Genomic DNA, 214,773 nt, shown 5'->3' on the forward strand with positions numbered 1-214,773 from the left:
TCACTTTCTGGTTTCTGCTGGCTCCTTTTTTGTTGCTGTTTTGTGCGACTTTGATTGGGGCCAACTAGCGCTGCGGCCTGCAGATAGCAAGGAACACGGTGCTGGATTGAGCTGAACTGAATATACCTGTGTAATACTCTGTACAGTTTCCCTGCTAACGTAATTGCTTCTCTGTAAGGTTTCACTCCTAATGTAATGGCTTCCCTGTGGCAGCAGTGTTTAGGTTATGACTAAAGATAATGGGGGCCAATGAGAGGCATGGTGTTTCTTTCTTGTGTGTCTGAGAGAAGGTGTTCGCGGGCTTTTGTTCGGGGGAAGATGGAAAGAGAAGATGCCAGAATGGAGAGGTCATAGACTGCAGGACTGAGTGGACATGGAATGAGGTCACAAGTCGACGACGCCCGGGGGAAATTGATGGGGAACGAACGGACAGGAAAGTCATGACCTCCAATGTGTTTCATTAAAATGGGCCCTTTTCTTTTTGTTTTCGTTACTAACCCTCCAGTCAAAATAAGAATTATAAAGTTAAGTCGTTTAATTTCATATCGTGTACTGCTTGTTATTTCGTGGTACTGATTTGTAACACAGCATCCACACAAACGAGATTTCACAAGTTTGGCAGGCCAGACAGTGCCTTTCCCTAGACTAACACAGCCCACCAAACCTGGGGGTTACACCCGGACTTCTTTGATGCTTTGGTGATTTAGCGTTTTGTATTCTGTGTTTTTAACTCTTTTTTTGTCGTTTGTACGGTTTGCTCCTTTTTTGTGTGGGGGGTTGGGGGTGTTGAAGTTTCTCTTTATATGGGTTCTGTGGTTTTCTTTGTTTCATGGCTGTCCGTGGGAAGACGAATCTCAGGGTTGTACACTGCATACATACTTTGATGACAAAATGTACTTTGAATCATTAGACTTGATGAGGACATGGGAGGTATAAATGTAAGTACTGTAGTAGGTCATGAACTGATCTGGAGTCAATCCACTTCATCCGCCACCTCTTTGACTCCCGGGGGACCTGCAGTGGCTCTCAGCCCAGCAATAGCTTCTTTGTAGTTTTCATCCACACCTCTTTACCTCCTCTGGCCTTGACATGTCGTGGTTTCTCATGCCCCACAAACGACCAGGAGACGCAGAAGATTCTTCAAGAAGGGTTAAACTTTAACTTGCAAATCAAAGCTGAGACAGTCATTGAGCTAGTCGCTGATTCCCCCCCATCCTTGTACATAGCATTTTTTATAGCAATCTCCTGGTTTAGTTGCATTAGCATATCCAATCTCTACAGTTGCATATCACAAGTATATCCGCCACTATTGTTTCTACCCATTGACTTAATCATGTTCTAATCTACATCTCTTAGCTACCTCTCATTAACACACCATTGTAATCTACATCCTTGGCTAGCCTCTCATTAACACCAATCTTCTACATTCTTAAGATTTCATTCTCCTACTAAATTGGATACATACATAGCAAATAGCAAACTCAAAGCTGACTACATAATCAATGCAACTTTTATACTCCAATAGACACTCTGAACCTCTTATCTTCAGCAAACCATCCAGGATTCCAATCACTCTCACCTCTTGCCGGTTTCATCAGTGTTCTCCGTAAATCACAAAAAAATAAACAGCTCCCCGAGTGAAATTCTCTGCTCTTCCAAACACACTCGTCCCATTTACCTCCAAACCCTCTCTCCTTCCATAAGCTTTTTACAATTCTTCAACATATCGCTAATAATTTATTAGTTTAAAAAAAGCCTAACTTTCAGAAACATTTTATGCTTGTTAGTTTGCAATTTCAGTTCTCCTCAGATGATGATAATCACCTAGGCTCTTTTACCACCAGCGGCATTTTTTAAGGGCTGATCAGGTAAACTCATCTGTACTTTGTGTCCATTTGTCTGTTGCTGTGGATGTCAGACTTGGCTGTAGAATAACAGACTGTTGTCTCAATCTTCCAGTACCGCCCAGGAACAGGCCCTTAGGCTCATCATGACTGTATCGACCATGATACTAATCTAACTAATCGCATCTGCCTGCACACAGGGTGTATCCCTCTATTTTCCGTTTGTTCATGGCCAAGTGCTGTGAATGCTTCTTAAACAAGGCTAACGGGGCGAAGATACGCCTCTTTCAAAGGAGATGTAAGATATCCCTTCCCTCTGCTAGCCCGCAGGTCACATTTGGGCAAGGGATAACACCTGCTTAGCCCCCGATCAGGGTCATGTGAAGCCATGGGAGCAGGTGGTGGATGGTCATATGAGCAGCTGGTGCATATCACAAGTCCTGGTTATACGACCATTGACGCCAGACAGACAATCTCTGAAGAGTATTGATAATGGCTGGTGTCACCCATCTTATAACTGCCCAGAAGAAGGCAATTTTTCCACTTCCGTAGAAAAATTTGCCAAGAACAATCACGACAAATGGGAAAGACCCAGGTCATACACACAGTACATAATAATGACAATGAGCAGTGAGGGTTTTGATTGGTGGAAAGGGAGAAGGTGAAGGGTGATTGTTAATGAGGAAGGAGCTGTGAGGTGAATGGTAATTATTTTACATTCCACATTCCAGTTCACCTCTCACCCCTTCTCTTCTTCTCCTTGTCTGTCCATCACCTCATTCTAGTTCTACTTCTCCTTCCCTTTGTGTCATGGTCCACTGTCCTCTCCTATCAGATCCCTTCTTCTTCAGCTCGTTACCTCTTCCACCTATTACCTCCCAGCTTCTTACTTCAGCTCCACTCCCCAACCTACCAATCACATGTTCTCTCCACCTTCTTATTCTGGTTTCTGTCCCCCTTCCTTTCCTGTCCTGATGACAGAGCTCAGCCTGAAATGTCTCCTCCATAGATGTGACCTGGCTTGCTGAGTTCCTTCAGCATTTTGTGTGTGTTGTCTTGAACGTATCCTTCATCTCTGCTTCCATGATACAATGGCAACCTTAAAGAGGCATTTAGGCAGATGCCAAAATGGGCAGGGAAGGATATGGAGAATGCACAGGCAGATGGGATGAGTTAGATTGGCATCTAATGAGAGGCAGAAAGGCCTGCCCCATTAGGGTGGGCGGTTGCGAGTTTTGCCAATAAGGCCCACTTCCTCGAGAACAAATAACAAAAGGTAACCTTCTTTTCAACCGGTTGGCAGCGATCTTGAGAAACTCAATTGCTTTAAACATGCTTGTCATTTACACATTTCCCCCTCTTAATGAACGGGTCATTAGCACTCTGTGAGGCCTTTGTGAAGTGAAACATGGGCTGTAATGGAACATTCATAGAGGAGGCCACTGAACAAAAGTTAGTGTCTATCAGCACTGGGTGAGTGGCAGGTCAAAACAATGGAACTTCTTCTTATCAGGACTTCAGGGTCATGGAGCTGAATGAGCGACAGACTAATGTGTTGAGTGTCCTTTACTTTTCAGGAAAACAGTCATTCCAGCCTCTTCTGAATCACACAGTTGTGCTGAGGAGAGACAGGCCTGGCCTGACCCAGATCTACTCAGACAACTTCTAATGTAGAAAAGCCCTTCAGCTACTTGACAGGAACAACAAACATAAGAAGGCATTTTTCCAATCACAGAGAAGAGAAAATCTGCAGATGCTGGAAATCAAAGCAACACACACAAAATGCTGGAGGAGCTCAGCAGGCCAGGCAGCATCTATGGGAAAAAGTATAGTCGATATTTTGGGCCTAAACCTTTTGGTAGGGCTGGGGAGGAAAAAAAAAGATGAGCAGTAGATTTAAAAGTTGGGGTGAGGAGAGGAAGAAGCACAAGGTGATAGGTGAAACTGGGAGGGAGAGAGATGAAGTAAAGAGCTGAGAAATTGATTGGTGAAAGCGAAACAAGGTTGGAGAAGGGGAAGTCTGATAGGAGAGGACTGAAGGCCATGGAAGAAAGAAAAAAGGGGAGATTGATGAAAGAGATACGGGGCTGGAGAAGATATTTTTCCAGTCCGTTCATGAGTTTAGTCAAAGATTTGAAGTATCTTCTTAAAGGGAAGAGTGAGGTAGAGAGAACTCGAAGGATTCAAAGACATTATCAAAGTAAGTATGCAGTACAAAACCCTGGGATTCATCTTCTCCACAGACAGCGACGAAACAAAGACAACCATGAAACCTGTTCAAAGAAAAACATCAAAAGCTTCCCCTCACATTGGCAGAAAGAGTGCTAAATATAGATAAAACACAAGATTTGCTGCACACTTGAGTGCTTGGTGGGGGGGGGGTGCCAATGCTTTTTGCTGGTGGGGAAGAGGGGGCTGTTGCTGTGCTGCTGCTTGTGCGTGGGTGGGGGGAGTTGGGGGGACTTCGGGATTTTAACATTTAGCTGTCATTCATACTTTGGGGCACTCCTCTGTTCTTGTGGATGCTTGTGAAGCATATTGCGTACATTTCTCTGACATTAGCGTACTTATTGAAACCTATTGAAGATTGAAAGAGACCAGGCATGAGAAAACTTGCCGATGCTAGAAATCCAAGGCAACGCGCTCGAGACGCTGGAAGAACTCAGCAAGTCAGTCAGCATCCATGGAAAGGAATAAACAGTCAACGTTTCCGGCTGAAACCCTATATCAGGACTGGGGAAAAAGGATGAGAAGTCAGATTAAGAAGGAGGGGGGAGGGGAGGAGGAAGTACAGGGTGGTGGGTGATACGTGAAACTGAGGGGGGGTGTGAAGTAAAGAGTTTGGAAGTTGATTGGTGAAAGAGATAAAGGACAGGAGGAGGGGGAATCTGATAGGGGAGGGTAGAACATCAGGGATTAAAGGGAAGGGGGTGATGGGTAGGTAATGAAATAGGTGAGAGATAGAAACAGGAATGGGGAATAGTGAAGGGGAGGACAATTATCAAAAGTTAGAGAAATGCCATCAGGTTGGAGGCTAGCCAAATGGAACACAAGGTGGTTGAGGAGGCTCTGGACCAACATGTCGGAATGGGAACGGAGAGAGGAATGGGAAAAGGTGGCTACAAGGAGATCCCATCTTCTTCTGGTAGGTGCTCGGGAAAGTAGTCACCCAATCTACATTGGGTCTCACCAATGTACAGGAGGCCACACTGGGGGCACCGGATACAGCAGATGACCCCAGCAGTCCAGGTACATTCAGTTCAGTTCTAGCACCGTGTCATTAGTTATCTGCAGGCCACCTTGATCAAAATCATGCAAAATAGTCACCAAAAAAAGGATGGGAATGTACTGTACTGCCTGGGTTATGTATTTACATTGTAAATGTATGCTAGTATTCATGCACATTTTATTCCCTATCCATACTTTGACCTGATTTTTATATAATTCTTTATTCTTCATGATTGTTGAATATTGATTTTTGTTACACGTTGTGCCAATGTACCTCAGCAAATTCCTAATAGATGTAAATAAAGTTGATCCTTGATCCCTGATGATGGAGCAAATAAAATCATAAGACCATAATATATAAGAACATTCGGCCCATCGAGTCCGCTCCACTGGTCCATCATGGCTGATTTATTATCCCTCTCAACCCCATTCTCCTGCCTTCTACCCATAACTTCTGAGCCTTTATGAACCTTTACTTAGAGTAACAGGGCCCAGGTCTGAGGGTGAGGAATGATCCAAGGTTTGACCAATTTAAGTGCCTGGGCAGATTGGAAATGTCAATTATGAGCCAAATCAAAGTGGTGGGTCCAGGGCCCGAGAGCATACTGAAGCAGGAGGGCCCAGTACCTAGAGCGAGGAACAAGCTGAGTGTTGGCCGATTTAAGCACTGGGCCGAATCGGGGCAGAGTGTCCTGGGCTTGAGAGCGTATCGAAGTGGCAGGGCCTTGGTCTGAGAGTGAGACCAAGGCTGAGGTTTGACTGATTTAAGCGGTGGGCCAGGTTGAAAAGGTCAGCATTGTTGGGGCTGGAGGAGAGGGATGGGTCAGAGTTCAGCTCACTGCTCCACAAGGTCTCTGCGCCGAACTGAGGCTGCGGTCTACAAATAATGGGCTCCTGGATCAGCTGCAATGACGACTGGCCTCATGGCAGTGGAATGACTTGCGTGAACTTCAGTTCTGAATGTTATTTACTTTCTTTTGTTGCTTGCACAGTTTGTTTTCCTGCACAGTGGGTATTTGACAGTCTTTTTATAATGGCTTCTATTGGGTTTCTTTGTTTTGTGGCTGGCAGTTAGGAGACAAATTTCAAGGTTGTATAAAGCATTCTTACTTTGATAATAAATGTACTTTGATCTTTGAACTTTGACTTGGCTTCCACAACAATCTGTGGCAATGAATTACACAGACTCACCACCCTCTGGCTAAAGAAATTCCTTCCCATCTCTGTTCAAAAGGAACATCCTTCTATTCCAGGGGTTCTTAACCTTGGGGGGGGGGGGTCCCTCCACTTGGATGGGAAAAAATTAGCACCTGTATTTTCACTAACCTCTAACTGAAATTAAGCATTTCCTTCAATTACGAATGTAGACGACAACCACAGTAGTATTAGCAGTACTTGGGACTTTGTACCAATAGAAATCACAGATATTTTCATATCACATTATAGTTGTTACAAATATCTCAAAATATCATTTACCACATCACAACTTCAAAATTATGGTAGTTAATTAATGCACTAATAAAGGAGTGCATATATCTGCTCATGATTTAAACAGCTCTATAATCCTAATCAGTCCTCATTGCTTCAATGAATAAAGTGCTAACCTTCTCAACATTAAACTGGAAGAGTGCAGAGGAGATTTACAAAGATGTTGCTGGAACTTGAGGTGGAGAGAAAATGAGCAGGAAGATCTTTGGTGCTTTGCAGAAAGAGGGGCAACTTTACAGAGGCATGTTATACTCATCAGAGGCATAAATAGGGTGAATGAGTACAAGGGTTGAGGATTAAAGAACTAGAGGGCATAAAGTTAAAGTGAGCAGGGAGGATTTCAATAGGAATATGAGGAGCAACCTTTTCACCTACAGGATGGTCCATGTATGGACTGAATGGCTGGAGAAAGTGGATAAGCTTGATACATTAACATTTAAGCGGTTTTTGGACAAGTACATGGATTTCTTTTCTTTAGCAGTACAGCATGGAGCAGGCCCTACGATCCGTGCCCTGCAATGCCCTGACAAACCCGATTATCCCCAAACTAGTCACGGGACAAATTACAATGACCAACGAACTTACCCGGTACATCTTCGGATTGTGGGAGGAAACTGGAGCACTTGGGGAAATCCCATACATCCCACAGGGAGGATGTACAGAGACTTAGTATAGAATGGTGGCGGTATTGAACTCTGAATTCTGGAACACCTCAAACTCTAAGCTTTGAGCAGGAGTTCTTAACCTTTTTATATGCCATGGACCCCTTTGTTAGTCTGGTGAAGCCTATGGACCCCTTCTCAGAATAATGTATTTCAATATATAAAATAAATAGGATTACAAAAGAAACCAATTATGTTGAAATACAGTTGACAAAACAGTAAAAAATTGTGATATAGTAATATATGTGCTTCTTTATTAACACAATAGTAAGTAGCGATCAGCCTGCCGTAAATGACATTTTGAGATATTTGTAACAACTATAATGTGATATGAAAATATCTGTGATTTCTATTGGTGACAAAGTCACAGGTACTGCTAATACTTCTGAGTTTTGTTGCCTTCATTCATAATTGAAGGAGATGTTAAATTTCAGTTTCGAGATTAGTGAAAATAAAGATGTAATTTTTTTTCCCATCCAAGTTCATGGACCCCTGGGACTCCATTCACAGATTCCTGAGGGGTCCATGGACCCAGGTTAAGAACCCCTGGTTTAGAGGGATATGGAGCAAATAGGACGAGTTTAGATCGGAATCTTGGTCACCATGGATCACTAGGGCGGAAGAACCTGTTTCCATGCTGTATGACTCCTTAGCAGCTTAGTGTGAAAAAATAATGGGTTTGCCCCAAAATATAGAGAAACAAACAAATAAATCCCGTTCAATAAGGCTGGTTGCAATGCTGTGGACATGGTACTGCAAGGGATGGTGAGGCTAGGTACAATCTTTCATTATCAGCCAAGTAACCTCCTTCTTTGTTGCAACTTTTCTATAATTCAGTGATTCAAGAGAGTTGAACACATAGATCTGCTTCACACTTCACTGCGGAGCTGACTAAGTGCTGCCCTCATTGTCGGAGAGGCCATCTTCTGGATGGAATTTCAGATCAAGATCTTAGCTGATCTCCTGAGTGGACGTGAAAGACCTTGTGGCCCCAGTTTGAAGAACAAGTCCCCATTCCCGTGTTCTGGGTTTGTCCCCACTCACTATCACTAAAGCAGATTATCCAGTTATTCTCATGCTTGTAGAAGCTTGCGGTGTACAATTGTGTTGCCTGCATTAGGGTGGTGACGGACTTTAAAAGAGCACTCTAGGACTACTGGAGGCTGTGAAAAGTGACGTATTTCTGTTTCCACAGGGTCAAGGTCTATAACTCCACTGCATGCTGGTTGTAAGACCACATAAGGGTCTTCAACGTAAGATGATCCCTCTCTCTTTCCACAGATGTGCCTGAACAGCATGTTCTGTTTTATTTAAACAGGACAGATCTGCAGCAAGTATTTCGGCAGAGGAAAATAGAACAGGCATATAATTGATAGGAGAGACCTTGTGAAAGAATCTTTAGTGCAGCTTGACATTGACGATTGCTGAGCGGAGATGGATTGTATCTCAGTCAGGAGGACTTTTATTTCTCGAACACCTATCTTCTCCTAATGAGGGCCCTGACCTACACCAAGGTCCACTTCTGCTGGTAATTCTTTTCTCCAGTACGTCATCCAAGTAGCTGTTCTTCCGGTGTGAGTTTCTGTAGTGAATGTCAGGCTCAGAGGATATTGAAGCCAGCATCACTGCTTCACAACAGGACAGCTTTACTTGGTAGGGGGATAAATATCCCACAACCTATGCTATGTTGCCGCCAAATGCGTGGGAAATCTTGCGAGCTGCCCAGCATAGTCCTCACTGATTTGACATTTACCATTTCACTCTATGTTTCCATGCACGTGTGGCAATCAAAGCTAATCTTTATCTCTTATCCAGGACACTGTTTGGAAGGTGAGGGGTGTGATGCAGAGTTGAAGTAGGGTTGGGGTCTAGCTCTTGAATGAAATAATCCCCCAATGTCTATCTGAGTGATACTTAGCTTAGCCTCTCTGTCTCCAGGATGTAGCATGGTGGTCAACCACTGCTTGTTCCTTCTTCCAGTCAATAAAAGCCGATATCTCGCCTTTAAGTCTCAGAGTGAGTTATTGATGGTGCATCTGGCCCAAAATGTCGACTATACTCTTTTCCATAGATGCTACCTGACCTGCTGAGCTCCTCCAGCATTTTGCGTGTGTTGCTCAGATTCCCAGCATCTGCAGACTTTCTCTTGTTTCCTATTTTATTATGTCTATATTCCCCTCATATCCGTCTTCAGTTGTACCGCCCCTGTACATCGTTTGCTCATTATGTGCCGTGTCATGATGTGGGCGATCATGGTGTTTCCGTGACCGTGATTGATGTCGGCAAATTTTTCTGCAAAAGTCCTTTGCCATTGCCTCCTTCTGTGCAGTGTCCTTACATCATCTATTCATTTCCATAGCTGCTGCCTGGCCTGCTGAGTTCCTCCAGCACTTTGTGGGTGTTGCATCTGAATAAAGTTGCCAAACATTCTGAAGGAGGATGCTGACAGAAACAGTAAGAATGGGTTCTGCATTAAATTTCATATAAAAGTAAATTACTTATCATCTAAACCAACATCTACCTATACATTGAATGATTGATAGTACTCTATATATGAATTTTTAAATCTGTATCTAATATAATTTGTCTATAAGGTTGATAGGGTCATGTCTAGGGAGTTTTTGTTTTACATCTCATCTAACCTGTAGTTGATCAAATACCAATCCTGGGAATGAAGTACATTTGATTTCTCTGCATTAACAATCCCTATTTTGTGGAGCACAAAAGAATATTAAAGTATAAATGGAAATGAGCAGATCCAATAGTCCATGATGGGTTGAGGAGAAGATTTGTATTGAGACCTTTCACATGCAATGTTTCATAAAAATTCTAATGAGCTGTCAAATATGTAAAAATGCAGTGTTGCCTTGGAGACTTCCTTCAAAGGATGCTCGTCTGCTCGAGCTACTTTCAACATAAATATATTCAATCATAATGGGAGAGAAACACAGTTTGCAACGAGCAGGCCCAGGGTGATCAAAGAAACACAAGACTCCCAAGACGGATGAGACGCAATCACTGGAAAGTTACTGTAGGCAATAAATTAGTGTGACATTGCTTTTGGTTACATTCATATGCTAATCACCAATTGCTAACCAACATCACTAAATCTGTTCATTTGGCTATAATCACGTTGTTTTCTTTTGTGGGATCTTGTTGCACCACGTTTCCCATGTTACAACAGTTCAGACTTAATTAGGTGTGAGGTCATCAAATGTACATAGAAATGGCTTCAATGCTAATGGGGGGGAGGGAAATCAAGATTCCAAGGAAGCATTGCTGGCACGAAGCAGACGGTATGTACAAATTGAGCGGTCACCAGCCTCCATCTCATAAACCTCTAGCGCCGATATGTAGCCCATTATATCTATGCTGTCCATCAAGTCCCCATCTATACCTGTCCCGTTTACCAAGATCTGGCCTATAGCCTTCCATGCCTTTGCAATACAGTGTGTCTTTGTTGGAAACTGACGCATAGTTGAGCCGGTGTTAAGATCAAAGAGGGTGTTGAAACTCATTTTGAAGGCTTGTGTTGAATCACAGGAAGACATCGTAACAGAATTCTCTGAATTTCTTTCATCAGAATATGCTCTGAATAGCCACAGTCAGTGTTTTAGGAACAGCTTCTTCCCCTCCACCATCAGGTTTCTGAATGGTCCATGAACCCATGAACAAAACCTCGATATTCCTTTTCTCTTGCACTCTTTATTTCCTTTGTAATTGATAGTGATTTTACGTCTTTGAACTGTACTACTGTTGCCAAACATCAAATTTCACATCAAATCAAAACCACAAGAAATTCTGTAGGTGCTGGAAATATTGAGCAGCACAAAACGCTGGAGGAACTCGGCAAGTCGGGCAGCTCCTACGGAGGGAAATAAACAGTCAACGCTCCAAGCCAAGACCCTTCATTGAGACTGGAAAGGAAGGAGGCAGAAGCCAGAACACCCACATCTTCTTCTGGCCTCCATGGTGGCAAAGAGACTGTTGGCATTTCGGGTTGAGCCCTTTTCATCTCAACTGCTGAAGGTTGAAGAGCCTATTTCAATGCTTGGATCGTTGACTCTTTAACTCTACACTCACAGATCGGATTGAGGTTTTGAAGAGGGTAATTTTTCACTTTGTGTTTGGAAAACACATGACTCCAGGGGCAGAGCAACATGAATGACTTTTAATCACATTCTTAGATGTCCTTGCTATGGTGCCGTATGTACCCGATTGTGCCAGTTTCCAGGGTTTTTTAATCGGGCTATTTGTGTTTCTTGTTTTGTATTTGCCTACAAGCAGACAAATTTGAAGGTGTATAATTTATACATTCTTTGATAATAAATATGTTTTGAATCTTTGAGTTGTGGCGTTGTTATTTTTCTCTTATCTCAGAGGGTCAAGAGCCTTTGAAGCTCTCTTCTTCAAAGGGTGTTTGAATATTTTTAAACCAAAGTCAGAAAGAAACTTGATAAATAAGGAAATGAAAGGTTACCATGGGGTAGATGGAATTGCAGAGTTGAGTTCTGATCAGCTCTGATCTTATTAAGTTGTAGAGGATATTTGGACAGTCAAGTGACCTACATAACTCCTAATTGATAGGTTGCTATGTCCTTATTGTAATCTGATATCCAAGATGTTTCCTCCAGCACAAGAGATCTCACAGATGCTGGAAATCTTGAGCAACATGCACAAAATTAGGAAGAATGTAGCAAGTAGCTGAGTTTCTCCAGCATTCTGTATGTGCTGCACCTTTACACCGACATCATCTTGCTTCTTTACATCAACATGATCTTACTCCCCTTAAAAATCTCCTGGAAACCTACTCTTCCTTAGTCTTTTCTCTTAAGCCATCATACGCGCCCTGTCCTGGGCCCAGCACAAAGATGCTGTTACAAGGAAGGCACACCATTGCCTTTACTTTCTTGAGATGTTAAGGACGTTTGGCTTGTCACCAAACTTCTACAGATGTGCCATTGAAAGTATCTTGACTGGTATGGTATAGCAATTTGAATGCGCAGAAACATAAGAAACTGCAGAGAGTCATGGACTCAACCCAATACATCATGAGCACACCTCTCCCTATCATTGGTAGAAATCCTGAGAAGGCAACATCCATCGTCAAGGATCCCCACTATTCAGTCCATGCCATCTTCTTGCAGCTACCATCAGGCAGGAGGTACAGAGCCTGCAGTCCCACACAAACAGGTTCATGGACAGCTGCCTTCCCTTCAATTGTTCGGCTCTTGAACCAACCCTGCACAATATTAATCACAACAGTTTAGCACACAACGACCACTTTCATCTCTCTGCACTAAAATGGGACTTGCCTTTTGTGTTCTTTCTTGTTAAAATCATGTAGAACATGGTTAATTTATGTTGTTTCTTGTGAATTCCAATGATCTGATACTATAGTATCTGCCTGCGATGTTGTTGCAAGTTTTCCATCCAGCTTGTGTGTATATGTACAGTGCAGATGACAATAATCTTGACTTTGACAACTTTCCCCTTGAAGCCACATGTGGTCACTTCCCAACTTTTTTATGAAAATATCCATTTCAAATCTCTTTAAGATTCATCTAGTCTGTAAGAAATGTTGTAGTCAAAGTAGACATTGGGATGTTCTCCATCTTGGTGCTCTCTCCATCCTTAATTTCTCCATTCCTAACATGATCATGCACTCCATACTATAACACCATAAAACAAAGGAACAGAGTTCAACCATTCAGACCAGCAAATCTGATTGATTATATTTCCCTGTCCAATCCATTCTCCTGCCTTGTCTCTGTAACCTTTGATGTCCTTACTAATCAAGAACCTCCAATTTAAATATACCCAATAACATGGACTCCACAGCCTTCTGTGGCAATGAAATTCCACAGATTCACCACCCTCTGGCTAAATAAATTCCTCCTCATCTTCGATCTAAAGGGATGTCCTTCTATTCCGAGGCTGTGCCCTCTGGTCCTAGACTATTCCAGCTCTGTTATTCACCAATGGACACCAGTCTAATATAATTTGATTGATTGTTAGCCATATATCTCAAGAATGTCTTCCACCCTTTGCCCTCACAAAGCTCATTAAAGATTAAGCACTAGGTGTTGAGCATACTAATTTAGTTTTTGCTTATCATTGAGATACTGCGTTGAATAGGCCCTTCCAGCCCTTTGAACCACCTCTCCCAGCAACCCTTGGTTTAATCTTAGCCTACTCAGGGGAAGATATACAACGGCAAATTAACCCTTCAATCAGTACGTGTTTTGAATGTGGGATGTACAAACTCCTCACAGGCAGTGACAGGAATTGAACTTGGATTGCTGCTAACCACTACCCTACTCTGCTGCCCTATATACAATGTATGTGAGACTCTTGACCAGTGTGGCGCTTATCTCTGTGCACAGAATATAAAATTTTGTCTATCTAAGCAATGCCCATGGTTAGATTCTCCATGAGTCTCCCCTTCAAGTTCCAGTGTGCACTTGTGTGGTGTTTCTAGCATAATAGGGCACCCTATTAATAGTGTTTCATAGTAGTGCTTCGCAGGAACATTAATAATCCTGTGCAGTAGCACCTCCCCTACCATACCAGAGGGTGATGAAGCCAGTTTCATCAGTTTAGCAGCTGCGCATTCATCACGGGCTATTTCTCATCATTTGTGCTATATTTTCCAGATCAAATGATTTCGGAGAACTGCTTCCCTTCACTTTGCACAAAAGGAAGTTGCTTTCCTGCATGTCTGTTGCTTTGCAAGTGCATTACATTGTGTTCAATGGAGACCATTGTACTCAGCGTGGTACATTGCCACACATTTGATCTTTGCACATGTACGGCACCAGGCTAGTTGCTTCCTCTTTGTGTATTATCCATGAATATAATTCTGCTTGCAACTGCAGCATGCACTCTGAGAGTATGCTCATGATCTTCTGTTGCCGCAGCACATCCACTTCAAAGTTCAGCGTGTTGTGCGTTCAGAGATGCTCTTCTGCACTCCACTGTTGGAAGGTGTGGTTATTTGAGTTACTGTCGCCTCCTTGTCAGCATGAACCAATCTGCCTGTTCTCCTCTGACCTCTCTCATTAACAAGGCTCGCTGGATACTTCTTGCATTTTGCACCATTCGCTGTAAACTCTAGAGACTGTTGTGCGTGAAAATCCCAGGAAATCAGAAATTTCTGAGATACTCAAACTACCCTGGGCTGTTGAGCAATTTTTTTTTACTAAAAGGACATTTTGCTCACCAGTAATCTTGCTTGTGCAACAGATGGGGCACCATCAATGATGGAACTCCACCGCGGGGTTATTACTTTCTTGAAAAAGCTGTACCAATCATATTTATCATTCGCAGACAATACCTTGTCACAAAATATCCCAAGTGATTGGTTACGCAAATCGTTAAATTCTGTTATCACAGTGATTAATAAAATCAAATCCCATGCTCTCAATTCTCGACTACTTTGAGAGCCTTGTATTGAGAATGACAAACAGTTTGAATTCACGTAGAATTCAGATGGCTCTCAAAAGGAAACTGCCTGAGGCGCTTCTATACGATTTTTAAAATTGTGATAAAATTCTTTGAAGACTCAAATGCTTAATTAAGTAATCAGCTCAAGATTATTAGGCATGACATTGCTTACTCGTCAGAATTATTTGCAAAGTCTAATGAAATTAATCTTCAATTGCAAGGAAATTATGTAAATCTTATCAAAATCATATCAGTTGTCTCCACATTTCTGTCCAAATTAGTGTGATTTAAGTGCAACTTTGGCCATTGTGAGCTTTTCCAATTTTCGAGCCACTCTGAGTTGGAAGAGAAAGAGAGAATACCAGAGGACGATCTTCGAGTATACTGTGCCCGTCTGGGTGAGCTGCATATAGACATTTCAGAGAGGTCTTGAGATTTTCTCTCGATCCAAGTTCCAGATTGGGTAATCATTCCTGAAAACTTGTAATGCGGAATTAACAGGAAGGATGGAGGAAGAACTGATCTCACTACAAGATGACTTTGAGCTGAAGCTGAGGTTAAAAAAAAAATCAGATCAAGACTTTTTGTTGCAGAAAGAAATCTCTGAACGCTATCCTGCACTGCGGAAAAAAGGTCAAGATCTTTTTTATTGCCTTTCCAACATCATATTTAGTAGAGCAGTTTCAGAGCAGTCACCCAACTTCTTTCAAAGGAACAAAATAGACGGCAAATTACTGAACGTGGGGATCTGAGACTCCTTCTGAGCGACTTTCAGCCTGATGTTGAGAAGCTGATGTCGCTGCACCAAGCCCATCCATCTCACTGAAAGGTTAGACATGCAATGAAATAGTGAATAGTTGGACTACTAATGTGCCCTCTAAAATTGTTGATGAAAATTGTTTTTATTGTAATTAAATAAAGGAATAATTTTATTTGTAGTTTTAAATAGATTTGAATACATTTTGCAATTATTTGTCACTGCAGTTCCTATTTTCAATCACTGAGCATCGTAAATCAAAATTCTTTATCGTTTTTATGTAATGACCAGAAAGGGAGAGGGAGATGCTGGGGATGTGGTCTGGGAGCCGAAGGGGTGGTACCCAAACTAAGTTTGGGAACCACAAATCTAGGCCTTTCAATAGTTGGTCGCTTTCAATGAGATCCTCCCTCATTCTTCTAAACTCCAGCAATTACAAACCCAGAGCCATCAAACGCTCAAATGTTCACCCTCTCATCACCGGGATCATTCTGTGAACCTCCTCGGGGCCCTCTCCAATGCCGGCACATCCTTTCTTATACAGGAAGCCCAAAACTGCTCACAAAACTCCCAAGTGCAGTCTGACCAAAGCCTTAATAAAGCCTCAGTATTACATTCTTTCTTATATGTTCTAGTCATCTCAAAATGAATGCTACCATTGCAATTGCCTTCCTTATCACAGATTCAACCTGCAAATTACATTAAAAGCTGAAGGAACACATATATTAAGAACATTTGATGGCTTTGGGCCTGTGCTTGACGGAGTTTAGAAGAATGAAGGAGGAGGATCTCACTGAAACCCGTCAAATATTGAAAGGCCTAAACAGAGAGGACGTGGAGAAGATGTTTCCAATAGCAGGGGAGTCAATGACCAGGGTCACTGCCACAAAATTCAAGGATGTCACGTTAGAACGGAGGTGAGGAATTTCTTTAGTCAGAGCATGGGGCATGGTATGGAGGCTAAGTCATTTGGTACATTTAAAGCAGAGGTTGATTGGTTCTTGATTGGTAAGGGCATCAGTGGTTTTGGGGTGAAGGCGAAGAGAATGATGTTGAGAGGGAAAACAAATCAGCTGTGACTGAATGGCCCAACTCTGCTCTTTTGTCTTATGGTCTAACACACACAGTGATGGAGGAACTCAGCAGGTCATGCAGCATCTATGATGAAGAATAAGTAATGTTAGAGCATTATTTGGGTTTAGCAAATTTACTTTTAACAAATGACTTCAGCCACCAGTCTTTTAAATCAATTCAAATTTTATTTAAAGTGCAGCTCCCTAATAGCTTGAATCACCAGACAACGCTGATTTAAATTAACTTAGATGTATGGGGTGGGTGCAGATCAGGAACTGTGAAGTCTTTGTGTCGTTTCAAAGAAAGCATTGTGGATATATTGTAAATATGGATTGTCCTTTGATGTTTAGCCCACATTGGGCCAGCCAGAGCTTTCACTGAAAACATCTCCACATGATGCCTGCTGTATCTTGATTTGTCAAATAAAGGAGCTGCTTCATATCTACCAGTACTTTTCTCCAGTGTCTTCAATCACAAATGAACTAATAGTCAACATTTTGAACTGAGACCCTTCAGCAGGTTTCTCAGCCTCAGAACATTGCCTACTTATTCTCCTCCACGAATGCCACCTGGCCTGCAGAGTGCCTCCTGTATTTTGCGCATATTGCCCAAGATTTCCACTATCTGCAGAATCTCCTGTGCCTGTTAAGAACTGAAGACTGATTCTCATTTGAATTAATAGATAATAGACAACAATAGGTGCAGAAGTAGACCATTCGGCCCTTCGAGCCTGCACCGCCATTTTGAGATCATGGCTGATCATCTACTAGCAATACTCGGTTCCTGCCTTGCCCCCATATCCCGTGATTCCCCTAACCATAAGATACCTATCTAGCTCCTTCTTGAAAGCATCCAGAGAATTGGCCTCCACTACCTTCCGAGGCAGTGAATTCCAGACCCCCACAACTCTCTGGGAGAAGAAGTTTTTCCTTAACTCTGTCCTGAATGACCTACCCCTTATTCTCAAACCATTCCTCTGGCACTGGACTCTCCCAGCATCTGGAACATATTTCCTGTCTCTATCTTGTCCAATCCCTTAATAATCTTATATGTTTCAATCAGATCCCCTCTCAATCTCCTTAATTCCAGCGTGTACAAGCCCAGTCTCTCTAACCTCTCTGCGTAAGACAGTCCAGACATCCCAGGAATTAACCTATTTGCTATATTCACATAATTCCACAAAAACCTCTACCAGAGTTGGACAGTCATCTTCTGACATGGTGGAAGAAGGTCAATGACGAAGCAGCTAAAGATCACTGTGCCTGCAGTAGTGATTTGAGGCAAATTGTTAACCACCAGCCACCACAATCATATCACAGTCTCCAAGATAGCTCTACAACCCCCCCCCCCCCCTCCAGTGGCTATTTTATTAGGTACACCTGCTCGTTGATGCAAATATCTAATCAGCCAATCATGTGGCAGCACTCAATGCATAAAAGCATGCAGGCATGGTCAAGAGTTTGAGTTGTTGTTCAGACCAAACATTAAAAATGAGGAAGAAATGTGATCTAAATGACTTTGATTGTGGGATGATTGTTAGCAAAAGGGGGGGGGGGTTTGAGTATCTCAGAAATGGCTGATCTCCTGTGATTTTTATGCACAACAGTCTCTGGAGTAAGGTTTCCTTAACTTTTTTTTATGCCATGGACCCCTACCATTTAACCAAGGGGCCTGAGGACCCTAGGTTGGGAACCCTGCAGAATTTACAGAGCACGGTGCGAGAAACAAAAAAAAAAATCCAGTGCGAGGCAGTTCTGTGGGTGAGAATGTCTTGTTAATGAGAGAGGTCAGAGGAGAATGGCCAGACTGGTTCAAGCTGACAGGAAGGTGACAGTAACTCAAATAACCACGTGTTATAAGTGGTGTGCAGAAGAGCATCTCTGAACGCATAACTGGTTGAACCTTATAGTGGGTAGGTTACAGTAACAGAAGACAGCTAATATACGTGCAGTGGTCACTTTATTAGGTACAGAAGGTTTTCATTGTGCCTGCACCTCACTGTACTTGTGCACCTGATAATAAACTCTGACTGTGACTGTTGAAGAATATTGGCGAGGATTGGGGAGGGGGGCAATTTGTTGAGCACCTTCACTTTGTCCGCAGCAGGCAGAATTCAAGATGGCCGACCATTTTATTTCCACTGCCTGTTCCTATTTGGTCCTCTACTGCCACGATGAGCTCCCTCTCAGGTTGGAGGAGCAACAGTTCATATTCTGCCTGGGTAGCCTCTAACCTGATGGCATGAGCACCGATTTCTCTAACCTGGTAATATCTCCCCCTCCCCCCTTTTCCATTCCCTACTCTGGCTCCCTTCTTTACCCCCTTCTCTCTCCCCACCTTCCTATCACTTTCCTCTGGTCCACTCTCCTCTCCTATCAGATACCTTTTCCACGTATCACCCCAACTTCTCACTCCATTCCCCCCCTCCTCCACCTTTCCCCACACCTGGTCTCACCGATCACCTGCCACCTTCCTCTCCCCCACCCTCTTTTTTGACTTATTTCCCCGTCCTGATGAAGGGTCTCGGACTGAAACGGCAGCCGCTTATTCTCCTCCATAGACGCTGCTCGACTTGCTGAGTTTCTCCAGCATTGTGTTTGTTACTCTGGATTCGCAGCATCTGCAGAATCTCTCGTGTTTACCATGCTCCGTCATCTGCTGCCTTGATTTTAAGGGAAGTCGTTTAAACCACAGATCCCAAGAACAAGAGAGCTCTTTGCACAGTCGGCTGAAAATAAAAGCTGAGTTAGGGTGAGGGAGTTCTAGGCGCCGCTTGATCGCATTCTAATGATATCTTCCCTAACTTTCTCGATGGTAACCGTAGACAGGGGATGGATATTTGTAAGAAAGGCAGAAATGGTGGTTGACTGTGGAAAGAGAAACAGTTAACCTTTCGGGTGGGAGACCCTTGGGGAGGGGGAATATCTCTGGCTGGTCAGGATTTGTCTTTTTTTTAGGACCAGTCTAGGTGAAATTTCCCCGTTCATCCAGCATTCCAACATTCTCTGAGTAAATTAGGGTTTATTCTGTTAGGGCGCGATCTTTGCCTGCGCTCAGCGATGCCTGTGTGTGTGCGTGTGTTGCTTCCTTCGGATTGCACGGTGTCGTTGACTGGGCGGGCAATCTCCGGGTTAGAGGCTGCGTGGGGTATCACACACAAGTTACAATAAGGAGAACGAGTGTTGGAACCGCGCGTGGAAGAAAAAGGGCGAAGGGAGAGAGAGGCTTCAACTGTTGACGATCCCTGAACAGGGTTTTGCCCGTGCTGAACATTTGTCCACGGGAAAAGGTTCTACAGAGAGAGCGAGAGAGAGAGAGAGAGAGAGGGGGAGGAAAAAAGACTGGCGACTCCTCGCAAGCTTTCACGATAGAGTTTTAACCATCTGGTCATTTTCAACGCGAATCTGACAGGCTCTTTTATACAATTTCCTTCCTCTCCTCCCTCTCGCTATTTTCCAGCCGGACTTCCCTCAACATCTGCGTATGGAAGTTTCACAATAAAGGCAGAAATCGTGGCTCGACTTTGGAAAGGAACAGGCTCCAGACCGGGGTAAGTATAGAATTTAAGTGTCCAATTGTGTACAGCGCTGTGCCCACATCCCCGATTATTCTGTTAAGCTTTGTGAAAAGAAAGCGTTTTTTTTGTTTGTTTTGCTTTTACGTTGAGGCAGGAATATATTCCGTCTATTTTCACACTACCGCAATTTTACGCTTCTATCAATCGTGAATTGATTTAATTGAATTAAAGTGAATTCCAGCGATGCCTTCATTTGCTTCAAGACAATGAAAACAAGCGAGGAATGGGCGAGACCAGTTAATTCAATAATTATATGACCAAAATTGCCTTATCTTAGAGAAAAAAAAATTAAAGTACATGGCTTTTCCCCCTAATTTCTCTCTCGAGCTTAAATACTGTTTGCAGTTTAAAAAAAACAGTTTGTTGGTGAGCCGAAGCGTTTCTTTGGTTTTAAATTGCATTTTCCGTGCTTGTGTTGTTACACAGTCGCGGGGCTCAACGGGTTGTTGTAATTCCTTATCTTGTGGGGTTTGTTTCCCTCCGCTTCTAAAGAGAAATGGTTTAAAAAAAAAACCCCGTTGCGTGCAGGCTTCCTCAATGCAAAAATACAAAGAGCGTGCAGATGTTTAGGAGGGGTGGGGTGGATCGAAAAGATTTAATCGAGGGATCATTTGGATCTGGAGAGAGGCGCCATGCAGTTAATGGAGTGTTTGCAACCGTGCCCCGTTTGCAAATGAAAAGATTTAATAATTTTATTTCCACAATCGGAACGAATTCCAGTGTGGAATAAGAGGTGGGGAATTGTCAGCGGCTGAATCTGTTCCTGCACCTGAATGTTGTGTGTGTAACACCTTTTGTCTGATCTGCATAATATTTGTGAATCCCCAGACTAGGAGACGCAGACACACACAGCAGCAGCTTCTTATTCTCACGTTGCATTTTTTTTTGTTGTTGTGTGGAATCCCTCTGCCTCAAATAAAAATCGGCTTTCTAAAATGTGAGGGCTTTGAAGGCTGTTGTTGGTGGAGAAGGCGCTGGATGTGTAACTTCAGCCTATTTTGTTTCAAACTGTGTCACAGAAAGAGGCCACTTGGCCTATCAAGTCTGTATCTACTTTTTTTTTGGAAAAGAAATAACTGTTTAGTGTATGCGTTTTAGCATTTTGGGGTTTCTAGAATTACTTTAAAGCCACTGAGTTATTTCTTCAAGTTGCTTACTTGTTGGAAATGTGACAACCAAATTGCATTCGGCAAGCTCCTACAAGTATCTGCATTGTAGCTACCAGATCTATGTCTTTAAGAAATGTTGATTTGGGTAAATATTGGGGGGGGGGGTGGGATTTGCATCCACTTGGAAGGTCCTCTTGCCCAACAGTGCCGAAGTTCCCCCAGCACTGCTTGGGATCTCTTGCTTGGGGATGTGGAGTGCATGAGGTGCAGGGGACATTAGCGGAGGGGATGAGATTGTTCTGTGAGCCTGCAGTGATGGGCCGAATGGCCTCATGCCAAGTTGTGTGTGGCGCGGTAGCGTAGGGATTAGCGTAACGCTCTACAGTGCCAGCGACCAGGGTTTGGATCCCGCTGCTGTCTGTAAGGAGTTTGTAGGTTCTCCCTGTGACCGAGCAGGTTCCCTCGGGGTGCTCAGTCTTCCCACATTTCAAAGACGTACGGGTTAGTAGGATAATTGGGTGTAATTGGGCTCATTGGCTGGAAGGGTCTGTTACTCTGCTATGTTATTGTCTCTAATACTAAAACTAAGCAACTGAAAGCAAAAATCCATATTTCCTTATCAATGGTCTGGACTCATCTTTATTATGGATGTGTCTAGGGGACATTTTTACTTAAGAAGAATTGGGCTATTCTTCCTGCCAGCTGTGCTCAATATTTATGCCTGAATCAACATTTATATTTAATTAAAAATAGATTTATTTGACAATTTCTTGGAGCACTGCTCATGTTTCTCCAGTGGGACTGAATCCAGAGCTTTTTGACTCCCAGTCACTATTTGCCCCCATGCCAGTTAACAGCAACACCATCTTGTGCTCATGTATGGGGCATCAAAGGGGGCAAGTGAGCTCTAGTCAAAGTGTTGGGTCATTGGGACCCTTTTTAACTGTTTGTATCACCCATTGCCAACACTAAGCATTTATTGTGTTCAAAGCAGTATGTAATTAACCAGGTTTAATATCACCGGCAGATATCGTGAAATTTGTTGTCTTTGTGGCAGCAGTACAATGCAATACATAATAATAGAGAAAAATTGTGAATTGAAGTAAAGTAAAAAGTAGTGAGGGTAGTGTTCATGGGTTCAGTGTCCATTCAGAAATCAGATGGCAGAGGGGAAGAAGCTGTTTCTGTATCGTTGAGTGCGTGCCTTCAGGCTCCTGTACCTCCTACCTGATGGTAGCAAGAGAACAAGGTGTGACCTGGGTGATCGGGATCCTTAATGATGGACGGCACCTTTTTGAGGCATCGCTCCTTGAAGATGACCTGGACGCTACGGAGGCTAGTGCCCACGATGGAGCTGACTGAGTTTACAACTGTAGTTTATTTCGATCCTGTGCAGTAGCTCTCCCCGTACTAGACAGTGATGCAGCCAGTTAGAACGCACATCTGTAGAAATTTGCGATTATCTTTCTGACGCACCAAATCTCCGCAAACTGCTAATGAAATTTGGCTGTGGTCGTGCCTTCTTTGTAACTACATCGATATGTTTAGTCCAGGATAGATCCTCAGAGATACTGACACCCACGAGCATGAGGCTGCTCACTCTTTCCTCTTCTGATCCCTCAGTGAGAACTGGTGTGTGTTCCCTCATTTTACTCTTTCTTTTTCTTTAATCCACAGTTTTTTTTTGTCTTCCTGACATTGAGTGCAAGGTTGTTGCTGTGACACCACTAAACTAGCTGATATATATCACTCCGGTACACCCTTTCGTCACCATCTGAAATTTTGCCAACAATAGTTAAGATCAGAATGAAGCCTCTTTTTACATTGCCAGGTCAGATATAGCAGTAGTACCTCTGGATTAAATCTCCCTCGGCTGCCCTATTGACCGGTTGCAAGCGAAAGACAAAATGGGGTTGGATTTGCCTCTGTTGTCTTTAGGTTAAGCTGCCTCAACCAACAATAAATCAGATCTGGTCATGGTGACCTTTTCCTGCTTGCACTGTAAGATTAGATTTGGCACAATATGAATTGTGGAGTTGGGTTACAGATCGATGGATATTGTAATTTGGAACCATTTCCATTCAAAGCTCTATTGAATTTAATACTTTGGATTGTGGAAGACCTTTTTACCCCAGTTATTCTGGTTCCTGATTTGGTTGTCTTCAGAGTGTTCACATTCCTGAAGTCAGGGTTTTTGAAGTTGCTCAACTTCCTTAAATTTTTTTCCCCAATTTAAGGTATTTCCCCCCTCCAACGCAGCAGTTCCTTCTGGTCTGATGGATTATGGAGGCCTAGTGTTTGGTGATTGGCCGGTCCCTGGGGTCAATGTCAATAGCTGAGGCCTTTGGGGGGGGGGGGGAGGGTCGATGCTAAGGCTTGAGGGTGGAATTGGAAGTGAAGGCCCATTGGGTGGAGTCCTGAGTCTGTGGATCTCTGAGTCCATTGGGGAAGGTGAAGCCCGATGTTTGCAAGTCCGACTCTGCTGGAGGCCGAAGAAGACTACCTATCCTGAGGTTGGAGGGATGTGCTTGTGTGTGACAGGGAGGGAGGGAGGGATGGGGTTTGTTTTGCTGTGGTTCTTTTGTTGCTTGTTGAGTTCAGTTTTGTTGTGTTTTGGTGTTGTTCTGCTGGGCATTGTAGTCATGTTGGCGCTGGAATGTGTGGCAACACTTGCGGGCTGCCTCCAGCACATCGTTGTCTGTGTTGGTTGCCAGTGCAAGTAATGCATTTCACTGTATATTCATGTGATCTTCAGTCTGGTGAAATTCCACTGGTGGTCCATGTTCTTTGGTGATAACAATGCCCTCGCCCTCCTTCCTGATCTGGAGCTGGCTGGGCCATGAGTGAGTAGCCCCCGAATGGGCTGGTGGGCATTAACCCACAGTTGGGTTGGCACTGGGTGCCAGTGGGCATAGCATAGTAGCTACAACTTTTCTGAGCACAACATTGGTGTGCTTTCCATGCCCAACACCAGCTCATGGGCATCATCAAGTCATGCATGATGGAAGCAGGCTCTTCGGCTCACCAAGTCTTTGGCAACCATCATGTACCCATTTAGAACACAGAACAGTATAGCACAGTGTGAGTACTTAGGCCCACAATGTTGAGCAGACCCTTATGAACATATTTAGCTCGTTTTTACATACGTACTAGTGATCAATTTAACCTCTTCCTCCTACTCAGACCATAGCCCTCCGTTTTTCTTCCACTCATATCCTTATCTAAGAATCTATTAAATATCTCTTAATGTATCAGCCTCAAGTATTCGACTCCCTTTCCCTATGGCAGTGCGTTTCAGACACCCACCCCTCTTTGTGTGTGTGTTTATAAAAAAAAGCTTACCTCTGTCATCTACTTTTTTCCACTCGTCTTAAAAGGATGTCCTCGGGTATTGGCCATGGCCGCCCTGGGGAAAATACGTTGGCTATCCACCTATCTCTTCCTCTCATAATCTTGTACACCTCTATCAAATTGCTTGTCATCCTCCTTTGCTCCAAAGCAAAGGGAAAAACCCTAGCCCACTCAAGCTTTTCTCTGACGGCATGTTCTCTAATCTAGGCAACATCCTGGTAAATTTCCTCTGCCCTTTCTCGAAAGCTTCCACATGCTATTCATAATGAGGCGTGGTAGTGACGCTTTACAGTACCAGTGACTTGGGGTCAATTCCCGCCGTTGTCTGTGAGGAGTTCATATGTCTTCTCTGTGACTGTGTGGGTTTCCTCAAACAGTCCAAAGACTTATGGTTGGTAGGTTAATTGGTTATGTAAATTGTCTTGTCATTAGGCTGGAGTTAAGTTGGGGCAGTGTGGCTCAAAGGGCCAGAAGCCCATATTCCGCACTGTATCCCAATAAATAAATAATTGTATTATTAATAATTAAAATAGCCAGAACTGAACATAAGTGTGACTTGACCAGAGTTTCACAGAGCTGCAGCTTCACCTTGTGGCTCTCAAGCTCAAACCCCCTGACTGATGGAGGGCAATGCACCATAGACCTTCCTAACTACTCTATCAAACTGATTAGCAACCTGCATAAACACCAGTGCTATTTTTATTTCTCCCCCTCACCTCATTCCCATCAGCTCTCCAGAGAAGTTTGGACAGGTACATGGATGGGACAGTAAGGAGAATTATGGTTCAGGTCCAGGTTGATCAGAATAGTTCCTATTCTATGGATTTGTTGCATATCCCTGCAGAAAAAAGCATCTTGGGGTTGTATGTGGTGACGTGTATGTACTCTGATAAATTTTAATTTGAACTTTGGCAGTTTGGCCTGGGCTAGATGGGCTGAATGGTCTGTTTCTTTCTTGTTGTGCTCTTAAGTCTATGATTCTGTCATTCGCCTCCACGTGGGTGCCAATTTACAGTGGCCACTTTTTGGACGTGGCGGGGAAACTGGAGCACCTGGAGTAAAGGCACAGAGAGAGAGGACACCTGAAGTCAGGATTGAACCAGAATCGCGCGAGCTTCGAGGCAGCAGTTCCTCTGTGCTGCCAGGTTTGGATCACGTCCTCCATCTGAGCAATTGAGAAGTTGTTGGGGGGAGCTCACCCTAACGTTCTGGCTTGGCAACGAGACGACGTGTTAATTGGCTGAGGAGAGTTCCTGTGTGAACATTGGTTTGGTGTATGGTTTACACTGAATCAGAATCAGGTTTCATTGTCACTGACATATGTCGTGAAATTTGTTGTTTTGGGGCAGCAGTACAGTGTAATACATAAAAAATACTATTAAATTACAGTAAGTGGTTCAAAAAGAGAGCAGAGTAGTGTCCTGATGAAGGGTCTCAGCCCGAAATGTCGACAGTGCTTCGCCCTATAGATGCTGCCTGGCCTGCGGTGTTCCACCAGCATTTTGTTTGTTTTGTTTTTTAATTTCCAGCATCTGCAGATTTCCTCGTGTTTGCAGAGTAGTGTGGTAGTGTTCATGGACCCTTGAGAAATCTGATGGTGAAGGGAGAGAAGCTCTTCCTAAAACGTTGAGTGTTTTCTTCTTGTACGTGGCAGTAATGAGACGACGGCATGCCCTGGATTGTGCGTCTCTTCAATAATGGATGCTGCCGCCTTGAGGCGTTGCTCTTTGATGATGTCCTCTGGTGGGGAGGCTGGTGCCCAGGCTGAGGTTGGGTGGGTCCGCTGCTTTTTCCAATCCTGTGCCTTGTCCTCTCTGTACACCGCGGTCAGTGATGCAGCCAGTCAGGATGCTCTGCGCGGTGGAGTCTTTGGTGACCTAGCAGATCTCCTCAAACTCCGGATGAAGTATAGCCGCTGGCATGTCTTCTTCATGATTGCATCAACATGCAGCACCCAGGATAAACCCTCGAGTGATGTTGGCATCCAGGAGCTTGTAGCTACTCGGACTTTCCGCTGCTGACCCTCAATGAGGACTGGTGTGTGTTCCGCTGACTTTTCCTTCCTGAAGTCCACAATCAGTTCCTTTGGTCTTGAAGGCAAGGTTGTGGATCATAGCCTGATCACTAAGACCACCGCTTTACCTTGGATTGGCACAGCTCGGCACTGGAAGCTGCCATGAGAATTTATTTTTCTCCTGACACTCTTAGGATTGTCCAGTCAAGTTTATTGTCATTTAACCATATACATGTTTACCACCAAGGGAGACGACGTTTCTCCGGACCAGGGTGTGAAGCACAGTGGTACACATAACAAACAATATCTTAGGAAGGTAAGAAGTCAATCTACAAATGAATTATGCATAGATAAGTGAAGTGCATAAATTAAATATTGTAGGGTAGAGTACAAATTATCCTGAATGCGTGCAGCAGGGAGTTCAGAAGCCTAAGGTCCTGAGGGAAGAAGCTGTTTCCCATCCTGACCGTTCTTCTCTTTATGCATCGGAGTCTCCTGCCTGATGGTAGAAAGTCAAAGAGGATGCTGGACGGACGGGTGGGATCCTTAATAATATTAATGGCCTTGCGTACGCAGGGCTGCTCTCAGCTGTCCTCACAGTCCTTTGCAGGGACTTCTGTTCCGATGCTCAGCTTCTCCCATATAGGATTTAGATGTAGCTTCTCAGGATGCTCTCAATTGTTGACCTGTAAAATTCAGTTGGGGGCGGGAAGTCTCGCATGCCTCAACATGGGGGCCTTATTTAGAGGCCCATGAGGTCCAGTTATAGGTGCGCCCAGTCCTCTGTTGCTTTAACTGAGGCTGCGGTCTTATACTGTGATCATATATGCTTCTGAACACAGAGACCTTTGTCTAATGTTTTTTCTGCCTTGATGTCTTGTGGGTCATGTTCAGATTCTGTCAGGAATCAAGAGGCCGAGAGATGGGGAGGAACCTCTTGGTGAGAAGACATGGCTGAACGGGAGAGTGATTAAATTTTGGCAGCAGGCAGCAGGGGAGAGTTAGATGTGCAGAGAAACATGCAGAATGCTGGCGGAACACAGCAGGTCAGGGAGCATCCAGAGTTTGACATGTTGGGCTGAGATCCTTCATTCTAGCATCTTCAGAATTCTTGGGTTCAGATGGTCAGAAAGCTCGGAAGGTTTGTGGAAACATTACTGAGACATTCAGCAGGAAACAGGCCATTTGGCCCCTCGGATTTACACTGATCCTTATTCTGATGATCGCATCACCTCCACTACACCCCGGATTTTGTAACCCACCTACACACTGGGTGTAATTTACTGTGGCTAATTAAACTACCGATCCCAGTGGCTTTCTCAGGCGAGACCTTCGTGGTCAGAGGAAGAACGTGCAAATTCCACATAGCAAGCAGCGAAGGTTGGGTAGCTTAGAGCTGTGGGGAACATCTCTACTTAACTCAAAGTTCAAAGTAAATTTATCATCAAAGTACATATGTGTCCCGGTTGCAACCATGAGATTAATTTTCCTGCGGGCATGCTCAATAAATCCTATAACCATGTAGAATCAATGAAACTCCACCCCAGCGCCGTTGAACTAGTGTGCAAAAGACAACAAACTACAAATACTAAAAGAAAGTGATACTGATCATAATAAATAAGCAATAAATATTGAGACCATGAGATGAAGAGTCTTTGAAAGTGAGTCCATCAGTTGTAGGAGCATTTCAGTGATGGGGCAAGTTATCCCCTTTGGTTCAAGAGCCTGATGGTTGAGGGGTAATAACTGTTCCTGGACCAGGTGGTTTGAGTCCTGAGGCTCCTGTACCTACATTCTGATGGCAGGAGTGAGCAGAGGTGGCGGGCGGGGATCCCTGATGATGGATGCTGCTTTCCTGTGACAGCACTCCGTGTAGATGTGCTCAATGGTAGGGAGGGCTTTACCCTTGGCTGTATCCACTACTTTATGTAGGATCTTCCAGTCAAAGGCACTGGTGTTTCCTTATCAGACTGTGATGCAGTCAGTCAGTATTCTCTCCACATCTATAGAAGTTTCTCAGAGTTTTACAGTACATCATGCTGAATCTTCACACTCTCCTAAGGAAGTAAGGGGGACTGTTGTGCTTTCTTTGTAATTGCACTTTGTGCTGGGCCCAGGGCGGGTCCTCTGAAATGATAACATTGAAGAATTTAATGTTGCTGACCCTCTCCACCTCAGATCCCTCAATGAGGAATGGATCATGGACCTCTAATTTCCTCCTCCTCGAGTCAAAATCAGCTCTTGGTCTTGCTGACATTGAGTAAGAGAATGTTATTGTGGGCAGGTTTTCAATCTCCCTCCTGTATGCTGATTCATCACCACCTTTGAGTCAGCCTATGAAAGTGGAGTCATCACCAAACTTGAGTATGGCATTGGAGCTGTGTTTAGCCTTACAGTCATAAGTGTAAAGCGAGTTAGAGCAGGGGGCTAAGCACACAGCCTCGTGCACCTACGCTGATGGAGATTGTGGGGAGATGTTTTCGCCAATCCGAACTGACTGGGGTCTGCAAGTGAGGAAATCGAGGATCCAATTGCACAAGGAGGTTTTGAAGCCAAGGTCTTGAAGCTTACTGATCAGTGTTGAAGGGATGATAGTATTGAATGCTGAGCTGTAATCGATAAAGACCGTCCTGATTGCGCACATTTTCCAGGGTTGAGTGAAGAGCTAATGAGATGGCCCCTGCTGTGGACCGCTTGTACTGGTAGGCAAATTGGAGTGGATTCAAGTTGCTTCTCAGACAGGAATTAATATGTTTCATCGCCAATCTCTCAAAACACTTCATCACTGTGGATGTAAGTGCAACTGAATGATGGCTATTGAGGCAGGTTACCGCGTTCTTAGGCACGAGTATAATTGAAGCCTGCGTGAAGCAGCGGGGTACCTCAGACTACTGAAGTGAGAGGTTAAAGATCTCAGTGAACGCTCCAAGATCTCAGTGAACGCTCCGGCCAGTTGATCAGCACAGGTCTTCCAGTACCCGGCCAGGTTCCCCATCTGGACCAGTAGCTTTCCGTGGGATCACCTTCCAGAAGGATGGTCGCACACTGGCCTCAGAGACTGAAATTATTGTACTGTCCTATAGGGCAGCACGGTTCAAAGTAAACTTATCGAAGTACGTATGTGATACCATGTACTACCTTGAGATTCATTTTCTTGTGAGCATTCACAGTAGAACAAAGAAATGCAATAAAGTCAATGAGAGACTAAAGCTAGCGTAATGGTTAGTGTAATCTTCTACAGCACCAGTGATTGGGGTTCAATTCGTGTCATTGTCTTTAAGGTTTTTTATATGTTCTCCCCACGATTGAGTGGATTTTCTCCAGGTATTCTGATTTCCTCCCGCATTTAATGACATATGAGTTGGGGTAATTTGTGGGCGTGCAATGTTGGCACTGGAAGCATGGCAACTCTTGCAGGCTGCCTCCAGCAAATCCTTGGACTGTGCTGCTTGTTGACGCACGTGCATTCCACTGTGTGTTTCGATATACATGTGACAAAGCTAGTCTGATCACTGCATTGGCGGAGATTACATCAGAATATGCCTGGATTCTTTCGATTTTTGTGTTTTATATTGTGTTTTTTGTTGTTGCCGTTTGCACTTTTTTGTGCATTGAGGTGCTTGATGTTTATTTTCCTCTGGGTGGGTTCCATCACTTTATTTGTTTCGTGCTGCCTGTGGTGAAGACGGTTGCAAATTGCATACATGCTTTCATACTAAGTGCGCTTTGAATCCTTGAATGGTAGTTTTGCCACTTGCAAAATTATAAACTTTTGCTTTCTCTTGGTTAATGGGGCACTTCTGTGATAGACACAGGGACGTCACTCCCCTGTCATTTTTTTTTGATTTAAGCTGTTCTTTCTCTCTGTAACCTATGCCCCCCTTAATTCATGTATCGGAATTAGCTGGAATATTGCCCCATCATCTGCGACGAACTTCCTCCTGCTGACCCCAGTGATCATTGCTCACGGCTGAGCTTGGACGTTCAGCGTCCTCATCCGGCTTCAACCCCCTTTTTCCCCCCTCGCAATCTATGCAGCCCAGTAGAGAGAGCGGGGGTAAATTGTCTTAATGTACACTGGTTCACCCCCCCTCCCCCCCCGACACCAGGCCCACTGAAGCTTGTTGCACTATTTGGTCAGTGTTTATCTTGCCTTTTCAGTTTTGAGGTGTGCACCGATTCAGCGTGACTTGTCCTGACCATAATTGCAAAAGAAAGACGAAGTCCTGATGACCCCTCACCTTGTCTGTTGTGGTTGTTTACTATATCTAGTGCTCCCGATGCGGCCCCCTCTACACTGATGAGACCAGATGCTGATTAGGGGACAGCTGTGTTGAGTGCCTTCGCTCTGTCTGACGCAAACGGCAGGATCTCCTGGTGGCTATCCATTTTGATTTGACTTCCCATTCTGACATAATTGGTCCATGGTCTCCTCTACTGCCACGATGAGGGAGCAACCCTCGTGCTCTGTGTTGGGGTAGCCTGCAACATGATGGTTCCTATAACTTCCGGTAATTTCTCTTCCTCCCTCCCCATTCCCCATTCTGGTTACAGTCTCGCCTCTTCTCATCTGCCTGTCACCTCCCTCTGGTTGCCTTCCTCCTTCCCTTTCGTCCATAGCCCACTGTCCTATTAGAATCCTCCTTTGACTCTTCATCTCTTTCACCTATCACCTCCCTGCTTCTCATTTCATCTCTTTATTCTGGCTTCTGCCCCCTTCCTTTCCAGTCCCAATGAAGCGTCTTGACCTGAAGCATCAAATGTTTATTCCCCTCTGTAGATTCTTGCTGATTCCCTCCCAGGATTTTGAACAAAATCTTGAATTTCATTTGTGCCCCTTGGGTCATTTTCAGCATATTTTCAAGACGCGTTGCAGGTGGTGAGGTTCCTTAGAACTTAAGGAGGGCAAGTCATTGGTATATTGAAAGTGGAGGGTTGATTGGTCCTTGATTAGTTGGGGAGATGGTAGGAAAGGGATAGTAAGCCATGATGGAATGGTGGTGCAGACTCAATGGGCCAAATGGCCTTCAATGTCTTATCATCTTGTGGTCTATTGTTATTTGAGAAATATAACAGCTAGCCTGCACACCGCAAGACCTACAAACAGGATAAGTGCCAGTTCCCCTTCCACAGATGCTACTTGACCCACAATTCCTCCAGCAGATCTTTGCCTCAGATCACACGCACGGCCACGGATTCAGAGCCAGTGCCATTTAGTGATTCTCGTTTTTTTGATGACTGTTGTTCAGGAAACCAGGGGGATGCCCTAGCACAGCTCTTTCTTGAAGTGACTCCTTTGGATCTTTCATGTCCTCTTCAAAGCGTTAGATTAAAACACAGCCCTGAAGGATTAAATACTTTTTTTTTGCAGTCAGTGTCCTTAGAGTTAGAAAGAAAGGAAGATATTTTCTCCCAGAAAATTTCCAGAGGAAATGTCCCTCCCTTCTACAGAAAGCGAAGGGTATCGTGGTTCCTTCATGAGACATGAGTTGTATTGAGTCATTTCTCGATTTTTAAAAAATATATGTACATATACACATTGCAATTTTTCATGTATTGCACTGTACTGCTGTTGCAAAACAATTCATTTCATGATATGATTCTCATCTGCAATGGAGATGATCATGACTTCTAGGGTTTGCTGGTGAAATTCTTGTAAATTGGTGCTGCTTTTCCTGTACTGCGTGAGCGACCACGCTTCTGGATTACTGCCGTTCAAAGCACTGAATGACGACACACAAAATGCTGAAGGAACAACGTGGGTCAGGCAGCGTTGATGGAGGGATATGTCTGATGAAGGGTCTCGGCCCGAAACAACGACAGTTTACTTATCTCCATTGACGCTGCCTGGCCTGCTGAGTTCCTCCAGCGTTTTGTGTGTATTACTTTGATTTCTAGCATCTGCAGTTTTTCTCTTGTTTTGTGGAATTCCAAGCAGTGGTGCTTTAGGACATGATGATCACCAGCAAATGCCATCTTTTGTTCGTTGAATTTTTCCTCTTGTTTACCAGATGTGACCCGCTGTGGTTTGATGAAACATTTTCAGTATGATGCTAATGTTTGTTTAAGTCAATTCCCAGCGAATCTCTAGCCCCGTTTTTTTTAAACAACACATTTGTGTCATTATTACGCAGGCTCTTGAGAATGAGTCACTAGGATTTATTGATTCAACCAAAATTGTCTCTTTTTTTGCAAGTGGTTGTAAGTGAATTATTGGTTTATTTGCCTTTCCTAAGTGCCCCACAGTATGGTGGGAGAGGGAGCAGTGAAAGGATAGATGATGGGCAGAATGATTGTCACCGAGAGAAGGGGTTAAACTAGCGTAGGGAGGGTGAAGGTCTGACTTTTTGAGGGACATAAGAGACTTGCAGATGACCAGAATCGGGAGCAAAACACAAAACGCCGGAGGAGCACAGTGGGTGAGGCAGCATCAATGGGAAGTTGAGGGCCGAGGCCCTTCATCTGAATTAGGAGGGGAGATTGCCAGCCAAAAGCGCATGGTGGCGTAGTGGTTAGTATTATGCCTTACAGTAAAGGCAGACTGGGTTCAACTCCTGCCTTTAAGGAGTTTGTACATTCTTCCACGTGACTGTGTGGGTTTCCTCCGGACGCTCTGGTTTCTCCCACAGTCCGAAAGACGTACCGGTTGGTAGGATAATCACTCCCCACTCCCCCGCCATCGATTTCCAAAGGGCATTGAACCCATGAACACCGCCTCACTACTTTAAAAAAAATCCTATTTTTTTGCACTACTTATTTAACTATTTTTATATATATACACATACACACACTTTAAATCCCAGTTTCCCTTTTCTCTGTGTTATCATGTATTGTATTATATTGCTGCCACAGAGTTAACAAATTTCACAACCTATGCCAGTGATATTAAACCTGATTCTGAATCTTAGTTGGTCATTGTAAATTGTCCCGCGATTAGGCTCGGACTAAATCGAGGAGATAGCTGGACGGTGGTGCAGTTTGAAGAGCCTATCTGCACTGTATGTTAGTAGTAAGATGACAAAGAAGGTGGAGCACGGGCTCCACAACTTATAGGCTCTTCCAAGGACTCTGCAGCTCGTTCTCAGTATTATCTATTTACTTATAATTTATGTGCACAGTTTGTAGATTTTCATTGATTCTATTGTACTGCTATGTTTAGCTGTAAAGAAAATGCTTCTCGGGTTAGTATATGGAGCCATATATGAACCTTGATAATAACTGGGTGGTGTTGGGGGTTGGAAGGCAGCTGGGGGAGTGGAGAATGGGCATGATGCCAGGCAAAGGGTGGACTGAGGGATGGTTTAATGACTGGCGGGCATGTGTATGGAAGTGAATATAATACTGATGTACAAGAGTGGGAGAGGCGGGACTGGTATCTCAGGGGGAAAATTGGTCCTGAAAGTACCCCGTTGGTTTCATAATTGCGTGGAAGAGACAGCCCTCGAAGTAGGTACTGTACGTGTCAGTTTCCGACTGTGGTAATAGAAGCCCGTGCGGTACCATGACCCAGTCACACTAATGCAGCGAGAGGCATAGCCCTACCTACGCAGGAGCGGTGGGGAACGTTTTCCAAAACACTCGCTCCTTCTGCATCAGTGGCTATATCCTGTCGCTCCTGCCTGGAGCTTTCTGATGTTGGAAAACCGATTTGCTGGTTGATACTGACATCGCTGCAGATCTCCTGCAGATAATTCCTGCACTCCTTTTGAACATCTGTTGTTTGTTCTGTCTTGCATGACAGCACTGGCTCCGGTGCCAGAGGAACAACGATCATCTGTCGTCTTTATTTATTTAGCAACACAGCGCCGAGTAGGCCCTTCCACTCTTTCGAGCCATGCTGCCCCAGTAACCCCCCCCCCCCCCCCCCCGATTAACCCTAACCTAATCGGGGAACAATTTACAATGACCGGGGGTCGCCCTGGAGAAAACCTGTTCACTCCAGGGGGAGTATGCTGAGAGACTCCTAGAGAACAGTGCCGGAATTGAACTCTGAACTCTGGAATGCCTCGTGCTGTAGTAGTGTTGCTCTGACCGCTTGGCCACCGAGTTTGTCCAGTGTTTCAAGGCTTGAAACTTGGTCTTTCTAGTCACCGGGTGTTAACTTCACTTACAGGCCCACAGTTAATACCCATCATTTATCGGCCTTGTTCTCAGTAGCTTTCACAGGTACTTGAGCGTCAACCACAACGAGTTGGTTCGACAACCAAGACTGGGGTTAGACCCAGTATGGATTCCCGTACCTGAAACACATTACCAAAGTTACTTTGAACCTTGTTAACGACTCAGCTGGACTTCTGTTAACTTCAGCCTGGCCTAGCATGGTGTTGGTGCAACCGAGAATTGAGCTGCCCACATGCTGAAATTGCAAAGAAAAGTCTTGCATTTCCTTAGTGCCTGGCCTGTCCCTTTTCAGTCAAGGTCTGCTTAGGCTTACATTAGTTGTGGGGCATAATTGGATTCTACCCTGACAACATGTGGTCCATGATGAGGCACTGACTTTCAGTTCCACCAGTGTGCTGAAGTTTAGTAATCATTGGTGTGTGGGTTTTGTCTTTGGGGACATGGTACTCCACTCCCCCCTCAGCCCCACCCCATTGGACCCCCATCCGGTTTACCCAGTCAGGACCACTACCCCACTCTCTGTGTTCCAACACTCCTCCCTGTTGTCCTTGTCTCTTCAGTGAATATAGCCAGCACTCGTTCTTGTCTTTATTTGTCAAGAAGTAAGTTGCATTTGCAGTTTTATAAAACTCCAATTGGGTGACCTCTAGTGGAATGCATTCAGGTCTGGTCATCCTGTTGTAGGGAGGTTGTGGTATGTGGAGAGGGTGATGGATCCCAGAGGACCCTTAATCTCATGGCCCACTGTCCTCTCCTATTAAATTCCTCCTCCTTCAGCATTTTACCTCTTCCACCTCCCCTCCCAGCTTCTCTCTTCATGTGCCTCCCCCCCCCCCCCCCACCCAGCCACCCACCTTCCCCGCTCACCTGGTCTGATCTCTCACATGCCGGTTTGTACCCCCTCCCCTCAATCTTCTTCATTCTGGTTTCTGCTACATCCCTTCCAGACCCGATGAAGGTTCTTGGCCCCAACGTTGACTTCATTCTCCTCCACAGATGCTGGCAGGCTTGCTGAGTGCCGCCACCGTTTTGTGTGTGTTTGCCGGGATCCTACCCGAGTTAGACGGGCTGTGTTATAAGAAGTTAGACACATGTGCGCTGTTTCCTTTGGAGTGACTGAGACTGAAGGGAGATCTCATAAACATTTATAAAATTGAGAGGCATAGATAGAGTAGACAGCTGGCATCGTTTTATCCCAGGGTCTAATTACCTAATATTTTTTATTTATTCATTGAGATACAGCGCGGAATAAACCCTCCTGGCCCTTTGAGCCAAGCTGCCTAGCAATCCCCCGATTTAATCCGAGTATAATGACCGGTTAATTACAATGAGCAATTAACCTCCTAAACGGTGCGTCTTTGGGCTGTGGGAGGAAGCTGGAACTCCCGGAGGAAACCCACACGGTCACGGGGAGCACGTGCAAGCTCCTTACAGGCAGCGGTGGGAATTGAAACCAGGTCGCTGGCACTGTAAGGCGTTGAGCTAACCATTACGCTACCGTGCCCCCCCACCCCCCAATACGAGAGGGCCTGTATTTATGTTGAGTGGAGCAACGTTCAAAGGGGATGTGTGGAGCAATTTTCTTCACACCAGCGAAACCACTCACTTTACAACAGTGAGTGCTGAGTGCCTGGGATGTAATATAAGCAAATGCCTCTTTCAGAGGCTCTTGGATAGGTGCACGTATATCCAGAGAATAGAGCAGTGGTTCCTAACCCACAGACCCCTTAGTTATGGTAAGGGTCCATGGCATAAAAAAGGTTGGAAATCCCTGAAATAGAGCTATATAGATAGAAAGGATTAGTGTAGTTAGCCAGTTAATTACGAGTTTAATTAATTCAATACTTAGTTATTTAATTGGCTCAACCTTGAAAGCAGGGTACAAGGTCAGTGGCAGGATTCTTGGCAGTGTGGAGAAACAGAGATCTCGGGTTCCGACTCTGTAGACCTTCAAAGTTGAGACGCTAGTTGAGAGGATGGTGAAGAAGGTTTATATGGAGTGCTGGCATTGAGTTCAAGACCCACGATATTACGTTGCAGCTCTATAAAACTCCGGTTACAGCACACCGTGTTCTTTTCTGGTAATCTCATTTCTGGAAAGATGTGGAATCTTCAGAGAGATTTACCAGTATCAGAGAACGTGTATTAGGAGGAAACACAAGGTACACTGCAGATGCTGGGGTCAAAGCAACACGTATAATAAGCTGGAGGAACTCAGCAACTGCAGAGTACTTTGTGTTTACTATTCGTTACTCCGCTGCGAAGTCTCTTCGAAGTATGCCTACCCTGAAGAAGTTTAAATCTTCGGGAGTTCAGTGAGACCCTTTCTCACTGCTCACACTCTGTGATCTCCTTCTCTCTCCGACTCTTCGATCACCTACCAGCCTTCTCCTTCCCACCCTCCCCCCACCTTCTTTATAGGGCCCCTCCCCCCTCCCTCTTCAGTCCTGACGAAGGGTCCTGGCCTGAAACGTTGACTGCTTGTTTCCATGGATGCTGCCCGACCTGCTGAGTTCCTCTAGCTTGTTGTACATATTAGGAGGAAAGGTTGGTCGAGCTAGAACTTTACTCTTTAGAGCGAAGGAGGATGAGAGGTGATAGATGTGTTTAAGCTGATGAGAGGCATAGATAGAGAGGACAGGCAGCACTTCCTCCCCAGGGAGGCACTGGCCAACACCAGATGACATGCATTTAAGTTGAGTTTATGGGAGATGTCAGAGGAAGATTTTTTAGCCAGCTTGGATTGCACTGTCAGGGGTGCTGGTAGAGACTGATACACTAGAGACATTTCAGAGGCTCTTGGGCACATGGATGTAAGAGAAAAGGAGTTTTATAGACTGTGTAGGAGGGAAGGATTAGAAAGATAGCCGAGAAGGTTTATCTAGGTCAGTGCAACATTGTGGGCCAAAGGCCCTGTACTCTGCTGTACTCATTTACGTACATCAAGGGCTGACGGGCCGGGACTGTTCTATGTACAATATCATCAGCACAGTTTCAGACTCTGTTCTACTGTTCTATGCCCCTCGTAATTTTGCATTCCTCTATAAAGTCTCCCCTTACTCTCCTGTGCTCCAGGGATGTTGTGCTAAAGTGAGATTTGAACCTTCTACCTCCTGCTAGGTTGATACCTTTCTGCCACAGGTACTGGGGTACAGTGACAAACTTGTCTTGCCTACTGTTCCGGTCTGCGCGTTGGGTGTTTGCAGTCTTACTTTGATGGCTTCTTTTGGGTTTCTGTGTTCTGTGGCTGCCTGTAAGGAGATGAATCGCAAGGTTGCATAATGTATACATATTTTGATAATAAATTTACTTAGATCAAATCATTACAACTGTGCATTGAGATAATACACGATAAAACAATAACAGAATAAAGTTCAAAGCAATTTTATTATCTAAGTACATATATGTCACCATAATACTACCCTGAGATTAATTTTTTTGTCTGCATTCGGAGTACATGCAAGAAACACAATAGAATCAATGAAAGAATACTCCCAACAGGACGGGCAAACAACAAACGTGCAAAAGACAACAAAAGAGAGGGGGAATCAGTAAAAAGTGAAAATAGAGAAAAAAGAGAACTGTGTGTGTGTGACAGCTGCAGAGAAAGTGCAGGGCAGAAAGGAAATAAGTTGTGAGGTCATTTAGAAGTGTGAATCCTCCCCGTGGAGGCTTGCGACTGATCCAGGCCGACTGGGCCTCGTTCCATGTTTCCTGGATTCTGTCACTAATGCCACGTTTGGGAGCTCGTGGCTGCTTGTAATAAGGTCTGATTATGAAGCTCCTGGGGCCGGTGAAGACTTGCTTGTTGCAGGCGGCAGCCTGGCGGCTCTGCCAGGAGTGACAAAGACCTTTCTCCTCGCCTCGCGAGGTGGCGAATTCTGCCTTAAGAGGCCCTAGCAGCCGACTGTCAGGCTTGACAGATAGAAAGTGGTTCCGTGGTGTTGACGGGGGTGTGTTACCATTAATAATTTCTGCCGCTCTCTCTCTCCAAAATCCTTGGGCATTGCATTTAGCAAAGAAGCGGCTAAACTTCCTGAAGCTACGTGGAGCGTGAGACCGGCCCAGCTCTCAATGCCAAGACAATTACACAGTATGGATTGGCACACTGAAAGGGTAGTTTTAGTCACACAATACTGCGATAGCAGGAAGTGCAATCGAAAGCTTTTATTACCCCCTTCTAAAGCACCAATTATTACCATTGCAATTTTGCCCCTCTGACGCCCGCCTACATTTCTCCCCTCTCTGCTAATGGTGTTTCTCTCTCCCCCTCTGAGAGCCATCTTCAGTGCTAGTTCAAATCGTTATTCCTCCTCGAGAGATGTATAAAGTTGGCAAGTGGCAAGTGAAATTGTTGCTGGAGGCGACGCAGCTCAGATGCTACATAACAGTTCTGGCTCTTGTAAAATAGCTTGCGTAAGCCTATTTCATTCCCTTGAGGTTATCCAAATCCTTTCCCGAAATGATGGGAATTTAGTGAAGATGCAAATGGAGCTGCCTTCTCTGGTGATGAATTCAGAACAAGGGAGGGGAGACGAAAGCGAAAGAGAATTAGCATTATTTGTCACATGTAACTCAAAGCGTACAGTGAAGCGCGTTGTTTGCGTCAAATCAAATCAGCAAGGGTTGTGCTGGGAAGTTTCAGAATCGGGTTTAAAGTTGGCGTGTCATGAAAGGTGTTGTTAAGATGTGGCAGCAGTACATCGCAATACATATATAAAATGCAAAGTTACCCAGTTTATTATCAGAGTATGTACGCATCACCGCATACAACCCTGAGAGCGGGAGTGTGTATGTGTTTGTGTATAGACTGATGCAGTGACCACTACACTATGTGCCAGTATTCGGCAGTAACATCAGAAGCAATTTTTCTCACACAAAGTCTACGTCTCTCTCCCCCAAGAAGTAAAATAAGCAGTGCAAAAAGAGGACAGCGGAAAGTGTCCATGGGTTCACTGTCCACTCGGAAAACCGGTGGCAGAGGGGGTGGGGAGAACCTGCTCCTGAATTGTTGAGTGTGTGCCTTCAGTCACCCACGCTTCTGGCACCGACATGCCTGCTCGTCACCATGGGAGGCAGCAACCTTTGCATCTTCACTGAATTTCCATCATTTCGAGGAAGGATTAGGATCCAAATTCAAAGGGGATGAAGCAGACTTGCGCAAGCCATTTTACAGGCGCCAGAACTATTACGTAGCATCTGAGCAACGTGCTAACCCTAACCGTCCGTCTTTAGAACGTGGGAGGAAACTTTATCACCCAACACCTTAGAGACAGCAGCAGGAACTGAACCCCTAACCTAGCTGGTGCTGTAGAGCGATGTGTTAATCTCTGCTCTGTCTGTCAAGTGTTCAGCAGTAAAATCAGCAGCAAATTTTCTCACATAAAGTCTGTGATTCTGTCTTCCAAGAGAGCAGTGGATTCTGGGTCAGCATCTTGAGCTTTGCATTAGTGGAGGGCTGACCTAATCCTCTCAAGATATCTGGAATGTGAGACCAGTTTAGATTTTGCTTCCAGATAATTTGACTGTGTGGGTTGTCTCACACGATAGATCTTTTTGCTCATGAATATGTAGAGAGGGTGTGCAGCACTGGGTACAAATGATAGATTTCTACACCACAGCACAGAAACAAGACCATTTGGCCCATCTTGTATGTGCCATATGAGATGGGAGGATGCTTTTTGTCCATCTAGTATAGCTGTTCAGAGCAACCCTTTCCCCCTGCTAACTTGATGGGCTGAATAGCCTAAATCTGCTTCTGTCTTAGAATATAGCCTTATTTTGATTTTTCATTATTTATAACCTCTCCATAAGACATAGGAGCACATGAGGTGTAAATGTTCTAAGATGTACGGGCAGTGTTTTTTTTACACAGAATGGTCAGTTCCTCGTATGTGTTACCGGGGGAACAGATATGAAAGTGATGTTTAACAGGCTGTTGGACAGATAGAGATATAGGGAATGGAGGGATGTAGACCATATGCAGGCAGAAGGGATTAAGTTTAATTTGCCATGACGATTGGCACAGATAGCGTGGTTTGAAGAGCACCACCTGGAGGAACTCAGCAGGCCAGGTTCATCTGTGGAGGGGAATATGGAGGGTTGAAGAGCTGGACTGCTGTTCTGTGTTCTAATAACAAAGTAGGAACAGAGTTGGTTGCAGGGGTGCGGGGAGAGAGGCCGATTCCACCATATGCATTGCGGAGGTCTGGAATTTGTTAGAATGAGTTTGTCCATTATGTTTAAACTGGATGTGGACAAGCTCTTGAAGTGCTTTAACGTACAGGCCCAAGGGCTGGACTTTGGCATTTTATTGTATCATTCTTTATCGGCCAACATGGACGGACTGTCCCCCTCCTGTTCAATTATATATAGTCGGCATTTCATACTGTAACGGTTTAATGCAAGGCTAAAAATCAGACAAAAGGCCACTGTGTTGCTGATGTCTGCAAACAATCAGCAAATGAGTGGCTTGTGCTCACACAATGCGATTTATGCATGAGCTCACTCTTAGACCCTTTCTTCCTCACTCCCTGCTTTGTTCTCCCCACCCCTCTCTTCCCTCCCCCAACCCCTCTCTTCCCTCCCCAACCCCTCTCTTCCCTCCCCAACCCCTCTCTTCCCTCCCCCAACCCCTCTCTTCCCTCCCCCAACCCCCTCTCTTCCCTCCCCCAACCCCTCTCTTCCCTCCCCAACCCCTCTCTTCCCTCCCCCAACCCCTCTCTTCCCTCCCCCAACCCCTCTCTTCCCTCCCCCAACCCCTCTCTTCCCTCCCCCAACCCCTCTCTTCCCTCCCCCAACCCCTCTCTTCCCTCCCCCAACCCCTCTCTTCCCTCCCCCAACCCCTCTCTTCCTTCTCCCCCCAACCCCTCTCTCTCTCCCCATTCCAGGCTTGGACAGATGTGCAGAGCAGCTTCTGATCAGCTGAATATCGGATGGATCGGCTTCCTCGTGTGTCCCGGGCTTTAGCCATCCCGGCTCTGCCAGGCCAAGGTTCTGCCTGATTATTGCAGCAGCTGTCTCCAGTGTCTGGGTGGATGGGTTCGAGAGGATAATTGAACTCACAAGAAATTAAATAAAAATCTTATCAATCTCTTAGGTGCTGTAATTGTTTTGGTCAGTTACAAAATGGGTTCTGCTTCCAATGAACAGGGTGAATATTGAATCTGTCCAAGTGATTATGCAAAGGATTATAATTCAGTCAGTGTTTTATAAATGTCAAAGGCAAGATTAAGTCAGTGATGAATCTAATCAAGGCTTTTGAATGGTTTATGTAAAGAAAGTTAGACAGAATGAATCACAGGCCAGGATGTAATCTGTGTACAGTGAAGTTAGACTGGGAGAAACATGTCATGCAAGACTCCAATAATCTGATTCAGAGTTGGGATCTGAAATTCAGTCGTGTTAGGATTAAGACCATAAGATATAGGAGCAAGCTTGGTCTGTTCGGCCCATCGAGTGCACTGTGCCATTCCATCAAGGCTGTCTTTGTTTTTATTTCTGAACCCCATTCTCCTGCCTTCTCCCCGTAACCCATAACCCCTTTACCATTCAAGAACCTATTAATCTCTGTCTTAAATACACCCAGTGACTTGCCTCCACGGCCCCCTGTGGCAATGCGTTCCATGGATTCGCTGCCCTCCGGCTGAAGAAATTCCTCCTCATCTCTGTTCTAAAGGGTCGTCCTACTCTGAGGCTGTGCCTTTGGATTCTGGGCTTTCCCACTTGTGGAGGCATCATAGACGGAGACTAATGAACTGGGGTATCTATTGAAGTTTAGCTGCTCTTTAAGGGTGAGGAATAGTGGCAGATGTTGTGACCGATGAAGGGCCACTCCTGCAGATCCCCAGACCGTGCTCAGTTGGGTGAGTTTCCCAATGCTGTGTGGCAACGTAGTGTGGTGTCCATTAACTTGGCTCCTGCAGATCTTTCAGAGGATGCTTGGCAGCGCAAAAGCCTCACGATCTGCTATCCAACAATTTGGAAACCCCAATAACTCAGTGTTTGGCTCATCTTCCATTTGCCGTACTCCTCGACTTTGGGCTGGGATTCCATTTCCCTCACTCCATTTTAAAGCCACTACCCCTTATAGGCAGCGGTGGGAATTGAACCCTGACTGAGATCACTAGCGCTGTAAAGCATTACACGAGTTGCTACGCTACAGTGCTACTCCCTGAAGCTGCTTAACAACTGAAGTGCCCAGATGGCATGGTGCCATTTTCTACGTCGTTCTTTAAAAGCCGTCAGTGGTGTAGCTGGTAGATCCACAGCCCCAGAGACTCGGCTCAATCCTGATTCCGTGCGCTGTCTGAATGTGCGGCGTTAGTGCGTCCCACCCCGTGACTGGGTACATTTTGCCTTGAGTGTTCTGTTTCCTCACACATCTGCAAAGACACATGGGTTGAGAGATTAATTGGCCTAAATTCCTCTGTGTGAAGGTGAGTGGAGGTGTCCGAGAGGAAGGTCGTCCAGTGGTTCAATTTGCTATCAGAGAATGTATCTAGTATGCAACCTGAAATTCTTAACTCTTCGCAGACATCCACGAAACGGGGGGGGACCCAACGGATGAATGACAGAAAATCGTCAGAGCGCCAAAGCCCTCCTCCCCCACCCATGGGCAAGCAACAGCAAAAGCACCAACCCTCCCCCCTCACCCCTGCCCCCACTTGTTCCAGCAGGAAGCAGCAGCACCCACCAAACAAGCAATAGCAAAGCCCCCAGTGAGACAATGATCTGCAGTCCAACAAAAGCTGTGTTGTGAGGAGATTTGTGGCGATCTATGAATATCCTGGACCCATTGAGTACGGGGTATGATTTATCTGAGCTGGCTTCATGTTCTAACCAAGAATGGAGACTTTAATCTTATCAGTCTGGGCCAAACCTGTAGCTTTTATTTTTATCGACCTGTTTGGTCAATCTCCTTAATGGATTAATTAAACGTAAAGACACAGGAGAAAAGCCAGAAGTAATTGAGGCAGTGAGGAATTAGCTTCGAGAGTGGCTGTTGAGACTGAGTGGGGCTCTTTGCCCTTGAAATTCTCATTGTCGATTTTTGATGGCTTGCATCTGCCCAGCTGGGTTTGGTTCTTGCAAGTGCTGAATTACACACTGCTGCCTGCCTGTTCCAGCCTGGAGAGGTGGAGGTGTTGTGGGATAGGGAGGGAGCAGAGTGCAGCCGAGACAAGAGTTTGGAAGTTGTACATTCATTTGCGGATGGGTCTGTTGGGATGACCTGCCCACCCACCTTCGCATATGGCCCAAATTGACTATGTTAGGACTATTTAGATGCAGATCCTGGTCGGCATGGCGCGTTGGGCGAAACGGCCTGTTTCTGTGCTGCATTATTCTCTGAGCTTAAGCAGTTGACAGACCCCTGGTTTCACGAAGGAACAGGCCCCCCTCACCTGGTTTCACCTATCTTCTGCCAGTTTGTACTCCTCTTCCTTCCAACCGCCCTCCCCACCCCCCGCCGCTCTCGTATTCTGTCTTCTTCCCCCTTCCTTTTCAGTCCTGATGAAAGGCCTTGGCCCAAAGGGCAACGGTTTCTTCCCTTCCCTCGATGTTGCCCCACTTTGCTGATATCCAGTATCTGCAGAAATATTTGCGTCCAGTGCGCATCCAGTTCCAGCAGGGCTTGATAGGTTCTCGATTGGACACAGCATCAAAGGTTGTGGGGAGGAGGCTTGGGAGTGGGGCTGAGGACGGGTGGGGGGGAAGGATCAGCCATGATTGAATGACGGAGCAGACTCGATGGGCCAAATGGCCTAATTCTGCTCCTATGCCTGCCGGTTGTTTCCAGGAAATCTCTGCCCCAGAAGATGGTGGAGGCCTCATTAGTTGTACTTAAGCTGAAGCTAGATAAATATTTGGAATATTGAGTGTTTATCAGGAAAGGAGGCAGAAGGCGAGTTAAGGCCAACATAAATAAGCCGGATCACCTTTATTTATTTTTTATGTCGAGGTACAGCACGGAGCAGGCCCTTGTGTCCAACCCACTGATTCAACCCACCAACCGGTACATCTTTGGAGTGTGTGTGACAGAGAGCCAGAGCAGTCACAGGGAGAACTTACAGACTCCTTCCAAGCAGCAGTAGGAGTTGAACCCGGGTGGCCTGTACTGTAAAGGTCGTGATAACCACTACCCTACCGTGAGGCGAGCTGTAATAATGCCACTCTAATCTCCGCGTCACCGTGGCGCCCCAAGTAGCAAGGTAGGCCGGAGAGGCGGAGTGACCGACGACCTGTTCCTGGTCGGGGCTCAGTGGGCCGTGATGAGTCCAGACTTGATGCCCAGCTCCTCAAACCCAAAAGTTTGCTTACCAGCAGGGCAGAGCAAAGCTGGAGACTGTTTTACAGTGTTCTTAAAGGAAAACAAGTGGTGAGCCGGAGGCGGGAGATTGGGGGATGTTCCCACTGGGGTAGTATAGATGCAGATAAGAAGAAGCTTGATGGCACTTGATGGGAAAGCAGTTGGAAGTTGTGCGCTGATAGTATCAGAGGAGGAAGGATGGGAGGAGGCTCGGGTGGGACACAAACCCCGGACTGGATCTCGTTTACAATCCTTGCAGTTCCTGGAACCACTCGGGGCCTGTGCAAAGTGCCCGCGGCACTTGAGGCTGCAAGTCCCCACAGACTTTTCTCACGTCACAGCCACATACAGGACTGTGGGAACGGAGTCCGGGATCCTGAGGGAGTATTTATCTCCGTCATGACAACTTGCATGTAAAGCTGGGAATGGATACAAGTGATGCCGTCTGATATCTGTAGAGAATCTTACTTCAGAGCTTCTACACGAGGTCCTCCTTTGTTCTCAGTGTCAGTCTGCTGATCTGATTTCTTAAAAAGTGCACTAGGAAGCTTCTGCCCACCGTTATTCTGTTTTAACTTCCTGGCCGGTTATCTCGATTGCAATTCCCCACTTCTTATGGTACCACTGGCAGATCGTCTTTTTGACATGCAGCCATTAAACGGAGTCCCACGCCCGTTACCAAAGTGAGAACTATGGCTCCCCTCTCTCCTCCTCACCTCGAGTACATGACTACACTTCCAGCCTTTTGACAGATTGACTTCTGTCAATCACTGTCACTCCTTTAAAAAGGAAGGGAATGTGTGGCAGCTAAGTTCCAAAACTCTGCCCTCTGTATGTGTCTCCCCCCTCCCCCAACCTCCCTGCCCCTCCCTCCCTGTGTGTCTCTCTCTCCTCCTACCCCTCCCCCTCCCTGTGTGTGTGTGTCTCTCTCTCTCCCCTCCTACCCCTCCCCCGCTCTCTTCTCCTACCCCTCCCCCTCCCTACTTGTGTGTGTCTCTCTCTCTCCTACCCCTACCCCTCCCCCCCTCCCCCCCCCCCACCCGTCTGTCTGTCTCTCTTCCTAGACAAGGTCACAGGAGACTGCGGGAGCTGCTGCCCTCTCGCTACTCGGCAGAAGTGGCTGGTCATTACTCTCGTCAGATTTCCTTCCACACACACAGGCGGTATTGCTCGGGTAGAGAGTAACTGCTGGCTTGGCGTAATGCATCACTCTACACTCTGTCATCCTATTAGGTTGATCCAGTAAACTTGCTGTCAATAATTAGCTGTTCTCCTTGCTAAACTGGTACATTTATTAAAAAAAAATAACTGCTCAAGCATGTCCTGTTCACAAAAACCTGTTGAAATCTAGTCTGACTTTTTGCTCCCCAAAAAAAGTCAAAAAGTACATTAATTATCAAAATACATATATATATATATATATACATGACTGAAGATTCATTTTCTTGTGGGCATTTAAGGAAAATAATGAAATACAATGGAATCTGTAAAAAAAAAAACCCAGAACATTATAAACAACCAAAGAGCAAAGGAAGACAGAATTTGAGCAAATAAAAATAAATAATATTGAGAACATGATTAGTGGAGTCCTTGAAGTGAGTCTGTTGATTTTGGAGTCAGTTCAGAGTTGTGCTGAGTGAAGTTACCCATGCCGGGTCAGGAGCCTGATGGTTGAGGGGTAATAACTGCCTGAACCTGATGCTGAGGGACTTACAGACACCTGTACCTCCTCCCCGATGGTAGTAGTGAGAAGTGAACGTGGCTTGGATAGGGAGGTCCTTGATGACAGAGGCCACTTCCTTGTGGCAGCATTCCTTGTAAATGTTCTCAGATGGCTTTGCCTGTGAGGGACTGGACTGTATCCACCTTTATGTAGGCTTTTCCATTCCCGGGCATTGGTGTCTGCATACCAGGCCATGAAGCAGCCAGCTGGGATCATTTCCACTGTACATCCACAGACATTCAGGTGACCGCTGAATCTATGCAGACTTCAGTCGGCCTACTCTTGCAGCCTAGTTGTGGGAGGTTTTCTCTCCAGGAACTTGGTCACCAAAGCCCAGTTTCAAGATTCACGGACAGCTTCTGTTGTCAATACTCTGTCTCTGCCCTTCCATCTCTTTGACTGCCATATTGGTCATCTTGAATAGACTGAATGTGCCTACACTAAACGTGACCTCTTGATCTGTTCGTCTCCACCGTCAGCGTCTGGAGGTCACCACTAGTTGGAAACTTAATAAGATCGGCCACACACACAATAACCGATTTTTAAAAGCTAGTGTAAAGAGAACTGGAGGAGAGAGCAAGATATTTTGAACCTGATTCAGCGTGATATGATCTGGAAGACCCTGCCAGAAGAGGTTATTCAGTACTAACTTTAAAAAAGGAAAGGGGCTGAAGAAACACAAAGTTCTGGCTGAGTCATGATGGCCTCTGTGAGATCACCTTCTGTAGTGTGTGAGTCTATTCAACCTTGACAGCAAAAACAATTTTGTAAAGTAATGTTTAGACCAAACCCAGTTCTGAGGAGTTGTTTTTGTATTCTATGGGCTGTGTTTTCAAAAAGCTTCTGTTCTCTATTGTACGCGGCAGTGTGAATTGGATGTGCTCCAGACAAGTTCTCTAAACGTGTGCCAAATGCAGGTACAAACAGGAAGGCAAGGGTAATAATGAACCTTTGCGCTTCAGATTCAGTGTATAACTTCAACACTTGTGGAATAATTAGAACCGTGCTTGGTTTCCAGTCTTTCAGATTGCTTTTCACCTGGTTTCCCTCGTGACATCAATGTGCTTCTGCGCCAGAACTTTCCAGCTGTCCTGTGGGGGCAGAGCACTGGGTGGGCCGTGTCCCACTCTGATCCACTGTCGCTGGTGGTGGGGGAGGTCCAGGGATCTACGTTTCCTACGCAGCCTCCTGTAATGGCAGCAATGTCGTCCCGGCAAAACAAGTAACTCAAGCAAGTTGATAAGGTGGTTGAGAAGGCATGTGATATGTTGGCTTTCATTAGTCAGGGGATTGAGTTCAAGAGCCACGAGGTAATGTTGCAGCTCTATAAAATTCTGGTTAGACCACACCTGGAGTATTGTGTTTAGTTCTGGTCGCCTCATAGGAAAGATGTGGAAGCTTTAGAGAGGGTGCCGAAGAGGTTTACCTGGATTCAAGAGCATATCTTAAGACGAAAGGTGGAGCGAGGGAATTCTCTTTTTCTTTGAAGTGAAGGAGGATGAGAGCTGGTTTCGTAAAGATGCTTAACATAGTGAGAGGCATAGAATGGACAGCCAGGACATTTTTCTTAGGCTGGAAATGGAGGACGTAATTTTAAGATGATTGGAAGAAAGTATCAGGGGGATGGGTTTTTTTCCACACAGAGAATGGTGGGTGTGTGGAATGCTCTGCCAGGGCTGATGGTAGATTCCTGATTGTAATGTTAGATCTGTGAATACTGGTTTGATTGGCGTTCCTAGAGCCAACGATTTAAGAACCGGTGATGCGGCCCCTTTTGCTCTTGTGTACCAAAAATCTGGATACTCTTCCGACTGAGAGTGCAGTGGAATGTTTTAAAACACTTCTTTAAAAAAAAAACTACTTTAAACTTGGCCTATTTATACGATTATTTAATGCTTAATGATGTTTGATATATTGATTACATTTTGTTCTATATACTGTAATGTCTGTCTTTATGGTTTTCAATTTGTCTCGTATTTTTATGACTATTGATATGTCTTTACAACTAATGTAAAGCACTTTGAGCCTGCATCTTAATGTATGAAGGGTGCGATATGAATTTATTATTACTAGAGGCAGATACATTAGGGTTATTGGAGAGATTCATAGGCGTATGGATGAAAGAAAAAGGAGGGGTTTTGTGGGAGGGGAGAGTTAGAATGATCTTGGAGTAGGTTAAAAGGTCAGCACAGTGTTGTGGGCCGAAAGGCCTATACTGTGCTGGTCACCTCAAGTTGAGGTTACTGTTTGCCCAAGTACAGTGAAGTACAGGTATAATGAAAACCTATCGCAGGCACATTCAGTTCTGATGAAGGATCTCGGCACAAAATGCGGAATGTTTATTCCCTTCCTTGGATGCTGCCTGACCTACTGAGTTCCTCCGGCATTTAATCTGAATTAGTCTGGAGTTCACTGGCCGGCTGGCGGTGTAGTGGTATCAGTTCCAGACTTCGAGGTGAATGGTTCTAGGTTCAGATCCGGCCAGCTCCTTGCAATCTTTCCATCTGTGCTGGATTGAGTGTCGGGCTATCAACTTGGCCTCGTAAAAGGCAAGTGCTGAAGAAAAGGCACGGTTGCCAACCGATGCAGAATCTCCCGTATTTAGTATCATGGGCACGTAGATTCAGACAATGTGTAACATTAATGAAAAGCATTAGGCCACATTAGCACTTAGGAGGACTATGCGGGTGCATTCAAACCTGCAACTCTGAGCTGGCAGGCGACTTGTGTTCAGGCCCCGAGTGTGGTGCCAAGTTTAAACGGTAGCTGCCATTCTGCCTGCCTTTAGCAACACACTCAAAATGCTGGAGGTGCTAAGCAGGTCAGGCAGCATCTGTGGAGAGGATGCGACCATCTATTCCCCTTTGTGGATGCTGCCCGTCTTGCTGAGCTCCTGGAGAATTTTATGTGCTTCTCAGCATCTGCCGAGTCTTGTGTGTTTATGAACCGGCTTGCCTTGCCCCCGCCACCTCCCTAAGTTGTGACACATGAGCACAACAATAGTTACCCAGCTCTTGGATGCTCTGTCTCTTCTTCAGCATTGAACTTGAGGGAATGGGCCCTACGAGCTGCTTAGCCGCGTGAGGCTTCAGACTTGCCTGTTTCAAAGTTCAAATAAATTTATTGTCGAAGTACGTGTGTGTATGCCACCATACTCTGGATAGTCACTTTCTTGCACACATTCATAGTAGAACAAAGAAATACAATAGAATTAATGAAAAATTACATACGAAGACTGACAAAGAAGACAGTTAATAAATAATAATCAACCTAACCTCCAACTAGATTATCAAACCCTGCACATACATATCCTGCAAGGGGACCACAACCTTGTCGTAGGGTTTGGAGGCTTGCTTGCCTCAAGGAGCAGGAGTGCTACATTGTGCTTTGGCTCTTGGTAGGGTCACTAATGCCAAACAGGTCAAAGGGGAGAGGCCAGACTAAGAGAGGTCCACTGGTCCTCCAGGTTTGGGGGTTCAGCTCTGGGCTAACCACCTTGACAGGTTAAACAAAATTGTTACAGAAGCAGCAAAGAGGAATCTTTCTGCCTTTGAGTGTGATGGTATTCTTGAGTCTCAGCGTAGGACTGGCAGTAGTGAAAACCAAGAGGAAGGCTACTGAGACGATGAAGGAAGCCCTGAACACCACCAGAGATGGAGGACCCTTGTTAACAAGTAATAAATTATGTTGAGGACATGATTTGTAGAGGCTTTAAAAGGTAGAGGTTGTGGAATCAGTTCAGTGCTGAGGTAAGTGAAGTTATCCATGCTGGTTCAGGGCCTTGATGGTTGAGGGGTAATAACTGTTCTTGAACCTGGTGGTACAGGACCCAAGGCTCCTGTACCTCCTTCCTAGTGGCAGCAGCAAGAAGAGAGCATGGTCGATGTTTCTTTTTTGCCCTATCCTGACTTTAGCTATTTAGGGATACGGCGTGGTAACAGGCTTTCTGGTCCAATGAGCCATGCTGTTCAATCACACCCATGTGACCAATTAATGCTGATGTCTTTGGAATGTGGGAGGGAACCGGAGCACACTGAGGAAACTCATGGGGTTATGGGGAGAATGTGCTAATCCTTTACATAAAGTGGCGGAATTGAACCCGTAATTGTGTGTGTGTGTGTTTGTGTGTGCACGTGCGCATTTGCACGCACACAGAGATGCACGTACATATTGTTTAGAGATCCCTTGTCTCATTAAACCGCCGACACTTTGTATAATGCGAAGCAGATCCCCGTGGAGTCTCATCTCCCTGTCACCTTGATGCGGTGACGATGGATTAGATCATGGCTTGTTCCCAATTACATCATGTCCATTTAGCTTTAAGAGTGCTCCAACTTAAGGTGCGAGCCACCAGCTGTCTTGCATTGAGCAGACTTTTCCCCCAGCAGCCAATTTCCGAAGCCTCTACCCTTCGTGAGGTTTAACAGAGCAGGGCTTCCTGTACATAATAAAGTGGCCACTGGTTGTATGTTCATGGTCTTCTGCTGCTGTAGCCCATCCACTTCAACGTCAACAGGTTGTGCATTCAGAGATGCTTTTCTGCACGCCACTGTTCCAACACGCAGTTATTTGAGTTACTATCGCCTTCCTGTCAGTCTGACCATTCTCCTCTGACCTCTCTCATTAGCGAGGTATTTTCACCAACAGAACAGCCACTCACTAGACTGGGTTTTTTTTTCATCATTCCCTGCAAATTTTAGAGATTATTGTGCAGAAACTCCCAGGACATCAGCAGTTTCTGAGGTTCTCAAACCATCCTGTCTGGCACCAACAATCGTACCATGGTCAAACTCGCTTAGATCACATTTCTTCCCTGTTCTGAAGTTTGACTTTTATACATTGAGATGCTGCTATTATGATTGGCTGATTAGATGTTTTCAGTGACAAGCAGGTGTACCTAATATAGTGGCCACTGAGTGTACGCAGTCTGGACCACTAACCACTAAGGATGTGGAGGTGCTATAAAAGTTAGAAGTGAGCAATTCTTGTGGAACTAGAAGTCAGATTTATTTTTAATGCACATGTACACACAGTTACAATGAAAAGCTTACTTGCAGCAGCATCCAATAAGCACCATTCACCAGGAAAAAAAACATAAACACAACTTTTACAAAAAAAACATAATTAAACAAGAATTTCCATTTCACTGCAGCGGTCAGAGAAAATACATTTTTAGTTGTGGGAAAGGCCAAAACTGGAACATAGAACATAACAGCACAGTACAGGCCTTCTGGCTATGATGTGTGCTGACTTTTAACCTACTCTTAAGATCAGTCTAACTCCCCCCACTCCTACGTAGCCTTCCATTTTTCTCTCATCCATGAGTGATTGCAGAGATTTTTTAAATGCCATTAGTATAACAGCCACCACCTCTGTGTTTTTTAAAAATATACTTCACTCTGACTTCCCCACTATCCTCCAATTGCCTTAGGGCATAATTTTATCATATTGGCTGTTTCTTTTTGGGGGGTTGCGGGGAAAAGGTACTGTCTGTTAATTCTATCTGTGCCTCTTATCTTATACATCTCTATCAAGTCGCTGCTCGTTCTCCTTCACTCGAAGGAGAAAGGCCCTAGCTCACTTGCTGTGCCTGTAAACAATGAGACTGGCCACTGTGACTCCACTGCAGACTTGGGGATAGATTTCTTCCGTCAGGTTCTGGCGAGGGACGTAATACTTGAGCCCGCGTTGTGTGATTGAGACCGATACCTGCGTCCCAGGGGTGGGGGTGGGTGGGGGGGAAGGACTGGAGGGGCTCCCCGATAGTTTGGTCGTTTGGGAGGGATCGGAGGGGAGCGCAAATTTCCTGCATGCGCCGGTTGGCCAGCAGAGGTGGTGAGAAGCTCACCCGGGAAATCACATTTATCCTTTTCTCATTCTCCTGACAACGTGGCGTTGTGATATGGTGCGGAGCTCCAAGGAAACAGCAGAGATGATGTAAGCGGGGACAGGCCATGATCTAATTTATCTCCAGTATGTCATGCCCACAAGGGGGACAGACTCCTTGGGGAGCTGCTCCTAGTAATGTAAAGGGTGAGTGTTTTAATAGGAGTGATCTCACTGCTGCGGATTCATGTTAGATTGCTCAGTTGGGACTTGAGACAGACTAGATATGAGGTCTTGCCTGCAGAGCCTCTACTGCTTGTGTGTTAACCAGGACCCCTCGTCTTGCTCTGCCTGTGTCACTGATTTGGGTTCGGTCTGAGGCGCTTGGAGACCAAAGGAAGTGTTCTTGAGGGCATCTGGGCAGCGGAGCAGCTGAAGACCCGTTGTGAGGCCCTGCTGAGGGTGAGGTTAGAGCTGAGCCTTTATCGTGCACAATTCTGGTCGCCCCTTCCAGGAAGGATGTGGGGGCTTTTTGTAAAGGGTGCGGTAGAGGTTACTATCCAGATAACAAGAGGGGGCATAGTTTTAAGGTGCTTTGAAGTAAGTACAAGGGGGATGTCAGAGGTAACCTTTTCCCCCCAAAAAGAGTGGTGGGTGCATGGAATGCAATGTGGTAGAGGCGGATACAATAGGGTCTTTTAAGAGATAGGTACATGGAGCTTAGAGAAGTAGAGAGCTATTCAGTAGGGAAATTCCAGGCAGTTTCTGGAGTAGGTTACATGGCCAGCATAACAATGTGGGCTGAAGGGCCTGTCATGTGCTGTGAATTTCTATGTTCTGTTAGAGGGAATGAGCTACGAGGAGAGGCTGGACAAACTTGGCTAGAGCAGGAGCTCCTAACCTGGAGTTCATGGAACCGTCTGTTAGTGGTAGGGGTCCATGGCATTTAAAAGAGAAAGGTGGGGAACGCTGGTCTAGAGTATCAGAGGCTGAGCGATGACCTGATAGCAGTTTGTAAGATTGTGAGGCATTGATATGGTAGACTATTTCCCAGGGTAGAATTGTTAAGGTCTAGATGAAAAAAAGTTTAAAGGAGATTTGCTGGTCAAGTTTTATTATCGGAAGGGTGGGTGCTGGAATGGGCTGCCAGGGACATCGGCGGGTGCAGGTACGAGAGAGGTGTTTAAGAGGCTGTGAGAGGGAGACACGAGTGTGCGGGGGGGGGGTGATGTGGGTTATGTGCAAACAGAAGAGGTTTGGTCTCATTTGAATTCATGTTCAGCACGTGAAGGGCCAGTTGAGTCCTGTACTGTCCTATGTGGAGAGACTTGAGACAAGTGGGCAACACGCGTGCCCGCGGATACGTTGAGATCGTCGCGGCTGTGAAGGCCACTAGGAGGTCATAAAGGGGTAAGTGTAGGGAAAGAGGTGGGAAAAGCTGTACTTCATGACCTCTGAGTATCAGCTGGTGCAATGTCAGTCTGAAGTAACCTTTTCCTTTGACGACAAAATGACATAGTCACGAGGTGGTTAGTGAAGCTGTTTCTCAGCTTCAGGGACGCCGGCTCAAAATCGACCTCCAGTGCTGTCTGTGTGGAGTTTGCTTGTTTTCATTGGGATGGGGATAGGAATCCCCCTTCTGTTCCAGTTTTATTTCTCACCATGATGGTGGGGCTGCTGGGCTAATTGGCCACAGTACGGTACCCTGTAGTAGAGTGGGGGGTGACAAAGGGAGGCACTGATGGTCAGTGGGTGGGTGTTTGATGGACATGTCCTGGTTGACGGAGTGGAGATGCGCCTCTACCAAATAAGGGGTAAGGCGCTCCCTCCCTCCACTAGCCTGTAAGTAGTACCTGCTTTTACCCAATCAGGGTCACGTGAATCCGTGGGAGCGGGTGGTGGATGGTCGTATTGACAGCTGGTGCTAGTTGTGCTACCACCGACGCCAGGCAGACAATCTCTGAAGAGTATTGATAATGGCTGGGATCACCCGTCTGGTAAAGACACTGCCCAGAGGAAGGCAATGAGAAACTGCTTCTGTGGGAAAAATTTGCCAAGAACAGTCATGGTCACGGAAAGACCGTGATCGCCCACGTCATACGACAAGGAACAAAACGAATGCCCGCGCTGCCAGGGGTGGCGGTAGCGGTAGATACATTGGGCGGGCACAATGGCACAGCGGTTAGCGTAGTGCTTTCCAGCGCCAATGATCAGCGGTCAGGGTTTGGTTTCGGTCACTGTCTGTAAGGAGTTTGCAGGTTTTCCTCGTGACCATGTGGGTTTCCTCTGAGAGCCGTGGTTTCCTCCCACATTCGGAAGACTTGTCTGTTGGGGTCACTGAGTCATGGGCGTGTTCTGTTGCTGCCGGAAGCGGGCTGCCGCCCCGGCACATCCTCGGACTGTGTTTCAGTGCATTTCAGTGTATGTTTTGATGTACGTGTGATAAATGAAGCTAAAACATTTAGGAGACTCCTGGATAAGCTGTTCGGGCAGGAAGGGTTAACTCGATCGTGGAGTAGGTTAAAAAGTTGGTATACCATCATGTGCTGAAGGGTCGGTACTGTTCTGTGCAAGAGCGAACAAGTTTCAGGGGTGCAGGGACCTGAGAAAGGAAAATATCTGGTGGGATATGCTCAGCTGGGGGGCCAGTATAGACCCAGAGGGCTGAATGGCCTCCAGGTTTGATTGGTTTCATGTGAGGCAGTGTGATGAGCTTCCTCCACACCTCACACCAAAGAAGGCTGATGTGGAGATAAGATCACAACACTGTCTTTCCTCCCCTATAGTGGTTTAACTGCTTGGCACTGATAAGACAGTAGGGTGGGTCCTGATGAAGGGGTAGGCATTGCTAAGGTGTGCGTTGCTGTCTGGGTGCGGCCCTTCTCCAGTCTCTTTGACGCCGGGGTTGGAAGGAAGTCTCTCTTTTGCCCCGCGCATTTTATTGCTGCTGATCTGCTCGGTACGGTCTGCCTCGTGCCTCCTAAAAGCCGGCATTGTTTCCGTCTGCGAGCCGGGAGGATTGATGTGTATTCGATGCGTACTTGCAGTCCTGGCAGAGTACATGCCTGCTGAAAAGCCGTTCAAAGCTAATTGGCACAACATCTGCGGAGAGGCACGGCGAGGATTTGCTCTTAACTCTTGCACTTCCTGCGATGCGAAATGTGTTGCCTGCAGGGGAGTTGTAAGCAGATTCAAAAGTAATTATCAAGAGGGAATTGTGGATCTACTGAGGATGACACATAAAGCTGTGAGGGAATGTCGAAAGATTAGGTAGAGTTTTAAAAATGGTGTACTTCAAAACATACAGTGGAATGCATCGTTTGCACAAACAACCAATGCAATCTGAGAAAGCAACACACACAAAATGCCGGGAAAGAGTTAAACAGCGTTTTGGCCAAGACCCTTCATCACGACTCTTGTCCTTTCCATCGATGCTGCCTGACCTGCTGAGTTCCTCCAGCATTTTCTGTGTTTTATTTGGATTTTGAACATCTGCAGGTGTGTGTGTGTGTGTGTGAGAGAGTGTGTGTGAGGGTGTGTGTGATTTACCGTCTGAGGATGTGCTGGCAGAAGCTTGCGAGTCATGCTCCCTTCTCACTGCTGCCATCAGGTAGAAGGTACAAGGGCCTCAGGACTCACACCACCAGGTTCAAGGGCAGTTACTACCCCTCAACCCTCAGGCTCTTGAGCCAGAGGGGATAACTTCACTCAACTTCATTTGCTCCATCATTGAAATGGTCCCACAACCAACGAACTCGCTTTCAAAGACTCTTCAGCTCCTGTTCTCGTTATTTATTGCCTTTATTTATATTTGCACTTGCACAGTTTTTTGTCTTCTGCACTGGTTGGTCTTTCATTGATCCTGTAACAGTTACTATTATATAGATTTTCTGAGTATGCCCGCTGGAAAATTAATCTCAGGGTTGTATGTGGAGACATATATGTACTCTGATAATAAAACTTTCTTTGAACTTTGATCCCCCGTCCCTCTTTGTTTCCTCGTAGGGTATGCTGGGAGGGTTAGTAGGATAGCCATGTGCACACTCTGTAAATAGAAAGGTCCTGCTGGACCCAGGTTGTCTTCCTGCCTCTGCTTTCTCACATTTGTGTGTTGATCTGCCCATCTGTTTCCTTCTCCACAGATCCTGTGCTTGTTGACAACAGCCGAGGCCCACCAGCGTCATTCACCTCCCGTTCCGGCAGCGCGCAGAGTTTGGAGGCAGCGAGGGTCATTGCGTCGAAAGTTGCCCGGCTCTCGGGGGTGGGGGGGAGTCGGAAGAGATGGCCGCTGATGCTCCCAGGTCCCTGGTTTGCAAACTCGTGATCGTGGCGCTGGTTCATTTAGCCCAGACCGGCGGCTGGAACACAATACCACGCAAGACTGTGAGGCACGATGGTAAGTCACAAACCTCTGCCTTGTTCCTGTAATTGTTTCTGAGGGCCCCGGGGCAGCTGTCCAATTGAGAACTAAAGGTGAATTAAAGAGCGTGCCTGGTGTGAGGCAAAATGGGGGGAGGAAAATACCCATACTTGGAACATTACCACAGCGGGCGGTTTGCGTGAGTAGGTACAATCTCTATCTGGTTAGCAAATGCTCATCCCAGCTCTTTTAAAAGCACTGATGAAAGAGTGGGAACAGACAGGGCATTCCAGAAGAAAAGGGTCTGCTGGTCACAGAGTGAATTTGGTGGTGAAGTGAATGTTTCTAGTTTGTACAGCACAGAAACTCAGCCCTTTGGCTCGTCTACTCTGTGCCAAGCTCTTTATTTTTAACTTTACTTGGAGACGCAGTGCGGAACAGGCTCTCCCCAGCCCAACGAGTCGCACCGCCCCAGAAGCCCACCTGTTTAACCCTAACCTAATCCCTGGACAATTTCCAATGACCAATTAACCGACTAACCCGTACGTATTCGGAATGTGGGAGGGAACCGGAGCACCCGGAGGAAACCCACATGCTCACGGGGAAAGGCGTACAAACTTCTTACAGAGGAAGGTAGAATTGAACTCCAGACTCCGCCCTGAGCTGTAACAGCGTCGCACTAACCACTACGCTGCTGTGGCGTTTTCTTCCATTCTGCCAAGTCCCTTCGACCTGCACTTGGACCATAGCCCTTCATATTCTTCCCATCCATGTACTTATCAAACCTTCTCTTAAATATTGAAATCAAACCTGCATCCATCACTTGCGTTGGCAGCTCACCCTCTGAGTGAAAAAAGCTTCCCCCTCATATTCCCCTTAAACACTTCACCTTTCACCCTTAACCCATGACCTCTGGTTCTAGTCTCACCAATCTCAGCGGAAAAAGCCTGCTTGCATTTACCTCATCGATTTTCCCCTCGTGATCTTAAATACCTCTGCCAAATCACCCACTCTGCTACTATCCAGGGAATAAAGTCCTAACGTATTGAACCTTTCCCCGTCACTGGGGTCCTCAAATCCAGCAATATCTTGGGTCTTAACCTGAAATATGGGGCTGTCGTCTTGCCTCTCTCGATGCTGCCCAACCTGCTGAGTTCCCCAGCAGATAGTTTCCCTTCTTAAACAAGAGGAAGTCTGCAGATGCTGGAAATCTGAGCAACACACACAAAATGCTGGAGGAACTCAGCAGGCCAGGAAGCATCTATGGGGGGGAAAGTATAGTCGACGTTTCGGGACGAGACCCTTCAGCAGGACTGGAGGTAAAAAAGCTGAGGAGTAGATTTGAAAGGTGGGGGGAGCGGAGAGACAAGCGATAGGTGAAATTTGTAGGGGGAGGGATGAAGCAAAGAGCTGGGAAGTTGATTGGTGAATGCGACAGAAGGCCATGGAAGAAAGAAAAAGTGGGAGGGGCACCAGAACATGGAACAGTACAGCACAGTACAGACCCTTCAGCCCCAAAATTGTTGCAACCTTTTAACCTACTCCAAGATTAATCTAACCCCACCCACATAGCCCTCCTTTTCTCTCATTCATGTGCGTGAGACTCTCTTAAATGCCCCTAATGTACCCGCCTCTACCACCTCTCCATGCACCCACCACTCTGTGTGTGAAAGAAACAACAACAACACAAACAAGGAGGAACAAACTGTCCCTGAGTCCCATCCCCCTATACAATCCTCCAATCACCTTAAAATTACGCCCTCTTGTATTAGCCAATTCCGCCCCGGGGAAAAGTCTGGTTGTCTGCTTGTTTACTTTATCCAATCCTCTTGTCATTTTATACAAGTGACCTCTCATCCACCTTCACTCAACATCTTCTCATTAGGCGAGCTCTTTAATCCAGGCAGCATCCTTATAAATCACCACTGCACCCTCTCCAAAGCCTCCATGTGTTCCCTGTAATGAGGTGACCAGAACCTGAGTGCAATATTCCAAGAGTTGTCTAAGCAGGGTTTTGTAGAGCTGTAACATTACCTTACGGTCTTCAACGCAGTTCTCCTGACTAGTGAAGGCCAATGCGCCAGGCGCCTTTCTCTTCTTGCGTGGCAACTTTGAGGGATCTCCGGATGTTAATCCCGAGATCTCTCCATTTCTCCACACTGCTAAGTTTAAGCGTTGCTTCTCTGGTACTCTTGCTTCTCGGCCTCCCTTCACATACCGTGCCTTGCAGGAATCTAACTCCCACGGATATTATTTGAGCCAAGCAGAAAGCTCAATACCGTGACATCGTTGAATTGAAATCTCACTGAGGCACTGCAAGTTAATAGGTGCTTTAAATGGGGACATGTATAGCTCCCTCGACGCAATGAACTCGCTAACTGCAAGCAAGTAAGTGTTCTGCTGCTTGGCAAAGCGAGTCAGGCTTAATTATTAATGAAACAAATCCTGTAACAAGGGAATGAAGTCTTCAACACATAGATTCTACGAGAAAGCCAAGTACTTAGATTATCTCACCCGTGGAACTGTGTGAAAAGCTATTGTTTCATTCATCCAAGTTTGTGAAGGCTTTTAACAATCTCTTTTCAGTGCTCTGTTCTTCTCCATACTTCCCCAGTCTTGTTGAAGCCACTTCCACCAGCCTAACAGGTAGTCCTTTCCAAATGCTAAGCCTTCCTTAGGCTGGTGGAAGTGGATAGAATAGCACAATTTAAAAAGGTGGATTTAAAAATTAACAATTTAAAAAGCACTTAGCAAGCACTGGGGGGATTGTGGAGTTCTTGAACTCTTGTAAGGTCCTGTTGGAGAATTTATTCATTGAGAGATACAGCGTGTGCCCTTCTGGCTCTTTGGGTCATACCACCCAGCAATCCCCCGATTTAACCCTACCTAATCACGGGACAATTTACAAATGACCAGTTGACCTCTTTGGACTGTGGGAGGAAACTGGAGCATCTGGAGGAAACCCATGCGGTCACAGGGAGAATGTACAAACTCCTTACAGGCAGCGGCGGGAATTGAACCTGGGTCGCTGGTACTGTAAAGCATTGTGCTAACCACTACACTACCGTGTCATCCTGAAAAACATTGTGCACCAAATATGCCATTCCATGTTGTAACATTTCCAAAGCTACACTGATGGAGTTTATTTATTCAAAGTCCATCTCTTTCCCATTGACTGTTCCCATCAAACCTTCTAGCCATGCAACCTGCTTAACTGAGCCATGGCTCATGGTGCATAGTTCTCTCTGCTCAGGTCGTGACTGTTGACAATCTTTCAAACCATCCCTGACCCCCTCAGAATAAACATCCACTTATTATTCCACTTACTTGCCAAGACTTCTGGAGTCTCTCAGTGACTGGCTGGCTGCCCAACACTCCACCAGTGGACATCTCCAACTTGCTCCTTTGGAAAGCTTACCTGGTCTGAAACGAGCTCACGGAGGTCAGGAAGTTAGCAAGGCTGAGTGGTGAATTTACCAGTGGAGGGAGGGAAGGGCTTCACTCCTGACTACCAGTAGCAACCCCCTTCCCAGCCAAAAATCTTGTGCTGTTTAGTTGAGTGAAGATCTGTTTGTATGTCATGTTCCTAATCTCTTGGAGCTTTTCAAATTACAGAGTGCCTCTGCCAGTTTATGATTTCAAGCCTGTAATTATATGCAAAGAATATAATTTTCAGCGGACTGGAATGGTGTGTGTGTGTGTGTGTGTGTGTGTGTGTGTGTGTGTGTGTGTGTGTGTGTGTGTGTGTGTGTGTGTGTGTGTGTGTGTGTGTGTGTGTGTGTGTGTGTGTGTGTGTGTGTGTGTGTGTGTGTGTGTGTGTGTGTGTGGTGGGGGGAGGGGCTGCTTCAGCCATTTTTTGGCTGGAGTATGAGTCGGTTTGCTTAATGACTCTGTAGGTGACCCTCAGGTCAGCCGAGGGGCAACATTTTCAGAGTTTCCCAAAAACTCCATAATACGGTTTGCTGCAGGGTTGATTTAATTTAAGAAGGCATGTGTTCATCGTTAGGAACAGTACACCATGATTAAAAGCCCGACCAGTTCACTGTGCTTCAGAATTGCCCCTTCCTGTTATCCTCCCTCTTGAAATTTCTTTCTCTTACTTTCTCACTTTTGTTTTCTCTCTCACTCTGTCTCTCTTGCCCGCTTGCTCTTCCTCTCTCTCTTTCATCCTTTCTCTCCCCACCCCCCCCCCCGCGTGCCTATTCCCTCGTGCTCCAGCTCTTGGGTATGTGCACCCCCAGATCCTCTCTACCCTGCTCATGTGCCTCCTGCCCTGTTCCTCTTGCACGACCCGACGACCCCATGCGGTGCCCTGTCATATGTGCTGCCTCCCCCGCCGTATGTGCCCTGCCCCCCTCTCTCGGCGTGCCGTGCTTCCCCCCACCTGCCTCTGTGCTGCTGCTGAAGGAGACGGGAAGTGAATCCCCCGATTTATCCCGCGGACCGATGACCGCCACCCGCGGTGTGCGTGCGTGGGGATGCTCAGTCCTTCCTGTTGCAGCTGGGGTCGGCGCTGATTTCCAGCACTGCTCACTGGGCTCAGCTTCTATCTAGTGCAGGTGCTCGGCAGTTTCATCCGCCCTGTTGCCGTTCTGAGGCCCGGGGGGGGGAATCATGCTTCTTCCTCAGTTAACATCTGCTTTCGATTGCTGCGGAAGAACGCTCCCTGAAAAGTAGTCCTTGTGAAACGTGAGCTGCATGCTGGATTTAGAACAGACAGCTGTGGCCTTGATACCCATCCAAGGAGAATTCCACGTTGGATCTGTTATTACCCATTGTCCTCCTAAAGGATCATTGTTTCACGTGTCACCAACCTTCTAATACTAGGGCCGTGTGCTGGAATGAGGCAGATGTTAATTTTAATCACTCAAAGGATTGTGGGCCTTGCGGGCTGAGTCTCCAGTCGGGAGGGTGGTGGTGAGCTGCCTTCTGAACCAGTGCCGTACCCGCAGGGCTGTTAAGGGAAAGGGTTTGCTGCACTTCGACCCAGCGACAGCGATATATCCACTAGGTGGCCACTTTATTAGGTACAAGGGAGTTCAAGCTCAGTTTGTTGTCTTTGTCAGCTGTTCACATGAACACCACTGAATGAAACAATGCTTCCCCCCACCCCCCAGACCAAAGTGCACAACGTGGTACTACATATACCTCATGCACCTAACTCCAGGTGCTCCAGTTTCCTCCCACAACCCAAAGACATTATCGTTTGTTAGGTTAATTGGTTGTTGTAACTTTTCCCATGATTAGGCGAGGGTTAAATCCAGGGAATTCTGGGCAGGTTGGCTGGAAATGCCTGAAGGGCCTATTCCATGCTGTATCTCAGTAAATAAATAAAGTAGTATTACTAGGTATAATAAGGAGCATTTACGACACAAGTTAAAGAGAAACGCTACTAGTGTTTCATACGTGATGAAACCTGGGTGGTGGCAGGGACTGGGGAGAAGAACCTATTTCCCATCCTAATAGTTCTTAATGTCACGGTACATCCTGCCTGATTGTTTTTGGGAGGGGGGGTGCGGAGAGGTCAGAAAGATTGTTGAGTGTCCAATGAGCGCATGTGTCCATGGTCTTCCACTGCGGTAGCCCATCTACTTCGAGGCTGAATGTGTTGTGCGTTCAGAGATGCGCTCACTTTGTGGGGTTATTTGAGTTATTCTCACCTTCCTGTCAGCTTTATCCAGGTTGGCCATTCACCTCTGCTCTCTCTCGTTAACAAAGTGCTTTCGCCCACAGTATGGATACTTGTTGGATTTATTTTTCTGTAAGCTCTTAGAGACTGTTGTGCATGAAAATCCCAGGAGGTCAGTGGTTTCTGACGACCACCCTATCTGGCACCAGCAATCATTCCACGGTCAGAGTTAACTTAGATCCCATTTCTGTTGTTTGGTCTGAACAGCGACTGAACCTTTTGACCACGTGTGCATTTTATGCATTGAGTTGCTGCCGCATGACTGGCTGATTAGATATTTGCATTAATGAGCAGGCGTACCTAATAAAGTGGCCACTGAGGTGACAGATTGAAGACATGAGTAAGAGGATAAATGGCTTTGGGTGATGGGTGTAGGAGCGGGGGGGGGGGGGGGAATCATTGATGTGAGGAAGGAACAGTGAGAGAGGAGAGGGGACCATGGGAATGGAAGCCATCATTAAACATCCTGTCAGTTGTGCAGATGGAGAAGGAAGCAGATAATGAGTTTACTGTGCTGAGGATACTTCCCACAGCGACGTGAGGTAACACATCAAATTCAAGAATCATGTTTGGGCATCAGAGAAACAGCAGTGCCAAGAAATCATCTCTACCTGTCCTCCAATTTTTCTCCCCTCGAGTTCCGATCGAAGGATCGTCGACCAGAAGTATCGGCTATGTTACTCTTCCCTCAGATGTGGCCTGACCTGCTGTACGCTTCCACCATGTTCTGATCTTTCTTTGATTTCCAGTAAACCCCCAATTTAACCGTAGCCTAATCACGGGACAATTTAGAATGACCAGTTCATCGACTAATTTTGGACTGTGAGAGGAAACCATAACAGCCAGAGGAAACCCACCCTTTCCCCGGGAAGGAAGTACAAATTCTTTACAGAGGATGCTGGGATTGAACTCTGAACTCCGACGTCCCAAGTTGTAATAGCGTCGCACTAACTGCTACACTACCATAGCAATCAATAATAATAATAATAATAATAATTAGTTATTATATAATTTCTTTACAAAAATATTTTTATATAATTGCATTTCTTACATAAAGCAACACATTTCATGGCATTCACAAACGATAAAATATGCAGATGCTGGAAATACTCTAAGCAGCATGCACAAAATACTGGAGAAACTCAGCAGGCCAGGCAGCATCTGTGGAAAAGAGTCCAGTTGACGATGTGGGCCAAGACCCTTCAGCAGAATGGACTTCAAGGCATTAGTCAGTGATAATAAATCTGAATTTGATTCTGATTAACACAGTCCCAGGTTATTTTAGATTCTGTTGGTGAGGGCCATCTGTAAACCAATTCTCCATAGGTTAGATTAATCAATTTTCAATAGTTACCCATACCATAATACTATACCATAGTTACTCATACCATATTACTATGTACACTTGGATTTAATTTAATCAAATATTCACCCTGTCATTACCCACAATTAAACTAATGGAATTGCCTTCAGTGAGTAATGAGCTCTGTAAAACATTTATTATTAAAGTCCAAAGTTCATTTATTATCAAAGTATATGTACATTATACAACCCTGAGATTCGTCTCCTTGCAGGCAGCCACAAAACAGAAACCCAAAAGAACCCAAAAATAAAGACCATCAAACGAGAGGGAGAGGGAGAACATTGTTCCTCACTCTTGGGCCGCTCTGGGTCCTGGAGCCTGCCGCCACGATTCGCCCGGCACTTAAGTCGATCAGACGGCAGGACTTCCCTCGCCCTCAGGGAAGCCACAACTCTGCCTTGATGCTGCTTTGATCCCGATTCTGATCATAAATTCACGATAAATTGCTACTTATCATCACGAGGAGTACTTCTGAAAGTAAATGGGTGAATTTGCATAAAGTCAGATTTCCGTAAAGCAGGTTATCCGTAATTTGCAGAGCTTAGTGACCCCAGGCAGTTCCATGGTCGTTAGTAAATGGCACTGGCCTAGTTCCTAACATGGACACTGCTCTATGAGGAGGTTAGCTAGACTGGGAGTAAGAAAGTTGGTGGTATGTTCAGGATCAGATGCACCATGGGACACAAAGACTTTAGGGTCGTAGAGCACAGAAACAGGCCGTTCGGCCTATCAGGTCTGCATCAGCCTGGTCTTCTGCCTAGTCCCTCCCATTCTCCTGTGCTTCTCTGAATGTTACAACCGAACCGGCAACCACCACTTGTGCTAACAGCTCGTTCCACACTCTCACCACCTTCTCCCCCTCAGATTCCCCTTAACTATGTCACCTTTCATCATAAGCCTCTAGCTCTAGTCTCACCCAACCTGAGGGGACAAGGCCTGTGCATGTATTTACCCTATCTGTACCCCTTCCAATTTTGCATACCTCTGTCGGATCTCCCCTCATTCTCCTATGCTTCGGTGAAGAATGGGAGTTCACCTCAGGAAGGAACATGCTGTTTATGAAATGGGAGCAAGTTTCCCACCAGTGATGCCATCCGAATGACAGGAAGTTGCTCGCACGGGTGTTACCAGCACGGATACCGAGTCGGGTAATGGGGCAGATGTCAAGGACGTAGAAACGCTGGGAAGGATGGAAGCAAGGTGAAGAGGTTTTAGGTTTGTCACTGAAGAAGGCCTGGCTGCCAGCGGTTCAGTGATTAAATGTGGTGGGTATCGGGAGGCTGGATCTGCAAGGACACTGCTACAGGAGTAGAGGACGGTTCACCAATACAGAGGGTGAGAACCGTGGCGGGATCTGAAAATTTAATTAATTTTAAAAAGGAGATTTTGTTTTACAGTGTGGTTGGGAAGCAGAGCACTCGTGTGAGGCAGCATTCTTGAGAGACAATGCTGCAGAGGGTGGAATTTCGAAGGCAGTGCATTAGGATAGTCAAATATGGGTCTGGCCAGATTATATTTGGAGGAAAAAAATGGACAAAGAGATTAGTCTTCATGTAATGGGGAGGGAAGGTCTCCAAGGAGTCTTGACACAAGGAAATAGCGGGAAGGGCACAGTGGCCTGACCGTGTCCGGTGGAGTTGTTCAGTGTGTAGCCTTGCAGTGCCATCCTGACCGATCATTACGGGGGCTCCCAGCCATAAGGGATATGTGCCAGTGTGTGCACGTTGCATCTGGCTGTCGTGTACAAGGCACAGAGAGCTGGCTGATATTATAAACCATTCATTTGAAGCTGGATTGTAACACAAACAGGCGACCCGGCTGCCAGTTACTGGCAGCGGGCAGGAGTCCTTGGGGAAATAATATTTCCTGTTTCGCTATGGGAGAGTACAGCAGCAAACTGGAAAGGGTGTGGAAGGAAACGCTCACAGAAAACACCAACTCAGGATTTCTCTTTTGTGTTTGATTTTGCCGTTTGTGAAGTTGTCAACATAAATTCTGTCTTTTTCCTCCTTTCTGTTGGTGGCTCGGGTACGCTGCTGAGTAGAAACGGGGGAAAAATATTTCCTCTGCATTGTCCCACAAGTATATACTGTGTTAGATGAAGGGTCAAGCTATCAGTTATATCAAATGCACAAGTTAGATACAGTGTAGAATGCCACATGTATCCCTTAAATACACCAAGGCTGGTACAGCATAGAGTCCTAGGAAAGTACAGCACAAAACCAGGACCTTCAGTCCATCTATTTCCATGCCCAAACCATTTAAACTGCCTCCTCCTATTGACCTACACTGGGGCCATAGCTCTCCATACCCTGACCACCCTTGTATCTATCCAAACTTCACTTAAATGTTGAAATTACGTTCGTTTGCACCACTTGTGCTGGCAGCTCATTCCACACTCCCACCACCCTCTGAGTGAAGAAGTTTTCCCCATATGTTCACCTTAAACTTTTCTCCCTTTACCCTTAACCCGTGACCTCTGGTCCCCCCCAACCTCAGTGCCTGCTTGCACTTGCCCTGTCTATACCCCTTATAATTTTGTATACCTCAGTCAGATTGGCTGGTGGCGCAGTGACATCAGTGCCGGACTCCGGAACGGAGGTGTCCAGGTTCAAATCCAGTCGGGCCGCTCCACGCTTTCCATCCGTGCCGTGTTGAGTGTTGAGCTCGCAACTTGACCTCGTAAAATAAAGAAAAATACTGCAAAATGTCTGTGTGAGTCTTCCGTTCCGCACCTTGTAAGGCGTGAAAATGCCCGACGTTGGCCTTTCAGGCATGAGTCAATGTCGTCGTCATCATCATCATCAGTCAAATCTCCCCTCAATCTTTTACGTTCTAAGGATTAAAGTTATAACCTGTCAGGCAACATCTTGGTAAATTAATTCTGTACTCTTTCAATCTTACTTACCTCTTTGCTAGGTAGGTGACCAAAACTGCACACAATACTCCAAATTAGGCCTCGCCAATGTCTTGTACAACTTCAACATAAAGTCCCATCTCCTGCACTCACTACTTTGATTTGTGAAGGCCAATAGCACACGGGAGTGTCTTTTGCTTCAGGAGATCCTTTTGGCTGGATTGGTAGATAGGGTTCTAAAGAAGGTGTACGTTATACTTGCCTTCAATGGTTGGGACACGGAGCACAAGAGTAAAGAAGTTGCTTGTACACAACTTCCTTAGTACTTTGTACATTTTTGGTGGCGTCATTACAGGATTGGGTGATGGGGTGGAGATACAACTCTACCAAGGGAGGTGTAAGGTGCTCCTTCCCTCCGCTAAGCTGTAGCACCTGCTTAGCCCCTGATCAGGCCACGTGAACCTGTGGGAGCAGGTGGTGGATGATCATATGAGCAGCTGGTGCACATCACAAGAGCACTGACGCCAGGCAGACAATCTCTGAAGAGTACTGATAATGGCTGGGGTCACCCGTCTCTGAAAGGCACTCCCCAGAAGGCGGCAATGGGAAGTACGCTAGGATAGGACCATGATCGACCACGTCGTATGACATGGCACATAATGATGGTGAACATTACTGGGCAGATGAAGAGGGTACAGTAAGGGGTTTACCTGGATGCTATCTGGATTAGAGCATATGAACTATAAAGAGAGGTTGAACAAACTTGTGTTATTTTCTCTGGTGGTGTCAGGTTGAGGGGAGATCTGAAAGAAGTTTTTAGAAATTTTAAGTGGCATAGATAATGTAGACAGTAAGAATCTAGAAATGTCAAGAACTGCAGACAGGAGGGTGAACTTTCAAGGGAGATGAGTTTGGTAGGGTTTTTTTTACAGAATGGTTGTTGCCTGGAATGGCCTTCCAGGATGAGTGACAGAAGCAGGTATGTTAGTGGCATTTAAGAGGTTGTTAGAGCATGAATCCACAGGGAATGGAGGGATAAAAAGTGATGAAAACAGGCGACGTGGTGGACTTTTAACATAAAGGGCACTAGCCTCCGGTATTACCCAGGACACCTTCACGGAGTGGTGCCTCCAAAAGGTGGCGTCCATCATTAAGGATTCCTCGCCACCCAGGTCATGCCTGCTTCTCATTGGGAAGGAGGTATAGGAGCCTGAAGACACTCACTCAACAATTCAGGAACAGCTTCTTACTTACTTTACTTTATTGTCACCAACCAATTGATACCAGAGCGTACAATCATCACAGTGATATTTGTTTCTGCGCTTCGCGCTTCCCCAGTGCCATCAGATTTCTGAATGGACATTGAACCCAAGAACACTACCTCACTAATTTTTTATTTCTATGTTTGCACTACTTATTTAATTGAAGTATTTTGTATATACTTACTGGAATTCTCAGGTTCTCCCCCCACTATTATGTATTGCATGTACTGTACTGCTGCCTGGAAGGCGACAAATTTTGCAACATATCCCGGTGATATTAAATCTGATTCTGATTCTCATTCCGACCTTCTGCATGAAGGACGATTATTATTGTAAAATCTCTGTTCCTTGGGCATTTAATTGAAGCCAGAACTGGTAAATATCCATCCCTGGCAGGCCAGACTCGGTGGGACCGTGTATGGGAAGGCCCTGAGATTTCACAGGAGGTTTTGTTTACCTGCTTTGGGGCCACAGAGTGGAAGCAGAGCATGTGCTGCCCACTCCACCACCCGGATTTTTAATTAGGCCTGGATGAGTAAAAATTAATCCTTGCGGTCCCTTTGTTGTTCTGTGTTCAGACTGGTGTTGTGGTTTTCATTTCAGAAGCTTCTCGAGTAATTGCAAGCACGAAGGAGGTAGCTTGCAGCTGTGAAGCATTTGGATGCGATGCAGTGCCGTGTTAGCAATGGCAGTGTTGGGCAGCTTCCAACCCTGTACGGTGTTGCAGCTGGCAAGGTGTTACTGCCAGCACAGTGATGAGTCGAGCCACAGCACCTGGCAAACGCAGCAGTAGCCTGATGACTTAGAAAATAGAACAGTACAGCACAGGAACAGGCGCACAGTGTTATGTTGAACCTATTAAGTCAGTGATCAACTGGCTAACTAAGCTCTTCTCTTCTGCCTGCACAATGTCCAAGAAGTCTGGAATACGAGAGCTGGGAATGTGTTGCTGAGACTTCATCAGGCACTGATAGGCCTCACGTTGTGTACTGTGAACAGTGTTGGGCTCCTCATCTATGAAAATATGTGCTGGCTTTGGAGAGGGTTCAGAGGAGGTTCACAAGGATGATTCCGGGAATGAAAGGGTTATCGTACGAGGAATGTTTGATGGCTCGAACTTGGAAGGATATGGGGGGGGGGGAAATCTCATTGAAACCGTTGGAATGTTGAAAGGCCTAGACAGAGTAGATGTGGAAAGGATGTTTTCCATGGTGGGGGAGTCTAGGACAAGAGGTCACAGCCTCAGGATACAGGGGTGTATGTTTACTACAGAGCTGCAGAGAAATTTCATTAGCCAGAGTGTGGTAAATTTGTGGAATTTGTTACCACTTGCAGCTGTGGAGGCCAGGTCGTTGGGTGTATTTAAGGCAGAACTTGATAGGTTCTTGATTGGACGCGGCATCAAAGGTTATGGGGAGTGGGGCTGAGGAGGGGAGAAAAGGATCAGCCGTGATTGAATGGCAGAACAGACTTGATGGGCCAAATGGCCTGATTCTGCTCCTACATCTTATGGTCTTGTATCCTTTCATTTTCCTCACATTCATGTGCCTGTCTAAATGTCTCTTAAAGTCTCTCACTCCAATCGATTGGTCAGTCAGTTGGTTGCTCAATCTGGTCGGTCAAAAGTGTGTATCATGAAGTACTGTAATGTCATACGGTAGGTGTCTGATACTTCAAACACTGAATAAAACTCTTTTGGAAAAGGGTTAAAAATGAGCTTACAATTTACAAACGTTTGTAAATTCCATAACTTCTATGGTGGGATGCAAAAATGTCTATACTATGGTCCTATGATTGATGCTGCTCGTTAAGTAATTTGGCCATGGTTGGTTCTGTTGTGTTAAATCCATCACAAAGTGGAAATATCATTGACTCATTCTGAAATGCCTAGATGGACAGAGGCTGAAAGGTGGGTTTCTCGGGCTGGAGAATCCAGAAACAGAAGTTCGGAGAAGAGGGATTTCAACCGCGAGATCACTGAGGTTCCTCCTGGAGCAGAGCAGGTTAAGAGGAGAATGGGGTGGCATAGCAGTGCAGTGGTTAGTGCTGCTACCTCACAATGCCAGACGCACAGGTTCAATCCCGGCGCCGGGTGGAGTTTGCACATTCTCTGTCTGTGGGTTTCCTCTGAGTGTTCGATTTCCTCCCATGAGCCAGCGATGTGTGGGTTGACATGCTAATCGGCCTCCGCAAGTTGCCCTTTCTTTCTAGATGACTTGTTGTGGAAAATAAATGCATTAATATAGGGTAGCTTCCAACCTGATGGCATGAACATCAATTTCCCTAACTCCTAGTAATCACCCCCTCCTCTTACTCTCTTTTTCCACTCCCCTATTCTGGTTACCTTCCCACCCCTTTTTTCTCTTGACTTGCTCATGACCTCCCTCTGCTGCCCCTCCTCCTTCCATGGTCCTCTGTCATCTCCTATCAGACTCCTCCTTCTTCAGCCCTTTAGCTCTTCCACCTATCACCTCCTAGCTTCTTTCTTCAGCCCTTTAGCTCTTCCACCTATCACTTCCTAGCTTCTTTCTTCAGCCCTCTTCCTACCTTCCACCTCACCTGGACCTTGTACTCACTCCTCCACCTCCTCTCATCTTATTCTGGCTTTTGCCCCCTTCCTCTCTAGTCCTGATGAAGGGTCTCAGCCCAAAGCATCCACTGCTTGTTCCCCTTCGTGGATGCTGCCCAATTTCCTGAGTTCTTCCAGCATTTTGCTTATTTTTTAAGAGGTTCGGCAGGATTACAGTCCTTTCTGGCCTAATGAGCCTGTACTACCCAATTACATCCAGGTGACCAATGAACATATTAAGCCATACATCTTTGGAATGTGGGAGAAATTCTGTATGTCACTGAGATTTGGTTTGGATTATAAAAGATCATGATGCATTCAGATAAATAGAGATGCTTTTAGGTAAAACACACACAAAATGCTGGTGGAACGCAGCAGGCCAGGCAGCATCTAGAGGAAGAAGCACTGTCGACGTTTGGGGCCGAGACCCTTCGTCAGGCGTTGTGTTTATGCTTTTGGGTAGAGTAGTTATTAGTTCTAAGACCGTGCATTTGAAAAATGTGGGTGTGAGGCTGAGTTTTGATGTACAGAGAATGGGTGATGCTCTATAGCTTGCTTTCGATAGTGTTCGGAGAAGCAGCATCCACCCGAGATTTTTAAAAGTAACTGGATGGGGACCTAAGTGCAGGAATGGGACTGGCAGGATTGCTCTACAAAGGGGCTGAGTGGGTGTAACATGTTGAACGAAACCCCCTTCCTGTAACAATTCTCTGAACCAGGAGCAAAGTGCTTGAGATAAGGGATTGAGTGGGGAATTTAAAAAGAAATTGGTCTTATTTAGAATACTCCCCCCGCCCCCCAGAAGTACGTGGACGTTCTGTGACTGAGCCTGTACGAGGCCGAGATCAATAGATTCCTGGATACCAAGAGATTGAGAAGGGTCTGGATCGCCCATGACCTCATTGTGGTGGAGCAGCCTTGAGGAGCTATATTGGATTTCAAGCATCCCACATCCATACAAGGCCATCCAGCTGCTAACTGAAGTCAGTTGTTATTACAGCAGATTTTCTTTGCCAGCAGCTATTTAATCAATGATCTTGCTTATTGCCAAGGTTTCAAGAGATCTGCAGACATTATTGAATTTTTTTCTTTAAATGCCCATGCATTTTAGGGTGTCCGGCTGTGAAATTACTATTCTGTCCCGAGGCATCTTTATCTGCAGACGCTGGTAGCAGATGTAATTTTATTGTGATGTAGGGGCAAGATTGAGTAAGTGGTCTCTGTCATTTCAGCTCTACTATTGTAAGCACATGCAATATGCTCGTGGTCTTCTGCTGCTGTAGCCCATCTACTTCAAGGTTCGACGTGTTGTGCATTCAGAGATGCTCGTCTGCACTTGTGGTTGGTTTGAGTTACTGGCACCTTCCCGTCAGCTTGAACCAGTCTGGCCATTCACCTCTGACTTCTCACATTAACAAGGCATTTTGCCTGCAGAAATGCCACTCACTGGATACCTTTTGGGGTTTTTTTGCACCATTCTCTGTAAACTCTAGAGACTGTTTCATGTGAAAATCTCAGGAGATTAGTTTCTGAGATACTCAAACCACCCCATCTAGCACCAACAACCACTTCACAGTCAAAGTCATTTAGATCACATTTCGTCTCCATTTTGATGTTTGTTCTGAACAACAATTGAAGCTCTTTCTTTGAGTTTCAAATAGATAAAGATAACAATGATAATGAAACAAAGAGATCGGGGTTACATTAATAATGGTTAACGGATACAGAGACAGACTCTGAGTAACATGTGTAATCTAAGCCTCCCAATCTCTTAGTAACTAAACATGAGAAAGATTCAAAGAAAAAAGATTTTTATGGGGAAAAAAATCCCCCTAAACCAACAAAAAACACCAAAATAAAAACAAAACAAAAGCTGGGCTGCCTGGTTTCATCGGTTAAAATCTTTATTTGTCATTAACTCTGCTCCGCTCCTCTATACACGTAAAAAAAAAGTTATTGAGAAGGATTTGAAAAAGATCAGTTTACATTCATATGAAAATGTTGAACCTCTTGACCACGCCTGCGTGCTTTTCTGCATTGAGTCTCTGGCACGTGATTGGCTGATGAGATATTTGCATTAACAGGGCAGGTGTAGCAAATAAAATGGCCGCTGAGTGTATGAAGTCGCAGGACTGACTGGATATTGGTGCACAGAAAGATCTCAGTTTTGATTTCCCCAGCCCCCTTTCTGGACTGAGCCTCAACCGGGTTGAACTTGACAAGTGTCACCTGTCCAGACTCCTGATCACAATCCTGTGAAGCCTTCATGTGGACTTTGGGTGAGAGTGGTTTGGACTCTTGTGGTGGAGGCTGGTACAGTTGAAACGCCTGTCGTCGATCACTGTTCGCCCGTTTAGGACCCTTGCCATCTGCGACATGCCCTCTTCTTGTTGTTACCATCAGGTAGGAAGTACAGGACCCTGAACACCCACACTCAACAGTTCCACCCTTCCGCCATCAAATTTCTGAACGCTAGTGTTCAGTTCATGAACACTACCTCCTAATTTTGCTACTTTTTCCAATTTTATTGCTTGTTATATGGTTTTGTAAATTATAGTAAATTTATGTATTGCACTGTACTGCTGCCACAATCAACAAATTTCACAACATATGTCAGTGATCATAAATCTGATTCTATTATTGACACTGTGGAGCTTTGCGTTACTAGTAGATTCTAACTGGTGTACTATTGAAAGGAACAACCATTTGAGCCATATGCCTGGGGGAGGAAATTGGAGCACTGTTGGCCGTTTTGCAGTAAATCCACACATCAATGTGACTAGCTTCCCCTCTTCTGAGGCAGGTACTCCAGATTCTGGGGGGGGTTTTGAGTATGACCTGCCTCTCAGGACCCCTCCATTAATGGTAAGGGTCCATGGCATAAAAAAGGACTGGGGAACTCCTGCTCTAAGGAGAAGCTGTGTGAGAGCTTTACCTTGAAAGAGCAGTTCCTGTTTAAAATCGCTAGCATCTTCCAAAGCTCCAGAGACCAAGTGCCTCCTGGACGGTGATGTCATCTGTTGTCGCCTGAAGTCTCCAGGCATAGTCCCTCAACGGTTCCCTGCAAGAAAAGGTGCTGAAGAAATCCTCCAGCCCTGCAAGTACTCAGTCTTCGCACTGTCATTGCCCAAGAAGAGCAGGCTGAGCTGCCTCAGTGGTCACATGGGTGTAGTTGAATGGTGTGGGCTTGTTCGGCCAGTAAGACCTTTTTTTCTATGTTGTATCCAATGTATCTGTGAGTGGTGGGGTGGAGATGCATCTCTACCAAAGGAGGTGTAAGGCGCTCCTTCCCTCCGCTAGCCTGCAGGTCACCCTTGGGCAAGGTGTAGCACCTGCTTAGCCCCCCCTCCCCCCCACCCCGATCAAGGTCACGTGAAGCCACGGGAGCAGTTGGTGGACGGTCGTATGAGCAGCCGGAGCACATCACAAGTCCTGGTTATAAGACCACTGACGCCAGGCAGACAATCTCCGGAGAATCTTGATAATGGCTGGACTCACTCATCTTGTAAAGACAATGACAAACCAGTTCTGAAGAAAAATTTGCCAAGAACAGTCATGGTCATAGAAAGACCATGATCACCCACGTCATACCCACGCCAGATAGTGAACGAATGATCTCTAAATAAATTAAAAAAGCAGGATGTAAGAGTGGTGTTAGAAGTACAGAGGCTTAGTTTTGCTCGTATCCCATCATCAGCAATATGTTGAGAGTCTTCAGTGTCTCCTTCAAAGGATAAGTATTGGCCAGGACACCAAGGACCCCTTCCCTAATCTGTGTCATCGGAATCGGGTTTAATATCACCAGCATATGCTACGAAATTTCTTGACTTTGCGGCAGCAGTACAATGCAATACATGATAATAGAGAGAAAAACAAGAAACTGAATTGCAGTAAGTATATATATTAAATAGTTAATTTAAATAAGTGCAAAAATAGAAATAAAACAAGTAGTGAGGTAACTACGTCCATGGATCCAGTGTCCATTTGGAAACTGGATGGCAGAGGGAATGAGGGGAAGAAGCTGCTCCTGAATCGCTGAGTGTATGCCTTCTGGCTTCTGTGCCTTCATTGCGATGGTGGCAATGATGTTGTGGCCTCCGTCAGTCAAGGTCAACCATGGAGGTTGTGTCCTAGCTGTCTGGTTATGCAAGCCATGGCAGTACATGATGGAGACCAAGCTCAGTACATCTGATGAGCCCAAAGGAACGGCAGAGACCGATACCGTTTGGTACCAGCAGTGTCGCAGGAGTCGCCAGTCTGCGCTGAACTCAACACAGGACTGCCTTAGAAGACTCCAGTTCTGGATTTTTCCCTCGGGGTTTACTCCCGAAGCCTTCCCCATGTATAGCCACAAGGCGGCGGAGGTTTGAGATCAGAGTTTTCCTTCTCGTAGATGAGCTGCCAACCACGGCTGACTAGCCCCATCTGCCCGAAGTAACGAGTTTTAAGGCACCGTTAACCCACCTTTCCCTCTTCCCGTCAGTTGAAATGGTTCCACTGGGATTAGTAACTAAGCCACACATGAAGGCTGGGAGCTAGATGTGGTTGTCAGAGACTATTTGAGGTGCATGGCATTTGGAGCATTTAATAGATAGTGAGAGCTTACCCCCAGTATCACCCCCGCTACAACAACCTTGAGGGACAACGAGAATCAGGCATGGCCTTAATGGGGGTCCTTAATGATGGACATTGCCTTTTTGAGGCATTGCGCCCTCTCTCATCTGGTCTGCACAGAGATTTCGCAGGATTGTGGCCAGGAGTGCGGGCAGCTGCCATTTTGCAGATGCCAGCTGGGCAAGGCTCAGTTCACAAAGGAGAAGATTCAAAATTGAGATCTTTCTGTGCATCACTTGTTCCTGTAGCTTCACACGTGCTCACGACAGTGCCTCAGTGTGGATGATACTGTCAGGTACCAGTGGCACTCTCCGTGTTCGTGCTCAGTGCAGTGGGACTTGAGCTCGGCAGCTGTGTGAGCCGTGAGCCATGGGTTTCATCACTGTCACGATGCACACTTCCTTTGTGTTCCAATAGATGCTACTAAATCCTCGGCGCTGAGGTTTTCAGTTGAATTATGTGAGTACGTTGCATTGAGGTCTGTAGAGGGAATCTGTCATTGACTGTAGATTCCACAGACCTCCCACAGCCTCAATGCCAAGTTTACATTATCAATGATCTCACTACTGGGTAAAACGTTATCAAAACATATGCGGTCAAGACTGTTCCTCAAGAGACTTTCTTGGTCACTGCACTGAGTTGAATCATGCAGATGTGGCCTCCCATCCCACGCAGTGGTGGATGTGTTGCAGTGATCTCGGTATCCATGGATAACCATCGGTGTAGGGAACGGCAACTCCTATCTGTGGTTGTATAAAGTGTCCGAGCTTAGTATGAAAGACCTTCCAATGTCAGAGAATTATAAGCAGGCTCTTATGCCCAGCTTGTCAACGTCAACCAGGATGTCAATCCAAGCTTGTCCCAAATCATACCCATTCATGTACCTGTCTAAATCCCTTTTAGGTACTTACTGCATTTGTGCCCACCTCTACCACCTTCTCTGTTGGCTTTCTCTGCACTTCTGCCACCCTCTGCGTGAAGTTGTACCTCAGGTCCCCTCTACATCGATACCATCTGAAGAATTTTCCAGAATTTTCTGAGGACTTAGAGCACTTTTGCAGTGAAGTTGCCCCTGAGGTCCACTCTAAGTTGCCACCCTCTGAAGAATTTTCTGGAATTTTCAAAGGAATTCTCCGAGCAATTTTCCAGAGGTGTTATTCCCCCTCCCCTTTTTTATCCCAGGATCTTTACAGTTTACCTACTTTTGCATATGCTGCCCCTCCTCTCTGATTAGCTATCATGAGCTAGGGGCAGAAATAACCAGTTTGATGGTTATTTCCTCTCTGATATTTCTTCCACCTTTGCCAAGCGGGAAGACGAGTTGGCTTGCCTTCCGTGGAGCTGAACTTTCACAAGGTGTTGGACTCGTATACAAAATCCAGGCAGAGATGGCCTGGCTTCTATATACTGTGAAAGATTTTTTTAATCCCCTCTGTTTGTTGCTTTGTTGTGGCTGCAACCCAAAGTAGAATCTGAATAAAACTTGGGAGACCAGCTTCTTATAGTTACCACAGTTTATTGCGCACCCTCCTGCAGGAGCTTGAGACCCAGTTGTCGAAGGGAAGGCATGTAAGTGCTGCCACCGTCCGACAAGTGGCCCCCTTAGTCAGGTTACAGCCGTATATTTATACATAGTAAGCCCTATACATTACTGTTGCAAGATGTTATTTGAACTGGTACGCCCACCAAGTTTGTTGGTGCACAACTTAGTTACAGATAAGAGAGTACGCTAGATCAAGGCTTAATTACAGATGGATGTGCTGTCCAGTCCTTATCAGTTATTCCCTTTGCTAGGCCCTGACTTAATTAGAGATGGATGTTCATTCCTGTCCTTGTCAGTGAGTCCTCCTCCTCCTCCTCCTCCAAACGAGGGTACAATGTACAATGCTCTCAAACTCTCAATGTCTCTCTGCAAACCAAGGGAGAACTAGTATAAGCCACTTTTCGCTAACTGCTGAAGACAGAGTTTACCTCAGTTCAAAAATTCCTATTCAGTCCCAATTATTCTTTTAGCCAGAGGTTACATAGGTTCAATATGATTTTTTTTAAATATCCTCAGTTCCTCAGTGGGGAGGATTGGAGACAAGTCTAAGCCACAACAGAGGAAACATCCTCCACAGGGCTACCTGCCGAAGCCACTCGTGTTGAAAAGAGACGGCTGTGTTGTTTGACCTAAGTGAACTGGTTTGAAAATTCTATTCAAGGCAGCAAATAGAACCCCCCCCCCCCCCCAGACCTGTGAACTGCTCTCGAGACCTGTTAAAGATAAAAGATTAAATAATAGTTTTATTTGTCATGCACGTTGAAGCACAATTCCGATGAAATGTGACGTGCGCATCAAATCGAATTAGCGAGGACTGTGCAAGTGTCACCTCGCTTTGTGTTGGTGTGGAGGCGATTAGCAGATAGAATTTTCATCCAACGATCGAGGTGTTTAGTTTGTAATAATGCTTTTGATCTGACAATTTCTCAGGTAACGTCCGCGCTGCACAGTGACCTGGATCTGTTACTGGGTTGCTTGGGGGGGGGGGGGGGGGGGGGGAGAAAACTTTATGGCAGTCATCTTGTTCTTGCCAATAATGGATTCTCAGAAATGAGATACATATAGGGATTTTGGCAAATGGTGTATGTGGAAGGTAATTGATACCTGGGTGTGATTTCCAGCCTGAAACACTGCCCAGTTGTCATTCTCAGCTGTTTGTAAGGCCCCAGGGCCCTCCTCTCAACATGGGGATTACCTGCTAGCATTCTGAAACAGTAACAGGTTTAACAGCATTTTGATCCAGTATCCTGGTTTATGGGAGGAGCAGCACTGGTAACAGCCCGGAGATGTGGTGTCTTGCCTGTAACAGCAGCTGGAAATACCTGTTACACGGCATGTTGGTTTGAACCAGCGGCAAGAATGAATCGGAGGTGTAGTGTTCCCGTTTGGTCAGGTGTACAAACAACAAGCTGAGGTACTCCTCCTCATGCAGTGGGAGCTAGTAATGAACTACAATTAGAAGTGTTGGAGGTTCCAGTTTTGGAAAGTGCAGCAATCATTGTTTCAGCATGATGATTAACTTGGTGTCTCTTTCCACAGACGCTGCCTGACCCGCTGAGTTTTTGTGGCATTTTTTCATGTTATTCCAGATGACAGGCATCTGCGTGTTTCAGCTTTTCAAACGGAAATGGAAATCCAATCAAACCACATCTAAAAAGATATGGTGGGGGAGGAGGCGGAGGGAATAGGGAATTTATATTTTTGCCTTCCAGATGTGAAATAAATGATTTTGAAAAATCTTCACAGCTGTGACACAAGGTGAAGGTGGTTTCACTTTGAGTGGATCTTTTCATCGGAACACAGCAGTCAGCAGTGTGACAGTTGACTTCTCTTTCTTTCCAGTCCCGATGAAGGGTCTCGGCCCGAACGGCGACTGTTTACTCTTTTCCACAGATGCTGCCTGGCCTGCTGAGTTCCTCCGGCATTTTGTGTGTGTTGCTTTGGATTTCCAGCATCTGCAGATTTCCTCGTGTATGTGATTACAGTCTAGAGCAGGGGTTCTCAACATTTTTTTAATGCCGTGGACCAATACCATCAAGCCAGGGGTCTGTGGACCCCAGGTTGGGAACCTCTGTCCTAGACAAAGATTAGCTGTGTTGACACCACCCAGGATGGAGCAATGTGCTCGAATCCTCCCGCCCATCTCCCTTCATTAGTACACCAGTTATGGTGCGTGGTGAGGCAAGGTCTTGCAGGACTTAATTAGGTGCCCACTTCCAACATGCAACTCCACATTAGAAGACACTTTCCTGTCCTGCTTTTGCACCTTCCTGATTCAGAAATGAATCGTCATCCCTCAGCAGTGGGGTTCGGATCCTGTGACTCCTTACCCAACGCACGAACATTCATCACCTAGACTGCAGCAGTTTCGGGCAGCTTGCCAATACCAGCTCGATCTATCGATATAGGTTTATAATTGCCACTTGTACCAAGGTACAGTGAAAAGCTTTGAATGTCATCCAGATCATTCCGTACACCGTAAATTAAATCAAAATCAGATTTAATATCCCCGGCATATGTGGTGAAATTTACTTTTGCAGCAGCAGTACAATGCAATATATAATAATAAAAAGAAATGTGAATTACACTAAAAATATTATAGTTAAATAAGTAGTGCAAAAAAAAAAAATGGTGAGGTAGTGTTCATGGGTTCAGTGTCCATTCAGAAATCGGATGGCAGAGGGGAAGAAGCTGTTCCTGAATCACTGAGTGTGCTCCTTCAGGCTCCTGTACCTCCTCCCTGATAGGTAGCAATGAGAAGCGGGCATGTCTCGGAGGATGAGGGTCCTTACTGATGCCGCTATTTTGAGGCATTGCTCTTAGCTTTATCGGTCACCCATACGTAGAATCGTACAGTGAGATGCGTCGTGTGCGACGACGGTCAGCACAGTCTGAGGATGCGCTGAGGGCATCTACGAGTTCAGCCAGGCTTCTGGCGCCTGCAGAGCACGTCCACAACTTGGCAATGTACCGAGCAGTATCAAGACAAAGTTTGCAGGATAAAGTGTTGTAGTTACCGAGAAAGTGACTAAGTACAGGATACATGACTTTGTAGGGTGGGGGATCAAGGGTTCATTTTAATGAGATCAAGACTCTGGCTCTTTTCTACAAATGCACCAAGGGGAACATTCTGCCTGGTTGCATCATCGTCTGCACGGGATAGGAAAAAAAAGCTGCAGAGGATTGTAAACTCTGCCAGCTCCATCATGGGCACTACCCATCCTACTACCAGCGGCATCTTATAAAGGAAGTGCCTCAGGAAGGGGCATCCATTTTGAAGGACCCTCACCAACCAGGAGATAGCTTCATTACTACCATCAGGGAAGAGGTACAGGAGCCTGAAGGTCCACACTCAATGTTTTAGGAATAGCTTTTCCCCCTCTGCCGTCAGATTTCTGAATGGTCCATGGACACTCATCATTTATCATCATGTCCTATGACATGGGCGATCGTGGTCTTTTCATAAGCATGATTTTTCTAAGTTGCTTTCTTCTGGGTAGCGTCTTAGCAAATGTGTGACCCTGGCCATTATCAATACTCTTCGGAGATTGTCTGGTTGGCATCAGTGGTCGCATGACCAGGACTTGTGATAAGCACCAACTGCTCAGATGACTATCTAACCTGCTCCCATGGCTTCTCATGACCATGATCGGGGGCTAAGCAGGTGCTACCCCGTGCCCAAGGGTGACCTGCAGACTGGCAGAAGGGAGGAGACCTCAGAGACGGGGGACTCTGCCACCCATAAGCATTATCTCACTATTTTTGATCTTGTATGTATTTTTACATTACCTTTATATACTACTGCTACAAAAACAACAAACTTCATGACATTTGTCAGTGATAATAAGCCTGATCTTGAAATGTATCATTTGGGATGTCTTCAAGAGTCTTATAACGGTAGGAAAGAAACTGCCCTGAGCCTAGTGGTATGTGTTCTCAGATTTTGTATCTTCTGCCTGACGGGAGAAGAGAGAATTAATGACAGTAAATTTGGGCCTTGCCAGAAATGAATGCAAGAGAAAGAAATGTTTTATTTATTTATTGAGGTACAACACAGAATAGGCTGTTCTGGCGTCATGAGTCACACCACACAGCAACCCGGCATTTAACTCTAACCTAACACAGAACAATTTACAATGACCGATTAATGACCGATCAACCAATATGTCTTTGGACTGTGGGAGGAAACCGGAGCACCCGGAGGAAACCCACACATTCCATGATGAGGCTGTACTGACTCTTAGAGGATGCTGGAATTGAACTCTGGAATACCCTGAGCTGTAGTAGGGTCACGTTAACTGCTGTGCTCCCGTGATACAGATACACCATCAGTATCTGTATGTGTGAAGAAAAAACCATTACCTTTCAGTCATCCTGTGTATGATTGCTTTGCAGTGACCTTGCACCTGGGAACTGTGGTCGCTATGTCCTTCAAACTAAAGGCGATTTGTGATTTTTGAGTGCCTCTGTCAAATCTCTTACAAAAGGCAAGCTGCTGTGGGAACTCAGCAGGTCGGGCAACATCTGTGAAGGGAAATGGACAGCTGAAGTTTCAGATCGAGGCCCTTCATCTGGACTGGAGGAATAGAGGGGAGATAGCTGGAGTGAAGGGGTGAGGAAGTGAGCTGGGGCAAGAGTTGACACTTGATAGGTGGGATCCAGGTCAGGAGGGGTTGATTACCAGGTGGAAGTTCGTGGGGGAGGCAAGGGTGACGATGGCAATGGAATTAGGTGATAGTTGGACATGACCAATAGGCTTGAATAGGAAGGTTCCATCATGGGCGATGGCCTCTCCTGCATCCAGGACATCTTCAAGGAGCAATGCCTCAAAAAGGCAGCATCCACTATGAAGGACCCCCATCACCCTCTTCTCAATGCTGCCATCAGGGAGGCAGTACAGGTGCCTTGAAGCCACACATCTAATGTTTCAGGAATGGCTTCTTCCCCTCTGCCATCGATTTCTGAATGGACATTGAACACTACCTCACTATTTACATTTTCTCTTTTTGCACTATTTATTTAATTTAACTTTTTAAAAATATAACTTGTATAACAAAAATAGAGGGCTTTGGGTAACCCTAGGTAATTTCTAAGGTAAGGACATGTTCGGCACAGCTTTGTGGGCCGAAGGGCCTGTATTGTGCTGTAGGCTTTCTATGTTTCTATATACATTAATTTACATTTTTATTATGTATTGCAATATACTGCTGCAGCATAACAACAAATTTCATGACATATGTCGGTGATATGAAAACTGATTCTGAAAATAAAAGGGGATGGCGGGCAGATTGGAAGATTGGGGAGTTAGTTGGGGAGGGAAGGGGGTGATCCCGGAAGATAAGGGGAAGAGAAGGAAATAGGGCGATGTGTAGCGGCGGGGTTGGAAAGAAGGAGGTGTGTGAGAGAGGAATAGGGTAGATCAGAAGGCGCGAGGGAAGGATGGGGAGCAGTCGTCTGTAACAGGCGAATTCTAAATCTTATAACCTGTTGTAAACCCTGATGCTGTTCCTTGGTGTGAAATCTCCCATAGTCACGGTGACATCCATCTCTGTCGCACACAACCTAACTGAATTATCCCAGAACCCTGCTGCTTATGCATGTTTCAGCCTTGGAAACCAAATTTACTTCCTTCCAATCGAACCTGGGAGAATGAGGCTGACGAATGCCAGCTCCCATTGTGTTGTTGGTTCCCTGCAGTCAGTCTGTGGAACGAGTTCCATTGTCTGCCTTCTGGTAGCTGAGGTCTGGAATATCCTTGTTTACACAGACCATTCTTTGAAAACACCAAACAGCTGGGCCTCTCCTGGTACACAACTTTACGTGCGAGTTCCTGTTGAAGTCTTTGCAAAAGACTGTATCAATCTTGCGGGCAAAGATTCTTCCAGGGGAATGTACCCTTCTGATGGAGAGATGAGACCGTAAAATACAGGAACAGAATTAGGCCATTCATCCCATCGAGTCTTTACTACTCAATCAATTATTCTACCCCATCCCCCTGCCTTCTCTCAGCGACCCTTATCAATCAAGAACCCATCATTCTCTGTCTTAAATACACTCTAAGACCATGACAGCAGCTGTACTGATTTTGCGGACCTCTGGCAAGTTGTATATTTGGCTTGTCTGCTGAGACCACTTGCTTGACACGAGGTTGAGCTTACCACTGTTTGGGAACATAAGTGGGGTGTTGGGAAAAACTTGGAGCAACAGTTATTGTCACTCCTGGGGAGAGATGCAATATGGAAACAGGCACTTCGGCCCATTGAGTCTATACTGGCCCCTCAATAATCCTGTGTATTTTATTGCCCCAACATTCCTACTAACTCCCCCCAGATTCTGCTACTCACCTCCACACCGGGCTGGGGGTTAAATTCATGGTGGCTGATTGACCGACAAAACCTGCATGTCTTTGGAATCGGAGCAAGCGGTCAAAACCAATGTGGTCAGTGACGTGAGAATGTGCAACCTGCACGGGCAGCATCCGCGGCCGGGACTGAACGAACCCAGGTCTCCGGTGATGCAAGCCAGTGGCTTGACCAGCTGCGCCGATGTGGAAGCACGTTTGGGTTAAAAGCGAGCGCCTCGGCCAGATGGCAGTTGCAACGTTGTGGAATCTGGGCCTCCCACTGCGCCGGGTTGTCCGTCCTGCCTGCTGCCAGGATCGCCAGTCATCCTCCTGGCCAGTCCCCGGGGATCCGGCCTGCTTTCCTGCGGGGGGTGGGAGGGGCTGTTTTCTCACGAGCTGCTCGGGAGGCTCCTCTAAGGGGGTCACCAGCGTAGAGGACTCCAGCCTCTCCCTGAGCGATCTGTTCTGGTCATTGTCCAATGCTTCTAACCCACCTTCTGCCCATTTAATCACAGACACAGCCAATCAAATCCATTGCACCGCTGAGCTGCGGTTCTTCACGTGACCCTTCTTTCCCAAAGAATCGATTATTGAGCAAAAACACTGCACAGGCGTGATGACATTGTCATAAACAGATATATAAAAAGCATTTTTCTGTAATGTAGGCTTCACCCCCTTCCTGAAAGAAATAATCCCATTGACGTTTGCAAATTACCGCAGCTATTAAAAACCGTTCCACGGTTTTATGAAGTCCTTTCAGTGTTTGGGAAAGGCCTCGCTTTTGTTTTGCTATCGGTGGGTTGGGATGAATGTCATTCGTGGTTGGTTGTGGTACAGAAGGGCAACGTTTAGTCATGTCCAGTCCCCCGTGTAACCAGATCGTGCTTCGTAAGAAAGAGCCCTTGATGTTCAGTGATTAAAACCATAAGTGAGGGATGGTGCCGGAGAATTGTTTATTTGGTCCTTTTGATGTGGCCCCGTTTAAAACTCCCTGTCTGATTCTCAATCGGACATTACTGACGAGAGGGGAGTGCAGCCACTTCGGGATCAATTGTCCCACAGCTCACGCAGCAGGAGAAGGATTTAGAGGAACAAAGCTCCTTTGCCAGCTAATCAGGAACAGATTTGACCATCGGATATTCAAATCCAGTCTCACCCTGTCATGTAAAACAGGGGCTATTGAGTAAGTGGATAATGTAAAAATAATTGCAGAGTCATCCACACATCAGAGAAGCAGGTTGCTTTTATTAAAAGTGATTGAGCAGAGGGACCTAGATGTACTGGTGTGCAAGTCACTGCAGGTGGAGCAAGTGGTTAGAAAGGGAAATACTTTGCTGTAATTCTGTCGGGCCTCGGTGAGACTATTGTGAACTGTATTTGTCTCATTGTCGTAGAGAGGATAAAGACCACAAGGCATAGGGGCAGAATTAGGCCATTCACCCCATTGAGACTGCTCTGCCACTCCATCATGGCTGATTTATTATCCCTCTAAATGGACTTTGAACCCATAAACATTACCTCACTACTTTTTTAATTTCTGTTTTTGTTTTGCACAACTTAATTTATATTTAAATTAGTAGACAGGTCTAGTTAATAGACTTGTATATATACTTAATGTAACTGTACTTATCATATATTTCATTGTACTGCTGCCGTAAAGTTAACAAATTTCACAACGTATAATGGTGATATTAAACCTGATTCCGATTCTTCCCATTCTCTTGCCTTCTCCCCATAACCTTTGATGCCCTTACTAATCAAAAACCTATCAATCTCTGCTTAATTACGCCCAATGTCTTGGCCTCCACAGCCATTAATTACACAGATTTGCCACCTGGCTGAAGAAATTTCTCCTCATCTCTGTGCTAAAGGGGCGACTTTCTATTCTGAGGCTCTGCCACTGGTCCTAGACTTTCCCACTGTAGGCAACATCTTCTACACATCCACTCTAGCTAGGCCTTTTAAAGTTTGAAAGGTTTCAGTGAGATACCCCCTCATTCTTCTCAATTGCTTGCTGTAGGGAAAGTGGAGGAACTTAGAGAGCAGTTGGTGATTGACTGCCATGGCAGGGGTGGGTAGAGGCAGACACATTAGAGTCATGTAAGAAACTCTTAGATAGGCATGTGGATGATAGAAAACTGGGTGGGAGGGAAGGGTTAGATTGGTCTTAGAGTATGTCGGCATAACATGATGGGGCCGACAGGCCTGTGCTGTGCTATATTGTTGTACGTTCTTGAAGATTCAATTGGACCAGTTCCAGAGAAGTTGGGTTTGCTGTATTAGAAGAGATTGAGTTAACTAGGCTTGTTTTATCTAGAGTTTAGAAGAATGGTTCTTTAAGGTTGTTACAGCCAGGAGTGGTAGTGGGGATAAGCTTCCACTACCTACTAAATGTTTCCATTTGCATGCACCTCTCAAATAGCCTCTGACAACTCCTGGCTGAGCTGCTAAGCCTGTTTCTACTGATAGGAGAAGGGGCACAGGCTGGTTCCCATTGCATTAAAACCAGTTGCTTTGGGAAGATGGGGTCGTGGTCGTTAGCCATGGCTGGAACTCCCTTGTTGGAAATATTGTTCATCATCATTGTCACATTTTATCTATTTATTTATTTATTGATTGATTGACTGAGATGCAGCCCAGAATAGACCCTCTGGCCCTACGAGCCATGCCACCCAGCAGTCCCCCGATTTAACCCTAGCCTAACCACAGTGACCAATTAACCTACCATCTGCTACATCTTTGGTCTGTGGGAGGAAACTGGAGCAAACCCACACGGTCACAGGGAGAACGTGCAAACTCCTTGCAGTCAGCGGCGGGAATTTACCAAGATACAATGAAAAGCTTGTCTTTCACACTGTTTACACCGATTAATTAGTTACACAGTGCATTGAGTTCGAATGATGTAAGCCAGTAACAAGGCAAAATAAAGCGTAGAGGCTATTGAAAGGTGTAGTGCAGGCAAGTGATAGTGAAAGTTTATATAGAGGTAGACTGTAAGGCCAAGATTCCATCTTGTCACACAGGAGGGTCCTCAGAGTCTGATAACAGTGAGATGGAAGCTGTCCTTGAGCCTGGCGATACATGCTTTAAAGTTTTTGTATCTTCTGCCCGATGGGAGTGGGGAGAAGAGAGAACGTCCAGGGGTCTTTGGTTATGCTGGCTACCTTCAGTAGGCAGCGAGAAGTGTAAACGGAGTCCACAGAGGGAAGCCGCATCCCCATGATGTGCTGAGCTGTGTCTACAACCCTACAGTTTCTTGTCGTCACGCGTAGAGCAGTTGCTATACCAAGCTGTTGTGCGTCCAGACAGAATACACTGTGGTGTAAGGATAAAACTTGCTAAGGGCTGATGGGGACATGTCAGATTTCTTCCTACCCCGCCCGCTCTGAGGAATCTATCTTTTACTTACGTGGATCAAGTGCAGGTAAATGGGATTAGTATAAATGGGTACACGATGGTTGGCAAGGGCCGATGTCTGTGCTGTCCAAATCTGGCTTCAGCGTAACCAAGGCAGACCTATAACTCAGCGGGTCAAGAAAGGGATTACTTGCAATGAGCCAGACTGCTTGGAAACCTCCAGCTGTCCACCTGCGTCAAGGATTCCCAACGTGCCAAATGACCGCAGTACCTCCCAAAGTGGCTACTGAGTGTATGTTTGTGGTCTTGTACTGCTACAGCCCGGCCACTTCAAGCTTCGACTTGTGCATTCAGAGACGCTCTTCTGCGCACCGTTGTTGTAACGCGCGGTTATTTGAGTCACTGTCGCCTCCCTGTCGGCTTGAACCAGCCTGGCCATTCTCCGCTGACCTCTGAGCTCTCTTATTAACAAGGTATTTTCACCCACAGAATCGCCGATCACTGGATGTTTTTTTTTGTTTCTCGCACCATTCTCTGTAAACTCCAGTGAACGTTGTGTGTGAAAATCGCAGGGGGTGAGCAGTTTCTGGGCCACTCAACTCATCCCATCAGGCACCAACAATCATTCCACAGTTAATGTCACTTAGATCACATTTCTTTCTCCATTCTGATGTTTAGCCTGAACAACAACTGAATCTCTCGACCGTGTCTGCGTGCTTTTCTGCATTGAGTTGCTACCACATGATTGGCCGATTAGATACTTGCATTAACAAGCAAGTGCACCTCATAAAGCAACGGCTGATTGTCGTTAACAGTGGCATGGAAAATGTTTTCTAGTGTGATGGTGGTGTTGTGGTTTGGGTTTGTAGGTTTGTGTGGTGATCTGTAGTGTTTGGAAATGGGTTCAAGATGTTTTCCTTTGGGAAGTTAAGGTGGGGTGCAGTTTATGACACTGAAATAATGGTCTCGCTGATCTAGTCTGCTGGGGCTGTAGTTGTGAGTTTCTGGGTCTGAGTGGCTGTGAAGTGGGAGGCATGGTAGTGTAGTGGTGCAACGTTTTACAATGCCAACAGTAAGACGGGTTCAGGTCCTGCCACTGTCTGTAAGGATCTTTCTGAATGGCGGGGCAGGCTCGATGGGCCAGGTGGCCTACTCCTGCTCCCATTTCTTATGAGTTTGTACGTTCTCCGGGTGATTGTAAGGTTTTCTGAGTATCTCTGTCTCCTCCCACATTCCAAAGATGTAGCATTAGGTTTCGTGAGTTGTGGGCATGCTAATTTGCATGGCTACTCAGCACAATTCTCGCTGATTTGCTTTAACCCGACGGAGCATTTCACTGTATGTTTTGATAAAGCTAGTCTTTTAAACCTTCTTTCAATGACCACACATCCAGTCTTACCAAACCTGGGCACAGTCATGCTCGCATAATCCACAATCACTCAGACCGTGGTGAGACTGCCAGGTTTCTCCACCGATCTGCAAGGCTTAAGTAGGTGAGAGGGGAGAGGTTTAATGGAAACCTGAGGGACAACGTTATCACCCAGAAAGTAGTCCGTATATGGAAGGAATGCCAGGCAACATGGCTGAGGCAGGTTTAAATGGTTCCTGGACCGGTACGTGGATAGGAACGTTGAATGGAATAGGAGCCAAACACAGTTAAGTGATACTGCCTTGGATGGAATCTTGGCCGGCATGGGCCATCGGGCTGACGGCCTGTTTTCCATGATGTAGGACTCTCACTATGAATGCTTGTACCCTGTGTGGTTTCCACGATTTTACTAAACAGGAGCCAATCTATTCTCTTGCAGCAGTGAAAGAGGTGAAACGCTTCTCAAAGCCCAGGATCTTCAATTACACCACCCTTCGCCTGGACGAAGACGCACAGGTCCTCTACGTTGGTGCTCGAGAGGCGGTGTTTGCCCTTTCAATGGAGGACATCACGGTGGAGGTGAAGGAAGCGGTGAGCATCACAGCCCGTCTCAGTTACATCATTTTCGTTTGATTGTGGGGTGGCCTCTGTCCCTCTATTGCATCTGTTGATCCACTGGGAAATCTAGGCTGGTGTCACCTATAGGTACCTGAGGGCCTTTCCAAAATACCCATCATGCTTTGAAGCAGCAGGCAGTAGTTCCTTCACACATCCCAAAGACACGTGGATTGGTAGATTAATTGGCCTGTACGGATGGGTGATTAAAGAGTTAAGAGGGAAATTACTTTACTTTATTGTCACCAGACAACTGATACTAGAGCGTACAATCATCACAGCGATATTTGATTCTGTGCTTCGTGAGAGCTACAGGGAAATTAGATTTGATGGGAGTTAGCATCAACCCCTGGACTGAATGGCCTCTTCAAGTGAAAGCTTTCATTAGTCCCTTCCACCACCATGACGTTAAAATGTTATGAGGATTTTTAATCCAGTAACCTACAGTATAGATATAAGGGCAAAAGAATGCATAACCTATGGACTGTTGCAGTGATGGGGGTGTTGTTATCTGTATATTGCCTCCAATGGACAATGATCATGCCATAGCATTGTCAACTGTACAAGGGGTGCTGTTCAGGCAGATCAGTAGTGTTATGTCACAGCTAAATCCATCTCTCCCAGTTCCGCTGTGCTTTCTCTCCCTCTCCGGTTGCAGTATAAATATCTGGCTAATGGCTGTGTTTAATTTTAGCGACATCTCGAAGTTGAGGGCACTGCTGGGTGAGGAGTATTTTTGTGCCCATCGGAGGAAGGGAGGGCACCAGCTCTGTGCCAGAGTTTTCGAGTTGAGCAGTGTGGATGTGCAGCTTTACGTTCCTGGAGCTGTGGTCAGTTTCCTATTCGTGTCCAAGCAGGCTCCGTAGGCGATGCTTAATCCCAGTGAATTGACCGAGTATATTTGATAACAGTCATCATCTCAGTCAGGGTCTACAAGGAGGGCTTGCATTTGATAATCTTGCTAATGCTTCTTACCTGCACCTTTTTTTTAATACTGACTGTGTCCCCTATCTTTCAGAACAGATATAGGGTCTAAGCAGAAACATTGTAGCATCACAGAGCATTATAGCACAGAAACAGGCCCTTTGGCCCATCTAGTCCATGTCTGGTGTTCTGCCTAGATCCATTTACTTGCACCAGGACCCAAGTCCTCCATGCCTCTCTCATCCATGTAGCTATGCAAGCTTTCATCACAGACACAGGCCCTTTGGCCTGTCTAGTCCATGCCAGCCTAGTCTGCCTAGTCCCTATGCAAGCTTTCATCACAGACACAGGCCCTTTGGCCTATCTAGTCCATGCCAGCCTAGTCTGCCTAGTCCCATTTACCTGCATAAGGACCCAAGCCCTCCATACCTCTCTCATCCATGCACCTATCCAAACTTCTAAACCAACCGAACTGACATGTGGCACCTCGGCCAGCAACTCACACCACCCTCTGAGTGAAGAACTTTCCCCTCAGATTCCCTTTAAATATTTCACCTTTCCACCGTAAATCTATAACCTCTAGTTCTAGTCTCACACAAGTTGAGGGTGAAAGGCTGAAAGTGTTATAGTGTCTCCTTATCTATAGTGTCCAAATGAGCACTGCTATCAGCCCAATACCCTGGTTGCCTGACCCCCCAGCTGCAGCCTCGTGTCTCCATTTAGCTTTAAGTCGTACAGTACAATCTTTGTGTAGCAAAGGACTAGCCAGATCAGTCTCGCTTCTACCCCACTTCGGTGTGCTCCTTGCCCTCTTTGTAGCCCCTCATCTAGCTGATGAATTCATAGACTAATCCAGAACAGAAACAGGCCCATCGGCCCATCTTGCCCATGCTAACCAAGATGCCCATTTCCTCTAAATAGATTTTTTTAAAAATCTCTATTCCAATGGAGAGTTGTTGTTTCAGCTGGCAACTCGGTACCACTGTGGAGTTGTTTTCAAAAAGACCCTGAGTGTGAATCCCTTTTGTGTTGGGCTAGCTGCCCTTGGTTTCAGCTAAACCAGGGGTTCCCAACCTTTTTTTATGTCATGGACCAATACCATTAAGCAAGGGGTCCATGGACCCCAGGGTGGGAACCCCTGACCTAAACCTTCCATCTCTCAGTATGGTGCACCTTAAGAAGCTTATCGTTGTATCCTTGGTTGATTGCCAGGAACATCTTAGGCGTGTCAGGCCATTCAGCCCCTCTACTCAATTCTTCCAGTCAGTGAGGCTGATGCCAGCTACAGATGTACAGTTTCTAGTCTTTTAGCTGCCAGATTTATGATTAAGGTTCAAGAACTTAAATTTTCAAGGCTTAAGCTTCTGAACTGAGCAATGGCAACTTGAAGTGGGGTGGGGAGAGAGTGGGGAAGTTATGAGGGAAGGCTTTATACTAGGCTTGTGTTCTCTGCGGTATGAATGGGTAAAGGGCGATTTGACTGGCAGTAGGTCGGCAGATATTCCGTCTGGTTGAGAGAGTTCACCACGAAGGAACTCAATATTAAAATCTGAGCTGGTCTTCAGTCATCAGCTGTCCTTCCTGTGAGGACACTGTAGTGAGCGTGTAGAGCCATTGGCTTGCAGGTCCAGGAAGCTGGGCTTGATCCTGACCTCCAGTGCTGGCTGTGCAGAGTTTGCACGTGGCTGTGTGGGATCCTCCTGGATCTTATAGTTTCCGTGCACAATCCCAATGATGTGTGGGTTGGAAGGTTAATTGGCCATTGTGAATTGTCCCTAGTGTGTGGGTGTTTGGCGGAATTGAAGGGAACGTGGGGAACTGTTTAAAGGAAATACTGGTGGGTGTGAAGTGGGATGGGACTGCTTTGTGATTTAACCAAGTTTAACGAACACAGTTTAACAAAGAAATATAGAAAGTGTAAGAATTTTCTAACTCCAATTTTAATATTGGCTCTCCTTTACTTGTAATATGTCATCCTTGGGAATAGCTCTCCCAACCTATTCGCAATGAGCTAAACTCACTCGAATCAGCATTTATATTATGGAAATTATGAGCCTAGAATGAATCTTGCCTCAGAACTTTACCTCCGGTTCAGTTCTATATTGTACCCAGTCTGGAAGCCACGCGCACAAGTTCCGGGGACCACGAGTAATTTTCGAAGTACCAGATCTTCAATTTCCAAAGATATTTCTGGCCTCAGAAGTATGGCTGCAGCTGGTATGTTTGTAGCTCAGGGCAGGAGGGTATGGGATGGAGTAATAGAGCATGGAAACAGGCCCTTCAGCCCATCACATACTTGACTGCACTAATCACCACTTGGTCTGTCACCTTCTGAGCCTTGATGATTCAATGCTCGTCAGCGAACTCGCCAACGTTGAGTTGATGAGCGTTATTGTGCAAATGCACGTGAATCATGAACGCATGGGTGAAATAAAAAAAAACTTGGAGCAGCATTATCGGCACATAGCATCAGATGAGCACAATTCACGAGAAAAAAAGCATAAATTATACAAAATTTTACAAGTGTATTGCCAGGATTTGAGGAACTGATTTATAGAGGAAGATTGAGCAGGTTAGGCCTTTATTCCCTGGAGCGCAGGAGAACGAGGGGAGGTTTGATAGCGGTTTTAAGAGGGGCATAGATAGGGTTTTTCTCCCCACGTTGGGTGTGACTAGAACTTGAAGTGATAGGTTTTGTGTGAAAGGAGAAATATTCAACAGAAGTCTGAGGGGAAGCTTCTTCACTCAGGTGGTGTGAGTGTGAAATGAGCTGCCAATGGAAGTGGTGGATCTGTGGGAAAGAGTACAGTCGACATTTTGGGTCCTGCTTGAAGGGTTTCAGCCCAAAATATTGGTTGTACTCTTTTCCCACAGATGCTGCCTGGCCTGCTAAGTTCCTCCAGCATTTTGTGTGTGTTGCCTGGATTTCCAGCATCTGCAGATTTTCTCTTGTTTGTGGTTGGGGGGGTGGGGGGGTGAATGGTGAGGTAGTGCACGTGAGTTCAGTGTCCAGTCAGAAATCCGATGGCGGAGGGGAAGAAGCTGTTCCTGACGCATTGAGTGTGTGTCTTCACTACAGCAGGAGCAGGCAAAAGATCAGGTTGGCATGCTCTGGATGGGCCATAAGGCCTGTTTCTGCATTGTAGTAGTTTATGACTCTACAGTTTTTACAAGGACACACATTAAAAGTAAAAAAAAATGTCCATTGTACTGCAAGGTGGTTCAATGCTGTTCCAGCCTCCAGATTCCAGGTCAGTTGCCCTCTGGGTGATGACTTCTTCCTCAGATTCTTGCCCTCTAAACCTCTAACAGGTTGCACATTGGGCCCCCGTTCCTTGGGATGCAGGGTGAGCCTGTGGAATTAGTGGATCTGTACCCCAGAATCACCTCTCCAGTTGGCTTTTTGGGGCAAAATGTGGAAAACTGAGGCAAGCACAATGTTTGTCTCCTTACTCTCTCCTCTTCATCCACCCAGTTCTTCCCACATTCACCCAAGCCCCCATCTCCTTATCTTTTCTCCCCTCCCCACCCTATCCATTTGCCCATCACCCACAAGTTTCCCTTCTCCATCCTCTCTTATGAGATCCCATCACCTGTAGCTCTTTATCACACCCTCTGGTGACCTCCCAGCTGCTGGCGCTGTTCTCACTCTCCCATTGCCCCATCTGCCTGTTGCCCTCCTTGCCAGTTCATGCTGCACCCTTTTTCTCTGTCTCTTTCTATTGGCTATTCATCATCATTATGTGCTGCGTCATATGACGTGGGCGATCACGGCCTAAATTAGTTCTTGGCAAATTTTTCTACAGAACTACAAAAATTTCTGTAAAAATTCTATTGGTCAGTGTCCTTCTATTGGGCAGTGTCTTTGCAAGACGGGCAACCCCGGCCATTATCAATACTCTACAGAGGTTGTCCGCCTGGTGTCAGTGGTCACATAACCTGAACTTGTGATATGCATTGGCTGCTCATACGACCATCCAGCACCTGCTCCCTTGGCTTCACGTGACCCTGATCTGAGGTGGGGAGCGCTAAGTAGGTGCTACACCTTGCCCAAGGGTGAACCACAGGCTAGCGGAGGGTAGGAGCACCTAACTCCTCCTTTGGTAGAGACGTATCTCCCCGTGTGACACATGGCCAAGTGGTTAAGGTGTCGGTCTATTGATCTGAAAGTTGCTAGTTTGAGCCTCAGCTGAGGCAGTGTGTTGTGTCCTTGAGCAAGGCACTTAACCACACATTGCTCTGTGACAACGCAAGTGCCAAGGTGTATGGGTCCTAATGCCCTTCCCTTGGACAACATCGGTGGCGTGGAGAGGAGAGACTTGCAGCTTGGGCAACTGCCGGTCTCCCATACAGCCCTGCCCAGACCTCAGTCATCATCGAAGATCGATGGACAGCCAAAGAGATCTCCAGCCCACAACCGGCTATTGCCCCCTCTTATCTGCAGACCTGAAAGATCTCAACCCGAAGTGTCGACTGTTCATTTCCCTCCACAGACGCTCCCTGACCTGCTGAGTTCTTCCAGGTTTATGTGCGTTGCTTGCTGCAGGTTCCAACATCGGCCACCCCCTTTGTCTTCAAAAGAGCTGGACCATTTAATTGTCATTTTTCTATTTACACTCTCTGTTCAAACAGATCGTTTGGAATGCCCCAGTGGAGAAAAAGAAGGATTGTGTTCAGAAGGGGAAGAACAACCAGGTTTGTGTCCCATTGATGGTGTGATCGTACCTTGGGCCGCTTATTTCAGAAGTACAGAGCGTACAGTAAACAGATTAAACCACGGCATGCGAGGTCATCGGGGGGGGGGGGGGGGGTCACCCTGCAAGCGTGCAGCACAGCAGCAATAACACTGCAGTCTGGACGGTGTCACGGCAACATGGCGTGTCTTCCTCTTTGCGTTCCGCTGTCGCTTAGAGGTCGGCCTATCTGAGAAGCGCAGCTGCCTTTTCTCATTAGGGTAGAAGGGCTCTGAGGAAGGGCTGGAAGCCCAGCAGCTTTGTGTGTGTGCGTGTGTGTGTGTGTGTGTGTATATATGTGCGTGCGCGCGTCTCAAACGGCAAGCCTGCCCTGTTGTCTGTGTGCGCTGTAGCGGGTCCATTGTGTTGACTAAACTCTGGTTATTGTTTCCTAATCCCTCCTCCCCCCACCCCCGAAGGAAGCTTGTTGTTACAACGCATACATGAATCGAGCCTTTTAATACTCTCTCATTCCCCTCTCATTCCCATTGCCTCTTGTCCCCCTTCTAAACCTGTTTACCCCTCAAGGTCTCCATTGGATGGTGGGTCTCAAAAAGCTCAAAGTACTGTACGTACATGTCACTGTGCAGTACTCTACCCTGAGGTTCATTTTCTTGTGGGCACTCACAATAGAAGGAAGAAATACAATTGAATCAGTGGAAAAACTACACACAAATGAAGATTGATAAACAACCAGTGTGCAAAAGAGGATAAATTGTGCTAAATAAAAAAAAATGTAAATAATAAATAAATGAATAAAACCCTACCTTTAAAAAGCTCCACCATTGTCACACCCCCCCCCCCCTCCCTTCAGCTGCCAAGGTCATTAGTTTTCAATCTCCCTCACAAAACTCAAAGAGGCTCCTTGAAACCTACTTCTTGCTTTAACTAAATCCACAGTGTAGCTCCATGGAACATCATGTTCGATGCTGGGATAAACACTGGAGGGACTCCTTAAATCTGGCCATTCATGAAGGGCAATAAGCAAAATGTCAAAGGTTCAAAGGTTTATTTTAATATCAGAGAATGTATACAATCTGAAATCCTTACTCTTCACAGACATCCACAAAACAAGATACCCCATAGAATGAGTGATAGAAGCATCAAAGACTCCTCTTCCCCCCCCCCCTCACAGTCTTGTGTTTTAGGCCGTTATTCCTCCTCTGTAAGTGCTGCCAATCTTGCCGAGTTCCTCCAGCATTGTGTGCGTGTATGAAGCAAAATCACAGTCGACGTTTCGAGCCAAAACCCTTCAGCAGGATTTCAGCCTGAAATACCGACTCTGCTTTTTTCCATAGATACTGTCTGCTGAGTTCCTCCAGCATTGTGTGTGTGTGTGTGTATCTGTATCTGTGTCTGTGTGTGTGTGTGTCTGTGTGTGTGTGTGTGTGTGTCTCTCTCTCTCTCTCTCTCTCAAGATTTCCAGCATCTGCAGAATCTAATGTGCTTTGATGTTGTAAAACACCTTCAGATATTTTTAATATATTAAAATCATTATTTAAACATGATGTTATTGAGAGAGCAGGCGATAATTTGGTAACCTGCCAGCATTAATTCCATTTTTTCCCCTTGTTGTTTGGTTAATTACACTAGTTAATCAGACTTAACCCTGTACTTGATGCATTTATGTTCACCAGATTTATACTTATATTTTCCCTCTCTTTATAGACCGACTGTTTCAATTACATTCGCTTCCTGCAGAACTTCAATAGCACCCACCTGTACACTTGTGGGACCTACGCCTTCCAGCCCAGATGCACGTATATTGTAAGTACCCCCTTTATAGGGCATGAATGCTGTGTTATAAAGACGTGAAATGCTGCCTCTGGGTTTATTGTCGCTGACGTTAGTGTGAAATCAGTTGCTCTGTTGGTAGCAGTGCAAATACCCGGTGCTTGGGGGGGGGGGCTCAGTTACTCCTTTGATAAAAATGGAGCGGGATGATGGTGTGAGAGCTCGCACAACGCTGTGCAGTGCCAGCTGTGACATTGGGGTTCAATTCCTGTCACTCTGGAGGGAATTTGCACGTTCTCCCCTTGAACACTGGTGCTTCGGTTTCCTCCCTCATCCAAAGATGTCTGGTTAAGGGTTAGTAAGATGTAGATGTCGTACGTTGGCGCTGGGAGCATGGCGACGCCTGTGGGCTGCCTCCTGCGCTTGATCCTACTGTGTCGGTCCTTAACGCAAATGAAGCTTTAGCCTTTAAGCTTCCAGATTTCCAGCTGCACGCTCTCTGTGCTGACTGGCTTTCAGTCCTTGTAGCATAGAGGAGGCAGAGACTGGGCTGGCTGGGCCTGTAGGTAGTGACCCCCTTCCCTCTGGTGCAGACTCTCTGCGGTCCTTGGCATGTACTCCTGCAGCCTAGAATGTGCCAGCCGGCAGCATTCCTGTATGGACATCTACCGGTGTCCTGGCAGTCCAGCAACTTCCTAGATTCCCAATTGGCCTGAAGTTTGCTCAGTGCAGTAGGCAGCCACCTTATTGTGGGGATGGGATTGAAATGCTTTCTGGTGAACTTTTAATTCTTCTCACAGGACATGCGAAATTTTACTTTAAGCAAGGCAGACATCGGGAGCGGGAAGGGGAAGTGTCCCTACGATCCTGCGAAAGGACACACGGGCCTAATTGTGGGTGAGTACCTCGGCCCTAGCTTGCAGGCTGTGCCATATTCAGTCCTAACATTCCCTCCTTCCTGTGCACTGTGGACCTCCGCCACACCGCCCTGGAGGATTCTGCTGGAAAACCGTGCTGTTTTCTCTTCTTTTAAGTTCCCCAACACATTAATCAACGCAATTCTGTGGGGATTTGAACTCGTTCCCTCTTAACTAAGGGCGACGATTCGAAAGTGCCGGTTCATTGGCCTTGTCCAAAAGCTATGCGCTCATCGGGCGCGCAGTGTGACTTGACCAATCATAAGACGGTGTCAGTGTGTGGCTGGATTAGTGAGCTCCTGAAACCTGAAACTTGTGCTGCAGTGTAAAATGAATGGCTTTCTGGCTGGGCTTTTGTTTGTTTTTGATCAGGCTCAATTAAGTGCTTTGATTGCCCTGGAAGTTAATTGCATCACCCTGTGAGGCATTGTGTGATTCCGCTTCGCGTTCCTGCAGTCCGCCTTCTTTCTATGCTGTCAGCTTCTAAAGTGTCGGCCATGGTGAGAGGAGGTAAAAGCAAGATGGTGCACTGTCAATTTATGTGTGCTTCAAGACAGAGAATGGCCGGGCTGTGAGCCCTGCACTGTGGACTGAAAGCAAGTTTGGGTGTTGAGGGGTTAATAGTTACTGCAGAGAGAGAGCAGCCTCTTGTGTGGAGCGAGAATTTCTCACGGGCAGGGCATGAGTGGCTTAAATCAAAATGTTTGAGACCCCCTGCTTGCAGATATTGCCTGCCTGTTTCTCACACTCCTTAAACCAGTTGAATGTAGGGACACTTCCTGCAGTGGGGGAGTCCAGGACCAGTGGGCTCAGTCTCAGAAGAGAAATAATTTCTTTAACTAGAGGATGGTGGATCTGTGGAATTCATTGCCACAGACGGCTGTGGAGGCCAAGTCATTGGGTACATTTAAAGCAGAGGTTCGTAGGTTTTTGATTAGTCAGAGTGTCAAATGTTAAGGGGGAAAGGCAGGAAAATAGGGTTGAGAGGGATAATAAATCGAGCTTGACTGAATAGCGGAGCAGACTCGATAGGCTGAATGGCCTAATTCTGCTCCCATCATCGAATTACAGGAAGGATATTAATAAGGTTGAAAGAGTGCAGAGAAGGTTTACAAGGATGTTGCCAGGACTTGAGAAACAGAGTTACAGAGAAAGGTTAAATAGGTTAGGACTTTATTCCCTGAAGCGTAGGAGAATGAGAGGAGATTTGATAGAGGTATATAAAATTATGATGGGTATAGATAGAGTGAATGCAAGCAGGCTTTTTCCACTGAGGCTAGGGGAGAAAAAAAGCAGAGGACATGGGTTAAGGTTGAAGGGGGGAAAGTTTAAAGGGAACATTGGGGGGGGGGCTTCTTCACACTGAGAGTGGTGGGAGTGTGGAATGAGCTGCCAGATGAAGTGGTAAATGCAGGCTCACTTTTAACATTTAAGAAAAACTTGGACAGGTACATGGATGAGAGGGGTATGGAGGGATATGGGCCAGGTGCAGGTCAGTGGGAACTAGACAGAAAAATGGTTCGGCACAGCCAAGAAGGGCCGAAAGGCCTGTTTTTGTGCTGTAAAGTTCTATGGTTCTATGTCTTAGGGTCTTCTGAAGGGCTTCGAGTGCTAGGAGCAGGATCTGCTAACGTTGGAGAAATTGTAACAGCTTGCACAGCCGAGCAGCCGTGTTTATGTGGGAGTTATCCTGTCTGCCAGCTCTTGTTCCAGCTGATTGCTACTGTAAGCTGACCTGTGCAAACAACCGGCGGTCTGTTCAAACACAGCACTCCTTCCCCGGTTGCACTCCCCTCACAAATCTTCCCATCAAAACACACGGTTTGCACAGGCGAGGATGCAGCGGTCAGCTTCGTCCCAGAGAGCTCTCAGCTGCCTCAGCACATTCAGTCTGGCCTTCAATAAAACAGTCACTTTTGCTCCATTGTTCCCCTTGTGACCTCCTCTACATCAGTAAGATCAGCATAAACTTTGCCAAGCAACTTTGCTCTGTCCGCTGTGGCGGTCAGATCTCCCACTTCCCAGCCATTTTAATTCTCTCTCTCCCCACCCCCCCCCCATTCCCGCACAGACCCTTGTCTGTTCTTGGCTTCTTCTGCAGCCAAGTTGATGCGATACACAGACCAGAAGAACAGCACCTCAGTTTCTGCTTGCTGGTGTAAAATTTGTGAATTCTACAACTACTGGTAAACTGTTCCCCCTCTATCTTTTTTTCTCTCTCTCCCCCTGGTCTACCCTGTTCTTCCTACACTCACCCCACCCCTCATTGTCTTAATCCCCACACACTCCATCTGCCCCTCACCGACACTCCTCCCACTCATTCCCCTTCTCCACTACTCCCCTCTGCCCACCCCACTCCTCCCCCTTGATTCCACCTTTCTCTCCTATCAGCGTCCATCACCTTCAGCCTTTTTACACCTCCTGACTCTCCCTTCCCCAATTTACCCCCCCCCCCACACACCCATCACCTGCCAGCACTTTAAAGTTCAGAGTAAATTTGTCATCAAATTTCATATATGTTGCCACATTCAATCCTAAAATTTGTTTCCTTGGGGCCTTCACAGTAAATAGAGGAAACATAATGGAGTCAGTGCGAGACCTCACCAACTTGGGCATTCAACCAGAGTGCAGAGGACAACAAACTGAGCAAGTACTGGAAGGAGAAATAGTAATAAGAAATAAATTAAAAAAATAATAAATATTGAAAACATGATGAAAGAGTCCTTGAAGGCAAGTTCACAAGTTGTGGGAACACTTCAATGATGGGGCAAGTGAAGTTATCCCCTGTGCTTCAAGAGCCTGATGATGGTTGAGGGGTAGTAACCGTTCAGGAACCTGGTGACGTTGTCGTTGTTTCTCGTGCCGCACAAATGACCAAGAGACGCAGAAGATTCTTTAAGAAGGGTTAAACTTTAATTTGCAAATAAAAGCTGAGACAGTCATTGAGCTAGTCGCTGATTGCCCACCGATCCTCGGACACAGCATTTTTTATAGCAATCTCCTGGTCCAGTTGCATTAGCATATGTAATCGGTCTATAGTTGCATATCACATGTACCACACGTACATCTTGCCACCATTGTTTCTACCAATTGACTTAATCATGTTCTAATCTACATCTCTTAGCTACCTCTCATTAACACACTATTGTCTTCTACATTCTTAGGATTTCGTGACTTAATCATGTTCTAATCTACATCTACATCTCTTAACTACCTCTCATTAACACACCATTGTCTTCTACATTCTTAGGATTTCATTCTCCTACTAAATTGAGTACATGCATATCAAATAGCAAGTTTCAAAACTGACTGCATAGTTTTGGTTACACAGCAAAATTTATACTTTTATACTCCAATAGCGTGAGTCCTGAGACCTTGGTACCTCCTTCCTGTTGGCAGCAGTGAGAAGTGGTGGGGGTCCCTGATGATGGCTGCTGCTTTTCCGTGATGTTAGTGTGCTCAGTGGTGAGGAGGGCTGTGCCCGTGATGGACTAGGCCGCCTCCACTGCTTTTTGTAGGATTTTTCCATTCAAGGGCGTTCGTGTTTCAGTGCCAGATTCTGATGCAACCAAGTCAGTATACTCTCCACTACACATGTATAGAAGTTTTAAAAAGTTTTAGGTTAGTAGCCAAATCTTTGCAAACTTCTAAGTAGAGGCACTGCCGTGCTTTCTTTGCAGTGACATTTACCGAGCTGGACCCAGGTCGGCTCCTCTGAATTGACGAAAGTTGCTGGTCCTCTGTGCCTCTGACACCAATGAAGACTGGCTCATGAACCTCCACTTTCTTCCTCCTGCAGGCAGCAGTCAGCTCCTTGGTCTTGCTGACATTGAGTGAGATGTTGCTGGTGTGGCACCACTCTGCCATATTTTCAGTCTCCCTCCCATAAGCTGATTTGTCGCCACCTTTTATTCGGCCAACCACTATCGTCAGCAAACTTAAATATGGTGTTGGAGGCGTGCTTGGCTTCGTAGTCGTGAGTAGAAAGCGTAAAGTGCTCCACCATTTCCCTTCACTCCATTTCTGCTGGCTCTCTTCTCTCACTTTCAGTTCAACTGAAGGGTCTTGACCCAGAGTGTCAACTGATCAGATTATTCCCTAGATGTTTCCTAATCTGCTGGGTTTCTCCAGCTCTTTGCATGTTGCTCTGATTTCAGCATCTGGCGTCTCTTTTGCTTCCAGTATTTGTGGCTCATTCCTCGAGCAGGTGGTGAACTGCCTCCTTGACCCACTGCAATACCAACTTCACTTCCAGCCATCTTGACCTGTGTTGCCGTGGGCCTGGAGTCGCACGTGGGCCGGCTGGGTCGGGCTGACAGGTTTCCTCCCCACAGAGCTTTGATGAGCCAGTGCGCCGCGGTGGCGCAGCAGTTAGCGCAATGCTTTTCCAGTGCCAGCTGTAAGATCAGGTAGAATTCCGGCCGCTGTCTCCCCCGCGACCGCGTGGATCTCCTCCGAGTGCTGCGGTTTCCCCTCGCTTCCAAAGCTGTGTGGTTCAGCGTTAGTGAGTGGTGGGGATGGTATGTGTTGTCGCGTGAACAAAGTCACCGGTAGATATGAAACCGTCTCTTTATTCATCAGAATGAGATACAGTGAGCATCGCATGGACACCCTCCTCAGAGGAAGGTCTGCCTGACCCAACATGACATGGCATTTTACGAGGGGTGATTGATAAGTTCATGGCCTAAGGTGGAAGGCGTCAATCTTAGAAAACCTAGCACATTTATTTTTCAACATAGTCCCCTCCTAAATTTACATACTTAATCTAGCAGTCGTGGAGCATACGGATGTTGGACCTCCAGAAATTGTCCACAGCAGGGGTGATTGATAAGTTTGTGGTCTAAGGTAGACGGAGATGAGTTATACAGCTCTCGTTACATGCACATGCAGTTCAACTCTTTGATTATGCAGAAAGTTTGAAGTTAATAACTCATCGGGGTGATTGATGTTTGTGGCCTAAGGTAGAAGGGGATGTTATTAACTTCAAACTTTCTGCATTTTCAGTCAAAGAGTTGAACTACACGTGCATGTAACGAGAGCTGTATAACTCATCTCCGTCTACCTTAGACCACAAACTTATCAATCACCCCCCTGTTGTGGACAATTTCTGGAGGTCCAACATCTGTATGCTCCACGACTGCTAGATTAAGTATGTAAATTTAGGAGGGGACTATGTTGAAAAATAAATGTGCTAGGTTTTCTAAGATTGACTCCTTCTACTATAGGCCACAGACTTATCAATCACCCTGCCTATGTGCTAAAGATTTTTTAAAAAAAGTTCAGGACAATTCCACATTTACAATGCTTCCTTGGAAGTACACACCACCCTCACAACTTCCTCTTCAGACCCACGCTGCGGACACCCCAATACACGCAAATAACAAATTTAAAGCAGCGTTGTCTGCACTTCCCATTCGCGGCTCTCAGGAACCCATTGTTAGGGATGCAGTTCAGATTTAATCCACAGCCCACATTCGAATCTGAAGACGGGTGGCTGAAATCAGTTGCTGAAATTATTTGCTACATGTTCTAACCCCTGAAACAAAACGCTCTAACAGCACGTCAGCACCAGAAACGTGGCGACCCTTGTGGGCTGCCCTCTCCCCCCCGCCCCTCCCCCCCGGGCCCACCTTGGTCTGTGTTGGCCAAGCAGCACATTTCACCCTGTCTCGCTGCGCGCGTGACAAGTGAAGCTAATCTTTTCTTAATCTTGTGTTACTGTGGTGGTCATTACTGGGATTGGATTTTCTTTGTAAATACCTAATTATTAATCAAATTTAAATTCCGCTGTGAGATTTGAAGTCTGGTCTCTTGATCCTCACTTCAGGCCTTCTGCTTATTAGTCTTGTCGCTTAACAGCTGACCCATCACTACCTTTATTCCTTCCATTTATCTCCCAAGGTCCCTTGACCAGCACGTATCCTGCATGCGTTGGTAATTACTTCATAACGCAAGGTAATTCCCACTGGCTTGGGAGCCAGTTTTCCACACATTTTCATTTTGATGGAAAGTTTGTAACAGGAACTGGTAAACAGGACATGATAATTGCAGATTGAGCTGAAGTTTTTAACTGCAGTGTAAACTTTACCCATTGACCTCCTGCTGACATTTTAAATACTGTTCTATTTTTAAAGGATTAATTCTGCCTCCCATGGAGGCACTGGCTCACCAGTTCTTTGTCTCCCGATTTAGCCAAGCATTTCAAGGCAGTTTCTTGAAGCAGGCAGTTGTTTTCCCAGGGTAGGAGGTCTCCGAAACAGGAGGGGACAGGTTTAAGGTGAAAGAGGAAAGGTTTAAAAGGGATCGGAGGGGCAACTTTTTCCACTCAGAGGGTGATAGGTGTATTAAATGAGTTGATAGCGCAGGGTTTCCCAGGCTTTGTATGCCTTGGACCCTTACTGTTGACGGAGGTTGGGAACCCCCGTGCTAGAGCGAAGTGTGGAGGTGGGTAGGTTTGCAATGTTTAAAAGACATTTCAAGCAAGGACGTTCCAGGCGACGCAGTAGTGTAGCGCTATTACGTCGCCAGCGATCTGTGCTGCTGTCTGTAAGGAGTTTGTACGCCTCCCCGTGACCCCGTGGCTTTTCTCGGGGTGTTCCAGTTTTCTCCTGCATCCCAAGGTCACCTGGATGTAATTGAGCTGCAAAGGGGCTGGACGGGCCCGTTCCCGTGCTGTGTCACTGATTAAATAAAATAACAAACGTCGATTGGAAAGGTCCAGAGCAGGAATTCGCAACCCTTGCTTAATGGTAAAAGGTTGGGGGTCCCCTGGTTTAGAGGGGCATGGGCAAATGGGTCTCACTCAGTGGCTCTGAATGGATGAGTTGAATTGAAGGGCCTGTTTCTGTGCTCTATAAGTGTATGATTACCAGGCACGAGGAGTTGGCATCAGTGGAGATGATTCTACTGGAGAGCTAGCAGGCCTTCGGTGGGCTGTTTGACAGACATTGGTTTGGTGGTTTGATCTGACCCTGTCTTTGTGGAGACAGACGTGTCTGTGTATGTACTCTGGAGGGATTGAGCTGATCGCACGTGCCTCAAGTTGGTGAGACGATGGCCCAGCTAGAAGCAGAGACCCGGGTTCGATCCTGACCTTGGCTACTGTTCATGTGGAGTTTGCACGTTCTCCCTGTCACTGTCGGGTGCTCTGGTTTCCTCCCGTGTCCCAAGTATGTGTGGGTTGATAGGTCAATTGAACACAGTAAGTTACTGTACCCCAAGTGTGTAAGTGCACAGTAGAGTCTTGAGGTAGTGGATGAGAATGTGGTGGAGTAAAACAGGATTAATAAGGGATTGGTGTGGCTGGCATGAACTTGCTGGGCTGAAGGGCCTACTTCCCTGATTTAGACTGAAACAAAGAGTGCAACACCAGAAGTAAAAGGGTACTCTACTGACATACCACGCTAGAGACTTAGAGTCACAGAAACTGGCCCTTCGGCCTATCTAATCCATGCTGAACCATTTAGACTGCCTAACTCCCATTGATTTGCATGGGGACCACGGCCCTCCATACCTGTACCATCCACATATGTATCCAAGTTTTTCTTGAAAGCGTTGAAATCGAGCTTGCACAGGCAATTTGTTCCATGCTCTCACCACCCTCTGAGTGAAGAAGTTTCCCCTCGGGTTCCCCTTAACTTTTTCACCTTTAACCCATGAGATCTAGTTATGGTCCCACCCAACCTCAAAATAGCCCTCTTGCATTCATCCTACCTATACAACTCATAATTTTGTTTACCTCTATCAAGTCCTCCCTCAATCTTCTACGTTCCAAGGAATAAAGTCCTCACCTCTTCCATCTTTCCATATAACTCAGGTCCTCCAGTTCTGGCAACATCCCTGTAAATTCTCTCTGTACTCTTTCAACCTTAATTAAATCCTTCCTGTAGGTAGGTGACTGAAAATTAGGCCTCTCCAACGCCTTGTACAACTTCAATGTCCCATCTTCTGTACTCAGTACTTTGATTTATGAAGACCAATTTGTCAAAGCTCTCTTTGTGACCCTTTCTACCTGTGCCGGCAATTTCAATGAATGATGGACCTGTATTCTGCCACACTACTCGGAGCCCTACCACTCACTGTGTAAGACCTACCCTGATTGGTCCTACTGAAGTGCAACACCGCACGCTTGCTTGCATTAAATTCCATCTGCCATTTTTCCAGCCAGTTCAGATCCCTCTGCAAGTCGTGATTGTTTTCTTCGCTGTCTCCAGCCTTGGCATCGTCTGTGGTTAGCGTTAAACCTCCAAAGATTCTTCACAGGATAGACAAACATAAAATAAACTCTAGCAACATATGATAGATAGATAGATAGATAGATACTTTATTCATCCCCATGGGGAAATTCAACTTTTTTCCAATGTCCCATACACTTGTTGTAGCAAAACTAATTACATACAATACTTAACTCAGTAAAAAATATGATATGCATCTAAATCACTATCTCAAAAAGCATTAATAATAGCTTTTAAAAAGTTCTTAAGTCCTGGCGGTAGAATTGTAAAGCCTAATGGCATTGGGGAGAATTGACCTCTTCATCCTGTCTGAGGAGCATTGCATCGATAGTAACCTGTCGCTGAAACTGCTTCTCTGTCTCTGGATGGTGCTATGTAGAGGATGTTCAGAGTTTTCCATAATTGACCGTAGCCTACTCAGCGCCCTTCGCTCAGCTACCGATGTTAAACTCTCCAGTACTTTGCCCACGACAGAGCCCGCCTTCCTTACCAGCTTATTAAGACGTGAGGCGTCCCTCTTCTTAATGCTTCCTCCCCAACACGCCACCACAAAGAAGAGGGCGCTCTCCACAACTGACCTATAGAACATCTTCAGCATCTCACTACAGACATTGAATGACGCCAACCTTCTTAGGAAGTACAGTTGACTCTGTGCCTTCCTGCACAAGGCATCTGTGTTGGCAGTCCAGTCTAGCTTCTCGTCTAACTGTACTCCCAGATACTTGTAGGTCTTAACCTGCTCCACACATTCTCCATTAATGATCACTGGCTCCATATGAGGCCTAGATCTCCTAAAGTCCACCACCATCTCCTTGGTCTTGGTGATATTGAGACGCAGGTAGTTTGAGTTGCACCATATCACAAAGTCCTGTATCAGTTTCCTATACTACTCCTCCTGTCCATTCCTGACACACCCCACTATGGCCGTGTCATCAGCGAACTTCTGCACATGGCAGGACTCCGAGTTATATTGGAAGTCTGATGTGTACAGGGTGAACAGGACCGGAGAGAGTACGGTTCCCTGCGGCGCCCTTGTGCTGCTGACCACCGTGTCAGACCTACAGTCAATCTTTCCTTTCGGTTAGTCCTGACGAAGGGTCTCGGCCCGAAACGTCGACAGCGCTTCTCCCTATAGATGCTGCCTGGCCCGCTGTGTTCCACCAGCATTTTGTGTGTGTTGTTGGTTGGAGATATTAGAGTATCTCAAAGGAGGAGAGGTTGCTAGTGAATTTCAGAGCTAAAACTCATTGGTAGTTCAAAATGTTGGAGTAATTAAAATCCGGAAATTGCGTGTGTTCGGTTTGACTGAAATTTGCTAAACTAGAGAGCTGAGTAAGAACGAGGAGAGTGTTGAAATGAAAGATGGCGAACTTTTAAAAAAATTGAGACATTGCTGAACAGAGAGCTAGTGTAATTTGCAAAGAGCTGGTGCTTTTTCCAGAAATGATGGCTCCTAAGTGTTAATAGAATGTGTGTGGATCGCCTGAGCCTGCTGGGAAAGTAATTAAGCTGAATATCATGGGAATAGAGGGCAGGGTGAGCTGTTGTTGAATATAATGCCGACTAGTGAGGAGAAAGTGAGTGAGTCAGCGAGGGGGAGGTACATGGATGGACTGTACATAGTCTTTTGTACATAATTGACCTAGATACCATTACATCTGAAAATAGCGAGGCAATGGGAGGAGACAGTGCAGCCTTTTCTTTGGAAGTGATTGTACACTCATTATACGCCCGTCCAGAAAACAAAGTAAAATTTAATATGATAGCGGAGCATTGCATATCGTTATGATGAAACCGTAGAAGGTCCTGGGTTGGCGTGAGAGGTTCGGTGTTCGGTGTCAAGTGTGTGTGAGGTCATGAGCCCTTGTGAAGGGCTGAGGATGGGTGATTAAGTCCTCTTCGTGCATGGGTCAAGGCACACGCGGACATTGTCACCTTCAGATGAGTCACTTCACCCAGCACAATCCTCGCTGATTTGATTTAATGCAAGCGGTGCATTTCACTGAATGCTTCTATGTGCATGTGACAAAAAAGAAACTAATCTTTAATCTTTGGACAAACTAAACGTTGGAAGGCACAACAATGGAAGAAAGTTTAGGGAAACTTCATGCAGAATGGAAGGACAATTTTGTAATCTTTTAATTTGTTAGTAAATAATTGGTAAGATAGCTTAACTCATTAACTATCTGAAAGTTGAATTCAGGTGAATTTTTTTTCTCTGTTGGTCAGTTTTATAACTAGTCCACCAGGTAGAATAGTGAAGGTTTTCAAGGTTCAGCACAGACTGTTTAAGAGTACAATTCCATCAGGAATGCCCATTTCTCTTCACCTTGACGGTTTGTCCCGGGTGGATCCAGAATGGTTGGATGTTGCAGGGAGGGTGAATGTTCGTTACGCGCCCATCCTGCGCCGCTATTTCCTTGTCGGAGACATCTGATTAGTTCTGCTCTTTGCTGTTTCACAGATGGCGAACTGTACTCTGCGACAATGAACGACTTCCTTGGCACGGAGCCAGTTATTCTGCGGAATCTAGGGCATCGCTACTCGATGAAGACCGAGTACCTCGCTACCTGGCTGAGCGGTAATGGCTTAAAATAGTTTACCTTCTGCAGGCTTCTGCGATTTTTATCAAATGAATGGCGGGATTGGTGACGACAGGAATATCTTCTAATGTCAACATGAACTTGGGTGAAGTGTCGTAATCCAAAATAAATTTGTCTTTGCATTGCCCCATCAATTACTCCGGGGAGGGGCAAGTACAGAGTAAAGCTCCCCCTGCGCTGATCCATCACGTGGCCAGCCCCAGGGCAGGACAAAACAGGTTAAATATGAAGTAATCCTAAACACAAAGTCTGCAGGTCCTCAAAGTCCAAAGCAACACATGCAAAGTGCTGGAGGAACTCAGCAGGTCAGGTAGCATCCATGGAAATGAATAAACAGTCAATGTTTCAGAATCAGGTTTAATATCTCCGGTATATGTTGTGAAATTTGTTAACTTTAAGGCAATGGTACAATGAAATACATGAGAAATCCATACACAGGAAAAAAAATGAATTACAGTAAGTATAGTATATCTATGTATAGGTGTCTGTGTATCATATATATGTTAATTAAAATAAGTAGTGCAAAAATAACAGAAATAGAAATAACAGAAACAGAAAGAGGTAGTTTTCATGGATTCAATATTCATTTAGAAATCAGATTACAAAGGGGAACAAGCTGTTCCTTAATCGTTGAGTGTGTGGCTTCAGGCTTTTGTACCTCCTTCCTGATGGTAGCGGTGGGCAGAGGGCATGTCCTGGGTGGTGGGCATCCTCGATGATGTACTCCATCTCCTTAAGGCACCGCTCCTTGAAGAGAAGTCTTGAGATCCTTCCCGATGAAGGGTCTTGGCCTGAAATGTCGACTGTCCATTCATTTCCACAGATGCCGCCTGACCTGCTGAGCTCCTCCAGCATTTTGTGTGTGTTGCTTTAAATATGAAGCAATGTTCGCCCTGTTATCTAATCAAGCTCTCCAGGGCAGGCGCAACGAGGGTTACATCCCTCTGCACGCCCGGGTCACGGAGAACACAGATTAAATTAGATTGAGATTCTGATTCATTTATTCATCACGGGTGCATCGAAGCATGCGGTCAAATGTGTTGTTTCGTTGACCTCCGTTACAACTAGAAGATGTGCTGGGGGCAGTCGGGAAGTGTTGCCGCATGTTCTGGTGCCCACCAGGTTCGCAGGACAAAGCAAGTGACAAACTCAGAGGGTGGTGAGAGTGTGGAGCCAGCTGCCGGCGCAAGTGGTAAACGCAAGCTCGATGTCAACAGTTAAGAGAAATTTGGATAGGTGCATGGAGGGCTATGGTCCCGGTGCAGGTCGATGGGAGTAGGCAGTTTAAATGGTTCGGCATGGACTAGATGGGCCGAAGGGCCTGGTTCTGCGCTGTGCTTTCCTATAACTTTACCTCAGCAAAACATGACCCGATGCTCCCACCCATCAGTGTGCATATACATTCAGTCCTTTTTAAAAAAAAACACACAGTTAAGTTAGAGCCACAACCTCGACAGAGGCCGCAGCTTGGCGCCATCCTGACCGGAGTCCCCCTGCACTATCCCACCTGGCATTCCCAGGGCAGGGACAGCATGGGTTAAAGACAGGGCAGAGGTCCCACTTGGCTGGCCTGTCAGACTCGCCCAGTGTGCGCTTGGCATGGCACCCATCACAGCCTCTCTACCTCATTGCTTCAGAGCGTCAGTGCTGCCCGAGCAGAGTTTGCACGTCCACCCTGTGACGGTGCAGCTCCCGTCAGCCAATGGGATTCCTCCCCCAGAGGGGATCTCATGAAGCGTGCCGATAGAGTGGACATGGAGAGGATGTTTCCGTTAGCGGAAGCCTTTACCAGAGGACACAGCCTTAGAATAGAAGGACAACACTTTGAAACAGAGATAAGGAGGAATTTCTTTAGCCAGAGTGTGTTGAATCTTTGGAATTCATTGCCACAGATGGTTGTGGAGACCAAGTCATTGGGCGTATATTTAAAGCAGTGGTTGATAAGTTTTTGATTAGAGAAATGTTTTGGAGAGAAGACAGGAGAATGGGGTTGAGAGGGAAAATAGATGGGCTATGATCAAGTGACTCTAAGTGCGGAATGTCCCAATTCTGCTCTTGCGTGTTCCGCCCACATCCCAAATATGTGCTGCTGGCAAGTTAATTAGCCACTGTCCATACTAGGTGGGTGACTGGAGAACTGGGGGGGCAGTTGATGGGCCCATGAGAGAGAAGGGCATTACAGGGAAATCAGTGGCAGAATGGGATTTTTCAGAATGATAATCCGACATTGAGTCTATGGACCAAATGGCCATCCCCTATGTCATAAACTATGATATTCCATCTAATAGTTCCAGAGTGGGGACTGCACTTTGCACTGTCCTTTCATGCCAGCTTGTAAGGATTTGCAGACACATGGGACACAGTGATTATTCTTTTACCAGTGTATTCAATTTCCTTCTCTGTCAGCAGTTTTGTATCCTCAAATGTCACTGGAAACCGTGTTGCTTCTCCCCCGGGAGAGGTGGTAATACTGAAGTAACCTCTTTGCCCTCATCCTGCACAGTGGCTTCCGCTCCGCTGGTATAAGCTGAGCACAGCCAACCTGACGTAAATTCATCATCTCCCCTTGCGGGTCAGTTTCACTCTCAGTTTCAGGCTCTCAAGTAGTCCCGGATACTTTAACTGAATCCCGAACTTCAGTTGTGTTCTAACCCAACAGTTCGTTTCCTCTCTGTGTCATCCACCTCCTCCCCCCTTCTCCCAGGGACTCTTAGACCATAAAACAGCGGAGCAGAACAGGCCATTTGGCCCATAGAGTCTACTCTGTCATTCTATCATGGATGATTTCTCGTCTCTCTCAAGTCTCTCGTAGCTTGCTTATCTACCATTGAACCACTGGCTGATTTATTATCTTCCTCAGTGCTACTGTCCTGCTTTCTCCCTGTAACTTTTGGATGACCTTTGTAACGTTCTCGCTCGGGTGTGAAGTAACGCCGAGGTAAACGTCGAGATAAACCAGAATCAATGCAAACGAGACCGCAGTAAGATTAACCATTTACTGTTCACTCTTCACATTAACGCATGGTGAAAACTGTTGAAAAACAATACAAGATTGGTACAGTGTTTGTTCCCTTCTAAATATCACATTTACATTGTGAATACTTGCAAAGGTAAAACTACAATAACTACATTACATTAAAGTGCAGCATACAGTCAGAATCTAGCTGCTCCATTGGCTGCTTTAGACACACTTCAATACAAACTATCCCGACTCTTTAACTGACGAAAAGGTAAACCTTACCGACCGTCGTTACTTTTAACAGAATCGGCGTTAACATTTTAACTCAAAATACCGATTATCTAATGACTTACAGCGTTGCTTTCACTGTGTCTTTGGTGCATAGAGAGACCCTAGTCAGCGTTATGGTCGCACATGTGAGTGACCCCCGCCCTTGCGTGAATCTCAAACCGGTAATTCCCCACAAGACGCGGCGAACCCGGATGTGACGTCATCGCAGCCGCGATGTATTACAGACAAATCAATTGATTTAAACAATCCTAACTTTAACTAAAAAATGCTAACAAATTACTACGCGAAAATATTATAAACTAAATAACTGCCATAAAGGCAGCACACTCCCCGCTTGGCCTTCGTAAGGTCACAATGAACATAATACGAACTTCAGTCTCTAAATCAGTCGTTAGGTAGAAGTAGAATGACTTCTGTAACAGGCCTTTGGTAAATTTTCCCATCGCCTTGGTCGGTAGTTTTCAACTCGACGTCCCTGACATGTCCATCCCTACTAGGGAATGTGGCAGTGATTCTGGCCATTGGCCAGCAGTTGCCGGCGATTTGCTTGTCCTTGAGCAGGACTAAATCTCCAACTTGAAGGTCCCTTCTCCATTGCTTTGTGTACAGGTTCTTATCGGAGAAGTCCCCTGGTGGAGGGGCAGCTCCTGCCTTCTGCGTAAGGAGCATTGATGACGACAGTATGAAGGGGTTTTCCGGGTCAGAAGACACGGGTAGGAGTGGTCGTGCATTCATAATGGCTGTGACCTCTGCCATTGGTGTGCCCAGTACCTCGTGGGTCGATCGGATGCTTTGCTGCATCTCAGGTCTCCTTTTCGTGGTTTTTTGCAAGGGCGTGAACCGCTTGACTGCCTGCTCTTTGTTGTTTGGCAAGCACTGGCGTGGTTCTCTGAAAGGTAGTGGGGCGACCCCACTATTTGCTTTGTCTCTGAAGACCTTGGTGTCCTCCGTTTTTAAGATGGTGGCGTCTTGAGCCGATGGAGCGAGTTTATTATCATGCTCCTTTTGAGCAAAGACAGACTGACCGAGCGTCTCGTCAGTTACTTTGCGCTTGTTAAAGCCTTGTGGTGCTTCCTGGACGCACATGGAACTTGTGCGGGGTTGAAGAATCATATGGCGGCTACTCTCTAGCACATTGGTCTTGAGTGTGTTAGCCGTTGATTTGTGTTCGTTGCCAGGGCACACCTCTCCTATCACCACCCAGCCCAGATCCAGGCGTTGGGCGAAGGGGGCGTCGTGTGGTCCATTGACCTGCTGCCTAACCTTATGTACCCGGAGAACATCTCTTCCTAATAGCAGGAGTATTTCTGCTTCTGGATCCAGCTCTGGGATGTGTTTGGCGATGTGGTGGAGATGTGGTTGGTGTAGCACCGCACTTGGCGTCGGGATCTCAGTGCGGTTATTCAAGATTTTCTCGCACTCTACGAGTGGGGGGAGACAGATGAGGACTTTACCATCCAGGGACTCGATCTGGAAGCCTTCGGCCCTCCTTCCGTAAGTTTTCATGTTGCCTGAGCAAGTTCTAAGGTAGTATGGGAACTGCTCACTCTCGATGTTGAACAAGTTAAAGAACTTTGGACTGACTAGCGAGCGGTTGCTCTGATCGTCCAGAATTACGTAGGCTTTGATGGCCTTGTCTTTGGCTCCCTTAGGGTACACCTTAGTGAGACAGATCTTTGAACAAGAACGGCTTGCCTGAGCTTGACCGCAAACTTCCGTACAGCTCGAGCTGACAACAGTTGTCCTGGAGTGAGCTTCTCCCTCCCCGCCGTCCTGTTGTGGGGGTGAAGGAGCGTTGTCGGTTTGCGGTGACGGGCCAGGATGCATGGCCCAGTCGTGATTAGTGCTATCACAATCCAGGCACTTCACGGCGATCGTACACTCTCTCGCACAGTGAGAGGTCGAGGAACAGCATCTAAAGCATATCCCTTTCTCCTCGAGGAGGGCCTTCTTCTCTTCAAGGGGTTTTTCCCTAAACGTTCTGCATCTTTTGAGGGGGTGGGGTTTGTTATGCAATGGACAATTCTTGCTAGAGTCGTTGTTAGTTGTAAGGACTTCAGTCTTAAGCGCTGAGACTGGTTTAGTAATGTTGGAATTATTCGAAGTGGATTTATCTGGCTTGGTGTAAATTGTACTGCTTCCTGGACCTATGAGGCTAGGATCGTTTCGCTTCTTCGCCTCCTTGCACACGAACCTGGTGAAATACTCGAAGGGAGGGAATTGACCTTCGTGTTCTTCCTTGTAATCTGAGGCAACGGACAACCACCTGTCCTGCAGCCCAAATGGAAGTTTGTCCACGAGTTGTCTAATCCCGGTTGGAGTGTCTAGGTATACTAGACCAGCTGAGTGGCCATCTTCTTTGGCGCCTTGAATCTCCATGAGTAAATCTCCAAATTCTCTTAGCTTGGTGTGGTCCTTGGCTGACACCTTAGGAAAATTTCCCAAACGTTGGCATAGCGCCGCCTCAATAATTTCGGGGGCTCCGTAGCCCTCCTGAAGTCTCTCCCATGCTTTCTTCAATGCTAGCTCGGGTTTGTTGATGTACACTGAACGCATGCGTCTCACCTGTTCGCATGATTCTTTTCCCAGCCATTTTGCCATAAGATCCAACTCCTGGGTTGCTCTGAGCTGGAATCCGTCGATAGCGTTGGTGAAAGTGGAGTACCATGCACGGTAATTTTCGGGTTTATCGTCAAACCGGTATAGTCCTGAAGTGACGAGATCCCGTCGTGCGAAATACCGTGCTGCGGATTCATCTGCAGGTGGCGTGCGGGCTGAGGGAACATGTCCACAGGTACATGACTGAGGGCGTACATCTGTTATGGGATTTGCTGGTCTGGACTCAGTCTTTGCCTCTCTTCTCCCCAAATCCGGTAAGTTCGGTGTCGAGAAGTACTTGTCGTGAGCCCTTGCATTCCTGGGTTCATCGCGGAGTTGCGAGGGTAAATTATCTTCCTCGGATGGACGTGATGCCGTCGGGCCTCTCCAAGACTCCTCGTGAAGTGGGACGTTATCGAATAAGTAAGGAGAGGAAGAAAGAGTCTTCCATTTCATTTGAGATTGGACATAGTCCCTTGTACGTTCCAATCCGATCTTTTCTGAGGTAGATTTTCCGTCCTTCGGATCATGCATTTCTTCGGCGTCTTCTATTAACTCTGCTTCCACCTCGGCAGCTGCTGCTTCTCGTTCTAGCTTCAGCGCTTCTAACCGTGCCTCTACCCTTTTCCTTTCCAATTCGTTTTCGGCTTCTCTGGCAGCCGCTTCGGCTTCTCTGGCGGCCTTTTCCTTCTGGTTTTCGGCTTCTCTGGCAGTCGCTTCGGCTTCTCTGGCAGCCTTTTCCTTCTGGTTTTCGGCTTCTCTGGCAGCCGCTTCGGCTTCTCTGGCAGCCTTTTCCTTCTGGTTTTCGGCTTCTCTGGCAGCCGCTTTCATCTTTACTTCTAATTCTTCTTTGGCAAAGCGCGCTCGCACCTTGGCGGCTTCTGCTTTCGCTCTTGCTTGGGTGGCCTTACTTGATGCCCTACTGCCCCTGTCGCAGGATGACGATGACTTTGACAACGACTTGATGCTGGATCGGGTTGACATGGCTGCACTTTAAACACCTGATAATGCCGCTTTTTCACTGTAACGTTCTCGCTCGGGTGTGAAGTAACGCCGAGGTAAACGTCGAGATAAACCAGAATCAATGCAAACGAGACCGCAGTAAGATTAACCATTTACTGTTCACTCTTCACATTAACGCATGGTGAAAACTGTTGAAAAACAATACAAGATTGGTACAGTGTTTGTTCCCTTCTAAATATCACATTTACATTGTGAATACTTGCAAAGGTAAAACTACAATAACTACATTACATTAAAGTGCAGCATACAGTCAGAATCTAGCTGCTCCATTGGCTGCTTTAGACACACTTCAATACAAACTATCCCGACTCTTTAACTGACGAAAAGGTAAACCTTACCGACCGTCGTTACTTTTAACAGAATCGGCGTTAACATTTTAACTCAAAATACCGATTATCTAATGACTTACAGCGTTGCTTTCACTGTGTCTTTGGTGCATAGAGAGACCCTAGTCAGCGTTATGGTCGCACATGTGAGTGACCCCCGCCCTTGCGTGAATCTCAAACCGGTAATTCCCCACAAGACGCGGCGAACCCGGATGTGACGTCATCGCAGCCGCGATGTATTACAGACAAATCAATTGATTTAAACAATCCTAACTTTAACTAAAAAATGCTAACAAATTACTACGCGAAAATATTATAAACTAAATAACTGCCATAAAGGCAGCACACCCTTGCTAATTAAGAATCTATCAACTTCCGCTTTAAATATACCCAATTGGCTTGGCCTCCACAGCCGTCTGAGGCAATGAACTTCACGGATTCCCCACCCACTAGCAAAAAGAAATCCTCCTCACCTCTGTCGTCATCTTTTTGTAAGTTATGTACCCAGTGAATATACAGGATCAGCAAAGTAGTCAGGCAGATATGTGCAGGAGAGTGGACAGTCGAGGTTTCGGATCAAGGATCTTGGTAAGGACTTAGGAACGGAAATATTGGCTGCCCATTTCCTTCCAGATCTCTTCCAATATTCTGTTTGTCGCTGCTGGTCCTACCACTTGTGGTCGCTTGTGTCTCCATGTAGCCAGGGATCCGAGTGCAGGTCCTGGTGGATTTGACGTTGAGCTACAGCTCAGAAACAGGCCCTTCGGCCCACTATGCTGAACTGTTATTCTGCCTTGTTCCATTGACCCACACTTGGACTGTAGCCCTCCTGTCCATGTACTTATCCGTATTTCTCTTAAATCTTGCAAGTAAATTGCACGTCCCATTTGAGCTGGTAGCTCGTTCCACACTCACAACACCCTCTAAGTGAAGAAGGACCTCTTAAACATTTCACCTCTCACCCTTAACCTATGAGCCCTAGTTTCTGTCTCACCCAACTTCAGTGGAAAAGGTGGGTAAACAACACATTTCATGACATACGCTGGTGGTATTAAATCTGATTCTGATCATTTCTCTACCTGTACCCCTCACAGTTTTGTACACCTCTGTCAAATCTCCCTTCATTCTCCTATGCTCCAGGGAACTACTACTGGTTATCCGGGCCCTCGTTTTGACCTCAGACTCCAGTTCATCCAACCCCGCCATTGATTTGTGAAGAATGAGGTTCCCCTGTGAGGCTCTGACTGAGGAGAGAAAAGAAAATTGACTTAGTTTAACCTTCACTGCTGTGCCTGTTGATACAGCGTGCCATAATGGACCGATATAATCAGAATCCGGTGTATAATCACTTAAATGATGTAAAACCTGTTGTTTTGTGCATTGTGGTACAATGCAATGACATAAAATTACTATAATTTATAGAAAGTAAATAAATAATGCAAATAGAGAAGGAAATGGGTTTGGGTCAAAACACACACAAGGAGCCTTGATGAAGGTCTCAGGTCTCAACCTGAAATGTCGACTGTTTATTCCCCTCCATTGATGCTGCCTGAGTTCCTCCAGCATTTTGTGTCTGTTGCTCTGGATTGCCAGCATCTACAGAATCTCTTCAAGTCAAGTCAAGCTTATTGTCATTTTGACCATAAACTGCTGGTACAGTACACAGTAAAAACGAAACAACGTTCCTCCAGGACCCTGGTGCTACATGAAACAACACAAAACTACACTAGACTATGTGAGACAGCACAAGGCTACACTAGGCTACATAAAACAATATAAAAACTGCACTAGACCACAGACATGCACAGGCTACATAAAGTGCACAAAACTGCAGTACAATAATTAATAAACAAGACAATAGGCACAGTAGACGACAAATTACAATATAATAATAAATGATGTAGATGTCAGTCTAGACTCTGGGTATTGAGGAGTCTGATGGCTTGGGGGAAGAAACTGTTGCACAGTCTGGTTGTGAGAGCCCGAATGCTTCAGTACCTTTTGTCAGATGTCAGGAGGGAGAAGAGTTCGTGTGAGGGGTGCGTGGGGTCCTTCACAATACTTTGCGGGTGCAGTGTGTGGTGTAAGTGTGCTTTTACCATAGATTCACGTTTTGTTGTGACCTTCAAGAAAAACATTTATCCCATCCTGTCGCCACTAGCTCACAAAATAATCCTTTTCTAATTTTTCCCTCTCTTACACGGTTATTATCAACAAAATGGGCACCACGGTAGTGTAGAGGTACTATTACCATAAAGGCAGAAGATACAGGAGCAGAGTTAGGCCATTTGGCCTGTCGAGTCTGCTCCGCCATTTCACTCATTTTCCCTCTCAGCCCTAATCTGTCCTCCCCATATCCCTTCATGCCCCGACTGATCAAGAATCTATCAGGCTCTGTCTTAAATACAGCTCAGGTCATCAGAGTTCTGAGTTCAGTCCCAGCCTCCTCTGGAAGGAACCTGCACGTCCTCCCCGTGGGATGCACGTGTTCTCTCCGGGTGCTCTGGATTCCTCCCGCAGTCCAGAGACGTGAGATTGATTGGTCATTGTAAATTGGCCTGTGATTAGGTTAGGTTTAAGCTGGAGGTGGTGAGGCGGTGCTGCTCGAAGGTCTGGAAGGGCCTATTCCGCGCGGTATTGCTAAATAAAATAAAACTGGAATTAAAATTCCAAAGCACAGAAGGCTGGTAAATGTGATTGTATCAGTGGTACTTCAAAGTCAAGTTTATTGTAAAATACACCAGTCCATGTATGCACATATGTAATGAAATTCTGATTTATTAATTTATTGATTGATTAAGATACAGGGAGGAATAGGCCCTCACGGCCCGTCAAGCTGTGCTGTCCAGCAAACCCCGATTTAACCCGGACTAATCACAGGTCAATTTATAACGACCAGTTCATCTACAGTGGGGTCACTGTTTATGATCCTTGGGGTTCTTCCAGGTCAGAAATGACAAGCAGTCTTACTTCTAAGATTTCAGTTTGTTTTAAAGTAAAACATACAAGTACTAAACAAACTAAAAAGTGGCGAGAATCGATGTTTAGAGGTGAATGCATGCAAAGACAAGGAATAAAGAAGCAAAGATGGCACTTCTGAAAAATCCGGATCTTTAATAGAGAAGATAAGACGTTCCTTAGATAGGAATAAACTAGTTAATAGGCTACATAATTATAATAGTTAGATCCCATGGGTAATGTGCCAATGAGAAAGGTGGTGAATTTTAATGAGGTTTAATTTCTATACCGCTTTCTGCCAGTGATTGGGGATGAAATGCCACATACTGTGGAAAAATACATGAGTTTGTTAAAAAGTAAACATTTTATAAAAAGTATTATTAAATATAAAAAAAACAGTAGTTTCCAGTGCTACCAACCGGTACGTCTTTGGACTGTGGGGGGGCGGGGGGGAGGGGGGGAACCAGAGCACCGGTGGAAACCCATGCAGTCACAGGGAGAACGTACAAACTCCTTATAGGCAGCAGTGGGAACTGAACCTGGGTTGCTGGTACTGTAAAGCGTTGTGCTAACCACTATGCTACCAGACTGCTCACACACGCAGCAGCATCTCAGGCATATAGCATCGCATAAACAGCATTTTTAAGCAAATCGTATATTAAACATGAATTATACACAATTTTTACAAGGCCATGGGAAAAAGAATTGCCTATTTTCATGCAAAGTGAGACTTGATGGTTGCTTGGAGATATTTCTGTGCTGTATGGCGAAGATCAGGGCATGCGATTGAATTAAAGAAATCGAACTGTTGACTTACATTTGTCCTATTTATGAAATTTGTTCCATTTCATTCTAGAACCAAATTTTGTCGGTTCCGCCTACATCCAGGAAAGTGCGAACAGCGACTTGGGAGACGACGATAAGATCTATTTCTTCTTCAGCGAGAGAGCTGTAGAGTACGACTGCTACAGGGAGCAGGTGGTGGCGAGGGTTGCCCGAGTCTGTAAGGTAAGAGGAGTGTTGAGGTGGTTCAATGCTGATGCATGTGAGGGGGGACTGATGGACTTTGCAGAGAAGACACCATTCTATTCAGGATGTAGGCATGGACGCCGACAGCTCTGGAAACTCATTCAGAACCTGAGCCCTTAGAGGGTCTTTAGCTTGGTACATTGTGCCATCTTCCCTAGGATGTACTGGTGCAATTTCATACTGCTATCCTAGAGAGCATCCTCATGTCAGCCATCACTGTTTGGTTTGGTGCAGAATTTGGTGTTGTAGTCAACTAGGTCAGTTATCAGGATTGACAGAGGGATCTTCATCAGCTGGAGTAGGTAGACTGGGAAATGGCAAATCGAGGTTTGTTTGTTTGTTTATTTATTTATTGATTGTTTGTTTATTTAGAGATACAGGGTGGTATCAGCCCTTCTGGCCCAGCAACTCATCTATTTAACCTTAGCTTAATCACAGGACAATTTACAATGATAAATTAACCAATACGCCTTTGGACTGTGGGAGGAAAGTGGAGCACCCGGAGGAAACCCACACAGTTTATGGGAAGGGCGTACAAGCTTCTTACAGATGGCATCAGAATTGAGCTCTGAACTGCAGCATCACAAGCTGTAATAGCTCTGCGCTGTTTAATTTGAATAAGAGCAAGATTTTGGGAAGGAAATTTGGGATTGGACTTTAACAGTATGGTTCTGGGGAGTATTGTACAACTAAAGTACTTTGGAGTACAAGTACTTGGTTCCCGGACAATAGCATTCTACTAGGGTGATGAAGAAGGTCATCTGGCCTTCAGCAGTTGAGGTCTACTGTAGAAGTTAGGATGTTATGTTGCAGATGTACAGGATGTTGTGTGAGGTGACCTATGGAATATTGCGTTCAGTTTCGTGACCCTGCTATAGGAAAGGTACTGATAACTAGAAAAAGTGCAGAGGAGATTCACAATGGATGCCAGGAATTTAGGAACCGAGTTATGGAAAGGGGTTGAGGAGATTGGGAGTTTACTCATTGGAGCATAAGGGAATGAAGGCTGATCTTATAGAGGTGTCTGAAGTCATGAGGAGCCTCAATGGGGTAAATGCCCCCAGTCTCTTTTCCTAGGGTTGGGGAATGTAGAAATAAAGGGCATAGGTTTAGATGAGAAAGGAGAGGCATTTCACAGGAACCCGAGGGACAACTTTTTCCACCCAGAATGTGGTCAATATATGGAAGGAGCTAATCATAACCAGAATGGGTTTGTGTGTGTGTGTTATATGGAAGGAGTTACCAGAGGAAGTGGTAGAGGCAGGTACATTAACAGTATTTTAAAGGTTCACAGATAGGAACGGTCGAGAGTAATAAGGGCTAAAGATGAGTAAATGCTACTAACTTCAGTGAAAATCTTGTTTGGCATGGGTCAGCTCGGCAGAAGGGCCAGTTTCCATATTGTATGACTCCATGACTATTGTGGTTCCGTCATTCACCTTTGTTGTCACATATTTTAACCTGCCTCCAATTCCCCTCAAACATCCATTAATGTAACAGTGTCTCATTTCAGCTTGTACTGCTGTAATGAGAGCGAGGTCACAGGAGGAGCAGTGGAGCCAGTCAGTGGCTATAGAAATGTCTTATTCAGTGAAAACAAGCAGCGGGCACCATATACAGACACTCTTGGAGGAAGAGGCTTCCTGACCCAATATTACATGGCATTTTTATGTGATGAAGATCAAAGTTAACAGCAGGACAATTCCATAGTTACAACATATCTACAGTGCTTCCTCTGAAGTACATAGAGTATTCACACACCACCTCCTTTGCCCCCACACTCCAGACACCCAAGATGAATGTTAATCAGCATTGTCCGGTTTGCAATCAACTCCAGTCTTTAGCTGTAGGAAAGCTATTGTTCAGGGTTGCATTTTAAATTTAATCTACAATCCATGTTCATGTCTGAAGATTTGCTATATACTGTGACTCAGAAATCGCCCTAACGCTGTGTCTACAGGGTTTTATCATCTAGTTGGAGCTTGGGTTTCCATCCCACACACCCACTTCTTCCTCTGGATCACTCTACCTTTCTGCATATATCCTATATCCTCCCCTCAATGCCGGAGTGATTGAAATCCAGAACTGATAGGACGTTGGAGCTGAAATTGTAAGATGAGGTATTAACAGACAGAATCAGATTTATTATCACTATCATATATAGAGTGTCATGGTAGCTTAGTGGTTAGAACAACACTTTACAGTACAGGGGACCTGGGTTCATTTCCCGTTGCTGTCTGTAAGGAGTTTGTATGGTAAACAGTGTAGGTTTCCTCCGGGTGCTGTGGTTTCCTCTTACAATCCAAAGACGTACCGGTTGGTAGGTCGGGGGGTTGCTGGGCGGCACAGCTTGAGGGGCAGAAGGGCCTGTTCCACACCGTATCTCAATACGTAAACAGAACATGTAGTGAAATTTTGTTTTGTGGCAGCAGTGCCGTGAAATACACAACAATAAGAAATGTATAATCAATAAGTAGTGCGAAAAGAGAGTGAGGCAATGATCACGGGTTCACGGACTGCTCAGAAATCTGATGTTGAAGGGAAAAAGCTGTCCCTAAGACTTCATGCTCCTGTCCCTCCTCCCCGATTGCAGTAACGAGGAGAGGCTATGTCCTGTGTGGTGAGCGTCCTCAGTAATCGATGCTGCCTTCCTGAGGCATCAGCTATTGAAAATGTCCTTAATCTGGGGAGGCTGGAGAGGAGAGAGGGAACGATAAGGCAGTAAAACCCACTGCCAGGTTATTTCACAACTGTTTGCCAGTACCTAGCCCAAGGAACGATGCTCTTCGTCTTCTAGCCATTGATTTATGCACTCTTTTCCATCAAAGCCTTGGGATGTTGAAGAATACCTATGTCATTCTGACCTGCTGTTTCCCGTCCTCCTGCCCCTCCACCTTGCGTTTGTGCCTGCATTCAAATTGGCATCCACCACCCCCCACTTCCCGTCTCGCATCTGCTCTCTGACGAATCCTTCCTCTCCCCCCCCCCCATCACATTCCTAATTTGAACGCTTCTCGTTAAATCCCCTTCCATCATGCATATCTTTCAACAACTGGGGCTTCCCACTGGGGTGGGTGTGGCAACCTTTTGACCCCCAGGTTCTCATTTTCAGTTCAATTGGAATCAGATCGAGGTTCCAGCTGCTGGAGGAACTGACAAAGTAATTTCTGGTCAGCATCAATTAAATCCCAGAAGGCTTGTTTTTTTTTGCTGCAACCCACATAATTTTGACAACCTGATTGGGAGAGGTCGTGGGTTTAAAATGCATCTGAAATGTAAAGGGCAGAATAGGTCAGACGATCTTGGTCTGAGAGGTTTGATTTTATCGCCTGAGCTAATCACATTGTGAGCTATCTAGACTGACTTCAGGGCACAGAGAGTCCTGTGTAAGCTCAGATGCTAATTGCGTCCCAAGTCATTAAGCAGTCTCCTCCCTTACTTGCCTCCGATTCGTGCGCCTTGCCCCTCCAGATTTCAGTAAATTCTGTTCGTTCCGACTCTTAGCATTCTCCCTTTCGAGTTAACTCTGCTTCCATTACTCGAAAGAGATGAAGCAGCTCGGTATTGTAGTGGTTAACGCAGCGCTTTGCGGTACCAACGACCTGGGTTCAATTCCCGCCGCTGCCTGTAAGGAGTATGTACGTTCTCCCTGTGACCGCATGGGTTTCCTCCGGGTGCTCCAGTTTCCTCCCACGGTCCAAAGTGGGTTAGGTAAAGGTTAGGCTAGGTTTTAAGTTGGTGAAGCTCAAATTCTGCACTCTATCCCAGTAAATAATGTAGATATTCAGCCAGCTGCTGAATATCTAGAGCAACACATATAAAATGCAGGAAGAATTTAGTAAGTCAGGCATGGAGGGAAATAAACGGGCTGAGACCCGTCATCAGGAATGTCAGCTGTTTGCCACAGTCCATAGATGCTGCCTGACCTGATGAGTTGCTCTGGCTGTGTTGTTTTCATTCTTCACTGCACAGTATGTTCTAGATTGCAGCCGCTCGCTGTGCAGGAGTAATTTTGCCTTCCGCAGAGAGCAGAGCACAAGGACGAAAGGGGGAAGGACCCCACAAATTGTTTTAAAGCCCAAAGCTGGAGTAGCATTTACTCAAAGCACAGCAAGGACGCAGATTGGGAGCTGCCGGTTTCCAGCAGCTGTCTACATTCGTCTCTGGTGCTTTCCCCTGAAGAGCACCCTCAGTGACTACCTCCGTCCAGGGTTTGCACTTTCAGTCCTGCAGAAGTGCACCTTGAGAGATTAAAGTATCGCACTGAGGTCCAGATTAATGTTCAGAAATTAGATGAAATCCCAGCACTCTAGTAGGTGCAGGGCGGGCTTAATTGTTAACTGAGTACATCTGACCTCTAAGAGGACCACAACCTTGTTGTGGTTTGAGGCTTGTGTGCGTCAATGACCTCCCGGAGAGCGATGTTGGCTGGAGTCAGGGCTTTATGCTTTGGCTCTTGGTAGGGTCACCCATGCCAAACAGGTCAAAGGTTAGAGGCCAGACTAAGAGTGGTCCCACCAGTCCTCCTAGTTCTGGCGTTCAGCTCAGGGCTAACGACCCTGATCAGTAATTGCTATGGAAACAGCAATGAAGAATCCTTCTACATCTGAGTGTGACGGAATTCCTGAGTCCCCACCCGGGACTTGCATGGCTGACAGGAGTGAAAACCGAGAGGAGGTTACTGACATGACGAAGGAAGCCCTGAACGCCCCCAGAGATGGAGGACCTTCATTGCTGCCCTAAAAACAGTTTAAAAAAAAGTACATCCGAAGTACAAAACTAGTGTTGATAATGTGGCAACGAAACTGGATTTTTTCAACACAGAGTCATGACTATCATAGAGGGAGACAGCACAGAGAAACATCTGTTAATGAAGAAATCCTGGGGTGGAAGAGATTTACCAGACGCTGCCTGGATAAGAGGCAGTTGCTATATAGAGAGAGTGGACAAACTTGAATTGTTTCCTCTGGAGTGAGGGTGGCTGAATGGAGAACTGGCAGAAGTTTGTAAAATTATGAAATGGATAGAGCTGACAGCCAAAATCTTTTGTCCCAGGGTTGAAATGTCTAACACCAGAGGACGTGCATTTAAGGCAGTTAAGGTGAGGGGGGGTTAAATTAAAAGGATTTTTTTAAAAACTCAAGAGTGATGGGTGTCTGAAATGTACTTGCAGAGCAATCAAGAGGTTCTTAATTAGGCACGAGAATGTGCATGAAGTGGAAGGGTTCTGTAGGAAGAAGGGGAATTATCACACAGGTTAATTGGAATCTGCATTGCTCGACCTGGAACGATGGTGAAGGCAGGTACTCTCTCCAGGGTTAGAAACATTTCTGCCTGCCTCGAGTTGCCAAGGCAAAAAGTCCAGATGTGGGTAAATGGGACGAGAACATAAGAGCACTGTACAGGCCCTTCGGCCCAGGATCTGCCAACCTTTTAACCTACTCCGAGGCCAATCTAATCCTTCCCTCTCACATAGCCCTCCATTTTCTTATCATTCATGTATCCATCTAAGAGTGTCTTAAATGTCCTAACATGTCTGCCTCTACTACCACCATGACACCATGTTCCATTCATTTGCCACTCTCTCTACGTAAAAAGAACCTACCTCTGGTGTCCAGGCACCTTAAAGTTATTCCATTTTGTATTGGCCGTTGCCACCCTGGGGAAAAGGGCACTGGCTGTCCACTCTTTTCAATGCCTCTTATCATCATGTAGATCTTTGTCAAATCATCTCTCATCCTCCTTCATTCCAAAGAGGACAGCTCTAGTTCACTTGATGTTTCCTGATTTATACTTCTGTGTCAAACCTACGCCCTACCCTACGCCGTAGCCTGACGCGCACCTCTCCAAAAATGGAACTGCGCGTCGCAGCGACGCAGACCACAACAACTGTGATTGGTCCGCTTGGTAGCATCGCATTTCCTCCTGTCTATGGGCATACTGTGCGTACACTGATGCGAAATAACTGGTTGGAGACGATGAACCAAATCGTCAAATCTACCTGCCGACATCTGAAAATATTTGAAATGCATTTCCTCGTCCATGTCTCTCAGTGGCCGGACAAGCACAGAAAATTCACCCTCCTTCTGCCTCAATCCGTTCAGTGGTCGTACATAACCATCTCCCCCAATGTCTTCTCTCTTTTCTGCGTTGCAGTAATTTCAATAAAAGTAACCCCTGTACAACATTTATTACCTCCAACTCCAACATGATGCACTCGGTACACAAAGAAACTCTACACAGTGGCATAGAAACCCTACCACCAACTAGCATTTTAGCGGTGAATTGCAGAGCGACGCAGAAACACCAGCACACAGGTATAAATCCTCACAACGGCGCAGGCCACTTACGAAGGCTGCGGCATAGGCTACTACGCAGAAGTATAAATCAGCCTTAAGATGTGGTCTCTAATCCTGGCGTTGTCCTGGTAAATCTCCTCTGCACCCTCTCTAAAGCTTCCATATCCTTCCTATAATGAGGTGATTGGTATAGATAAGTACAGTGGTTAGTATGAGCCAATGGGCCTGTTTCTTTGCTGTATGACTCCATGACAATGTGTGATCTCCAGACCCCCATGGTCGTGGCTGTCTCCAGGCTTCCCATGGAAGTAGCACACCAATCCGCTCAGTTCACAGGCACTTTGAGGTGGGGCACGTTCAGTCGGCTGTGGAACCGTGACTCTTCTTCAAAAGCTGCAAGGAATTTTGAAGTTGCTCGGCAAAGTTCACGTTTTGTCCCTTTCGATTGCAGGGTGACCTGGGAGGGGCTCGAACGCTTCAGAAGAAGTGGACCACCTTTCTGAAGGCCCGGTTGCTATGTTCAATCCCCGAGCAACAACTGCACTTCAACAAGATTCAGACGATCTACATGTTGAACGATAGTAGCTGGCAAAACACAGTGTTTTTTGGGATCTTCCAGGCTCAGTGGTAGGTTTTCATGTCTGATTTATCCCTTTCCCTTCCTGAAGAGCATTTGATGGCTCTGGGCCTGTATTCATCAGAATTCAGAAGAATGAAGGGTGACCAAATTGAAACCTATCGAATGGTGAAAGGCCTTGCGAGAGTGGATATGGAGAGAATGTTTCCTATGAGGGAGAGTCTAGGACCAGAGGACACAGCCTCAGAATAGAGGGGTGCCTTTTTAGAACAGAGATGAGGAGGAATTTCTTTAGCCAGAGAGTGGTGAATCTGTGGAATTTGTTGCCACAGGCAGCTGTATATTTAAGGCAGAGGTTGATAGACACTTGATTGGTCAGGGCATGAGGGATAAGGGGAGAAGGCAGGAGGTTGGAGCTGGGAGGAAAAACAGATCAGCCATGATGAAATAGTGGAGCAGACTCGATGGGCCAAATGGCCTAGTTCTGCTCCTGTATCTTATGGTCTTGCGGTTTCAGCCCCACGCCTCCAATGCCACCACTCTCAGCCTGTGTCTCACCGCATTTCCTCGATCTAGTCTGTCTTTGAGAGTCTCCACTGCAGTAGAAGCCAGTTCAGCTTTCACAGTTTCACCGCTGACCCTTGCACAGGGTACTGTTCAAGGCCCCAGCTGGAGACCTGCATGCATTTCTGCTCTGCTTACTTAAAGAAAGATAGACTGGCTTCGGAGCCGGCGCAGGGGAGCATCACCAAGTTGATCACAGAGATGAGGGGGGTTAGCCTATGAGGAGAGATGTTGCCTGGGCTTATCATCAGACGAATGAGAGGGGATCTTCTGGAAACGTGAAATGGACGAATGACATAACATTCAGGAAAGTTACTTCCACGAGGAGGTGAGATTAGAACTAGGGGACATGGCTCCACGCTCCTCAGGGGCAGTAGATTTAGGGCAGAGGAGAGGAACGTAGTGAATCTGTGGAATTAGCTTAGGGAAGCTGTAGAGGCTACTGAACGTACTTAAGCCACAGTAAAGTAGATTTTTGCATAGCAGGAGTGTTAAAGGTTATGGGGAAAAGGCAGGTGGGTAAAGCTAGGTCCAAGGCCAGATCAGCTGGAGCAAGCCCGACAGGCTTATGGCCTACCTCTGTTGTTTTATGTTATGAGGCCTCAGAGAGAATTCAGACACATGTACCCTGACTCCACTCCTCCTGCTGGGCTGATGTTTACCTCACAGATTGTGAAGCTGAAACGGTCTGTTGACCGTTCCACACTGGGCCAAGGTGTTGTGGGTGAATTAGATAGATCCATAGAAACTCTCTTAGCAAACAGGAAGGCCATTTGGCCTATCACACTCGCGTTTCGCCAGTCACTCGGATTGCAGTGTCTGGAGCAAAAATAAAGAGCCGGAAGAACCCAACGGGTCAGGCAGCGTCTGTGGAAGGAAATGGACGGTTGACGTCTTGCGTCAAGACACTTAATCAGGATTGAGAGAGTAGAGAGAGAGGCAGCCAGTATTATTTTAAAAAAGAAAGGTGAGGGGGAGTAAATCAGAATCAGCTTTATTATCACTGATAAAATACTGATGTTCAGATGAAGGGTCTCGGCCCCGAAACGTCAACTGCTAATTCCTCTCCTCAGGATCTGCTGATTTGGTGTGTGTTCTGGATTTCCAGCATCTGCAGAATCTCTTGTGTGTTTGTTGTCACTGACAAATCGTGAAATAGTTGTTTTGTGGCAGCAGTACCATACGTGACATTTAAGGGAAAAATGCTCTGAGTTAAAAGTAAAATAAATAAACATCCCAAAAAGGGGAGAACGAAGCCGTGTTCATAGGTTCATGGACTGATGGCAGATGGGAAGAAGCTGGGTAAGACAGTGTTACCACATCTTGCCTGCTCTTGCTCTGCCCCGTCCCCTCACCTCTTTATACTGGCTTATCTCCCTCCTAGTCTTCTAGTCCAGCTGAGCGGTATTGACCCTCCGCACAGAAGTGGCTGACTGCCTGAGTTCCCCCAACAGCTCGTTATGCAGTCAGATCGGCTCCCATGCTCTTTGCCCCGAGTACTGCAAATTATTCCCATTCCAAAGACTTGATTGACTGTTTTCACCCTGATTATAATTACTCTGCGTAAGCGATTTTCTCACATCCCTCTTTTATCGTCTGTCCTTCACTCTAACTCTGTGGTCACTGAACTCTGTACCAATATGAGCTGATTTCCCAGTTTGTTCTGTCCAATAACAACCCTGGCCAAACCCTGGAGATCTATTTATTTATTCAGATACGGTGCCAAATGGGCCTTTCTGGCCCTTTGAGCCACGCCACCCAGCAACCCCTGATTTAACCCTAGCCTAATCACGGGACGATTTACAATGACCAATTAACCTCCCAACTGGGAGGGAAGCCAGTTTGTACGTTCTCCCACCTGAGGAGACCGTACAAACTCCTTACAGGCAGCGACGGGAATCGAACCCGCTTCTCCTGTACTGTAAAGCATTGTGCTAACCACTACGCTACCATGCCAGCAGTCCCCAAACTTGGGGACGCGGACCCCTTTATGGTATTGGTCCATGACGTAAGAAAAGATTGGGAACCCCTGCTGGAGATGAACTTCAGTGTCCCAGCACATTGATCTGCTGGTAAATGTTAATAACCATGCCTTGATTGTTCCAGTATCACCTCCTTCTCTCACCCCCCCCCCCCCACCCCACAGCAGCATAAAAAATGCATCTCCAAGCTATTTCTTTTGAGCATCCTGTATATTAATTTTCAGTTTGTGTGTGCTTATAGAAAATGATATTACAGCCTAGTGGAATGTGTTTGAGACTGGCTTCTAATGGTAGGGATGGGGGAAGTGTACAAGAGTATCATTGATTCTGTCTGCCACTGAACGTAAAAGGACTTAACCAAAAGCATCCTATCTGGAATTTAATGCACGTTCCCGGAAAGAAGAGCAGTAAGTCAGCACTTTCACAATCGACCTGGCCATCGTGGATTTAAACTACTTGTTCCACAGGGAAATCTGTTCTTCCAAACTCCAGAGGCTTACGTTGCGAGTAATAGCTTGGGGAAAGTTTCGGGTAGCAAAGGTTGGAAGGTTTGGTGTAGCCTGAAGCGTAGTGGGTCACTGATGATCAGCACCTTCCAGTGAGCCCCAGTGGGAAAGATCTGGGAGGGAGCTTTAGACAGCATTCACAGCTCTATGCGAGAGAGCCCTGGCGCTGCCAGTGGGATGTGAGGAGGGGTTGCTTCCTTTGCGTGAAGGGAGATAATGGGAGGCCTATTACTGTTGCCATGTCAACAGGGGAACAGCATTGTCTAGGCAAGAAACCATGGCTGGTTATGTGTTGTCACACATGACGGGTATAAGACATTGCCTAGAAAATGTTCCCTATCCCAGCAGCCATCAAATACATTCTCGCTCACTTTCTTTTGTGTGCTCTTGATACTCTTGTCCCTCTCACCCCCCCCCGCCACTCTATCCCCTTTCTGCTCCTACTCTTGCTGTGACCCCTCTCCTGCTGTCATTCATTCTCTCCCTCTCTCTCCCTCTCTCTCCCCCTCTCCCCCCTCTCCCCCCTCTCCCCCCTCTCCCCCCTCTCCCCCCTCTCCCCCCTCTCCCCCCTCTCTCCCCCCTCTCTCCCCCCTCTCTCCCCCCTCTCTCCCCCCTCTCTCCCCCTCTCTCCCCCTCTCTCCCCCTCTCTCTCCCCCTCTCTCCCCCTCTCTCCCCCTCTCTCCCCCTCTCTCCCTCTCTCTCCCCCCTCTCTCCCCTCCCCCACGTGCCTTTTCTCCCCTCACTATAAGCCAACCCATCCACATCTCACATTCTCCCCCCTCCCCCTCCCCACGTGCCTTTTCTCCCCTCACTGTATGCCAACCCATCCACATCTCACACTCTCTCTCCCCCCTACAGTGTGTCCCTGGAAGATGTCTGCATTGTTGATGAGAAGTAGTTTCTCCCCTGAGCTCCTGTTGTCATCAGCCTGAAAGCCATGGAGTTAATTCTCGGACTCTGTGCCCCTGGGGCCAGGGTTGCTGGCACCATCTGTTGTGTACAGGTGGAGTGTCTCTCACAACCTGCGTTTGTCCAGCAGGAAGTCTCCTGATATAATGGCTCCTCGCTTTGTATTTGCTCCCATTTTAACCTGATGGGATTGGCCTTGACAGGATCGGGGTCAGGGTGAAATACCCGGCATATCCGCATCTCTTTCCACATATCTCCAGGATTCTTGAGTTCCCCCTATTGCTCAGAGAACAGGAAATCGGTTTTGTCAGAGGCTGGGGCACAGCACGACAACTGGCAGTTTATCTTCCATAATCAGTGTGATCTTGGCCCTAAGTATAGGAGGAGTAGGAAGGCAAGGAATAAAAGAAGATAAAGGGGAGTCAGTGGAGGACCCAAAAAAAAATGAGGCAGGAGGGGGAGCTGGGAACAGCAGGAGATGGAAGATTCTGTCAGTGCAGTGCTGGGGCGTGAAGAGGCGAGGCAGGGAGCTTAATGTAGTGGACAGGGTCGGGGAGGAAGTCATGTGAGGGTTGTCTGTGATTGGAGAGAGGCGAGGAGCAGCGAGGAAGGGGGAGGGTGCAGAGAATGGAAGAAATAAGCAGTTCAACGGTGGGCCCAGAGAGAGGAGGCAGATACAGGATTAAAACCAGCAGATGGGTACATTTAGGCAAGGTCCAGAAGTGAGTTTAACAAGAAGTAAGTGATCTGGGATCTTTGGAGGAGAATTAAGGAAATTCAGATTCAAAAACTAAATCAAGAGGGCAGCACTAAATATTTCCCTCGGTGCAGCCCATTCCTAACTATTAAATCTTCAGATTAACTGGTATATCTTATTTGCCAGCTTCTCCCACAGCTCAGCTCCACGCTTACGGCCTCTCGATCAAGAGGCATTTACGCCTCAGCTCTTTCATTGGGACAGGAGGTTCGAAGCTGAGTGAGGGTGGGGCAGGTCTGAGAACGATGGGTGAAGTGGATGAGTAGGCCCCAGAAATCCGTATTTGGGAACTCGCGCCTGACTTGCAGACGGGTGACGAAGGAGTCTGCAGATGCTGGGGTCTGCAGCAACATGGGTGCAGCTGGTGGTCGGGCAGCAGCTGTGGAGGGAAATGGACTGTGGAGGCTTAAGGTCAATATCGGGTGAGGTTCCAATGAAGAGTCCCGATCCAACGTTGACTTGCCTCCATAATGCTGCCTGACCCACTTGGTCCCTCCCAACGTCTAACTTTACTTGCTAGACACACTTCAAAACAGAAGAGTGAAATGCATCTTTTTTTTTGCATCAATGACCAGCCCCATAGAAAGGATTGCATTGGGGCCAGCTTCTGGGACCAGTTTTGCCAGCCAGAACTCACTGACCCTAACCGTCACCGTGCGTGGTTTTTGTTTTTGGAGATTGAGAGGAAACCAGACCACTGGGTGGGAACTCGCGCAGTCCCGGGGAGAACGTCCGAACTCCTTACAGAGAGCAACAGCAAGTGAGCCCAGGGCGCTGTGAAGCGTGTCTTAACTCAAAAACGGGGCACCAGCTGTACAGTTGTTACCCCTCCTGCCCTTTGCCCTTTGCTCCTGCTTGGTTGTCTGGGTGTAAGATTAAGCTCTGTGATGCGACGCTCCAGATCAGCGTGTTGCGGTGCTTCTGGAGATCAGAGCCATCTGTCGCTCCCCCAGTGACGGGCGGAGGTCCAGCACCTTGGCACTGGGCCAGTGTGTGAGCTTGCCGCGTGAAATGGCTTCCCTGTCTAACTGGCTTCTTTCCCCGTGCATCTGCCCACAGGGCTGACCTGGACGTGTCTGCCGTCTGCCAGTACCGGATAAAAGATATCCGGCAGGCGTTTGATGGGCCCTATAAGGAGTACCGGGAGCAGGCGAAGAAGTGGGGGCAGTACTCGGATAAGGTGCCCAGTCCCCGACCTGGAGCGGTAAGTCATAACGCTCACGGTTCGAGTTCAAATTTATTGTTGTACAGGGAATCAAAGCCGTGAACGTGAGCTTTTTGCAGCAGCTGCACTGTACGCTACAAGACAACAGGAGCTTCGAAGTTAACACAACCCTAAATTAACATAAATTATACTTCCCTTTTGCTCCTCTCCACTGCTCAACTCATCGTCCCCTCTGTTCCGTTCCGCACCTCATCCGCCCCTCAGCCCCGCCCTCCCCTCTGCCCCTGGCCCCACCTTCCCTTCTGCCCCTCGCCCCACCTTCTGCTCCTCAACACACCCTCCCTCAGCTCCTGACACCTGCTTCACCCCCTGCACTCGGGTCCTAAGCTTCTCGCACACGTGCCTACCCACGCACCCTCCACTCCTGATATCCCCTTCCCTTGTTCCTACCCCCCTCCGCACCTCATGATAACTTGATCCGATGTTAAATCCTGCCCCGTCCTCTTAACCACAATTGCCTAATCAGTGGGCCACACTGAGAGTGGGATCTTCCTGGCCCAGGGTGGGTGGTGGTCTCGGGCTCAGCATTCAGGGTGAGAATGGCCCCCCCCCCATCCCCCAGCTCCTCACGTGTGTGTCTCTGCTCCCCTCCTGCCCCCAGTGCATCACCAACAGCCACAGGATGAGCGGTTACAACACCTCCCTCGAGCTGCCCGACAGCACCCTCAACTTCGCCAAGGAGCACCCCCTGATGGATGACCTGGTGCAGCCCGTGGGAGAGCGGCCATTACTCATCCAGAAGAACGTCAACTACACGAGGATCGTGGTGGACCAGGTCCTGTCCTGGAATGGGATCCAGTACACCGTCCTGTACATTGGGACAGGTCAGTCTCCCTTTTCGTTGGGGAATGGGGATGTGTGGTGCCGTGTTTGAAACAATTGGACTTCAGTCTCAAAAGCAAGGCTGAAGTTCCGCTCGAGCCGTTGATTAGACCAGTTTGGAAACAGGCCATTTGGCCCACTGAGCCTATACTGATCATCGAGTTCCCATTTACACCTATCCCATGCTAACCCATTTTATTCTCCCTTTATTCCCGCCAACGTCCCCAGATTCTGCTGCTCAGGAGTGGCGAACCTATGGTATGCACAAGAATCTTGTTAGCATGTGGCATGCAGAGCCACCAATCAATTCTTTAAACTCCACCCATAATGGGGTAGCATGGTAGTGGAATGGTTAGCACAGCCCAGTCTCCCTGAGTGTGTGTGTGTGTGTGTGTATCCAGGTGATCCGGTTTCCTCCCACAGTCCGAAGACATAACCCGTGGGGTAAGTTAGTTGGTGATTGTAAATTGTCCCGTGGTTAGGCTAAGATTAAATTGGAGGGTGGCTGGGCAGCGTGGTTGGAGGGGCCTATTCCACGCCGCGTCTCAATAAATACATAAAAAGGTGCATAATGATTATCTCTCCTACCAAATGAAGCAGCGAATGATCTTTCACAACCCAAAAGCAGTGAGATGTTTTCACAAAATATATCTTGTGCCGCCTTGACATCAATGAAATGGTTTCACGGACACGCGTTGTTGGATGATATGTTTAGAAATCCTCGCCGCCAGTATTTGGACAGCGAACAGTAGATAACAATACTATTTAGAAACGGTGTTATTTTCAATTGTATTAATATTTAATATTAATACATGTTTTCTAATGCTTCATTTATTTCTATCTGTCTCTTATATACTTTGAGCGATGATTTGATGTGAATATACAACGAGGCTCATCCTTTATCCTGTAAAATGTCCACAGTTAATTTATTAAGCAGTTGAGAGGATTTTTTTTATTGCCAATTTGGGAGGGCGCTCTCAAAAAGGTTCCCCACCCCTGCCCTCAGGGCCATTTCCAGTGGGTGATTGTGGAAGAAAACCCACACGGTCACCAGGAGGAGTTGCAAAGTTCCACACAGCTGGAGCTCCGGGCCGAACCCTGATCAATGGAGTGGTGAGGCAGTGGCTCTGCTAACTGGACCACTGTGCTGTCTGCTGAACATTGTGGGCAAGCGTTGGGTTTGGGCCACTCCAGTGACTGGATAAAAGCGGGGGGGAGAAAGGATGCACCGATCCAGCAGGTACTCAGCCCCTTCAATCTCTTTAAATGGGTGGCAGTGGTTAGCGGAACACTACTACAGCACTATTTGTCACGCGGCTGTAATTAGGCAGTGTGGGCTCATTGGGCCGCAAGTGCCTGTTATAGTGCTGAATCTCTAAATAAATAATAAGAAGAATAAAACTCTCAACTGGCCAAGCCCTCTCCCTAAATCTAATCTGTTACAAGAACACAGTACTGGTTCAGAATTCTTGGAAAAGCTGATGAGAAAGGATGGTGACTTGAATCAATGGAGCATGTCTTATGAGGATTTTCTCTTTGGAATGAACGAGGAAGAGAGGCTGCTTGATAGAGGCATATAGGATGATCAGACGCATAGAATCCAGTGGAAAGCTGGAGACTTATTCCCCAAGTCATAAATGGCTAGTACAAGGGGGCATAGCTTTAATGTGATTGGAGGAAAGTGTAGTGGTGATGTCAGAGCTTAGTTTTTTTTAAACGCAGAGAGTGTTAAGTGCATGGGACACGTTGCCAAGGGTGGTCGTAGAGGCTGATACATTAGGAATTTTTAAGAAACTTTTAAAGAGGCATGTGGATGATAGAAAAATGGAGGACAATGTAGGAGGGATGGGTAGCAGGGTGGAGATATTCTGTCCCGAAGGAGGAGTTAGGCGCTCCTTCCCTCTGCTAGCCTGCAGGTCACCCTTGGGCAAGGTGTAGCACCTGCTTAGCTCTCTCCGATCAGGATCGTGTGAAGCCACGGGAGCAGGTGGTGCATATCGCAAGTCCTGGTTATGCAACCACTGATGCCATGCAGACAATCTCTGAAGAGTATTGATAACGGCTGAAGTCACCCATCTTGTAAAGACACTGCCCAGAGGCAGGCAACGATAAACCACTTCTGCAGAAAACTTTGCCGAGAACAATCATGATCAAAGACCATGATCGCCTACATCATACGACATGACACAAGATGATGATGTAGGAGGAAAGGTTTAGAGGGATCTTAAGAATAGGGTAAAAGGTCAGCACAACATAATGGGCTGAAGGGCCTGTACTGTAATGTTCTATGTTCTATGTCTCAAGTTTTCTCTGGAAGACTGGTGGAGAGAGAGGGATATATATGTAATTGGGGGGGGGTCACACAAAATAGCAGGAGTAGGTCACTTGGGGCCCCCCCCTCAAGTGTACTCCATCATTAAACGTAATCGTGGCTCATCTGTCATGATCTTAATTCCCCTTCTGCGCCTGTTCCCCATTTCTGATCGTTTTTTAAAAAATAATCATCCTCCACAATCAGTAGGTGTGGAAAATTCCAGAGATTCGCCATCCTCTGTAAGGAAAAAATTCTGGCACACCTTAGTTTTAAATGATCACCCTCTTGTAGCCTCATACCGTCATTCAGGGTTCTCCCGTGAGTGGAAACATCGACAGCACAGCACAGGCCCTTTGGCCCATAACATATCTGCTGCTGACCACTTAAACTAATCCCATCTGTCTGCATCGGGCTGAGGACAAATTCCTTTCTCAAGTGCGCTCTGAATGCATGGTATTTCTTGTCAGTGTGAACAGAGGTATAACGCTGAGAAGGAAAGGCTGGTGGGGAGGAGTCTGTATGTCTTCAGGCTCTGCGCCTCGACATTCCCTCGCTGGGAAACTGTACCCTCTTGAAAGTGGGCAGACAGATTTAGTTCAGGGGTGGTACTGATGACAAGCAGACGCGCATTAAGAGTCACACGTGGTTGGGTTATTTCTGGAGAATATTGCAGACAGATCCAAGCCCTGCGGCACAGGGAGAGCACATCAACCCACACCCCTCGCCAGCTTGCTTAAACTAGTAAATGTTGGACCCAATCTGAAGCTTCTTCAGAAGTCAAGAATGAGCCACAAAAATTATTGCTTACGATTGTTTTGTTAAGTATTACAAGTACAAAGAAGAAGCATTGAGAGAACAAAGAAAAGCCGAGACTAAGTTGTAGCTGTGGACTTCACGTAGACTAGAGATTAACCCAAAAAAGCCAGGTTCATGTGGCGTGACTCCTGCTACAGAAAACTTTAGAAGTTTCTAGGTAAATATGGAAGTAACTACACTGTAATTACCAAAAAATTCACTGAATAATTACATGTATTTAGGTGATTATGTTAAAAATACAAGCAAGCAGGAAAATCTAGGTGGAGGGCAGGTAGTTTTGAGGAAGTAGGGAGGCTACAGAAGGACTTAGATTAGGAGAATAGGCAAAGAGGTGACAGATGGAATACAGTGCCGGGAAGTGTATGGTTATGCACTTTGGTAGAAGAAATCAAAGGGTGAACTACAAACGTTTGTATTTTCTAAATGGAGAGAAAATTCAAAAAATCTGAGTTGCAAAGTGACCTGGGAGTCCTTGTGCAGGATTCTCGAAAGGTTAATGTGGGGGTTGAATCGGTAGGAAGACAAATGCGATGCTAGCATTCATTTTCAGAGAACTAGAATATAAAAGCAAGGATGTAATGATGAGGCTTTATAAGGCACTGGTGAGGCCTCATTTGAGTATCGTGAGCAGTTTTTGGCTCCTTATCTAAGAAAGGATGTGCTGACATTGGAGAGGGTTCAAAGGAGGTTCACGAAAATGATTCCGGGATTGAAAGGCTTGTCATACTTACTGCAATTCAGAATAATGAGGCGTGACCTCATTGAAGCCTATTGAATAGTGGAAGGCCTCAGTAGAGGGGATGTGGAGAGGATGTTTCCTGTGGTGGGGGAGTCTAAGATCAGAGGACACAGCCTCAGAATGGAGGGGCATACATTTAGAACAGAGATAAGGAGGAATTTCTTTAGCCAGAGAGAGGTGAATCTGGAATTTATTGCCACAGAGATGGCTGTGGAGGTCAAGTCATTGGGTATATTTAAGGCTGAGGTCAATAGATTCTTGATTAGTCAGGGCATGAATGGACATGGAGGGAAGGCAGGAGATTGCAGCTGAGAGCCAGAATGGATCAGCCATGATGAAATGGCAGAGCAGGCTTGATGGCTGAAATGGAGTAATTCTGCAGCTATACCTTATGGAAAATTAAACTACAATAACAATTTTAATGCCTAACTAAGCTAATCCGCTCTGCCCACACAATATCAGTATCCCTCCACCCTTTGCCTATCCAAGAGCTTTTTAAATGCACCTTTCATAGTTGTGTAATCCTTTTTGAATTAACAAAACATTCTGTGTAAGCTGAATGCACTTGAAAGGTACTTGACAACTTTCATGTACTGTATATACCTCCGTTTGATGTAAGGAATTGTCTTATGGCTTTTCAATAGTGAAGCAGCCAGAACTGTATGAGCTTCACTGCCTGTCCTGCTGAGTCCCTCAACTATGTTATTTAGTTTTTCGTTTGTTTGTTTATTTATTGCGATAGATAGGGTGCAGAGGAGATTTACAAGGATGTTGCTTGGATTGGGGAGCATGCCTTATGAAAATAAGTTGAGTGAACTCAGAAGATGAGAGGTGACCTGTTAGAGGCGTATAAGATGATGAGAGGCATTGATCGTGTGGATAGTCAGAGGCTTTTTCCCAGGGCTGAAATGGTTGCCACAAGAGGACGCAGGTTTAAGGTGCTGGGGAGTAGGTACAGAGGAGATGTCAGGGGTATGTTTTTTACTCAGAGAGTGGTGAGTGTGTGGAATGGGCTGCTGGCAACAGGGGTGGAGGTGGATACGATAGGGTCTTTTAAGAGACTTTTGGATAGGTACATGCAGCTTAGAAAAATAGAGGGCTATGGGTTAGCCTAGTAATTTCTAAGGTAGGGTCATGTTTGGCACAACTATGTGGGCCAAAGGGCCTGTATTGTGCTGTAAGTTTTCTATGTTTCTATTTATTTAGAGATACAGTGCGGAAAGCCCTCCTGGCCTTTCGAGACTCACCACCCAGCAACCCACCGATTTAACCCTAGCCTAATCACAGGACAACTTACAATGACCAATTAACCTGCTAACCGGTCTGTCTTTGGACTGTGGGAGGAAACCAGGACAACTCAAAAACAAATATTGACTAACAATTAATGTGTAAACGGAGACAGACTGTTCCAATATGGGGGGGGGGGACCCAATAACGAGAGTGTGTGTACATTAACTAATTATTTCAATAATACCGAGAACAGGAGTTGTTCAAATGCTTGAAAGCGAGTTCATAGATTGTGGAGTTAGTTTGGGTCATAACTGTTGCTGAACCTGGTGGTGTGGGAGCTAAAGCTCCTGTATCTCCTTCCTGATGACCGTAATGAGAACCGAGTGTGGCCTGAATGGCGTCCATGAGGATGGAAGCTGCTTCCTTATGACAGCGCTCAATGTTACTTTCAGGCCCCGTGTCTGTAGGCTCCTCTGCTCCTGTGTAACCTTCCCCTTTTATCAGCTCCTCCAGTTCTGGCTTCATGACTCTCCCTGAATTTAAGTGTTCTGCCACTTGGTGACTGCTGCTTTGACTTCAAGCCCTGGAAACGCCTCCATGCAGAGTTCCTGCATCTCCCTCTCCTATAAAATGATGCTTAATACTACAAATAATGAGAAAATCTGCAGGTGCTGGAAATCCAAAGCAACGTGAAGGGTCTCGGACTGAAACGTCGACTGTTCAGTCTTTTCCATAGATGCTGCCTGACCTGCTGAGTTCCTCCAGCATTGTGTGTGTGTGTGTGTGTTGCTTAAAACTATCACTTAGCCCAAACTGTTACTAGTCTAAAATAACAACAGGAAAATGCCAGAAACACAGCTGGTTAGGCAGCATCTATAGAGAGAGAAGCCTGTGCATCGATGACACGTAAGCTCGTGAAGCATCCCAGATTGTTTGCTAATATGAGGAGGCATAATTTTATGTTGATTGGAGGAAAGTATGGAGGGAATATCGGAGGTAGGCTTTTTTGTTACACAGACTGGTAGGTGATTGGAACACACTGCCAGGGATGGTGCTAGAGGCAGATACATTACGGACACTTAAGAGACTCTTAAGTAGGTACAGATGAAAGAAAAATGGATGTCTGTGTAGGAGGGGAGGTTTGGGGCAGGGGTTCCCAACCTTTTTTAAGTCATGGACCCCTACCATTAACTGAAGGGTCTGCGGATCCCAGGTTGGGAACCCTTGGTTTGAAGTTGGTCGAAGGACTGGCACAAGATTGTGGGCCGATCGGCCTGCACTGAGCTTTATGAAACAGTTTTACTTCAGTTTGATGACCTCATCTCTCCACCATGCTAAATTTAGTACGGCGAACTTCTGGTTGCTGCGTAGATGCAGTTTGCTATTTGACTCTTGTTTCTTGGGGGGAGTTAAGCCCGTTTAGTTACGTTTCCCTGTTCAGAGGAAAACTGAGATCTCTGATCCATCTGCTGACTGAAAGAAAGAGCCTTAACTTGGGCTGAATCCTGATGCGGGTGGATTTGTGTCTTGGTTTTCTCATCGCTCGGTTTGCAGAGGTCCGTTTCATGTGATTACAGTACCGTGTGCTTTCCTCTTCCCCTTCCCCACCCCCAGGAGCGGGATGGCTTCAGAAGGCCATAATGATCGGATCTAAGGCGCACATCATTGAGGAGGTCCAGCTGTTTGAGGAGGCGCAGCCCGTGGAAAGCTTGGCCATCTCCAAGAAAAAGGTAAGTCGGGCCAGTTTCCTCTTATCAGATCAGTGGGATGAATCCACCTCCTAAACTGCACGCAGCCTCTGAAGCTCGATGTGCGGAGGCATGCGCTCTGGAGGATAGGCCCGCAGTCTTTTCAGCTGTGTCCCTGTCGGCTGCAGTGCGTGTGCCTCTGAGTGGGTCTGGGCAGTGGCACATGTCAGATGGGCAAATCTACAGTAAGGTCTTTCAACTTGTGAAAGGTAAACCTGGGCCAGAGAGACAGCGAGAGGTTGCAAGCCCGTTTTGATACCACCTACAAACATGGAGGTTTTTGCTGTTGTGTCGAACTTTCAACCTACTCCAAGAGCAATTTAACCCTTCCCTCCCATATAACAACCCCTCCATTTTTTCTGTCATTCATGTGCCCATCCAAGAGTCTCTTAAATATTCCTAATGTATCTGCCCCTGGCAGTGTGTTCGACATACTTACCACTCTTTTTTTAAAAAAAAGTTACCTTTGACATCTCCCCCTGTACTTTTTTCCAGTCACCTTAATAATATATCTTGCTGTAATTAGCTGCTTTGGCCCTGGGGGCAAAAGGCACTGGCTGTCCACTCTATCTACGCCCCTTATCATTTTGTAAACCTCTATAAAGTTGCCTCTCATTCTCTTTCGCCCCCAAAGAGAAAAGTTTGAGCTCACCCAACCTTTCTGCTGTTCTGGATCCGTTTAGAGTAACGAGTTCTTGATTAATTCTGACAACCCCCTTCCTTCCCGCAGAAACTCCTGTTTGCCGGCTCGCGGAGTCAGGTGGTCCAGATCCCCGTCAGTGACTGTCAGAAGTATCAAAGCTGTGCGGACTGCCTGCTGGCCAGGGATCCTCACTGTGCCTGGGCCAACCACGAATGCTTGGCAATCGACAGCTTGACGAAGTAAGCAGTGCGATTCCTGCCACTCTTGAGGTTATCCTGGTCCACTTGGCCCAGCATCAGAGGGGGGGATACAATATGAGAACAGCTTTTACATCAAGGCACATGATGAATATAGGTATCATGAATGTTTAGGAGAAAGCTGATTGATATTTATTTATTGAGGTATAGCGCCACCCAGCAATCCCCCGATTTAACCCTAGCCTAATCACGGGACGACTTACAATGACCGATGGGCTGACTTTGGACTGTGGGAGGAAACCGGAGCAAGTGGTGATGGGGAGAACGTACAAACTCCTTATAGACAGTGACGGGAATTGAACCGGGGTCGCTGGCACTGTAAAGCGGTGTGCTAACCACTTCGCCCGATTTGGAATGGCACTGTGTGTGATTTATCTTCTCAAGTCAAGATGGGTACAAGTACGGTGAGGAACGATAACAAGCTTGCTTTCAGAAGCGTCACAAGAGTATAGGTACAGACAACACACAGAATGCAAGTGATCTATAATTAAACAAAATTATACTGTATGGTGGAAACAAAGACTGCGTAAGCAAGACGTTAGTGCAAAAAATATACAATTAAAGGCTAGTCCATGGCTGTGTGCCCAAGGTTCAAAGTTCAGAACAAGTTTATCATCAAAGTACATGTATGTCACCATACGCTACTTTGAGATTCGTTTCCTTGCGGACATTCACACTAGAACGGAGAAGTACAATAGATTCAGTGAAAAACTTCTTAAAGATTGACAAACAACCGATATGCAGAAGAAGACAAACTGTACAAATAAATAACACTGACAATGATTTGTCGAATCCCCTTATAACGTGTGCATATCTCACCATATACTGCCTTTTCTTGCAGGCATTCACAGGAAAGTAAAGGAATGCAATATAGTTTATGAAAAGTTATACCTAACTAAGACTGACAACCATTTAATGTGGAAAATCATGCCAATAATAATTTTTTTTAAAAATGAATAAGTAATACTGGGAACATGAGGCAGTCCGTAGTGTTCTGATGTTGAGCTAGGGTTAAGGTTGTGCTGGTGGTTTCAAGCTACTGATGGCTGTAGGAAAGTACCTGAACCTGGTGGTGTGGCATTTTAGGCCTCTGGTTTATGCACTTTGACCTGTGTTGCTTCAGTGTAAGCCATGCACACGAGGAAAATTGCAAATTTGATCTTTCATTTCTATCTCTTGCAAGAGACTTTGTTCTGCTCTCCAGCTCTTTGGGAGAGGGAGCAAAGCTCAGGAAGGTCCTGCCACCAATCACATGAATTTGGCATTAAGAAGCTGAGCTGAAAATTCCTTGAACTTTCTAGACTGCACGGTGGTTGGGCAGCAATTTTTAATCTGCCTTTCATGGGTTAGCGTTTACTGCATATGGGCTTTGGGCAAGGAAAGCTGAAGGTGATGCCTCTCACAGTCAAATAGCCTAAATGTGTGAGAATTGGCCACAACTGAGCAGCAAAGACGTTTGAGGACAGACACCTGACCTCACCATTTATGTCGTTATGATCTTGTCTGTCTACTTACTGCCCCTTACTTCATGGGCACTTAGGGCAATGATGAAAGTGATGTGGTGTTGAGGATTTTCTTCATCATGTCAGTAGTTTCCTCTTGAGCTGTGTGCATTGAGCAGAGGATGTCCTTTATTGAGTTTGCAGTCAGCTACTATCCAAGGAGGTGGCTTCCTTTTAGGAAGAGGGCAGGTTTTGAATTCTGGGTAATCTCCCAATAATTGTTCGACCCCAGGGACCGGGGCTTTGTGTTCGTGAAAGGAAGCGGTGCATGCGGAAGTCAAGTTGTACAAAGGGTCAGACCTGTGTTCTAATCTCTACTGCTTCGCCAGAAGCTGTGAGAGGAGAAGCTGGGGAGGAAAAGGGAGTTGCCTAGATAACTGCTGTGCAACCTGCTCTTCATCGGTGAGAGCGGACGAAGATTGGGAATTGCTTTATCGAGCACCTTTGCTCTGTCTGTTACGGAAGGCAGGATCACCTGCTGGCCGCGTCTGTCCGTGGCCTCCTGTACTGGCACGATAAGGCCAAACTCGGGTTAGAGGAGCAACACCTCATAATCGGCTTGGCTAGCCTCCAACCCGATGGCATGAAATTTGATTTCTCTAACTTCTGATGATTGCTCCCTTCTCCTTCCCCCTCGCTTTCCATTTCCTAGTCGAAGAGTTGTTCTGTGAGATTGCGCCAACGTGTAACCGGCTTCCGTTCGATTGGCTGACCTCCACGCTTGTATAACCAAGTCTGACAGATTAAAGCAACAGTGATGGTGAACACCAGGTAGTGCTGCTCCCTCACAGCCCCAAACATCTGGGACCTGACCTTGAGGGCTAGCTGTGTTCTTCCCATGACTAGATGAATTTCCACCAGGTGTCCCAATTTCCTTCCACCTCTGAAAGACGGGTTAAGTAGCCGTAGGAAAGTTGGCGCAAACTTTTGGTGGTAAGTGTATGGAGTCATAAAGAGATACAGTATGGAAACAGACCCTTCTGCCCACCAAGTCTGTGCTAACCACCAACAGCCCATTCACACTAAGCCATCATTTATACTCCTGAGGTACCTTTATCTTTCTGCCATTTTGTCTCGTGTCTTTCAAGCTCCAAATAACATCCCTGCTCTTCCTTTTTGAATGTACTCCCTCGTGTTTATCTGTGTTTGCCTATTCTCTACTAATTCCCTAAATGTGTTCCTTAAGGTTGTAATAGCTGGGGGTGGTAATGGGGACAAGCTACTTGACAGATAGACCTCAGTATGTGCGGTTGGGAGACTGTAGGTCTGACACAGTGGTCAGCAGCACAGGAGCGCCACAGGGAACCGTACTCTCTCCGGTCCTGTTCACCCTGTACACATCTGACTTCCAATATAACTCGGAGTCCTGCCATGTGCAGAAGTTCGCTGATGACACGGCCATAGTGGGGTGTGTCAGGAATGGACAGGAGGAGGAGTATAGGAAACTGATACAGGACTTTGTGATATGGTGCAACTCAAACTACCTGCGTCTCAATGTCACCAAGACCAAGGAGATGGTGGTGGACTTTAGGAGATCTAGGCCTCATATGGAGCCAGTGATCATTAATGGAGAATGTGTGGAGCAGGTTAAGACCTACAAGTATCTGGGAGTACAGTTGGACGAGAAGCTAGACTGGACTGCCAACACAGATGCCTTGTGCAGGAAGGCACAGAGTCGACTGTACTTCCTTAGAAGGTTGGCGTCATTCAATGTCTGCAGTGAGATGCTGAAGATGTTCTATAGGTCAGTTGTTGAGAGCGCCCTCTTCTTTGTGGTGGCGTGTTGGGGAGGAAGCATTAAGAAGAAGGACGCCTCACGTCTTAATAAGCTGATAAGGAAGGCGGGCTCTGTCGTGGGCAAAGTACTGGAGAGTTTAACATCGGTAGCTGAGCGAAGGGCGCTGAGTAGGCTACGGTCAATTATGGAAAACCCTGAACATCCTCTACATAGCACCATCCAGAGACAGAGAAGCAGTTTCAGCGACAGGTTACTGTCGATGCAATGCTCCTCAGACAGGATGAAGAGGTCAATACTCCCCAATGCCATTAGGCTTTACAATTCAACTGCCAGGACTTAAGAACTTTTTTTTAAAGCTATTATTAATGCTTTTTGAGTTAGTGATTTAGATGCATATCATATTATTACTGAGTTAAGTATTGTATGTAATGAGTTTTTGCTACAACAAGTGTATGGGACATTGGAAAAAATGTTGAATTTCCCCATGGGGATGAATAAAGTATCTATCTATCTATCTATCTATCTAAATTACATGCTCCCAATGGTGTGTGCCTTAATAGCCTGTGACAACCAAGTCCAGCTCCTTGCCTTCAGGTGTGGCTTAGCTACTAAGCTTGGTAGAACTGTTTTTACTGACAGGAGAAAGGGCAAAAGCAGGTTACTAGTGCCTTAAAGCCAGTCACTTCAGGTAGATGGGGCTCATCAGCTGTGGTTGTCAGCTCATCTAGGAGAAGTGGAACTCTGATCTCAAACCTGTGCTGCATGGTGGCTATACCCACTCATGTGGAAGGCTTTGGGAGTAAACCCAGAGGGAATATCCGGAGCTCGTTTCCCCAAGGCATTCCTATGTTAACTACAACGCTGACAGGCAACTCCTGTGATGTTGCTGGCGCCAAACTGTATCAGTCTCTGCCGTTCCTTTGGGTTCATCAGCTGCATGGAGAGGGGGAGCTTGCTACACGGGCAACAGCTTGCCCTCCATATTGTACTGCCCAGGCTTGCGTATCTAGAGAGTTAGGACTCAACATCCATGGTCGATCCTGACCACAGAAGGCTAAGTACAAAAAAAAAATCATATTAAGAACCTCCTGCGATCTGATTACTCGTGCAAAAAGGGGCTGCCTTTGAAATGTTGTTTTGAGCACAGTTAGCCAATCATGACCAAAAGCAGTCATCAGCATGAAACATCAACTCGTTTCTCTGTCCACATAAGCTTTTGAGCAATTACTGTTTTGAATTCTGATTTCCATCGACCACGGTATTTTAAGGAGAGGGGCTCGGTATCTCAAGACAAGTCAAGTCACTTTTATTGTCATTTCGACCATAACTGCTGGTACAGTACATAGTAAAAATGAAACATTTTTTCCAGGACCATGGTGTTACATGACACAGTACAAAAACTAGACTGAGCTACGTAAAAAAAACAATACAGAAAAAAACTACACTAGACTACAGACCTACCCAGGACTGCATAAAGTGTACAAAAACAGTGCAGGCATTACAATAAATAATAAACAAGACAATAGGGCAGTAAGGTGTCAGTCCAGCCTCTGGGTATTGAGGAGTCTGATGGCGTGGGGGAAGAAACTGTTACATAGTCTGGTCGTGAGAGCCCGAATGCTTCAGAGCCTTTTCCCAGATGGCAGGAGGGAGAAGAGTTTGTATGAGGGGTGCGTGGGGTCCTTCATAATGCTGTTTGCTTTGCGGATGCAGCGTGTAGTGTAAATGTCCGTGATGGCGGGAAGAGAGACCCCGATGATCTTCTCCGCTGACCTCACTATTTGTCAAAGTTAACCTCCAGCCAATCTTCTTTTTGTTTCCTTAGAAATGCTGTGGTGTATCAGGACATAGAATTTGCCAACGTTGATTTGTGTCAAAGGATGGAGCCTGCCAAAGGTAACTGGTGTCGGAAAGGAAAGGGTGTTGTCTCATGATGTTCGCGTGTACTGGGAACCTCCAACTGGTCAGGAGCAGGCAAACTCTTGCTCAGCTCGGCAGCTGGTATGAGGTACCCACCCCCACTGCTGTAGTCATTACAAGGGCACACCTGCCCTGGCTGGTGTGTTGGCATTCTCGAACACACCTACTAAGAGTAGGTGGCTGGTGACTTGGTCCGAGTTCAATAACTCTGTGCTCGACCAACCGCACTGACATCTGGGTTTGTGTGTGTGAGCGAGGGAGAGAGAATTAGACAGTTCCCCCCCCCCCCCCCCACACTCCCTTGCCATATACTATCTCATCAATTGGTTAATACTTACATTGAAATTGTTCAACCACCGTTCAAACACTCCTGTCTTTTTAAGATAAGGTGTTTCAGATTGATTTCCTCTCCATCCGCCCTCCAACGCAACTCCTTCGGGAATTACAGCTGGAAGTCGTGGCTGACTCTGTAGTGTGACACCGAGATGCTCGACTGTTGGACGTGTGGCCACGGGTCGGCCTGAATGAGTCGGGCCGAAGGGCCTCATCCCCTGCTGTGTACCTCTGTGACTGATGCCAAGTATTTGGGTGTTTGTATGGCAGAGACTGATAATTTGTGATTGGTAAGGGGGGCTAGTAAGGGTTGCAGGGAGAGGGTGAAGAATGTGATGGGGGGGGGAAACTCAGCCAAATTTGAATTGCAGAATAGGCTCGATGGGCCAAATGGCCCAATCCTAAGTCTTATTGAATCAGACATCAGAAATCAATAGATCAGAAGATCTCCAGAACTAAGAGAGTGTAGATGATGGGATCAGATCAAACTGTGGAGCTGTCTTATTGATTGATGAAGCAGACTCGTTTGTCTCCTGCTTTGGTTTTCTGCTTGAGACTGATTATTCTCTGTCTCTACATCTCTCTCTCTCTCAGGGGACTCGAGATCCAAGACCGTCACCGTGGTCACAGGCACTGACATCCTCATACCTTGCGTGTTGTTATCCAACATGGCTGAGCCCAGGTGGCTGTTTGAGGGCCAGGACCTGACCAGGGTCTCCAGTAGAGGCTACGAGATCCATCCCAAGGCCCTGCAGATACTGGACGTGGGCTCGGAACATGGTGGCAGCTACTCGTGTTACTCGGAAGAGAAACACGGGCGAGTTCTAGTGGGGAACTACTCGCTGGTCGTGTACTCCAGTCAAGCCGTGGCCTTGGAGAGCCGCTCTGCGGGCTTCAACCTCGGCTTGGTGTGGCTGGCCGTCTTGATCCTGGGTGCCTTGATCTTGGCCTGCCTGCTGGGGACGGTCATCTACCTGAACCGCAAGCTGAAGAAGCAGCTGGAGAAAACGGCCGAAGCGAGGGAGGCTTCGGGCTCCCGGGCCACCGAGCTCATCCTGCCCAAGGAGCTGCCCCGGGGCACCACTTTCATCCCCAGCCAGACCTCCAGCTCAGACGAGAAGCTGTGGGAGGCGCCCTCCTACTATTACTCCGACGGCTCCCTGAAGATCGTGCCGGGGCATGCCGTCTGCCAGAACGGGGGATCACCGTCGCACAACGGCGCGGCCAACGGAATCCCCGGCCAGCCCCTGCCCACCGCCGTTCAGTCCCCCACCCGCCTCAACCTGGCCAACATACGCGGCGCCAACACCAACGGCTACATCCGGCTGCAGCTGGGCGAGGAGGGGGCCGACCCCTTCTCCGAGGAGCTGAGGAAGAAGCTGAAGCAGCGGCAGATGTTGCCCGACGCCAACCCCGAGGAGTCTTCAGTATGACCAGAGGGCAGGCCCCTTCTCAGCACCCAGCTACCTCAAGTTCCCTGTAAATAGCAACGAGGAACCCAACACTGAAACCTTGTACATAATTCACGAGAGACGACATTTAAACGCTTGAGTCCCGAACAAAAACTAACTCCAAAAGACATACGCAGCTGAGGCACCACAGGCTATATCTGTGCAATCCCATTCACTCTTACTGTGGCTGAACTTTATCCGTACTGTGAACATGCAGAGAGAGACTCGTGGGCTGACGCATGCTTTCCCCTCGTTCCATGGTTGCTCTGGATGGAGCTGCTGCCCGGTGGTCAGGTAAGGGCAGGTTACCGCGAGGGCCCTTTCGTTTTGCACGGGCGGGCGGGGCGGTGAGGGGGGCCTTTTCGACGCGCTGGGCTTCGTAAGCCAAGGCACCGAGTGTAGACGCGGGAATGTCTTTACGAAGCTGTCGTTAAAGATGTTGGCGAGGCTTCATTTGGAGTATTGTGTTTTTTTGGCCACTCTGCTGTGGCGAAGATGCCATTGTGCTGGGAATATTGCAGAGAAGGTTTACGTGGACTTGAGGGACTGATTGATAGAGACAGGTGAGCGGGTAGGGGCTCTATTCATTGGTGAGTGAAGGGTGATCTTATAGGGGAGCAGAAAATGAGGGGCTTAGATAGTGTGAATGCACACTGTCTTTGTTTTACCAGGGTTGGGAGAGTCTACAATTAGAACTCATAGGGTGAGAGGGGAGAGAATTAATAGGAACCATAGGGGCAACTTTCTCACCCAGAGGGTGATCAATACGTGGAATGAACTACCGGAGGAAGTGGTTGCGGCAGGTACATTAACAATATTTAAAAGGGGCTTGGCCGGATACGTGGATGGGAGAGCTTCAGAGCAGGGGTTCCCAACGTTTTTCATGCCATGGACCAATAGGGCGCGGTAGCAAAGTGATTAGCGCGACGCTTTACAGTGCCGGCGCCCTGGGTTCAATTCACGCCGCTGCTGTGAGGACTTTGTACTTTCCACTCCGTGACCTTTTTCCTCTGGGCGTCCTGGTTTCCTCCCACAGTCCAAAGTACCGGTTGGTTGGTTGATTGGTCATTGTGAATTGCCCTGTCTTTGCCACACAGTGGGTACGTGGAATGAACTGCCAGCGACAGTGGTAGAAGCGGAAACAATAGGCTCTTATACGAGACTATTAGGTAGGGTAACTCTAGGCAGTTTCTAGAGTAGGTTACATGGTCGTCACAACATTGTGGGCTGAAGGGCCTGTAGGTTTCTAAGTTCTATGTATGTTCTATTAGGCCAGGATTAAATCGGGGGTTGCTGGGCAGCATGGCTCAAAGGGCCAGAATGGCTTATTCTGCGCAGTATGTCAATAATAATAACAATTAATTAATACCATCAAACAAGGGGCCTGTGGGCCCCAGACTGGGAGCCCCTGATTTAGAGGGATATGTGCCAAATTTTGGTAAATGGGACTTGCTTAGTTGGGAATCTTGGTCAGTATGGGCCACGGTTCGCAGTTGGGCTGAAGGGCCTGTTTCTCTGCTCTGTGATTCGACGTGGTAAGGTATTTAGGTGTGTGGTCTACACCTCTCCTTGAGCTGTAGAGCCACGTGGTGCAGAAACAAGCCCTTCGGCCACCAATTCCATGCTGACCTTCAACCGCCCACTTACACCAATCCCACCAGCACTCACCTACACACCAGTGGCCAATTAACCTACCATCTTTGGGATGGTGGGGGTGGGGGAGCAGGAGCACCCGGATAAAAACCACGTGGTCTCAGGAACAACTTGCCAGCTTCACATGGACAGAGCCAGGGGTCAGGATTGAACCGGGATCATTGGAGCTTGGGGGGCAGCAGATCTATTAGCTATTTATGGAGAGGGTAACGGTCAAGGTATCAGGTTGATGACCATGGGCGTGTTGGGAGTAATGCTACTGCATCTTGATGGATGTCATTACTATGGACTAGCTCCACCTGTCTCTGTCATCCCTAGCACAGCCAGTGTCAGAGGACGCTGAGCCAGAGGGGTTGACAGCCCAGTTTGTCCTGCTGCCCATCTGGGATTCGGGGGTGGATGTGTCCCAGTCCCATCAAGTTTGCTGCCTTGAAGTTCATGCCGGAGCTGGTCTCTTCCCTGAAGATGACCTTTGGAAAATGGACCTGGGGCCGGTGCCTATCTCATTTTAGCGGGACTGCTGGTAGAGCATGTAGAACATAGAACAGTACAGCTCTGAACAGGCCCTTTGGCCCGCAATGTTCTGCCAACCTTCTATCCAACTCCATGATCAACTTAACTCTTCACCCTACACAGCCAGTGCCCTGCATTTTTCTTTCATCTGTGTGCCTACCTAAGAGTTTCTTAAATTTCCTTAAATGTATCTGCCTCTACACCCACCCCAGGCATTGTCTTCCAAGCACTAAACAGTCTCTGAGTAAGCAAACCTACCTCTGACAGCCCCCCTAAACTTCCCTCCAGTCGGCTTAAAAGGATACCTGCAGGTACTAGTCATTGGCACCCTGGGGGACTGTCCACTCTAACAATACCTCCTATAATCTCATACAGCATTATCAAATCACCACTCATCTTCCTTTTCTCGAAAGAGAAAAACCCTAGCTTACTCAACCTTTCCTCACAAGATATATTAAAAAAAAAGGCAGAAAATAATTAATTTCACTTCTCCTTGTCGTCAAGTCCCAAATGCAGGCTGGAGTGTAATCGAGGGTTTGGGTATTGGCTTGATTGTAGCATCCTTTGAGGGGCGGAGTTTGCCACTTGCCCCACCCACCCGGACCTGCTGTGATACAAGGATCAGCCAATTAGATTGTGGTGACCTTTTATCTCAAAGGAATTTTCCAGCCATACAGCATGGAAATGGGCCCTGAGGCCTAACTGACCTGTGCTCACCAAGCTGTCAAAGTGAGCTTCTCCCATTTTGCCCGCCTTCGGCCCAAATCTCTCTCAGCCTTTCCTATCCATGTAACTGTCTAAATGTCTTCATAATGTTGCAATTATACCTGCCTTGACTTCTGTCAGCTTGCTGAATACACCCACCAACCTCTGAATGAGAATTCCCTTCAATTCCATCTTAAATCTTCCACCTCGCGCTTTAATTCTTTGCCTTTGTCCTCTCCACTGGGGACGTAAAAACACACAAGGACCCACAGGCTTTGATTCTCTTAATCTCAAAAAATCTCTGTCAAATATACTCAGCAGCTGAGCTTCTACAAGCTCTTGATTTAGATAATTCCAATGGTTCAACACTCTGGAAAGACATTTCACTACATTCGGACTCAGCCCCTCATTCTGAGATGGACCTCTGACTGTTGCCAATGGAAACATCAATTCTGAACTCCCTGTCATTTTCTGTAAGAGTTTTGTATGTTTCAGTGAGATTTTATTTTCCTATGTTCTGAGTAAACAAACCTACCTCTGACAACTTTCCTCCAGTCACCTGGCAGCCTAGACTCTCCATCCCAGGAATCAACATGATGAACTCTGTCTCTTCTCTGTCTCTTCTCCCTATAGCACAAATGTATGTTGAGGGTAGTGGTTAGCGTGAGGCTTTTCATCATCGGCTGTAAGATCACGGTTCATTTACCACCACGGTCCATTTCGGAGTTTGTACGTTGTGTGTGTTGTGTGTGTGTGAGAGAGAGACTCCCCCCTCTCTCCCCTCTCTCTCTCTCTCCCCCTCCCTCCCTAGCTCTGTTCACACTGGTTATAGTCTCCCTTGTGGGTGGCATGGTGTGCTACTGCCTCCCAGCTGTGCTCAGTCCTCACCTCCGCTGCTGTCTCTGCGGAGTTTTCCTGTGTCCATGTGGGCTTTCTCTAGATTTCCTCCCGCATCCCAAAGATACTGAATTTTAATATCTTTATATTAATAAGTAATCATTAATTTGGGTGGTGGAGTGGAGATGCATCTCTACCAAAGGTGCTCCTTCCTTCCGTTAGCCTGCAGCTGTCCCCCACCCCTCCCACAGATCAGGGTCGTGCAAAGCCATGGGATCAGGTGGTGGATGGGCATATGAGCAGCCGGTGCATATCACAAGTCCTGGTTATGCGACCACTGGCGCCAGGCAGACAACCTCTGAAATCTTGTAAAGACACTGCCCAGAAGAAGGCTGTGGCAAACCACTTCTGTGGATATCTTTCCCAAGAACAATCATGGTCATGGAAAGATATCATATGACACGGCACATAATGAATGAATCATTGATTACTGTAAATTATCCCTAGCATGGAAGTGAGTGGGAAGGATGGTGGGGAATCAGTGATATGTGAAAGAGGTTGCGTAGAAATTACATGAGCAGAATGGGATTGTTCTGTGAGTCAGCGTAGACATGATGGTTTCATTGGCCTCTATTGTAGAAAAATTATTTCCTTCCGTCTTCTATTCAGCAAGCCCACTGAGTATTTCCCTTAGGACATTGGTCAAACCACTTTTGGGGTATTGTGAACAATTTTGGGCCCCATATACTGGATGTGCTGGCATTGGATGAAATCCAAAGGAAGTTTACAAGAATGATCCTGGGAATGAAGGGGTTAACATCTGAGTGGCGTCTGGACCTGTACTCACTGGAGCTTAGGAGAACGATGGAGGATCTCAGTGAAACCTCCTGAATACTGAAAGGCCTAGGTAGACTGGATGTGGACGGGATATTTCTTATTGTGGGACGGTCTAGGACCAGAGGGCACAGCCTCAGAATAGAAGCACATCCCTAGAACAGAAATGAGGAATTTCTTTTAGCCAGAGGGTGGGGAATTCATTGCCACAGACAGCGGTGGAGGCCAATTCATTGGGTACATTTAAAGCGGAGGCTGATGGACTCTTGATTAGTCAGGGTGTCAAAGGTCACGGGGAGAAGGCACAAAAATGGGGTTGAGAGAGAAAATAAATCGATCGACCACAGTGGAATGGCAGAACAGATTGGAAGGTTCGAACGTTCTAACTCTGCTGCTATATCTTATGGCCTGAGTGCTGGGGCCAGAACATTTTGCAGTGCTGAGTTTGGGTACCAGAGCAACTGAAGGAATGATGGGATGCTGTTGTATGTGTCTGGTCTGTTCCCTCTCCCTCACCAAACTAACCCCGCTTTCCAATCCTTTCCAGCGTGACCTGCCAGTGGACGAGCGGTTACTGCAGTGACCCCACCGAGAATGCCCACTGCCGTGCCACGTTGGGCAAAGTCGCCAGGATGTCCTCTCTGGTATGACAGCAAGAGACACTGGGGCAGGTGGCGTTGAGGGGCAGCGTCTCTCATCGGAATGGCGGCCGACTCCCTCTGCGCAGAATGGGATCGTTGAACAGGAGCTGAATGTGTGGCCAAGTCTGGATGGAGTGATCTTGCACTTCTTACAGTCCTGCTGGGAAAGGAAGTAGTGAAGAAGTCAGTCAGTGCGGTTCAAACAACATTGGTCGCCGTAAAATCGGGCAGCAGACCGAGAAGTTGGATGCTTTCTATATAAATCATTGGACATTCAGAGAGCGAATTGCCGGACAGGTCTCTACCAGGAGTTAAGGAGCCTTTGTATAGAATGACCCTGCCACATGGGTGGTGGGAGTTGGTTTGAAAACAGCGTTAAAGGTGGCCCCTACTGCCCGTGTTCATGGACTGGGGCATGCGCTGTGAACATTCAAGGAATGTTTAACTTGTTGGTTGCTGTTATACTCTATACTCAGTGGCTACTTTATTAGGTACAGGAATGGAACCTGGTGTGGTCCTCTGCTGCTGTATCCCATCCACCTTGAGGCTCAACATGTTGTACTTTAGGAGGTGCTCTTCTGCACACCACTGTTGTGATGTGCGGTTGTCTGAGTAACTTTCACCTTCCCGTCAGCTTGAACCAGTCTGGCCATTCTCCGACCTCTCTCGTTAATACAGTGTTTTTGTCCACCAAACTGCCACTCACTTTGGTATTTAATGCACCACTCACTGTTAGCTTTGGAGACTGTTGTGCGTGAAAATCCCAGGAGATCAGCTTCTGAGATACTCAAATCACCCCATCTGGCACCAGCAATCATTCCGTGGTCAAAGTCACTTAGATCACATTTCTGATGTTTGGCCTGAACAACAACAGCCTCTTGACCATGTCTGCGTACTTTTATGTACTGAGTTGCTGCCATATGATTGGCTCTTTGGATATTTGCATTAACGAGCCGGTGTACCTAATGTAGTGGCCACTGAGTGTATTTAACAAGACAAGGATATGTCAGTGCTGTGTGGAGTAATGTGACAAGATGATCTGCACTGTTGTGCTCATTTGGAGAATTATTGTGAGGATAGCTGATAATTTTTAAGGAGACTATGGGGACTGACTCAGTATCTACACAATCCAACTGCGGGAGTGTGCCTGATCCCTCTTTTGTCTTGTTTAAAAATGTTTTAGTTGTACATAATGATTGTGAAGGTGCGGAGAAGAGGTTAAAGGAGTGAGATCGTCCTATGAGGACGAGAAAAACCGGGGATTAAGTATGTGTAATATAAAGGGAGAAAAAGTGGGCGACGCTCAAAGTAAGTCGGTGTTGACGGAGAGAGAGAAAAACGAGGAACGTTTCAGTTCAGTCAGAATTAGTGTGGTGCAGAGATGAGGTTTTAGGAGGATCGGAGAGAAGGCGATTATTTCCTGAGGTCTCGCCCCGATTCTGCTAAAGGGAGGGGGGGCAATTATCACCTATTTGAATGAATCGAGTGGGAACAATAGACTTGGAATGACTTGGAAGCAATTGGCGATGAGCGGGAAACGGCAGAAAAGACGGGGGTTGTCCAGCTCGATGCTCTGCAGAGAGGTGACAGCCTTCAGAGTCACACGAAGCAGCAAAGCTCACGCCAACCGGGCCCCGTTGGCCTTGGGTTGATGTGAGGAGGGGCGATGGAAACAACCAAACCCACGATCAGAGCAAAGTAGCACATTCTGCTGTTGCGTGTGCCCAGCGCTGTGGATCTGTGTGTGTGACGTGGTTGCATCCAATGTACTTGAATCAATCTGCAGGTGATACACTACTTTCTAATGTAACTTATTGAGTTCAGCATGTAATTTAAATAATGTACAGCCTCTCTGGAGAAATATTTATGAAAGTATTTTTATATCAATTTAAAGGATTAAAATTTAGTAAGGCACCAGCAGTTTGTCTTTATTTCTTTGTCATCTGATATTGCTGCTGAACGGGGTCTGTTTTCGGATGAACTTTAAATGGCGAGGGAGTTCACAAGACTTAAAGGGTTCTATGTGTCATGTGTACATCAAAACATTTCAGGTACATTTAGAATCAAAGAATGTATAAATTATGCAACCTTGAGACTTGCTTGCTCGCAGGTAGCCACAAAGCAAGAAACCAGAAAGGACCCAATTAAAAAAAGACCAATGCCTGATGTGCAAGAGAAAGCCAAAAAAATACAAGTCATGCAGACATTTGTGAAATGTGTCGTTTTGCGTCATAATCAAATCAGGGCAACCCACAAGTGACGTCATGTTTCTGGTGCCGACTCTAACCCGTACGCCTTTGGACTGTGGGAGGAAACCAGAGCACCTGGAGGAAACACACTCAGTCACGGGGAGAACGTACAAAACTTCGTTACAGACAGCGGTGGGAATCGAACCCCGATCTCACAGCTTGTTGATGTAAAGCGTTGTGCTAACCACTACAGCTACCATGCTGCCCAGGAACGGGCCATTCGGCCCCCAGTGTTGTGCCAAACCGACTAAAAAGTAAAGCAAAAGCCCCCAAACATTAAATCCCCTTGCCTAATATTGAGGAGGCATACATAGCTTCATTGTCCATTCAGAAATCTGATGATGGAGGGGAAGAAGCTGTTGCTAAAATGTACTTGGAATTGTCACTTCTGTGGTTATATAAACCTAAATGTAACTTTCTGTCATAGAATGTAACACAAAACCATAAGACAAAGGAGCAGAATTGAGCTATTCGGACCTTTGAGTTATGCTCTGTTCATCATAGAAACCCTACAGCACAATACAGGCCGTTCGGCCCACAAAGTTGCGCCGAACATGTCCCTACCTCAGAAATTACTAGGCTTACCCATAGCCCTCTATTTTTCTAAGCTCCATGTACCTATCCAAAAGTCTCTTAAAAGACCCTATCGTATCCACCTCCACCCGTTGCCGGCAGCCCATTCCACGCACTCATCACTCTCTTGAGTAAAAAAACTTACCCTGACATCTCCTCTGTACCTACTCCCCAGCACCTTAAACCTGTACCCTCTTGTGGCAACCATTTCAGCCCTGGGAAAAAGTCTCTGACTATCAATGCCTCTCATCATCTGAATACACCTCTATTAGGTCACCTCTCATCCTCCGTCACTCCAAGGAGAAAAGGCCGAGTTCACTCAACCTATTCTCATAAGGCAGGCTCCCCAATCCAGGCAACATCCTTGTAAATCTCGTCTGCACCCTTCCTATGGTTTCCACATCCTTCCTGTAGTGAGGCAGCCAGAACTGAGCACAGTACTCCAAGTGGGGTCTGACCAGAGTCCTATATACCTCTCAGCTCCTGAATTCAATTCCACAATTATTGAAGGCCTTACGCCTTCTTAACCACAAAGTCAACCTGTGCAGTTGCTTTGAACGTCCTATGGACTCGGACCCCAAGATCCCTCTGATCCTCCACACTGCCAAGAGTCTTACCATTAATCCTATATTCTGCAATCATATTTGACCTACCAAAATGAACTACTTCACACCAATCTGAGTTGAACTCCATCTGCCACTTCTTAGCCCAGTTTTGCATCCTATCAATGTCCCACTGTAACCTCTGACAGACCTGCACTATCCACAACACCTCCAACCTTTGTGTCATCAGCAAACTTACTAGCCCATCCCTCCACTTCCTCATCCAGGTAATTTATAAAAATCACGAAGAGTAAGGGTCCCAGAACAGATCCCTGAGGCACACCACTGGTGACCGACCTCCATGCAGATTATGCCCCATCTACAATCACTCTTTGCCTTCTGTGGGCAAGCCAGTTCTGGATCCACAAAGCAATATCCCCTTGGATCCCATGCCTCTTTACTTTCTCAATAAGCCTTGCATGGGGTACCTTATCAAATGCCTTGCTGAAATCCATGCACACTACATCTACTGCTCTTCCTTCATCAAGGTGTTTAGTCACATCCTCAAAATACTCAATCAGGCTCGTAAGGCACGACCCACCCTTGACAAAGCTATTCTGACTACTAATCATTATACCTCTCCAAATGTTCATAAATCCTGCCTCCCAGGATCTTCTCCATCAACTTACCAACCACTGAGATAAGACTCACTGGTCTATAATTTCCTGGGCTATCTCTACTCCCTTTCTTGAATAAAGGAACAACATTCACAACCCTCCAATCCTCTAGAACGTCTCCCGTCGCCATTGATGATGCAAAGATCATCGCCAGAGTCTCAGCAATCTCCTCCCTCGCTTCCCACAGTAGCCTGGAGTACATCTCATCCGGTCCTGGTGACTTATCCAACTTGATGCTTTCCAAAAGCCCCAGCACATCCTCTTTCTTAATATCTACATGCTCAAACTTTTCAGTCTGCTTAAAGTCATCACTATAATCACCAAGATCCTTTTCCATAGTGAATACTGAAGTAAAGTATTCATTAAGTACCTCTGCTATTTTCTCCGGTTCCATACACACTTACCCACTGTCACACTTGATAGTTCCTATTCTTTCACGTCTTATCCTCTTGCTCTTCACATACTTGTAGAATGCCTTGGGGTTTTCCTTAATCCTGCCCACCAAGGCCTTCTCATGGCCCCTTCTGGCTCTCCTAATTTCCTTCTTAAGCTCCTTTCTATTAGCCTTATAATCTTCTAGATCTCTAACATTACCTAGCTCTCTGAACCTTTTGTAAGTTTTTCTTTTCTCCTTGACTAGATTTAATACAGCCTTTGTACACCACGGTTCCTGTACCCTACCATAACTTCCCTGTCTGATTGGAACGTACCTATGCAGAACTCCACACAAATATTCCCTGAATATTTGCCACATATCTTCTGTACTTTTCCCTGAGAACATTTGTTTCCAATTTAAGCCTCCAATTTCCTTCCTCTTAGCCTCATAATTCCCTTTACTACAATTAAATGCTTTTCTAACTTGTCTGTTCCTATCTCTCTCCAATGCTATTGTAAAGGAGACAGAATTATGATCACTATCTCCAAAATGCTCTCCCACTGAGAGATCTGACACCTGACCAGGTTCATTTCCCAATACCAGATCAAGTACAGCCTCTCCTCTTGTAGGCTTATCTACATATTGTGTCAAGAAACCTTCCTGAACACACCTAATAAACTCCACCCCATCTAAACCCCTTGCTCTAGGGAGATGCCAATCGATATTTGGCATCTCCCTGGATCATGACGGAGTTGTACCTCTAATGTTATTCTCCTGCCTTTTTCCCGCAACTTTTGACACCATTGCCAATCAAGAATTTGTCAACCTCCACCTTAAATACAGAACATAGAAGAGTACAGCACAGGAACAGGCCATTCTGCCCACAATGTTGTGCTGAACCAGCTAAAAAGAATCAAAAACACTCAAGCACTGATCCCTTCTACCTACACACTCTATATCCCTGCATCTTCCTTACATCCATGTACCTCAATAATAGCCTCCAATGTATTTGCCTCGTGTTGGCGCGTGTCCTAGTGGACAAGGCATTGGACTAGTAACCTGAAGGTCACTGGTTCGAGCCTCATCTGAGGCAGCGTGTTTGTGTCCTTGAGCAAGGCACTTTACACATTGCTCTGCGACGACACTGGTGCCAGGCTGCTTGGGTCCTAGTGCCCATCCCTTGGACAACATCGGTGGCGTAGAGAGGGGAAGGCTTGCAGCTTGGGCAACTGCCGGTCTCCCATCCAGGCCTGCGCCCTGGAAAAACCTTCCAAGGTGCAAATCCATGGTCTCATGAGACTAACGGATGCCTATAATAATATAATTTGCCTCTCCTCTCCACCGTACCAAGCAGCGCATTCCAGGCATCCCCCACTTTGAGTAAAAACAGTTGCCCCTCATATCCCCTTTGAACCTACCCTCTCTCACCTTCAATGCATGCCTTCCGGTATTAGACTTTTCTATCATGAGAAAAATACACTCCCTGTCTACCCTATCTATGCCTCTCATAATCTTATAAACCTCTATCAGATCTCATCTCAGCCTCCGGCCTCCAGAGAAAACAAACCAAGTTCATTTAAATTCACTTCGGACATCACAGCACCAAGGGAGAGACACGAGAGACTGCAAGTGCTGGAATCGAGAGTAGCAGACTGTTAAAGGAACTCAGTGGTTTGAGCAGCATCTCCGAAGGGTGTTGGAACTGCATCAGGGTTTCTGATGGTCCTGATGCAGGGTCTCGACCCAAAACATTGACAATTCTCCCTTTACCCCACCCACAGAAGCAGCTAGCGTTCCTCCAGCCGATTACTTGTATCCCAGAGCCTAAGGATTCAGAAGGCAGTTGGTCAGGATCGAGGATAATTCATACTTTCGCTCCTGTGGGTTCCAGAGTGGCTGATGAGGTGACTATAGCAACCAGAATCTCTTCTACAGATGAGACTAACGTTGATTCCTTCCACAGGCTGTTAAGAGTATTCCGGATGCATGGTGTCAAGGTTCTGAATGCTCCTCTTCCACTTTGGGTCAGAGATGCCCAGCGGTTCTTGCATTTCTTTACCTTTTGAGCACCACCTCCTTATTGTGTGCTCTATCATCAATAAAATGTGAGCCAGCCCTCATTAGGGAAAATGGAGGCGGGGAGGGTCAGAGCTTTAAAATCCTTGATGTTATCATATCAGAGAATCTGTCCTGGGACCAGCATGTGTCGTGGTTTCTTGTGCCCCACAAACGACCAGGAGACGCAGAAGATTCTTCAAGAAGTGTTAAACTTTAATTTGCAAATCAAAGCTGAGACAGTCAGTGAGCTAGTTGCCGATTGCCCACCGAGCCTTGTGCATAGCATTTTTTTATAGCAATCTCCTGGTTTAGTTGCATTAGCATATCCAATACGGTCTACAGTTGCATATCACCAGTACATCAGCTCCCGACTTGCCACTATTGTTTCTACCCATTAACTTAATCATGTTCTAATCTACTTTTTGGGCCACGTTACCTCATCCCTGGCCACAGTTATCTCTTAGCTAGCCTCTCATTAACACACCATTATCTTCTTATTTGGCTACATTCTTAAGTTACTGATGTGTACAGAGACAATACAGAGATTTCATTCTCCTACTAAATTGGATACATGCATAGCAAATAGCAAACACAAAGCTGACTACATAGTTTTGGTTACACAGCAAACAATGCAACTTTATACCTCCAATACACGCAAATGCAATAACAAAGAAGTTTCCGTAGGTTCATGGCGGAGAGTATCCGAACCGGTTGCATCCTAGCCTGGAATGGAAAAGCCAGTGCCCAGGAATGGACAGGTCTACAGAGGGTGGTGGACACAGCCCAGTCCCTCATAGACAAAGCTCTCCCCACCACTGAGCAAACTTACAAGGAGCGCAGCCACAAGAAATCTGTATCCATCATGGAGGACCCCACAATCCACGGAAACATAGAAAACCTACGGCACAATACAGGTCCTTCAGCCCACAATGCCATGCAGAACACGTACTTACTGTAAAACTTACCTAGGGTTACCCACAGCCCTCTATTTTTCTAAGCTCCATGTACCTATCCAGGAGTCTCTTAAAATAACCTGTCGTATCCACCTCCACTACCATCGCCAGCAGCCCATTCCACACACTCACCATTCTCTGCGTAAAAAAAAACCAACTTATCCCTGACATCTCTGTACCTGCTTCCAAGCACCTTAAATCTGTGTCCTCTCGTGTCAGCCATTTCAGCCCTGGGGAAAATGCCTCTGACCATTCACACGATCAATGCCTCTCATTGTCTTATACAACTCATCCTCTGCCATTCCATCCAGGGCATGTTCTCTTAAAACTACTACCATCAAGCAGAAGGTGCCGAGGCCTCAGCTCCCAAGCCACCAAGTTCAGGAGCTGTTATTCTGTAAACAGGTTTCTGAATCAGTGTGAATAACTTCACTCACCTCAACTCTGAACTGATACCTGCAACCTACAGACTTGCTCTCAAGGACTTTTCACAACTCATCTTCTCAGTATTATTTTTATTTAAACATATTAACCATATAACAATTACAGCACAGAAATAGGCCATCTCAACCCTTCTAGTCCATGCTGTACGCTTACTCTCACCTAGTCCCATTGACCCACACTCAGCCCGTAACCCTCCATTCCTTTCCTGTCCATATACCTATCCAATTTAACTTCAAATGACAATACTGAACCTGCCTCTACCACTTCTACTGGAAGCTCGTTCCACACAGCTGCCACTCTCTGAGTAAAGAAATTCCCCCTCGTTTTACCCCTAAACTTTTGCCCCCTAACTCTCAACTCATGTCCTCTTGTTTGAATCTCCCCTACTCTCAATGGAAAAAGCCTATCCACGTCAACTCGATCTATCCCCCTCATGATTTTAAATACCTCTATCATTTCCCCCTCAACCTTCTACGCTCCAAAGAATAAATTTGCACAATTTGTCTTGCTGTTGTTTGTTTCTATGCTCCAAAGAATAAATTTGCACAATTTGTCTTGCTGTTGTTTGTCAGTGCTGAAGAAGGGTCTCAGCCTGAAACATCAACTGTTTATTCATCTCCATGGACGCTGCCTGGCCTGCTGAGTTCCTCCGCCATTTTGTGTGCGTTGCTCTGTCCACTTTTGTTTATGTTTAATTCTTCATAATTTCTGTCGAATTTCTTTATTTTTCCTGTAAATTCCTGCAAGGAAATTAATCTCAAGTTAGTATATGGTACTTTGATAATACATTTTACTTTAAACTTTGTTACTTTAAACTTTAACTGCTGTTTCCAGTGATCCGCATAAAGCCAACACAAAAACTGGTTGGTTTTGAAGACCTGGAGGTGATAGCAAATTGTGGGAGGAATGGGTAAACATTCAGGAGTGGGAGCACTTCAGGTAATGCATGGGTGGATTAGAGGTCAACTTAGTTTGTTCTATCCAGTGGGTCTAGACTCGTGGTCATGGCCGTGGGTTTGAATTCTTGCTTTTCACCCTGGAAATTATATTTGGTTAAATATTACTAGTGGTCTTAATAGGTGACCAGCATTGGTAAGCAAGTAAACAGAAAACAATGTACAGTGTACCCAGAAGGTCAAACAGGATCTATGGAGGGTGGGGGAGGAATTATTGGCATTTCAGTTCAAGATCCTGCTTCAGAACTAGCAGAATCCTTGATGCTGGGTTGTAACCTGAAACGTGGCCAGTTCCTTTCCGCAACAGATGCTGAGCTCCTCCGGCAGATTCTTTGCTGTTCCAGATTCCAGCATCCGCAGACTCGAAGAAAACATAAAATCCAGCAAATTCACCACAGCCCTTTTATGCAGAGATGAACAGTCTTGGCATGAAATATCGACTCTTTATTGCTCCTCATAGATGCCGCCTGGCTTGCTGAGTTCCTCCAGTATCTTTATTTATGTATCCCTTTGATACAGAGATCAGCTGCCTCACTGCCTCTGACATGCACAGTATGTGCCTCCAGACCCAAACCAACCTGATTCACTCTGAATACCCTGTGACAGCAGCAAGCAAGCAATTCAGTTGGCATCATAAGGTCAGGCCACCAACATCTTACTGGGGAAAGTCAGAGTGGCCAATGCATGTTGTCATTGCAGCTGTGCCAGTTTGTGTCAATGGATGGCGAAGGTTGTGGTAGGAGATGTGTGGTGATACCTGTTGCCCAACTGAAAGATAATTCTGGCTTCTGCTCTCTTCCTTTCCATCCTCGATGAAAGGTCTCAACCCAAAATGCCAAATGTTTATTTTTTATTTATTGAGATGCAGTGTGGAATAGGCCCTTTTGGCCCTTCAAGCCTTGTTGCCCAGCAACCCCCGATTTAACCCTAGCCTAAGCACAGGGCAATTTACAATGACCAATTAACCTACCAACTGGTGCGTCTTTGGACTGTGGGAGGAAACCAGAGCACTGGGAGGAAAACCCATGCGGTCACGGGGAAATTATACCAACTCTTTACAACTGCAGTGGGAACCCCTCCACTGATGCTGCCGGAGGTCCTCCAGCATTTTGTGTGCATTACACTTGATTTCCAGCATCTGCAGAATCTCTTGTGTTCACAGTTATCTGGCTGGTTACTGTTTTTATTTAAATATTCCAGTTACTAGGAAAAGGAAGCTTTAAGGTCAGAAGTTAATGGTCAATCTGTTGTGTTTGGGAGCATTTCCTTCTGTCAACGTGGAGCTTTCCATCCCAGCTTGACTGGCCTGGCTGATAATGATATAAGGAGTGAAAGATAACCACTGTTGGCTGATGTCACTGGAGGTCAGCTTAATGGTGAAGTGGACAAACGCAGTGTGTAAAATGTTACCTTAAATGGTTTGGGTTCAGCCTGAGACACGAAGAAGCTTAAAGTTATGCATAGTGAAAGAGAATGTAGATCTTGTTTGTGTGTCTTCCTCAAGATTCAATATTGTTTAATGCCATTTCCAGTATATATGTGTAAAGGGGGGCAAAATAATTGTTACTCTAGAAACAGTGCAGCACAAAACAAAACACAATAAGATAAAAAAACACAATAAATATAAACACATAATATCGCTTAGATACATAGATTGATTGTAAAGTAACGCTAGGCACAGGAACGTCTGTACATACGGTGACTGATAGGAAGTGATGGTAAAGGTACTGGTGGCAGTCAGTATTAAGGATTGCGATGAAGGAAAAAGTATTTTTTAGATCAGCAGACACCCTGTCTCTCTCTGACTTTGCCTTCTCCAACTCATTTTTATGATTCTCTGAGTTCCTTGAGAGAAGTGTTGCTTTATTTTCATGAATGTCTTTGTGAATACTAGATGTGGAGCCCAGCTATCTATTGAGGCTGTGTCTTTCTTGCAGTTTTATATGCAACATACTCCAAGAGTTGGGGTGCTAGTTACACAGGAACTGCCTCCTGATCAATCTGTCGCTTTATAGTGCCAGAGATCGCCGACTGGGCTTCAATTCCTGCCACTGCCTCTAGAGGGTTTATACATTCCCTCCATCACTGTGTGGGTTTCGTCCAGGTGCTCAGGTTTCTTCCCAAATTCCAGAAGTATACAGCTAGGGTTAGTGAGGTTTGGGCATGCTACAAGGGGTGATTGATAAGTTTGTGGCCTAAGATAGAAGGAGTCAATTTTGGAAAACCTAGCACATATATTTTTCAACATAGACCCCTCCTACATTTACACACTTAGTCCAGCGGTTGTAGAGCATACGGATCTTGGACCTCCACAGCAGGGGTGATTGATAAGTTTGTGGCCTAAGGTAGGAGGAGATGAGTTATACAGCTCTCGTTACATGCACATGCAGTTCGACTCTTTGAGTGATTATGCAGAAAGTTTGAAGTTAATTACTCATCTCCTGCTACCTTAGGCCACAAACTTATCAATCACCCCTGCTGTGGACACTTTCTGGAGGTCCAAGATCATTTTCAAGGATTCTACAACTCGTATTTTTAGAATTATCTATCTCTTTTGTTCATTCGTTATGTGCCATGTCATATGATGTGGGAGATCATGGTCTTATCTATGACCATCATTGTTCTTGCCATTGCCTTCATCTGGGCAGTGTCTTTACAAGACAGGCGACCCCCAGCCATTATCAATACTCTTCAGAGATTGTCTGCCTGGCATTAGTGGTCGCGTAACCTGGACTTGTGATGTCCACTCATACGACCACCCGCCACCTGCTCCCATGGCTTCACGTGACCCTGATCAGTGGGGGTGGGGGCAGGGTGGCTAAGCAGATACTACAACTTGCCCAGTGATGACCTGCAGGCCACCAGAGCACCTCTTTTCATAGAGACGTACAATATCTCCACCCCTTCCCCAAACTATCTATCTATCTATCTATTTATATTCTTGTATTTGTATAGTTTGTCTTTTGCACACTGGATGGTGGTCAGTCTTTGTGTATAGTTTTTCATTGGTTCTGTGGTATTTCTTTGTTCCATGAATAGCTGCAAGAAAGTTAATCTCAGGTAGTGTGTGGTGACATACATTGCCTATCAAAAGAATTCACCCATCCCTCACCCCGGAAGTTTTCACGTTTTATTGTTTTACAACATTGAATGAGAATGGATTTAATTTGGCTTTTTTGACGCTGATCAACAGAAAAAGACTCTTTCGTGTCAAAGTGAAAACAGATCTCTACAAAGTGATCTAAATTAATTACAAATATAAAGCACAAAATAACTGATTGCATAAGTATTCACCCCCCCCCCTTTAATATGACACAGCAAATCATCACTGGTGCAGCCAATTGGTTTTAGAAGTCACATAATTAGCTAAATGGAGATCTGTTTTAGGAGGCCTTTGTGCTGTCAAAGGGTTTCAATTGATTGTAGTAAAAATACACCTGTATCTGGAAGGTCCAACTACTGATGAGTCAGTATCCTGGCAAACCTACATAACACTCCAAGCAACTCCACAAAATGGCTATTGAAAAGCACTAATCAGGAGATGGATACAAGAACATTTCCAAGTCACTGATTATCCCTGGGAGTACAGTTAAGTTGATTATCAAGAAATGAAAAGAATATGGCACAGCTGTAAATCTGCCTGGAGCAGGCTGTCCTCGAAAACTGAGTGACTGTGCAAGAAGGGGACTAGTGAGAGAGGACACTAAAAAACCTGTAACAACTCTGGAGGAGTTACAAGCTTCAGTGGCTGAGATGGGAAATACTACGCATACAACAACTGTTGTCCGGGTGCTTCACCAGTCACAGCTTTATCGGAGAGTGGTAAAGAGAAAGCCGCTGTTGAAAAATCTCACATGAAATCTCAGCTAGAGTTTGCCTGAAGGCATGTGGGAGGCTCTGAAGTCAACTGGAAGAAGGTTCTATGGACTGATGAAACCAAAATCAGACTAAATGTTATGTTTGGCATAAGCCATACACCATACATCATCAAAATCACACCATCCCTCCCGCTAAGCAAGGTGGTGGCTACATCATGCTGTGGCGTTACTTCATTACAGCAGGCCCTCGAAGGCTTGTGAAAGTAGAGGGGAAATGAATGCAGCAAAATACAGGGAAATCCTGGAGGAAAACCTAATGCAGTCTGCAAGAGAACTGCGACCTGGGAGAAGATTCGTTTTGCAGCAAGACAATGACCCCAAACTAAAGCCAAAGCTACACAGGAATGGCTTAAAAACAACAAAGTTAATGTCCTGGAGTTGCCAAGTCAGCGTTGAGACCTCAATCCAATTGGGAATTTGTGGCTGGACTTGAAAAGGGCTGTTTACTCACAATCTCCATGCAATCTGACAGAGCTTGAGTAGTTTTGTAAAGGAGAATGGGGATAATTTGCAGTGTCCAGATGTATAAAGCTGATAGAGACCTATCCACGCTGACTTAAGGCTGTAATTGCTGCCAAAGGTGCATCTACTAAATACTCAAAAATACAACTGCAGATGCTGTGGATCAAAGAATACGTACACGACGCTGGAAGAACTCAGTAGGTCAGGCAGCATCCGTGAGAAAAGAGTAGCCAACGTTTCGGGCCGAGACCCTTCATCAGGAATGGGGGGGAGGAGAGGGCCGAAGCCCAGTAATAGAGATAGGGGAGGGGGTAGGGCCTAGAGGCGCCAGGTGGAGAACCAATCAGAGGAAGGATAAAGGGGGGAGGGGATAAGCATGAAAGAACTGTAGAGGTAAAGGAGCAGAAAGTTGAAAGGGGAGAGAGGCAGAGAGGGACCTAGGATAGGGGAAGGGGAGGGGGAGGGAATTACAGGAAATTGGAGAATTCAATGTTCATACCACCAGGCTGGAGGCTACCCAGATGGTAGATGAGGTGTTGCTCCTCCAACCTGAGTTTGGCCTCATCATGCTCCTCCAACCCGAGTTTGGCCTCATCATGCTCCTCCAACCTGAGAATTGCATCCGGTTCTCTCGGTGCGGCCTCCTCTACATCGGCGAGACCCGACGCAGATTGGGGGACCGCTTCGTCGAGCACCTCTGCTCCGTCCATCGCAATAGACAGGATCTCCCGGTTGCCACCCACTTCAACTCTGCCTCTCAGTCCCATCTAGATATGTCAATACATGGCCTCCTCTACTGCCATGATGAGGCAAAACTCAGGTTGGAGGAGCAACACCTCATCTACTGTCTGGGTAGCCTCCAGCCTGGTGGTATGAACATTGAATTCTCCAATTTCTGGTAATTCCTTCCCCCTCCCCCTTTATCCTTCCTCTGATTGGTTTTCCGCCTGGTGCCTCTAGCCCTTTCCCCTCCCCATCTCTATTAATGGGCTTCGGCCCTCTCTTCCTCCCCATTCCTGATGAAGGGTCTCGGCCCGAAACGTTGGCTACTCTTTTCTCACGGATACTGCCTGACCTGCTGAGTTCTTCCAGCATCGTGTACGTATTCTACTAAATACTGACTTGAAAGGGGTGAGTAATTACACAATCAATTATTTTGTGTTTGATATTTGTAATTAATTTAGATCACCTTATAGAGATCTGTTTTCAAGTTGACACAAAAGTCTTTATTTTTGTTGATCAGTGTCAAAAAAGCCAAATTAAATCCAATGTTGTAAAACAATAGAACACAAAAACTTCCGGGGGTGGGGGGGGGGGGGTGAATACTTTTTATAGGCCCTGTCCTATCCAAGTACTTTGATAATAAATCTATCTTGAACTTTGATCTAATCATGAGGCATTGAACTTCCCCTTGTTTCTGTCGGTGGCATTGTGTGAGAGACGAAACTTTGGGATGAATGAGTCACGTTCATGTTTGTGCTTCTGCATGAATTGTTTAATAAAGAGTAAATCTCTCTCTGCACGCTCCCATCATACAGCCATGCCTCTAGGCAAGGAAAGGCGATGCTGTTTAGATAAATCAGCAAGCAAGTATTTAGAGATAAAGACGAGCTTTATTTGTCACCAGTACATCGAAACATGCAGTGAAATGAGTCGTTAACATCAAATCAAATCAGCGAGGATAGTGCAGGAGGCAAGTGTCGCCACGACTCCAGCACCAACGTAGCACGCCCACAACTCAGTAACACTACCCGTATGCCCTGGGAACGTGTCCTTATAGACAGTGGCAGGAATTGAACCCTGATTGGTGGTTGTTGGCGCTGCAAAGGAACTGCGCTAACCGCTATGCTGTGACAAGACTCAGCATATGCCAGAAACTAGAGCAAGGAATGCGGGCGGCATCCGTGGAGGCGAACGGACAGTTGACATTTCGGGTTGAGATGCTTTGTCTGGACTGAAAGATACCCCCGGGTGTGGTAGCCAGTATAAAGAGGTGGGAGGAAAGGTAGAGCAAGAGCTGGCAGATGATAGGTGGAGCCAGGTGAGGTAGGGGATGGAAGAGTGGAAATGGTCACAGAGGCTGGGAGGTGACGGATAGACTACAAGACATAGGAGCACAATTAGGCCATTCAGCCCATCAAGTCTGCTCACCATTTGATCATGGTAGATGTATTTTCCCTCTCAACCCCAATCTTTGGCCTTCTCCCCATAACCTTTGAAGTCCTTACTAATTAAGTACCTATCCACTTCTGCTTTAAACACACCCAATGACTTGACCTCCACAGCAGTCTCATTTCAAAGATTCACCAGCCTCTTGGCTGAAGAAATTCTTCCTCATCTCTCTTTTTAAAGGCACATCCTCCTATTCTGACTCCGTGTAACAAAGGGCTGCTGATGGTGAAGTCTGATAGGAGAGCGAGGTGAAACATGGAACCAAATAAGGGAGGTGGGGCGGGCAGATGGGAACAGTGTGGCGGGTACATAATGGAAGGAGTGTGTGGGTGATTGATGGGCAGGTGGAGTGAGTGGAGATGAGGGGCTGTGTATGTCAGGAAAAGAGAGAAAAGGGTCAGAGGGGGAGCACTTTCCTGAAATTGGAGACTTGGAGAGCATGAAGAATTGCTGTTGATTGGAGATTGGATACAGCTGTATCCAATCAGTCAGAAGTAGTTGCAGTGTAGGGTGAGAGTGTCTGGAGCTGAGAGAAAACATTTGTGGAATGGGTGAAGCAGAGGAAGAGATCTGCCCCCCAACACCAAGACTAAAGAGGAACGTCTTAAGGTAGGTGGCTGAATGCCAAGAGTGTTGTGGGAGGTGGAGGGGGTATAATGCCAGTGCTTCAGTAGAACTCGGAGGAATGATGGAGGGGGGATCTCACTGAAACCTATTGAATGTTGAAAGGCCTCGATGGAGTGGATGTGGAGAAGATGTTTCCTGTAGTGAGGGAGTCTATGACCGGAGGGCACAGCCTCAGAGTAGAGGACCATCCATTTAGAACGGGAGATGAGGAGGAATTTCTTTAGCCAGAGGGTGGTGAATTGGTGAAATTTGTTACTACGGGCTGCAGTGGAGGCCAAGCCATTGGGTGTATTTAAGGCAGAGGTAGATAGCTTCTGGATTAGTGGGGCTGTGAAAGATTTGGGGAAGAGGCAGGAGATTGGGGCTGAGAGGGAAAGGGATCAGCATGATGAAACGGTGGAGCAGAATCGATAGGCAAAATGGCAAAATTTCTGCTCCTATAATTTTATAAATGGTCTTATAAATATCACAGTTCAGACTCTGGGAGGCTTTTGAACTGTATATTCCCCTCTCTATTTTGACACCTGTGATCCCTATTCCTGGTCTGGTTCTACGAGAGACTGTAGATGTTGAAGTCTGGAGCACCAAACCATGTGCTGGAGGAACTCCGTGGGCTGAGTAGCATCTGTGACGAGGAAAGGAGTTTCTGACGATTTCCTTCCCTGCACAGATGCTGCTCGACCCTCTAGGTTCCTCCCACAGATTGTTCCTTGCTTTTGATTTAAATAAACTGTTTGGAAAATCTCCAGTTAAATCTTGAACCTCAGGGAGATCTGGGAAATTTTTATCTATCCTGATGTGAAGTCCTTTCTCCAAATGTAAATCCATCCTGAAGAGCTGTAGAGGCTCGGGATAGCCGGAGCTGTTTTCCCTGGCTTACCACTAACTTTCCTATTTCTGTCCACCACCTGCTCTGACACTGGGAAGCGAGTCCACCTGTTGAGTCTGAGTTAAGGCCCTGGGGGGAGCCAGGTTAGAAGATGCTGTGGACTGGCCTCTTAAATTAAGGGAATCTCTTAACTTCGCACTTATTGGCAAGGGGTTGGAAAGAGCCCATGGATTCTACTGGCCTTCCGGAGACCTGTTGTCATTGTAAAATTATTTGTTGTCATTTGTTGTCATTGTAAAATTATTAAGGCAAACACCCCCAAGCTGATGGATGAAAATGGGGCCCTGGTATGAGGGCCAAAAGAACTCAGTCAGATGGAGGGTATCTGACTATCCATCTGTACCATCCCATTGAAACAAAACTAGCTGAGTAAGCAAAGCTCCCTGTGCATTTATTTATTTATTTACCAATACAAAGTGGAGCTGGCCCCTTGGAGCCATGTCACCCCAACTCTAACCCACAACCCCAATTAACCCCAACCTAATCACAGGACAATTTACAATGACCAATTGACCTACTCGTTAACGTCTTTGGACTGTGGGAGGAAACTGGAGCACCTGAGAATGTCGTGCACATTCCACAGGGAGGATGTACAGAGACTCCTTACAAAATGGCGCAGGAATTGAACTCTGAACTCCGGAATGCCCTGAGCTGTAACAGCGTCGCGCTAACCACTACGCTACCATGGCACCCATGGTACTCGATCAGGGCAAAGCAGATGAGCCTTGATGTGTGAGAAATCGTTGATGTGGTGGTGGGGCAGTGGGGTCTATAGACTGTGTGAGGGCTGATTCCCTCGACCTGTTCTGTTGGGATAGTAGAAGGGGTTGCTTTTATTGAGAGATTATGTGGAAGAGCTTTTCAATTTAAGGGATGAATATCAGGAACTGGAAAGATTGCTCACACTAGTGTCCATTTATTATGTAAGTCTTGGGCACTTGTACAAAAAGTTCTGTAAAGCAAAGATTCTTCCAAAAGTCATGAAATGAAAAGTTTCTGAATATCAAAAAAGTATTATTAAAAAGCAGTAAACAGTAACAAATGAAATCAAATCAATATTTGATGTGATCACCCTTTGCCTGTAAATCAATTCTCTTAGGTACACTGTTGTGCAGTTTTATATATTAAAAAAAAATCAACTGCTAGGTGTTCCAAGCTTCTTGGAGACCTTGCCACCTCAGTTCTTCTGCAGACTTTGGCTGTCTCACTTCCTCTCTCTCTCGGTAATCCCAGACAGCTGAGATAATGTTGTGATCAGGGCTCTGCCCAGGCCATCTGAAACCATATAATAAAATTTAAGGTGCCTATGACTTTTACACAGTACTGTACCTCCTGTACCTAATGAAGTGGAAACTGAATGTATATTTATGGCCTTCTGCTACTGTAGCCCATCCACATCAAGGCTCAATGTGTTGAGCGTTCAGAGATGCCCTTCTGCACACCATTGTTGTAACGTGGTTATTTGAGTTACTAACACTTTCCTTTCAGCTTGAGGCCATTCTCTTCTCTCATTAACAAGACACTTTCACCTACAGAACTTCCTCTTGCTGGATGCTTTTTCTGTTTTTCGCACCTTTCTCTATAAACTCCTGAGACTGTCGGGCATGAAAATTCCAAGGTATCAGCAGTTTCTGAGATACTCAAACCACCCTGTCTGGCACCAACAATCATTCCACGGTCAAAGTCACTTAGATCACATTTCTTCCCCATTCTGATGTTTGGTCTGAGCAACAAAAGAACCTCTTATTTTAGTTTAGATTAGATTCAACTTTATTGTCATTGTGCCGAGTACAGATACAAAGCCAGCCAAATGCAGTTAGCATTTAACTAGAAGTGCAAAAGAATAGTGTTATTTACAAAATAACTGCGAATAAGAAGTATAACCATGTCTTGACCATGTATGTCTTGATCATGCTCCGGATTTAAATGAGTTTGACATATTGACCATGTCTCTTGACTATGTCTACGTGCTTTTATGCATTGAGTTGCTGCCACGTGATTGGCTGATTAGATACTTGCATGACCCGAGCAGGTGTACCTCATGAAGTGGCCCCTGAGTGTATCTGGATTGTTAAGGTGAGAAAGAAATGGGCTTGAGACGTTAAGGTTGGGGCACTGTGTTGAATTCAGCCTGTGTACTGGCATATAAGTGGAAATGCCCAGGGAGTATTTGTACATTATTGTCACATAAACTGAAGTACAGTGTAAAGCTTTTGTGTGCGTGCCACCCTACCAGATCATTCCTTAGATAAATCCATGGTAGTTGTACAAAAAGAAATAAAAGAATGCAGAAAATCATAAACATAAGACATTCTGCAGATGCTGGAATTCCAGAGCAGCAGAGACAAAATTCTGAAAGAACTCAGAAAGTGAGGTGGCATCTGTGGAGAGGAATGAATGTTTTGGGCTGAGACCCTTCATCAGGACTAGAGAGGAAGGAGGAAGAAGCTAGAATCAGAAGTTGGGGAGATGGGAAGGAGTACAAGCGGCAGGTGATTGGTGAGACCAGGTGAGGGGGAAGTTGGCTGAGTGGGGGTGGGAAGGGGTGATGACGTGAGATGCTGGGGGTGATAGATGGAAGAGGTGAGGGGCTGAAGAAGGAAGAATCTGATAGGAAAGGAGAGTATACCATGGGAGAAAGAGGAGGAGGGGGTGATGGGCAAGTGAGGAGAAGAGAAGGGAGCCAGAATGCGAATAGAAAAAGAGAGAAGGGCAAGGGTGGAGAAGTTATCGGAAGTTAAAGAAATCGATGTTCGTGCCATCAGGTTGGGTATAGTGTTACAGCTACAGAGGAAGTGGAATGCAGATAGACAAATGAAATGCCGGGACCACGACAAGATAGACAGAGATCAATAGTTTATCTTGATCAGGTTTACATAATATGGTTGTGCAGCATTCTAGATGTCTCTGTTTCAAATTCCTGAGCAGCCGTTGCATTGTTCCCCAGGCGCCGAAGGGTCAGGTCAGGGAGGATAAGCACTTCCGGACTTCATCCAATACACATGTACGTACTCTTCCGTGCTTCTGCCTGACACCTATAGAGGTCCCCAGAGGAAGGGCTGTCTGTAAGGGGAGTCCTCGCTGCTTAGACTGGGGAGGAGACTATTGCACAGAGCTACGTGTGTGACCACCTTAGAAACACGCTCATTGGAACACTAACTTACGGAAGAGTTGTCTGCTTTTGTGCATCAAGACTTCCCACCACTGAGCACTCCAACACAAAATGCTGTTGCAAGAAAGTAGTATCCATCTTCGAGGACCCCCACCACCCAGGACATGCTTTCTTCTCACTGATTCCATCAGGAAAAAGGTACAGGAGCTTTAGGACTCACACTACCAGGCTTAGGGACTGTTACTACCCCTCAACCAAAAGGGATAACTTGAACGAAGAGGAGTAACTTCACTCAACTTCACTTGAAATGTTCCCACAAACTATGGACTCACCTTCAAGGGCTCTTCATCTCACGTTCTCAAGATTTATTGTTTGTTTGTTTATTTATTTATTTATCTGTTTGTTTATTTATTATTTCTACTTTTTGCATTTGCCCAGTTTGTTATCTTTTGCGCTCTGGTTGAATGCCCAAGTTGGGTGATCTTTCATTGATTCCGTTATGGTTTTTTATTCTATAGATTTATAGAATGCCCATAAGAAAATAAATGTCAAGGTTGTATATTATGGTGACATATATGTACATTGATAATAAATTTACATTGAATAAAGAACACATTACTCTTACTCTAGGAACAGTTATTACTCTACAACCATCAGATTCCTCAACCAGCCATGGATAACTTCACTCACCCCAACTCTGAAACGATTCCACAAACTACAGACTCACTTTTAAGGACCCTACAACTCGTGTTCTCAATGCTACTTGTTTTTTTTTTCATTTGCATGATTTGTCACCTTTTTCCAATTTTTTGTTTGTCAGTATTTGTTTTATGTATAGATTTCCTGAAGAAACTATCGTATGGTTTTATTTTCCTGTAAGTGCCTGCAAGAACTCTGTCTCTGTCCCGGGAGCGAACAGAACAGTGTAGAGAGAATTTGACTTTGTACTTAACCTGTTTAAAATAACTACTTACAATGACAAGTACAAATTTCCTGATGACGTAGGTGGCTATTCAGCCCATTTTGGTGGCTCATCTCTTTGCTGAATATTTTTCTGTAATCTGTTCCCCTCAACTTCTGCCACACACCCTGGGGTTAGAGTCAAAACATAACAATTAATCGAGCAACCAGCACGTCTTTAGGATGTGGGTGGAAGCACCCAAGAGAAAGCCATGTGGTTACAGGGAGAGCGTGCAAACTCCACACAGACAGCAGAGCTCACAATTGAACCCAGGGCACTGGGGCTGAGCGGCAGCAGCTCTACCCCCTATGTCAACTATACCAAAATATTACCTTTGTCCAGGAGGTACATTTGGTGCCCACCAGTCCTGAAAATCCTCTAGGAAGCCAAGGAATGCTGTGCTCCCTTTCCAAAGATATCCCTGGCAGCAATGGAATCTCGGATGGGTGCAGGGAATGGAATTCAACAGATCCCCCTCCCTGCTGTCTGGGCCCATGAATGGTTACCCTGGCCAAGCCCAGGTGCAGGTTCCCTGGTGACTAACCATGTTGTGTCCCCAAAGCTTGGGAGCTCTCAACCGGAACATCATCATGAACCTAGCAGCGGTTACCTTAGTTACTCAGATAGGAGCCGCAACATCTTGTGTTCCATAAGAACCTGGAAAATGGTTTTGTCCAGACTATGGGAAGCACTATCAACCTAAAATTTGATTGCAGGGAACTGGTCCACCATGCTCTCTCTGCCCCAGGTCTCCAACGGGCTGCCACTGGCCCAGTGATGCTCTCCATCCTCCCTTTCCACCGCCTCCACCCCACTGTGTCCACGACCTTCCAAACCTTATCTGGTTTCTTTATTCAGGAATATTCTGGTTTCTGCTCCCTTTATTTGCAGTACCTATGAAATGTCAACTGTTTATTCCCCACCACGGATGTTGCGTGACCTGCTGAGTTCCTCCAGTACTTTGTGTGTGTGTGTTGCTTGGATTTCCAGCATCTGAAGATTTTCTGTAGTTTGTGATGAACACTACCTCACATTTTTTACTTCTATTTTTGCACTTTATTGAATGAACTAATTATATATATATATATGTTTGTGTGTGTGTGTGTATATGTATATACATACATACACACACACACACTTTAAGTCATATTTTTCTTTATTATTAGGTAATACATTGTACTGCTGTCACAAAGTCAACAAATTTCACGACAACACACACAAAATGCTGGTGGAACACAGCAGGCTAGGCAGCATCTATAGGGAGAAGCACAGTCGACGTTTCGGGCTGAGACCCTTCGTCAGGACATATGCCAGTGATATTAAACCTGATTCTGGCTGAGTGGGTTTTCCTCTGGGCACTCCGGTTTCATCCCACATCTCAGAGACATTGGTAGGAAATAATTTCCTGCTATTAATTGCCCTCCAGTGTGTAGATGAGTGGGAGAATCTGTGGAATTGTAGGGGGCCCACAATGGACCCCCTACAATTTACCTACCGACACAACCAATCAATAGCCACAGCTCTACACACCATCCTTGCACTTCTGCAGAAGAAGGATGCTTACGTGAGAATGCTGTTCTTGGACTACAGTTCGGCATTCAACACCATAATTCCCTCCAGGCTTGACAAGAATCTCAGAGACCTCGGCCTTCACCCTGCCTTGTGCAGCTGGATCCTGGACTTCCTGTCAGATCACCGACAGATGGTAAGAGTGGGCTCCCTCACCTCCAACCCTCTGACCCTTAACACAGGTGCCCCTCAGGGATGTGTACTAAGCCCCCTCCTTTACTCTCTGTACACCCATGACTGTGTCATCACCCACAGCCCCAATCTGCTAATTAAATTTGCTGACAATGGTACACTGATTGGCCTAATCTCAAATAATAATGAGACAGCCTACAGGGAAGTCATCACCCTCACAGTGGTGTCAAGAAAGCAATCTCTCCCTCAATGTCGCAAAAAAAAAGAAGCTGGTTGTGGACTACAGGAGGAATCAATGGATCTGGGGTTGACAGGCTGGACAGCTTTAAACTCCTCAGCATAAACATCACTGAGGATCTCATGCCTCTTTCACCTCAGGTGGTTGAAGAAGTTTGGTATAGGCCTCCAAATCCTAAGAACTTTCTACAGGGGTACAATTGAGAGCATCCTGACTGGCTGCATCACTGCCTGGTAGGGGAACTGTACTTCCCTCAATAGCAGGGCTCTGCAGAGAGTGGTGCGGACAGCCCAGTGCATCTACAGATGTGAACTTCCCACTATTCAGGACATTTACAAAGACAGGAGTGTAAAAAAGGCCCGGGGGATCATTGGGGGCCCGAGTCACCCCAACCACAAACTGTTCCAGTTGCTACCATCCGGGAAGTGGTACCGCAGCATAAAAACCAGGATCACCAGGCTCTGGCACAGCTTCTTCCACCAGGCTATCAGACTGCTTAATTCATGCTGACGCAGTTGTATTTCTATGTTATATTCACTGTCCTGTAGTACATACTATTTATTATAAATTATTATAAATTGCACATTTAGACGGAGACGTAACGTAACTCCTCATGTATATGAAGCATGTAAGTAATAAAATCAATTCAATTCATGTCAATTCAATGTGGTAAGGATAGATTCCTTAAGGTTGTTCTAGCTGGGAGTGGTAGTGGGGGGAATCTCCCATTACCTATTAAATGCTCCCCCTGCCATTCATCTCAAAAAGCCTCTGACAACCAAGTCTAGTTTCTGGCCTTCACGTGTGGCTTAGCTACTAAGACCAGCAGAACCATTTCTGGCAGGAGAAGGGGCCAAGGTGGGTTCCTGGCCCTTTAGAACCCGTCGCTTCAGGCAGATGGGGCTCATCGGCTGTGGTTGGCAGGTTGTGTAGGAGAGGGAAAACTCTGAACTCCAACCTCCGCTGTCTTGCAGCTACAGCCACTCATGGGGAAGTAACCCCCAATAAAAAATATGGAGCTGGAGTCCCTAAGGCTCCCTTCCACCACCACTCTCCTTCGCCTAGCAGAACCTGTCCTCACTCTAAATAATTTCTCCTTTGGCTCCTCCTACTTCCTGCAAACAAAAGGGGTATCCATGGGCACTCGCACGGGACTCAGCTATACCTACCTGTTTGTCGGCTACATGGAACAGTCTACGTTCCAAGCCTACACTGGTGGCCATCCCGCACTTTTCCTAGGCTACATTGACGGCTGCATTGGTGCTGCTTCCTGCACGCATGCTGAACTCGTCGATTTCATCCACTTTGTCTCCAACTTCCACCAGCCCTCAAATTCACCCGGTCCATTTCCGACACTTCCCTTCCCTTTCTCGATCTCACTGTCTCTATCTCCTGAGACAGCTTATCCTCCGATGTCAATTATAAACTAACGAACTCTCATAGCTACCCGGACTATACCTCGTCCCACCTTACTACGTGCAAAAATGCCATCGCCTTCCCTCAATTCCTCCATCTCTGCCGTATCTGCTCTCAGGATGAGGCTTTTCATTCTAGAACAAAGGAGGTGTCCTCATTTTTCAAAGAAGGGGGCTTCCCTTCTTTCACCAGCAACGCTGCCCTCAATTGCATCCCTTCCGTTTTACGCATGTCTGCTCTTACCTACCCTCCTCCCACCTTACCAGGGGTAGGGTTCCTCTTGTCCTCATGTACAACCCCATCAGCCTCTGCGTCCAGCACATAATTCTCTAAAACCTCTGCCAGCTCCAATGGGATCCCACCACCAAGCACGTCTCTCCCTACACCCCCCCCCCCCACCCAACTTTTTGCTTTCTGCAGGGATCGCTCCCTATGTGACTCCCTTGTCCATTCATCCCTACCCACTGATCTCCCTCCTGGCACTTATCTTTGCAAGTAGGAAAAGTGCTTTATCTATCCCTACACCTCCTCGCTCACTAACACTCAGGACCCCAAACAGTCCTTCCAGGTGAGGCGACACTTCACCTGTGAGTCTATTGGGGTCATTTACTGTTCTCAGCGTTCCCGGTGCGGCCAGAGAGACCCGACATAGATTGGGAGTCTTCTTTGCCGAGCCCCTACGCTCTGTCTGCCAGAATGAGCAGGATCTCCCAGTGGCCACCCATTTTAATTCCACTTCCCGTTCCTATTCCGATATGTCCATCCATGGCCTCCTCCACTGTCGTGATAATGGCCACACTTCGGCGGAGGAACAACACCTTATACTCCGTTTGGTTAGCCTCCAACCTGACGGCAGGAACATCAATTTCTCAATCTTCCCGTAATGCCTCTTCCCCCCCTACCACCATTTCCAAACCCCCTTTCCCTCTCTCATGTTATGTCCTTGCCCACCCATCGCCTCCCTCTGGAGCTCCTCCCCTCTCCCCTTTTTTCTTTATCCACCAATCAACTTCCTCACTCTTTGTTTTATCCCTCCCCCTCCAAGTTTCACCTATCACCCGGTGCTTCTCTCTCCCCTCACCCCACCTTTTAAATCTACTCCTCAGCTTTTTTTCTCCAGTCCTGCCGAAGAGTTTCGGCCTGAAGTGTCGACTGTGCCTTTTTCCATAGATGCTCCCAGGCCTGCAGAATTCCTCCAGTATTTTGTGAGTGCTGTTCCCTGAGGTAGTCTTACACTGAAATCAATGCTGACTGGCAGCTGTGTGATGTCCCTGATGACAAACTGTATCGGTCTCTGCCATTCCCTTCGATTCATCAGCTGTGAGGAGAGGACGAGCTTGCCCCATGGGCCTCAGCTTGCTCTCCATTTTGACCTGTCCTGTCTCGCGTACCATGCAGACAGCTAGGACGCAACATCCATGGCCAGCCTTGACCAATGGAGGACACGTTGGTGAGGAGGGAATGGGTAAATGTCATTGGGTGCTTGGTGGTTGCCATGGTATTGTTGGGCCGAAGGGCCTTTTTCTGTGCTCTATGGCTCTACAACTAAGAGGAGAGTGTGCAGGAATGCCTCAACTGTATGCAGTATGCAACGGCAGGAGGGACCACTTTCTGATCTCGAGGGCAGTTCTGACGGGCTGTGTTCCTTCTGCATACTCCACATGGAGGTGTACCTTCAGCAGCTAGAGGTGGACAGTCAGCCACCAACTAACAGTAATATCTGTAAATATATTATTTGATTAATCACTCTTGTTCACCTAAATACAGCAAATTTCACGACATATGCCGGTGATATTAAACCTGAAACTGGCTGAGTGGGTTAAATGTAAAAACATGTGAATGGCATATGTCATCATGCTACCACATCATACATGCATGCTTCACTTAAAAGTTGAAATGAACGTACACAAGTTATCTCCCGGCTCATTTCTTTTCCTTTCAATTTTATTATGTTTTGGAGTTACAAAACAACATTAACCGGAGATTCAGAACCTCAGTGGAGTTTCCAGGACACCCCCTTAGACCATAAGACGTAGGAGCAGAATTAGCCTCTTGTCCCAGAAGAACTCAGTGAGCTGCTTCCTTACCTTGGTGACACACAGGGAGAAGGTTCCAAACGTCCAGCTGGGATCACACAGTACTGCATCCGTCCAACACTGACAGATATCCGGAGTAGTCTGTTTGTATTTGACTTTTGTCTGTCTGCCAGCCAGGTTTTCTCAGTAAAGTCCCAGATGGGATGAGCTTCAGAAGAAAGCCTCCGCACGGATGATCTTGTGGAGTAACTCGCACAAAATGCAGGAGGAACTCAGCAAGTCAGGCAGCATCTATGGAAGGGAATAAACAGTTAATATTTCAAGCTGAGACCCTGCATCAGGATTGGAAAGGAAGGGAGCAGAAACCAGAATAAAAAAAGTGAGGGGCGGGAAGGAGTACAAGTTGTCAGATGAAACTGTGTGAGTGAGTGGGTGGGAGAGGGGGAATGAAGTAAGAAGCTGAGATGGGATAGGTGGAAGAGTTAAACAGTTGAAGAAGAAGGAATCTGATAGGAGAGGACAGTGGACCATGGGAGAAAAGGAAGGAAGAGGGGGTGTGAGGGGGTAAGCAGAATGGAGAATAGATAAAGAGAAGGAGGGAGTAAATACTGAAAGTTAAGAAATTGATGTTTATATAATCAAGTGAGATGTTGATTTTCCAACCTCTCTCATTTTCTTTCCCATTCTGTATTCACCTCCCTCTGATTCTCCTCGTCCTTCTCTTTCTTCCAAGGTCTTCTATTAGATTTCTTTTACTTCAGTCCTTTATCTCTTCCACCTCTCCCATCCCAGCTTTTTACTTCTTCACCAGAGACTTGGTTAAGAGAGCAACAGGAAAGGGTGCTTAATGCCCCAGGGTTTCAACGTTTCAGAAAATATAGAAAGGGGGAAGTCAAAGAGGAGGCTGCTGAGTTGCACTACTAATCTGGGACAATATCACAGCTGTACTCAGAGGGGACACAACGTAGGGTTTGTTCGTTGAGTCTAATGGATAGAAACTCAAAAATAGGAAGGGTGCAGCCACCTTGGGATTGTACTACAAACTGTCCAATAGCCACAGGGATACTGAGGAACATATATTCAGGCAGATTTAGGAAATGTGTAAAAACGAAAGTGCTGTCATCATAGGAGACTTCAACTTTCCTAATATAAAATGGGACTTTCTATGTGCAAGAGGTTCAGATGGGGCAGAATTTGTTAGATGCATCCAGAAGGGTTTTTTAGATTAACATGTAGATAGTCCAATAGCAGGACCTGTACCAGACCTGGTGCTGGGTAATGAGACCAAACTTTCAGTGGATAAGCATTTAGGGAACAGTGACCAGAACTTCTTAAGTCCTTAGATAACTATACATATGGATAAGCTTGGACCTTGTTGGAAAGTGTTACTTAGGAGCAGGGCATAAACGCCATGGATGAAAATGTACTGTGGATGAGCAGGTTAGTAAGTTTGCAGATGATGCAAGGATTAGTGGTGTTGTGGATAACGTAGATGACTGTGAAGAATACAGCAGAACTCAGGTCAGTTGCAAATATGGTCAGAGAAATGGCAGATGGAGTTTAACCCGGCCAAATGTGAAGTGTTGCAACTCGGTAGGTTAAATAGTTAAATATGAGGAGACAGTACACTTTTAAGAGCAAGACCCTTAATGGTGTTCATGAACAGAAGCATCTTGGGGTCCAGGTTCATAGCCCCCTGAAAGTGGCCACACAGGGTTGACAAGGCGGTCAAGAAATAAGTTACGTTGCAGCCTTATAAAACTCCAGTTAGGCCACATCTGGAGTGTTGCGCACACTTCTGGTTACCCATCATTGGAAGTGGTGGGAATTGAACCCGTGCCGTTTGTATTGTAAAACGTTGTGCTAACTACTACACTACCATCCCCCCCCCCCCCCCCCCCCCAATGTGTTTGCTGTCTTGAGGCAAATTTCGGTCAACAAATTCTTGTGGCCTGACAAGGTGTTCCCTCGGATCCTTTGGGAGATGTGCAGAAACTGCAGGGGCAATAACCCAATATATTTAAATATATTGGGCAATAACCCAATATTTTTAAATCGTCCTTAGTGATAGGTGAGGTACTGGAGGATTGGAGGGTAGCTAATGTTGTTCCACTGTTTAAGAAGGCTCTGAGAATAATCAGTAGTGAGAAAGTTTTGTAAGTTATTCTAAGGGGCCAGATATATGTATTTGGTTAGACGGGGCTTAATTTGGGATAGTCAGCATGACTTTGTGCATGATATGTCGTGTCTAACCAATTTTAGAGAGTTTTTTGAGGAAGTTTCCAGGAAAGCTGATAAAGGCAAGGCAGTGGAAGTTGTCTACATGGACTTCAGCAAAGTCTTTGGCAAGGATCCACATGGGAGGTTGGCCAAGTAGGTTCAGTTGCTTGGCATTCAGGATGAGGTAGTAAATTAGATTAGATGTTGGATTTGTGAGAGAAGACAGAGAGTGTTTGTAGATGGTTGCCTCTCTGACTGGAGGCCTGTGACTAGTGGTGTGCCGCAGGGATCAGTGCTATATCAATGATCTAAATGATAACGTGGCTAACTGAATCAGCAAATTTGCGCATGGCACCAAGATTTGGGATGTACTGCACAGCGAGGAAGACTATCAAAGCTTGCAGTAGGATCTGGACCGGCTGAAAAATGGCAGATGGAATATAATGCAGACAAGCGTGAGGTATTGCACTGCGGTAGAACCAACTGGGGTAGGGTAGGGCTTACAGAGTGAATGGTAGGGCACTGAGGAGTGTGTTAGAACAATGGGATCAGGGAATACAGCTCCATAATTCGTTGAAAGTGGCATCACAGGTCAATAGGGTCATAAAGAAAGCCTTTGGCACATTGGCCTTCATAAATCAAAGTACTGAGTACAGGATATAGAATATTATGTTGAAGTTGTATAAGACTTTGTTGACGCCTAATTTGGAGTTCTGTGCGCAGTTTTGGTCACCTGCCTTCAGGAAAGATGTGACAAGAATATTGCTGGGACTGGAGGACCTGAGTTATAAGGAAAGATTGTATAGGTTGGAACATAAAAAGACTGAGGGGATATTTGACAGAAATACACAAAATTATGAGGGGTATAGATAGGGTAAATACGGACGGGCTTTTTCCACTCGGGCTGGGTGAGACTACAAATAGAGGTCACGGGTTAAGGGTGAAAGGTGAAATGTTTCAGGGGAACACGAGGGGGAGCCTCTTCACTCAGAGGGTGGTGAGTGTGTGGAACGAGCTGCCAGCACCAGTGTTGGATGTGATTTCGATTTCAATGTTTAAGAGTAGTTTTGGATAAGGAGATGGATGGTAGAGGTATGGAAGGCTATGGTTCAGGGTGCAGGTTGATGGACGAGGCAGTTTAAATGGTTCAGCGTGGAGCAGATGCTCTTTCTGTGCTATAGTTTTCTGTGACTCGATGTGAATCAAGAAAAGGGAGAATGGATTCCTATCACCTGAGTTCCCGGGTTCCTTGTCAGTGCGGAGGAGGAGGAGCTGGTCATTCAGTGATGTTCTGGAGCTTTAAATGCAGGTCAGATATTTTGGGAGTGTCCCAGTCCTGACCGTTCAGTGGGGTCGCGGACCGTGAACAGAAGGGTGGTCGCTGATGTTTCTCTCATTAAACTGAGGCAATTGGGCTCCCTGGTCAAATCACAGCAAACCTTCCTAATCTGTATGAGTCAGAGGCCGCCTGTGGTTAGTTTAACCTGTAGGGAAGTTGAGAAGCAGCTTCTCTGTGATGTTTACCGTGCATTGGCCCTGTCGCTGAGCCAGGTACTGTTGTGGTTGAGCAACTCGTGTGTATTTAGCAGCAACACGTTATCCATTCAATAATATTTGTAAAGCGTTCCCTCACCTAAGAGCACGTACAGCTGTGCTTGTGTGCGGACCGATCTGTTGGCCTACATCAGCGGGTAACTGACCGCAGCCGTTCCTGGAAACAGACTGGATATCAGAGAACGGGCCCAGATCACGGTCAAACAGGGGCTGGATTCCAAGAGGACGCGGGGCAATAAACTACAGTTTCCTTTGGTCCGTGTCAGGGACCGCTGCAGTGTGAAGTGTGTGAGGGGAAGGCTGAACCTGTAATGAATCAGAATCAGCTTCTTTTTCACCGACTGCAAGTTGTGAAGGTTACTGCTTTGTGGCGACAGCACAGTGCAGGCATAACAAATTACCAGAAATGGCAAATCAGTTAAATAAATTAATAGTGAAAAAAGAGGATTAGTGAGGTGAAGTTCATTGTTTCATGGACCATTCAGATGTTTGACGGCAGAGGGGAAGAAACTGTTCTTAAAACATTAATGGTGGGTCTTCAAACTCCTGTAACTCTTCCCTAATGATAGTAATGTGAAGACGACATGTCCCAAATGGTGAAGTCCTTCACGATGGAAGCCACCTTTGTAAGGGACTGCCTTTGTATGGTGTCCTTAATGGGGGAGAGTCTAGTGTCTGTGATGGAGCTGACTGAGTCTGTGCCTCTCTCTGCAACTGAATCTTTGTCTTCCTCATTGGGAGATCACAGTCAGCCAGGACTGGAGACAACATCTCCTCCTCACTGACAATCAATGCAGGCGCACCTCAAAAGTGGGTGCTTAGCCCACTGATCTACTCTCTCTCTACCTTCATGACTGTGTGGCTAGGCACAGCTCAAACGCCATCCGCAATTTCGCCGATGAAAACAACTGGTTTTGGCCGAATCTCCGATGGCAACGAGGAGGTGTACAGGAGTGGGATAGATCTGCTGGCCACAACTGTTGTTGCAACAACCTCACACAACATCAGTCAGACCAAGGAAATGCTTGTGGAAGAGAAGTCAGGAGAAATCGCACCAGTTTTCATCAAAGGGCCAGTGGTGGGAAACGGTGAACAGCTTCAAGTTCCAGGGCATTTGACAGCTCAAGGGAACTACCTTGGGCCCACCATATTGATGCATCTAACAGTCAGGCCCAGATACTGATTTGCTGATATTCTGTGGTGGGCGATGCAGCATAACAGAGCCAGTCTTCCCCAGCATTGTCCTGTTCATCACTAGACTGAAACCTTGAAGCTCCAGTCCTCCCCCCACACACCCTGGTGCCACACATTGTGAGCACAGCCACAGGGGACAGAGTGAACAACAGGAGAGTTTTGGAAGAAAAACTACCTTTGTTTGTCACATGTACATTGAAACATTGAAATGTGCCATTTGTGTTAATGACCAACGCAGTCCGAGGTTGTGCTAGTGATAGCCCGCAAGTGTTGCCATAAATCTGGTGTCATTATAGCATGCCCACAACTAACCTGGCCTCACTAACCTGTACGTCTTCAGAACGTAGGGAGAAACTGGAGCACCCAGAGGAAACCCGCATTTTTCTAGCCACCACGCTATCATGGATTGCATGAAACCCCAGCACCAAACTGCATCCTTCCACGGTGGAACCCCAGGGCTTCAGCAGACATGAGAAAGCTGCAGGGGGACGTAATGGATCAGATCCACGTGCCTGGTGGGTTTGGATAAGATTAGAAAGGTAAAGAGTAGTTTGGATAGGGGTGCTCAGATGGAATAATCACTGAAGAGAGCAGAGATCTGAGCGATTGGCCAGAGAAACACAAGTTACATGGGCGACATTGATGCTGAGAGCGGTGAGGTGCTGGGTTACCAAACCAGTGGGCAGGACAATGGTAGCAAATTTATTTGCTGCCTTCGAAAACAATTGCCGAAAGGGGCAAGGAGATAACAGGCGCTGGGAAAGAGCAGGGGAGTGGCTCAAACTCGAGGAAGTCGACATAGTTCCCATAGACTGTGTTCCTTTTCCTCCTTGAACTGGGAACGATCCAGGTCTTCCCGCTACCCCGAGCAGGCCTGAGTCATCCAGTGCTCGACGTGCAGAGAGTGACAAGCAGCAGCCTCATCTGTGGCAGCTCTGCCCTGTCGCCAACTCACCTCTAATTCACCGGTGTTAGCTAAGGCCCAGATCCCTCTCATTGTCCAGCACACACCTCTCTGGATGGGTCCCGGCTGTCCTCCTCGATTCTCAAGGCTGGTTATTATCACGCTTCACCTGCCAGACCGTCAGGGCTCTACCTACAGCAACCACTCCCGAGTCCAAAAGCCCAGTGTGGGTTCAGTGTGGGAGTCTTTTTTCCTGTGGCCCAAGAACATGTTTCTGGCTGCTTTTTAAAACTATAAGTAATGGGATTACTTTCTGCCTTTTACGCCACTAGCACTTAGGGCAGCAATGAAGGTCCTCCATCTCTGGCAGTGCTCAGGGCTTCCCTCTTCCTTCATTGCTCGGTATTCACTATTGTTTAGTTATGGAAGTCCCGGGTGGAGACTCAGGAATACCAACACGCACGGATATAGACGAATTCTTCATTGATGTTTCCATAACAATTTTGTTTTACCAGTCACGGTTGTTAGCCTTGGGCTGAACCCCCCCCGAACCTGGAGTACTGGTGGACCACTCATAGCCTGGCCTCTACCCTTTGACCTGTTTGGCATGGGTGACCCTAGCGACAGTCAACGTATAAACTGTTTCCAGCCAATATAGCTCTCCGGGTCATGCAAGCCTTCAAACCGAACAACAAGGTTGTGGTCCTCTTGGAGGAAGCAGTGGGATTGGACCTCGTTTTTTCATGATTTGCACCTGTTTGGCTTAAGTCAAAAGCTCAGGTCAAGTCAAGTTCTTGTTGTGAATACAAGGAGAGTGAGTAAGAAATTCGAAGTAAATATACTATCAAAGTACATTTGGGTCACAATATACTACCCTGAGATTCATTTTCTTGCAGGTATTCACTGTAGAACAAAGAGGTAAAATAGAATCAATAAAAAACTACACAAAGGCTTACAAGTACAAAAATAAAGAAATAATACTGACATTATGGGTTGTAAAGTCCTTGAAAGGGAGTCCATAGGCTGTGGAATCAGCTCAGAGCTGAGGTGAGTGAAGTTATCCTCGTTGGTTCAGCAGTCTGATGGTTGAAGGGTAATAACTGTTTTTCAACCTGGAGGTGGAGGGGCCTAAGGCTCCTGTACCTCCTTCCTGATGGCAGCAGTGAGAAGAGAGCACAGCCTGGATTTTTGGAGGCCTTGAAGATGGATGCTGCTTTCTTGTGGCAGTACTGAATGTAAATGTGCTAGATGGTAGTAGTGGTGGTGGGGGTGTGCTTTTCCTGTGATGAATTTGTATGGGGGCTGTATTTACCACTTTTTATAGGCTTTTCCGTTCCTGGGCACTGGTGTTTCCATACCAAGCCATGGTGCAACCAACCAACCAACCTTATAGAAGTTTGTCAGCATTTTAGAAGACATGCTGAATCTGTGCAAACCTTTAAGAAAGTAGAGGTGCTGTTGTGCCTTCTTTGTAACGGCACTTACCCACTGGTCCCAGGACAGATCCTTTGAAATAATAATGCCAAGAAATTTAAAGTTACTGACCAGGTGTTATGAAAGGCTTGACTGGAGTAGTGTCACAAAAATTCAGGCAACAACAACATGCTGCTCCATCTCTGTCTGTCCTTGGCCATCTTCTCTATTGTGCCCCAGGTGTGGTTCAGGGTCCTCATTTCTGCTTCCATGGTATGGCACCAAGTTGTCTTTGGTCTCCCGTGTTTTCTCTGCCCTTCCGGGGTCCCAGTGGAGTGCTACCTTTATGCCGGAGTTGGCCTCTCTACTCATCACATGCCCAATCCATCTCCGTTTCCACACGCTGACTGTGGCCATGTTCTCCTTGTGACACTGAAGGAGTAGAGTGTGACTGGAGATTTTCCTAGGCCAGAAGATACGGAGGATCTCCTGGAGGCTCACGGTGTGGAATAATGACAGCTTGGCAAGGCCACTCTCTGCATGCACCCACATTCTGACCTGTACAAGAGTGTGGACAGAACAAAGCTCTGGTACAGCTGCATCTTGGCGTGGACACTGTAATTGGTTGATCCCCATATGGTGCTTGTTGATTTTTTACTTTACTTTATTGTCACCAAACAATTGATACTAGAGCGTACAATCATCACAGTGATTTTGTTTATGATCTGGAGACATTTCTAGCTTTATTGAGTCTGCACTTGATATCATCCTTAGTCCTACTATTCTGCCAAATGATACCGCCGTAACTTTCGCTTCGGCTAGTGGATTAATATAGCCCCCACCCCGGCCAAGCTTAAAAATCTTGTTTGGGTGGATCTGGCACAATGAGTCCCCTGTTACAAATCAGTACCCCGAAATAACAAACAATACACAATATGCGATTAAACGATTGAGCTTTATAATTCTTAATTTAACTATATGGTTAGTAAAGGAAACAAAAAAGAAAAAGGACCCATTCTCATGAAACAGTCTAATATGCAACCATTGGAGCTCCCTGATAAATCATTGGTCCACCAATGACCTCCTCCAATTGTTGCTAACCTTCGGAGCCTTGCTCCAAGTCTACTGTCCAGTGGTTTACTAACTCTCTCCATTCGCGTCTTCTCTCTTCATCTCTCCCTGGCAAAAGATAGCAAAAATCTCTCTTCCAGACTCACAAGAAAGAACAACATTTCTCTCATTGGATCGTCCCAGCATTCCAAACCCCGTTGTCTCTTGTCATAACCTAAAAATTGCTGCTACAGGGAAACCATTACATTAGCAATGAAACCTTACAGGATGGTACACTGTTCAGGTAGGTGATTTTGCCAGTGTTGGGTGAGTCAACACCTTAATGCCTTGTTGGGAGGTGGAGATCCTACATGGAGGGTCATTATCACAGTCTTTCTGTGGTTCACTCTGAATCCAACCTGTCCACCAAAGATACGCAGGCACTGAGTTTCTTCTTGCATGCACTGGTGTGTTTGCAATAGCAAAGTGAGGTCATCCACAAAGTAGAGAATAGAGTCCACTTAATGATTCTCTGTTTATCTTTCACTATTTGCCTCATAACCTAGCCAATCACTGGGCTAAACAATATCGCCAGTATCACACAGCCTTGCCTGACTCTTGTCTTGACTTCAAAGCTCAAATTGTTGTACCCAATTGTGCAGGTGAAATTAGCAATAGAAACTCTGGATAAGATGAACAATTTTGTGAAGGAATCCCGTATGTTCTGAGAATTCACCAGAGGTTCTCCCTGAGGACGCTCTGCTCTCAAAAGCCTTTTCAGAGTCCACAAAATTCACACACAGTTGTCTTTGCCACTCTGTGCACTGCTCTAGGATGATATCTCATGTAGACAGGGTGGTGAAGAAAGCTTTTGGTATGCTGGCCTTTATAAACCAGAGCATTGAGTATAGGAGTTGGGATGTAATGTTAAAATTGTACAAGGCATTGGTGAGGCCAAATTTGGAGAATTGTGTACAGTTCTGGTCACCAAATTATAGGAAAGATGTCAACAAAATAGGGAGAGTGCAGAGGAGATTTACTGAAATGTTACCTGGGTTTCAGCACCTAAGTTACAGAGAAAGGTTGAACAAGTTAGGTCTTTATTCTTTGGAGCATAGAAGGTCGAGGGGGGACTTGATAGAGGTATTTAAAATTATGAGGGGATAGATAGAGTTGACATGGATAGGCTTTTTCCATTGAGAGTAGGGGAGATTCGAACAAGAGGACATGAGTTAAGAGTTGGGGGCAAACATTTAAGGGTAACACGAGGGGGAATTTCTTTATACTCAGAGTGGTAGCTGTGTGGAACGAGCTTCTAGTAGAAGTGGTAGAGGCAGGTTCGGTATTGTCATTTAAAGTAAAATCGGATAGGTATATGGACAGGAAAGGAATGGAGTGTTATGGACTGAGTACAGGTCAGTGGGACTAGGTGAGAGTAAGTATTCGGCATGGACTAGAAGGGCCGAGATGGCCTGGTGGCAGAGGGAAGATCTCATCAACACAGCCGCTGTTCTTCCTGAAGCCTGCTCCTTCCCGAACAGCTCAACATAAGTTGTACATAAATTATACAAGAGAAAGAAGAGCAAAAACACTGCAAACAAGACGTTAGTGCAAAACAAAAGCTGTGGACCAAGTTCGTCAAATTCTACTGATGTTTGTGTCCTCACATTTGCCCTGTGAATTTCTGTAATGGCAGGAAGTGGGAACACAGCTCCTTACAACGGCACGGCTTCTGCTTTGCTTGGACATCCCCAGTTCCTCTTATCTCTCACCACAATCTGGATGTCAGCCAAGATTTTCCTGCTCCCTAAATAGTCAGCTCTGATTTATTTTGCTGTTGATCTGTGGCTGTCCAGGAGTTCATTGGCAAAACTCCTCAAAATTACGCCATCAGACTATCATTTGCTTTTTGCTGAAAATGTGTTAGCTTTTGTGGACAGTGCTAGGGTCAAAGTTCAAAGTAACTGTTTACAAAGTATATGTCACTATATACTTGAGATTTAGCTCCTTGCAAGCATGTAATAGAATTTATGAAAAAACTATGCATCAAGTCTGACAAACAACCAATAGCAAAAGGAGGCAAACTGTGAAAATAAAGGAAATATATAATATTGAGAACATGACTTGGAAAGAGTCCTTGAAAATGTGTCTGTAGGTTGTAGAATCAGTTCAGAGTTCTGGTAAACGAAGTTATCCACACTGGCTCTGGAGCCTGATGGTTTTGCGGTAATAACAGTTCCTGAGTACGCTAAGGCTCCTGCACCTCTTGCTTGATCGTAATAGCAATTACTGAGGCTGGATGGTGGGGGTGCTGCTTTCATGTGGCGGCACTCCATGTAAACCTGCTCAATAGTGGTGAGGGCTTTGCCAGTGATAGAGTTGGACTGCTTCCATAGTTTCACACTTCCACACTTCCATAGACATCTCTCACTTCACATAGACTTTTCTGTCCTTGGGCATTGGAACTTCCACAAACATGAGAGATTCCACAGATGCTGGAAATCCAAAGCAACAGACGTAAAAGGCTGGAGGGACTCAACAGGTCGGTCAGCATCTGGAGGTCCTCCGTTGGTCGGAGTTGACCATGGATATTGCGTCCTAGCTGCCTAGATACGCAAGCCCGGGCGGCACGATATGGAGAACAAGCTGTTGCCCATGTAGCAAGCTCTCCCTCTCCACGCATCTCATGAACGCAAAGGAACGGCGGAGACCAATACATTTTGGTGCCACTAACGTTGAAGGAGTTGCCAGTCAGCATTGAACTCAATGTAGGACTGCCTTAGGGACTTCAACAAAGAAATTTTCCTTCGGGACTTACTCCCGAAGCCTTTCCCGTGAGTGGGTATGGCTGCAAGGCAGCCTAAGTTTGAGGTCAGAATTTTCCTTCTCCTAAATGAGCTGCCAACTATGGCTGACGAACCCCATCTGCTGGAAACAACTGTCTTTAAGGAGCCAGTAGACCACCTTTGTCCCTTCTATCAGTAGAAACTGTTCCACCGGCTTTGTACCTAAGCCACATGTGAAGGCCAGGAGACGGACTTGGTTATCAGAGGCAATTTGAGGTGCACACCATTGGGAGCATTTAATAGGTAGTGGGAGCTTGTCCCCATTACCACCCCTGGCTATAATAACCTTAAGGAACCATCTAAGGCAGCATCTATGGAAATGAATAAACAGTCGATGTTTCGGGCCAAAAATCTTCAGTGGGGACTGGAAAGGAAGGGAGAAGATGCCAGAATAAAAAGGTGGGAAGAGGGCAAGGAGTATTGTTAGAAAGTGATAGGAGAAGCCAGATGGGTAGGAAAGGTAAAGGGCTGGAGAGGAAGGAATCTGGTAGGAGAGGAGAGTGGATCACTGAAGAAAGAGGGGACCCAAGGGGAGATGTTCTACTGCACTCCTCAGTGCCCTACTGCTCATTGTGCAAGGACTAACCTAGATGGTCCTCCCAAAATGCAACACCTCACACTTGTCTGCATTAAATTCCATCTGCCAATTTTCAGCCCATATTTCCAGCTAGTCCAGATCCCACTGCAGGGTTTAATGATCTTCCTCACTGTCCAGTACTCTCCCAATCTGGTCCAGTTTACTGCATTATCATCCAGGTTGTTGATGTAGATGATCAGTAACAATAGACCCAGCACCTATCCCTGTGGCACACCACAAGTCATAGGCCTCCGGTGAGAAAGGCAACCACCTACAACCACTCTCTTGCTTGTTCCACAAAGCCAATGTCTAATCAGGTTTACTACGTCATCTTGAATGCAATGCGACTGAATCTTCTTGACCAACCTCCCATGCGGGACCTTGTCAAAGGCCTTGCCAAAGTCCATGTAGGCAACCTTCACTGCCTTGCCTTCATCAGCTTCCTTGAAAAGCTCTATAAGATTGGTTAGGCATGACTTAACACACAAAGTCACGTTGATGAACCCTAATCAGCCCCTGTCTATCGAGATGTGTATATCTCCAACCCCTTAGAATACCTTCCAATAACTTTCGCACCACTGATATCAGGCTCACTCGCCTGTAATTTCCTGGCTTATTCTTAGAACTTTAAGCAATGGAACGACATTAGCTACCCTCCAGTCCTCTGTCACCTCACACATGGCTAAGGATGTTTTAAATATCTTTACTAGGGCCCCTGCTATTTCTGCACTAGCCTTCTAAGGTCTGAGGAAACACCCTGTCAGGCCCTTGGGATTTATCCACCCAAATATGCTCAAGGCATCAAAGACATTTTCCTCAGTAATTTGTACGGGTCTATGACCTCGCTGCTGTTTTGCCTCACTTCTATTGACTCTGTGTCCATCCGCTGAGTAAACACAGATGCAAGAAATTCATTTAAGCGCTTCCCCCATCTCTTTTGGCTCCACGCGTAGATGGCCACTCTGCTCTTCCAGAAGACCAATTTTGTCCCTTGCTATCCTCTTGCTCTTAATATATCTGTAGAAGCCCTTAGGGTTTTCCTTTACTTTGTTTGCTAGAACAACCCCATGTCTTTTTTTTTAACCCTTCTCATTTCCTCCTCCTATTGTATTTATTATACTCCTCAAGTACCTCATTTGTTCCTGTCTACCTATACCTCCTATGCACCTCCTCCTTTTTCTTAACCAGGGCTTTGCAAACTGCTGAAAAGCAAGGTTTTTATTCTTGCCTTTTATTCTGACAGGGACATTTAAAGTCTATATTCTCTAAATTTCACACATTCCAAGTACACTTTTGCCAGAAAACAAACCGCTCCAATCCACAGTTGCCAGATCCTTTCTAATACCATCAGACTTGGCCTTTCTTCAATTCAGAATCTCAGCCTGAGCACTGGACCTATCCCTTTCCATAATTACCTTCAAACTAATTACATTATGATTATTAGATGTAAAGTGTTCCCCTACACAAACGTTTGTCACCTGCCCCGTCTTGTTCCCCAATAGGAGATGTAGTATCACAATCTCTCCAGTTGGGCCTTCTATGTACTGATTATGGAAACTTTCCTGAACACATTTGACAAGCTCTTTCCCATTCATCCTTTTTACAGTATGGGGGTCCCAGTCAATATGTGGAACGTTAAAATCACCTACTATCCCAGCCTTATATTTCTTGCAACAGTCCGCAACCTCTCTACAAATTTGCGCCCCTAAATCCCACAGACTATTGGGTGGTCTATAATATAGTCCTCTAATGTGGTCATACCTTTCTTATTCCTCAGTTCTATCCATAAAGCCTCGCCAGACGAGCTCTCTAGTGTGTCCTGTCTGAGCACTGCTGTGACATTTTCCCTGACGAATATTGCCACCCCTCCCCCTTTAATGCCTCCCGCTCTAAAACAATGGAACACCAGAACACTGAGCTGCCAGATCAACCTCTCCTGCAATCAAGTCTCAATAATGGCTACAATGTCATAATTCCATATGCTCAACCATGCCTTAAGCTCACCTGCCTTTCCTACAGTACTCCTTGCATTGAAGTATTCGCAGCTCGCAACATTAGTCCCACCACGCTCGACCTCTTGATTCCTGACTTTGTATGTAGACTTCTCCACAACCACTCCACTATCTGTTCTGGCACTCTGCTTCCCATCTCCCTGTAACTCTAATTTAAACTTCCCCCACTCCCCATGCAGTACAAGTGAACTTTCCCACTAGGACGTTAGTCCCCATCCAGTTCAGGTGCAAACTACCTATTCTGAACAGGTCCCACCTTCCCCAGAAGAGAGCCCAACGATCCAACAATTTGAAGCCCTCCCTCCTGCACAGACTCCTTAGCCATGTGTTAAATTGTATAATCTTCGTATTCCTGCCTCCGCTAGTACGTGGCAACAGGTGGTGATCCTGAGATCACAACCATGCTACACACACAAAACGCTGGAGGAACTCAGCAGGCCAGGCAACATCTTCTTTCCATAGATTTTCAGCTTCAGCAGATTTTCTCCTGTTTGTGATCACAACCCTACTGGATGCTGGCTGACTTTCTAAATTCCTCCAGCAATCTGGTGTGTGTGCGTGCTGCTCTGGAATTCCAGTATCAGTAGAGGTCTTATGTTTATATTCCCCACTGAAATTCCCTGTACACTGAATCCTAATCCTACTCCACATCCATAACTACCTCAGCAATGGAAAACTGACCTACTCCTCTGCACCACCATGGGAGTTTATTTATTGAGATACAATGTGGACGAGGCAAGAACGTGAAAAGGCCATGATCTCCCACGTCATATGACATAGCACACAATGAATGAACGAACCTCCTGGCCTATAATCAATGCTCTTTCTCCGCCTCCGTCTCAAGCACGTTGTGAAGTCAGGTCATTGCAAAGAAGCTGCACTTTAACCTTTTACAGCTGGCAATATTATCCTCCAGCTCGAGTCCATCAATCCATATCGTGCCATTTTGACTCGAGTCCCTGTACTGGGAAGGGGGTAAAGCGAGTCATGGAGTCATCCAAGCAGAAAGACACAAGACCATAAGACAGAGGAGCAGAATTAGGCTATACGGCCCATCAAGAAAGCTGCACCATCCCATCATGTCTGATTTATTACCCTTCTCAACCCCATTCTCCTGCTTTCCTTCATGAGCTTTGATGCCCTTACTAATCACAAACCTCTCAACGTGTTCTTTAAATAAACCCAATGGCTTGACGTCCACAGCCATCTGTGACAGTAAGTTCCACATATTCTCGATGTTTAGGTTAAAGTTAACATCAGTCCTGTGTGGTTGTCAAGCACCCAGTCACATTAATCCTGCGCTAATGTTGTTTTACTCTCTCCATGTTCCCATCAACTGCCCCAAGATTCTACCACTCCTCGACACACAGTAGGGGTAGTCATCAGCAGCCAATTAACCCACTTGCAGGGTGCCTTCAGGATAGCTTTGGGGGGGTGTAGGCTGTTAAGACAAATACATTTCACTGCATGTTTCGATGTACGTATGACAGGGCAGATGAGGTCTACAGTGAGATCCAATGGCCAGGAGGACAGTATTGCAATGCTCCGTGGAGAGTGAAGGGCACGACACCATGTTCATCCACAACAACTAAGCAAGGTCCCAGTTTGTGACACGTGTTTGTACCACTGGACCCAGACTTCTGAGGTCTCCCTCTTCTTCTTGTGCCCTTAGCTCCCAGGCAATTGATGACCCCCTGCCTCCATCATCCAAAGTCGATGGTATAGTTGGAGTTCATCAATGTTTCTGTAATCCATTGTATCCACTGCACGTGGGATTGGTCAATACAGCTTCACCAGAGCCCTGCTGGCAGGCCTTGCCCATTTCCACCTCTAACAACGGGGACGTAGGGTTGGACTATGAGAAGCAAGGACTTCTGAGGTTGAGAGAATAGAACTGCCCCAGTGCAAAGGCTTTTCTGCTTTAAAAGCTCTCCCGCACAGCTTTTCTGTCTTCGTCGTGCGCGACGGACAATCACCACGTGTGACAAATAAATCTAAGTTGGCCTGTGTGTCTTCGGGTGTGTGGGGAGAATGTGCAAACTCCGTGCAGTCAGCACTAGAGGTCAGTCGGGCTGAAACCCAGGGTGTGTGAGAAGTGGTAACAACTCTACCAGCTGTGCCCCTACCCAGCTTCACTGAACAGCATCCCATCCTTCAATCATCCCTGAGGTGAAGGAGGCAGAACTTAGTTGTGCCATAATTGTGCTTCTGCAGTGAAGAAGATTGTCCCCTTGACCAGATGTTAGAGGCCATTCTGCCCATCCTCAATGTTATCCTCACCCGTGGTATCCACGCCCACAGGAGAAACCATCCAACGATGACTGGTCAGTGTGCGCGCAAAGCGGTTAACTCACAGGTGGAAATGGTTTAGGAACCAGCCTCACCAGTACAGACATCAGCAGCACAGGAAGGAAGAGAGCGGACACGAGACAGCCAGGATTTACGCAGGTTGTCTGGGTACAAATGTAACACGGGATGATGCTCCCAGATCGTCACAGCCCTCTGACCCCTTTCCTCGGTAGATAAATAAATCATGAACTGCCTCTGACCCACTTATTGCAAAACACATCTTGTTATGCTGGGCCGTCCAGGCAAGCAATCTGATTAAATTGCTCTGTCCCTGACTGCTCCAAGCAGATTTACTGGAGTGTTAACTCTTCCTTTTCTCAAGCCAAGTCAAGTCAATTTTGTTGTTGCGTTCTCAAACCCAGAGAGGTACAGGACAAATGGAAACCTTGCTAGAGCATCAGATGACGCACAGAATATCTATTATATATCATTTATACCATGCACTGACAAAGGAAAAGAAAAGACTGTACAAGTTTAACATCTTAGTGCAAACAAAGACACAATTGGTGTCATGTCAGTGCTTGTACAGCCTTTTCACTTTCACTCATGATTAGCAAATTTAAGTCTTTAGTGATTTAGTGTGGATTGACAGTGCTCGCAGTGTTCAAAGTCTCCAGTTTGCACCTGGCAATGCACAATGGTTTTCAAGATATCTTTATGTGTAATCCCTATTAAAATTACTATGGAATCAAAAGGAATGTGTTCAAAGTGTTGTGCTAACCACAGCTTAGTGGTTGGGGCAATGCTTACAGCTTGTACGATCTATGGGTAGTCCAGATGCCTCTCACAGTCCAAAGACGTGCTGGTTGGTAGATTAATTGGTCATTATAAATTGTCCTGTGTCTTGTAAAAGGAGACTTGAGCTTATACTCTAGGTTGTCCCCTGGTGTAGTACAGAGAGAGTGTTACAGTTGGAGGTGTGACAAGGCCATATCTTTCCCTTCAGATATATCAGGAGGCACAATTTGGCCCCTCAAGCACCCATTTGCACCATTCCTACATTAATTTATTCTCCTCAGGTCACCATCAACTCCCTCCCAAATTCTGGTGCTTGCTGAAGAACACAAGCAGGTGTTGGAAATCTTGAGCAACAAATACAAAATGCTGGAGTTCTCAGCAGGTCAGGCAGCGTATACGGAGGGAAATAGTCGATGATACGGTCCGAGACCCTTCATCAGGGCAGAACTTCATAGATGCCGCCTGCCCTGCTGAGATCCTCCGGCATTCTGTGTGTGCTACGTTGGGAATAATTGCAGCTAAATAACCGACTAACCCGCGTGTGTTTGGGATGTGGTGGGGGGGGGGGGGGAATCGGAGCACCCCCAAGGAAATCCATGGGATCGCAGGAAAAACCGTGGACTTCACACGGGCAGCACCTCGGTCTGGAGGCTGGGAGGTAATTTGTCCAGACGGTTGCCACTGCCGCTCCCCCTCAGCAGACGAAGCAATAAGAAAATCAGTGGATGTTCTGAAACTTGAGATCCAGCTGGCATTCACTGCCACTGAATTTTGATTCCTTTTTTGGTCACGATGATACAATAGCTTTGCTGTTCCAGTTCCTTGGAACCTGTCTCTGGCCCTCTACCAAATCAAAGCAGGCCTGTGCACACTGCCCCAATGGACTTCTGCCTTCAAAGAGTGTTTCCAGTGTCTCTGAGACAGTCTGCACAATCCTTGACTGCAGCGTGCAGACTATCATTACTCTCTCTGTGGCCTTGTCAGATAAAGTAATCATCTTGAGCATTCTCATGCTCCCTTTAAAAACCAAGATGATATTGGCTTTGGCACAACATACCCCTGGTGCTGTGGGAACAGCACACAGGAAATGACACTGCCGCTCACTGCAGACCACCAATTATCCAGTGAGTCACAGAACGGGCTGGCTTGGGATGAGAAAGTTATTGGACCCGAGTATCGATAGGTCTAGTGACTCATAGAGCCATTAGCAGCAGGCTTTCAGATCCAGCCAGCATCTGTGATCACAAATCAGGGTCAGCTCCTTGAATCTAAATAAATATTCTGTGGTATCTGGGAGAGGATCCAGAGGAGGTTCATGAGAATGATCCTGGGAGCGAAGGGGTTAAAGTATTGAAAGGCCTGGGTAGAGTGGACGTGGAGAGAAACTACCGAGCTGCTGAGATTTTGGTGCCCAGCAGTCTCTAGAGTTTACAGAGAATGGTGTGTTTAAAAAGAAAAGCAAAAGAAAACATCCAGTGAGCGGCAGCTCTGTGGGGAAAAACGCCTCATTAATGAGAGAGGTCCAAGGAGAATGGCCAGACTGGTTCAAGCTGACAGGAAGTAACTCAAAAAATGACACATTATATCAGTGATGTGCGAAGAGCATCTCTGAACATATCTGTTGAACCTTGAAGTGAATGGGCTACAGCAGCAGAAGACCAAGAGTATACAGACAGTGGGCACTTTTCAAGTACAGGAGGTACCCAGTAAAGTGGCCACTGGGTGTAATTCTCCCAGGCATCTCTGTTAGGATCCACTTGACAGAGTGTTGACTAGATCCACTGTTAAAATACACTTAGAACAACAGCCAAACATAATGGCTCGTTAACACATTACTGATTTTGGGAGTATGCTCTTTGCAAACTAGATTCAAAGGTTCAATTTAATGTCAGAGAAATGTATACAATATACATTCCGAAATGCTTTTTCTTTACAAAACATCCTTGAAAACAGAGAAGTGCCCCAACGAATGAACGACAGTTAAACGTGAGAACCCCACAGTCCCCCCCCCAGCTCCCCCCCCCCCCCGCGTGTAAGTGGTGGCAAGCAGCAATCACCCCTCCACCCCACCGGCAAAACAAAAAGCGCACCCGCTACTGAACATAAGCGTGAGCTAAGCGATAGCAAAGACTATCACAATTCATCCGGCATTCGGCAACCCACAGGTTCTCGCTCTCCCTAATAAGGGAGAGGGAGATGCCCCCCCAGTTTCACACCGAGCGGGAGACATGACAACAACTCGTTGATTTACAATGCTAAAAAGTCCTTTTTGTTGCTTTTTTTTAAACGAGCTCTGTGCCCAAAGATCGCAAAGATGGTGGGTCTTCAGGCCCACAACGAAAGCTTTTCCGGCCTCCCCGACGACACACGAGGCTCCTGCCATGACACCGACCCTCGATCCGCCCGTCTCCAGAGCCCTGAGATCTTAGGCTTCCAAACACCAGGCCGCCTCTCAGGCCTAACCCTTGGCGTGCCGAACAACGGCCAGTCCTGAAACCCCGAGAATGGGTCCCATTCCCACAAAGAACTGAAGCCAGCGTGTAACTCCAGGTCAGGGTCTTCAAAAGGAACCCTGAAAGGGGAAAACAGAGATATTAAAGATGGAAATAGAGCTGTTTCTGAAGGTGCAAGCAAAGGAGTCGCCGTTTAGCGCCAAGTTTATTTTTGACGTGTATGTCGAAATGCAGCTTGGATTAACAGCCACAAGTTTTGCCACACGTTCCAGTGCATCAGAGCCTTCCCACAATGCTCGGCAGAACAACACAGAACAGAGCAAACATCAGAACAAAAGCAACAAAAAAAAAGCCCCATCCCTCCCTCCCGTCCACGCACATACGCAATCTTGTAACACCAATGCAGACCCACTTCAGCCTCCAGCAAATTCAGTTATGCAGGCATTGGGCCTTCGACTCCCCCAGCAGATTTGCAGACCCGGGGGCCTTGACTACTGAACTTCCCACTCAATTCTTGACGTTGTTGCCAGGACCCGCCGATCACCAAGCTCCGGACTTGCCGATGACAGCACCCTAACCACTCCACCCCAAACTCCAGTCTCACCGACCTCATCCCTCCTGCCCACAAGTCTGCCCTGATACCTCACTGACGCTGCAAGATTACTCAGCTGGGTTTGGGGCCATTAGGGACGTCTTGAATGTGATGTGAACGGTGACGTAGGAAGACTTTCCTCTCTTTCAATGGGTTGATGACTGATTCCTGGGAAGGCCACAGTCTCGGTTCCCAGACCACAGCCAGTCCAGACTGGAGGCAAGGGACTTGACACAGAGCCCAGTCACCCCTTCCAGTATGGACTATCCTGTGTGCATGACACAACTGAGTCTAATCTTCCCGTGCCCGTCGATAAAGGCCAGCATTTTGTTTGCCATTTTTCACTCAAGTTGAGAATCTAGCAACTGGGATCTGTCAGCACTGAAATCTCTTGGACCCTGGGACTGAGACAGAGCGTGGAAATCTATTGGAGCCCCAGTGCCAAAGTCTGATTTAGCCTTGGGAATACTTAATTATCAGAATCAAAATCAGGCTTAATATCACTGGCATATGTCGTGAAACTTATCCAGCAGCAGTATAATGCAATTCATAAAAATAGAAAATACGTGAGTAAGTAACATGTGAAATATTATGCAGCATACAGTATATGTTAAATAGTTGAATAAGTAGCAGAAATAAAAAAGTAGTGAGGTAGTGTTCATGGGTTCAATGCCCATTCTGAAATTGGATGGCGGGGGGGAAGAAACTGTTCCTGAATCACTGAATGTGTGCCTTCAGGCTTCTGTTGGTAGCAATGAGAACAAAGGATGACCTGGGTGATGGGGGTCCTTAGTGACAGACGCCACTTTTTTGAGGCACCGCTCCTTGAAGACATCCTGGATACTACGGAGACTAGTATGCCTGACTAAGTTCATAACTCTGCAGCTTTTTCCAATCCTGTGCCATAGATACCCCAGCTCCCCCACCCCACACTGGACGGTGATGCAACCAGTTAGAATGCTCTCCATAGTACATCTGAAAAAACTGGCAAGTGTCTTTGGGGACATCCCAAATCTCCTCAAACTCCTAATGAAATATAGCCGCTGTTGTGCCTTCCTTGTAACTGCAGTGATATGTTGGGTCCAAGTTAGATCCTCATTGATACTGACACCCAGGAACTTGAACTTTCTTACTTTCTTGGAGCCTTGTACAGGATGCAGGCATTGGGTAGTTAATAGTACAGAAGAAGAATACATGATCTCAGCCAGTCGGGCCGCATCAATGAGGGTGAAATTAATATTCAACATTCCAGATTGAGATCCTGCTTTGGGAGTAATTCCTTTCTTCCCCACGGATGCAGCTCGACCCACTGAGCTCTCCCAGAAGTTGTCTGTCACTCCAGATTCCAGCATCTGCAGTCTTGTGTGCCTCTATTAGATTAAACATTATCTGTGTCGCTGGATGTTTCTCATGATGTCTACTGTTACCCAGAGTTCTCAGCGCTCCGTTGCATGGCAATGGTCTGGGCTTGTTTTTGCTGCGGGGCAGGACTTGGTTGCAAGATGAAGCAGGGCAGGGTGTCAAGCTGAGCAAGGGGAACAGTCACCAACTGTGCAAAGTGAGAGGATGTATGAGAAACAAGAGAAAGTCTGCAGATGCTGGAAATCCAAGCAACACATGCAGAAAGCTGGAGGAACTCAGCAGGCCAGGCAGTATCTATGGAAAAGAGTACAAACGATGTTTTGGGCCGAGATCCTTCATCAGGACATACGAGGCATCAGTGAGACCACAATCAAAGTATTGTGCACAGTTCTGGTCACCCTGTAAAAGGAAAGACATAATCAAGCTGAAGAGAATGCAGTGAAGATTTGTGAGGATGCCATTGGGACTCGAGGGCCTGAGATATAGGGAGAGGTTGGGTACTCTAGCACTTTAGGCCTTGCAATGTAGGAGGTTGAGGGGGAGACCTTATGGAGGGGTATAGAATCACTAGAGATATAGTTGGGGTGAACGCACATGGTCTTTTTCTCAGGAAAGGGAAAATCAAAAACTAGAAAGCATGGATTTAAGGTAAGAGGTGATTTAAAAGAGACATAAGGAGCAACTTCCTGCAGAGGATGGTGAGCTTATGGAATGAGCTAGCAGATGAAGTGGTTGAGACAGATGTAATAACAGAATTTAAAATTCATTTGGATAAATATCTGGATAGGAAGAGTTTAGATGGACATGCGCCCAACATGAGCAAATGGAATTAACTTGGTGGTCACCATGGTTTGCATGGATGAGTTGGGCCGAAGGGCCTGTTTTGTGTTCTGTTCTGTAATGAGAACTAACTTTCAGTCATGAAAGGTTCCCCCTGACAGCTCAAGTAATGGGATGTTGTCAGGCTCACGAGGGAGTTAGCTGCGCTTCTTGATTGAAACATCAAGAACGAAGTTTTGAGTTTTCCGTGCAAACAATTCCCAGAATGGAAAGAGTAGGAAATGAGATAAATGGACTTCATGTTTGGGCACTTCCCAGACTTGGCTGCCATGCCAGAGTGCTCGAGCAGGGAAGGCCTGTGGTAATCAGTCTGGTTGATCTCTCACTGTCTATTTGCAAAGGGTGTTGGTGTACTTTGGCCTAAGAGCGGATCTCCCACTCCTATGCTGGGACTTCCTGATATAGTAAACACAAGAGATTCTGCAGATACCAGAAATCTTGAGCAACAACGATACACAAAATGCTGGAGGAACTCAGCAAGTCAGGCAACATCTATGGAGAAGAATAAAAGGCCGACATTTTGGGCTGAGACCATTCATCAGGACTGGAAAGGAAGTGGGCAGAAGAAAGGGTCTCTTTCTTATTCTGATTTCTGCCCTGTCCTTTCCAGTCTCCAGTGTTGTCCTGAAGTATCATGTCCATGTTCTCAATATTTATTCCTTATTTATTAATATTATTATTATTATTTTCTTTTTTTATTTGCACAATTTGGTGTCTTTTCCATCGCGGTTTATTTGTGTGCAGTTTTCATTGATTCAGTTATGTTTCTTTGTATTTCCTATTAATGCCCACAAGAAAATGAATCTCAGGGTAGGATATAGTGACATATATGTGCTTTGATAATAACATTTACTTTGTATGTAGACTGTTTATATCCTGACATAAATGCTGCCTGACTTAGACCGTAAGACATAGGAGCCTAATTAGGCCATTCCTCCAGCATTTTGCGTGTGTTCCTCTGATATAGTGATACCTGCTGGAAAGATGTGTGGACACAATGAGAGCAGCTTAGATATCCACTGATTCTACAGTTGTTACCTGTTTGGACATTGCGGGATTTCCAATGTGCGGCGAAAGGCTGAGAAAGCACACAGTGGAAGTCTACCCCAGTAATGGATGTCATCGCATGAAGGGGGAAGGGAGGAGAAAACTTGGCACGGCGATGCAGCAGGTGGTGCTGCTGACTCACAGCGCCGTAGGCCCAGGTTCAACCCCGACCTCTGTCACTGTCTGGGTGGCACATTCACCCTGTGACCGTGTGGCTCTCCTCTGGGTGCTGCGGTTCGCTCCCACATATCAACAGCATGACATCGGCTGCTGTGTATTGGCCTGGGTGCCGGTGGGTGATGGAATCTGGAGGGGTTTGATGACCACATGAGAGAGGGTAAGTGATGAGTTGAATCTGGTGAATGAGTTCAAGGGCTGGCCTAGACTTGAGGGGCTGATTGACCTCCTCCGACAGAAGAGAGGAAAAAATTGTCATGAACTATTCAGTAGTTGTGGCCCTGTTAAGCATTCTGGGGGGTGGGCTGTGTGGAATGAACCTAGCCATATAGCCCAGAAACAAGTTCTTCAGCCCATCTCGTCTATGCTGACCAGAATGGCCATCTAAACTGGTCCGATTTGCCCACATGTGAGCCATATCCCTCTAAAGTTAAACCTTTCCCAGCCATGCATCAGTCTGAATGTCTTTTAAATGTTGTTATTGACACTTCCTCGGGCAGATTGTTCCATAGATGTATCCCCCCATGACCCTTTTAACTCCTTCATCTCTCACCTTGAACCCGTGACCTCTAGTTCTTGATTCTCCAGAAAAAGACAGAGTGCATTAACACTGTCTGAGCCCCTCATGATTTTATATGCCTCTGTAAAACACCACTCGTTCTGCTATACTCCCAACAATAAGGACTGCTCAATCTTTCCCTTTAACCCAATCCCTCGAGTCTGGCAATGTCCCCCTAAATCCTTTCTGCACTCTTTCCAGCTTAATTGTGTAATAGTTCCATTTAATATCAGAGAACGTATACAATCTGAAGTTCCTGTTCTTTGCAGATGTCCACAAACACGGAAGAGTACTCCAAAGAATGAGTGACTGTAAAAACACTGAAGACACAACCCCCCTCTCCCCACCCCAGGCACAAGCAGCAGCAAAACATTTACCCTCCCCCCCCACTTACTTCCACAAAAAGCATCAGTGCCCTGCACCCACCAAGCAAAGCCCCCATGAAAAACCATGATCTGCAATAAAACAAAAACTACTCGTTCACCTGACAATTCGGCATTCCATAGTGTCTCTCTCTCTCTCTCTCTCTCTCTCTCTCTCTCTCTCTCTCTCACTCACTCACTCACTCACTCACTCACTCACTCACTCACTCACTCACTCACTCACTCACTCACTCACTCACTCACTCACTCTCACACACACACACAGAGGTGTCACATAGCGAGAGTGGAGTCTAAAGGCGCCTTTCCAATAGCACTGCATCCAAAACTGAACACAACATCCCAACTGGTACACTGCAACATCTTGCACAATTGCAACGTAAAATCCCAAATTCTACACTCAGAACTCTGACTGATGAAGGTCATCGGGCCAGAAGCCTCCTTCACCACCCTGCCTACTTGTGACGTCGATTTCGGGGAATGTGTACCAGCACTCCTTTCAGCATCGTTGCCCACGTCGACAATGAGCGCTGCCACGCGAAAGCAGCGTCCATCATCAAGGTTCCCCACCATCCAGGCCATGCTCTCTCCTTGCTGCTGCCATCAAGGAGGTAGCAGAGAAGCCTCAGGTCCCACAACACCAGGTTCAGGAAGAGTTAGTCCTTCAACCGTCAGGCTCCTGAACCAGTGTAGATCACTTCACTCACTTCAGCACTGAACAGCTTCCACAACCTATGGACTCACTTTCAAGGCCTCTAAACTCATGTTCTCAATATTGTTCATTACTTATTTATTCATTATTATTATTTATATTTGCACAGTTTGCCTTCTTTTGCATATTGACTGTATGTCTTTGTAGATTTTCATTGATTCTATTGTATTTCCCTGTATCTACTATGAACGCCTGCAAGGAAATGAATCTCAGGGTAGTCCGTATTGACATATATCTGTGCTTTGATAATGATATTATTTGGAACTTTGAACCTTTACACCTGGTTCCCTCTGTTCTACAATGCAATGTGAATGAAATACTGTATATATATCGAAGGATGTGGAGATGGGGATCTAGAGTGAGTCACGCTCTCTACCACTGTTTCCTGCTAGTCATCACCTTCAGACAACGTGGCCAGCTGTTTCCTATCAGTGCACAGTGTGAGCTATCACCGCAGTAATCTCGCAGACGGCAGTGTCAACAGTCGGTTATGTGCACGCTGTTTCTCATTCTCCGTCTTTCTTCTCGGGGATTTTGCGTCTCCCTCAGTTTTGGATTTCTCTTGGTTATTGCCTCCGTCCCCAAAGCCTTGATTTGTGTTCCGTGTTGTCCTGCTGAGCTTTGTGGACTATGAATGCGTGACAATGGGCTGTCTGGAGCGCAGCGATAGGCTGCAACAAACACAAGATGCTGGAGGGACTCAGCAGGCCGGGCAGCATCTATGGAAAATAGTACAGTCTATGTTTTGCGCTTAAGCTGAGTTCCGCTGAAGGGTTTTGGCCTGAAACGTCGACTCTACTCTTTCAACTACATACTTCACCTGCCCTGGGGAAGTTTAGTGGGACAATGTAGAGGAGAGCTTTACTCTGCACCGAGTCGGTGTTTTTTTCCAACAAGAGTGTTTCTAAGCATTGATTTTTATTGTTATAAAACGGGGCTCCTTTATCAGTCAAGGATGAACTTGAAAGCGATAATACACTGAACCAGGGCCTTTGGCTCACCAAGTCTCAGCTGACCATCAACTGTCCATGTACACCAGAAAGCTTCCTAACCTTTCTTACGCCATGGACCCCTACCATTAACCAAGGGGTCTGTGGATCCCAGGTTGGGAACCTCTGATGTAGAGTAATCCTATATTAATCCCAATTTTAAATCTCACTCAGTTGCCTCCCCTACTTGCCCATGTTCCCTCCCTCCCCCTTTTCCTCCTTTTTAAAAAAAAACATCGCTTTATTGTTTTTACGGAATAAAAAGAAAAAAACACAATAGATATCATTCATAAGTTGAAAATATAACAAAGTTGAAGAAGAAAAAAAATTGAAAAACAAAAGAGAAAAAAAAACATTTAAAAAAAGACGCAAGCGTCCCATCATGGAAAAAAAAAGGGCAGTCAATTCATTTCATTACTTTCATCATCTTGAACATCATTCTCCAGGAACTTGTAGAAAATGTTCCATATTTCTCGAAATTTGTCAAGTTTGTTTTTTGTAATGTAGCTTATTGTGGTGAACTACATATACCTGTCTGGACACGTCCCCCCGCTGACTGCTCCTGTGGCTCCTCCCACAGACCCCGGTATAAAGGCGATTGGGGCCTGAGCCCTGCCTCTCAGTCTCCAGGATGTAGCATGGTGGTCAATTGCTGCTTGTTCTTTCTTCCAGTCAATAAAAGCCGATATCTCGCCTCACGTCTCAGAGAGTTATTGATGGTGCATCACTTATCTTTTCCAGAGTAAGATAAGAAGTCATTCCTTTCAACCATTGTGAGAGTCCACTGGTTGATGGTTTCTTCCATGAATAGCTATGCAGCGTTTAGCTTCCAAAAAACAAATGTTAAGCAGAGACCTTACATTTTTGGAGGTTACAAAGTCATTTGGATAAATATTCAGAATAAATAATTTAGGATTGAGGGGCACCTTTTTCCCAATAATCTGACTAATCAAATCCAGCACCTTCTTCCAGAAACAGATTATCCGGGGGCACTCCCACATACAATGAAACAGAGATCCCTTTTAATGGTTACATTTAATGCAAGTGTCTGGAATGTTGGGGTTAAAATGATGCAATCTGACTGGAGTAACATACTGTCTGGTTATCCATTTATATTGTGATAATTTAGAGTGAGTGTTCACTGATTGGATTTGAGCTAAGGAACAAGCTTCTGACCATTCTTTTTGAGATAGATTCTCATTCAAATCAATTCTCCATGCTTGAAGTATGTTGTTCGATGACTCTTTGCATTTGCTTGCAAATAAATTGTATAGTACAGAAACATATCCCCTAGCTTCAGATAAGTTCAGAGTGATGCCTTCTAGGGTAGATAAAGAAGGGAGTTTCAAACAGCTGCCTTGCCTGGACATAATAAAACTTCGCAACTGAAGGTATTTAAAAAAAGTGTTATGTTGGAATTCCATATGTGGCCTTGCGTTCTTCAAATGACATAAATGTATCGCTCTTATAAAGATCAGACACCTTGACTATGCCTCGGGTCGCCCAGGTTTTAAAACCAGGGTCTGCTCTGCCGGGCCTAAAGCCATCATTACCAAAGATGGGGGTAAACTGGGATAACTGTGATGTCTCTCCCAAATATGCAACAGCGTCATGCCAAATCATCACTGTATTTTTTAAAAAAGGATTTTTAGTTTGTTTAATCAGTTTTTTCTTATCTGCTGAATACAAATAAAGATCTAGAGGGATATTGATCGACTGGGATTCCATTGAGACCCAAGTAGGGGGGTGATCCTTAACAAAGTAGAACATTCCTGCTCTAATTTGGGCCGCCCAAAAATACCGTATAAGATTTGGTAGCTGTAGGCCGCCTCTATCATACAGCAAATATAACGGGGAAAGCCTGAGTCTTGGACATCTGTTATTCCAGATAAAGTTAGAAAAAACTTCAATAAATAAAAGAAAGATGATGGAGGAGAAAGTGGGACAGATTGAAAAAGGTACAGGAACTTCGGTAAAATTGATATTTTTAGAATGTTTATGTGTCCAATCAGAGATATAGGCAATTTCGACCATCTGTTTATAAGTTGAATAACTGAGTCTGTGAGAGGATTATAATTAATTGGGATAATTTCATCAATAGTAGGAGTGATCTTAACACCCAAATAAGTAAAACCCTGTACTGACACCATGAATGGAGTTTGAAATGAGGGATTGAGTCTCTCATCTTTATCCATGAATAATATTACAGATTTATTGTTGTTTATTTTGTAGCCTGCAAAAGTACCAAAAGTACTTATCAAACACGAGGAAATCTGCAGGCGCTGGGAATTCAAACAACAACACACACAAAATGCTGGTGGAACACCGCAGGCCAGGCAGCATCTATAGGGAGAAGTGCTGTCGACGTTTCGGGCCGAGACCCTTCGTCAGGACTTCAGTCCCGAAAGGCCCGAAACGTCGACAGCGCTTCTCCCTATAGATGCTGCCCGGCCTGCTGTGTTCCACCAGCATTTTGTGTGTGTTGTTGTTTAAAAGTACTTATCAGGTCAGTTAAGGCAGGTAATGTTTGTTTCAAGTTAGAACAAAACAAAATTGCGTCATCCGCGTACAGGGCTATGTGATGTTCTATATCTCCTATAGTTATTCCTCCTATTGTAGCCTCTTTTCGAATTGCCAAAGCAAGCGACTCAATGGCCAGGATAAACAGGAGGGGAGATAGGGGACAGCCCTGTCTTGTTCCCCTTTGGAGTTTGAAAGGTGCCGAAAAAAACCCATTAGTTAAAATTTCAGCCTGTGGGTTAGAATAAAGAAGCTGTATCCCTTTTCCTCCTTTCCCCTTCTTCCCCTCACCCTCGCTGCTCTGAGTTTCACCCTTGCACACCTGCTAGGGGCAATTTACAGTGGCCGAGTAACAAACCTGCTTCTATGACTTTGGGACGTGGAGGGAAAGCCAGGACACCTGGAGGAGAACCGGTCAGTCACTGGGAGAACAAGCAAACTCCATACGGAATGCACGCAGGTCTCTGACGTTGTGAGGCAGTGGGTCTACCGGCTGTGTCACTGTGTTGACCTACAGTTCTAGAGAATCCTTCTCAGGTGCCAGGTTTAGGGAGGCCTCTAATCAGGTCCATGGCATTCCAAAAGGGGAGGGTGAGCAGCTGGAAGTTGTGGTACATGTTGGTACCAATGACATGGGCAGGAAAAGGGAGGAGGTCCTGAAGACAGAATACTGGAAGTTAAGCCAGAAAGCTGAAAAGCAGGATCTCCAGGATAGTAATCTCTGGTTTGCTGCGTTTGCCATGTGCCGGTGAGGGTAGGAATAAGATGATTCGGCAGATGAATACGTGGTTGATGCATTGGTGTAGGAGCCAGGGTTGCAGGTGTTCTCGTGTTTCAGATTTCTGGATCATTGGGATCTCTTCTGTGAAAGGTGTCGTGTAGGCCTCCGTTAGTCTCGATAGACCATGGATGTGCACCTTGGAAAGTTTCCAGGGCACAAGCCTGGGCAAGGTTTGTTTTGTTTATGGAAGACCAGCAGTTGCCCAAGCTGCAAGTCTCCCCTCTCCACGCCACCGATGTTGTCCAAGGGAAGGGCATTAGAAAGGTATAAAGTACAAAAAGGATAGGTTACACCTGAACCTGAGGGGGACCAATATCCTTGTGAGCAGGTTTGCTGGAGCTGTTGGGAGGGTTTAAACTAATTTGGAAGGGAAATGGGAACCAGAGTGGTAGGACTGAGGATGGGCAGCTGGTATACAAATAGATGCAGTGTGTAGTGAGACTGAGAGGAAAGACAAGCAGATAATGAGGCAAAATTGCATTCAGCAGGATGAGTTGCAGTGTACCAGTGGGCCCAAATTGAAAAGGGTGATGAATACAGGACTGACAGAGTTATAATTGAATGCACGCGATACATGGAATAAGGTAGCTGATGTTACAATGCATTGAGAGATTGACAGGTATGATGTTTTAGGCATCTCTGAGCCGTGGCCGAAAGAAAATCATAGGACAGGCAGATAGGCAGAGGATGGGCCGGCTCAGTTGATAAAGAAGTTAAATCAAATCCGTAGAAAGAGGTGACATAGGATCAGAAGATGTAGAATCTTTGTGGGTAGAGCTAAGAGATTGCAAGGGTAAAAAGACCCTGATGAGAATTATAAACAGGCCTCCAAACAGTAGCCTGGATGTGGGCTACAAATTACAGCAAGAGATAGAAAAGGTATGTAAAAAGGCAAAGTTATGATAGTAATGGGGGATTTTAATATGCAGGCAGATTGCAGCCCAAGAGAGGGAATTTGTAGAATGCCTATGAGATGGCTTTTCAGAACAGCTTGTGGTTGAGCCCACTAGAGGAACAACAATTCTGGATTGGGTGTTATGCAATGACCCAGATTTGATTTGGAAGCTTAAGGTAAAGGAACCCTGAGGAGACAGTGATTATAATGTAACAGAATTCACCCTGCAGGCCAGTCAGCCTGACTTCAGTGTTTGGAAAGTTGTTGGAGTCTATTATTAAGGATGAGGTTTCGGAATATTTGGTGGCATATGATAAAGTAGACCAAAGTCAGCAAGGTTTTCTAAAGGGCAAATCTTGCCTAACAAATTTGTAATTCATGTTTTTATTCTTTCTAATACTATGTATTGTATTATGCAGCTGCCTCTAAGGCATCAAATTTTACGGCATATACTGGTGATTTTAAACGTGATTCTGAATTCTTTGAGGAAATAACAGACAGGTAGACAAAGTAGAATAGGTGGATATTATTTATTTGGAGTTTCAGAAGGCTTTTCACAAGGTGCCATAAAATAAGGGCCCATGATATTACGGGAAAGCTACTAGAAAGGATAGAAGATTGGCTGACTGGCAGGAGGCAAAGAGTGGGAATAAAGGGAGCCTTTTCTAGTTGGCTCCCCGTGACTAGTGATGTGCTGCAAGGGTCAGTGTTGGGACCACTACTTTTCATGATTTGGATGAAAGAATGATGGTTTTATGACCAAGATTACAGATGATACAAAGATGGGGGGCAGGGGAATGTAGTGTTGAGGAAACAGGGTGTGTGCAGAAGAACTTAGATTGGGGGAATGGGCAAAGAAGTGGAGGTGGATTATAATGTAGGGAAGTGGACGGCCATACATTTTGGTAGAAGGAATAAAGGTGTGGACTATTTTGTAAATGGGAAGAAAATTTAAAAAAAAACCAGAGGTGCAGAGGAACTTTGGAGACCTTGTGTAGGATTCCCTAAAGGTTAACTTTTGTAGTTTAAGTCAGAGGTAAGAAGGGAAAATGCAATGTTAACATTCATTTTGGGAGGAATGGAATACAAAAGCAAGGATGTGATGCTGAGGCTTTATAAGGCACTGGTCAGACTGCACTTGGCGTATTGTGAGCCATTTTGGGGTCCTTATTTAAGAAAGGATGTGCTGATATTGGAGTGGGTTCAGAGGAGGTCTATGAGAATGGTCCCATAAATTAAAGGTTTACCATATGAGGAGCGCTTGATGGCTCTGGGTCTGTACTTGCTGGAGTTTCGAAGAATGAAGGGGGTGGGATCTCATTGAGACCTATCGAATATTGAAAGGTTTGGATAGATTGGATGTGGAGAGGATGTTTCCTATAGTGGGGAAGTCTAGGCCCAGAGGGCATCGCCTCAGGATTCAGGGACGCCCATTTAGAACAGAGGTGAGGAATAAGTTCTTTGGCCAGAGAGTGGGCAGATCTGTGGAATTCTTTGCCACAAACAGTCGTGCAGGCCAAGTGATTGGGTATATTTAAAGCAGAGGGCAATAGGTTCTTGATTGATCAGGAGGTCAAAGGTTACAGGAAGAAGGCAGGAGAATAGGGTTGAGAGGGATAGTATATCACCCATGATAGAATTGCAGAGCCGACTCAAGGGGCCAAATAGCCTAATTCTGCTCCTAGGTCCCATGGTCTTTAATAAACCTCTTCACAACATTATAGAATAGCCAATGAATGTACAGGAAGTTCCCACGGCCATGTGATAGTGATAAGACCATAAGACACAGGAGTAGAATTGGGCCATTGCGTCTGCTCCACCATTCGATCATGGCTGATTTATATTCCCAATCAATTCTCCTGCCTTCTCCCTGTAAGCTTTCATGCCCTTACTAATCAAGAACCTATTAACCTCTACTCTACCAATGCCCAATGACTTGGCCTCCATGGCTGTCTGCGGCAATGAACTCCACATTCCACCCTCCTCTTCTCTGTTCTAAAGGGGCATTCCTCCATTCTGAGGCTGTGCTAGACTCTGCTGCTGTTGGAAACACCCCCTCCACGTTCACTGCATCTAGACCATTCAATATTCAAACAGATTTCAATGAGAACCCCCACCCCACCCCCTCCATTCTTCTAAACTCCAGCAAGCAGCACCAGAGCCATCAAATACTCCTCAGGAATTTACCCTTTCATTCCCAGGGTCATGCATGTAAACTTTCTCCGGACCCTCTCCAATGCCAGGATATCCTTCTCAGATATGCTCACAATACGTTAAGTGTGGTCTGACCCATGCCTTATAAAGCCTCAGCCTTACATCCTTGGTATTTTAGTCCTCTCGAAGTGAATGCTAACATTGCAGCTGATGTCTACTGTAGACACAACCTGCAAGTTAACCTTTGATAAGGTAATTTTATGCGTGCTGTCGACTGGAATAGAAACATGGCAAGGAGGGAACATAGAACAGGAGTGGAGATCATGAGGAAAAGAGCCACCGCTGAGGGAATGTGAACTACAGTCAAAGTAATATCATAGTTATACAGCACAGAAACAGGCCCTTTGGCCCAACCCATCATGCTACCCATGCTAGAACATTTGTCATGTCATAGGGTACTGCAGAAACAGCCCATTCTGAACTGTTGTTCTGATTAGTCCCATTGACCCACATCTGGACCACAGACCTCCATACCCTTCCCATCCATGTACTTAGCAAACCTCTCTCAAATGATGCATTTGGACCCGTATCCACTGGCAGCTTGTTCCACAAGTGCACTACCTTGTGAGTGAAGATTCCCCGACAGGTTCCCTTTAAATATTTCACCACATTTGGCCCTTATCACCCTGAACCAGGGGATCCCAGTGCTGGGGTCCATGGTTGGGAATCCTTGCCCTAAACTTTTCCTATCCATGCCCCCGTCCGTGTGCAGCTCTAGTCCCCACCAGGAGGGTGTGGGAGCACTGGACAATCTACAGAGGATATTTTTGACAAAGTTTCCACTCTGGAGAATTTTAGTTATGAGGAAAGGCTGTCTAGGCTGGAATTGTTTCCGTTGAAACAATGGTGACTGAGAGGAGATTAAGTGGTGTACAAATTATATCTCAGAGGATCAATTTGTGGAAGCACTCTGTCCTTGGCAGATAGACCAAGAATGAGGAGACGTGGGTTCAAGTTGCACAATGTCTGGGTTAGAAAGGTATTGGTGAAGTCCCCCGAAATGACATTCTCACTGAAATTAAAATGAGAACTTGATAAACTACAGCCACAAAAGGTAATGGCTGCCATGCTAAGACATGAGCGTAACGTCAGTAGTTCCTCTTTTGGCTGGCTTAAACACCGCACACTCCATGACCTCTTTGCCGTGCCATGGGATTTCCATGATTGTATGAGACATTGGAGGAATAGAGATGGAGAGTTTTCAGGCAGACGACTGCTGTCTAGGTGGCACTTGGCCAAGTGTCTCAACTGAAGGAATACTTCTTACCTTCTTGTGGTCTCACAGGCCCCTGAGGGTAAGACCATAGGATGTTTGTGCTGTATGCACAATGACACATAAATCTATCTGGCCCTCACTCCCACCTTCGAAGATTACAGACAGCGCTGGTTACAGCACTGTCCACCACAAGCAAAGCCCACCCCATTTAGGAGTGCTACCACAAGAACGCAGCATCCATCATCAGGGACCTCCACCTTCCAGGCTATGCTCTATCATCAGGCCCACACCACCAGGTCAGGCACAGTTATTGCCCAAAAACAAACAGGTTCCTGAACCGACATGGATAACTTCACTCACTGCAACTCTAAACTGATTCTCAACCTTCGGATTCACTTTCAGCAACTCTCCAACTCAGGTCTCTATATTAATTAATTGGTTACTTAATCAATTGGTCAGACCACACTTGGAGGATTGTGAGCAATTTTGGAGCCCCTTATCTAAGAAAGGATGTGCTGGCATTGGAGAGGGTCCAGAGGAGGTTCATGAGAATGATCCTAGGAATGAAAGAGTTAACATATGAGGAGCATTTGATGGCTCCAGGACAGTACTTAGGTTTCAATGACATCCCCAATTATTCTCCTATCGGATGTTGAAAGGCCTAGATAGAATTGATGTGGAGAGGATGCTTCCTATAGTGGGGGAGTCCAAGACCAGATTGCACAGCCTCAGAATAGAGAGACATCCATTTTGTACAGGGATGGGAACGAATTCTTTTAGCCAGAGTGCGATGAATCTGTGGAATTCATTACTGGAGACAGTTGTGCAAGCCAGTTCATTGGGTATATTTAAGGTGAGGGTCGATACGTTCTTGATTAATCAGGGCGTCAAGCATTATGAGGAGAAGGTGGAAGAATGGGATTGGCAGATGATAGAATGGTGGAACAGACTAGATGGGCTGAACAGCCTAATTTGGCTCCAATGTATTATGATACAAGAATGATAGATAATAATTTAACAATCTAAAATAATTATTTGAAATCTCTGCCACTTCTTCACTTCCTATTAATTCTTCAGTCTGATCCTCAAATGAAATCACATTTAATTTTTATACCTGTACTAGCTCCTTTTGTTTTACACGCTTATTATTTGTTAGACAAAATGAGGACGACAGAGTATGAGATCATACTGAGTTCTTTCAAAGGGGGAATTGGAATTTGTACAGTTGCGGGGAGTGAGATTCCACAAGGGGGCAGCAGAGACTCCATGGTGGACAGATCAGCACGAGGAGCAGCATACCTTTTTCCCCCAAAAAGTTTCTGATCCAAATTGAAAATGCTGGAACAACTCACCGAGAGGAATGAAGTATGGTTACTGTGTCAAATTAATAAAAAACAGAAAATGCTGGAGAACCATCTGGAAAGGGAACCAAGTTTATGTTTCAGGTTGAGGACTTTTTGTGAGGAATATTAACTCTCTCTCTCCATGGATATCGCCTGATCTTCTGAAACTCTCCACGCATTATGTTTTTATTTACGATTGCCAGCAGCTGAAGTTTCTTGATTTCAGCTGATGTTTCACAGTGATCGTTAGAAAGTGTTACAGGCATTGTCAGATTTAAACGGCAGTGTTTCGTTAACTGGTGACAGAAAACGTTAATTTGTATTATATCTTTCCAGCGTGTTTGCACAGCTTTTTGCCCTTCATTTGCAAAGGCTTTGCTGATATGGCCTTGAGTTTAAGTTCATTCAGGATAATTGGATTGTTTGAAATAACGCAGATTTTCTCTCTGACCTAATCTATCTTGTTGACTCCAGGGGGAGTGGAGATACGTCTCTACCAAAGGAGGTGTCAGGTGCTCCTGCCCTCCACTAGCCTGCAGGTCACCCTTGGGCAAGGTGTAGCACCTGTTTATCCCACCAATCAGGGTCACGTGAAGCCATGGAAACAGGTGGTGGATGGTTGAATGAGCAGCCGGTGCAGATCACAAGTCGTGGTTATGCAGCTACTGACACCAGGCAGACAATCTCTAGAGAGTATTGATAATGGCCGAGGTCACCCGTCTTGTAAAGACACGGCCCAGAAGAAGACAATGGCAAACCACTTCTATAGAACAATTTGCCTAGGGCAACCGTGGTCATCGAAAGCCCACGATTGCCCACGTCGTACGATGGTGGCGCGTAATTCTCATTGAAACCTTTCAGATGTCTTCAGGCCTAGACAGAGTAGGTGTGGAAAGGATGTTTCCCATGGCGGGCGAGTCTGGGACAAGAGGGGACAGCTTCAGGGTAGAAGGGATGCCCTTTCAAAACAGAGATGCAGAGAAATTTCTTTAGCCGAAGGGCGGTGCATTTGTGAGGCATGGGCTGGCAGCTGATAGGCAGACCAAGGAGGAGTGGAGGCTGACTTGCAAACAAATGGGTGATAGGTGGAAGCAGACAGGGTTAAGGAAATAAGGCAGAAAAGCAAAGAGGGAGGAGTGTGAAGGTGGACACAGTCTGGAAGCTGATCAGCAATGTCTCAAAGCCTTGCTGTGGGTGGCATG

The 214,773-nt window shown here is 46.1% G+C and overlaps 2 protein-coding genes across 3 annotated transcripts; one reads left to right on the forward strand and one right to left on the reverse strand.

The window, feature by feature from the left end:
- Positions 1-19,470: 19,470 nt before the first annotated feature.
- On the forward strand, positions 19,471-154,228 carry sema4c (sema domain, immunoglobulin domain (Ig), transmembrane domain (TM) and short cytoplasmic domain, (semaphorin) 4C). 2 transcript variants are annotated; one of them, XM_073059267.1, is made up of 16 exons: positions 19,471-20,049; positions 56,672-56,925; positions 88,295-88,446; positions 94,027-94,089; positions 95,796-95,894; positions 96,662-96,758; positions 107,477-107,593; positions 118,627-118,778; positions 125,550-125,725; positions 131,453-131,597; positions 132,220-132,442; positions 139,154-139,269; positions 140,018-140,169; positions 145,253-145,323; positions 146,275-147,425; positions 152,221-154,228. In XM_073059267.1, the coding sequence occupies exons 2-15, from the start codon at positions 56,811-56,813 to the stop codon at positions 147,111-147,113; spliced, it is 2,517 nt and encodes an 838-aa protein (XP_072915368.1). In that variant the 5' UTR covers positions 19,471-20,049; positions 56,672-56,810; the 3' UTR covers positions 147,114-147,425; positions 152,221-154,228. The 2 variants fall into 2 exon arrangements, with proteins under 2 accessions (XP_072915368.1, XP_072915378.1); XM_073059277.1 differs by lacking the exon at positions 19,471-20,049 and adding an exon at positions 47,740-48,013.
- On the reverse strand, positions 109,388-115,128 carry LOC140736314 (uncharacterized). The gene is made up of 3 exons (XM_073062322.1): positions 114,896-115,128; positions 111,517-114,614; positions 109,388-109,417 (listed from the first exon to the last, which is right to left on the reverse strand). The coding sequence occupies exons 2-3, from the start codon at positions 114,445-114,447 to the stop codon at positions 109,388-109,390; spliced, it is 2,961 nt and encodes a 986-aa protein (XP_072918423.1). The 5' UTR covers positions 114,448-114,614; positions 114,896-115,128.
- Positions 154,229-214,773: the final 60,545 nt, after the last annotated feature.

This window comes from Hemitrygon akajei, chromosome 1 (genome assembly GCF_048418815.1).
Source record: "Hemitrygon akajei chromosome 1, sHemAka1.3, whole genome shotgun sequence".
NCBI lineage: Eukaryota > Metazoa > Chordata > Chondrichthyes > Myliobatiformes > Dasyatidae > Hemitrygon > Hemitrygon akajei.

Bases quoted from the DNA above. Each gene is read 5' to 3' on its own strand.
- sema4c (XM_073059267.1), top strand. From the start codon at position 56,811: ATGGCCGCTGATGCTCCCAGGTCCCTGGTTTGCAAACTCGTGATCGTG. The intron at 56,926-88,294 runs GTAAGTCACAAA...ATTCTCTTGCAG, and splicing joins CAAGACTGTGAGGCACGATG to CAGTGAAAGAGGTGAAACGC. The intron at 132,443-139,153 runs GTCAGTCTCCCT...CCCCACCCCCAG, and splicing joins CGTCCTGTACATTGGGACAG to GAGCGGGATGGCTTCAGAAG.
- LOC140736314 (XM_073062322.1), bottom strand. From the start codon at position 114,447: ATGTCAACCCGATCCAGCATCAAGTCGTTGTCAAAGTCATCGTCATCC. The intron at 109,418-111,516 runs GCAGGAGCTGCC...TTCTATTCTAAG, and splicing joins CAATGCTCCTTACGCAGAAG to GCTGTGTCCTCTGGTAAAGG.